Source organism: Armigeres subalbatus, chromosome 1 (assembly GCF_024139115.2).
Source record: "Armigeres subalbatus isolate Guangzhou_Male chromosome 1, GZ_Asu_2, whole genome shotgun sequence".
NCBI lineage: Eukaryota > Metazoa > Arthropoda > Insecta > Diptera > Culicidae > Armigeres > Armigeres subalbatus.
In genome coordinates this window covers 176,141,168-176,429,525 of record NC_085139.1, presented here as the reverse complement: position 1 = coordinate 176,429,525, position 288,358 = coordinate 176,141,168, and the positions used below count along the sequence as shown (strand labels likewise).

Here is a 288,358-nt window from a genome sequence, read left to right as displayed (position 1 = left end):
TGCACGCGAGAGTACTGTTACCAGCTGCTCGCCGCTCAGACCGAGAGTATTGTGCTCGCGGCGGAGCGCTTCCTTAAACACCTCGTCGTCGAAGTATGATGTCTTCCACATACGAGGACTAGGCCTCGCCCCTTCTTCCGTCCGCTGAATGCTGGTCGTATAGTCGATACTGTAGCGAACTGCCAGGTGGTCGCTGTGAGTGTAGCCATCATCTACCCTCCAGTTCGAACTACTCGTTTGGCCAGGGCTCCAGAACGTAACGTCGATAATCGACTGGGCACCGTTCCAGCTGTAGGTACTTTTGGTACCGACATTAGCCAAGTCCACATCCAACATGGCCAGTGATTCCAGCAGGATCTGCCCCCTGTTGATTCGTGTGGATCGGCTTCCCCATTCCACGGCCCAAGCGTTGAAGTCCCCGCTATCACCACCGGCCTACGCCCCATCAAGTTAGCCGTCAAACAATCTAGCATTCGACCGAACTACCTGATTGACCATCGAGGAGGCGCATAGCAGCTGCAGAAGAAGACCCTGTTGATTTTGGCAATGACGAAGCCCTCCTCGTGTGTCGAAGACACCAACTCTTGGACTGGGTATTTCCTCGTTGTCCATATCGCCGCCATTTTAGACCCATCGGTGACCCAATTACCGTTCCTGGCGGGTACCAGGTAAGGATCTGCTATGATGGCGATATCTGTCCCCCATTCAGCAACTGTCTGACACAGCAGTTGCTGGGCTGCATCACAGATGGCTCAGGTTTAGCTGCGTTACCTGCACTGTGATTTTGCAGCTCGCTTAAACGCCGGGCACATCGAACACCCCATGGGGTGCTTGCTGTTCGCAGCTTTGCTGGAACAGATCAAACAGTTGGGAGGGTTCGTGCAACATTGTGCCTTATGTCCCTCCAATCCGCAGCGTCGACAGAGCTTGCTTCTGTCAGGGCCTTTGCAGTCCCATTGCTTGTGCCCCGGTTCCAGGCACTTGAAGCAAACTTCTGGTTGCTCATACTTATGCCCACAGGGCATACCGACCACCCCACCTTGACGCTCCCTAACTTGACTACCTTGAGGCGTCCGCTGCAGGTAGCCGAACAAATGCTACCTGTGTCCCTGCCGGACCTTTCCGTAGCCGAACGGCTGCGGTGGACGCCTCCACTTCGCACTGTCGCCGCAGTGCCGTGACGAGCTCTTCGACTTCGGTGATCTCGTCCAGGTCTTTAACCCTTAGATTCACCTCCGTCGTGAGTGCCCTCACCTTGACCGTCTCGCCTAGGACTTCCTCCGCCAACTTCTTGTAGGCGGCGCCCTTTTGCGAGACGCCCCGCTTCAGCTCGAGGATCATCTCGCCGAGTTCACCGAGCTTGACGTCACTCCTCATCGCCTTCAAGACGTCCGAGTACTTAGCCTCGTCCGTCTTGATGACTAGGGCATCGCCCCTTGAGCGATTGGTGCCTACCCTAGACTTCTTGCTACCCTCATTCGCCTGGGCCTTCTTTTCGGTCCTTGACGTCTTCGGTTTCTCTTGTTCTTGACCAGGGTCCAGGAGGCGTCATCCCCTCTATTTCCCTGGTCTGGGGCGGCTGAGAGCTCTCAGCCTGCCGTAACCCCTTACCACACTGTCTTTCCTGGGTGGACGGACCTTTCCAGGTCCTTCCTGCCCCGGGTTTGGAGGTACCTAGTCGGGGTTCAGCTTCGCAGCCCCACTACCCTTGTTCGGGGTAGTAACCTCCGCGTTTTGGGGCGGCCCCAGGGAGCTCATCCCCTGGAGACTGTCTCCCTGTTTTGTGTCTGCTCCTTTGGAGCAGCCACCCCTGACGTGCCTGCGAATACTTGAGCCTCAGTCTTGGTAGACTTTTGGCACCACCGTCTTCGCTGGCACGCCCTCGGTCGATCTGACCTTGCCCAAATCCGCGAATTCTTGGGCCTCAGTCTGGGTAGACCTCGACTCCATGGATTTCACGGGTTCGAACTTGGCCGTCCTGACTGCCGTTTCCAGCTTGGCGTCCAACATCGACTTTCGAAGTTTCTGCAAGCTCCTCTTGAGGTCCTTACTGATATTATGCTTCGATGACGCAAAGTCGATGATGGCGTCCAGCTGTTCCGTCGCCACCTCGAAGGCCGAGAGCCCATCGCGTTTGCGGTTCATCGCCTCCACAAGCCATGGGCCGTCAATAACCTCTACCGGCGTTTTTTTAGCCGAGAGGAAGGTTAAGTGACCCACGCTGGCGCTGCGCACTGAGCTGCCGACTATTGCCTCTGGCCTCCTAGGCGGAGACCTGAACAACCCACCTCTTGCGAATGGGGAGGGGTCGTCAAGCCCTTGGACAAAGTCCCTGCTGCCCCCCTGCTGGTCTGCCTGTGAATCAAATTAATTATGTGCACTTGCTATACTGCAAGAACCCGCTCGCTGGATTGTTTGTAACACACAAACAAAGGCATTTTATTTTTGCGGCAATAAAATCATTTTTGTTGTTCCAGGTGGTTGTATCTTCGTGCAGGAAACTGCAATCAAGTCCCAAAATTGAAAAAAACTTCAATAAGTTTTCTATCACATTGTCTTCCAAGACTTTTTCAGCCGCATTTTTTTACTCTTAACATGTGCTTTCCATTTCTTGGTGTCTTCGAATTCCGTATATTTTTTTTTAATACTGCTCTATTTTTGCAATGACGTAGAATGAGCTTTAATATGATAAATTGACTTTATATGGGGCCCTCCTTAGCCGTGCGGTAAGACGCGCGGCTACAAAGCAAGGCCATACTGAGGGTGGCTGGGTTCGATTCCCGGTGCCGGTTTAGGCAATTTTCGGATTGGAAATTGTCTCGACTTCCCTGGGCATAAAAGTATCATCGTGCTAGCATCATGATATACGAATGCAAAAATGGCAACCTGGCTTAGAAACCTCGCAGTTAATAACTGTTGAAGTGGTTAATGAGCGAGGCGGCTCTGTCCCAGTGTGGGGATGTAATGCCAATAAGAAGAAGAATGATAAATTGACATCAAAGAGAGCTAGTTGGATTTACTTTACATGATCATTTTTGCCAAAAAATCGAGTTGGTACAGAAAACAATGAATTTCCAAGGCATCGAGAAATATTGCAAAGCTCGACAAACCATGAAAAGATAGGACATACCAGTTTTGAAGTATTCTTCTTCTTCTTCTTATTGGCATTACATCCCCACAGACAGAGACAGGGACAGAGCCGCCTCGCAGCTTTATACTATCGACAGACATATGATTTCTGTACAGTGATACACGTACCATGTTGTACGCGTACAGCAGCAGGATGACACACATATTTTTTTACCATTCGCTGCGTTACTATAGTATTATTTGCGTTACATATAGATTTTTCTTACAAAATAATAAAAATTTATTTTCTATTTTTACATGACCTGTAAATAGTTTATTAAAATCCGGCCTTTTGCTGATTATTTTAAACATTTTTATTGTTGTTCAAAACACACTTGGTGAATTTTCGATTGATGTAAAGAAACACTACTATTTGTAAAATTGCTAAAAAGTAAATTTGTCGTTATCAAAATTATTATATTACAATATGTACAGCTTTTTTGATTATTGGGATTGACAAAAAACGTAAAATCCCTATTTACGCCCAAACAAAATCTTTATTAAAACTGTTCCCCCTCCAATCGTGGAAACTCTTCGATATGCAAAATTTTTTGGCATTGTCTGTTGTTTTACAAAATATATAAGTATTTATTATTATATTCTTTATTATTTATTTATTTATTTTATTTAATACAACATAATTACATAAATAACCGCCTAATGGTTTTCAGAGTATATGCTCTTATGTACACCTAACTACTATGCACTACTAATTCAAAACGCATCCAATTTTTCTCTTAAAGCAAATAAGATTTCGTTCGCTCCTGCAATTTCTGGGTAAATCGTTCCAAAGTTTTATAAGCACGGTGGCGAAAAGGATACTTTAGATCATTTGAGTTACATCTCGGAACGATAAGTGCTGATACTGTGAGGATCGAACATACTCAAAGAAATTTTTGAGGTATGAAGGAGGGTTATTTATTATTTTATGGACTTGAATATACATTCTAAGTTTGAGGTGATTCGTGAGATTGCATCCAAGTAATTGATTTCGATAATTTGATATATGCTCGTATTTTCTAAGATTGAAAGCATATCTTGTGACAGCATTAAATACTAAGTTCAATTTGTTTAAATTTTTTGTGGAAACTAGACCAAACAGCGTATCGCCGTAATCAAACAAAGGAACCAAAAGTGATCTAGCCAATTGGATTCTAATATGTTGAGGAGTGCAATGTCTCAGCAAAACTAGGAGTGCAAAGCATTATAAACTTTGTTGCAGACGGCGTTAACTTGGGCATACCAGGGAAGGTTTGAATCCATCATAATACCCAAATTTTAACAATATTTGAATAATCAATGAGATCACTACCCACTTTAATTAGCGGCATGTTAATCAATTTCATACGTGCACTGCGAAAAATAATGGTTTGAGTTTTTTTCGCATTTAGGATAAAACCGTTGTGATTACACCATATCAAGATATTTTCAATATCGGAATTAATTTTATTAACAATTTCAGAAATGTTTCTAGGTTCTCCAGATATATATAATTGACAATCATCTGCATATAAATGAAATTTGCAGTGCGATAGAGATAATGGTAAATCATTGATATACAGTGAAAATAGAAGTGGGCCAAGGATCGATCCTTGAGGTACACCATTCAGGACAGGAATCAGCTGAGATTGTTTGTTGTTAAACTTTAAATATTGTTTTCGGTTTGACAAATAAGAGAGTATTAAATTTACGGATAAATGATCTAACACACAATTATGTTTAAGATTATTGCACAGATGCAATCGATGATCAATGGAATCAAATGCCTTACTAAAATCCAGAAGAGCCATAATTGTCATGTTCTTCTTGTCCAGAGCTTCTTTTAATATCATTCTCAATTTTGATTAGTGCGGTAACTGTGCTGCATGTTTTCCTGTAGCCCGACTGGAATGGGCATAGCAGTTCATTAACGGTGAGATACTCATTCAATTGTTTTGATAGAATTGCTTCAAAATTTTTGATAGAGCGCAAAGTATAGAAATCGGGCGATAATCTTTCTCATTAATAGGGTTTTCAATTTTACCGATAGGAATCACCTTGGCGACTTTCCAGTCGGCGGGAAACACAGTTGTGGGAGATACAACAATTGAATATGTCTGTAATATACGGAAGAGTGATAGACAATGATTTTTTCAAAATATTCAATGGGATGCTGTCATTGCCAACAGCATCGCATGAAGCAGCGACGAACTCAGAAAGAACTTCATCGTTCGTTACACCTCTGAATGAATCTCTATATCGCTTTCAATTTGATTGAAAGTAACTGGATTGCAATGCGAAGAAAACGTTCAGACTATCAGCCACAACATCACCTCCACCTACTTGAATGGTATGTTTCAACCAAGCCGTCTAATATTTGTCCAGAGTTGCTTTGCGGGAAGTTCAGCACTCAATTGAGAAGTAAAATATTCTTGTTTTCTTTGTTTAATTTCTCAATTAGCTTGGTTGCGCAGTAGAGTGAAATTTTTCCATTTTTGTGGATTAGATTTATGCCGTTTCCAGCATTCATATGCGTCTGAGTGATTTTTAAGCAGCTTTTCGATGTGTGCATTAAACCAGGGCTTAGTTGGGTCTTTCACAATTTTTTTCTTCAGTGGTGCATGATTATCGAGAATTTTGAAAAATATGTCATTAAAACATCTAAGTTTTTCATCCGCACTAGTGAAATTGTACACATTGTTGAAAGCCTCACAAGTTAGATCCGACAAAAAAGAGTTATAATCAATTTTGTACAAATCTCGAGTCCAATAAACATCAGAATTCATTTTAAACTGTTTATATTTGTAATCAATGCAAATCATATCATGATCACTGATTCCACCTATCGATGATTGATAGACATTTTTCAAGTTATTCGTACAATTTCCAAAAATAAGATCAAGGGTTGAAGATGAGTTTGGTTTATGGCAAGTGTTGGTTGTGTAGGTACGATCTTGAAAGACAATGCAGTTACATTATCAATCATTTTTACCATCATTGATGACTCTTTATTCATTAAATTTATGTTAAAGTCACCCATTAATAAAAACATTAGGTTCAGTCGAGCAAATTTCTGACTAAATTTTGAAAATTGTCTCCAGCTTAGAAATATTTACATCAGGTGGCTTATAAACAATACCACAAACTAAATTTATTTGTTTTATTTTAATGAAGATATATTCGATTTCACTTTCAGGTTCAGATTTGGAGATAACAAAATGTTTAAGAGTTTTTTTCACGTAAAATGCGACTCCACCGCCTCTAGTTTTTTTTTTAATTTTCCTATCAGATCTAACGATTGCGTACCCCTCGAGTTCAACTGACTTGTTAGTATTTGAAGGTTTAAGCCAAGTCTCGGTAATTGACAGAACATCTAATCGAGAATTGGCTACGAAAGCACGGTAGTTATCAATATTATTAATAAGACTTCTCGCATTGTGCAATGCAATTTTAATGAAGTTCTTAGAATGCTTTTGAAATAACAATTTCATTTCATTGTAATCAAAATAATGATATTTAGTTTTCAATTCATAAATAGACCCAGAAGCAGAAGATGAAGGAGTAATGTGCGTTGAGAAATTCGTATTGGATGGTGCATTGATATTAGTAGTACTTACTTGTATCATATTTGAACTGGTCGACTGGGAGCATTCAAGTTTTTTGGCTGAAACTCTCGTACCTCGACGCCCTCAGGCCAATAGAAAGGATCGCTGATCAGTGTTACAAGATCTTCAGAGACTGATAATTTAAATGATACAAAGGATAACTCACTAATGTTTTTGTTACGCGGCACTAGCTTTACACATTTGAGCGTTGAATTATCAACATTGATTGTTTCACGTAAATACTCAATAATGTCTTCTTCCGTTTGATCAATGTCAAAAGGTGTGATGTAGTAAGATTTCATTGTTTCTTCGTTGATCATTCGGCGCACTGATGGTCGGTTTCGACTAACTACTTTCAGTCGACAGTCGGGTACCCCTTCATTTGCATTGGAAGCAACAGGTATGCTAGTCGGCAGATTGTTGGAAGCACCACTTGCAGGAGGTGTTGTTACACGAGTAGTAGGAAAAGCAGGAGGTTTTGACGTTGTAGTGGCGTGGTTGATGACAGTGGTGGCAACGACAGCAGCAGCGGGAATGGCAGCGGGGATAACAGTGGTAGCAGTGGCAGCGGTGGTGACGACAGGTGTGGAATTGATGGTGTTGGTCCTTGAGGCGAAGGGGCTGGCGTAGAGTGGGTAGTGTTGGTCCCAAAGCAGTTTTATTGCTTGTTCCGGAAGTAGATGGCATCGGTAAAATGACTTCAGGTTGAATTTGTGCTACATTCGGCCCACGATTATTGTAGGAATCATCATTGTCCAAAGCATCGTCTAGTTCATCTAATTCGGGAATCGTATTGTTGGCAACGCTTGATCGTAACGATTGATCAAGATTGAAGCGGTCGATGGTATTATGGAACTCAGTGGGATCATGTGCTGCAGTTCCAGACATTGCAAACTGTTGCAGTCTCGTTGAGAAGTTTGACTCGCGCCGAACAGAAGTGGAGATAGACAGTAGACCATTCAACGTTTTTAAATTCTCACCAAATTGGCCAACTCTAAGGTCCATCGAATCGACTCGCAATAGAAGATCCCTCATCGTTTTTATAATTACTGCTTCACGGTCCATAACACAGGGATTAAAATTCCCTCTACAGTTCCCGCCAAACCAGAGCAGACCAACGTTCGCAGTCCATGCTTTGAAATTTGTCGCGTCTCGGCCTAGGCGGCCAGGGTGAAAACTCTTCCGCACGACCCACTGCACAAGACACTTCTATCGGATCGCGCAAAATTTTCTCGCGCAAGCCTTACATGCATCCATAATTCAAATCTCTTTCCCACACAAAAACAACCTAGCAACAATAATCGTGATTTAAAAAATGTAAGTGCTCAGTCAGAACAATCACTGTGATTTTTTCATTCTTCGGATTTTGAAGGCGTTTTCCTAACTTTGTAGATCTTTGCTAATTTAAGGATACTCCAATACTCTCACCTTTTTCTGATATCCCATTTTCTTAGATTCTAGAGCTTCGATTGGATCATTATCATAATCTTTAACTTTACAGAATATCTTCAGACACGTTTAACTCTGGAGAATCATACAAATTCTTAATATTCTACATTCTTTAAACCCTCCTGGGTAACCAAATACTTAAAATTCCTTAGATTCCTGCGTTATTCAGAGTTTGACAAATTATTTCAATTTTCGTTGATTTTTCAGTATATATACGGAAATGGCCTAGATTCTCAAAATTATTTAAACCACCATTCTCCAAGTTCAGTAGACCCTCTGAGTGTCCAAGATTTCTTTTTTCTCCTGGTTTTTCGGATGTGGACCATTTTTTTTAAATCCAATTTCTTACGAATTCCATAGCTCATCCAGAATTTACAGATTTATCATGTGGTAATGCGGGACATTCTCCGGGCAATTCGGATCAAGCAGGCTGAATCAGTGAATCCAGGACTGTAATGTTAAAATTAGTAAAAGGATTGATGGAGATATCCGTGCTGTTAGATCAGCGTTCCAGACTTGTCTGAAACTCAGAATAGCAAAAGAAAATTATTTAAGGTCATCAGTTACAATATAGGACAAACAGTTACAATATTTTTATAAATATATGCCTACTGAACAAATCATTTAGTTAATCAGTGATATGACGTGGCATATAAATTTGTAAAATAAGTAGTTTGAACTAAAATAGAATATACAAATATATCGCCGACGAACACGTTCATTGGTCGTTTTCATATTCCAACAAGAAAAAACTCATTTTTCTTATTATGTTTTAACGTCAGTGATGGGTAGTGACCGCAATCAGGGGCCTGTAGCATAATCGAAATTTTACTAATAATATTAGTAGAGTAGCTTGTAACTTGTATTTTTCCGTTGCATAATGAATCTTCAAGTATCAATTTACAAGTCTAATATTACAAGAAAGCGCACTAATAATATTAGCAGAAATTACAAGTAACTGTTGCATAAAGAAAATACAAGTACAAATTACTAGCGTTGGATTGTAGTTTCTTTTACAAGTATGAATGGTGCTGTAATTTAATTTACAAGTAGCTTTTATTTTATTATTTCAGCTGTTCAAAGTAAATATACATCGTTTAATTGTTTTCAACGACTTAACAGAGAAAGAAACTATTATTAAAATTGTTTTAAATTACCATACAGTGAAATACTATGCACTAACAATAAATTTCTCGTTCCAATACAAAACAGAGAAATGTGAAATTTTTCAAATAACTCTGGAGATCCAGAAACCACGTGGTCATATAGGGGAGGGGGGGTCGGAAATGACCACGATAAGCCACATGGGGAGGGGGGTGTTGCTCTGAACCACGTGGTTTTTTTAACACGAAAATTTTTGGTAAATAACAATAGCGGTGTAAAAAATACAAATCATCAAATTTAATGATTTAATCATTAACCTTCTGTCTGTTTGTCAAAAAACTTACGTTGTCTGTGTTTAAATAAATTGACCTCAAATTGAAATTGTTATAACTTTTTGTTAGGGCCAATTTTTGATTTTTGGGGCTGTTTCGAAAGATAGTTTAATCATCTTTCAGTTCTAAGTTACCAAAGATTGATTATAGGTGGGCGGGTATCGTGGGAGGGGTTTTAGTGAACAAGTTGCAAAATACAGTGATTTTTCATGATTATTTTACTTATATCCGAAAATCCTACCCATTTTGAACTGCAACTTTTTTAAAAAGGCTATGCAGGAAGGCATGTGCTTTGACATGAGGCGTTGATAAGTTTAGAACTCGGCTGCCAGGTGCTGGTATATTTGAATTCATTATTTTAGCCTACTCAAGATATTCCGATATATATAATTCTCCTCATTATGAATATTCTTATCGCACAAATTAAAAATGGGAAGAAGTGCTCTTATATTGAGCACCGCTTTGTAGTGCTAGACATCCTGAACAATGTTGCCGAATACAACTTGGGTGTAGGTATGAGGGATCTCAAGCTAAAGCAATATTTCATATATGCAAGAATATTGCAAGTACACTAGCGCCGACTATTTGTAAATTTCCTTATTATTTATTCCGTCACATGACAGTCTATTCCCACCAGACGAACTTTGTTACAGACGTCATCTTTACAAATTGCAAAATTGTGCGATAAGAATATTTACAATGAGGAAAATTCCATATATCGGAGTTACTTGAGTAGTCTAAAATAATGAATTCAAATATACCGCCACCTAGCGACCAAGCGCTAAACTAATCAATGCCTCATGTCAAAGCAGATGCCTTCCTGCATAACCTTTTTGAAAAGGTGCAGTTCAAAATGGGTAGGATTTTCAGATATAATAAAATAAGCATGAAAAATCACTGTTTTTGTACCCTTTTTTACGAAAACCCTCCCCGCGATGTACCCGCCCACCTATAGTCAATCTTTGGTAACGACCTGAAAGATGATTAAATTATCCTTCGAAACAGCCAAAGAAATTAAAAATTGGTCAAACATTAAAATAGTTATAGCATTTCAATTTAAATCAATTTGACCCCAGAGCACAGACAACGTAAGTTTTTTGAAAAAAGGACACTGTAGCGCTTATTTTCAAGAATTTTCAAGCGAATTTGCACCAAAAGAAACGGATGTCGGCGGGTTTTAACAAACAATCAAAAATGTGGAGAATCGGTTGAAAACTTAAAAAATGGCAGCCACTCAAAGTGGCCTGGGGTCATATTGACCCCAGAGCACAGACAAAAGGTTAAACGCAAAGCGCATCTTAGAACCGATGCCCACGTAGCGTCTTTTCAACTCAGTGTTAAAAAGAATTTAGCATTAAGCATCGAGAAAACCCGGTAACGCAGCGTCGGTCGCAACGCCGATGCATATCTGAGTTATTTGGGCCAACTTAGCCTTAGATCCTTTATCCATAAAAAAATAACGAAAAAACAGGTTGCGTTTCAGTCTCAATTTCCACAAAAAAAATTGGGAAAGAAAAATGAAAAAATATTTTAAAAAAAATCCGCCGCAGATGGTTTTTGGCATCACGCCGCCGACACTTTTGCATCAGCGGACTTCAGATACAATTTTGAAAACTGTTCACGTTTTTACAATAATTCAAGAAAAATCTTCAAAATAATTTCTTGTGGATATTCAGGAAAAATCCAGTAAAAAAATTTCCTGTAAAAACTTTGACCTTACTTCATACAATCCTGATAAAGTGCTAGCATTCAGAATGTTTTTTGAACAATTCTCTCTGGAAAATTTTGCTTGTAAATTTTGCTACAAATTGGTCATGAAAAAAAAAAACAAAACATCGCCAGTGTAAATGCCGAAAAAATTCCATGTGAATTGCGTATGAAAATTCAAAACAGACTCGTGGGAAATACAAATACTTTTCGGTGGAAAAAACTGTTCATATTTTCATATGTTTTTTTACATTCTAATGAATTTCTTCGACAAGTTCTTCCGAATCTTCACCAGAAATTCTATTTCATTTCCAAAATAAGTTTTTCGAACATTTTAGGAGTGCACTTCAAATGTTCAGTCTCCAGTTAGCCTTACGAGCAAAGGCATAGGATTGCCAATCCGGAGATGACGAGTTCGATTCTCGTTCCTGTCTAGGATGTTTTCGCGTGTCAAAACATTGTCGACACCCTAGGTATAATGTATCCTTCGTACTTGCTACACAAGATATATAATCGTACAATTGCTGGCATTTAAAACTTTCAATTTATAACTGAGGAAATGCTAATAGAATAAACTAAGTTGAAAAGCAGACCAACTTCCAGTTGGAATATGGAGCCATAGAAGAAGAAGAAGAAGACTTCTAAATTTTTCAAGAAAAAATCTTCTGAATTTTCATGAGAAATTAAATAGCCAATGCCACATGAAACACTTTGATATTACCGTTGATTTTTTGTTTTTGGATTTTTGTTTTCAAATTTGGAATTTTGAAATGAAATTTTTTACGCTCTTTGTGAATTCTATCACCTTTTTTAAATTTTCCAAATATTTTTTTTATTCGAGGCATTATTTAGAATTTCCACGGAAGAGTCTATGGATTATCTTCAAAAAATACTTTGGATTTTCAAAGAATAAATCTTTAGAATTCTCAAGGTTCGTGTTTTTTTTAATTTGCACCATAAATTCTTCCAAAATTTCATGGGAAATTCATTCTTCTTCAGAAAGTCCTTTTGATTTCTTTGTAGTTTCAGCTAAACATTGCTTTAAATCTTTACCATGCAAAGAAGCACAAGAAATGATTTAAAAATTTTAAGGAATTTTCACATCAGAAAATCTTTTAAATTTTGATTTAATTTTCTAAGGAATTCCTATTGGAATTGCTTCTAAAGTACAACCTTCACAAGTACTACAAAAGTGCAATTTTTTCTCGTTATTTCCACTTGTAAAAACTAGGGGTTCCATTTTTCCCGGGAATCAACTTCCCGGGAAACGGGAAATAAAATGTTAACTTCCCGGGATTTCCCGGGATCCCGGGAAATAAAACAATTATGCGCAACTCAAAATCGTAACGTGAAATAATAACTTAGAATAAAAATATACTCTCGACCTCAAGAAATTGATACTTGCTACATTGTGCAAAAATGATTAAAGATGTTGAAAAGTCTGAAAATTTGTCTCTGTTCAGTTTGATAAGCGTTACCTTTGTCTGCAACACGTTCGCTATATCATGAGCATCAGACGGCGAAGTTTCAGCATCTGCTCTCGTTAGATAGTAAGATCTGCTGTGTCCAGATGATTACTTGATTCTTCCTTGATATGGAGGAGAAGACAACTTTGACAGTATTTGTTCTGTTATTGCCGGAAGTTTTCTAAAGTCAACCATTCTGGTACTCGTCCGTATATTTTCTTAACCCTTATGTGAGTGACGGGGTACCCGGGTACCCATTCTGATATTGAAAGTTAAATAACTTGTTGTAGATAAGTTCAAATACTATGAGACGAAGCGATGGGCAAAGTTTGAGGTCCAGGTTGCGATTAGAGCGCTTATTAGGGGTCGAAAACTATTTATACCCCATAAACGGGTGACGGGGTACCCGGGTACCCAATCATATATCAGAGGGCCTGTATATTTATATGAGTGTATGATTATATGAATCTTTGCGTATGTCACTGGGACAAAGGCTGCTCAAGTGCATGTACATATTTTTGGAGGTGTGTGTGTTTTAGAGGCCACCGGGTGGCCACCTGGAAGACGGGACTTTTTTTAAATTATTTTTTGCTAAACCCTGAGAATGGAATTAATGCTTCGACCTACATACAGACCATTGTGTCCACTGGGTGGTCCCCTGTTAGATCCGGAACATCCGTAAAAATGGCCAATTCGTTAATTCCATCGTACAGCGACGGGATTTTTTAGAACCATTTTCTGCCGAACCCTGAGTATGGAATTGATGATTTGATCCACTTCCGGCCTTTGTGTCCACTGGGTGGTCCCCTGGAAGATCCGGAACATCCGTAAAAATGGTCAATTCGTAAATTCCATCGTACAGCGACGGGACTTTTTTAGAATTATTTTTTGCTGAACCCTGAGTATGGAATTGATGCTTCGACCTACATACGGACCATTGTGTCCACTGGGTGGTCCCCTGGAAGATCCGGAACATCCGTAAAAATTATCAATTCGTAAATTCCATCGTACAGCGACGGGACTTTTTTAGAATTATTTTTTGCTGAACCCTGAGTATGGAATTGATGCTTCGACCTAAATACGGACCATTGTGCCCACTGGGTGGTCCCCTGGAAGATCCGGAACATACGTAAAAATGGTCAATTCGTAAATTCCATCGTAAAGCGATGCAATTTTTTTAGAAGCATTTTCTGCCGAAACCTGAGTATGGAATTGATGCTTTGAGCCACATGCGGACCATTGTGTCCACTGGGTGGTCCTCTGGAAGATCCGGAACATCCGTAAAAATGGTCAATTAGTAAATTTCATCGTGATGCGTCAGGTTTTTATTTTAAACCATTTGTTGCCAAACCCTGAGCATGAAATTAATTCTTTGACCCAAAAACGGACCGTTGTGCCCTTTGGGAGGTCCCCTCAAAAATCCGGAATTCCCGTAAAAATGGTCAATTCGCAAACTGAAGCGACGTCATTTTTATCAAACAAATTTTTGCAGAACCATGTGGAACAAAGTACAATCCCATACTTCGGGTTCGGCACAAAATGGTTATTAAAAAAATCCTACCGCTTCAGAAATGGAATATTTGAAATGATTATTTTACGAATCTCCAGGATCATCCAAAGGACCACCCAGTGGACACAATGGTCCGTATGTAGGTCATAGCATCGTTTCCATGCTCAGTATGGCAAACAATATTCTGGTCAAATTTGATTTATAATACGAACCATGATACGAACACTTGAGCACATTTCGCCTTTGAATTTGAATTATGTAAGCATTTTTTTTTTCAAAGGCCGGAAAAATAGTTTCAGACGAGATTTTTATTTCGACTTCGTCATGCCCGGTGATTGGGCCTACTAAATAAATAAACGACCGATGGAAACGTATGCTTTGCTTCGTCTCCCTTCAACACGCATTAGGGTTGAACCGTACAATACTGTAGCATCTACAGATAAAAACTTTTTTTATATAATATGGGGAGTAATCTACTTTGAAAGCGAAATATGCTATTAAATAGAAATTTCATTATGGGAACAGTGTTAGTCAAAAATATAATTGATACTCCCTCATCAAATTTGCAAAATAAGAAAAGGATTTCCAAATACTTTAACCATAGATCACAGTCGTCTCCAAAAATTGGTAAATACTTTAACATAATAATTTCCCGGGAAATTCGGGAAACTAAAGTGTGCATCCCGGGAATCGGGAATCCCGGGAAAATTGATTTCCCGGGAAATCGTTTCCGGGAATGGAACCCCTAGTAAAAACATCGAAATATCCTCGGGAAATTCATTATTGGTGTTTTAGATGAACTTTTTTTCGATTTTCTACTGAAAATCTTAGGAATTTCCATCGGAAATATTTTGGTATACTCCAAATAATTTCTTTTTGGAAATTTAAAAAACTGCTGAAAATTTCTAAGATTTTTTGAAAAACGAAAAAATTCCATTGAAAATTTAGAAGAATTTCCTTTAAAGATTCACTAAATTTGCTCCAGGATTTTGAAAAAATCTTTAGAGATTCTGTAAAAAAAGTAAGCTGGATTTTTTTTTCTAATTTATACCGGAAGTTCTTCGGAATTTGATGTTTATTGGAATTTTCATCGTAAATACGCATTTAGGATCCTTCTACGGATTCTTCTAGTTCTTCAAAATTTCTACCGAACCTTTTTTAGGCACTCTTCCACAGAATTTCGAAAAAAATCGTTGAAATACTGAAGATTTTCCGTGGAGATTCCGAAGAATTTCTTCTAACTATTCTGAAGGGTTTCCTTGCAACTCCAGAATAAATATTCTTAAAAATTAAGAAGATTATGGAAGTTAAAATTCATCCATTCAATAAGTGTAGGCAATTATGTAGTATTAAGAAGTTTTGTTCTTATGATATTGCATAACTAGGTTAATTGATCGAAAAATTTAATAATGCACCTAATTAGAACATTTAGGTGCATTTTTAAATTTTTCGATCAATAATGCACAAAATTCTAGTAGTGCGTATGAAAAAGGTTATGACATAGAGAAGTTTGCATTTAAAAAATCAACATGAAATTCTAAATAAAATGCTTTTTAAATTCATAAAAGGGTCTTAGAACTATGAAGAGTCCGCCGATATGAAAAAAAGTGGCAGTGTTCCAGAAAAAAACACTCCAATTCCTAAAACAATCTAGGTAATAAATAGTGTTATAATAACGATTGAAATTGAATTCCAAAACAAATCTCAACCCTTTCAGGACGGATGGGTCATATATGCCCAGCGTTTTAGATTGTCTATTAAATCACAAAAGAGAGCTAGACCACCATTTTCTTCAGTAAAATTGTTCATCTAGATATTGGTTTTACAGAAAAAAATATGGGAGCTCAAATTTGACTGACCCTGAAAACTCAGTTATCCGGAAACTTCTGGGAAGATTTCGATTCTAAGAGCATGCAAATGAAGTTGAAATGTTTGAATCATTCTGAACACTCAGATAAGATGGGTCATCCTGAACGTTAAGCCAGTGATTGCTCCTCAAGTTCAGCCCACGACTTCGGGTGATCAATCATGACATTTGTAATGTCCTCATCATCGGTATGTACCCAATCCGATGAAATAAGCATATGATCCTAATTTCCATTAACATGAGATCTAAGAGACAAGGTACCCAAAATTATCTTGAGTCAACATCAAGCTGCACAATGACTATGCCTTTTTGTAGGGCCTTAGAAGCACTGGGTTCACGGACTTGAATGATTAAGTAGTTTAAACATTACGACTTCCAGGACGTTTTTAAAACCTAAACGTTTTGTATAACTTAAGTCGAGTCAAGTGCGAGAAACTGAAGACGACCTTACTGTTGAGGTTGAAATACGTATCTGTCAAGGTACAATCAAGTGGTGGAATTAAATGGGAAGGTACAAATTCGTCTTATGACAAGTGAAAAATTTCCATTAAAAAGCTCAACATAATTTTTTAACTAAAAAGTCTGTAGTAGCTTGTACAAATAACAATTGTCATATCAAACCAATGGACCTAATGGGATATTATATCATACATCATTCATAATTTGGTTAATTGGATAAATCCAATGATCCGAACTCCAAAATGATAATTGATCTATAATATATTCATTCTTCTATGAGTCGCTTATGAAAATACCATTGACTGAAGCATATTCGAGATATGGAATAGAAGTTCCTTGGGAAATTATTCGAAAGACATCAGAGTGACCGAAAAAATATGTTTAGTATGGCATCATTGGATTCCACGAGTCAATATCAAAATAAAATTTCAATGAAGAATTAGAAATTTTGAGAGATGAGCCAGCTCTAGATTATTTATTAGAGAAAAAATAGAAATTTTACATAATAGAATTGGAAAGTGCCAATAAAGAAATCATGGTATGAGTATTAAATAAATATAGAATTACTGCAAATAATGCAAAATTTCCATAAACAGTTGAAAATTTTCCACAAAACAATAATAAATTAGCACTTGTAAAAGCAAAAATTGCAATTATGTATTTAAAAAATCACCAATAAAGAAATTAAAAAATATAGGGATATTTGGGAGAATTTCTAAGCCATTACAAATTTTCTCGAAATTTTATAACATATTCGCGAGTCCGCATTTTTTGGTATCCTCCTGATGCATCGAAGGTATGCGAGTTCTAGATAACCTAATACCTGATACACATTACAACATGATAACATCATAAAAATCTTCGAAATAATGAAAATTTATAATTTTCATGCTGGGTTTTAGTTTGATTTTGAATCAGTTGAAATTGTCCATCTTCAAAATTGATCGGATTAACCATATGTTTTAGTTACATAGGGTTTTTTTTTATTTTTGTACCTGAAAAATAAACCACGTGGTCAAAGGGGGGTGGGGGGGGGGTGGTCTGCCAAATGACCAAGATAGACCACATAGGGGGGGGGGGGGGGGTGTGGTTGAAAATCTTCAAAAATATGACCACGTGGTTTCTGGATGGCCCCAAAGCAGAAATACTTTAAGTGCGTGGGGCGCTAACTCAAAAGTGGTAAAACCGTACTTTGATCCAATAACCCAATTTTGTGTAAAATGACTCTTCTAACACTACGTAGTTTACCTTAATCCACGTAAAAACATATTACCCATAGCAAAGTTTAGTAACTTTAGTTTACCTAAAGTTGACTTCATTCAACTCAAATGTGAGTTGATGTACTGAACAATCTCGGGTGGGGCCATGCATCTTAGGGCTCATTCACAAATTACATAACGCATCAAGGGGTGGGTGGGTACACAACATTGCGTAACAAAATGTTACGGTTTGTCTAGGGGGTGGGTGGGTTTGTTTAGTTCTGTTACGGGTAACATGAATAATAAAATAATATAAAAAACGAAATTTCTAATTAAATTCAAATTTGACAGTATTATCATGTACTATGAAGGAAGTTATGGAAGAGTTCATAAAAAATACCAATTTATCATTTTTGTGAAATTTTAGTAAGACGTTATGCGTCACAGATGGGGGTGGGTGGGTATGAAGGAAATGTTACAAACAAGTCACGGAGGGGTGGGTGGGGGTTCAAATCTGTGTTTTTTTGCGTTATGTATTTTGTGAATGAGCCCTTACCCTATTTTTGCCGCAATCATAGAAAAAGGAAAAACTACTTAACTTTTTAATAAAATTTGATGCGATATTATCATCAGTAAGTATTTTAAACTTAAATTTTGAAATGGTTGATCTTTCAAGAAATCGCCTGAATTTCATAATAATTTCAATTATTGGACTGAAAACAAAATCCAAACCCACAAAACACGCACAATTGAAACCCGCAAGTACAAATCTCCCCAATTAAAACCCATGACAATTTCAAAATCCACCTATAAAACCACGTGAAAAATCACTCCAGTGTGCATTACTTTTTCTTTGTAAAAAATGCTCATAACACGAAATACCATACGGGATCAATAAATTAAAGAGAGAAGGATAATAAATTCGTGTTCCATGTATACCTATCGCAGTATTCAATGCACAAACTTGCAGAAAAACATAAACAAATCATTTATCGCCGCATTCACAGTGAACTGTCGGATGAATTTTGACAGGTAAATGAACCTAACAGACTTGTCATTTCCACCTTACTAATAATACAAGTACTAATATTATTAGTTGGCGAATCATTTTTATGCAACACAAATTACAAGTAGGGTTTCTTACCCCATTCCCGGCCTAACTTGCATACGACTGCATTGTTTAATTGATATTTATGACAGGAAGCAACTTTTCCTGAATTTTGTGGGCTGTATAATACTGCATTGAGGTTCACTTCTGATTAAAAAATATCTACCCGTGCTAAATATCGTTCAAAAAAGCTTTTATTTGATTTTAATTAACGAGGTGCAGCACTAATTTCAGTCATAGCGATTTAATTTCCGGCCCACTTCCAAACCAGTTCCCGGCCTAAGCAAAATTTCGCTCAATCTCTCAACTTATTACTCTCTCTTTCTCTGTCGGGACGGTAGAAAATGCGACGTAAACAAAAATATGCACGTTCCATTTAGACAACAAGATGCCAGATGGTATTATTCATAATCATTTTTATTTGGTTGAGAAGATATATTTACTCATCCAAATTTCTTCCAAATACTTAAAAACAATATTTTTTTCACCTTTTGAAATCGAGAGAATTATAAATAATATGATAGCGTCAACGTATTAGACAGTTTTCCTACTAACAATGAAGGATCATTTTCATACTCCTGGCGTTTTGGCAGCACGGTTCGGCAAGAAGTTCTTGGGCCGAGGTGATTTTTTGTTCGGTTTGAGGATACATTTTAAAATGTATTCTAATGTGTTTAAATAAGTTCTAGTGAAACGAAAAATTAGGAAGAATTGAAGCGCGTGTGTTTAGAATTATGGTGTGGTGATTAACAGCTTCAAGCAATGGTTGTATCGAGCACTGTGACGATTTTCAGGTAGGTGTTTATTTGATGATACCGTTTTGTAAAAGTGGAAAGAATCACTCCGGCTCAGTGGTGTGGCATCAGAGAGCGAATTTTTGAAATATAAATTTTTGTTTTCTACAATTGGATCAATTAGGAGTAAAACAAGTGGTTGAAAAATATTGACTATTGTGAAAAATAAATGGGAGACTTTTTAAAAATTATCAATCATGAACCTACGGCTTTCAAACAGTATAAATCATTAGTTTTCTGTGCAGTGAGCCGGGAACCGGGTCCATAGGCCCAAGTAGTGATTTACCCTACTTGTAATTTTTTGACTTGTAACTTGTAACTTGTAGCTAATATTATTAGTCTGATTATGCTACAGGGCCCAGATGGCGCCATTGTATGCGTTACTAGCATTGCTTGCATTCAAATTTGCTTTGCGCTGTACCTGTAACGTTGTATACAACGGGCGCAGAGCAGGGTACGTATCAGCGTAGAATCATCATTGCTTGGGTAATACCAACGTGATTCTGGGTGACAGATATATGATTTTATGCTGTACAGTGATTTTCGCATCATACACAGATAGAAAAAGTTGATGAAACTTACACGAAAGTAATGCACATAAAGGGAATGCCAAAAAGAGCGTAAATTTAAACGATATTATCACCTGAAAGTATGCAATTTGTATTGCATTATGTCACTCTTTATACGAATAAGTGTCATAATGCTATGTAAATTGCATACATTTAGGGCGGATTTGTTGGAAAAGATCCATGTACGCTCAGAATAGTGTAATTTTCCACGTCTTTATTATTTACGCGCTGATTACTTTTCATTATTTTTTCTGTGTATATCTGTCCCAAGTATTAGTGTTCATTAAGCGCTTCCACAGTTATTAACTGCGAGGTTTCTAAGCCAAGTTACCATTTTTGCATTCGTATATCATGCCCAGGGAAGTATATCATACTTTTATGCCCAGGGAAGTCGAGACAATTTCCAATCCGAAAATAGCCTAGACCGGCACCGAGAATCGAACCCAGCCACCCTCAGCATGGTCTTGCTTTGTAGCCGCACGTCTTACCGCACGGCTAAGGAGGGCCCCAAAGTTTTGAAGTCATATCCATCAAACTATTTGAACACCCACCTAGACTAACTAAGCTATTTGTAGTAAGTCATACATGTTACTGCTGTTCCACTATTAAGTTTCCATTAGTACTCAAATGAGAATTATAATCATTTTTTGCAACTCATTTGAATGACTATAATGGTAATTAAAGCACTCATTTTGTTGGTATGGAAAAGTAGGCGGTTCTTCACTTAAACATGAACTGTAAAACCAGGTATTATGATCCGGAATTGCAAAACGTCTTTTTCCAATCTGCAGTAAATCGTGAATAACTTTCAAATGGATAGAGATAGAAGGTTGCTATTTTTAGCAAATTGTTACCCATTTTGGATGCATTAATACAACAATATTTTAAAAAATTCATTAATTCAGGGCATTTAAAGCATCAGTGAAAAATATATAGATCTAAAACATACGAAGATCGGATCCGAGCGCATTATGGGACACCATGGTCTCAGAGAAATGAGCGAAAACGGAGAGCTGTTCGCAGAATTGTGTGGTAAAAACGACATGATGATCGGGGGATCGCTCCCGTGACGGCTTTACAGAAAATCAAATCACCCACATCTGCATCAGCCGAAAATGGAAACGGAGCTTCTTGATGTACGGAATAAGCGTAGTTGCCGATATCGCGTCTGATCATAACCTCCTCATCGGCGAAATACGCCTACGCATTGCGCGGATTCGTCGGCAGGAGGAGAGAGTTGGACGACGGTTCAACACACGCCGACTGGACGATGCCACGGTGAAACGGTTCTTCGTTTAAGAACGGAACACGCGTGCTGCATTCCGGAAGGTGGACCGCCATCAAGAATGCCTTCGTCGCCACCAGCAAAACAATCTGGGCGAACTGCGCACCCAGAGAAAACAATGAATCACCGATGAGACCTGAAGGAAGATAGAGGAGCGAAGAGAAGCCAATGTCACGATAGAGCGATTAAAAACCAGAGGAGCCAAAGTCTTAGCCCGTAAACGATACTCGGTTCTTCAGAAGGAAGTAAAACGCTCATGTCGACGGGACAAGCGAGCGTGGGCAGACTCTCTGGCCGACGAAGGAGAGAGAGCCGCAGCAACCGGGGACATTCGCCTCCTCTACGATATTTCACGAAATGCTCATATCAGCCGAGATGCTCAAAGCTGACCTCATGACATCCGCTCAACTACTGCATCGATTATTTCATAATACCACTAATCTTCATCCTGTTTGTCAACGACCTCTCTACCCGTCTGGAATCGTCAAAACCTATGTTTGCCGACGATCTGAAAATATTCCGTGCAATTGAGTCTAATCTCGACTGTTGTGCCCTACAGCAAGATATTGACTATCATTTGCACTGGTGCACTCTGAATGGCATGGAAGTTAACATATCCAAATGCAGTGTTATCTTCTTCATCCGCTTGCGCGATCCCTCGTGCGTTGACTATTCAATGGGAAACAACAATCTCCTACGAGTTTCCACAGTTAAGGAGTAGTAATTGACTCAAGAGAGAGGTTTAATGAGCACATCACAATGGTTACAGCAAAATCTTACGCCATGCTAGAAAAAAGGAAAAGGTCGTTGCGTCGTTGCATTGTTGTGTCTCTTACTGTAGTCACGAATTTCGTTGATTTAGTAGATGAAATACGTTTTATATTTTGTTAAATTGTGCTGTATTCGATTCGGTCCTGTGAAGTAAACATTTAGCTGAAGTCAACATTCGAAGATTCAATCTACATCCGTTCATTTCATAAAAAAGTTTTGGATTCCCGTGGCATTTGACAAACAGTGCGCTGTATTGAACGTAATAGACGATCTTCATTAATAGCGCTACCGTTCGTATATGTTGTTCCCCACGTTTCAACTATTACATCTGCTCAGGGTTCGGATTTCTCACTCACTCATGCGACAACTGATCACTCCACCATGCATTTTATCCGGATAAATTACAGTGCGATAAACTCCGGCACAAGCGATGGTGCGAAAAATTGTTATCCTTCTTCCCATGTTTCGCGAAAATCAAATGCCGCTTGCTATGCCTCTCCAAGCTGATTGAATCTGACGATGCGCCACGATAAGCAGAAGGTTCAATACAGCAGTTTTCCCTTCGCTTTCAATCAATTCATGTGGTAACGTGGTTTTAGTGGGCGCTCTGAACATTTTAAAATTGTTTTGGGTTCGAATCCCGTTGCGGTCCTAAATTTTTGTAAATATGCTTGTAAAATTTATCTGATGAGGCGACGAGAAGGAAAATTTGTGGATTAAAATTAAATTATCCGGCGATCCGGCGCTCACGAATTTATCACCCGCCATTCTATCCGGATAAAAATGTTGTGTGAGAATACTTCCTCACAGGGGGACCATGAAAAATCACACTCCGCTAAATGGATTAATTGCAGGTTTTTATTCATATGAGTGAGAATTCCGAAGCCTGCATCTGCTGCATTTCCCACACCGCTTCATTTCGACCCGCATATGATGTCTACAGTTTGCGAGAAATGCGAAAGACCGATCGCGCTCAACGCCACAGTCGTTCAATGTGGAGGTTTTTGTGAAAACAGTAATCGGTTTCACGCCGACTGTGTTGGCCTTTCGTACGACAAGGTGGAAGCTTGTATGCATACAAATATTTTGTGGATATGCGATTGCTGCCGTGATCTGCTGAGGAATATCAAATTTCGTAATGTTATTAAAAACACGAATCCTGTAGAGACTCCACGAGATGAGATCGAACATTTGAAAAAGGAAGTTGGTAAAATTAATGATGTTTTGATGAAACTTACAACTGGAGATAAAATTTCCTTTGAGAACGTGCTACCAAAAGCCGAAAACGGAGCGAGCAATACATCGTTTTCATCAAAAATACCGCAAAACTCGTTCATCGATTCTTCTCAGGAATGTGCCAATTTCAGTTTGTTCATGACCAATATAGCACCTGATGTCACAGACGATGAGGTAAATGCTTTAGTGCGCCAGAAACTAAATGTTTCTGAGTTTGTGTCCATCAAAAGACTCGTACCTCGATGGAAAGACTCAGCAACAATGGAATATGTTTCATTTAAAGTGGATTTGAATCGCAAATACCGGAATATGGCAATGAATCCAACTATCTGGCCAAGAGGAATACGATGCAGAGAATTTCATCGGTTTTCGTGCACATCCTGGAGACCTATATATAATTCTTGTTAAAAATAGTTTGTAGCGTTTCTATTGTTGTTCAAATTTGTTACCTGTTTTCTGTTATAATTTTAACTTGTCTAGATTGTTGATTATTGTCATTATGTGATATCAAACACTATGTAATGTACTTCAATGTTTAATTTAATACCATCATTGGGGCAACATTATGCCTGTTGATGTTAATAATAATAAACAATAAACAACGAGCTCCATCATCGTTGTCACCAGAGCCCGATAGCAACAGAAATTCGGGATCGGAAGTGTGGCTGGGTCGGCCATACTCTACGTAGGGGTGGAAACGAAATCTGCAAACAAGCATTAAGGTTCCCCCAAACACACGCGACGCGACAGTCGCGACGCGATTCTATCGCTTGGCGACAGCGATTCTGTCGCCGTTGGTATGGAAGCGTAAATAGAACATTGCCTGCAGCGATCCAACGATAGAATCGCGGCGACTAGTTGTCGCCGTCGCGGCGATGAAATCGCTTAGGTCTGGGGAGCCTTTATACTGTAACCCAGCGGGACATCGCAGCAGAGGTAGACACCTATGGGTCATGGCGGCAAAGCCTCAATAAAGAAATAAAAGAAGTCGACCGAAATCTAACCTGGCAACAGGTTAAAGCGATAGCTGGGCAACGCTCAGGATGGAGATCTTTCAAGTCGGCCCTTTGTACCACCGGAGGTGTACAGGATCCATAAAGAAAGAAGAGATTAAATTGTCGTCTAACTTATTGGTGAGCGATTCATAATAGGATGAGCACCACTGCACAGTCCTCTGTCCTTTCAGTCAGCTGTTTATAATATCGTCACTTGTATGTCTTTCATTTTACAATAATATTTAACATTCTACTTACGGTATGTTTTGCCTTTCTCGTACACCAAGGTGTAACAAAAAATCTATATGTATATTCATTTCTAAGACGATTTTGTGACAGAAGGTCCGGAGACCCATAGTGTTATATACCAATCGACTCAGCTCGACGAATTGAGATGATATCTGTCTGTGTGTATGTGTGTGAGCGCAAAATAAAACTCACAGCTGTTAAGGTATGTCCTTTACACTCGCTTCCCTATCTTTTCTTATAATCTGTTAGTTCGATGTGATTGTGGGCCAAACCCTAAAGTAGTATTTGTTCAATGAACTTTCGCTCTTTTGAGAGAGAAACTCTCAGTTTAATTGCCGAAGATGGCCAATGGCGACCGAATGTGACGTCACGTCTGGCATACTCAGTACATTTTTTATAACAGACGTGATGTTTCACTCCGCCCACCTGTAGTAGGTGGCAATGTTTTGGTCATTTTTTCGACTAATACAGACATACACGGTAAAAAATAAGCACGTCCTTGTGAACTGTTGTGCATTTGAATTTGCACTACTTTATAATCCAGTCAATATCAAAAGATGAGCTAGTCGCATTCAAAGACCATCACTTCCATGCAACGTGCATAATATTTTGAAATAAAAATGACACAATAAAAAAATCATCTCAGTCTAGATTCGAACAACATGCCATCGCTTGAAAGTCCTGCATCTTACCTTGACTCCATCTCACACTTCGAAATACCTCTTGAATAGAGCCGAACAGATGAAACGAACTGTCATCTATTTAAAGAAGTACACCAATAATGTTCATCTTTCATATCAATAGTCGCGCACCTGTGAATTCAATAGCATAGCACTTCCAAATCAGTGGAGACATCATTGGTGCTGATCGAAGTGTTAATCATTTTCACTTCCAGTGAGGAGCACTTTGATCAACAATGTAAGATGTTTTGAAATAGTCTGTGTTCAACGCACTTCTGAAAGGTGTGACAGCACTCCAAGATCAAAGGAATATCAGTTTCAGTTATAGTGATTGTAAAGTTGGACATTCAATGGATAGAACAGTTAAATTGAGCGTGTTGATTTTTTTCCGTATAGGGGACCTTGGGCCCACACCTTTACTGAAGCTTTACTGAAGTTCCCTAAGGCAGCTAAAGCGATTAGAGAGAAGCACTAAGTCAACTACTTCGACAGCTTCGAAACAGAAGTGGAAGCAGTTGAGATAGTGCTTGAGGTAAAAGCAGTTCACAAACGTGGAGGATTCGAGATCTAAAACTGGCATTCTACCTCCGATACAACGGTTGGGGTTGGGGAAACTGAGCGACTTCAACCGGATGCCATCAATATCGATGCTGAAAACGGAGCGGAACGAATTTCGGAACTGCTATGGCTCCCGAAAGAAGAAGTTCTCGCCTTTTTCACTGAGCTTCATCTGGAGGGGATTGCGAAGGTTCTCAAGGAAACTTGTCGCACATCACGATCACTGGCGGAGACAGAGGTGGGGCACGACGCGATGCAATCACACCATTGTTCTCGAATGCTATTGTTCTTGCGCTTAGTGGTGCCCCACCCAAAAACAATAGCTGGCTCCGCCAGTGATCACGATACAGTGCAGGATGATTACCCTTGATACTAGGCGCAACCAGATGAAGTGGGACGACGAGGTAGACAAAGTAGTCTGTACGCGCTGGCTCCGATGGACGAAGTTGCTCGAAAATGTAAGCCAGATGAGACTACCCAGAGCCCATTTTCCAGGACTTACTGCAACAGTTGGTATTGGTCCGGTTGAGCTTCACGTTTTTACAGATGCGAGTGAAGAAAATGCTTGTGCAGCCCACTATCGGGTCGTGATCAATGTGTGCTATTTATCAATGTGCTAGTTATGGCCAATGCAAATATGGTACCTTTGAAGTGGGTAAGGAACAAAAGGTCGAAAGACAAAAGGTCGAAAAGTTGAAAAAACAATATGTCGAAAAGGACAAAAGGTCGAAGGGACAAATGGTCGAAAAGGACAAAAGATCGAAAGGGAGAAAAGGTCGAAACGACAAAACATCGAACAGGATAAAAGATCGAAGGAAACAAAAGATCAATAAGATCAAAAGGTTGAAAGGGGAAAAAGGTCAAAATAGACAAGAAACTGAAACGGAGAGTCAATCTCGCACCAAAGTTGCCCTACACAGTTGGCAAAAAATCTGCTCTTTCATTTTTCACAATTTTTAACAATTAAATAAAATTCATTCAGTGAGTTCAACTAATGGATAGATGTTTGAGTTTTCCAAATGTCCCTTAGATCTGTCAAAATAGCGCATGGCGAACATAAAAACCGGCATGTATAAGGTAAGCATCTGCGTGCGGCGTGCACTATTATGACAGATTGAAGTGACGTTTAGAAATCCTAGATATCACTCCATTGTTTGCACTCATTGAATGAACTTTATTTAATTGCTGAAAACAATGAAAACTAAAACAGCACATTTATTGCCAACTGGATAGGATGAGTTTGTCTCACGCAATGCAAGTTTTATTCATTTCCTAAATCAACAATCTTTTTTATCTTTAACAGAACTATCTACACGCAAAAAAATGTTGCGGTCGAAACTACCATTCCGAGGGTTATTTTAAGAATATGCACCGACGATTTTCAGCAGATAACAAACTCGTTTGATTTTACCACGCGCGCAGTAAAAATCAACTGTGGCCCTTGTGGAATGTTGTCATATGAACTGAAACAGTGATGAATTTCTCTGAAACCATGGTTGATTGTACTGAAATTTCATGGTTGTTTTGAAAACAGAGCGTAGTCTACAAAATAGTAATTTTTACCACGGATTTTTTTTTCTGTGTAGATATTCATATTAACGCATTTGCCCAAAAGTACTCGCGGCGCTCCCCAAAGGAAACGACGCACCGCGCTTTATGCTGCCCGTATACTCGATTCTTATGGGGAGATAACATTGCGCCGTTTCCTAAGGTGCGGTTGTTCCTTTCGAATGTGTAACGCCGCGTGGAATCTTGTGCAAATGCGCTTTTGGAAACATTACAACAGCCGCGCGGTGTATCGTATTGACAGCACCCTACAATAGTATTGTTTCACAGTAATTACTCCTTCTTGCAAATTGCTCATTCTTTAACTTTGATTGATGAGATGAGTGTGTTATTTCTGCTTGAAGTTAAATGCATTTCACAAATGATTGTGGAATACATCCAACACGTTCTTGATCGACACTTTATCGCTTTCGACCTTTTTGTCCTTTTCAACCTTTTGTCCCTTTCGACCTTTTGTCCTTTTCGACCTTTCGTCTCTTTTGACGTTCTGTTACTTACTCTGTTACTTACTTTCGACCTTTTGTCATTTCAACCTTCTGTCCCTTTCGACGTTTTGTCTTTTCGACCTTTTGTCCTTTCGAATTTTTGTCTTTCGACCTTTTGTCATATCTATCCGTTTCCCATTTGGAGCTGTTGGGGGACCTTTTAGGAGCGAGGCTAGCCAAGGCGGTGAAGGAGTATCACACATTAACCATTAAACAACGGGATCGCGCACGGGTGGACCCTTGTTTCTACGTTGTGATTTTTGTGGTTTGAATAAAAGAACGCTGATTTACAGCCATCCTGCCATGGCAGTGGTCAGTGATATAACTGAGCAGTTTATTGTAGTACGGATGATATACGCATACATGTTCATATAGTTTAGATCTACAGATATGGACACTACACTTGCACAAACATACTCCCCCCCAAAACGCACAGTTTTCAATTCCACTCGATAAACAATAACGACAAAAGTCTGACATTAAGCACAATAATCCGAAGCGCACTCGCCATTGAACGAAAGCAAGGTTCTCGATGAAAGCTGTTGCAGCCGGGAATAAATTGAGACCAACCTTGCTTCACTAGATGGCTACCTGTGTGTGGCCGCACCATCGTAGTTGGGAGTCAACAGATTTTTAAATGTTGATAATGTCCTTCCCCATCCTTATGACTGATGAATATATTACCGCCGAAATGTTATTTTTGATCGTCAACTATCCAGTATTGCATTGTTCGATTGCACTGTCTATTGAGTTTAGGCATCGCTTCTAGTCAAATCCTGAGCCCATTGCTGCAGTACGAGATAGTGAGCTAGACGATGCGATGCCCCTGCTAGATAGCTATCCATTTAGCACCACACTATCGTAGCTGGAAGTTATCGAACTGCTATTCCATTGTTGAAATGTTGATCAGTCGGGATCGCGGCAGGTGGAACAGAAATGGGTTTTGGTTTTGATCCATCGATGTTCTCGTTGTCGTTATTTTCCCGTCACGGCACCATTATGATCGCGCACGGGTGGACCCTTGTTTCTACGTTGTGATTTTTGTGGTTTGAATAAAAGAACGCCGATTTACAGCCATCCTGCCATGGCAGTGGTCAGTGATATAATTGAGCAGTTTATTGTAGTACGGATGATATACGCATACATGTTCATATAGTTTAGATCTACAGATATGGACACTACACTTGCACAAACACAACGTATGATGTGAACAGAGTCAAAAACAACACTGGCTTGAATCAAATCGCAATATCGCCGCTACCGACAGTCTGTAGCATTTATAGCAATGTAGCAATATGTTCCAACCCAGCACTACCCTGCCGTATCGCATAGACGCAAAAAAGTGGGGAAAAGGACCTAGTACAGATGTAACGTCTCTACCGACCTGAAGCGAAATGGCCTGATGTTGACTGAATCGTTGAATACAGAGGAAGAACTATGGGCCTGCCAACAGCGTCAAGTTGAGAACGTGTACCAAATCAACAACTTCTCCAAGTGAAGGCATCTTCTGCGAACAGCAGCATACGTGTACGGCTACATCGAGAACTGCTACGGCAGGAGCAAGCAGCAGACACTAGTAACAGGGCACTTAAAACAGGAAGAATTGCTTATAGCAGAGAACTCAACAAGCTCATAATCAACTGGTACCATTGCCGATATCTGAAGGCCAACCATGTGACGATTCTAAACGAAGTTCGTCAGTGGTTCCACGTATCAAAATCCAAGCATTCTGATTCGTAGGATTGTCGCTCCTGCAAGCTCACCAAAAATATTCCAGCAACACCTAGGATAGCTCCTTTGCCAAACTCACGTCTGGCGGCCATGGTACATCCTTTTTCCTACGGTGTCCTAGACTATTTTGGGCTCACTCAGGTTCGAGTTGGTCGCAGCTGCGTCAAACGTTGGAGCACGTTGTTTACGTGCCTCGCCGTGAGAACCGTGCATCTAGAAGTCATGTATTCCTTGTCCACCGAGTCGAGTAAAATGGCTATTCGTCAGTTTGTTTCACACGGAGGATCGGAGTGGGGTCGTCCAAGCTCCTAGGACGTTCTCGGAGACAATGAAAGTCACGCGTGCAAATTGGAACTTGGCCAGGCAGCTCGTGAACCATTTCTGGCAGCGGTGGATTCGCGAGTACCTTCCGAAGATTGCCAATAAGACCAAATGATTCAGCGACCCAAATAATCTAGCTGAAAACGATCTAGTGCTGATAGTCGACTAAGGTCGTCGCGACGGCTGGATATAACGTCGTGGTAGGATATCGTTGAAATTTTTTTTATTATTTAGTATAAGTTACTGCAACTAGCTTTTTTGCTCCACTAATAGTATTCGAACAACGAACTGTTAGGTAGAGTTCTAGAAAAATCCTTCGCACTAGAAGCCCACCATACAACGCATTTTGAAATTGATTGAGTTATGAGTTATTAAATAATCGAATTCAGATTATAAAATTCTCGAAGCATCATTGTATTCGACTTTTGATTTCTTTCAGAGAGCTTGATATTTTCTAGGGAAGTTTAAAATTTGAAAATAGAAGATCTCCAAAATCTTCGTCATTTTTTTTATACTCGAGAAAACGGTTTTAGTGGTTAGGTTAAGTGTATGCAGCCTACCGGTTAGTAGTAGACTAGCAAAAATAATTCAAGAAAATTTACGTAACAGTCGCATCGAAAATTGCAATAGCTCTGCATTTACAGAGAATGTTTTTTGTACTATAACAAATACAACCGTTTCATGTAATTATGTAGTTGTAGTCATATTCAACAGATTGTACCGTTTACGACAGAAGCAACAATATTTCCAATCGGAGATTGCACGAACGGATTCAAAAAGCTGGAACGTGTTTATCGTGTGAATGAGCGCATTGCAACAATCCCTGTCTGAGATCACATCTGCTGCAGTCAGAAACTTTCGGCAAGTCTGTAAATTATTGGTTAAATCAATACATTAACACGTTCACAAAGCGAGCATTATTCTCATTGACTACCACCGAACCAGAAACTATCGCTGACGGTTGGACATCGAATCGCACTCCTCCGGGCACGGAACCATCCCATGTGCGAAATTGTTTTTTGTGCGCTTGTTACACGTGGAACGTTTCAAAGCGAGAAATGTGTAAAGAATTATGCACACTCGAATGAATGTACGTACACCTACTGCTGACTGCATGCACTCGGAGGAATGTGGTTTTGCGCCGCGGAAATGGAAAATTTTGGAATTTTCGCGCAAACATACATCCAGTTAAACGTATCCGCCGTGTTTGATACGGAAAAGCATTTAGATAGCCCAGTTGGAAAGAAACCGAAAAAGCGAGGTTGAATGATTCACCGAATAATTGTGGTCTCGGTGGGAAAGCCGCAACAGGGAAAAGCTTTTCTTCCGCGTGGATTTACCAGGATCCAGCACGGGTTTTGTTTCGGTCCGGTTCAAATGGATGATGTTTTTGACTGATGTGTCGAATTTGACGAGCGCTTTTCATACCTACGCTGACCAACGGGACAGAAATTTGCACGAACCGAAATGAGGTGTATACGAAGAATTGGATTCTGTACCAGCGGTGGTAAATTTTCCACTATGATAATTTCGATTTTTTATATGTGTAAGGAAGACTGAGAAATTACTCAAACAATGAACAAATTATTGAAAGCATTCATTGGTTTTCTGGGTTTTCTTTTTTATTCAGAACCTTTTAAGCAACGCGGAAAACTTTTTCAATATAATAACGACAGGCACATTCGTGCCCAGTGGCAACAAAAATATTCTATGCCACGAGGCTACAAACTACACCCACATATCAATAACACCGGCCGGAAATATCATAAATCATAACTACACATCATGCTAAACGGGAAATTATTCATTTTGTGTTGAAATAGATGAAGTGGGCGCCTACATGTGATGCTCCACCAATGTCCTATCCCATATTCAGTGCATAGCTCCGATTCCATCCGGCGAACAATCCTGCTGTGTATGTCCTGCCGTCCATCCCGGTTCAAACCATGATGTACGTGTGTGATTTTTTTGTGCACTTAATGTGACCATCGTGCACGGATCGGTAGCTGTTGCATCCGCAACCATCATCACCTTCATCTTTTGGTCGCCCATCACGATAGCGACGACCGGCCAAGCGACCGTGTGAGGCCAAAATGCCAGGATGTTGGGCCCTGCATTGACCACAAATACAGCGTGTTCGAATGTACTGCCTTCCCTGACGTGGCAACCTTTTCCGTCAAACGACATACACACATCGAGGAAGCTCGAAGCCCGTAACATGGTGCACGAGTGGGAAGTTTACTGCAGTTCCCGGTTGGAACACCAGCTGAAGAGCGACTACAGTGTTCCAATGATGTTGATGAATGATTTGACCAAATATGAGTCATGTACTGTGGTGGATAGTTCCAGTTGATTTTGGCTACTGAAGTGGTGATGTATGCTATGTTCGTTCGGGCGTTTGCAGGAAATGTTTAATTGATGGCCTTTTGGTTGCTAATGATCATCATTCTGAATGCCATTGATTTTTTTGGCCATGGTGCTGTAATACTAAAACAAGAGTATGGAGGCCCATAGTGTAATAGGCATCAATCAACTCAGTTTGAGGTCAACTTTTCATACAGTAAGTCTAAACAGAAATTCTCACAACGAGTGTCTTTTGAAACTTATTGAGCTTGATCTTTTACGTTTTTTTTATCTTAAAACTTATTGAGCTTGATCTTTTACGTTTGAAAAGTACGAAGAAAATGCTGTATCGAATCAAAAAATGTCGATATCTAAACTGTTTACGATTAAGACAGTATCACTACCAGCTACAAGCAAGCTCAAATTCAGCTTGTTTTCTATAATGGTTCTAGAGTTTCATCGTATATAATAAAAAAGCTGTGATAAAACGCGCACGCTAAGATTAATTTACGCAATATTTGTAATACACACTCGCAAATACTTGTTTTCCGATTATTCATTATGTAGTAATCCGCGAGAAAGGCACAATCACTGCTAGCTGAGTTGTTTTAGGGTTTTCAATTGAAAACTTCTCCGTTACCATGCATGCCAAGACCATATATATTCAAACGAGCATTGTCTAGCCGATTCACATGATTTTGTATTCAATTAGTTCTATGCACACAAACAATCATTCCCGATGTCATCCCTTGAAACGCTCCATTTGAATTTCCCGCTACTGCTGCTCACCAAAAAAGTTTCCGTTCCGAAATCGGTGGCATGTTTTTGCTTCTGTCCTCGAGGAAATAGCCACATCAATATATCCGAGCGCTCTCCAACCCTAGTCCGCCTTTTTTTCCTTCCACAACCGAAGTCTGCTGTAGTAATTTATTGATTTGTTTGATTTGATCTCAGCAGAGTCGAGGGCAAACTTCATTGAACCGTGTTACCACTTACGTTTACGGATACACATATTTTTCCGTCCGCCCCGTTCCACCATCAGCCCACCATCATATTTCATGGTTCCGTCTCGTTTGTTCGGACGAAGAGCTCTTCTCATCGGGAGTTAGCAAAAAAGTGAACACAAGCGAACAAAGTTCTCCAAAAGTGAAATTGAAAAAAAAAACGAGATGTTTTCTCTGATTAAAAAGTTTTATCTTAGATGATTATAAATATCTTCAGCAGTGGTCTGTATTGGTATGCAAAGTTTGAGGAAGAATCGATGATACGATTTCGGAGATGAAATGAGGAAAACATTCGTTATTGGTTAAAACATCATAGGGATGCCTTAGCTTGTGTTGCTATAAATTCATACGAATTCACTAAAATTATCTTCTTTTGTCTTTCTGCTTGTAATTTAAATTGGTAAGTAATGAAACGATATGGATACTCGTAAAATTTAATTCCCATCCACAACGCCACACTTTAAGGGACTGTACTGAATATAAACGTAGGACTGCAGTTTTTCGTCATAAGATAATATAAATTACAATCAAACTTATTGCATTAAGCGTCTAACTCAAATTACAAAGTACTTCATGACATACATTTAAATGCTCCAATACAATACGTGGCAAAAGTAATCCATTCTTTTAAATACTATATTCTATATGCTGATAATTGAGGTATAGGGAGCGGGACCATTTGGGCAGCACCTCCTATTCCCGTCCGCAATGTTAATAACTCGACCGCGTTTCAACCAAATGGTGTTATATTTTTCTTTCCTTTCTCAAAGAAAATATCAAACACTCCCTTTGACGGTTCTGTAAGGAATGTTTATTTGTTCCAAATATATTTTACAAGTAACCTAACTGGAGACACTTGAAGCACCGATACATAAAATGCTATGTACAACGATCACCAATCAGCGATCGTTGTCCATGCGAAAGCGGGAGAGACAGAGTCCCTCAAAACTGCATAGCTGTACAGTTGGTAACAGCATGCTTCAATAAATTTGTAATGCGACACTTCTGTTTGTCGCCTAGAATGTAAGCCATTGAACTGAAGGTTCAATGTGGCTTTGAAATTAACCTTCTCAGCATGATTCCACTGGTGTGGTCTGCTCGAAGTGTATGATAGATGAGAATTTGAATAACGTGTGGGATGCACCTGTTACACCATTCCCCTACAGGCCAAAATGTGAATTGTAATTAACTTGGTTGCACTTCAAATGCCTCTCACAATGTTGATTTTTCCAAAATGAATTTTCTGAATTTTAATTTCTATTTTTCTTACAATTTGTTGTTTTTTATCTGAAATGCATATTGCGTTCCCCCTTCACCCTAAAGGAAAAGAAGGTTGTTGAATACATGTTTTATCGTTGGATTAATCTAGTTTTATGAACTTCTACTCTTTTTCCATTTTGAATAATTATCGCATTAGAATCGTTTAATTTTTCTATCTGATAAGGGCCACTATAAACTGGTTGTAGCTTGTGTCTATTTTCAATTTGTAAGTATACTGTGTCACCTATTTGTAAATCTGTGGGCTTTACTTTCTGATTGAGGCTGTTTGTTCTTTTAACTTTCCTGTTCATAATTGTTTGGATAACATTGGCATGAGTGATTTGTAATCTAAATTTAAGTTCATGTAGGTAAGAATCAAGATTATATTGTGGATCTATTTTCTGGTTTTTACAAAATTCAAAAGCATTCAGTTTTTTCCGAAAATTAGTTCAAAAGGGGCAAAATTGTGGTCCGTATTGGGTGTTGTATTATATGCAAAACAATAAAAAGATAGCCATTCATCCCAATCAATTGTGCGTTCATTTGCGAACATCCTCAAATATTCATTCAAACATTTGTGGTTGCGCTCTAAAGCTCCAATTGTTTGGGGGTGATAAGCTGTCGAACATGTATGGTTTAATTGTAATAAATTACAAACTTCATCGAATACTCCCTTGTATTCAGTTCCTTGATCTGTTTTAATACATTTCGTCGGACCATATACAAGAATGCATTTCTCAACAACTGCTTTAGCGATTGAAACAGCTGATTTGTCTGGAACGGGAATTGCAATGACATACTTGGAAAGATCGCATTGCAGTGTTACAGCATAGCGGTTTCCTTGGTCAGTCAGTGCAGTGGGAAAGGTCCGATAGTGTCAATGGACACTACGTCGAATGTTTTGTTTGGAGTAGTTGTCACAATAACTGGTGTCTTTACTGGTATTGCGTGTTTGTTTATTTTGCAAAGCTCGCAAGATGAAACGTAATCAGAAACTATTTGTTTCATGTTTGGCCAGGAAAAGAGCGACTTTAATTTTTTATACAATCTATTTACACCTGGATGACCTCCTACGGGAGAGTCGTGGTGTTTTTTCAATATTTCGTTAATTTCTCGTTCTGTTGTAATTTCAACAGGTTTTCGTAGATTAATACGGTAGCGTTCCTAAGAACCGCGTTACCTAAATTTTAAATGTAATCATATTGACATGTTGGAATAAGATATCGTTTGTTTGAATTGCTAGCTTCTTGGGAATAAATGTTTTTGAACTTTTGTTATTGGTATTTGCGTCATGATCACTATTAACGTTATTATCGGCAGGCCTGCCATCGATAAATTGTAAAAATTTTCTACTTCTAATTTAATATTTTCGGGTTATCTATCATGCAGTGCTATCACTGGTGATAGTCTCTTCCGAAAACTTCTATCATAAATAGTCATATTAATATATTTTTTATTATTATTATTATAAGAAAATGTTAATTTTGGCAAGTCAAATGCATCTAAATTACTGAGCACTTCGTTCACATGGAGTTGATCAGGCTCTTGTGTGGGAAGGTCAGGTTGTGTAGTATCATTTTTCCTTGACATTGATCTAGTTACTATATACATTTGTTTAAGCGTATCAGAGGTTATCTGAATTCTAGATAACGCGTCTGATAACACATTAGTTTTTACCCTCAATATACTGTACTTCAAAATTATATTCTTCTAACTCCCATCTCATGCGGGTTAGTTTGGAAGCTGGATTTTTAAGTGAAAATAAATATATCAATGGTCGGTGGTCGGTACGTATGATAAATTTACGACCGTAAATGTATGGCCTAAAATGATTTACTGCCCAGTGAATTGCAGTTAATTCTTGCTCTATGGTTGATTTGTTTGATTCACCTTTCGTAAAAGCTTTACTTGCAAATGCGACTGGTAACTCGAAACCATCATGACATTGAGCAAGCACTGCTCCACAGGCTATCTTTGACGCGTCAGTGGTAATAATGAACTCTTTTGTGTAATCTGGGAACTGCAAAATTTGAGGTGAAATAAGTTTGTTCTTTAGAGTGAGAAACGACGTCGCGCATTCGTCGGTCCATTTAAATTGAGTGTTTTTCCTTAACAATTTGTTCAATGGGTGAGTTATTTCAGCAAAGTTTTTTATGAATCTACGATAATAGTTGCAAATGCAACAAATCGTCGTACATCATCAGCGTTTGACGGAACAGGATAGTTTGAAATGACTGAAAATTTTGATTTATCAGGCTGAATGCCTTTTTCTGAAATATTATGTCCAAGATACGTAACTTCATTTTTGAAGAATTGACATTTTTTGGGATTCAACTTGAGATTGTATTTTCTCAATTGTTGAAATACTTTATTCAAATTTGCGATATGATGATTTATCGAACAACCTACCACAATGATATCATCAATATACAGAAAAGCGCATTGGGGTTGAAGTCCGCTTAAAGCAATTGACATCATGCGTTGGAATGAATTTGGACTGATATTTAATCCGAAAGGAAGTCTATTAAATTCATAATGACCAGTATCGGTGGAGAAGGCAGTATAACGTTTAGATGCTTCATCAAGAGGTATTTGATGAAATCCAGACATGAGATCGAGTGTAGTAAAATACTTCGCTCGACCTAAATTATCCAAGATTTCATCAATACGAGGAAGAGGAAATTTATCAGGAATTATCTGTTTGTTTAATTGTCTGAAATCAATCACCAGACGCCATTTTTTCTCGTCAGTTGAAGACTTTTTAGGTACCAAAAGTATAGGTTTATATAATTGAATGGAGAAATTGAATGTTGAATAATTCCATCATCGAGCATTTTGTTAACTTGCGCATTAATTTCGGTTTTTGGATTTCAGGGGTTCGATAATTTTAATATAAACAGGTTTTTGTTCACTAAGTTGTATGTTCTGTTCATAAAAATTGTTGTGAGTAAGGACATCATTCTCAAGAGAAAATATCGTTGAATTCCATACACAATGCTTCAACCTTATTTTTAATTTCAGGTTCTAAACTTTGTGTGTGAATTTCGGTTTTAATTTTAAATTTCTACTTCATCGCATGGTAATTTATTTGAGTTATATTGTTGGTATTTCGATAAAAGCGCATATTTTGGTTTGAATCTGGTTGAAAGGTTGTAATCATCATTAGTCGTATTGATAAATTTAACGAAGCAGTTTTCTTTTGCACTATAGAATTTGGTACAGAAAATTCCTGGGGCAATTTCTTGTGAGAAAATAACACTGTCTTCGTTCGAATTTAAATTATTTACTTTTTTTATGAGTTCACACCTTGCCGGGAGTACAATTGAGCTGTCATAAGTATTTGCTATTGGTATTTCTAAAGTTTCAAAATTTACCATAACTTTGAGTAGCCAAGACTCGTAGTCAATTTTGCATTTGTAATTTACGAGAAAATCTCTTCCAATTATTCCGTCAGTAGGAATCGGGAAGTTTTCTTTCACAATGTGAAATTTATGAGGAATTTTCATTTCATTTGAAAGTATATTAGTTTGCGTAGTCCCGATTGTACTTATATTACCTTGTCCAATTCCCATGATATTACATTTCTCAGTGGGATAATAAAGTTGACTGTTTTAATTTTGTTAGCTTTCATGACCGATATGTCAGAGCCGCAATCTACAATGAAGAAATTCGGTGTATCAGACATTTCAAGCGAAAGCTTTACATAATTTGTGGCAGTTACATTTATAGTGTATGCTGCCCTAGTAGTACACCTAAAGGGTGGATATTTGACTGTTGGGTGTTTTGTTGTTGTTGGGCCTAAAATGTATTTGGTTGTCCAATCGGTAATTGCTGTACTGCTTGTGGCGCAACAGGTTGATATAACATACCACTCTGCTGGGCTAAAAACATATTAGGAGTAGAACCTCGTTGACCCCAATTTCCACGTTGATTTCTGAAGTTCCCTCGTTGATACCAGTTACCTCTTTGGTTTGTATAGTTTCCACGATTTGACTGAAAATTTTGATATCTACCTCTACTTTCATGGTAATTTCCCCGTGAGTTGTTTCCACGTGTTCTGTGATTCGTTGCACCACGTCCACGTGAATAATTCACTCTGCTTGTTAAAATTTGTGCATTTTGTGGATTTGTATTTGCGTTACCAATTTCTCTGGTATCATTTTCCATGACCTTTTGAACGGCTTCGTTTAAAGTTTCAAAAGAGCCAGCTTTAAGTATAATTCTGGACTCAGGGTTTTTTACACCTCGAATGAGAGCTTCAATTCCACATTTTGTTGCCATTTTATTTGCTATAACTTGGGGTATGTTATCCTTAACATAAGTTGATTTCAACTGAGAGCATAATTTGTCAACTTTATCGCAATAATCGTTCAAATCATCAGTTCTTTTGATAGTTTTTAATTTCGCAATTAAACTATCTGTTGAAATTTTGATGCGCAATGCAAATTGATTGCATCTAGCATCTGTGTTAGGTTTTGGTTTGCCGATATAGCTTGTCTTGCTTTACTTGTAAGGCGTAAGCTGCGCAACAAATTGAACAACTGTTTGCTCAGCAGCATCCTTTTGCGCTTGTGTACCTGCTTCAAATGTTGTATTGACAGTCTGTTGAAAAGTCGAACCGCATCAATAAAAGATTCCAAATTTTCTGGATTTCCATCGTATATGGGAACCAAGGTTGTACCTTAATTTGACGTCAACCACAAGTGCCATTTTTGCTCGTTGATTAGACTGAATTGCTTTAGAATTGTTGTTTAGTTTGCTTTGAATTATCGACGTAATATTGAAATTGGCTTCTCTACTAGCCTTGATCAAGAAATTTAAAGTTCCTACCGGGATTTTATCTTCATGTAAAATGAGTTGTTCTTCAATATCAGAAAATAAATGATTTGCATAATCTAATTTTGCCACCAATGTTTCCTTCCTATAATTAGTGTTAATTGACTTTTTTAAATAATTCGCAATTTTAACTAATGAACCTACATCCTCCTCTATCTGACTAAACATTTGTATTATTTAAAATTGTTTTGAAGAATTTTTGTTAAAAAAAAATAGTTTAGCACTTATCCTTTCGAATTTTGTTGTCTCCATCCAGGTTGTTCGACGTCATCCTCGTTGGGGTAGCTCCATGTTGCCGTTTTACCCTATGTTGGGGCAGCTCCATGTTGCCGGTTTGCCCTTTGCACTAACGAATGGTGCCACTTTTTCACATATAATTAAGTATCAGAGATCTTCTTGAGTTAACACAGCATATCTCCAATGTTTTAGTACAATGTTCAAAGGAAATTAAAATCACTAATTGTTCAAATGTAGTTTAAAACTGATTGTATTATTCACTTACGATTGCTGAATTGAATGTTCTTGTATTACACTATATCGAGCGCAGCGACGGATTTCGCTTTCTGCATCACCTTTTTCTGTTCGTGTTTTGCAATTATTTTGTAAATTTGTATGGTTAGCATAATTGCTACCATGATCACAATTAACTACAGTTTAAATTCGTGAGCCTGGTGAAGCTCCGTGTGAGTCTCTTGATTATTTATTATGGTTAGATCACCATCACCTTGCTCATTTACACTCGGGCTCGATTTTTCATTTCCCATTTTTTTTCTTCGATTAAAATTTGTTCCTCACAGTTTTTCTAAGACACAATCACTTTCTAGCGAATTGCATAAAACGCCATTTGATTTAATTCCTTTGTTTCATCGATGAATGCACAGACAATTTCAATTATCCACTTTACTCCGCACACGACACCGAAAAGCACCAATATAGTTAGACCGTACTTGGTTATTTTTTCCATCACTATTTGATCATCACCAATCAGCGATCGTTGTCCATGCGAAAGCGGGAGAGACAGAGTCCCTCAAAACTGCATAGCTGTACAGTTGGTAACAGCATGCTTCAATAAATTTGTAATGCGACACTTCTGTTTGTCGCCTAGAATGTAAGCCATTGAACTGAAGGTTCAATGTGGCTTTGAAATTAACCTTCTCAGCATGATTCCACTGGTGTGGTCTGCTCGAAGTGTATGATAGATGAGAATTTGAATAACGTGTGGGATGCACATGTTACAATGGCTTGATTATTTGTACATTAGTAGATATCGACAGAAACTAACCATGTACTAAAAACCAAGTAATTCGGTTGTAATGCGCTCGAGTAATGAACGTTACTGACGGGAATGAGATGTGCTGCTCAAATGGTTCTCTACCCTAATTATTTTCTATCGTACTTTCGATCAAGATAAAACGTCCCTAGAAAAACGCATTCTGTAAGCGATCCGTTGTCGCTTTAGAGTGATGAAATAGTAAAACCTCTGCCGAAATGAAAAGATGACGATTACCTGATTCTAGATTTTTTTTTTCCGAAATATCTTTTTTCGCAATACCGGGAGCAACTTTCAAATTCTTCTAACTTTTCCGAAAATATTCATTTTTTCGGATTTTCAACGGTAAATTTCCATGGGAAATCATAAAGTTCTTTGTTTTTTTTAAGTGGCAAAGAAAATTGTGATGAGAATGTTTTGAAATTTTTAGTGAAAATGTTTAGAATTTCCGCGGAATATTCTTCTATAAGAAATTCTTCAGATTGTTAAGTAAATTTGTTTAAACGAGATGAGTAAGCCTCGGTCTAAACATTTCGCTAATGAAATAACATCAACGGGATTTTTAGTAATTATGATGAATTTTTCTGGGATTTCAACAGGATTTTTTTTATATTATACGATACGTAAAAAAACCTTCTGGAATTCATCCGAAATTGTCCAAAAAGGGGGAAGGGACGATTGGCCGAATGTCATTCGGCGGCCATTTGGCTGGGAAAGGGTCGTTTGGCCGAAACTCATTTGGCTGAAGGCCACACACCATTAGGCCGAAGCCCATCAGGCTGGAAGTCATTTGGCCGAAAGAGTCGTTTGGCCGAAAGGTTCATTTGGCCGGAAGGGTAATTTAGCCGAAAATGTCGTTTGGCCAAAAAGGTCATTTGGCCGAATATTTCATTTGGAAGAATAGTTCATTTAAAAAGTGAGAAATTAGGAATGAGCAGAGAGACGTCTCACTTCTCACTCTTTATTTTTCTCTTCTCACTGTGATCGTACCAGTTTGGTTGTCAGATCCCATCCCGACCACATAAACGAGGAAAGAGATCGCCACTCAAGTTCAGTACAATCATTTGGTCAAACAATAGTCATTTGGCTGAAAAGGTCATGTGGTCGAAAATGCCGTCAGAAAAAACCATATGGCTGGAAATATCATTTGGGAGAATGGGTCATACGGCCTAACATGTCATTTGCTGAACGGGTAAAATGACAAAATATGTCTCCTGGAATTCCTCTGGAAGTTCCTCCGGAAGTTTCTTCAGGGATTCCTCCGGAAGTTTCTTCAGGATTTCTTCCGAAAGTTTCTTCAGAAAATCTTTCATAAGCTTTTCAAGGAAGTTCCTGTGGAAGTTCTTCCAGGAATTTTTCCCGAAGTTCCTGCAAGAATTCCTTCGAAAGTTCTTCCAGGAATTCTTCCGGAAGTTCCTCCAAGAATTCCTCCGGCAGGTTTCTTCAGGGATTCCTCCCGAAGTTTTTCTATGAATTCCTCCGGAAGTTCCTCTAGGAATTGCTCCGGAAGTTCCTCTAGGAATTTCTCCGGAAGTTCCTCTAGGAATTGCTCCGGAAGTTCCACTAGGAATTCCTCCGGAAGTTCCTCCAGGAATTCCTCCTGGAAGTTCCTCCAAAAAATCCTCCTAGAAGATCCTCCAAGATCCTCCGGAAGTTCCTCCAGGAATTCCTCCGGAAGTTTCTCCAGGAATTCCTCCGGAAGTTCCTTCAGGAATTCCTCCGGAAGTTCCTCCAGGAATTCCTCCGGAGGTTCCTCCAGGAATTCCTCCGGAGGTTCCTCCAGGAATTCCTCCGGAGGTTCCTCCAGGAATTCCTCCGGAGGTTCCTCCAGGAATTCCTCCGGAGGTTCCTCCAGGAATTCCTCCGGAGGTTCCTCCAGGAATTCCTCCGGAGGTTCCTCCAGGAATTCCTCCGGAGGTTCCTCCAGGAATTCCTCCGGAGGTTCCTCCAGGAATTCCTCCAGGAATTCCTCCGGAGGTTCCTCCAGGAATTCCTCCGGAGGTTCCTCCAGGAATTCCTCCGGAGGTTCCTCCAGGTAAAAAAGTTTTATGATTTCTCGACGAATCATGCAAAATGGAGCAACTTTGCAAAAATTTGCCGTGTAAAAAATCGTGTAAAAACAGAATCGGGTATATTATGGATAGAAATGTTGGAGAAACTGTTGTAACAACTCACGTGGTATGAGTGGATGGTCGATTTCGACTAATTTCATGTAAATTTGGGAAGGAATTCCTGGAGGAACAGACGGAAAAATTTCCGAAGAAACTTCCGGGAAGAACTACGGGAAAGATTCTCAGAGGAACTTACGGGGAAATTACTTAGGGAGTTCCTGTAGGAACTTCCGACGAAATTTCTGGAGTAACTACCGGAGAAATTCTTGGAGAAACTTCGGGAGGAATTCCTGAAGGAACTTTCGGAAGAATTCTTTCTGACGATTTGAAAATATTCAGAACCGTGCTCTCGCACTTAGATTGTTCACTTGGTATGGAATCACCCTTTGCAAAATTCTAGTCCTACGTCAAATTAAATAAATTTGGAACCACTGTGAATATCCCGTTGGAGCTCATAGCAATGCCTCATCCGTTGGAGGAACAAAAAAATATCGCCGTTTACCAAGTGGAAAATTGGTGGGAAATGGTTCACGCTTCAATGAGTGAACCCTGCAAATCTCGACCAGCGCCGCAATGCTTGGGCACATCTGGGGGAAGCGTTCTAATTTGATTAATTTTTCACAAATTTGTATTTATTGACTGTGCTTACGCGTCCGTGACGAACAAATGTCTTTTGGTGGATCGAACGAGAAAGGAGGGAAAGAGGGCCATGTCTGTCGTTCAAAGCGAGAGAACATTCATCTTTCAAGTGACCAAACTTGTCTGTACTTCCTTTCCTTTAGGTTTAGGTCTCAAGTTTATTCCCCAATCGATTAAAGCTATAGGGTGGCATTTCTTCACGAGAAAAAAAACTTCGCATCGATTGAACCGACCGACGGGGATCGCTACCAGAATACAAAACCTAATTCCAATAAATAAAAATCAATTGGCTATTATTGATGTCGACCTCTTGAGGCTAGAAGCACTGGTCACTTTTGTCCCCAGCTTTCTTCTCGACTGTGAGATCATAAAAATAAAATAAACGTTCTGGCGCTGTTCCTGGGGCTTGGCAAGCTAAATTGAGAAAATCATTCGACCATTACAGGATGGGGTTCCGTTCCGATCAAAGGAGAAATTGGCTCCGGCGAGAAGAGGCTAAAGGAAGGAAAACATGACCATTACATAGTGTTTTTCCGAAGCAGAATGAAGCACATGGAAGCAGAAACGGAGACTAACATGTGTAATAAACTGCACTGATGGTGGGAGGTGAAGGAGACAACACAGGGGCAAAGGAAAACAAAACCGGGTAATCAGTGTTATCATCGGTGACAAAGTGGGACATGGCCATCGAGAGCTGATTCCGGGTTGATCGATATTTATGGACTCTATCCTCAAGTGTTACGCATGATGCGTTTTCCGGTTCAACGCTTATCGATTGTAAGAATGTTGTACTTTGGAGAATTATTTTTGTTTGACGTACATAAGTCCCAATTTCGGTACAGTTTGGAAAATCAAGGATTTCTCATTATACTGCGCTTCTTCTATGTTGCAATCTATTACATTATTAATATTATTTATATTATAATTATATATTTTTGTTTAAAACTGGATTTCACCTATCATTTATTCAACCTTTACAAACAAAAAGTAGGGTTTTCTCCTTCTTCTGTACCAACGTTTTGCTTACCAATTATCTGTTTACAACTTTAGACATTTTTCTTTTCTTCCATTTACCATATCAACGAAAGACCACTCTCATTTCGCCATCCTCATCTTATTATAATCTCATTTCCAATTTATTTTAACAGTCTACCTACTGGCACTGCCCCGCATCTCGCCGGGTATAGGTCCAACCTGAACTGAAAACGGCAACCGTCGTGGTGGATTTTGAAAGGCATTGTAAACTTCCCTTATCGTTGAGCTCCCGTTGTTCGTTGTTCCACTGAAAAACCGAAGGGATCACTTGTCTGCAGCAGACCGCCCTCCGTGGTTTGTGCCAGTGGCGAGCGTAAGATTGCTCATTTTCTTAAATTTCACGCCAAAAGGAGCGAAGGTACATTCTTTCTGCTGAGTTTGCTTTTGATTAAGATGGAAAGAAGAACTGTCAAGGAAGCGGAAGGGAGGTGAATTTTCTTCGTTAACAGTATGTTTTTCTTCTTGTTATAGAGATCCTTCCCCATCGAATGTTCATTAATTTTCTTCTTTTTTCACTTCGGTTTGTTTTGCGTTTTTGTTTGGAAAAATGAGGTTGGAAAGAGAAATTGTTTGTCTGCTCTAGGAAGCGCTCCACGATAGACACCAGTGTAAGTGAACTCACAATCGGTTCCGTAGCGGTAACACTGATACTGCACTGTCCATTGTTTGAGAACCTGACTTGGGTTTACATGTGGAAGGTTTAACTCTTAAAACAAATGGGAGTCCCCAACCCCTACACTTCGATAGGAGCTTTAGCCAATCAAGAACCTTAAATTTTTTGTGTAATAATCTACAATGTTTGCATATGTATACAGATTTTGGTAGGTTCTCATACAGAATTGTTGGAAAAGCTAACATCAGTTGGTTGGGTAATAGCACTAAGATGTTACAGGTTTCCATTTTGATCTATAAACCGTGAGATAATTTCACATCAGCTTTAAACTTTGTAATGTTACAATTTTTTAACTATGAAGTAGAGCATTATTGTTATTATATTACCAGTAGTAAGTCTTTATTCATAGCATAAGACCACTATTCGATTCTATTATTTTCTTTCGTTTAAGTCAAATACTACAAACAGACCATTTCCCAAAACCCCAACACACATGTGTGTACACAAAAAGTGACCTCTAACGCATTACCCAGCGCTTCTACGATTGCCCGTTCGGCAGAGCTGGTTACTTTCCATCGCACTGCTAATGATGGAGTAACTGACAAGGGGTGGACCACTTTCGTAAAACCATTGGACCAGACCATGGCGACCGAATGCGCTGCGTCACACGCATATTGAAGTTGGCACTGAAGCAGCCTGCCAGCCCTGCTCTCAGGATTGGGGGTTCCCGAGTGCTGTGGAATCGATGTGGAGGGGCGTCCAGCGCGGAGAAAATGGGATACCCGTGTGCCCTCATACACCATCAATAACGCATTTCGATAGTTGCCTGTGGCCGAGCTCTTTGCCGTGGTTCCATTCGGCGGTTAAGTTCTGCATTCGACGAACAACGGCTCATTTAGAGCGGGGTGCTTTTTTTCATTATTCGCTTTCTATATTGCTGGCACGCTGCTGCGCTGTTATTCACCGGGCTCAGCCGTGTATCGAAATTGCATACATCACACTCCCCCTCAAATTAGAACGCTTTTGGGGATGGTGGATACTCCCCTCGCATTGGTGGTTGTATACACTGGAAGACTTTCGGTGTTTAGAATGAAGTTGCGACAGTTTATTGAAGACTTAAGTCTACATCCCGAAAATAACTAAATTTTCATCAGCATACTTAAGCATTAGCATAGATTTCATCTACATAAATAGGATAGGATTTACACGGAAAAACTATATTTTTAGAAAGAAATGTTGTTCAATAAAGTTGTTTGTAATAGTAAGGCTATCATTATGGCCCTTTCAAAAAATAGGGTGGCCCACCATATAAAAAATATAAAAATATGTTTTTATTTTACTGAATACTGACATACAGTAATCTGTAAAGTTGTAGCGCAGCTTATTCCAAAAAACTTTTTCTGTAGCTTTTAAGTTGGCTGATTTAGAGCAATTTAGGGTCACTTTTTGATTCACTTCTTTTGTTTTCGATTTTTCAGAAAAGTCTTTTTTTCAGAAGTTTTAAACTTGATAACGGAAGAAGATACACGCGTATTGAAAAGTCCCAGAAGTCGTCAGAAGGTGACATTCGTGAAAAATAAAAAAATAAAAAATGAAGGGTTGTGTACAAGATACGATTGCTCGACGTAAACTACGTAAATCTTCTTAGTACAATGAGAATCGTAATACCATATGATATAAAGTTGTATACATAACACAATCGCGAATTTCAACCAAAAATTATGTGAAATATAAAATATTTTCGTTACAAACAGATCGTAATCTGTTTCAGCATAAACAGTTTCTTCAATCACCACCGACGACCATCACAGATGTTGCTTGGACCGCTGCCGGCGAACACATCGTCTCAAGTAAATTCAGAAAGTTGGTTTCCCGTGCGCGTTTGCGGTTTTGCTGGAAATCATCGTGCGGTTGTCATCAACATCGGCAGTGTTCAATAGAACTTTTTAGAAATAGAAATAGAAAACTTTTTCGTTTAAAAATCTTAGTAGAGCAAGTTTGTCGGCAGGGAGTGAAAAATTAGAGTGAAAATTGCACTTGCACAATTATGCTGTCACCGACGCCATCCACTCAATAATTTACCTTTTATTTGCTGCAGACGTCATCTTTGTGAATAATTTTCTGCAGCAAGTACCCGTCGACGGCCGCCACTGACAACATTACTCTCATTGCCCCTACCCAGTCGTTAGCATCAGCAAAACGCAAATAAAAATTTTCACTTGCGCGACGATTTCCAATACAGCAAACAAAATCTTCGTCTTTATAAAATGATGATCCTGAAAAAGGAGCGATAAAGTGCGTCATTAACTAATGTTCGAACCGTCAACGAGAGAGAACACCACTGATGTCGATACTGGAACCGTATAGGGCGTAGTTGACGTGGTGGATTAATTGATCTGAACTCCGAAACAGTTTGAAAAACTTAGAACACCTGGTAAAAGCATGATTGAGCTGCAAGTTGTACACAGAAGTCTTATGAACATGTGTGGGCTTGATGGGTTCACGTCGTTGTGGTAAGGGCGTAGTTGACGTGGTAGACTGTTGTGAAGGGTACTTAAGTAATTACGATGCTAATGTTTACAAGGTTGACATTCCTCGCGATGTTTCACATCTGTAACGGGACAACCAAACTTTTTTTGGGAGTCAACGACGAGAGGAAGACATACGGAGGGATTAACGACAGACACTGAAATGTACAACAAGAGGAAGACATTCTTAATGGGGTACGATAGACGGTTTTGGGACAGTTCGTCGAATGACATTTCGTCGAATGACGTTTAGCCGAAGGACATTTAGTCGAAAGGACATTTGGTCTAAGGGACATTTAGTCGAAGGGACATTTAGTCGAATGGAAATTAGGCAAATGAACATTTAGTCGAATGGACATTTGGTCGAATGGACATTTAGTCGAAAGGACATTTAGACATTTTTGGTTAAATTTCAATAAATAATCTACAAAATACATGAATAAACTGGTTAGAGGAATTCAGTGGACATGAGGAAGTTCAATCAGCAGCGGAAGAAACGAATACGGAAGCCACTTAAGATTTTTCACCTGAGCTAACAGAAACTTCTGGAGACCCTGGTGGATAATAGAAAAATTGAAAACCTACAGAAATAGCAAAATATTAGGTACTGATAGTGAAATACCCTCTATTCTATTTTTCGGGACATGGTCGAAAACCGGCTTTGGGACAGTTCGTCGAATGACACTTAGTCGAACGACATTTAGTCGAAAGGACATTTGGTCGAAAGGACATTTAGTCGAATGGACATTTAGTCGAATGGACATTTAGTCGAATGGAAATTTAGTCAAATGGACATTTAGTCAAATGGACATTTAGTCAAATGGACATTTAGTCGAATAGACATTTAGTCGAAAGGACATTTAGTCGAAAGATTTTTGATTAAATTTTAATAAATAATCCACAAGATACATGAATAAACTGATTAGAGGAATTCAGTGGACGTGAGGAAATTCAATCAGTAGCGGAAGAAACGAGTACGGAAGCTAATGAGGATTTTTCACATGAGCTAATATAAACTTCTATGTAGAGATCCTATTCTTTTCATTGATACTCTTTCTTCCGCTCAATATTTATACAATAATTAGTTCAGTATAAAATTGGCTTCCAACCATAATACGTTAATTATTGGCCGTCATAGACATATTTGTCCCATATTTGCTGGGATTTCCAATGTACATGGGACAGTTATGCGTATAATGGCAGTAATGTCTATTCGACTAAACGAGGCAATATTCGACACAGCAAAAAGTTTTGAAAATTCAACGACGTGTAAAATTGCAGTTCATCCCAACCAACGAAATAATACTTGATATTCAATTGAATTTGACTTAATTTTACAAGCAAGCACAGTTTATAATTATTTATCTTTAAGAGCAAAGGAAAATCGATTGAATATTGCGTTCATTTGCAATGCTCTAAATATGTGCATGAAAATACATTTAAAATCACAAGCTATTTTTATCTGTGGACTACATTTGATTGGCCAGGTGATATAGATTCAATGTAGTCGGTTAGAGGGGTTCGCCGAAGTCAATATCCAGTCTAGAATAATCTCGGAATATTCACCGTTTCGTATTATTTTTCTTTTTATGAACCCATAATTCTTTGGACCCTCCTGGAGGTGGGCCCTCCTTAGTCGTGCGGTAAGATGCGCGGCTACAAAGCAAGACCATGCTGAGGGTGGCTGGGTTCGATTCCCGGTGCCGGTCTAGGCAATTTTCCGATTGGAAATTGTCTCGACTTCCCTGGGCATAAAACATTGATAAAAGTATCAACGTGTTAGCCTCATGATATCAAAAACGAATACAAATAAAAAACGAATACAAAAATGGTAACCTGGCTTAGAAACCTCGCAGTTAATAACTGTGGAGTACTTAATGAACACTAAGCTGCGAGGCAGCTCTGTCCCAGTGTGGGATGTAATGCCAATAAGAAGAAGAAGAATTCTTTGGACAATATTGGAGCAATAGTTATACGACTTTTAGAAACACCAGAATAAACAATTTATGTTTTAATCGTTATTGGCTAAAGTTCTTTTCCTTCAAATATCAATTCGACGGAACGTACTAAAGACTAAATGTACCAAGATTATAAATTCGAAAACTCGTTTTCTACCAAATGTCCTACGACCAAAATTCGTATGACCAAATGTACGAAGATTCTTTTTTCTAAAATCTGATTTCGACTAAATGTCCTTTCGACCAAATGTCCTACGCCTCTAGTGAATTAAAATTCATTTTCGACTAAATGTCCCTTCGACCAAATGTTCATTCGACGTAATGTCCTTTCGACCAAATGTCATGCGACAAAATGTCATTCGACGAAACGTCTTTCGACGGAATGGTACAGATTCCTGACAGACAAGGGAATGGGCAGACAATGGTTACAGTCTTACATCAGCAACTTTCAAAAAATGGTGGACTAGGGACATGTACTCGAGATCAAGGCCCGACAACATTTCCCTAATAGGCTTTGGTTGTTTTCTTCGGACCCGGAGATGTTCAGTTAGCGCAGATCTGGGGCCACGATGCTCCTCGCGCGCCCACATGTCATGATCAATGTCCTGGTAATCCTCGCCGCAAACACAGAGATTCTCTTCCGCGAGCCCCACTATGAAAAGATGTGCATTTAATGAGTAGTGATTGGACATTAGACGACATATGGTTCGAATGAAGTCTCGTCCCATATTCAACTTGTTGAACTATGGACGCTTCGACACCTGCGGGCGAATTGTATACAGCCATTTGTACATTTCTGTTGCCAGCTGTTCAAGGTTTCCTGACGAACTAGTGTGAAAAATTCATCGAAGGTGATTTTCCGATCGTAAATATCACCTTCCATAGCGCCCACCTTAGCCAAAGAGTCCGCTTTCTCATTTCCCGTGATCGAGCAATGAGAAGGGACCCATTCCATGGTGATTGTATAAGACCGTTGTGATAAGGCACTCAAAACTTTCCGTATCCCATTCAGAAGATACGCTGAGTGCTTAACCGGTTTAATTGACCGAACAGCCTCCAAGGAACTTAGACTGTCGGTGGAGATGAAAAAGTGATCAGGAGGTAGGGATGCGAGTGATTAGTGTATAGCTGCTAGCTCAGCAGTATACACGGAACTAGGCTCTTTGAGCTTAAAGCAGGCGCTATGAAAAACGCTAAAAACACCGAAACCAGTGAAGTCATCCATTTTTGACCCGTCTGTGAAAAAGCTATTCTCTTCGCTGGCGTGCCCATATTTGCTTGAAAATAATGAAGGTATGACCTCCGCACGAAGGAAGTTTGGTATTCCATGAACCTCCTGTTCCATGGACAGATCAAAAGTAACAGAGGAACTGTAAGAGTCTAAGAAGTTAGCACGATTGGTGTCAACCGAAGATGGGCTTACCTCCAGCGTCATATACCAGTGGTAATTACTCATGAATCGAGATTGAGGGTTTTTTCGAGCAGCTTCTCGAAGTTGTCAAAGACCAATGGATTTAGAACCTCACAACGTATGAAGAACCGGAGCGATAACTCCGCGAAACGATCTGTCAGAGACAGTACTCCCGCAAGTACTGCCAGACTCATCGTATGAGTCGAATTCATTCAACCCAACGCGATACGGAAACTGCGGTACTGAATCCGTTGAAGCTTCAGCATGTGTGTTTTAGCCGCGGACTGCAAACAGAAACTATTCGAGAACCGACAGAATGGTTGTTCGGTACAACGTGATAAGATCTTCGGGATGCGCTTCCCACACGGAAACAAATTCGTTTCTGTATTCATGAATAAAAAATCATGATTCCATGAATCGAACTCATCCATGAAATCATGAAATGGATTCATGATTCCGAGAATTTAATACCGAAATTCATGAATCACAACAACCATTTTCATGAACTTGATTCATGGTAATGCTACAAGCGTTACGCGAGCTGTCAAACTCAATTTGTATATTTGTGGCATCCATTTTGGGAAAAAGTGTGTTTTTCATCTGCGCGTTCCATTCGTGAAAAAAAGGTTTATAACGTTTTTAAAGTGTGATAAAATAGTGTAAAGTTGATTCGCTTAGCCCCGGAAGTGAGCATCAGCATCGTAAGTAGTAGTCAGTAGTAGTCAAAAGCGGTTTTGCGAAATTAAATCTCTGCGAAAAACCAAACCATGAATCTCTGGTCCTGCTTGGTTCAAGTGCTTGTTTTCAGATTTTGTCCCCATGTATTGAGTGCCCGATGCAGCCCTCTTTTGTTCCAAAATTTTAGTTGCTATCGGCCTCTGGTGGTACCGACGATAATGATTGTTGTTTGATATAAAATTACGAAGGCATCAGACTCGAAAAGGGTAGGGTTACGAATGGTATTCCCGTCGGGTTAGAAATCCCAGGATAACTGCAATTTGTTGCCGAACAGTGTGCGTGCTCGAGAATCTACGATACATATAGCGGATCTCTAGAAGTTAACTTGGGTAAATCAGTAAATCGAAAAGCATGTATAGTCAGATTTATCGAAATTGAACATTTTTATCGAAACATTTGGTAGGCATAGTAGCTAACAACTTCCTGCATAACCAGTACCCATTTTTTCTCGAGAGAAGTTCCTACTTTTGCTAAAACCCACCGTAAATCACTTGTCACAAAACGAATTAGTACGAATTAGTACGGGGTTTTCAACGCAAAGACAGTAGGGTTGTCCTCAACGCCTTCTCTTGTCCCACATACTTTCTCTCTGCTCTTCAACTTTCAACTTTGGTAACTTTATAACTTTGTATCATCCGTTTACTCCAAAATACTTTGGAATAGTGACCGCATCCCAGGGTCATGACCTCCTTTTTAGGTCATTGCCCTCGTCTAATAGTATCGACCCAATTACACCACCCTTTAATGGCTACTTAACGAAGGTACTTCTGGCTCTCTGGTGTTGGGTTGGAGGACTATGGTGAGTGGTTGGATGCGGTCTTATAGGGTGGTGGACGCTAATCATGCCCTGCTCTACTGCAGTTGCTAAAGTACCGGGAAACCCTACGAGACGAGTTTTACCTGCCATTCGCAAACAATTAACGCATTAGACTATATTTTCAAGAATTTCTCGGAAACACTCATCACATAACATAACCAAAATTTACAAATTCGTTTATAAATTCCCCAAGAGTTTCTTTTATCCTAGATTTTTTTTGAGAAATTCCTGGGATAATTTCTAAAAGTGTTCCGCAAGGAGTTTCCGAAGGAATTCTTGCAGGAATTCCGGAAGTCTTAGGATTTTTTTGAAAGAAATTAAAGATAGAATTCGATGTGAAAGTATTGACCTAATGGCTAAAGGAAATTCCATTTTCGAAGGAATTACTGGATTCATTTCTGGATGATGTTTTGAAGAAATCCCTCCGAGAATTGCTGAAGACATTCCTGGGGTAATTTTCAGAGAAATTTTTGGAGCCATTTGAGAATAAATTACTGGTACATTTTCCGATAAAACAACTACCTACGGCTCTTTTTGAAGGAAATCCAGAAGAAATTCCAGATGGAACAGTTCCAGAAGGAATTCTGGAAGGAGTTCCTGAAGGAATTTCCGAAGGAATTCCTGTAGAAATCTAGGAATTTCTTCGCAAATTCTATTTCGAGTTCCTTAATACCTTTAGTCTTGAGAATATATTCAGCAAACTCCTTCGGAGATTCTTTTAGAAATTCCTTCAAAAATAACATTAGATATTCTTTGAAATCGGAATGGAGAAGACTCTTATATACCGCACAGGCCACTTCGGCCTTAGTCTGAATAAATAATAAATAATAATTCTTTGAAATATTCTTCCAGAAATTACTTTACATATTCGTTTCGAAAATTTATTCAGTTTTTTTAATCCCTTCATGATCAGATTTTTTCAAGGAATTAATTCGTAGATTCTTTTTGAAACTCTTTTAGAATTTCCTACGGGAATTCCTCTACAAAATTCGCCAGAAATTATTTTGGGAGCTCCTCCAGGAATTTCCTACAGGATTTATTTTAAAATAATCTGGTGCACATTTCAAGCCTGGATCTACAATATCATTACTTTACTCAACATAAGCTGACTTAGACCTGAAAACAACCCGCCATCAATTCTGACTTTGACTAATATCAACTAGACATTTGTCCACAGAATATGCCTAAAACCTCATTAACTCAATATCATCCAAAACCTCGGGAGAATTCTGAGGATAGTGCAAAGTGGGGAAAACAGTAATAAATGCCTCTAGCTGATAAAATTAGAATCCATACAACAATGCCATCCCTACATGAATGATCATAATAATTTAGTAAATTATTTTATAATAACTATCCAAATTAAAATTATTTTTCAAAGCGTACGTTATAACGGGGAAAAATGTACGCTATATCGAGTGACGTTATATCGAGTGTACGTTATATCGGGGGTACGTTATATCGAAGATTACCTGAATCTTCTTTAATTTCACCATTTGATTTTGTATAATCTTCAAAGACACTGAACATGGTCTTACTGTTGATGTCAAAATACGTATTTGTAAAGTTACAAAATCACACAGTTGTGGTCGAAATACGTATCTGCAAAGATATCGAAAATTAACTGGTGGAAATAAATGGAGAGTACTTAATTCGTCTTAGACGGTTGAATACATTCCACTAAAAGAGCTTTATATATTTTTCTACAAAATCATGTTGTGGAAATAAATGAGATAGCGCTAACTCGTCTTATGACAAGTGAATACATTTCCTCTAAAAGGTCCAAATAATGTCCTTACCGCGTTAAATATCTTTTGCCATTCATTTTTTTGGCGGTGAAAGACCCGGCTGCAATGGTGAGCGCAGCGGCAGCAGCACTTTTTATTTGAAGCCGTTTTGTAGATGGTAAGATTGATACTCTATTCGATTGTCTAGAGAACGTCACTGAGACTCGAACTACGCACATCACATGTAGCAAACAAACTATTATTTATTTATTTTGCTCATGCTTATTAAATCCCGTTTTCTTATCTATAAGATTATAATAAAGTGTTTATTTCTATTTTGTCCCTACCAAAGAAGGAAAATCAAAAGATTCTCAGATGACGTTTGATTTTTTTTCCTAATGTTGACCCAGAATTTGACAATTTCCTACCTACCTACTAAGTGTATAAGGTAGATTAACGGCTAAATAACAGGAATATTGAATAAATATCTTGGCTGTGCATATGCACAGCATATGTTTCGAAATGGACAAATTGATATGAAATTTGCGAAAAAGAATCCACGTGTCTTGGAGGGACTCGAACCCTCAATCTCCTACTCTCTAGATAGGCGTGATAACCCCTACACAACAAGACCACTTAAAGGTCACGTTTGCGGAAAAGCCATCAGAATCCGAGTACCAACCTCCACCGCGGTTAGCTCTCTTTTTTGCAAATTGAATATCTTTCGGATGCTTGATTTGTCCAATCTCCACATGCGCTTTACCTATCTAGAGAGTAGGAGGTTGAGGGTTCGAGTCCCTCCAAGACACGTGGATTCTTTTTTCGCAAATTTCATATCAATTTGTCCATTTCGAAACATATGCTGTGCATATGCACAGCCAAGATATTTAACAAAAAAATTTTTTTCGTACGGCCGAGTTGCCGAATAATATGCAATTAATAGGAATATTGAAGCTCGACTATGCATTCTACGATCTACGCATGCCTTTTGCTGATTTTTTGGTATAATTCAGCGATTTTTTAAAAAATACGTTTAAGAATATTACCAGTTATTGTAGATATTGTTAAACTTATGTACGGATAGTGAGGATCAAGAATATTCTTCATGACGTAGTCAGTAAATCCAACAAGAAATTTAGAAGCGCTTGCATGTATACGGTATATTATTACCGCATTCCTGGAAAATATCGCAGGATCGAATAGGAACATGGAACGTTTTAACCCCAGCCCAGCAGGGTAAATTGGCACGACTTGCCAATGAGGCACGCCGCATGAAGCTTGAGATCCTGGGACTGAAGTCCGTGAAGTCCGTTGGCCAAACTTTGGAGAACACAGAACGCCGTCGGGACAAGTTCTGCTATACTCTGGTTTACGAGGTGAACACGCTCCCCGGCATCGCGGAGTTGGCTTCCTACTAAGCGCTCAGGCACACTCTGCGCTTATGAAGTGGGAACCTATAAGTGAAAGGATAATCGTTGCCAGATTTAGAACACGGGTCCGAAACCTTACTATAATCCAATGTTATGCGCCAACCGATGCTGCCGATCTGCAAGACAAAGAGAACTTTACAGTCAACTCAATGCCGTCGTAGATAGTATTCCGAAGGGTGATATCAAGATCTGTTTGGGCGACTCCAATGCGAAGATCGGATCCGACAACTCGACCCGTGAGCGTATTATGGGACGCCATGGTCTCGGAGAAATGAACGAAAACGGAAAGCTGTTCGCCGAATTTTGTTGTTAATAACGACATAGTGATCGGGGATCGCTCTTCCCTCATCGACCGGTTCACAAGGTCACGTGGGTCTCCGTGGCGGCTTTATAGAAAGTCAGATCGACCACATCTGCATCAGCCGAAAATGGAAACGGAGCCTTCTGATGTACGGAATAAAAGTAGCGCCGATATCGCGTCTGATCATCACTTCCTCATCGGCGAAATACGCCTGCGCATTGCCTGGATTCGTCGGCAGGAGGAAAAAAAATGGACGACGATTCAACACACGCCGACTGGAAGATGCCACGGTGAAACGGTCCTTCGTTGAAGAACTAGAGACGCGTGCTGCAGATATTCCGGAAGGTGGCAGCGTGGAAGACCAATGGACCGCCATCAAGAATGCCTTCATCGCCACCAGCGAGAACAATCTGGGTGAACTACGCACCCAGAGAAAACAATGGATCACCGATGAGACCTGGAGGAAGATAGAGGAGCGAAGAGAAGCCAAAGCCGCGATAGAGCGATCGAAAACCAGAGGAGCCAAAGTCTTAGCCCGTCAACGATACACGGCTCTTGAGAAGGAAGTAAAACGCTCATGTCGACGGGACAAGCGAGCGTGGGCAGACTCTCTGGCCGACGAAGGAGAGAGAGCCGCCGCAACCGGGGACATTCGCCTCCTCTATGATATCTCACGACGCTTAAGCGGGGCGAAGATGAATGCAACGATGCCTGTGAAAGACGCGAATGATCAGTTATTGACCGACCCAACTGACCAGCTGAAACGCTGGTTCGAGCACTTTAAAAAAAAAAAAAAATACCCTGTCAATACCGAAGCTCCATCACTGCTAGAGATTCAAACAGCCATCCAAAGCATGAAATCGAATAAAGCCCCAGGGGTCGACCGCATATCAGCCGAGATGCTCAAAGCTGACCCCATGACATCCGCTCAACTACTGCATCGTTTATTTCGTAATATCTGGGACACCGCAACTTTCCCGGTCGACTGGATGCAAGGTATCTTAGTGAAGGTGCCCAAAAAGGGTGACCTGGCTGTATGCGATAACTGGCGAGGCATTATGTTGCTGTGTACCGTTCTCAAAGTTCTGTGCAAAATTATCCTAGCCCGGATTCAGGAGAAGATCGATGCGACTCTCCGGCGGCAGCAAGCCGGATTCCGTGCCGGAAGATCCTGTGTGGACCATATTGTCACGCTCCGTATCATTCTGGAGCAGGTCAACGAATTCCAAGAGTCCCTTTACTTGGTATTCAGTGACTACGAAAAAGCTTTCGACCGTCTCAATCACGAGAATATGTGGGCGCCCTGAGACGCAAGAGGGTTCCTGAGAAAATCATCGGCCTCATCGAGGAACAGTACGAGGCCTTTTCGTGTAGAGTGCTGCACAATGGGGTCTTGTCCGACCCTATCCGGATCGTAGCCCGTGTGAGCCAAGGATGTATCATATCACTGTTACTGTCCCTCATCGTAATCGATGAGATTCTGGTAGGTGCGATTGACCGTGAACCAAACCGCGGGCTGTTATGGCAGCCTATCCAGCATTTTACAAGCGCTAATGGCCGCCACAATCCAACTCAGTTTTTGGTAGGGTGGAAACAGTTTGAAGTTTGGCTTGTGTCGTATGACACAAAAACGATAAGTTTTCATCATCATAATGATGAATTCATGATGATGATGATCGCTGCGGTGTCATACGACACAAGCCAAACGTCAAATCGAATCATCCTACCAAAAAGTGAGGTAAATTGTGGCGGCCATTACCGCACGTAAAATGCTGGATAACCATGGAGCATCTAAACGACTTCGAATTGGCTGATGACGTTGCACTCCTCGCGCAACGGCGCTCTGATATGCAGAGTAAGCTCAACGACCTTGCCGAGCGCTCCTCTTCGGCAGGTTTAGTCATCAACGTCAACAAAACCAAATCGTTGGATGTAAACACGGTGACTCCTTCCAGTTTCACAGTAGCCGGGCAACCAGTGGAGAATGTTGAAAGCTTCCAATATCTTGGTAGCCAAATGGCGTCAGACGGCGGTACCAAGATCGACATAGGCGCACGGATCAAGAAAGCAAGGGCTGCCTTTGCGAGTTTAAGAAATATCTGGAAAAACAGGCAGATAAGTGAACGCACCAAAATACGAATTTTCAACTCTAACGTGAAATCTGTGCTGTTATACGCTAGCGAAACATGGTGTGTATCAGTGGAGAACACTCAACGGCTGCAGGTGTTCATTAACAGATGCCTGCGGTGGCCTGGTGGCCTCACAACTGGATCTCAAACAACGAGCTCCATCGTCGTTGTCACCAGAGGCCGATAGCAACAGAAATTCGGGATCGGAAGTGGGGCTGGGTCGGCCACACTCTACGTAGGGGCGGAAACGAAATCTGTAAGCAAGCATTAGACTGGAACCCAGCGGGACATCGCAGCAGAGGCAGACCCAGAGGCTCATGGCGGCGAAGCCTCAATAAAGAAATAAAAGAAGTCGACCGAAATCTAACCTGGCAACAGGTTAAAGCGATAGCCGGGCATCGCTCAGGATGGAGATCTTTCAAGTCGGCCCTTTGCACCACCGGAGGTGTACAGGATCTATAAATAAGTAAAGTAAGTGTATTTTCATAACATGAAAACACTGCGGATTCCTGAAATCATGAATCATTTTCCCATTTCGGGGAACGGATTTTTTCCCGTGCACCAAGCTCCCGTTATCGTTCGCATGTAGTTGATTCTTTTCTGGCATTTTTGTGTCAGATATGTTTATGTTTATGTTTACGAACATGAAACATGGACAATGCTCGAGGAGGACTTGCAAGCACTCGGAGTATTCGAGAGACGGGTGCTTAGGACCATCTTTGGCGGTGTGCAAGCAAACGGTGTGTGGCGGCGAAGAATGAACCATGAGCTCGCCCAACTCTACGGCGAACCCAGTATCCAGAAGGTAGCTAAAGCCGGAAGGGTACGATGGGCAGGACATGTTGCAAGAATGCCGGACAGCAACCCTGCAAAGATGGTGTTCGCTTCCGATCCGGCAGGTACGAGACGGCGTGGAGCGCAGCGAGCGAGATGGGCAGACCAGGTGCAGAACGACTTGGCGAGCGTGGGGCGTATCCGAGGATGGAGAGATGCGGCCTCGAACCGTGCATTGTGGCGTCAAATTGTTGATTCAGTGTTATCTGTTTAGATGTTAACTAAATAAATGAAAAAATGAATGTTCATGTTTATGTTTATGTTTATTAATCAGTATGACAAGTAAGACAATGTCTTTCATATGTTACAATGTACTCTTAAGTAGCAGATAAAGTGGCCATGAAGAGCATTAGATAAGAAAAATTAAATTATACAAATGAAATTTATATCAAACCTTGCTAAAGTGCTCAATGCAACATCTTCTAAAAACCGCTGCAGATCTTTCTAAGGTAAGTACATTAGGCAAGGAATTCCATATAGCAACACCTCTGATGAAAAACGAATTTCCATATTTACAAGTTCTGTGACGTGGGAGGAGAAACTTTCTCGAGCGCGTGCTCCTACAAGGTATCAGTTTTTCAAACAAATAGCCTGGTATGTGATTCTCAATTAGCTTAAAAATAAACAAACAACTTCTTAATTTACTAAAATTCTCGAAAGGACAACCAATTAGATGCAATTGCAAATGTGAAATCGAAACAAAACGATTTAAATTAAAAACAAATCTTACACACGCATTAAGAGCAACTCGTAATTTATTCTGCGATTCTGTGAGATACACAATGTGTTTCCCAAAGGTGTATTTCGAGTCGAACTAGACCCCGAGGTATTTAGAAGATATCCCAAGTAACATATGCTAAGCTATGCTAGCATGTGCTATGAGTGTTTGCCTTACCCATCAGTTGGAGCGGGAACTTTGCCGTTGCCGGCTAATGTTTTTTTGAAAAGGCAAACATCTCAGTTTTCTCCGGAGAGAATGCGATACCCAGCTTCAAAGTCCAAGTAGACAAATTGTCCAGAGTATCTGGCAACGGTCCTTGCAGATCAACTGCGGTTGGTCCCGAAACGGATACAACACAACCATCTGCAAGCTGCCTTAACTAGCACTTTGGCATGAGACATTCATCAATGTCTCTGACGTAAAAATTGTAAAAAAAAGGGCTTAAACATGAGCCCTGAGGGAGACCCATGTAGCTAATTCATGAAGTTGCCGAGTCACCATGAAAAAAAGTCATTCGCTTGAATGTTAAAACTTGGTGAAAGTCCACACGCGTGGAGTTTGTTAAGACATCAACGCATACTGAATCACTACTGGGGGCAGCAGGGACTATGTCCAAGGGCTTGACGATCCCTCCCCAGGCCATCTGCGAGTTGTGGCGCCTGCCTACACCCAAAACAATTCTGTGTGACATTCTTTGTATTAAGCATTTTGTATCAAATCTCGCATTCAAACCGATCAGAGAATGTCATACTTGTTAATACAGCTCATTGTATTAAGCCGGTTTATTTGGTTTCAATCAATACATCCAAACGAATCTTGTTGGCTCCTCCTAGAACAAGTATATGAATTCCGTACAGCAGTATAACTTTAACCCACACAATCTTCCCGATTCCATTTAGCTTGATAACGGAAAAGGACGCAAATATGCATGGTGCTTATTCCTCTCGTATCACTCATTGCTATCCCTGTTACCCTTCCACTTGTCACATCCGCATAGCATAAAACGTAGATTATGATTGCCTTTGGTCGCGTCGTTCCTCATCTGGTAAATAGTCCAGATGGTTAGCGCGTCAGTTTAGATGTGCTAAGGGTGGAGGGTTCGGGTTCAATTCCCGTCTTTGGCCGATTTTTTTAGTATGGTTGTTAAGGTTGTCGAAGTATACAGCATTTCACTTCTCGATGGGTGAGTGTAAAATTAGATTCAATGTTAGACACTAACACATAACCAGTTCTTATTTTCTCATGACCGGAGACCTACTACAAGGGCCTGCCGTTTACTTAATACAATCTGTGCATATGTCGCAAATTATGGCAAACTGTACACGAAACTAATGCGAGATTGCAATAAAATGTTGCAATCTCTGGTTGGGTGATAGGATGTGGTGGGGTTTGACAGTGGGCCCTTAAACCTCTATAAAAAGCTGCAGGAATCCGAGAGTAGGCTCCGCCAAAGCGACCGTGTGCCGCTCAAAGCGCACAAGCCCTTGGTGTTAGGTGGGACGCTAAACTGCCCTGACACGACGGCCCTCCGACGAGACAGGAGGTTTGCACAGGCCCAATAAGCCGCCTTTAAAACCAACTATTACGAACGACATAGAAGATAACACGACTCGATACAATCGGTCTCGCAGCTTGCGACAGGATAATCTATGATGAATTACATCTCCGCAACTTCGATGTCGTAGCGCTGCAGGAAATCTGCTGAACTGGACTGAAAGTGTGGAAAAACGGGCATCGAACGGCTACCTTCTACCAAAGCTGTGGAACCACCAACGAGCTGGGAACCGGCTTCATAGTACTGGGAAAGATGCGCCAACGCGTGATTGGGTGGCATCCAATCAACGCAAGGATGTGCAAGCTGAGGATAGAAGGCCGTTTCTTCAACTACAGCATCATCAACGTGCACTGCCCACACGAAGGGAGATCCGACGACGAGAAAGAAGCGTTCTATGCGCAGCTGGAGCAGACATACGATGGATGCCCGCTGCGGGACGTCAAAATCGTCATCGGTGACATGAACGCTCAGGTAGGAAGGGAGGAAATGTATAGACCGGTCATCGGACCGGATAGTCTGCATACCGTATCGAACGGTAGCACTTTCTTCCCCCGCAAGAATATCCACAAGGCCACATGGAAATCACCTAATCAAGTAACGGAAAACCAAATCGACCACGTTCTAATCGACGGTAAATTCTTCTCCGACATCACGAACGTACGCACTTACCGCAGTGCGAATATTGAATCCGACCACTACCTCGTTGCAGTATGTCTGCGCTCAAAACTCTCGACAGTGATCAACACGCGTCGGAGTCGTCCGCCGCGGCTAAACATTGGGCGGCTACAAGACGGTAGACTAGCTCAAGACTACGCGCAGCAGCTGGGAGTGACACTCCCAACGGAAGACCAGCTAGGCGCAGCATCTCTTGAAGATGGCTGGAGAGATATTCGATCTGCCATTGGAAGCACCGCAACCGCTGCACTAGGCACGGTGGCTCCGGATCAGAGAAACGACTGGTATAACGGCGAATGTGTGCAGTTAGTTGAGGAGAAGAATGCAGCATGGGCGAGATTGCTGCAATACCGCACGAGGGTGAACGAGGCACGATACAAACGGGCGCGGAACATACAAAACTCGATTTTCCGGAGGAAAAAGCGCCAGCAGGAAGATCGAGACCGTGAAGGGACGGAGGAACTGTACCGCGCTAATAACGCACGAAAGTTCTATGAGAAGTTGAACCGTTCACGTAAGGGCCACGTGCCACAGCCCGATATGTGTAGGGTCATAAACCGGAACCTTCTTACAAACGAGCGTGAGGTGATCCAAAGGTGGCGGCAGCACTACGATGAGGACCTGAATGGCGATATGGCAGACAACGGTGGCGGTATGGTAATGAACATAGGAGCACGCGCGCAGGACATGCGACTTCCGGCTCCGAATCTCCAGGAAATCCAGGAGGAGATCGGCCGGCTGAAAAACAACAAAGCCCCTGGAGTTGACCAACTAGCAGGAGAGCTGTTTAAACACGGTGGTGAGGCACTGGCTAGAGCGCTGCACTGGGTGATTACCAAGGTTTCGGAGGATGAGGTCCTGTCGCAGGAGTGGATGGAAGGTGTCGTGTGTCCCATCTACAAAAAGGGCGATAAGCTGGATTGTAGCAACTACCGCGCAATCACATTGCTGAACGCCACCAACAAGGTACTCTCCCAAATGTTATGCCGCCGACTAACACCAATTGCAAGAGAGTTCGTGGGGCAGTACCAGGCGGGATTTATGGGTGAACGCTCTACCACAGACCAGGTGTCCGCCATACGTCAGGTATTGCAGAAATGCCGCGAATACAACGTGCCCACACATCATCTATTTATCGACTTCAAAGCCGCATATGATACAATCGATCGGGACCAGCTATGGCAGCTAATGCACGAAAACTGATTTCCGGATAAACTGATATGGTTGATCAAGGCGACGATGGATCGGGTGATGTGCGTAGTTCGAGTTTCAGGATCGTTCTCGAGTTCCTTCGAAACGCGCAGAGGGTTACGGCAAAGTGATGGTCTTTCGTGTCTGTTATTCAAAATCGCTTTGGAGGGAATAATACGAAGGGCAGGGATTGACACCAGTGGTACGATTTTCACGATATCCGTCCAGTTATTTGGTTTCACCGACGACATTGATTTAATGGCACGTAACTTTGAGAGAATGTAAGAAGCCTACATCAGACTGAAAAGCGAAGCTAAAAGGATTGGACTAGTCATCAACACGTCGAAGATGAAGTATATGTTAGGAAAAGGCTCAAGAGAGGAAAAAGTAATCCACCCACCACGAGTTTGTATTGGTGGTGACGAAATCGAGTTGTTTGAAGAATTCGTGTACTTGGGCTCACTGGTGACCTCCGATAACGATACCAGCAGAGAAATTCGGAGGCGCATAGTGGCTGGAAATCGTACGTACTTTGAACTCCGTAAGACGCTCCGATCGAATAGAGTTCGCCGCCGTACCAAACTGACTATCTACAAAACGCTTATAAGACCGGTAGTCCTCTACGGACACGAGACCTGGACGATGCTCGTGGAGGACCAACGCGCACTGGGAGTTTTTGAAAGGAAAGTGTTGCGTACCATCTATGGTGGGGTGCAGCTGGCGGACGGTACGTGGAGGAGGCGAATGAACCACGAGTTGCATCAGCTGTTGGGAGAACCATCCATCGTTCACACCGCGAAAATCGGAAGACTGCGGTACGCCGGGCACGTAGCCAGAATGTCGGACAGTAATCCGGTGAAAATGGTTCTCGACAACGATACGACGGGAACAAGAAGGCGAGGTGCACAGCGGGCAAGGTGGATCGATCAGGTGGAGGACGATTTGCGGACCCTCCGCAGACTGCGTGGTTGGCGAAGTGCAGCCATGGACCGAGCTGAATGGAGAAGACTTTTATGTGCAGCACAGGCCACTCTGGCCTTAGTCTGATAATAAATAAATAAATCAACCATAAAGCAACTATCAATATCGTTACCGTACGATCATAAGCAACTTGAACTGATGATTACTGAGAGTTTTTGGAGAGAGATCCATAAACAGAGAGTGGCCTACAGCAACTTTAGCGAGGTTCAATTTACTGCAACAGAATGTGGGTTCTGATCAGTCTTGGAAAATATCATTGGCATTCATTTGTATTATTTTCCAAAAATATTCTTCCGTAAACTGTGCTGAACTATGTGAATACGAAAAAAAAAGTTTCTCGAATAACAAAATCGTTCACCCACCGAAGCAAAAATCTTCTGGTGCAATATTGCTCGGTGGCTTTTTTGAAAATCCCGGTGAACATGGTAACCTACCGCGAGGAGATGAGTGCTGGAGCGTGGGCAGTTGAGTGTGCAAACATTTCGGTAAGTTTAGATTTTAGTTGGTGCGGTTTGATATAGGATGTGTAGGTGGATATGTTTATAGGCTGCCGCCGTGGCTGGCACTTTTTGGGCCAGCGAGCACGCGAGGTGATGTTTTTTGATGCACCGAGTGCTGCTGCTGCATAATGCAGAGATATATACAGATTCGGAGCAGGGTGATTTGGAGGGGCGGCTGCTGCGGTGGGTATGATGTTAGACCACTCTTTGACGGGAGGCGCGAGTGCGTTTCTGCGTAAAATGCTGGATGGCTGCACACATAAAAGCTCATTAAAATGTTATAGTGGGTAAACTGATTTATTATTGCATATTGTGGAAATGTGCACGTTGTTGCGAGCTTTGAAACCGTCGCGGACCGCCAATGCGGAAGACTCCGGGCCTGGAGGTGTGGCCGGAACGCTTTTTCGGATTGGGTTAGACAGAGACAGGGAAAAGCGTGTGCAGTGAACCGATGGTGCGTGGCAAAACCGGCGCATTTTGCTAATGGTAATGAAACTAGAAATTAATGAAGTTTGATTTTATTCTTTTGATTATTTAAGTGCGTCTATTAGAGTTCTTTTTTACAACGTTCCTGTATACTGGATTGAGGTTACGATCTAATAACAGTTCTAAGCATACAACTAAATTACAGACTATATAAATTCTATGCGTTAATAATACATACATTACAAGATATGTTGTTTTGTTCATACTTTGTTCAAACTAAAGCAGCTACACGTACAGAAGTTTTTGCTTCCAAATTGTACATAGAAAATTGAATCAATAGAAATATTGAAACGTGTTTAAAAGCAATAAGCGTATATCCAGCATATGTATCTAATATTCGTTTTTTCGTATATGCCGACTCGAAAAAAAGACACAACACCATATGAAGATCTTCTGATCAAGAGTCCGTCAAACAAATTGACCGCGCTCCAATCAATTGTACACTATCGCAGTGCAACCATAAATTCCGATGGCTTAGCAGTGTGCTTGCGTTCAAAACGTTCAACTGTGTGCAAATATGAAGCTACAAGACGGTGGACTGGCTCAAGAATTCACGCGTAAAGGTTTGGGCAGGTTTACGAAGGTCCCAGTAGACCCGTGAAGGTGCATGATGTGCATGATCCTCAAAGATCCACTAAGAAGGGCTACTAAGGTATGCTTAGTAGAACGAAATATCGTGAAGGACTATATACGTCCCCAAAGGTCTTTTATGGTTTGAACATCCTGGATGTCCTTGAAACTGGACTGTGGGATTGTCCAACGCTGGCGACATCGCTATGAAAAGCACAACAGCAAACAACGAAGGTGGCGATTATGACAGCACGAATGCTGGACATACGGATTACAGCTCCAGACTTCCAGGAAGTCCAGAAAGAGATCAGCCAGCTGAAAACACCAAAGCGATGGAGATCAATCAACTATCAAGGCAGCCACTAAAACACGTCGTTGAGGAATTAAATGAAGCGTTGCACAAGGCTTCAAAACTGAGGTCCTACCGGAGGTGCTTCTAAGGCCATTTTATCTGACAGTACATATTTTGAAAAAAATCTGACTAGAACACGTTTTTCATCAAAAGCAGAACAATCAACTCGTTGATTGACACTCGTAAATTCCTCAAAATTTGATCCAATTTTCTGTGTACTTCTATCTGTCTTTACAAATCAACCCAAACCCTCCTAGTAAGGGCGCCACACGTCGCTTTGTTTGGCATTTTGCTGCTGCTCTCGATTTATCTTCTCCCCTGAACTACACCTGCGTAATTTTGTTGCGCCCTCCGTCAGAACCGTCAGACTGGACACACTGTCCGTGCATGGTGACGCCGGTGATACTTCCGGAGGACTGGGTGAACGTTTCGTCGACGTCACCGAGGGTGACGTTTTTCTCCGGTCATCGTCCTCGTCGTCGATGGCGATCGTTTTCCGCGGTGAGCATTCCTCTTCGTCTTCGCCGTTGCTGGAAACGACTGTGATGGAGCGTTTGTTTCCGTTGTTTTCGGTACTTTTCGGCGAATCGAGGCTGTCTTTGCTGTCGTTGTTTGGCGTGTTGTTGTTGTTGTTGTTATTGTTGGCAAACAATGATTGTCTGAACCACGGAAGCTCCTGGTAGTTTCCGTACAGTTGGTTGTAAAGCCAATGGTTTGGCTGTGGTATGAGGGGATTTTGGAAGAATAGTTGCGCAGCCAGGGCATGGTTGAGAGGATGAGGTTGTTGCACGTGTGGTGGATAAGGGCCAGAGGTAAACGATCCGTTTTGAAATATTTCCAGACCGCTTTTCATTTTGGCATGGTTTTTCTGAATCAGTGAAGTAAAAGCTCCACCCAGTATGGGACTGCGCCGATCGCTTTCCACTGGACCGTTACTGCCTTGATCGGAACCGGTGACACTGATCTGATCGTTGTCGTCATCCAAATCCTCGCGATCGTAGTCTGCGTCTGAGGGTAATTTCGGGTCACCCGTATTGGAGGAGACACGTTGGTTGGCTTCGTTGGAAGGATTCGGTGAACTCTTTGGACTAGTTGTACTGTGAGGATTGCAGTTGTTTAGTGTGTTGTGCACATCTGAAAATTGAATGAAAAAAACAAACATTTTTAAAAAGTGTTGGGTTTAATAATGATATAATAATGATAGTAGGAATGAATCCATCTCAAGCCCCTGAAATATGTTTTTGACGTAAACTACGTCTAAGGGGACTCAGATGCAGGGTCTAAAACGGAAATTTCCAAATTCGAGACCGTCACGAAATCAGGAAAGATTTCAAACGCTAATAGCGTTTTTATCTTTCGATGGATTTTCGACATTTGCTTATCAATCGATTCGGAAACTCTCCAGCAATTTGCCACTTCTATTGATACTATTGATTATCAACGTTAAACTCTTGAAAATGTTATTTCTTTCCAAATCGGGTGAAAAATTTAAAAATAATCAATCCCGTTCATAAATCCCCAACACGGACATCAGATTGCAGTAAGGTACGGGCCTTTTTCTCCATTGGTTCGTTTTCCCTGTGTATAAAAGGCCCTTGTTTCGCGTGCACGCGTCATTTTTATTCTGGATGTCACAATCTCCTTTTCGCGACATCTCGAACGAAATGGCTCACGCGCGCAGAAGAGCTGCTTTCTTGTAACCAATCAAGTTAATCTGTAGCCACGCCCCTTTGGTGAACGGGATCACTGGCACTGGAGCCATCTCCCTCCGATGCGCGCTCGTGATTCTGCTGCGGACCGCAGGCAACTTTATGACGTTGCCAAGCAGTTAATTTTCACTTTGAAAAAAATTCGCTGCGCCTCAATCTTTCTTTGTTTAGAATGGTGGCCCTGAGAAGAACCGATCAATTCCAAATAATTCATATTTCGAATCACTAAGAGCTGTCGACTACGCCCACACGATCCACGACACAAGCTGGAATAAAATTCGCTCAGCAACTCCGCCGATTCTGGGACCGGTTTCCGCAACATTTCAAATGTAATACCTCGCGCGCGGGCTAAAGCAGTTTTCTAATCTTTTTGCCTTTCTCGTATACTAAGTATACGGAAAGGCTATAGAACTGCTCCAAAACCGAACTTTTTATAGAAGGCTCGGAGACCCATAGTGTTATATACCAATCGACTCAGCTCGACGAATTGAGGTGATGTCTGTATGTGTGTATGTATGTGTGTGTGTGTGTGTGTATGTGTACAAAAATGTGAGACACGTTTTTGGGCATTTATCATTATCCGATTTGCTCGCAACAAGTTGCATTCGACGCGGAATGCAGTCCCATTGGTTCCTATTTAAAATTAGATCGATTGAACTTTGCGTTTCGGAGTTATGGCCAAAAAACTGTTTTTACGTGCAAAAAAAAAGCAAAATGCTCCATTCTAGATTCGAACTCGTGATCTCTTGGTCGGGAAGCGGCTACTACACCACAGCACCATCAATACACATAGCATGTGACAAGATACATACAAATATAAATCATCGAATTGGGCATATATTCATTACCTCTATAAGCATCAGAGTTTATCCTGCTAGGGTACCGATTCCTATACTGGAAGTATTAATGTATCGAGAAAAGAAAATATTAGCTTTTACCGTTGGTTATTGAAATATACAGTTTCAATACATTAACTTAGAGCAAGATTGCCGGTGGTGAGTATAAGCCGTTTGGCAGCGCATGCAATATCATTACTTGACACTTTTCCGGTCGCTACTAAATGCCCTGCAACTTTCCCGGTCGACTGGATGCAAGGTATCTTAGTTAAGGTGCCCAAAAAGGGTGACCTGACTGTATGCGATAACTGGCGAGGCATTATGTTGCTGTGTACCGTTCTCAAAGTTCTGTGCAAAATTATCCTAGCCCGGATTCAGGAGACGATCGATGCGACTCTCCGGCGGCAGCAAGCCGGATTCCGTGCCGGAAGATCCTGTGTGGACTATATTGTCACGCTCCGCATCATTTTGGAGCAGGTCAACGAATTTAAAGAGTCCCTTTACTTGGTATTCATTGACTACGAAAAAGCTTTCGACCGTCTCAATCACGAGAATATGTGGGGCGCCCTGAGTTCCTGAGAAAATCATCGGCCTCATCGAAGCACAGTACGAGGCCTTTTCGTGTAGAGTGCTGCACAATGGGGTCCTGTCCGACCCTATCCGGGTCGTAGCTGGTGTGAGGCAAGGATGTATTCTATCACCGTTACTGTTCCTCATCGTAATCGATGAGATTCTGGTAGATGCGATTGACCGTGAACCAAACCGCGGGCTGTTATGGCAGCCTATAACCATGGAGCACCTAAACGACTTCGAATTGGCTGATGATGTTGCACTACTCGCGCAACGGCGCTCTGATATGCAGAGTAAGCTCAACGACCTTGCCGATCGCTCCTCCTCGGCAGGTTTAGTCATCAACGTCAACAAAACCAAATCGTTGGATGTAAACACGGTGACTCCTTCCAGTTTCACAGTAGCCGGGCAACCAGTGGAGAATGTTGAAAGCTTCCAATATCTTGGTAGCCAAATGGCGTCGGACGGCGGTACCAAGATCGACATAGGCGCACGGATCAAGAAAGCAAGGGCTGCCTTTGCGAGTTTAAGAAATATCTGGAAAAACAGGCAGATAAGTGAACGCACCAAAATACGAATTTTCAACTCTAACGTGAAATCTGTGCTGTTATACGCTAGCGAAACATGGTGTGTATCAGTGGAGAACACTCAACGGCTGCAGGTGTTCATTAACAGATGCCTGAGGTATATAATTCCGGGCCTGGTGGCCTCACAACTGGATCTCAAACAACGAGCTCCATCGTCGTTGTCACCAGAGGCCGATAACAACAGAAATTCGGGACCGGAAGTGGGGCTGGGTCGGCCACACTCTACGTAGGGGCGGAAGCGAAATCTGTAAGCAAGCATTAGACTGGAACCCAGCGGGACATCGCAGCAGAGGCAGACCCAGAGGCTCATGGCGGAGAAGCCTCAATAAAGAAATAAAAGAAGTCGACCGAAATCTAACCTGGCAACAGGTTAAAGCGATAGCCGGGCATCGCTCAGGATGGAGATCTTTCAAGTCGGCCCTTTGCACCACCGGAGGTGTACAGGATCCATAACCTAAACTAAATGCCCTGCTAAAACAGTAGCGCAGCGGACAGGTGATCAAATTTGGTAGCGCGATAACAGCGCTGCTATTTGATGAACTATTAACCGTCACCTGTACGGAATGCAGCCACCAAAATGATAACCGAAAATAGTAACCAGAAAAGCGAAAAGAGTGACTAAACTAAAATGACAGCGCTGCGAGGATGATTAAAACACTCAAGCCCAGTAATGATGTTCTAATAGATAAACTATTGAAATCGCTTGGATACGCTGTTACTTTGATTGAGATAAAAGTAGATTCACTATTGATTCGAGGATGTTAATGCAAAATTGGTATAATTGCATAATTACATCCAAACTAGTAGACACATACGTGTATAATAATGGGAAGTATCAATAAGAACCCCTCAGGTTACGGGTGCCCTATGCAAATTACTAAATAGTAATTTGGGGTGACTTTTTTACAATAGGATATCCGTTCAATAATCCTCTTCTCTGCTAAACGTTAGACATAACTTTTCTCACGTCTTATTGCTATCAAGCGCTAAGAAAAGCACAAATACCCTATATAACAGCCTGTAAATACTCCTCAGTCCTCATATAGCAATTTCAACAAGCATCGTGCTTTGTTAACACGTTCAACGCTCTCCCGTTCGAATGCGCCTAAAAGAAGGAATGGCAATGTGCCGTCGCGCAGTGGTGGTGGTTTAGTCATCAACGTCAACAAAACCAAATCGTTGGATGTAAACACGGTGACTCCTTCCAGTTTCACAGTAGCCGGGCAACCAGTGGAGAATGTTGAAAGCTTCCAATATCTTGGTAGCCAAATGGCGTCGGACGGCGGTACCAAGATCGACATAGGCGCACGGATCAAGAAAGCAAGGGCTGCCTTTGCGAGTTTAAGAAATATCTGGAAAAACAGGCAGATAAGTGAACGCACCAAAATACGAATTTTCAACTCTAACGTGAAATCTGTGCTGTTATACGCTAGCGAAACATGGTGTGTATCAGTGGAGAACACTCAACGGCTGCAGGTGTTCATTAACAGATGCCTGCGGTATATAATTCGGGCCTGGTGGCCTCACAACTGGATCTCAAACAACGAGCTCCATCGTCGTTGTCACCAGAGGCCGATAACAACAGAAATTCAGGATCGGAAGTGGGGCTGGGTCAGCCACACTCTACGTAGGGCGGAAGCGAAATCTGTAAGCAAGCATTAGACTGGAACCCAGCGGGACATCGCAGCAGAGGCAGACCCAGAGGCTCATGGCGGAGAAGCCTCAATAAAGAAATAAAAGAAGTCGACCGAAATCTAACCTGGCAACAAGGTTAAAGCGATAGCCAGGCATCGCTCAGGATGGAGATCTTTCAAGTCGGCCCTTTGCACCACCGGAGGTGTACAGGATCCATAACCTAAACTAAATGCCCTGCTAAAACAGTAGCGCAGCGGACAGGTGATCAAATTTGGTAGCGCGATAACAGCGCTGCTATTTGATGAACTATTAACCGTCACCTGTACGGAATGCAGCCACCAAAATGATAACCGAAAATAGTAACCAGTGCGAAAAAGAGTGACTAAACTAAAATGACAGCGCTGCGAGGATGATTAAAACACTCAAGCCCAGTAATGATGTTCTAATAGATAAACTATTGAAATCGCTTGGATACGCTGTTACTTTGATTGAGATAAAAGTAGATTCACTATTGATTCGAGGATGTTAATGCAAAATTGGTATAATTGCATAATTACATCCAAACTAGTAGAACACATACGTGTATAATAATGGGAAGTATCAATAAGAACCCCTCAGGTTACGGGTGCCCTATGCAAATTACTAAATAGTAATTTGGGGTGACTTTACAATAGGATATCCGTTCAATAATCCTCTTCTCTGCTAAACGTTAGACATAACTTTTCTCACGTCTTATTGCTATCAAGCGCTAAGAAAAGCACAAATACCCTATATAACAGCCTGTAAATACTCCTCAGTCCTCATATAGCAATTTCAACAAGCATCGTGCTTTGTTAACACGTTCAACGCTCTCCCGTTCGAATGCGCCTAAAAGAAGGAATGGCAATGTGCCGTCGCGCAGTGGTGGTCCCCCATACAAATGCTCGACTAAACCTACGATTGCGCTTAAAATTTAGCAACAGTAATTTTGTAACGCTGAATTCATTTTGAAAGTCACCAGAAATTTAATTTACCAACAATTAACAAATTGAGGAATTATCATTGCAATGTGCAAAATTAAAATAATATCAGCTTCACGAAAGAACGATTTGTTTTGGGTTTTGTCTGGGTTTCCGCCACTGTGGATCGGTCGGCTTAACCATCGTAGCATCAGCCAGCGGCAAGCCGTGCTTCTGTTCTATTTTTACGCATATGCATGCATCATTCTTGAGGCGTTCAATCAGCATATGGGAGCGCAGCTGATGTGCGGGAAGACGCGGGACGCATGCGCATTCGCTTCAGCCTCTTGCCGTCGGATGAATATTGCCGAAGGAAGCATCACCAACACACATCGCATTGCGTGCGGCAATGTTCTATTTTTAGCTCAGCTGGGTAGAATGTTGATCCGAGCAAATAAGATTTGGGGAAACTGGTTCATGAGTATGTATTACGGAAAAAAAGAAAATTTTGTTTAGCTCCGCGGAAATAACGCGCAGAGGGAAATCTGGTCTCAATTCCTTGGATATAGCGTCAGCTGCACCATAAACTCGCAAGCTTCTAATTTTATTGAATAATTATGTCTTTTCTATTCAGTAAAGCATATTTTCTTTTGTGCATTGAAGCAATAGAATATAATTTCCTACTTATGTTTACTGTCTATTGAAACTCGGTGGGCAAGTTTGATTACTGCCAAGATAAATCAAAAGCTATTTTGTTTCTGCTAACAATCATTAAAGAAAACTGTTGAGTACATATCGATTCTCAACGTATGTATTTATGTTTCATTTCCTACCTCCATCATCTAAAGTTCAGACCTGAATTCTTTCAAATATTCCAAATAATCAGATGGATTCAATTATAGAAATGCCATGAATATAAATATAAACAATACACAGCATTAGGTTCCATTGATTATTAGCAAGGAAAATATTAAATAATTTTTTTTTAAAGGCGCTTGAATTTTCTAGTATTCAAATTTTTTCTTGCAATGCGTATTATACTACACACCTAGAAAATATGAGTTTTGAAAAAAAAAGATGACTTACACGAGGATCGAACATACATCTCCAGAATGAGAGCCTATCAGGTTACCACTGAGCTATCTTTGTTACTCGAGTTATTAGTGTTCGAAGAACAAGATGCTACGCGATTTGCAATAAATAAATATTTCACTACATCAAGCCATAGGCTGCTTGTGCATACGTGCGGTAACACGCAGGGGCTACTGTCTTTGGTTCGGTGGCATATAATCTGAACCGATAAAAGTTTAGTTATATCGGAATATAAGTCATGTTCAGGATTTGAGTCAAAACGGTACGATTGAGTTTACGTCAGGTGCTTTGTGTCATTTCATTCAAATAAGTCACATGTAATATTCTTATTGTTTTTGGTGCGCAGGGAAGCAGCTTCATAATCAATTTCAACATTTTATTTTGAATCCTCTGTAAATGCATTCTTCCTGGCGTTGCAGCAAATAACCCATATTGGCACAGTATATGTAAAACATGGCTGGCCTAACAATTAGTTTGTAAATCAAACAAATATTTTAAGATCTTGATTTTCTATGAATATTCACTTACTATATTTGTACCTTTTTGCTTGCATACCTTCTGTGTGGTTTTTGATAGTTAATTCATTCATGCTATACATAAGTCCTAAATCTTGGACTTCGCTAGACCAAATAATTGGAGCCCCGTTCATAGTGACAGCATGTCTGTTAGAAGAATTCAAATAAAAAGCACTCGGATTATGTAGGAGAAAATGAGTTTTGAAGGCTTCGGAGAAAATTTTCTATTTTTGGAAGTCAGTAGAAAAAGTATTCAAACTTTTCTATAATCCATGTAGGCAAGTATGTTTTAGATAATTTAATAGTCTTAGTTCGATCATTGACAAACTACAATGACTCATTCCAGAGGTTAAATGTCAAAACGTGTTAAGGCAGAGTTCTAGTGTCATTATAGTCATTACAGTCATTATCCGATTTACTTGCATTCGACGCGGAATTCAGTCCCATTGTTTGCCATTGAAAATTAGATAAATAGCTCATTCCAATCCAGAGTTGTGACCAACAGTGCTTTTTATACGCAGTTACCTTCTGCAGCATTAAGACGGGAACGGTTGTGTGGTCTGCGTACCGGCCTACCGACCACTGTGTTCATGGTTGGAAAGCGGTCTACTGCACTTAATTTTTTTTAAAGATCATGCGCAAGGCAAGGGCTAATTCAAAATTTCATAACGTAAAAAAACATCGAACCAAGTCTGTGACTTGTTTGTAACATTTCCTTTTTTCTACCCACCCCCATCTGTGACGCATAACGTTTTACTAAAATTTAACAAAAATTGGGCCTATTCTACGAGTCGAGTGACGATTTATTTAGTAGTTTCTTTTTTATATTATTTCATTATCATACATGTTACCTGTAACAGAACTAAACAACCCCCACCAAAAGATATTTTAGTTACTAGATAAAGATTGTCGCTTCGCTTCCTTTGTTCTGCTGTCCGGAACATGTTGGGTACCAAGCTGTCAAATCGTATGGATTTTCCTCCTTTGACATTTAGCTCCCCTATCCTCGCCAGCAAAAGATGTTCCGGACAGCGACGACAGCGACAAACTTTATCTAGTAACTAAAATATTTTTTCTCTCACCCCTAGACTATCGCCCTCAAATTGTAGATGAAAGAGGGTCACAAACGTGAATTTACAAACTCATCCTCCTCTTTCTCTTCGTCGTTTCCGTACTCATGTGAACTGCACGTTCTGCCACCGCTCGGGCCCAATGCCGATGTGAGTTTCTTCTGCGAATCGGACAAGAAATTGGAGCAAATTGGTCCTAACCGAGCATCAGCAGGAACGTCCGGATGTTGTCTGGAGACAGAACTTTCTCTTGAATAGGAACGACACGTTCAGTTCCCAAGACGGAGTACCCCCGAGCTAGATTGCAGCGCACGTACAAGTCGTAATCCTTGACGATCCTGTCAATCATGTCCGATGTGCTGACGCCTTCCGTTTGCTTGGTCGCCACAAACATTCCGCGGGGTTTGGTGTTGGCCTACACATCGTTGCAATCCTCAGAGCTGAACGGGATCTTGTGGGCCACGAAATTGATTTTATGCTTCAAGAAACTTGTCATCCAGCTCCCGGGCGTGTCGCGAATGATCTCATACACGTAGTGGAACTGCCTGGACTGCTTCGTAACGCTTGTCGACGTTCATGTTTCGAGATGCTGCAAAATATGTAATTGAAGAATAAATAATTATCAAAAAATAATAATATTTAACTCACCATAAGCAGTTGTTCTTGTCCAAGTCGGATGAATTAAAGAAAATAAAGCTTTAGTACCTAAATATAAGCAAAATTTCAGCAAAAACTACAAAAAACAAAAAAAAAATAAACAAGAATCCTATGGTTTTGAAAATAATATTAGTGCTGTCCAATGAGAGCTCGAAGTAGCTCGAAGTCTCTCCCTGTCCTGCTCATGCTCATTTGTTGACAAAAAAGAACGAGCAGGACAGGAACAACTTCGAGCTACTTCGAGCTGCTCATTGGACAGCACTATTGAGATTGACAGATGCTTGATTGAACCGTCAACTTGCTAAAGGTCCACACTACATAGACGCGCGAAATTGCCGGTAAAGCAGATTGTTTTTTTTTTAATTCTATAATTTTACCGTAGAGCTCCGCTCATTCGACACTCTTGAATTTTTATTTAACTTGAATTTTCTTAATATTGTCGCGCTTATCTTTTTTTAGAGTGCTGCGGCGGTCTTACACTCGCAGGCTCGACCGCGAACGGTACCTAACTGTCAAATCGCATGTATTTTTCCTTCATTGACATTTAGATCCCATAACCTCGCCAGCAAAACATGTTCCGGACAGCGACGACAGCGACAATGTTTATATTGTAACTTAAATATCTTTCGACAACAATCATTGTCGAATGAGCGGGGTCTTACAAAGCAAAAATTAAAGTTTTTTGCCTTTCTCGTATACTAAGTATACGTAAAGGTTATATGATCGCTCCAAAAACAAACTTTTTATAGAAGGCCCGGAGACCCATAGTGTTATATACCGATCAACTCAGCTCGACGAATTGAGGTGATGTCTGTGTGTATGTGTGTGTGTGTGTGTGTGTATGTGTGTTTGTCTGTGCGCACCCACCCAAAAAAATGTCACTTATTTTTCAGGAACTTATCCTTAACCGATTTACTCGCAGCAAGCATTCGACACAGGATACTCTACCATTGTTTCCTATTGAAAATTGGTCAGATTGGACTATGGGCTCGGAAGTTATGGCCAAAACACCTATTTTTATAGAAAAATTGAGTAAAAAAATGTCACTCTATCTTATCCTTAACCGATTTACATGCAACAAGTTGCATTCGACGCAGGATACCCTCCCATTATTTTTTTTATTGAAAATTGGCCAGATCGGACTATGGGCTCAAGAGTAATAGCCAAAATACTATTTTTATAATGCACGAGAAAGGCACCATCACCGCTAGGTGGATTAATCTGGGTTTTCTTTATATACATAAAAATGAATTTCTGTCTGTCTGAACCTTATAGACTCCGAAACTACTGAACCGATCGGCGTGAAAATTTGTATGCAGAGGTTTTTGGGGCCGGGGAAGGTTCTTAAAATGGTTCGAGACCCCTCCCTCCTTTGGAAAGGGGGGCTCCCATACAAATGAAACAAAAAATTCTGCATAACTTGAGAATTAAGCAGAGAATAAATCAATTTTAGGCGAAACGAAGTTTGTCGGGTCTGCTAGTAATCAATAAAGATGGCCCATTAGTCCCGCCTCTTTGTTGACGGTATGAGTGCAATTATTGTGTAACCGTAACGATCACCAAAGGGGCGTGGCTACAGGTTTATCTTGATTGATTACAAGAAAGCAGCTCTTCCGCGCACGTGAGCCATTTCGTTCGAGATGTCGCGGAAAGTAGATTGCAGAGCTTCTACCAGAAGTTTTATTCTCAGATTAAATTTTCTTGTCTGAAGTACTAATGATTGGCTACCATCAGTGAAAGTAGCTCTTAAGTCACAACTTGAGGTGAGATGAATTTTGATCAAAGCAAAAGTAGTACTTAATTGCTTTGTTTTGGCAGACTGTTTTCCTTCGGTTGAAGAATCACGAGCAGAACAACGGGAACCACAGCGACAATCTTTATCTTGTAACTAAAATATCTTTTGACAGTATCGATCCGAGCAACGGCCGTCGGTAAATGGTTGACAAGAATTGAATATGATCACGTCAAAAAGTTAAGCTCGCAACATTCTGATTTTGGGTTTGTTGTCATTACTGATTGGAAATGCGTATTATTGATAACAAATTGAACTATTCAAAATAATTGGTTATTATCGTTTTACCAAAAGGTTTTTCGTAGTTTACGTCGGGCGGTCATGTCTTGTACACAACCCTTCTGATTGTTTATATCCCAAGGCTGGCTCGTCTCGTGCCCCTGAAATAATATGCCGTGTAGTTATTTGCAAGTACATATACGTGTTTGGTCATCAAAAGCAGATAAAACATATTTTAGATCTGATTCAAACATTTAATTTGAATAATAAATTTCTTCTGTGTGTTACGCTTAAAAAGCGTTACTTTGAGGGAACCACTGACTTAAATTGGGAACACAGTACCTGCACAGAAAGAATAGGATTTGTTTTATCGGGAAACTACAGGTTATTTGCGGGTTCATTGCGTGACTATAGTTGACATTTGTGATTCGAATGATGATAATCAATCGGCGAGACTCTGATTCTTTCTAGCCGTGACGAACTTTGGGCGGAGCAGCTTATTTCTGTTGACTTACACCTGCGTTTTCTTCCAAAACGCTTGGGGGCGTTCTGCTTGACGGCAGCATCTATCGGTGCCAGTTGAGGTGCACGGAATCTTCTTCGGTGCTGCAGTGGATGCGTGTTGGGAAACTTTTTTCGTCTCGTTTCTGCTGCTCCGTGCTGAATCGTCGGTAATGAACGCCAGACTTCTGACTAAAAATAAGTATGCTGCCTGGCCGGATTAGCAAACATTTGCCAAGGTGAAGATACCACCGCTTTTCACCTCATCTAAGGATGTCGCCATACTCCGCACAGAGCTCGGAAAGAAGCAGATTTTCCCTCTGTTTAAGTTGTGCGGCATGGGAACCAAAATTATCTGCACCACCGAAGCCAACTATCAGGACGTCAGTAAACACCTGCTGACCCAAAACGGCGAATTCTACTAGCATGATGCCCTTGGAACAAAGCGTCTCAAAGTTGTTATTCGCGACCTTCCGAAGGCAATTGTTGACAAACTGAAGGCCAACAATTTGAAGCCGATTAAAGTGTTTCCCATCAAGCGCGTTGAAGGGAATAGTCACCGGGATGTACTGTACCTAGTCTATTTGGAGAACGGCTCTACCACGCAGTCGTTCCTGCCCCAAGCGTGCCGAGTTCATTGCCATCCGCAAAAAGGCTTCATCGAAGAACCAACCAGGTCGACGACGCGAACCACCTCCGTCGCAGGACTTTCCACCACTGCGGTACACTGTTTCGAACTTCCCGCCACTCAAGCAAAACCTGCAGAAGGCAACCCATGCCCCGGTCTCCTCTGTGCAGCAACGACTCGCGACAGCCGCTGCTACTCCACCAATGCGGAATCCTTTCCCATCCGCCTGGGGGAACGCGAGAACTAATGCTCTCACAGGTCTTCTTCTTATTCTTCTTCTTCTTATTCTTCTTCTTCTTATTCTTCTTCTTCTTATTTTTCTTCTTCTTATTCTTCTTTTTTATCAATGGCTCTACATTTCAACTGGAACTTGGCCTGCTTTCCAAGTTCGTTTTCAGTATTCTATTAGCATTTCCTCAGTTATTAATTGAAAGCTGTTCTATGCCCGCCATTGCATGAGTATGAGTAGAAAGTTTCCAACCCGAAAACATCCTAGACCGGACCGAGAATCGAACTCGCCATCTCCGGATTTGCATTTGCACACAAGGTTACTGAAGACCCGAGCTCTCACAGATCAGCAACCCAAAAACCTCTAGTCCCTAGAGAAAATTCCGGAGCTCACCCTGGGCCTGTTCCGCCGGCTACAAAGCTGTCGAACAAAGGATCAGCAGATCGTGCTGCCACCTCGGTGGTTATGACTTTTCTAGCCAAATAAGGGCCCTGAAAGTTCTATCAAGATTCTTAATTGGAATGCTTGATAAATTCAGAACAAAAGCATTGAATTGACCGACTTCCTTAGAGAAAAGTACATCGACATCGCAGCCGTCATCGAGGCACACTTTAAGCCCGAAGTGAGTATCTACATTCTCGACTTTCGACTTATGATACTCAATCAACCTGGCCCCGGGGAAGGAGTGGCCATTGCCTTGCGTCGTAACATTAATTGCCGTCTGCTGCCAAATTTTCAGCTGGAAATTGTCGGAGCTATAGGAGTTGAGGAGACTACCACCGTCGGTCCGATCACCATCATTGCTGTGTACTACCCCAAACAACATTTGCGGGATGGTTCTGCTGTGGTGGCGTGGGCGGTACATTATCGCTGGCGACCTCAACGCGAAGCACCAAGCCTGGGGGAACAGCAGGCTTAACCAAAACGGCACCATCCTCCAACAAGACCTAGATGAAGGGCACTACACCATATTGAGCCCGGATGCTCCCAGCTGGTTGAGCCGTTCTGGGGCACATGCAGTCCTTGACTTCTTTCTCACCAATATGGACAACAACACTTTCCCACCGGTGCTACCAATATCTCAGCTCTGATCACTATCCGGTGGTGCTGTAGGTGGGATCCTCGGCAAATCGACACCATCTTACCCGACGCAACTACCATCGTGCCAACTGGGATCGGTTCCAGCAGAGCGTGGATACTAACATCAACTACGAAGCGCACCCCAAGATGCCTGAGAGCATCGACCGGCAGCTACATTCTATGAAGGAGGTGATCTCGCAGGCGCGAAATCAACACGTACCGGGGTGGTCCGTCAGGTAAGCAATGTCCTAACCATTGATACACTCACCAAAGATTTAATCCGTCAGCGGAATGTCAAAAGAAGGCTATTTCAACGCACTAATCAGCCATCTTTGAAGACAAATGTAATCGCTTGACCAAAATTATCAAGGCCAGAATGGTGGACCTCAAAAATAATGATTTTTCCAGATCAGCGCTCTCCCAGTTTGTGCTAAGCCGTTCTGGGAGACAACTAAAATTTTGAAAACCAAACCACGTCCTATCCCACCGTTTATTCCGTTAGACAACAATGATTCTACGGATCGCTTAATAACTGCGGATGAGAAGACTGCTGAGATAGGCTCACACAGTCTTGGACAGAATATTATTAGTGAAGCTGTCGTCTGGCAACATGCAAACAATTTCGATCAACTTCCCAACGACTTCTCTGAGGACATCTTCAACTTGAAAATCAATCCCCATCAGGAAACCAGGGAGGGACCCAACCTCCCCTAAAAGTTATTGACCCATCAGCCTTCTCTCAGCGTTATCTAACCTTTTTGAAAAAGCAATTTATCGCCGGCTTCTCGAATCTTCCGAACAAAACAATATCCTGCTTGAGGAACGGTTTGGTTTCCGCCATGGTCAGACAACAGTTCACCAGCTTACCAGAGTAAAAATCATCCTTACTAGGAACAAGTCGGTATCCAAATCATCCGCCATGGCCCTGCAGGACGTCGAGAAAAAGCCTTCGACAACGTTTGGCACGATGGTCTGGTGCACAAGCTTCACAGGTACAATCTTCTCAACAATTATCTGTCGGCGAGGACATTCCGGGTCTCCATCGCAGCTACTTCGGATGCGCACCGCATCATCGCAGGCGTCCCCCAGGGCAGTATCCTCGAGCCCCTGTTATTTAATATGTTTACCTCCGACATCTCCAGTACCCCGAATTCTAGTACCTTGAACGCCATTACCCCGAAAACCAATACCCCGAATGGCCATTACCCCGAATACATTTCGAATCTGTAGTTTTCCATCATTATGTTTAACGGTGAAGGACCGTTTGGCTGAATATACCATTTGGCAGAACAGACCATTAAGCCGAAAATCATTTGGTCGAAAGAGTCATATAGCCATTAGCCGAATAGGACATTTGGTCGAAAGGGTGATTTGGCCGAAAGGGTAATTTGGCCGAATAAATCATTTGGCCGAATAGGTCACTTGACCGAATAGGCCATTTGGCCGACAAAGTCATTTGGCTAAAAAGGTCATTTGGCCGAAAAGCCATATACGGCTGAATGTGTCATTTAATGTCTCTCAACTCTCTCAACTGTAAAAAGTGAGAAATAAGAAGTTAAGAAGTTCACTTTTTACAGAGATAAATGAGAAATAAGGAGTGAGAAGTGAGACGTCTCACTTCTCTCTCCTTGTTTCCCACTTCTCAATGCCCGAGTAACACACTTGTCATAGACAAGTTTATGAAGACAATACACAGAGAGCTAGATTGGTAACGTCCTCTTTATTGCGTGTCTCGGGATTGTCTGACATTACCTCCCTACTCTCCTGTTCAATGCCTACTACGAATACCTACAGCTCGTTCCGCGATTCACCACCACCGCACGCATTTGTGATTGATTTTCATGGCGTAGAATTGCATCCAATAACGTCTCTACTGTAGTATGCCCAGCGGTACTCAGCATCAGCCTCAAATAGGGATCCGGTATTCCATTTATAACATATTTCATTATAGCTGCATCACCCAAATTGATTGACCTTGCTTTTGCTACAATGTTGTACACAAAGTGTTCATAAGTTTCATTAGAAGCCTTCACTCGTTTCATCAAAGCGCTGTGAACATCTACTTCATCATTTCGCGTTGGAAATGCTCTTGTGATTCTTTGTTTGAACTCATTCCAACCATTTATTGTTTCTTCCACACCTTCAAACCAGATTTTTGGAACTGCTCCTAATCGCATCGTCGCATAATGAAGGACAGCTCGATCTTCCCAGCCATAAACGTCTTTCAAACGGTCGAGTTTTCTTATCCATTTTTTAACTGTAATTTTCTGCAGATAGAACTCGGGAATAAGTCCTTGAATTTCTTCATAGTGTAAAAACATCTGAACGTTTCGTGGACACTTTCTGTCACACATATTCGATCTTAAGCTATTTGTGTTTCTATTCTGCTTCTCTTCACCTCTCATCACAACTACATTAACTCCACGTTCGCCAACAACCGTACAAGTACCAGTTTTGTGACGCGTTTCTATTTCTATTTCGCTATCATTCATTTCCTCTTGGTTCGTAACTTCGATTTCAGTTTGGTTCAGTTTCCCTCCAACGCTCGAAGAATTTTCATTTTCAACTCTTCGTCTTGGAAAGTCGCGTGAGATCATCATCCCACTTCTGAATTGAAGACAATACACAGACTATGGTATACATATAGTATAGTATACTCTCCTATGCATTGCCTACTACGAATACCTACATTTATGTAACTTATGCTCGACCGAATCCAGTCACATTATAGTTGCTGTAACGAGAGACGTTGTTTATAGATAGAGACCCGCAAACAGTGAAGCTGAAAGTACCAAACGCGGTACCAAACGTGCAAAGTAAACAAACATTACCAATCGATACTAAATGCAAGATAGGTATTGTAATCAACATGATACAAATTATAAAAAAGTTTGAAAAGTTCAGAAAATGAAGATGTTTTCAGAGTTCTTATAGCAAATTTGTATATGGTATTTTATCATATTTATTGTTGAATGTAAGGAAATGGTGCTAAAGAAGAGAAAATATGTTGTTGGAGCAAACGAAATAACTGCTCACACTGAGAGTCACTTCAAGTTCTTACAAATTTTTATGTTGCCGATCGCACATTATTTTTTTGTCTGCTGGCCGTGAAGCCAGAATTGCATTTATTCTCTCCGCGTGTCTCTATATAATACCATCATCTCTGGCGGTAACCAGATCGGCATGGGTTGTGCTGCTAGGGTGTGAAAAGTGAGAAGTTACAAGTAGTGAGACATTTAACTTCTCACTTTGCACTACTCACTTTTCACAGTAAGAAGTGGAAAATAAATAGTGAGAAGTGGGAAATAAATAGTGAGAAGTGAGATATCTCACTTTTCAACCTTATTTTTAATTTTCCAAATGACTTGTTCTGCCAAATGATCTGTTCAACCAAATGTCCTATTCGGCCAAATGTTTCATTCGGCTAAATGTCCTATCCGGCCAAATGTCCTATCCGGCCTAAATTCCTATTCGGTCAAATGTCCTATTCGGCCAAATGTCCTATTCGGCCAAATGTCCTATCCGGCCAAATGACCTATTAGGCCAAATGTAGTATCCGGCAAAATGCCCTATTCGGCCAAGTGGCCTTTTCGTCCAAATGACCTATTCGGTCATATGACCTATTCGACGAGATGACCTATACGGCCGGATGACCCGTTCGGCCAGACAGGTTTCGGCCTTATGATTTGTTCGACCTAGTGAAATTCGGCTAAATGGCTTTCGGCCAAACGACCCTTCCCGCGGCTGTTACATTTTCTAACAATTCTGCATAAGAACCTATCAAAACCTGTATCAGAGCTGGACATATGCGAAATGGTTAGATTCTTACACAAAAAATATAAGCTAACAAACGAATACTGTAAGAAAAGCTTTCAAAATTATAAGGTCTCATGCAATGTTTGTATAAGAATCTAGCATTTTCGCATATGTCCACTTCTTATATACACACTGCCGCTAATCGCAAGTCAGACTTATCTGTATATGGACGCCATATCCAGATAAGTCTGACTTGCGGTTAGCGGCTGTACAGGTTATGGTAGGTTCTTATACAACATTGTTAGATCAATCACCGATTGGGTGTAGTCAAATGATTAAGGGTTCTGTTTTACCAACATTTTTAATTTTTCGTCTAATAATCTCAAACTGTCATTCTACTTCACTATTACTAGGGATTTTAAAGATTTCCAGCATTGGACACTTGTTACCGGAGTTATTGCGGATTAAAAATGAGTGTTAGCATTTGACTATTTTCCAGAACGCATACATTGAAATGATTATTTTAGATATTTTGATTGGAAACGACGAATAGACGATGCCGAATTTGATCATGATGGTATTCGCTTATTTCCGTAAAGTGACCGCGTAACATGTTCCGAAGGAACGTTAGGGATCCAAAATACAGCCCATATTTTAAACCGATCAAATTCGTCGTTTTCAATCAAAATATCTAAAACAAATATTTCCAAAGTATGCGTTTTTAAAAATGACCAAAAGCTAAAACCCATTTCTTTAAGTCCGGATTGACTCCGGAACCAGGTTACCAATAATGGAAGTCCATTGAACTACCAATACTTGAAGAAACTCTGCTTTTTGGTGAAAGATGCGAAAAAAAAATGTTGAAAGACAAAATAGTGACAGCCGAAAAGATTTTTATATTGCGCACTTGCCCGGTATGAGGCGAACAGGGAAGATTATGCCTTCTTTTGCCCAGTATAACGGAGCTTTGCTTGTTTTATGTTACATGAGGAACAAGCATATACGGCGAACAAGAGAGATCTTCTCCTTCAATATGCTTGTCACCATACCCTTCTAGTTGTCACAGCAAGGTTTACCGCCGGTTTTCTGCAAACTACGTGGGCTGCCAAATTTCCTCCTGCTCTCTACATTGACCATGAGAACGTGCTGCAAAATTTCCACCCCATCTTCAATAGTCCTAAAAGGCAGAAAGTTCGTTCTTGGAGTGAATTAATAGGTACAACACGTCCTTAACGTTATAGCAGTCAGAATTTGCCACATTTCCTATATCTATTCTCGCTATAAAAAGATAGCCAGTGTTGGTAAAATCATTCACAAATCTCAATCAACGAGTTTGGTGATATGCGTCACGTCTAAGCTTTTCATGCCAAATCGTTTTACTCATTTACCAAAAAATCATTTCGCTTCAAAAAGCGTTTAAAATTTGGGGAGATTTTGTGTTTACACACGCAAGAGTATCATTTGTTCAGTGCGACAAACATCAATTCACTTACTATTAATTGCATATTATTCGGCAACTCGGCCGTACGAAAACCGTTTTTTTGTTAAATATCTTGGCTGTGCATATGCACAGCACATGTTTCGAAATGGACAAATTGATATGAAAATTGCGAAAAAGAATCCACGTGTCTTGGAGGGACTCGAACCCTCAACCTCCTACTTTCTAGATAGGCGTGATAACCCCTACACAACAAGACCACTTAAAGGTCACGTTTGGAAAAGCTACCAGAATCCGAGTACCAACCTCCACCGCGGTTAGCTCTTTTTTGCAAATTGAATATCTTTCGGATTCTTGATTCGTTCAATCAACAGTAAAGTACATGTGAAGATTGAACAAATCAAGCATCCGAAAGATATTTAATTTGCAAAAAAAGAGCTAACAGCGGTGACCTTAAAGTGGTCTTGTTGTGTAGAGGTTATCACGCCTATCTAGAGAGTAGGGGGTTGAGTGTTCGAGTCCCTCCAAGACACGTGGATTCTTTTTCGCAATTTTCATATCAATTTGTCCATTTCGAAATATGTGCTGTGCATATGCACAGCCAAGATATTTAACAAAAAAAATCAATTCACTGTTTTTAACGAAGGAGAAAAACAAGGAAGCCAACGATGATTCAACTCAGTCATGAGTTTTTAGGTGCTGAGTTGGGTGCGTTTCAACTCACGATTGATTTGAATCGTTTATGAGTTTTGAGATTTTGTGTTTTTACCAACACTGGTTAGACAGGATCACCGCCTCCGACAAGAGGTCGCACAGACTGATAAGGATATTTAAATATGACGACTTGAAATAGAGTCGAACTTCGGTATCATTATGTGTCCTACAATTTTAAGATCTGCAACTTCCCTATAAACACCAAAAAACTGATTATTTCAAACCTTTTAGTCAGAAACCATTTGTCTCGGAAATCTATAGGATGTTTAAAATAATTTGAGCACTAAACATATCCTTACTCTTCTGTTCAAATTTGCATTGTTCGTTGTACCACGATTACCCATTTTTCATTTTTCATTTTATCAGTGGAGCTAGAATGGTTAAAAGACTATGGGTTTATTGGGGAAGTTGACCAAAAAACATGTCAAAGAATTGACTGAGACAATAAAAAACAGATATATTTTTTTACGAGAAAGGTCAATTATTCGAGCTGCTACTTGCGCCAGCGAGTTTGGAAGCTGAAAAAGTTGGAAATGACCAGAATCGCTCTACTTCGTCTACAATGCGGTATAAGTTATAAAGATTGCGTGAAATGAATTCAGGTCTATTAGATATTCAAAAATATGGATTAAATCTAAAGATCTTGCCACAGATATTTCTTTCGCAGAATAGGGCACTGCACAGTCGTGCTATATTACTTTTCCATTGCATAGAAATTAGACAACAAAAAGACCACTGACTGTCAAAATTTACAGTTACTGGCTTTGTTGTTTTCAAACTTTCATGACTAACGAAAGAGAAAGAGATTCGTTGCAGTGCCCTATATTGAATTTTACAAAAGGTACATTATTTCTAAACTCCTTTTAAAGTTACTTTTACTTGAAGTGGCACAGATCAGTATCACAGAAAATCAATGACCTAGTTTTTGTTTTTTGCAAAACACAAAGCTCATACCAACCAAACACACGTGGGTCTAGCTAGATATATCAGTTGCAATAAACGGATGGAGCGCGTAAAATTTTTACAACCGTCCCGAGCTGAAATCATAAACCGAAAACGAACCCCCACCGGTAGTCGTTTTCTGGGAAGGATAACTTTGCGCCATAGCGTGAGCGTGGCTACACCGTCGAAATGGTTTACCAAAAATGAACTTGGAATGTCCCATTTAAAAACAAAAAAAAATGGTTACCAACACTCACCATTGGAATCGCTAATCCGGGGCGAGTTTATTGTGGAGTCTCCGCCATTATTGCTGCCGCCCCCGCCGCCCGGTCCATTGTTAAAGATGCCAACGGTGGACGCCGAAGTGGACGCTGCTGCGGCTACCGCTGAGAGCATTCCCATCGTTGTAGCCGCCGCCGACGGGTGTTGTCGATGGTGTTGAAGCTGCTGCTGCTGTTGTTGCTGTTGCTGTTGTTGTTGGTGTTGCTCAATGCGATCGATGGCGGCCAGCATGTGCGGTGCAAAATGGGCTGGATTGGTGGCCGCATGGTGGTGGAAAAAATGCGAAGTTGGAAATCCAGCCGCAGTCCGACCATTGAGCTGCCGCCAATCGTTGGCCATATGTAAATGGCCCGCCATACCGCCTAATTGATGTGGAAACCCTGGTCAAATGATGTTGCCCGTGCACGAGATGCAACAGCGGGTGGCAATCGATGTCCACGAATGGTGGTTGCGTTATGGAGGAAGAAAAGGAGCGAATGTTTCGTTAGTATAATGTTAGCTTCAAATATAAATTAAAAAAAAAAAATCATTCAATGAGCTTTAAAAAAAGCTTTTGTAGATACCTTACAAAGTTACATAACATGATGCAAAATGCTAATCTTTCTATAATTATTTTTAAATGATAAAAAAAACCAATGTCTGAAAAATTTCCACACAACCCAGTGGAATGTTTTACTCCTAGAGAACTCAATACATAATGCAGCAGTCATAATATCTCGAATTTCATATCTGTAGATAAAGCATCTTAAAAAAACACTCAATATGGTACTTTTCACGCAAACCGACACTCCATAGTATTTTCGTCACTATAAAGTACCTATATGCGTTAGGGGAAAATGTCCAATGGAAATCGATTTGGATCAACGGTGGTTCTTTCGATTTCGACAATATAATCCGTATAGTGTTTTTTTTAATGCTTCCCGTGATCCAAATCTAAATTACTCGTGTTTTCAAGGGCACACTATAGATAGTAAAATCCTTCACTATCTATAGGGCACACCACTGAATCCGGAAGCAACAACTGTCATTTATATTATTTAGGCTTCGCTGCATCGTAGCATGCGTGAAATAATAAAAATGACAGTTGTGCGTTGCTCCCTATAGGGCACTGCACGGACTGCTTTGTCTCTTTTTCGCTGCAAAGAAATTTGAAAACAACAAGGCCAGTAAACGTCAAATTTCATAAAGAACGAAAGAGAAAGAGATTCTTCCGTGCAGTGCCCTATTGAGTGCTGTGCCCTTGAAAACGCGAATTTTGTTTTGCTTATTCTTAAGTATAAGGTGCCTGCCAGAGTAAACGCGTAAACGCGCTTCGCTTCGCATCGCACTTCGCGTCTACTCTGGCCGCACCCTAAACCTTTCTTAAGCAGTTAGTATAAAGCAGTATGTCTGTTAGATTGAATATTTATTATTGAACGAAAGTATGCGATGTATTTATCAATCAAAGAGAGCGTCATTTTTTTCTATTCGGGAAACAAATGTTTGTGGCAAGCATCTTCAAACGTTCTCATTCTATTTTCTCTTCTTTTTGCAATGCTAAAGCACCGAATGGAGATAATTTTGAAATGACTGTCAGTTCTAATCTTCATTGTTAATTTGAAAATAAAAATCCATTTTAAAACATGTTATGCAGGATAAACTAAAATAGTTGGCCTTCAAAACAAACAAAAACTGGTCCAGGGTATAATCCCTAGCCATTAGGAAAATTCTTAATGCTCGATTCAGTATTTGAAAGTCCTTCATTATGCATGCAACATCCATGAATGACGTTTTCCATTACTGTAATGCATTGGGCGGTATAGCGGTGTGGCAAATGGCGCTCATCTTGTCTGTACCCGACCCGTTGAAACAAAGAACAAAAAAGGATACATACAAAAGTAGAAAATCCTTTTCCTCCCGAAGTACATAAAAAGTGGAATGAATTTTTCACTAATAGCAACATCTTTTGCTTTGGCACACCGAGCTCTCAATCTCGAGGAAAACGGTCCTCATGCCGTTGATTGCACTGCACAGATGCTGCAGCGTTGCTTTATATAAAGACAGCACACCGAAAGCGTTCCGTTAGGATGGATGCAGAGGAAACTATTCGTACTGCCAGCGACGTTGCCCGCACAGCACGATGCTGCTATAGACGATGCGGTATATACCACCGTCATCTCTGTAAAGTACGAACCCTTTTCCCAGGTTGGCTAGTTCGAGGAAAATGTACGAGTCTTCGCTTGAGCTCCTTCAGCGCTGGAGAACCAGTCTACCGAGCAGAAATCAAACCAGAAAAACCCGTCTCCACACTATAAAAAACCCAAGTATGTGGTGCTGTTAAGGAAAACCTTTGTGCGATAAAGGGTTAGCCACTGTTAGGCGAACCTTTCCTCGACCTTCAATTCTTTCCCCAGCCTCCCCTTCATCTTTCATCCCTTTCTTACAACTGCACTGCTGCCTGCTGAAAAATTCACACCACCATACGGCGCCACCCTCACATAAACGCCGCCTCGCGCACACAAACATACTCCAGTTCCATCCGTCTCCAAGAGGCACACGTATGTATGAGACGAGGAGCACATGGAAAATATCTCCATCATCATCTATCTCTAGTCAGCCAGCAGTACCCGCAAGCCAAGCAACAAACGCCTGGCCTGGCCTGGAACTTGCATTTAGTAGTAGTGGGGAGTAACCGGGTCTCATTGGTGCGCCGCAAAAGCACCAGCCTCGGAGACGATCCCGTTGTCAGCGTTCCTCCACTTGACCTCTGGATATTTTTTTTTTCGCTTGCTTCGAATTGCTACATGAAATATAAGAATTCCAGGAAGATGCCGTCGGCTAGAAAGAAAAGTTATGGTGCAACATACCCTTGGAAGCTTTTTTCGAGCTTTAATAAGGATTGTAATGGGGAGTTTTTCGTAATAATGAATAGTTCAATATTGCTCGGTTTTAACTAGCCACCAACAAGCTTTGATATCTTTGGAAAAGATAAGCGAAAGAAAGTGTGGTAGTTCATATGCTATTAAATTATCGTGGATGCTTCAGAGAATCGATTATTTCAACGCAGCAGTATGCTAGTTCGCCGACTGGCTGACTAATCCACTGCTCCACTGCAACGTAGTCTCGATCCCTCGACGGTCATGCACCTAACTTCCTGACTCCCCCCGGCGTCGAGGGTGGTCCACCAGTTCCGGTGAAGGAAACTTCCGCACTGGTGGTGCCCCGACTACCGGCGGCTATCGCAGGGGACGCTTTCACGCATTGCGCCGACATCGTCCTCGGGTGCCCTACGTACCCAAATCGCTTTCTTCTTCTTTCTTCTGCAGGTTGGCTGTTCGAGTGCCGAGGTCGGTCCGACGATTCCGGTTGGCAGAAAACTTCCGGTTCACCGGCGCCGCGACGACCCGAAGCCAAACACTGCTCACTGCGCTGAATACTCCCCAGAATTGCCACTTATTCGCTGATCTCGCTTCCATATACGCTGCAGCTCCAAAAGGAGATTTGCGTCACGACTCTGCTTACCGAATTCCACGTGTCTTCCTCGTGACACATTCGCTCTGCGATATTATCCGCCCTTGGGACAGGCATTTCTCTACGAATTTCCGCAAACCGCGGACAATAGAACACCACATGCTCCGGCGTCTCTTCAACATTCTCACATTCTGGACATAGCGGGGAATTGGTGTGTCCGAACCGATGTAAATACTTCCGAAAGCATCCGTGGCCCGACAGGAACTGCGTCAGGTAGAAGTTCACTTCGCCATGCTTTCTGTTCATCCCCGTCGACAGATTTGGAATGAGCCGGTGGGTCCACCTTCCTTTCTCCGTACTGTCCCACTTCAATTTTCGCCACCTTTACCACCATCACTGGTAGCACTCGATGTCTTCCGCCAGGGTGATGCAAATGGGTACCATCCCGGCGATAACGCATACTGCCTCCGACGATATCGTTCTATACGCACTTGCAACTCGTATGGCCATCAGCCGGAACACACTTTTCAGCTTTTCCCGGTTCCGCTTGGTTTGCAGTGCATTGCCCCAGGCAGGAACCCCATACCGCAGTATCGATGACGAGACACTAACTAGCAGACGCCTCGTGCTGCTTCGTGGGCCGCCAACGTTTGGCATGATCCTCGCTATTGCGTTCATTGTATTCGCCGACTTTTCACAGGCGTAGTCAACGTGGCTGTTGAAATTTAGCCGGTCATCGATCATCACTCCCAGGTGCTTCAGTGATCGCTTCGAAGCAGTCGCATGTCCTCCGACGACGATTTCCATCCGCTGGATAGCCTTGCAGTTGCTGACTAATAGCACCTCCGTTTTGTGGTGAGCTATTTGTAGCTTAACTCCATTCATCCAGCTCTCGATCGTGGCTATTGCCTCTGTCACAGACGCCTCCACTTCTTCGAGTGTCTCGCTCATCACTGTTAATGACACGTCGTCCGCAAAACCCACGATTTTCACTTTCCTGGGCAGCCGCAGTGTCAGGACTCCATCATACATTCCGTTCCAGAGCGTTGGGCCGAGTATGGAGCCCTGAGGAACACCCGCTATAACACACATCGACTTTTTCCCTTCGTTCGTGTCGTACCCCAGGACTCTGCTCTCAAAGTAGCTCTTTAGGATGTGGCAAAGATATTCAGGAACCCGCATTCTGTGCAGCGCAGCGGCAATAGCTTCAAAGCTGGCACTGTTGAACGCGTTCTTTACGTCTATCGAAACCACTGCGCAGTATCGATCTCCTTTTCGCTTCTGTTTAGATGCTTTCTCAGCACTCTCGAGCACAGTGCGAATTGCATCCACTGTCGATACTCCTTTGCGGAATCCAAACTGCATGTTTGACAGTCCATGCTCACCCTCCATACAATTCGTCAGCCTGTTTAGGATGATCCTCTCCAGAAGTTTCCCAACTGTGTCTATCAGGCATATAGGCCTGTACGCAGCAATACTAGCTTCTGGGTCTTCCACATTTCTGGAAAGTTACCCTCGTCTAGGCACTTCTGGAGTACCGTTCTGAACATATCCGGATATGCCAAAATTGCAGCTTTCAGGGCCACGTTTGGTATTCCATCTGGACCGGGTGCTTTCTTCATTTTCAGGCGCTTCGCAGCATCTGCCAGCTCATCATTGGACACTTGCCGACCCTCGGAAATTGCTTCTTCTTCTCCGTACGGTATCGGTGGCCACGTAGTCGGATCGTGTTTCGGGAAGAGACCCTCCACGATTTCCTTCAGCATGACTGGGCACATTTCAGCTGGCGTCGACGGGCCTTTAATCTTCGCCATTACAACGCGGTACGCGTTGCCCCAGGGATTGGAGTCTGCTTCTCGGCATAGCTCGTTGTAGCAATCTGACTTGCTAATCTAGATTCCCCGTTTCAATGCGGTTCTAGCTTCCCGGAACACCGCCTTGCGCTCCTCTCTCTGGTTCCGTCCTCGCTCTCTGTGCCCGCCTCCTGGATCTAAGAAAAGCAGCGACGGATTGCTCCGGATTGCTCCTAGGCTCCAGTTTTCGCGGCATTGCGACATCACAAGCCGCTACCATCCTTCTTATCAGTTCGGCCGCATCGTCGTTCTCGAAACTGTTGTCCGGTCGAAGTGCCTCTATAAAGAGGTCCTTGTCGAAGGCTTTCGTCTTCCACTTCTGCTCAGCGGTCACTCTTCTCTGTGTTGTCGCATGATTTCGTTGCCCAATACAATAGCGAATCGCCTGGTGATCGCTATGGGTGTACTCTTCGCTAACTCTCCAGTTCATGTTCGCCATCAACGAAGGACTGCAGAACGTGACATCGATAATAGACTCCCTCCCGTCTCTCCGAAATGTGCTTACGGAGCCTTCATTGCACAGTCGTACATCTAGCTTCGCCTCTCGTATTGGTGACTCTGCTGCCTTACTCCACAGCCCAGGCATTGAAATCACCTCCCATAATTACCGGCCTTCGTCCGATCAGGTTGTCGGTTAACCGCTCTAGCATCTGGCTAAACTGCTCCACTGTCCACCTTGGAGGCGCATAGCACCTGCATACGTAAACGCCGATGATTTTGACGATCACGAATCCCTCACATGAAGTCTCTACCACTTCTTGGATAGGAAAACTGCCCATAACTTGTATTGCAGCCATTCCCTTTCTATCAGCCACCCAGTTTCCGTTATCAGGAGGAACTCGATACGGCTCTGCAATTATCGCTACATCACACATCGTTTCTGTTGTTGACTGCCATAACAGTTGCTTTGCGGTATCGCAGTGATTCAGATTAATCTGAATTATGTCCACTACTGCTGACCTGCGATTGCCTTCTGATATGCAGGGCATTTGTAGCCACCCGTCTGATGGTCATTTCCGTCCTCTGGTGTGCAAAGCATGCACTTGGGTCTTTACGTGCAGTCTTTCGCAAAATGACCTGTTTTTCCGCATTTCCAACACTTGTTGGATCTGTCCGGACCTTTGCAAGCTCCTACCCAGTGTCCATAGCCCAAACATTTGAAGCATCTCTCCATTTGTTTGTTCACTGGCGGGGCGGCTTTCAATGGGCATTTTGACCATCCAACAGCCAGTTTGCCTACCTCCAGAATTTGTTTAGCAGCAGATACTGGCAGACGAATCATCGCTGTTTGTGTGCCTCCGTATGCTTTCCTTATTCGGACAGTCATTTGCACCTCACCCAGATTACACTGTGACTTTAGTGCATCCTTAAGCTCCTCTTCCGACGTGATCTCGTCTAGATCCCTGCACATTATTACCATCTCTGGAGTCAAGGATTTAACTTCCGCTTCTGCGCCCTGCGATTTTGCAATGCGCTCTTGCGTGATCGAGCTATCAACCGTAGGGTCCTTCTTTAGCTCGAAGAGCATCTCTCCGGTTTGTGTGCGCCTGGTCCTTACTTTGTTCTCGCCTAAGTCCCTCAGCTCCGGATCCTCTCTAACCTTCTTCAGGAGCGCTGCATACGTCGTAGCGTCTTTGGCCTTGACGAGTACGGCTTGTCCCTTAGACGGTTTCTGACGCAACGGAGGCTTTCCTTTCTTGTACTGCTCCATTTTTCTCGCCTCTTTTCGCTTCAACTGTCTATTTCTTTTCTCCTTCTGGCCTACTACGGTACTCCACCCTTCTCCCTGTGAAGTAGCGTCTGTTCCTTCCACTGCGTTCTCCCGCGTTTGCCGCTTGAGTCCGCCTGGCCTCCCGTCTCCAGGCGAGGTTCTGGCCCTTTTGGGAGTCATCTATCTATCTATCTATCTATCTATCTTTCTATAGCTCATTTATATGTATGTTTGTATGTATGTTCCAGCAGATCCTTAGAACCCATCGACCGATATCAACTAAATTTTCAACAAACTTTTTTCATCTTAAGGAGATGACGTGGGATAATCGTTGGAACAGGGGGAGGGGGTGTATGGGGTGGGAGTAGAAATTTGCGCCGTCGCGCCACGCCACCACCGCCGATAATTTTGGATTGTCACGTTGGTGGTCTTTAATTTTCCACGCTGATTCAAATTCGAAGAAGTCCGCAGTTCTGTAGACTTTATCAATTCATCCCTAGAAAATCACGTTAGAACTCCAGAGATTGTCTCGTTGTAAAAACAATGATTTCCTTTAAAACTCATTACAATTTCAATACAACTTCTGGTATACATTTCAAAGGATGTCCCGTTAAAATAAAAATAAAACAAACGGGTAGAAATAGAATTCTTGAACAGAGAAGAGCAGGGTTTGAATCCAAAGGAGAATGAGAAAATCTCTCACTTATCATATCTGTATACACTCTCGATAGGTAACATACCGTGAGTGACGTTTTACGCTGACGCTGACGTTTCGTTAGCTGTTACGATAATGAACTGATTTGGGGGCTACAACCAATGATAAATTTCTTTTAATAAGCCCCAATTGCGGGGGCTCCGGATCTGATGATGCATTTACACTTGTTATACACATCATTTCTGAAAATTTTACAGAATTCGAATTGTGCCTGAATTGCAGGAAGCCGTTGATAGAGCTAAAATTGTTAAGCTCGTAAGGCTGAAAGTTGTTTGGCCTAATATATCGATTGACCAAACAAACCATTTGGCAGAAGCCAATCGAATCTAAAATTATGTTGCCAAAAATGTCATTTGGTCGAACAGTTCCTTTGGTTGAAATAAAAAACAGTTGGCTTAAGAGCTCAATTGGCTGAAATGGTCGTATGACAGAAAGGGTGATTTGACCTAGCCGTTTAGCCGAATAGATCATTTGCATTTTATCCGAAATGGTTGTTTTTCAGAAAGGACATTTTCAGCCCAAATTTATTTCGGCCAAATGCAATTCGGCTTGATGATTTTCAACTTAACGTACTATTCGGCCAAATGGCTTTCCATCTAATGATTTTTGGCCAAACGATTCTCCTTTTTTATAATTTTTATTGAATTTCCGTAAGATTTCCGTAAGCCAAAAATCTTATTTTTTCGTCGTTGAAATACCGAACAGTTTTACAACAAAAAATAAAAAGATCAGGTGGTTCTGAACCATTTTTTGTAAAAATTTCGTAAAATTTGTGAAAATTACGAAGAATATGCCATAGAAATTTAAAAAAATCTATGAAAGTTACGAACAATTTGTCGTTGATATCCATTTTTTGTTGACGTCTCCCGCCGAAGATCTGAAGATGTCTTTGTGTAAATATCGAAGAATTATCAAAAGAAACTTTTCTGGATTATCTGAATATTTTCTTGAAGAAACTTGAAACAATTTTTCGTGAAAATTATAAAGAAATTTTCATGTGTATTCCAAAGAATTTCCCACGGAAATACCAAACAATTTTCTTTGGAAATTCCAAAGTGCTCCCTTGGAATTCCAAAGAATTCTCAAACTTTAAAGTAGCATGGAAAATCTGAAAATAATTTTCAAATGAATATTTTGCAAAAGCTCAAGGAATTTTCGGAAGACGTTCGTCAGATTTTTCTAATGATATTCAAAAGACTTTTTCGTTGATATTTTGAAAACATCCTAAAAAAATGCAAAAAGAATCTTTAAAAAACAGATTTAAAAAAATCTCCACGCCGATTCACGCCGCCACCACCGTTTTTCGGACTGGCGCACACCTCTAGGTGGGAGGTTATTGTTTAGTTATCGATCAATTTAGTGTAACTTCTCAACTCTTTGGCCGATTTCAATCAAATTTGATTATGTTTATTATAATAAAGTTAGACATAATGTATTTTACGCATAATGGACGTTAGGCATAATTTAAAACCCCATTTTTTAGTTCATCCGAGTAATAATACCAAAAAGACATGACCCTTTAAGTTTTATCCGTCTATCGGAATCATGGTTTGCCCAGTGAAAAGCAATGATTAATGTGCTTCCTTCTGGATGGTTGATGTAATGCCTTCTTCTGAGGTAGACATTTGCTCAGAATCAGGCAACGATTGATGTGCTTCTTTCTTTAGCCTGTCTTCGAAAAATGAAGTATCAATAACTAAACACAATTACCCTGTTGACCAATTGGTTTTATCGTTTTACGATTAAAAAATCCTGCAAATCAAATGGCAATTCCGTGCAAGGCCGGGACGCAGAATTAAAAAAGGCGTTCATAGTAGATTGAGCAGTCGGCTGAGGGCTACTTTTCTTTTCTTCTTATCGAAAGGATATGACCAGAAAAATATTTTTTATGATAATGTTGAGTCTTGAAAATGAAAATAATCCCGCGACAGCTTGTCAGTCGGCGACTAATTGCGACTCCCCACAACTATCGTCTTAATCTTCATGCATTGCAATGCAAACAAAATAAGCGGAATACTAACAAGCCGAAACTTGGGGGGGCATAAATTACGCTCTTTTAATGTGTTTCTCGTGGATTGCACTTTTGAAAAGTTATGGCCCTACAAATACTTGGTTGTTCCAGACAAAAAAGTAATTATCAAGTTTAAAAAAATATGTGATGCGCTGAGTACCAGCATGAAACACAAACATTATGAATTTTTCAATTCTATCAATTGATAGAATATGATGCTTGAGGACCATACAATGTTGATGTTTAAGTCACATCATAATGCTGAGCCAGTGAAAGTAGAATCGTTTTGAAACGCTTAAAACAGGAATAGCGGTACAAACTTTCCAACCGACGCTTGGCCACAATCTCTTAGCAATCCATGATGGAAGGCATCTTTGTATTAAGGTAAATGATTCCGTGTAGAGGAATCCAGCTTCTTTAACCCGTTCACCTTCCGCCAAAGACAACCTCCGCGTGTTTCACACGCCACAGGAGCTTCCAATGCCGTCATCATCATTGCAATCATCCACCGTTCAACGAGAATACACAAAAGTCGCGATTCTCTCGCTGCTCATACTGGTGGCAGCAGCGCCAACGTCGCGAGACTTTCTCAAAGGAAGCCAGCGAAGTGGATTTTCTCCGCCGTCTCTGAGAGCTTCTCAAGGCACATTGTACATAGGACAATATTACACGAACACAGTCAACGGATTCATTAATCGAAATCTCAGAGAACTGGCTCCAAGAGCAAAATATAAGGCAGACAAAAAATCAACATAAAATATTTAAATCCCCAGCTGGGATACTTTACTTTTATCCACCATGCTTCTCGGTCCCTTTCTAGCCTGTCATAATCGAGAAGCCGGAGGAAACGCTGTCGAGCTCATTTTGGATTCATCCTTTCCATTCTGAGGGTGGCTGACGGGGAAAATTCTTCGAGCCAGGATTTTTCCAACACGGACACCACTTCCAGTGAAAACCGTACCCGCTGCTGGTTGGCCACACTAGGTGAATGGTTGAAAACAAGCTAGAGTCGTGCTGAATTTTCCGCGAAGATAGATAGTGGAGATCTCTTCTGTCGAAGAAGAAATTCTACCAAACGTTTGGAAACAGTGAACTCTCGTGGAAGGTGATGTGCCTAGGATCTGTTTTTCACAACTGCATGCCGTCGGCACTTATTGTGATATGCCAGCGAGTTGTTCGTTGGCTGGTTTTAGGAGATTTGGATTTAGATTGTTGCCACATGCAGAAGTTATTCAAATTAATGGTGAATAAAATTCAGCAATAGTTATGTTGAGCCCCGTGTAGTGATAAGTAATCTTTTGTCTAACAGGAATGTCACCGCCTCAGGGGTGATATCGGACTAAGTCCCGGGACCAAAATAAAACTAAATGGATAGTGGACTTATGTCGTCAGTAATCGCACTTGCTAACTGATATAACGTCATTTTAGTATTAAAATATGCACCTGATTGCAATAATCCGATTCTCGATTGCATTCGATTCGATTCTCAATGGGCATTAAGCTGATCGAGGGAAAAAGTTATGGAATTCTAAGGGGCATGGATATGCATTTACACTCTGGCTATTCGGATAGAATTCTTTGTTCTTTTGACGTAGGACTACGTCTGTGTTTTCTATATTGGGGTACACTTTACGATTGCTTTACGAAATCGGGGATCGTCACGAAAATATGATAGACTTTAAACTTTAATATCTAAGCCGTTTCTCGATGGATTTTCATTTTTTTTGGACCATTCGATCAAGGATGAGTCAACGCTTCTTTGTATTTATTTGTAAATACCGATTTTCAACTATTTATTATCGATAATTGATGAAAAGTTTAGAAATAGGTAAACTAACCAATCACGTTCATGCATCACTAGCACAGACATCAAAAATCAATCACTTGCGGATTTGGATCTAATCCTCAGTTTGAACAAGGTTTCACGCAGAGCAGACGCATCAAAGCGATCGCAGCGGAGCGAACACAGCATCACGGAGGCGCTAATAACATTTTCAAAGGAAATCAATCGCATTGGTGGTGGTCCTCGATGTGTTGCTGCAGATCATTCAACCTCAACGAACCAGAATTTCATATGAAGAAAAGGTTGACCATAAAAATAGCACTGTGGCGATCCCGCACCGCCAGTGCCGATGCTGAAAATTTATTACAAATTGTGGTGTCAGTTAGTTGGAAAGGAACATTGGGAAAAAATTGATTCTTCTCAGGACCAACATTTTATGAAAAGAAAGAGTTAATTGCGAAAAAAGACTGTTTCGGTGGCATCGGGTTTGGCGTGGTAGTTTGGTTGCTGTTAGTGATTCCATCCATTAAAATTCACTACATCATCTCCCTAAGACGCGCTATAAAATTCGCTATTTACGATTGAGTTTTACACTTTGAAGAAAGTTTATTTCGGATAGTCGGATCAACCTTCTTTTGTATAAAATCAATGAAGACGCCATCTCAGTGGAAACTATCTACAGCAACCACCCATCGGTGAACGTCGCTCGGACAGACAGATGCCGAAAGAAAATGTTTTGTAATATGAAGAAACTTCGTCTTGAGTCAAACTTCTGTTGTCATTCCTCGCAACAATCTTTTGAAAAAGTTTCATAGGATTCTTTGAATTTATTATTCTTCGAACGGTCTGTTGTCTGGAAACCCGATCGAAATGGCTCGCGCGCGCCGAAAGCAGCTTTCTTATATCTAATGAAGTAATTTCATTAGTACCGCCCCTTCATTAATCGTTATGAGTGCACATTATATTTACAACCATATCAGCTCACAAAGGGCGGGGCTAACGGGCTTAATTTATTAAATATAAGAAAGCTGCTGTTCAAACGCGCGCGAGCCATTTTGATCGGGATTCCACAGGGAGCGGTTCGACATTTGATGCAGCGGAGCGGACACAGCAGCACGAAGTGGATGGCAGTGTTGCAATGCTGTAAATTTATTTCAACCTTTGGAGGCTTAGCGAAAAATCATCAAGTGGCTGTCGGACAGTTGCAGCGCAAGGTGTCGACAAGCGATTGGATGCAGTTAGTTATTTGAATGGGAATTGGGAAAAGAAAATGGGTTCTTCTCAGGACCAACATTTTACGAAAAGAAAGAGTTAATTGCGAAAAAGGACTGTTTCCGTGGCATCGGGTTTGGCGTGGTAGCTTGGTTGCTGTTAGTGATTCCATCCATTAAAATTCACTACATCATCTCCCTCCGACGCGCCATCAAATTTGCTATTTACGAATGAGTTTTGCACTTTGAAGAAAGTTTATTTCGGATCAACCTTCTTTTGTATAAAATGGTGCCTTTTGTATAAAATCAATGAAGACGCCACCTCAGTGGAAACTTTCTACAGCAACCACCCATCGGTGAACGTCGCTCGGACAGACAAATGCCGAAAGATAATGTTTTGTAGTATGGAGAAACTTCGTCTTGAGTCAAATTTCTGTTGTCATTCCTCGCAACAATACGCATCTTAGATAAACAACATCTCATAACAAAATTCAGAATCTTGCGAGAAAATTTCATAAGATTCTTAAAATTTGTCATCCTCCGAACGGTCCGTTGTCTGCGGAGTCCCGATCAAAATGGCTCACGCGCGTCGATAACCAGCTTTCTTATATCTAATGAAGTAATTTCATTAGCCCCGCCCCTTCATTAATCGTTATGAGTGCACATTATATTTACACCTATACACCTATACCTTAATTTATTGAATACAAGAAAGCTGCTTTCTAGCGCGCGCGAGCCATTTTGATAGGGATTTCGCAGAGAGCGGTTAAATAAGATTTTACGCAGAGCCGACGCAGCGGAGCGAACACAGCAGCACGAAGGCGCTCTGATAGTATTTTCAAAGGAAAATCATCGAATTGGTGGAGGAAGTCTGCGTTGGTTTTCGTCATTCAACCTCAACAAACCAGCATTTTATGTGAAGAAAGAGTTGATTACAAAAATGACGTCTGTTTCGATCCCGTGCGATGCAGTGGCGATGCTGAAAATTTATTCCAAATGGTGGCGTCTTAGCGAAAACTCATCGAGTGGTCGTCGAACAATAACAATACGAAGTGGAATCCTAACCCGAACGACTAGACAAGCACAGGAGAGCAGTTAGGTATTGTAAACGTGCATTGGGGACACAAAATTGGTCCTTCTCAGGACCAGCATCTTCTGAACAGAAAGGGTTGATTGCAAAATAAACTGTTTCGGTGGAATTGGCGTTTGGCGTGATAGTTCGGTTGCTGTAAGCGATTCCATTCATTCCAACAAATTTGTTGCGTTGTCACTCACCGACGCGCGCTTTTCATTCTGCTATCGAAGAAAAACCTTCTGTTAACGCCAAACTATTAATTTTGGACTTTGATGAACATTCTTGCATCCCGGATTAAACTACCCTTGTGTAAAATAATGGTACTGTAAAGAACCGATATTATTCAAATAATGGAGCTTTTCAATCCTCAACTACAACAAAACATAATCAAAATCTTGTGAGGGAATTATATTTGACTGCTACTGACACTGACGCCATCCATTCGAACAAACTTATTACATCATCTCCCTCCAAAGTGCGCTTGTGGTTGTGCTACCAAAGGGCAACTTTCTGTCGTCGCCAAACGATGGTAACCCGAAAAAAATCGATATCATTTCTAATGACTAACGAAACAAAACCAAAGAATCTTGGCAGAAAATTTCACTTTCCGTCGACGACGGCCAAATCGATGAAGACGCCACCTTAGTGAAAAATGTCATTTAGCTGCCTTAGTTTTTCAAATGGCGCATTATTAAAAAACAACAAATCTTTCCAAAATCGTCATTGTCGTTTAAACAGCCGAACAGTCTGTTTGTCTGGGTAAACAATTTTCCTAGCGGTCAAAACCTCTTCTTGGATAAATAGTTTAAGTCCTGAAAAGGACTGTTTGTAATTTATTCTTGAAGTCCTGCTCACGTTGCCACCAGCGCTATAGAAAACGATGCATGTACGCTTCCATCGCAGGCGGAAGTCGTTGAACGTTGCAAATTAATATAGGGGTAATGACGGCTTTGGCAGGTTTTGTTCTATTATTGGCAGAGAGGTTTTTTTTTGACTGATTATGCTCAAATTTGGCCCAAACATTCTTTGCATATCAAAGAATATTGTGGCCAAATTTCATAAAATTCGGTCGACAAAAACCCCCCTGCCAATAATAGAACAAAACCTGCCAAAGCCGTCTGTTCCCCTATTTGTGTTTTGTTTCGCGCCACCTCCGATTCTGCGTATTTTTTTCCTTTCGTCCGGACATTTGTGAGCATAATGTCTTCTAGGATTCTGATGATATCCACTGAAAGATAGACGAATGCCTTCAGTGGCGATGCGGCCGATGAGTCGTTCCTTTTCCACGGCTGGTTCATCCAACTGGGAGCTACCTTCAGTTTCTTGATTCGGTTGACCTCCGAGCAGTTTGCACAATGCTAATAAATTTACACAAATTATGATGAAAAATACCCTCCATTTCGTATAGCTACGTAGTCATACGTCACCTTTGCGTACAACCCGATTGGGCTGTACCTTTGAGTTTTTCTTGGCATAACATCCCCACTGGGTCATTGCCGCAACGCAGCTTAGTGTCCATTCAGCACTACCGCAGTTATTAACTGCGAAGTTTCCAAGCCAAGTTACATTTTCTTTACATTAGTATATCATGAGGCTAACACACGATGATGTCCAGGGAAATCGAGAAACCCGAAAATGTTCTAGATCGATCTGTGTATCGGCCACCTTCAGTCTTGCTTTGTAGTCGCGCATTTCAGCACACTACTAAGGAAAGTCCTATCATGACATGACATGAAGGCTCTTATAGACAGTTCCTTTAAAGTCGAGCAAGAAAGAATTCACTGTATTTTTTCAAGAGATATTTATTTGTTTGATATAGCAACAAGCGTATTGATGGATGACTATGACGGGTGGTTGGTACGGTTACGATTATAATTGGCATGTTTTTTTCCAATTTAGGTAGACAACAGTGATAATTTTTAAGGCATATAACAAAGATAATATGGGTATTTGAAACGAGCTATTGTACGTTGCATAAGAAAATTTAATCGCGCGATTACTTTTAATCGCAAACTAAAATAAGTGTCACGGTAGGCGACTAACTTACAGAAAAAACTATTTTGCTTTATATTTTTACTTTCTCAACGAACGGTGCAACGAAAAGGCTATATATTCACTACCAAGACGATTTTGTAATAAAAAGTCCGGAGACCCATAGTGTTATGTACCAATCGACTCAGCTCAACGAATTGAAATGATGTCTGTCTGTATGTGTGTGTGTGTGTGTGTGTGTGTGTGTGTGTGTGTGTGTGTGTGTGTGTGTGTGTGTGTGTGTGTGTGTGTGTGTGTGTGTGTGTGTGTGTGTGTGTGTGTGTGTGTGTGTGTGTGTGTGTGTGTGTGTGTGTGTGTGTGTGTGTGTGTGTGTGTGTGTGTGTGTGTGTGTGTGTGTGTGTGTGTGTGTGTGTGTGTGTGTGTGCACAAAATAAAACTCACTCATCTTTTAGGCACTTATCTTGATCCGATTTGATAGCAACAAGTTGCACTCGACGACGAATCCTGTCCCATTGTGTCCTATTGAAAATTGGCCAGATTAGACTATGGGATCAAAAGTTATGGCCAACATACAATTTCTATACAAAAACACACTAAGGAAAACACACTCAAGTCTTTTTAGTATATATAATGCACGAGAAATGCACAATCACCGCTAGTTAGGTGAATCAGGTTTTTTCAATCTGAAAATTGCCTAGACTGGCACCGGGAATCGAACCCAGCCACCCTCAGCATGGTCTTGCTTTGTAGCCGCGCGTCTTACCACACGTCTAAGGAGGGCCCCGTATGAAAGAGTAAGGGGATCATTACCACGTATTTGTATTGCTAAATTTTACTCATCTGTGCCTTGGAAACGATAACATTTTTTTTTACTTTTTGCACGGCACAACACAGTTGAAATTAAGCTCAAACAAATAATCAGTCCAACAATTTGTGTGAACTTTTACCATTAGTCTGTCCTTAGTTTTAGATGAAATTAGCCAAATAAGCCTGAATTTATTTCTTTGAAACAATATCCCATAGAAATAACAAATCCTTGCCTACCTTTTTGTTGCTTTCTTTGCATGTTAATGAATTTAATTACCATCAATAGGTTACATTTTCCATCTCAAATTGAGTAAATGAAGTCAATATATGTGTTTTCGCAGAACAAAGAAGAACATCTGTTCGTTCGTTTTTTGTTGATTTATTATTTATCCTTCTTCGCGACGAGGGATCCCTCACTAGAAGGGTGATTGAATTCGGCAGTGTTACCGTTCCTGTCGCAACATCCCCCATCCCGTAAAGGAGGGTTTCCTAACTCAACTTTACCAGATCTCTTTATATCAAATCAGCTAGATAGCTACCTTCGAAAGTGGACGACGGAAGACTCCAGTAGACGTCTGCACCAGGGCTTACCAGATTCTTCTATCTTGACCACCTCCAGTACTCTACCTCGTATCCATCCATTTCTTCTGGACTCATCGATGACCATCACCAGACTACCTGGCTCAATTGATTTCACCATAATTTCGTTCGCAGAGTAAATATTTTTTGTAGTGCCTCGTCATTCATCTCGCGTTCTTGCGGAAGACTGTATAAAGCGGTTTTGATTGCACGAACCATACGCTTCCAGGAGCCTCCCATGTGCGGAGCAAGATGTGGGATGAAAACCCACTTTGTCTGTGCCGTAGTGAACGTAGTCGCAAGTTCAATCTCAATACGCTTCATTTGTTCTTTAAGGATGTTTGTAGCTCCGACAAAATTTTTACCATTATCGGAATGGATTTCTAGGGGTGCTCCTCGACGGCTAACGAAGCGGGTGATGCACGAGGTTGTAGTGAGGCATGTGAAGAGGGCCACCCATCGTTTGCAGTTAGACCGTCCAACCTTCACCAGAATAGGTCCAAAATAATCCAGACCAACAAAACTGAACGGTCGAACGAACGGTGACAGGCGCGCTGGGGGAAGAGGGGCCATTCTAGGCATGTCTGGATGAATTTTATTGATCTTACACACTAAACACTGCTTGCAAACCTTGCGAATCAATATGCGGAGTTGAGGTACATAAAACCGCTGACGTATTTCGTTACACACTGTTTCGTTATTTCCGTGAAGAAACTGCCGGTGACAGCAACATTCAGCTTGCTGGGAACCCATTTCCACTCCACCACATTCGTTGTTGATAGGATTTGTCCGATTCTGGCAGCAACAAATGGACGGTATTTACGGTGATCTGATCGGATCCAGCACAACACCGTTTTGGAATCGGACCACAGAAAACGTTGTTTGGCTGATATTGTGTGATGTGCTGTTACCAACGACAGTAGGGAAGTACCCAAAGTGGCTGCCATCAATTCCAATCGCGGAATCGTGCGTACTGTAATGGAGCAACTTTGGTTTTGGCGGCTACTAAAGTGCATTGAATAGAACCATCTGTCCTGACGATACAGAAATAGACTGCCGCTGCATAAGCCACTAGTTCCACAAGCACATGGACCTGCAGCGGTTTGTACACGAATGAACTAGCGCCAGTGAAGTAGCATCTGGGGAAACGCAAGTTCTTTACCTCCATCACTAATTCGATCCATTGTTTCCACTGAATCATGTTTTCGACGTTCACTGGTTCATCCCATTTTATATCTGTGCGCCAGACATCCTGCATCAGCACTTTACCGTGATTCAACAGCCATCCCAATGATCCAAAGGGTTAAAAAAGACCCATCACGCATTTCAGGGCTTGTCTCTTCGTCTTTGATTACATTGTAGTAGCAGTTCTATGTCATCCCTGATAGGGTAGTTGAAAATCCGAGCTTGTCTTCTATGGGACACCAGAGCATACCAAGAACACGTTCTGCTTCACTGTTTCTGCTAGATGTCAATTGTTCTGTCACACTAGTAGCTGCTACTCCGAGGTGCTCCAACACATTCTTACTGTTCGATGCCCAGTTGTGGAGCTCAAAGCCGCCTTTCGAATGAATTATTTGTACGTTGCTGCTTACTGATTTCGCTTAGTTTACAGTCTCAAAGCTTTCAAGGTAGTCATCAACGTAATTGATTTTCAGGATACCTATGTTCTACAGCCTGAGGAAACATCTCTTCGAACTCCTACGCATTTTTGTTTTTGACAAATTGCGCCGAAACAGGAGAACTAGTTGCTCCGAACTTGACAACAGTCATTAGAAATACATCCGGTTTTTGCTCTCAACTTTGACGCCATAGAAATCGTTGAGAATGACCGTCGGGCTCAGCAATTAGGATCCGATGGAACATCTCTCTTATGTCGCTAGATACGGCCACCGGATATTGGCGTAAGTGGAATAAAGCGGCATGTAATGGCGTTAACAGATCTGGCCCAGGGAGCAGAACGGAGTTTAGTGAAATCCCATTCACCTTCGCGGCTGCGTCCCAAACTAGTTTCACTTTTCCTGGTTTCTTCTCGTTGATCACAGCGCCAAGCGGCAGATACCATACACGTTGAGGGTTGGCGTCGGCTAACTCATCAGCTGTCGCCTTATGGGCGTAACATTTTTCTTGGTACTCGGCTACTTCACGGTGCACGTTTTATTTCAGTGTCGGATCCCGCTTCATCCGACGCTCGCCCAAAGTGAAGGAATAGGATAATAGATCAGATGTTGAGCCCATTGGAGCTTAACGTTCGCTGGTAGCTTTTCGATGAGTTCATGCCAGCCCCCTGACAAGGTGTCTTTACCAGCATAACCAACATCTTAAATGACAGTTGTCAAAACAGAACAGGTTTACCATTCGAAAATATCCTACCCTTGATCCAACATAAACGACGCCAACAGTATTTTCTTGAAATCACGAATAAAAACTGCATATTTCAACAGAAAACAAAACAAACATGTTAGTGTATATCAAGAAAGCATGTATACTTAGTTAAATTATCATTTTGTATAAGAAATATAATTAATATTTATAACAATTTTGGGAACAACTGCAATATTTTTCTGGACGTTTTCAACTGTGAGGCTTGCTACAATATTATTCAGTTTTTGAAGTTTTTGTTTTTTGTTTTGGTTGTTCAATCATTTGCATCCTCGCGTTATTGTTCGTCGCTTAGCAGTATCGGTCTCTCATTCGGTGTTTTCCGGTAAAAATACGGATTGTTCAGCGCGTTTACAATACACAGAAGATCGGGAAAATGAAGTGCATAGTACCGTCCTGTAGAAATGACTTTCACGACGTTTCGAAGTTGGCCTATTCCAAACACGAATTCCCGAAGGAAACCGAAAGGAGGCTTCAATGGATAAGGTGTATAGCTGCGAGAGATCAACAAATTGTTCACCAAGCTATCAATTTCAAAAAAGCTGTGATATGCTAAGATCACTTCTCTCCGGATTGCTATAGGCATACGCCAGTAAGGAAAATTCTTCTGAAGACAGCCATACCAACACTGTTTGGAAATGAAGTTTTGAAACACAAGTAGGTAAGTAATGTTTATATGACGTAACGATCAAATGTTGAAGGAGTCCTTTTATAGAAACATTTTGGCCGTTGCGGACATTGAAGATCATGAGCGATTTCGTCGGAGAAATGAGAAAATTCCATGCCATCGAAAAACGATTTCGACGGAGCACAGTGACGAACGAGGTATACCCGAATCAAGCGCAGATCAGTCGCAGCATGACTTTCGTATCAATCGCAGCAGGACAATACGCTACATAGGAGATCTTTCTGGGAACCTTACGGGCGAACAATTATCAGCTGCTGCACCAAAAATACGCTCTCAATTTTCAAAAAACCAGCGTACAATTAAAAGATTGCGCGCCCAATGTAAAAGGATGGCTAATAAGATAGTGAGCATGGAACAGCTGATGGAAAAACTTAGAAGTAAGCAACTGGTGGATGATTGGGAGAACAGTCCGCTTCAGGTAAATTTAATGGATTGACGAGCAGCAATTGCTATAATAAAAAGCTTTTGAATGGAAACATTTCAAAACATTGTTTACCTTATATTTATTTTGATAATTAGTGTATTATGATTGCTATGTTATATTCTTGTTTTATCGAAAAATGAATGAGGTTGTGAATAAATTGTTTTCTCTAGAATTTTTTTGTATTTCTTTTATTTCTTTGTAAACTAGGGATTCAATGGTCAAAATGACATATTTGAGGAGCTCCGTAGTAGAAGGAGAGGATTTCCTTTCAGTGATAAGTTGCGCAAGTTTGCTACTACTCTTCATTTTCATTCTCCGAGAGCGTATGACTACGTTCGGCGTATTTTCCAAAATAGGCTTCCACACTGTCGCACAATATCCAGATGGTACGTTAACGTAGATGGAGAGCCTGGTGTAACTGGTCAAGCATTGACTGCTTTACGAAGAAAAGTCCAGGAGAAAACAGTTCAAGGGAAACAACTGCTTGCCTGCTTGTTGATGGACGAGATGGCTATTCGTCAACAGGTTACGTGGAACGAACAAACCAAACGATTCGATGGCACTGTTAATCACGGTGGCCTAACATCATGTGATGATAATGTAGTACCGGCGAAGGAGGCATTAGTTTTCATGCTGTCGGGTGTAGATGAAGCATGGAAAGTACCCATTGCTTACTTTTTAATAAGCGGTTTAAAGGCAGAGAACAAGAAAGAGATAGTTAACACCGTGCTAAATAATCTCCACGAAGTGGGAGTTAAGGTCATTGCGTTCACTTTTGATGGTACCAAATCAAATATTGCGACTGCCAATGCTCTTGGTTGTGACCTACGTACCAACTCATTGAGTATGAAATCCAGTTTCACGCATCCATGTGGAGCATACGATGTGCATGTGTTGCTGGACGTAGTGCACATGATGAAGTTGGTACGGAATATACTACATTCCCAGAAAATTCTGATAGCTGAAAACGGTGTTGTAAGTTGGGAGTATATTGGAAGATTAAACGCTTACCAGACTGGAAAGGGTATCAAACTTGCGAGAAACCTTACCGACAAGCATGTGTACTTTGAAAACAACAAAATGAATTGTCCTTGCCGCCCAAACGCTTAGCGAAAGCGTGGCATCGGCACTTGAAACTTTAGCTACCCTGGAATCTATTGTGTTTGTACGAATGTTCAATAATTTGTTCGATGTTATGAACAGCATGAGCAGTGATGCGCACGGATTCAAAAGACCTCTCAGTGTTGGAAATATGGAGCAAGTCAGAAAGATTTTCGGAAGTATGAAACAATACATCAACAACTTGAAGTTACAAGATGGTACACCGATATTACAATCAATCAACAGGACTGGCTTTCTTGGTTTTATTGTAGCAATAGAATCTTTTTCTCAGATATATCTAGAGTATACCTTGAATGATCCTCTTTTGCCTATCATATATACCTATCGATTCAGTCAGGATCATTTAGAAATATTCTTCGGAGCCATTCGATCAAAAAGTGGTTCAAACAATAATCCCAACGCGAGCCAATTTCGCGCAAGCTATAAGCGAATGCTCAATCATATCGAAATTGACAGCTCTGATTACGGAAATTGTACCGATTTCAACACAACCCCCCTTCTAGACTGTACCTGCCGCAATTCTAAACCTATTGATTCTGTGCAGTTCCCGGAAGTAGATGTGGATCAAAACTTACAAGAGGAATGGGAAACGTTTCGTTGCGATGATATCACGGATTTTGCTGTGCAAAGTACCGCTAGAAAGATTCATACCAAGATTGTATCGAAAATCGTGTGCAAGCAATGCTGTGAGATTATCACGTTAATAGACACACTTGTTCTCATCTGCAAAGCGGCACATTTCGAATTCAGGGTAGGTGGTAGATTGCATTGTACACAATTCTGGAAATAATGTCTTACTTATTTTCAGGTTTTGGTCGGATCTAACCGGAATGTTGACGTTGGCAAACATTTCGATGATCTAGTGGAAAACGCTGTTATACGGAGTGCATATAGCATGGATTTACTTCTTCCCTGCAGTGCAGACCACCAACTGCACTTACTTCGAGTAGTATCAAAAACTTATTTACATCATATGTCCTCGGAGTATGCCAAAGCAATTACTGAGTTCAAACCGTCTAATCGCCAGAAGCTTACAAAATTGATTCTTTTTGCAGGAAACTGAATGTTTTGTATTTCGTTTTTTATATATTGCTGAAGATTACATGAAATGAAACGTTACGTTACATGAAATAATGTTTCGACAACTTTTGATTGTTTGCTTATATATTAACACTAGAGAACTAAGTCACGTTGAATAAAATAAAAGGTTCATGAAGCTCTCGATTTGGTAACTCCATTTCGAGAGCTGCAACCAATATTATTTTCTAATTTTTTTTCTAATCGTACTAGTCCATCACTAGCAATGTATTTGCGCAATTCTTTCTTCCGTTTTATCCAAGAACTGCTGAAACGGCTGAAACCGCTGAAACATCTGAAACAAACTACCAAATTGTCCAAAATTGTCTGTAGATTATGTTAATGCTTTCTTACCTACTGGAAACAATAAATCTTGTGGTAATTTCGGTAATTTGCATGTTTATCTACTATTCTCAGGATTCTCAGGGAGTGGGAGGTTGGCGAACCAAAACATGACGCCAAAATAAACAAATTAAACAAACAGATTTTGACAGTTCGCTGTCACTGACACCGGACGGTATTCACTACCGTCCGTGGACATGGTGGCGATTGTCAAACTCCTTATGGTTGTATGGGACGCCAGGGGGGTGGTTCATGCAAAAGCACAGGGTTTGAAAGGCGGACTTGTTGACCAGCTGCGATTAGGTGCTGAGTGAGTTTGCGTACAGTCATTCCAAAATCTATGAGTGTTTCCAACCGCTCTACCTTTGGCAGTCTCGAACACTCTGGATAAGTTTGTTTATAATTATTTCGGGTCGACCGAAGAGAGTTTGCAGTGTTTCCAAAACATCAGGAACCGAATCCGGAGAGAGAAGATAATACCGCACAGCCTTGAGGGCATCGACCTTTAGGCAACGTTGTAGCCATGCGAGATTTTCTACATGATTGTATCCACAAACAGATTTAAGTTCACTTAATAATGATTTGAGTGTATTACTTCTATATGAAGTTAAACGATTTGCAATGATATGGAAATGCCAATATCATTTTCCAAACTTAGACGTACATGTCCATGATAGAATTAGAGGCGAAAGTATAGAATTGATAGTTCTGTTAGGATACGGCAGGCATGACGAATGTTTTTATAGAAGTCGATTTGAAAGCGAGCGGAGGGCAATATTGGTGATGGAACATATTGCACGACCTTCCTCTTCTGCCAAACTCCCGTATGAAGGGAGAGGGAAGAATATCAGTGTGGAAGCTGATATATCTCCACTGGCAAAAGGAAAGTTCTATGATTTGCTCATATGCCATCGCGTACGGAACGATTTTCTATCGACGAGTACTGTCTCTTTCTAATATGACATCAGCATTTAGTCGAATAGGATTTTTATTGCATAGATCTGTTTTCTCATTGGGTCCGTCTCGTCGCAACCTGAGACGAGACTGGCAAAGACAGCTTCTTTTTCCTTGTTTTGACACTTGTTCTTCTTTTTATCACAGTTGATTATCGAGTTTCAACTGTTTCCTTGACTGTTTCACTGTTTCATAAAATTGTATACAATTCACGAATTAGTAATAAGCATTTTTATACCGGGAACAAAACACAAGTTTCTAACTGATTATTAATAAGCTAAACGGATGAATTGGAATACTCGTTTAAGTGAAAAAGTCTTCGTAAAACAAAATTCATGCAGAATATTTTATTTGGGATACCAATACTTTCACACAAAAAGCAGCTGGTTGCACCTGACAGCTCGTGACAGCAGTTGACTGGCACCAGCTGAAGTTACATTTTTTCCTCTTTGCAAGTCCCGTCCCAGGTCGCAACCAACTTAGCTGCCTCGGAGAGAACAAAGCAGAGAAAGGCACTGCTGATATACCGTCGACTAATAACAGTACATTAATTAATGTTTTGAGTGTATTACTTCTACGTGAAATTATTGTCTGATTTTCTCAAAAATGGACGCGGCAAGCCCTTCATGAAAGGTATCGCCGCGCTTTATGTACCCTGTTTACTTGATTCTTATGGGTGAATAACATTGCGGTGTATCATTTGGCGCGGCCGTACCTTTCGACAGTCATTCGCCGCGTGAAGTTTTGTGCAAGTACCCATTTAGGAACATTACAAACGTCGCGCAGTGTATCATATCCAGAAAATCTGACAATGGGGATTATTCATCAGTGCTGCCACCTGGAAAGTTTTGAGAAAAAGTAAAACCATGGATATTTGACATGGCATGATATAGAAAATGAGAATTAAAATGTCTCTAGAATTTTTTTTGTCAAACAATTTTTAGTTCATGGAATTAGAAATTCAACAATCTTAAGCATTATAAGCAGTTAAGTCATCCTTTCGAAAAAAAATATATAAAATCGGATGTTATGTCTATTTTGTGTGCTTTTGAAATTCTAGCCCCGTAAACCAAGAGGTTTTTCAGAAACGTCCTTAATTTTTGTTTTTTAACAAAAATATACTTCATTTCCTGTACCACACCGTGTGAAATTTCAATGATTCTACTTTTTCTCTCGATGACAGCTGGTGGTCTTCTTCTCCCCTATAAACGAAGGAAGAAGGAAGGTTGTGCGATATGTGTCATCACAAATATTTCCCTCCGCTCGCCTCTAATCCATCATGGGCATGTACGTCTAAGTTTGGAAGATTTGAGTTGTTAAAACTGCTGAGAAATAAAGGCCAATCTTCCGGATCACCAGAGAATTCCGGCAGATCTCGTGGCACCACATGCCTTGCTGATAACTGCTCCGGAGTGGGTCGCAACACTTGTGATGCAGCCAGAATACGTTCTGTATTTCCGGTTTTAGGTACCGAAAAGAAACGAATGTTTGCCGACTGAGATAATTCGTGTTGACCCACGAAGGCTTTGTGTTGACTACACCAGGCACCGTATCCCTTATAATCGAAACGGGCGGAATACCTAAGGTTGCATTTGGTGGATTTCGCTCGATGGTAGGAATCGATAGCCTTTCGATGGTAGGGAGATGTTGACCAGCCAGACTTCGTTGTTGTTGGTTGGAGGGTAAGGGCTTAGATGTCCATTGAGATTGCCCTGGGTCCATGGATGTACCATCGAGCGTTTTCGGTATGTATCCTTTAGACACATCATCCTTCCAGATAGTTGCTGCTGCTGTATAGGTTTCCTTCACTGAAACATTTTCAAATTGTTCACGATACTGCTGTATTTGATTCAACGAAGGATTCTCCCGGTAGCTTTTGAGCTGCTATTCAAGCAGCCTCACCACTTGCTCGCTATCGTTTGTTTTCGCCAATTCAACAGCCTCATCTTGCAAAAAAAATAAAAAAAAATTCTCAGAGTGCGGAAATTCGTTTGAACGCACACACACATCAAATTACGTAAAGCGTTCATGTATTAATGTTATCTGCGGCACCTGTCATTTGGTCGAAGCCGATGATTTGTGAGCAAAAACAAAGCGGTGTACGTGGATTAAAACAGTGGTTCGAGAAAATGGCGAAAAGAAAGTACATGAGCAAAACCGAGCAAGCATTGATTTGCGGACTTAACAGTCTCGGCCACAGTAACTGTGAACTTTCAAGAATTCATAGATCGAAAGCAGTGATCAGGAATATGTCGAAGAAAGGCAAGATGTACGGAATTAAAGAAAAACCAAAGGAAGTTCTAAGATAACCATTCGTGACAGGAATCGAATCGTGCAGCTGGGAGAGACTGGACAATATTCTGCTGCAGAAATCAAACAAGTACTGGATCTACCATGTTGCACAAATATTGCGTGGAAGTGGTCACTCACTCGCATCTAAAACACTGCCGATGAACGAAGGAAGCATCCTCAATTCACGCTGCCCTACGAACGATGCATCCTCGGCACTAGCCGGCTTGTGAAGATGCCACGTTCAAAATTCTCCACTTTCAATGTATAAAACGAATGCTTTGTATTTGCCTCTTCCCTTGTTCGTGCCGAAAGCAGCACGTCATCGAGCGAACTTCAATCGGTGCACCGAAATAAAAACCTCGCTGTGGGCTTCGTTTTTGAACGAATTTTCCAAGGCCTGTATATCCAAGCTAGATTGAGTTTTGGCAGAAAGTACATGTCATGGACGAAGGAATGGGATAATGTAATATTGTCCGATGAGAAAAAGTTTAATTTAGATGGCCCTGATTGTTGCGCATATTAGTGGCACGATTTGCGGAATTCGGTGTTGAACTTAGTCGGTAGATTAAAAAAACACCTTAATAAAGATTAAAAAAAAAAAGATTTGCGGAAGGATCCTCAGGTGAAACTCAGCCGAAACTTTGGAGGCGGCACTACCATAACAACCAGAATGAGCTCGGAGAATTACAATGACCTGCTCGAAGATATTCATATTTCAGCAAGATAACGCAGCGATTCATGTCAGCAAGAAAGCAATGCAATAGTTTTCTGAACGAGACATCGAAGTTTTCTGCTGTAAGAGAAACTTGGAGCTCAATTTCGTCCAAAACACTGGGAAAGCTGGTTGACTCCAAGCCGAACCGGATTTTTAAAACTATTCAGAAAAATGGCAAGCAAACTAAATAATAGCAAACACGAATTGTAATAATATCGACTGTAATTTGAATTTAAATAAAAATAGTTAAAGTGCGTTTAAACGAATTTTCCTTCAAAAAAATTGTTTTAATTTTTTATAGTAGCTGTGAATACACATTAACCTTAAATCAATATTTATGTATAATATGTCCCTCAAGATGCACCACATGTAACCACATTTAATCATTTTTCGTGTTTACTTTCCGTGAAACAATCAAATATGGCAATGCGTATAAATGAATTTTCATCACTGTAATAAGCTCTTAATGAATAGCCTTGGATATGGTATGGGGCCGTCCACAAAGTACGTCACGCCTCTAGGGGGGAGGGGGGTTCTGAGCAGCGTGACGATCCATACAAAAATTTTAGGGGTTTGTTACAAAAAACGCGACAAAGGGGGGAGGGGGGGTTGAAAATCGTCAATTTTTGCGTGACGTACTTTATGGATCTTCCCTATTATGACACTAAGTTGAAAAGCAAGAGAAGTTTTATACATTTTGATATATCATTATTCCGATAATAGTTTTTGAAGATTATTTTCTGTTGTGCATATGGGGGCCTCTCGTTAAGTAAGTTCTACATCAACATTTCCTTTCCTATCCCTAGTTACGGTAAAGATGGGCGTGGCTGGGAGTAGTAATCCTCATCTTCTTCTTCTTCTTCTTCTTATTGGCATTACATCCCACACTGGGACAGAGCCGCCTCGCAGCTTAGTGTTCATTGAGCACTTCCACATTTATTAACTGCGAGGTTTCTAAGCCAGGTTACCATTTTTATATCATGAGGCTAGCACGATCATACTTTTATGCTCAGGGAAGTCGAGACAGTTTCCAATCCAAAAATTGCCTAGACCGGCAACGGGAATCGAACCCAGCCACCTTCAGCATGGTCTTGCTTTGTAGACGCGCGTCTTACCGCACGGCTAAGGAGGGCCCCCAGTAATCCTCATGCTTATGCCATTTTTATCTTAGGTTGGAATCAAGAGAAACTCCCACCTTGCTTTCCGATAGCAATCTGGATAAGGATTCCATAAGAAACATGAGTAACGCTATTATTTTCTGTTGTGCATATGGATCAACCGAGTCCCAGATCATAATTGGGACCACGACGCCCATGAATGCTCATTAACGCACCACAGAATAAATCAATACATACTAAGTTAAAGCCTGCTTAATTAGACCTAATTTTCTCAAATATTAGATGCAAGTATAGTTATGAACTTGTTGAAAAGAGATTTCTTTCTACATTGGTATCACAGCTTGCATCCCCCACTTCAGCAGTGACACTTCATAGCCCAAGCAAGCATCTACTGCCGTACCACTCTAAGACATATGTTCACACATAATTATCACACTTTCGCAGGCATTTTCCGCCACTCCTCATCACTTATCACGTATGAGTAATTATAATTGAATAAATTATCATTCCACGCTTCCACCGAAAGGATGACTGACGATGACGCTTCGTTCTATAGATACGTCAGAAACAATTGCGGCATCCATTTCCAGAAGGGTTGACGACGAGGGTTGAAGAGATTCTTGAAGAAGTAGAATCGGGAGTCGTGTGCGTGTGTGTGCATGTTTAGCAGCACGCAGCCTCCTGCATATTGCCTTTCGAGGACATTAATTCAGCAATCCTCACGCCATCAACAGTGGCGCTCCACCCGAGAAAGATGAATGATAATGAGCGATAATGTATTTCAAAGAACGGGAAATGAGCAATTTATTCACGCGTCAGCAGCGCATTAAGAAGTGCGAGAGTCAAACTGCGCGACGGGTGCTGCTGCTGTGTAGGCTTCAAAGTAGGAAAGCAGTCAGCGCTTTTGATGACACATTTAGCAACCATTAGTTTCTGGATGGTGGATATTAGGCGAAGTACGTCTTCCGCCTACCCGGAAACACTTGACTAAATAATTCAAGAGCCGCCCGACTTGTGGAACGCATTGGATGGAGTCGATGTTGTTGAATAGTTTTCGGTATATCCAACACAGATCCATGTTGAAGAAAGTGTTCTTAAAACGAGAGACTACTCTTTTTCACGGTGTAGAGCAGCCCCATTACTTGCTGAGCAGCAAGCAATAGTTGACCGCCACTGTAACCGGCTGTTTTGTCGAGACCCACGTTTGTTCCAATAGATTGTTAGAAAATACCACCATAAATGTATAAGATTTTTGTACCAATATCAATAAGAAGGCAATACCTCAAGTAAGTAATGACACCTCATTGCGTTGTTCTTCAGGTGTTCACGTGACCTAAACGAATATCTCAACAAGCTACTCACTACCTCCCGAATACCTCATGAAACATCATGAGGTATGTATATCAATGTGTATCTTGAAAAGATATTTTAGTTACTAGATAAAGATTGTCGCTGTCGTCGCTGTCCGGAACATCTTTTGCTGGCGAGGATAGGGGAGCTAAATGTCAAAGAAGGAAAATCCATACGATTTGACAGGTATGTACCACACATGTTTCGGACAGCAGAACAAAGGGAACCGAAGCGACAATCTTTATCTAGTAACTAAAATATCTTTTGTATCTTGCTATTATAATTAGAGATTACTATTAGATTGATATTCGTAGAATGTGCAAGAGTTATTATGCTTGGAATTTACCACTTATGGGCGTATCTTTTTGTGATAAAGAGTATGGGCATTGAATAACTCAACAAAATATTCGCAATCGAATGGGATGAACATCGGAGCTGTGAGATGATGTCCAAGAGCAGTAATCCTATTCAATTTGATAAAAGAGCAGACTGCGGTGGCGGTTGTGGTATCTAGAGAACATGAGGCTGTGCGTTTGAGTCCCACCAAGACTCGTTGATTCTTTTTCTCAAATTTAATATCAATTTGTCCATTTTCGAAACATGCGCTGTGCATATGCACAGCCCAATCCAAACACAAAAAATATTAGAAAAAGTTGTCAAAATAAACCAATAAGCGATAAAGAATATCCGTCCCATGAGACCTACAAATGTACGATGAGCGGCAAACAGTTTAAAATTCGAGAGGCTTTGCAAAATTCATGTCAATACAAGCACTTCATCAAAAAAGTCACCATCCGCCCCTCTACACACTGAACCCATTTCAGCGCTGACATTCAACCAATATTCCAATAGCCATGGGAAATTGCGAAGGGAGTGAAGCCATCTCCCCTTGCTGCCTGCGGTGGCAAAATCTTCGATCCCTTCTAAGACAGTGTTGCTACAAGTCGGATCACATATTGCAAATCAATTTACAATCTATTATGAATATGAAATTGGTACACAAAAAAAGAATGTCAGAACACCAGACGCGTCGTCGTCATCGTCATCCCTTGGACGGCATCATATGTGCTCTAAATTGGTTCACAGAGGGGGAACTTTCTCCTCAGCCAGTCAATGCATGGCGGATATGCAATGCCGGAGGAGTACGAGTTACGGTACGGCAGGAAGCGAAAGGTTAATTCAGCTTCCGCCGCCGAGGTGCGTGAGATTCCGGATCACTGACACGCCGAACATTTCGGCGGAAGGCAGAAGGGAACGTGTCGGACTGATATGTGTTAGGGGACATGTTTTCTGCCTGGTTTGCAACACGTACCGGAATTGCTATTGACACAGTTCGAATGGTTGTCGGGGAGCTGTTGGTATATTATAATTTACAATTTGAATTCCATTATCTTTCAAATCGGGGAGTGTGTGTACGATGGCAACGATCCGGGGCTGCGAAATTAGGTGGGTTGAAATTGACGCCTTGTGTGATTACCCGGAAGAAGATGCAGATTTTTGAAAATTAGGATACAATTTGAGTCATTGAACTACATACTCCTGATGAAGAAGAGGACATCTATGGCTCTACATTAGGGCAGTTCACATTTCCGAGTTTGAAATTTTTAACTCCCATATGTCTATCAGCTTCTTTTTGATTATTTAGAAGTCCTGGCAAAATTTTAAGCAGTTTGGAGGTGATTTAGAAGTGGCTCAAAGGCATTTTATGTTTCTGGGAATTTATATGGAGAAAGATTAAAATTTGTTAAGTTATCCTGAAAATTCAAATCGTTATGAATAAAATGTACCTATAAGTCTAAAAACGTGGTTGTTTTTCAATGCGGAATGTGTAGAAAGTCTTCAACATCGCGGAATATGCAGATTTTATTTGAAACAAAAAAAACTAAGTCCGGAACGCAAATAACAGGACCAGTACCTGCCAAAATTGTGAGGTTAGGTTTTCCGCGCGCAATCTGCTTAAAACCAAAAAGTTAACCACGGGCTTCATTTATATAGATTTCAAAAACTGGGGCTGGGTAGTGTGTGTGTGTGCACGAGAGCATTTTTTCCATATAGTACACCCAGGTTTTTTTTACACGGTTTGGTTTTGGTCGTTTAAGACCTTCAGCGTCAATGAAGCAATGAGTTAACCCCACGAAAAAAATCACAAAAAACAAAGAAAATTCAGGGGGGATTTACAAAGCTGCGAAATTTCAGGTTCACCGAGAAATTAATGAAATCCAACCGCGTAAAAAAAAAACCCCGCAACAAGTTGCATTTGACGGGGGAAAACTCTAGTTGATCACTATTGAATAATCACGATTGGTCATTGCGCTCAAAAGTTATGAAAAAATGGTGTGTTGAACCATATGAGTGAGACGTCTTACTAATCAATTCGCACTGCTCTTTTTTCACAGTGAGAAGTAAAAAATAGGAAATTATTAGTGAGAAGTGAAAAGTGAGACGTCTCATTTCTCACTTCACGCTTCTGATATCTCACTCTTAACTGTGAAAAGTGAGAGGTGCGAAGTGAGTAGTGAGATGTCTTCTCACTAATAATTTCCCATTTTTCACATCTCACTAGGAAAAACTAAAAGGTGCAGCCAAATAGTGTTGTACGCAAAGGTGACGTAGGACTACGTAGCTATACGAAATGGATGGTATTTCATAATGTGCCTTTTTATTGACATTGACATTGGTCAACTGAATCAAGAAGCCGAATAGTAGATCCCAGTTGGATGGACTTTGAGTCTCCAACCGTGGAAAAGGGATTAACAGGGCACATCGGCCGCATCGCCGCTGAACCAACTCGACTGGCTACCAGTGGATACATCACAATAAAAGACATCATACTCAAAAATGTACGAAATAAAAGAGAAATAATTAGAAGTGGAAGTGGCGCGAAACCAAACGCAAATATATTTATTTGCAACCAAAACAATCAACCCTTTCTGTTCGGAAAATGCTAGTCTTGAGAATGGCCAAATTTTTTTTCCCAATGCGCCTTTTCTATAATTGACTGTAACCAAACGCTTGTCGGAGCCTAGCGTCTAAATTTCTGGCGTCTGCTCTGCGTGAAATCTTGTTCGATCGCTTTCTGCGGAATCCCGATCAAAAGGCTCGGGCGCGCCGGAAAGCAGCTTTCTTGTATTCAATAAAGTAAGCCCGTTAGCCCCGCCCCTTTTTGATCTGACATGGGTGTAAATATGATGTGCACTCATAACGATTAACTGAAGGGCGGGGCTAATGGAATTACTTCATGAGATACACGAAAATTGCTTTCCGGCGCACGCGAACCATTTTGGTAGGGATTCTACAGAGAGTGGTCTCGGAGCATGGGAGAGACTGAAAATTAAAAGCATCCTGTGAAATTTTCTCACAATATTCTGAATTTGGTTGTAAGCTGATAATGAATAAAAATACGTTTTGTTGAAAAGAGTAACATAATAAATTTCATTCAAGAGGAAATTTCTTCATTGTACAAAACATATTTGCTTGGCCTTACTGTAGAAATTTTCCTGTAAAGTAGCGTTTTTATCGAATTAGCTGTCGCCTGCAAGAAGCGTACTTCTTGGCAAGATTCTTTGATTTTGTTTTTGTTAGTCATTGGATATGAAATCGATTTTTTCCGATCCACCATTTTATACAAAAAGGTTGATCCGAGATGAATGTTCCTCAAAGTTAACTCGCTTGGCGGAGGCAGAAAGTTTGTCCTTCGGTAGCAGAATCACAAGCGCGCGACGGAGGGAGATGAGGTAATATTTTTTTTAAATGGATGAAATCACTAACAACAACCAAGCTACCACGGCGATGCCACAGAAACAAGCCATTTTTTCAACCAATCCTTTCTGCCATGGTAATGTTGTTCATAAGAAAATCTAATTTTCTTTCTCCAATGCGCTTTTCGAATAACTAACTGCAATAACCAACCTCAATGACTTTTCAATAAGACGTCACCATTTGGAATAAATTTTCAGCATCGCCACTGCACCACGCGGGATCGCAACAGACGACATTTTTGTAACCAACCCTATCTTCACATAAAATGCTGGTTCGTTGAGGTTGAACGATGGCCACCGATGCCGACGACCACCCTTAATGTGATGATTTTCCGTTGACAATGCTACAAGTGTCATCGTGCTGCTGTTTCCGCTTCACTGCATCCGCTATGCGTGAAATTTTGTTCAAACTGAGGATTAGATCCAAACCCGCAAGTTGCTGGATTTTGATGTCTGTGTTTGCGATGCATGCACGGGATTGATTGTTTTACTATTTCCAAATTGGTTGCCAATTCACAATAATGATTGGTTGAAAATCTTTATTTATAAAACAATACAAAATGAAGCGTTGACTCATCCTTGATCGAATGGCCCAAAAATATTGGAAATCCATCGAGGAATGGGTGAGTTATCATATTTTCGTGACGCTCTCCGATTTTCGTTGAGCTGATTTCAGAGAAGCAAAGTCCGCCTTATTGAAGTGAGGTTGATTGTAGTCGCCAAATAGGATGTGGATGTCATCAAACCGCATGGCCGAAGTGATTGTACTAACTGCGATCAGGTGCTGTTCAATGGTAATAATGAAAAAAAAAATCTCAGGATATGCTAAAGAATTTCCAATGAAAGTTTTCGAAAAATAGCTGTGAAAATTTCGAATAACTTCTTGTAGAAACTACAGAAAGTTTCCTATGGAAATTCCGAAGAATTTCTGATTGAAAACATTTGTTTCGACTGGTAAGGACCATGTGGCCAGATGTCACTTAGCCAAGAGGCATTTGACCGAATGCATGGTCGTAAGTTGTTTGGTCGAATATGTCATTTCACCGAACAAACCATTGAGGTAAAACCCATCTGGCCGAACAGGCCATTTGACCGAAAACGTCGTTTGCCCAAAAATGTCATTTGGCCGAATGGATCGACATTTTTGGTCGTATGATCAGTTCAGCAAATGGTCATTTTGGGCTGTATGACTCGTTCGGCCAAAGAACACTTCAGGCCAAATAGCCCTTTCTGACTAATTCAAAAGATTCTCAGGGTAATGTCTTATAAAAATATATAATATATTAAATTATAAAATATTTATTTATTTATTTATTAGTAAACCATCTTCACAGATTGCACAGCACAGATTGCTTCCCTTATAGCGAAATTATTTTAATTCTCTAATCCAAAACAATTATTGTAGCCAAAGTTTGTTCTGTGAAAAGCTGTGTTGAACTTAGTCTGTGTTGAACTTAGTTTAAAATTAAAAAAAACACACTAATAAAGCTTAAAAAAAAAATGTTCTGTGAAAAGGGATCACAAATAAAGGCGAGTTTCGCAATCTACGTGAGGAAACATTCCAACGTACGAGCTCCAATAGCTCGAGACAATCCCGATTCCCTGTTAGGAGGTCGAAGATAAACAATCTCTGCATTTTTAGGCGCCTAGTGGAAAGCGTTGTTCGAGCGATGACGAAGTACCGGGGTAGAATTTATAAGGCGAGAGAGATACTTTCCAGTTCACGTTTATTTCAAGCTAAAATTCATGCGTTTTGACGTGTCCTATTTATAGTCGGCTCTACCCTATTATGCATTTAAGAACCTTCTAGAATTCTATACAATTCGTAAGCTTATTGTATGCAAGTCAATGCAAGTACTAAAGATTTGTATTGTGTGAAGTGTACGTATGGCTGAATGTTCTAGAACTGTCAATAACAATGAATGTAAATAAACAAATGATTCTGTGTTCAAGATCTAGAATGATCGATGGTAAGTAGTTTGAAATAATGAGTAAATTATTTGAATAATGTTATGTTTTCTTCTTTCCAGGCATGATTTTATGATGCTCCAGCTGTGGAGCTAGGTATGACCAAAAGGGGTAAGTATTTAATGGAATTCTAGTGGTGTTTTGAAGTGCGGCTGGCAGCATGAGGCATGCTGTATCCGCTGGTGTGGTGCTAGAATAAAGCACCCCGGTGGCTTGCTGCTGGCCGCAACATTCCGCCCACCAAATTGGGGATAATTTGCAAAAGATGCGCTGGAAATAATGCATGATGACTTCGATGATTACGTTCGATAATTGCACTTTTCATAAGACCTGTATATGAAACTGCTCTTGGTCTTGGTTTTGATGATGACAAATGCATATTGTTGTGATGACGTCGGAGTATCGCTTCGATGACTGAAGGTGATCAGTTGATAAAGATGTTCGTTGAGATTTTGGTTCTTGAAGAAGTTTTTGCCGCCCACCTTGAGCGATCGGGTTTACTTGCGGGGTTGGATGGGAATTCTTCGTAGATGACAATGACCTTTATCCCATACTCTCCTTCGGATGATACCAATAACTTGCGCGTTGTAGCCAAAGTAGACAATCCATGCCGCCCACCATAGACGAATTACTTGGTGTGAGGATGTTGTGCTGACGAGGTTTGGCTTATGATGCTGATCGATGTGATGTGGTTTCTTGATGTGCTTCATTCCACTCACCTTGAGCAATCGGCTTGACTTGATTAGCTGGGAGGGAATCCTTTGTTGATGACGATGACTTTCTCCCCATACTCTCCTTCGGATGAAGATGAAAGCAATTACTTGCATGTTGTAGCGAAGATGGTTGGTAACTCGTGCCGCCCACCATGCACGAATCATATGCTGAGATGATGTGGTGTTGAAGAGAATTTGCTGTGGCTGTTTTTTGAGTGGTGGACATTGCCGATGTGATGGGGAAAAGATGTCGATGGATTTCGGTGACCTGTAGACGGCTATGTTGATGGATGACCCATGCAGATGAATGATTCCGTTTGCTGGTGATGAGATGCTATGTTCTGCCATGTTGGATGACTGGTTTTTCGTGCTCGGTTCTCCGTTAGCAGATAGATGTATGCATGCTTCATAGTGTGTCGATGATTGTTGTCGATGGTTGATTGAGATTTCATTCAGCTTCTTGATTGTAGCTACGCTCTTGGTATGATGAATGGGTTTCGTTGCTTGAATTTCCGATGAATGTTGCTTGCTTGTGTGGTAAGTGATCGAATGGGATTGGGACGAAAACTGTGGCTGATCTTCACTTCCCGACGGTTGCAGTGTCTTGATGACGACTTCTGGTGCAGGTTGGCCGATGATAGCTTCCTGAGAGATGGCTTCTTGTGGCGGTTGGTCGAGTGATGAAATTTGAGAGTTTGCTGTGCTTGCATCCTGAAGGCAATCATTTTCAACCGATGCTGCAGTTGAAAATCGCTCCAGTGATGGATTGTGCTGGGTCAAAGTGTTGAGGTTTTGAAGACAAACGATGTCGGCTGCGTGTTGAGCGTTCGTATGCTTCAGCGGTGTGGATTCCAATATTGGCTTGAGTGGTGCGTATTGATGACGCGTTACGGGCGATCCGATAGTGTTGAACTTTGGATAACAAAGGCATTGTTCGCCAGTGAGTCGTTGAACGGTGGTACTGGATTTCTCTTGATTCGCCATTGAATTCTGGGCCTCTCGAAGTAGCCGTTTGATGGTTGATTTGATCGCGTTCCTTTGTGTGTCAGCTTCGGTTAGTTCCTCGATGATACTGTCCAACTGGTTGTCGTCTTCACAGAAGTCCAGTATTTCATCTTGCAGGGATTTGAATTCCTTCCACCAGCTTTCCAACTGATCCAATTCGGCGGTCAGACTCCCGACAGAGCTTTCGTCGTTCATGTGACTAACTCGGACCTTGATGTCAGCAAACCGAACTTTCAGCATTTCACGTTTCTGTACTACTTGCTCCATTGTTTCACTAACTTCACTTAACTACACTACAATAATCCTGTCTACAGCGCCAATTTAGTGTTCGAGCGATGACGAAGTACCGGGGTAGAATTTATAAGGCGAGAGAGATACTTTCCAGTTCACGTTTATTTCAAGACTAAAATTCATGTGTTTCTGCGTGTCCTATTTATAGTCGGCTCTACCCTATCATGCATTTAAGAACCTTCTAGAATTCTATACAATTCGTAAGCTTATTGTATGCAAGTTAATGCAAGTGCTAGATTTGTATTGTGTAAAGTGTACGTATGGCTGAATGTTCTAGAACTGTCAATAACAATGAATGTAAATAAACAAATGATTCTGTGTTGAAGATCTAGAATGATCGATGGTAAGTAGTTTGAAGTAATGAGTAAATTATTTGATTAATGTTATGTTTTCTTCTTTCCAGGCATGATTTTATGATGCTTCAGCTGTGGAGCTAGGTATGACCAAAAGGGGTAAGTATTTAATGGAATTCTAGTGGTGTTTTGAAGTGCGGCTGGCAGCATGAGGCATGCTGTATCCGCTGGTGTGGTGCTAGAATAAAGCACCCCGGTGGCTTGCTGCTGGCCGCAACAAGCGTTTCCAAGTCGATCAGCTTGTAACGACTTGGATAGCTCGGGAGGTTGAATGGGTCGTTCCAAGGTAGCTGTCTTAAAGCAAACCTAATGAAAATTTTATGAATTCTTTCGAGTGCCAGCGTATGGACCAGGAAGGGTCTGGGTCATTTGGCATAAAGTCATTTGGCATAACGCCATTTGGCATAAGGTCATTTGTCATAAAGGCCATTTGGCATAATGGTCATTTGGCATAACGGACATTTGGCATAATTTAGAACTACAAGAAAAGAGTGGGTCATTTGGCATAACGGACATTTGGCATAATTTTGAACTGTGAAAGCGAAAGGGATATTTCCTGTAATGTTTAGCGTAGGTAAAGTAAGTCGAGGCTGTTTTCTGATAAATTTAGACTGATGGTAGACATTTTCCGGAAGAATGAAATAACAAAACGGCAGCTGCTTCCGAGGGAGGGATCACATCCATCATTGACTTATTCCGGCCACACTTTTAAAGTAGGGATTGCATCCACCATTACTTCAATCCGGGCATGCGCCTTAAGACCGGATCAAATCCACCATTGCCTTAATCCGGACAAGCGCCTGACTTTAAAAACTCAAGCAATACACTTGTCGTAGACGAGTTACTAAAACCAATCAAGTCACATATGAGTTACTGCAACCAAATCAATCTGAATTGTGCTACTCGGGGAAGAGATCACATCTACCATTGATTTATTCCCGGCAAGCGCCTACTTATAAAGAAGGAGTCACATCCATCATTTGCCATAATCCGGGCAGGGCCTACTTTTAAAGAAGGGATCACATCTACCATTGCTACAATTCGGGCCACACACCTACTTTTAAAGAAGGGATTACATCTACCATTGATTCAATCCGGGCAAGCGCCTACTTTCAAAGAACGAATCAAACCCTACATTGCCATATTCCGTGCAAGCGCCTATTTTTTAAATAGAAATCACATCCACCTTTGCCTCAATCCGGGAAAGCGCCTTTTTTTTTAGAGGGGTCCACATCCTCCATTGCCATAATCCATGCAAGCGTTTACTTTTAAAGAAGGGATCGCATCTACCATGGCCTTAATCCGAGCATGTGCCTACTTTTCAAGAAAAGATCACATCCACCATTGTCTCAATCCGAGAAGCGCCTTCTTTTAAAGAAGGAATTACATCCACCATTGTCATACTCCGGGCAAGCGCCTACTTTTAAAGAAGGGATCGCATCCACCATGACCTTAATCCGGGAAAGCGCCTACTTTTAAAGAAGAGATCATATCCTCCATTGCCATAATCCGGGCAAGCTCATACTTTTAAAGAAGGGATCACATCCTTCATTGTCAAAATACGCCCACACGCCTACTTTTAAAGAAGGTGATCACATCCTCCATTGTCATAATCCGGCCACACGCCTACTTCTAAAGAAAGGATTACATCCACCATTGCTCTAATCCGGGCATGCGCCTACTTTAGCATTGCATTGCAAAAGCATTCTTTCCACGACAGGATAATGTCTTTTTAATATTGTTATCGACAGGTGTTATATTTACTATTCCGGGGTGTTTCCCGCATCACTTAGTTACCATTCACCGAACGCAAAGAAAAGTTATGCCAAATGTCCGTTATGCCAAAAGACCCTTACTTTTGACGCTGGTCACAATTATGCCAAATGTCCGTTATACCAAATGATCGTTATGCCAAATGGCCTTTATACCAAATGACCTGATGCCAAATGGCGTTATTACATATGACTTTATGCCAAATGGCCCGCTCCCGACCAGGTAACATGGAGACAGTGTTTTTATACAGAACAGTGTTTTTATACAGTAAACATTGCTGAAGCCGGCAGCATGACGACGGATAAAACCCAGCAAAGTGTATGCCTTAGATGTTATGATGCTGATGTGTTCGTTAAATCTCAACTTCGCATCGATGGAAACTCCTAGGTTGCAAATAGAGCTGATGCGTTCCAAGCCGTCCGATCTAGTAGAATAATGCTGCAGGATGAGTATACCCCGTTAGGCATAACGTTAGGCATAACGGACGTTAGGCATAATGTACGTAAGGCATAAAATTCCTCAAAGAACAACCAATGACATAAATAAGGCAGAATGATGCCAAACGTACATTATGCCTAACGTCGCGGACCCCTGCAGGATAGCGTTGGCGGAACGTGTGAAAGTTATGACCTTTCATTTTTTACTATTTACGGGTATGCCGTTGTCGTCACTCCAAACAAGCAAACGATTAACGTCGTCCTGAATAACAGCACAATCAGCACGAAATCTAATTACGCGGAAAAACTTCAGGTAATCAGCATATGAAAACTTGCTTGATGAAATCACTAAACCGATGTCGTTAACGTTGATGAATCATCATTCTGGTATGGATTGTGCGTGGAGACGCAAGTACATTGTAGGTTAGTGCCACTTGGGCGTTTTGCCTCGTCCAAATGTTATATGTTTCTTCAAAATGTGGAAATTTTGAATTTGAGATCTAGTTTTGTTACGGTCATCTTAATGACGGTAAATATGAGGGAAACCACAAAAGGTGTTTTGCCTCGGGGGGCGTTTTTGGGCCTCTTCCCCTACTCCAGATGTCATTGAAAAGATATTGGAGCGCCTGCATTTCACCGTCACAAAACTCTTGCAATCAGATAGGTAAGAGTGCAGCCATTCTATGATCCACGCTGGGAATCCTATGTGATTCAGTTTGTCGATAATAATATCATGGGGTACAGTGTCGAACACTTTTGCAAAATCGAACTTGTCACTTGGCTTCAAGCTATCGAGATATGGTTGATACGTAACACAACAATTTTTTTGTTGTTGAGCGGTTTTTCATAAATCCATGCTGGCAGCTCGGCAATCGGTACAGCGACTCTATACAATCTTGCGTGGATCAGCTTTTCGAAAACCTTGCTTAAAAAGCAGAGGTTGGATATTCCCCAACAGTTTATGACACAATTTCGACTTCCAGATTTATGGATCGGTATTATGGACGTGGTTTTCCAAGCAAATGGAAACACTCTGTCTAGGAGCGAGCGGTTGAACACTGCAGCAATAGGGGTCGCTAACATGGCAGCGCAATTTTTCAAAAAATGCAGGAGGAAGATGGTCTGTTCCTGGACCTTTAGATGTGTCAAGATCATCCAGAGCTGTTCGAATCTCATCAGGAGAAAACTGAAAGTAGGAAGGTATTTGATCAAAACAATTCTGGCGACGGACAGGATATGCTTTACGGAATACACTTTCGAAGTAGGCAGCAAAAAGGTTAGCTGCTTCATTGCTTGTTCTTGAAGTAGTTTCATTAAATTTCACCAAACTGGGGATGCCGTTGTAATTCTTCCTCTTTTTGATGTAGTTCCAGAAACGAGAAGGATTCTCCTTCACAGAAGCTTGAAAGTTGTGCACATAATTTTCGTGGGCAGCAGGAAGAATTGCTTTATATTCCTGCTCGAAATCACGAACACTGTGCCTGTCAGAAACGTTCTTTGTTACGAAGTATCGGCTACGCAGCTTGCGGAGATTGTTGCGAAGGCTACGTAGCTCAGGAGAGCAATACAAAAAATCTTAAGGTCGATTCACACCGCCTCCGCCGGCTTAAATGACCAAATCAGACTATGGCCAAAATGTGCTTTTTAATAATGTACGAGAAAGCCGGCGATATAGCTAAATGGGTTAATCAGGCGTTTTTTAAGTATATTGCGATCGGTTACAGTCAGGAAATTCTCTGTGTATCAAGAAGTGTTGAAGCAGATTTTTAGAATATTTGTTAGCAAACTGTGGCAATAATATGTAATATGAAACCTGTCAAAGCTATCATTGAGATTTCTACTTTATTTCTCTGAGAAATGGATGTTACTGATTAAGACTATGGCGGAGCATCGTTAATGCTTAGAATCTTTCATCGGAATTCACAGGGAGGTTTAATGAGGTGTCTTGCAGATGTTGACGAGATTTTGGGTCACTCAACCTAGTGTTTAGACGAGTATCTGCAAAGCAGAATCAGGCTGAAAGTGGATGGGTTCGATTCCCGGTCGGTTTGGGTCATTTTCCGGTTTGAAATTGTCTCGACTTCCCTGGACATAAAAGGATCATCGTGTTTGCCACTATAGGCTTAAAAAACCAACTCGTAAATGACAACGTCCCAGTGTGGAATGTAATACTAAGAAGAAGAACTGGTTTTTACATAGGTACTGGGTGCTGGGGGGTCCCCAGGTCTCCAGTAGACTTGCGAGCAAAGGTGTAGGATTGCCAATCCGGAGATGGCGAGTTCGATTCTTGATCCGGTCTAGGATGTTTTCCGGTGGAAAACATTCCTGGACATAGTGTATCCATTGTACTTACCACACAAGATACATACTCATGCAATGGCGGGCATAGAAAAGCTTTCAAATAATAACTGAGGAAATGCTAATAGAATACTAAGTTGAAAACCAAGCCAAGTTACAGTTGGAATATAGAGCCATTGAAAAAGAAGAAGAAGATTGGGTGCCGAGCACTGCTCTATGTTATCTGATAGCATCCTACTTTATTCAACATTTAGTCAAAACAATACACATCTCAGATCTCAATCATTCCTGTTGCCTGTCAGACACATTTCGTATATCCTGTCTAGAATTGCCGCCTTCCTTCCGGCCCCGGCAGCGGCTGTTGTCGCGCCATTTAACAGCCCGGGTGTGCAGAGAAAAAGACAATAAAGTGTTTTAATTTCACGTCTTCAGCGCGCTAAAATGCCACCCATGGTGAAGGCACTGGTTTTGTTTTTCACCCTTCAACCTTTACGCGCGCGGAAAAATAATTATTATTTCCCGGTTACTCTTGCCGTCGCCCTCTCGGCTTTCGCTAAAATTTGCCGGGAGCTCTTCCTATGTAAGCATTCGCGGAAACATCTTGAAGTATAATCGATATCACCGCGTGTGTCTTTTCCCGAGGGCGCTTGTCGTTGCTGATGTTGTTGTTGTTGTCATTAAGCGACTTTAAGCTCCTGATGTTGACGACGAAACTCAAAATTCTCCGAGCACTCTGAAGAATTTCCCTACTCCTGGATAGGCACTTGAGAGTAGCAGGATGAAACCGGAGTCGCTCCAGGGTTGCCTAGTGACGGCTCGTTAGCACCACATCCCGTGAAAATTTCTCCCTCACACTCTCCTCCCAAGCTCAGCTCCTAATCCCCTTTCGGTGCCAAGAACAACGGTGCCACCCGAAAAATGCAACATTAATCACAATCCTTTAGGACAGTGAAAATTGAAATAAATGACGGTGTTTATTTCTTGAAATATGTTTAAAGTCTTAGCGCGCTAAGCCGGCAGGATTGGTTCACATAGGAACGCGCCAACCACCACGGGAAGAAGTTTTTCCTGCTCCTTCTTCCGACGGCGCAGGGGAATGGGCACCAAAGCCACTGAGACGCTCAATCCAGTCAAAACGTTTTAAAATTTGGTGCCTCAATTTGTTCAGCCTAGTTCACCGGCTGGCAGCCGGTTGCCGCCGTTGCGAAGGGGGAAAACTTTTCCGTTTAGCTGCTATTAGTACTGCTTTTGGCGAACCGACGGTATTTAGGAGCAGCAACAGAGGCATAATCTTAGATAATCTTTCGCATTTGTTTCAATGTCTTTATTGTTTCCGCCCGGTTCGTACAAGTTCAAATTGAGTACTATGATTGGTGTCCCATGAGCCAGCATTTTTTGTAGCATCTTTTGTAGGACATTGAAAAATAAATTTATAGAAAATTTACTACAGCGCGCTTCAAATGTATCATGTACTATCAACATAGAAAAGATCTGATGCCACAAAAAACAATCAAGATACTACAGAATTACGGAAATACGTATTTTCTGTTTATTCAGAAAAATAGAGAATAAGAATTTGCTTTACTTTTATTTAATCAAGAAAAATAATGCGAAAACCTTGAACAAATCCTATAACCTCCAATATTCATTAATAAAACACTCACCTGGCAGCTTAAAGGGCAGCGTTCCCATCAGTGGATCTGGCCCGAATCGTTGTGGTCCGAACGCGAATGGATGGAAGCCCTGATGCCGAATTTTGGACCGCGGTTCTCGCGGACCATCCACCGTCACTTTGATCGCCTTGCTGTACGTTGCAACCTGGATCGGGACCGTCGATATCACTATCGTCAGGGTGAAACTTTTTCCTGGAACAAAGACAACGGCACACACAACCAGAGAAAATCTCATTAGGAGACAATATGGGAGTCATAAAAAGTGAAGTGAAACAATAGCATCGGCATGGGTCCCCCTCGCTTTCATCTTCATAGAACGAACGCTCCGGCAAAGGTTCCAACTTGGCTGCAATCGATTAAAATTCTTGTGTCTTCCCCTTGCACCGAGCGCGATTTTTATCACTTTTTATGACGCTCTTCTTCTGCTCTTATTTTTAATTTTCAACAAGCAGTGAACATTTTCGCTAACAAGATTACTCCCGCACACGATACCGCGCGCTGATGTTGATCCCGAATTCAGTGATTTTCGATGTTGTTAAACCAATATCGTCCCCCGCAGCTGCACGGTTTACGGCAAGGGTTCTCAACTAGGCTCAACGTTCTCAATTGCTAGTTAGGAACAATGTCAGAATAGTCTCACATTTATTGATGTAATAATGACTTTTCGTATTTGGAAACAAAAATATATAAGTTGGCAGCAGTACACTAATTACGTGAGAGATTTTCCAAACGTTTTTCGCAATTACTTTTTGTCTAATAGAATATTGCTTGAAGGAACATCGACGAGCTCAGTGGTCTAGTGGCTACCGCTTCTGCCTTATGCGCGGGAAATCGTGGGTTCACTTTCAGGCTCGTCCCTTTCTTACTTTGTATTTCTATCTTAGTTCTTTTTGTGTATCACGTTCTAACAAAACGATTCCTACTGCTATAATCTTCCACACTAACAATTTCAAATCCTGACGTGGCACCTATGAGAGGTTGTAGAGTTCTCTGCATCTTTCTTAAGTAGGTATCCAACTAACCATCGCGAGGACGTGGCCAGGACAGATCTCGACTATTGGAGAGTGCATTGCTTCCTTCTAAGATATAGTGATTTTAGTCAATATCTGTGTTAACAGAAGAAAGTGATGCTACTCTCATACAATAAATAGTCCAGGCTTTGACCACCAAATCTTCGAATTTAACAATGATTACAATCGAAAATATGTACTTCCAATTTGTTAACCACCAATTTAACTTACTATCTATAATACAAAATAAAAATTTGTACGAAAAACCTATTCCGTTCCTAGATAACGATTTTATTTTTAAACGCTGCCTTTTCGTGCAATTTCAAACCATGCGGGTTGACATACGCCACCCTGAAGCTAAACACGCCAGCCTTAATATGTAAACAAACAGCAGTAAAACTGACAGAAAAATCAAGTATCAATAGATGTAAAGTCATATTCTCGTTTCCACTCAAATGAAAGCTTATGAAATGTTTTTTTTTTTCTGAATTGTTGTGTAACAGGGAGATGTGTATACAAGATATGTTTATTCTATAATTTCTTTGGTGGGTGCATGTGGTCTTGTGTATTACGGTGCCAAATCCCTATTTTCTATTCACCGAACAACTATCACGCATCCAAGAAATTCCTGCAGTAAGATCTTAAAGATTGCGGGCAACAGGGACTATGTCCAAGGGCTTGACGATCCCTCCCCAGGCCATCTGCGAGTTGTGGGGCTTGCCTAGGATGTGGTGGGGTTTGACAGTGGGCTACTATAGCATCATCAACGTGCACTGCCCACACGAAGGAAGACCCGACGACGAGAAAGAAGCGTTCTACGCACAGCTGGAGCAGACATACGATGGATGCCCACTGCGGCACGTCAAAATCGTCATCGGTGACATGCACGCACAGGTAGGAAGGGAGGAAATGTATAGACCGGTCATTGAACCGGATAGTCTGCATACCGTATCGAATGACAACGGCAGAGATCACCTAACCAAGAAACGGAAAACCAAATCGACCACATTCTAATCGACGTTAAATTCTTCTCCGACATCACGAACGTCCGCACTTACCGCAGTGCGAATATTGAATCTGACCACTGCCTCTTTGCAGTATGCCTGCGCTCAAAACTCTCGACGGTGTACAACACGCGTCGAAGTCGGACAAGACGGTAGACTAGCCCAAGGATACGCGAAGCAGCTAGAAGTGGCACTCTAACGGAAGAGCAGCTAGGCGCAGCGTCTCTTGAAGATGGCTAGAGAGATATTTGATCCGCCATTGGTAGCACCGCAACCGCTGCACTTGGCACGGTGCCCCCAGATCACAGAAACGATTGGGATGACGGTGAATGTGAGCAGTTAGTGGAAGAGAAGAATGCAGCATGGGCGAGATTGCTGCAACATCGCACGAGGGCGAACGAGGCACGATATAAATGGGCGCGGAACAGACAAAACTCGGTTTCCCGGAGGAAAAAGCGCCAGCAGGAAGATCGAGTTAAACCGTTTACGTAAGGGCCACGTGCCACAGCTGATTTTTGTAAGGACATAAACGGAAACCTTCTTACGAACGAGCGTGAGGTGATCCAAAGGTGGCGGCAGCACTACGAAGAACACCTGAATGGCGATGTGGCAGACGAAGATGGCGGTATCGTGATGGACCTAGAAGAACGCGCGCAGGACATAATTTTACCGGCTCTGGATCTCTAGGAAATCCAGGAGGAGATTGGCCGGCTGAAGAACAACAAAGCCCCTGGGGTTGACCAACTACCAGGAGAGCTATTTAAACACGGTGGTGAGGCACTGGCTATAGCGCTGCACTGGGTTATTGCCAAGATTCGGGAGGAGCAAGTTTTGCCGCAGGAGTGGAAAGAAGGTGTTGTGGGTCCCTGGATTGGTAAGCTGGATTGTAGCAACTACCGCACAATCACATTGCTGAACGCTGCCTACAAGGTACTCTCCCAAATTTTATGCCGTCGACTAGCACCAATTGCATGGGAGTTCGTGGGGCAGTACCAGGCGGGTTTTATAGGCGAACGCTCCACCATGGACTAGGTGTTCGCTATTCGCCAAGTACTACAGAAATGCCGCGAATACAACGTGCCCACACATCATCTATTCATCGACTTCAAAGTCGCATATGATACAATCGATCGGAACCAGCTATGGCAGCTAATGCACGAGCACGGATTTCCAGATAAACTGACACGGTTGATCAAAGCGACGATGGATCGGGTGATGTGCGTAGTTCGAGTTTCAGGGGCATTCTCGAGTCCCTTCGAAACCCGCAGAGGGTTACGGCAAGGTGATGGTCTTTCGTGTTTGCTATTCAACATCGCTTTGGAAGGGGTAATACGAAGATCAGGGATTAACACGAGTGGTACAATTTTCAATAGGTCCGTCCAGCTATTTTGGCTTCCCCGACGACATAGATATTATGGCACGTAACTTTGAGAAGATGGAGGAAGCCTACATCAGACTGAAGAGAGAAGCTAAGCGGATCGGACTAGTCATCAACACGTCGAAGACGAAGTACATGATAGGAAGAGGTTCATGAGAAGACAATGTGAGGCACCCACCGCGAGTTCGGTGGTGACGAAATCGAGGTGGTAGAAGAATTTGTGTACTTGGGCTCACTGGTGACTGCCGAAAATGAAACCAGCAGAGAAATTCGGAGACGCATCATGGCAGGAAATCGTACGTACTTTGGACTCCGCAAAACGCTCCGATCGAATAGAGTTTGCTGCCGTACCAAACTGACAATCTACAAAGCGCCCATTAGACCGGTAATCCTCTACGGACACGAGACCTGGACGATGCTCGTGGAGGACCAACGCGCACTTGAAGTTTTTGAAAGGAAAGTGCTGCGTACCATCTATGGTGAGGTGCAGATGGCGGACGGTACGTGGAGGAGGCGAATGAACCACGAGTTGCATGAGCTGCTGGGAGAACCAACCATCGTTCGCACCGCGAAAATCGGACGACTGTGGTGGGCCGGGCACGTAGCCAGAATGTCGGACAGTAACCCGGTAAAAATGGTTCTCGACATCGATCCGACGGGCACATGATGACTTGACTTGACTTGCGGACCCTTCGTAGACTGCGTGGTTGACGACGTGTAGCCATGGACCGAGCCGAATGGTGAAGACGCTTATATACCGCACAGTCCACTTCGGCCTTAGTCTGAATAAATAATAATAATAATAAATATCTTAAAGTCTACATGAGTAACCAACGATATATCTGACTGTTTCGAATATGATATACGCCCTTTATTATGTTGAATAGAATGTATTCTTAGCATAGGTTCGTGATAGTCCAAGAAATCTCTGGAGTAAGGCCATAATGTCTACAGGAGCAACAAAAGATCGATCGGACTATTTAGACATGGTACATGCCCTTTATGATACATTGAATAGAATGCGTTCCCAGCATAGGTTCATGGTTGTCCAAAAAATCCCTGTAATAAGGCCTTCAGGTCTACATGTGTAACCAAAGATTATTTGGATTGTTTCAAATATGACACATGCCCTTTGTGATACATATAATAGAATATGTTGATAGTATGAGTTCTTGGCTATCCGAGAAATCCCTGGAATAAGGCCTTTAAATCTACATACGTAACCATGGGTCAATTGGATTGTTTCAAATATGGTACATCCCCTTTGGGATGCACAGAATTATGTTTTGTTACATATGTAGGTAGATCTTAAGGCTTTACTCCAGGTTTGTGTTGGATGACCGACAACATATGAAGTAGACACATCATATTTTATAATTTAAAATGGACATGTACCACATTTGAAATCGATCGATTTATCTTTGGTACGGGGTCATCACCAATAGGCCTGGGTGCCTATCTCAAGAGATTTCTTGGATGACAAAAATCCTAAGCTGATAACTCATTTTATTCTATGTATCACAAAGGGCAAGTGCCATATTCAAAACAATCCAATTGATCTTTGGTTAATCGTGTAGACCTTAAGACCTAACTCCTGGAATTTCTTGAATGACCAACAACCTCTGCCGTTGACACATTCTATTCTCTACATCAAACGGACATAAACCGTATTAAAAATCGTCCGGTTTATCTTTGGTTACTTATGAATATCCGTCATCCTCACTCCAGGGGTTTGTCTAAGATCTTAAGGCCTAACTCCAGTTTTTTTTTGTAGACCTAAAACCTCTTCCTTTGATTTATTCTATTCTACATATCCAAAAGGGCATGTGCCATATTTAAAACAGTTTAATTGATCTTTCGTAACGCGTCTAGACCTTACTCCAAGGATTTCTTGGATGCCCATACTGCCGTTCTACGCATAACTGTCCCATGGTCATAATGGAGTAGCAACTGCGGGCAGTCAATCAAGCTCAAGCTCTACACATTCAAAAGGGCATGTACCACGTTTAAACAGTCCTATAAATCTTTGGTTACGCCTGTAGATCTGGATGCCTAACTCCAGGGATGTCTTGAATCCCTTCGTTCACACATTTTTTCTACACACCCAAAGGCGTCACGCCGAAAGCCATTTCGGCCATCGGCGGCGGCGTGAATCGGCGTAGAAATTTTGTATTACATTTACTTTTAGAAGTTTTTTTTCTATGTTTTCAAGACATTGACGTGAGAATCTTTAGTATTTCACCGGAAAAGTCTGAGGAACTTCCCCACAAAATTCTCTAAGTTTTTCCAAAATATTCATTTGGAAATTATTTGCGATTTTTTCACATGAAATACTTTTGAGAATTCAATTGAAAATCAAGTCGTTTTCGCCCATTGCAGCCTTGTAAAGCAACGGCCGAAAACGACTTGATTTTCAATAAAGTTTTCCACAGTCGCCAAGAGTTTCTCATTTTGAAAATACTTTGAAATTTTCAAGGAAAGCTCTTTAGAATTTATTAATGAAAAAATCTTCAGAATTTCTATGAGCATTTAATCTAAATTTCTATAGGAAAATGTTCAGAATATCTATCGAAATATCCATGGAAAATTCTGTTAAATATTCCATAGGAAATTTAATGGAATTTGCATGTTTTTTTATAATTTCTACACGGGGAAAAAATGAATTAGGATTAACAACAACATTTATTGTTGATACAACCACAAATACCCGAGCAACACAAATCAGACAAAAATGATTGCAACCAAATAACCAATAAGGACTACATTTCGCCAAATCGGCCATATAGTGCTACTTTAATGCTTATAAGTTAAATAGCCGAATAGTGGCCCTATATGACGGTTTGACATAATATAGTGCTAATGGTTATTTGAACAGTAACTTGATTGTGACTTAATCTGGTCACATGTGAGATGCAGTAACTTATATGGAACATGTGTGCTGCTAGGGTAGGTACTTTATCGACAATATGATGATATCAACAAAGGAGGAAGAAACGTCAGCAACAGAATCGAATAGTAGCTAACTAGCTTGTTTTGGCCAAAGGAAAATCTTTGAAAATTGTACGAAAAATTATTTTCAAACAATAGGAAAGGGTTAGCACATGTGACGATTGGGCAAATCAAGCATCCAAAAAAATACAATTTTCAAAAAAAAAAACAAGGGATGACCGCTGTGGACGTTGGTACTCGGATTCTGATGGCTTTTCCGCAAACGTGAGTACAGGTTGAAGGTTCGAGTCCCTCCGAGACACGTGGATTCTTTTTCGCAAATTTCATTGCAATTTGTCCATTTAGAAACCTGTGTTGTGCATATCCGCAGTCAAGATTTTTACAAAAAAAACTTTTTTATACGGCCTAGTTGCCGAATAATGTGCAATTAATTAGAAAAAGGGGTCGTTTGACCAAAAATCATAATAATCATATAAATAAAGAACGGTTTGATTAAATATTTAATTTGATTAAAACGTCAATCGTACGGAAAAGCCGTTGTTTTTAACAGGTTGTTTGGCCGAAATGGTCGTTGGGCCGAATGAGTCAAAAGGCCGAAAATGCCGTTTTGCCGTAAGACTAAATGGCCTCTCAGCCAGACGGCCATTTCGAGAAAATGATCTTTTTTGCAAACGGTATTTTAGGTCAAATTACCTAATTGGCCAAATGACTTTTTCAGCTAAATTACTGGTTCGGCTGAACGATATTTTCGGCCAAATATCCATTTCGGCTATATGACATTTTCGGCAGGATAAGTCTAATGATTTATTCGGCCAAACACCTTTCGGACAAATGGCCCTATCTGTCTATCAAATTACCTAATTGGCCAAATGCCTTTTTCAGCCAAATTACTGGTTCGGCTGAACGATATTTTCGGCCGAATATCCATTTCGGCTATATGACATTTTCGGCAGGATGAGTCTAATGATTTATTCGGCCAAATACCTTTCGGACAAATGGCCCTTCCTGTCGTTTGGTCGAAAGTAACTCGGCAAAATACCATTTGTTCGAATGCCGCCGAAAGGGACATTTGGCCGAGCTCGTAATTTGGCCTACAAAATTGTTTGCCCTAGCAGGTCTTTAGGCTAAAACTGCCGTTTGGGCGAAAAAATCGTTTGGCCGAAAGAGTCGTTTTGCCGAATAGATCATTTAGACAAATATGTCCATTTCGGCCAATTGAGCTACTTTGGCCAACGGTTTTTTTTTTCAGTCAAAGGAACTGTTCGGCCGAACGACTTTTTCAACTGTATGTACCTTTCAACCAAATGACATTTTCGACAAATTATGTCTAGGCTAGATGGACTTTCGCTAAGTGATTTGTTAGGTAAAATGCCATATTTGGCCAAAAACATTTGACTTTCGACCAAATGGCTTTCTGTCAAATGACTCTTCTTCGTTCAAAATTTCTATTACAACCAGATTTTTTTTTTGAGTTTCAACGGAAGGCAAAAGAAGCAATCCTTCAGAATTTGCTCTCAAATTTATCCTTAGTCCTTTATCCTTTTATGGAAATCATTGGTATTTTATTTACGAAAAATTCCGTAAAGTTTCATCGTGATAAGTTGGAGATATCTATTGGGAAATTCTGCGGACTGATTCGAATTTGAATCGGCGTGGAAAATCTTATGGAACGTACACACGGTCAAGCAGTTTGACAAACATTGACTCCACCTCTCGTTTATTCCAACATCCATCAAGTTTCACCAACAGCGACACGAACAATCAATTTATTCGACCAACAATATCACACACGAACGACCGAAGCGCCAACTTGAGCACCAACCATCAAAAAATATATGGGGGTTTGTGCAACTTCACTACAAATGCTCAAACATGTTCGGCGAACCTTGACTCCACCCCCGACAACTCAAACCAAAATCAAACCGTTTTAATTTTTTCCAACCGAGCCGCCAACTGTCAAATGGTTGTTCGAACAACTTCACACACGTTCAAACAAAGCAGCAACCGAACCGTTTTCTTGGGGGCGGAGTCAATGTTCGTCAAACTGCTTGACTGGTGTGTACGTTGCATTAGATAAGCGGCATGACAAATTTCAAACCGCCGATGCAAAATTGTTAGCGGCGGTGGCGTGCCAAAATCTGTCGGCGGTAGCGACGCACACCTCTACATGTGCCATATTCACAACAGTTTGATTAATCTTTCGTAACGCGTCTAGATCTTTGGCCCCTACCCCAAAGTTTTCTTGGGTGCCCAAAAATCTATTCCGTGACCGTGAACCAAACCGCGGGCTGTTATGGCAGCAAGCTCAACGACCTTGCCGAGCGCTCCTCTTCAGCAGGCTTAGTCATCAACGTCAACAAAGCCAAATCGTTGGATGTAAACACGGTAACCCCTTCCAGTTTCACAGTAGCCGGGCAACCAGTGGAGAATGTTGAAAGCTTCCAATATCTCGATAGCTAAATGACGTCAGACGAAGGTCAAAAAAGGGGTCGTACACATATTACGTGAGCATTTTTTTCTAGGCTTTTCGACTCTCCCTCCCCCCATTTAAGATTTTTTTTCATACAAAATTTCATGATTTTTAATTTATAAGGTGCGTAAGAAAACGACAGACCCCCCTCCCCCATAAGTGCTTACGTAATATGTGTACGACCCCATATCTGGAATATCTGGAAAAACAGGCACATAAGTGAACGCACCAAAATACGAATTTTCAACTTTAACGTTAAATCTCCCGAGTAGCACACTTGTCATATACCAGTCACTGTAACTTATATGCAACCAAATCCAAATGCTACTTGGGCTGTGATGTTATACGCTAGCGAAACATGGTGTATATCAGGGATCGGAAGTGGGGCTTGGCTCATGGTGGCGAACCCTCAAAAAAGAAATAAAAGAAGTCGACCCACTGGCACTAGTACTGAAAGTGAAAAGTACCTGCGATTCTCATGATCAGAAAATAGTTTATTCTCGAACTGTCATTGTTAAGTCAAATTTGATTTCAATATGGGAAATGAGACGCACCTTTATGTCATTTGGGATATTAGATCAAAGCATCATTCATTAATTACATGGCGCTTAATTTGGCAATTTTGAACCCTCGCCCAGGTGGTACTTGGTGGCTACAGCGTTGATACTCTCATGCCTGACATATTGTAGACCTCCATAATGATCGGTTTTGGGAGATGCTCGTTCTTGTGTTTCTCCAGTTTCCCCAAAATGTTTAGCTTCCCTAGGCCCGATTCAACCGTGCGCAGTCAGCGTCTTCAAGGCCTTCCACGAATTCGACAGAATGTATCTTTATTTACGCTATTACTTCTTCCGACATTCGCACTAAGTGACAAGCCTAGTCAAGTCTGACGAATTTTAAGAAAAATTAAAAGAAAACTCTTCTTGTTTGCTGCGCACCTTGCCTTCTTGTGCCCGTCGGGTCGTTATCGAGAACCATTTCCATCGGGTTACTGTCCGATATTCCACAGTCGTTCGATTTTCACGGTGTCGTTACTCGTGGTTCATTCGCTTTCTCCACTGCTCTGCCCATGATTTCATAGTTGACGTATCAACCATTCAGAATTTCAGCGAATATGACTTACTACGCGTTTACAAAGGTAATTCAACCGCTGTAACATCGATACGTTGCATGATTCAAATCTCATTTAAGTGTCTACGGGTTGAAATGTGTTAAATTTGTGATGTTTGTCCGTAAATCATCCCAATTACATCGAAAAGTGCAATGTTTGATACGTTAACTATGAAATCATGGGCAGCGCTGTCCGCCGTCTGAACCTCGCTATAGATAGTACGCAACACTTTCTTTTTGAAAACTTTAAGTGCGCGTTGATTCTCCACGAGCATTGTCCAGGTCTCTTGTTCATAGAGAACTACCGGTCTTATGAGCGTATTGTCGGGACCAGTAATTGCAGCTTTTGCACGAACACGGATTTCCGGATAAACTGATACGGTTGGTCAAAGCGACGATAGATCGGGCGATGTGCGCAGTTCAAGTTTCAGGGGTCCATTGAAAGACACAGAGGTTTACGGCAAGATGATGATCTTTCGCCTGCAGAAATTTGGCTTCGCCGACGACATTGATATTATGGCACGCCAGTTTGAGAAGATGGAAAAAGTCTACATCAGACTGAATAGGGAAGCAAAGCGGATTGTACTAGCTATCAACACGTCGAAAACAAAGTACATGATAGAATGAGGCTCAAGCAAGGACAACAAGTTTGCATCGGTGGGAACGAAATCAAGATGATTGAAGAATTCGTGTACTTGGCCTCACTGGTGATTTTTGATAACACAACCAGCAGAGAAATTCGGAAACGCATCCGATCGAATGGAGCTCGCCACCGTACCAAACTGACTATCTACAAAACTCTCATTAGACCGGTAGTCCTCTACGGATACAAAACCCGGACTAAAGAACCACGAGTTGCATCACCTTCTGCAGAACCAGCCATCGTTCACACCGCGAAAATGGGACGAGGGCTGGTCACGCAGCCAGAATAACGAACAATTACCCGGTCAAAATGCTTCTCGACGACCGAAGGGCATGAGCAGGTGAGGCGCATAGCGAGCAATGTGGATTGATCAGGTGGAAAACGATTAACGGACCCTGCGTAGACTGCGTACCTGGCGACGTACAGCCATGGACCGTATTGAATAGAGACGACTGTCCATCCTCAAGTTGATTTAACAATAATAATAAATTATGGAAGAGCTTACAATAAATGATCACAAGATGTATTTAAAAAAGTGTAATTGCCTTATATCTGCATCTTGTGTGGCATAAAATAGTTAATCTCTATAGAATCTGAGTTTGAGAAATGCTGGTTCATGGTGGGGCGCTTAGCAAAAGATCAAGTGCCATCGGAAAGCTAAAAAAAAGCTGTTGGAAAAGGAGTGATTGAAAAACATACCACCGACTGGCACTGGTTGACGGAAGAAGCACAAGGACGCGACACACGACACGATTCCACCATTCAAACCGTGACGATAGCGCCCGATCTACGAAGGGAGAGCAGCGAAAAAACAAACCAAATTGAATTAGTATAAGCTTAACTTATTGACGATGCCGTCGCTGAACGGAATAATAAACGCAATAAATAAATAAATGAAGGCAACGTGGAAAGATAAAAAAAACAACATACCGGGGGATCGTTGGGAGAGGGGAACATTTTTCCAACTGGAGTAGAAGAGCAAGCAAAACCGATGGTTCGTGGCAAAAATCGGCCGGAAGAAGCGAATAACAACAGAAGCTGCGAAAAAATCATCGCCTGGCATCGCTCGGGGGCATCAATTTTAATACGATTCGTTACGCTGCTTTCCGCCTAACTAGCCTGATGACTAGACAACAAAACGGAGCTGCCGTTGGCCGTCACCCCGCCCACCCAATCACACCCACACCTCGAAGACGGGCTTGGCGGGTGGCCTGTTCTAGGCCAACAACAGCGACGCCAGGCCGGGCGGGATCCTGTCAGAAGTATACATCGTCGCATTTGACGATGATGGCGCGCGGTGGCAGGAGAAGGCCAACAAGCAAGACGCCCGGATAAAAAATACAATAGAGTTGCAATAGAATATCATAAAAATACAATAGATTTTATTGATGAGCATTAAATTCTATTGTTTTTATATCATATCAATTAAAGTTCCATTTTGTTATTCAGATAGGCGTACAATAAATTCTATTGTCAGTGAAATTTCGGCAATAGAATTACAATAAATTCAATTGTAATGGCAAAAATTTGTTCGAGAAAAAATCGATTTTTTTATTGTAAAGATACATAACAACCCCTATTTTCTATTGTAAAACTGCCATTTACAATAGACTTTATGGTGGAAAACAATAGGCTTCTATGTAATTCTATTGTGAGCCACAATAGAGTTTAATGTAATTACTATTAATTTTAGCGTACTGTCACAATAATTTGTATTGTAATTCTTTTGGGAATTTTTATTAGGGCGACCATTAGGAAGTTTGATGAAAATTTTCAACAATATGGGAAAACGTTTTCGGAAGTGAGGAGTCTGGGTGGACTGCGCGTCGTAAAACGTGTGATAGCTACTGGCTGGGGATGTTGACCTCGAATGGTTGTTTAGAAGAAATAGGTTTGGGATTTATCCTTGAATGTCGTTTTTCGGAATACCGTCAACGAGGGTGACAATGGGCCATCGCTCTCATGAACAGTATGTAGGTCGGAGGTCTAAAATGGTCTCTCAAATTTTAGTTTTCTTGTCCTCAGATACATGAATTCCATTAAACAAACATTCCAAGTTGTTGGAGCAATGGCCCATTCTCACCATCATCAAGCTCATTGTGAATGACGGGACGTGCCAATATTTTTCTAGATCTTTGTAAAAAAAAAGTCCACCCAACTGTAATAAATTCACTGTAGCACCAATCACCTAAGTTTTTTTGAAGAGGAAAATCTAAATCGCTTTTCATACCTCTATTTATCATAAAATAATATGTAAGCTATGAAAACAATATGGTTAATATGAGGGTTACGAGATGGACAATAACCCAATCATGCGATAAATAAAAATCCACCTGGCAGTTGAAGTGGTTTTCTCATGATTCATAAAAGGGACTGAATATGCGTATTATCTATTACATTCTAGTCCACTAATAGTTAATGAGATAAGTGCGAAAAACATCACTTGTTTCGTACTAAAGATTTCGAAACAAATATAATTGAGCTTGCTGATTGTAATTGAATGATGTTCGTATTCTAAGACATTTACAATCGGATTACTTAAGTATCAAAACTGAAGCACAAATCGCCACATCGGATCCTAGTTAGCCCAACAATGCTCGTCCATCACTGTCACGAACAAGATTCAAAACCTTCTCGAAAGCAATAATTTCTACTCCAATCAACACATGATTTACGGGGCCATATCTTCGGTTACTGTCTCGAACGTGTTCTGCCTGCTTCTTTCGGTCGCCAACGAAACTTCACCACCACCGAGGCCATAAATATCATTTGATTTAGTGAATTAATTAAGGGTTAGCTTCTGGCTGTTGCCTCTCGTTGGCCCAGAAAGATTCTCCAAGGACCGCTCTGGCCCGAACACCGCACCGGGCCGAGGGAGAATAGTTGGAATTTTTCCGCTCCCAAGATCTCGTTCAACCGAGAACTTCTATTCCGGCTAACGAGCGATTCCCAAGGAAACCGATCCCTTTTCTTCCGCTGTCGCGCCACCGCACCGCTGCTCAAACTAATTATATTAAAAGGGCTCTTGTACTCTCCGGGGTTCTCGGGTGCCAAAATACGTGAAGTGAGACGAATAAAAAATCGGCTGAAACTTAGTCTTGGGCGGAAATCAATAGAAGGGATGTCTAGTCGCTAGCTTGGCAGTTAATTATGATTCATAATTGCAATCTCGTTGAGTAGATAGGATTTTTGCTCCCGAATTTGTCTAATGAAAATCATTGTTCCGAGGAAGAATTATTGGTACCGCGTGAGGAGGGAGACTCAGAAAGACTTGGATAACATTTGAATTGTGTTGAAAATACATTAAAAAATACTTTCCAAAACTACGTATGTTCATAAACTGGTCATCACTATTTAAATAGAAAAATACAAATCCTAAAATAAAAAACCTCATTCCATTGAACAACAAATTTGTTGTTTGCCTCTTCCAGCCATCGAGACCGAATTTATCAGATTGACTATTACCGGGCATTAGTCTCGAAATTGAGCTCTCAAACCCATTTCACCGCTACCGTCTTACGATTGAAATCTACCCTAAACATCTTGCAGAGAGAAATCAATAATGTCATATCCGGAAATCTGGGACCGAAACGAAACCCTCTCGCCTCAAATGAGGATCTAACCCTCATGCTGAAAGAATTCGGTCCATTGTCGGTGCTTTAAAAATTTTGATACACTGTTTGCGCCTCCGAGCAAAAAGGAAAATCATCTTACTCGAGGGGTAGGGGCGCTTGTCGTTTGCTGCTGTCGTCGGCTATGGTTGTCATGGCAGGAAATATGATAAATTTGTGCGTGTCAAAAATTGATATCTCTCAGTCGGAGATTTTTTTCCCGTACATTGTTTTTCGGAAAGGGAATAATATGTTTGGCTGTCAGCTTTGCGTGGTTATCTTCGGTCGTTTAGCAATGTTTGAAATGTCTATTTTGAACACATCAAGTTAGTAGTGATTGATATGTAAAAGGATTTGATTCATATTCGCATCATGACGGGAATCCTCCACAATCGATATTGAAGGAACTCCATTATTGAGTAAGAGAGAATATCTACACCGCGATCAATAAGTTCGGATATACTTTCAAAATGCAATAAAAAAACAAGAAAATCCATGAGGCTGCTGATGCGCAACATTTTCAACTGTCTTGAAAGAATACCTTCAAAACACTGTCCGTGTGAATTGTGTATTTTGTAAAGATGTTTGTGATTTTACTCCCTTACGACAACTATTTCAAGTTGCAATTGGATTGGATTTTTTTGTTTAATCCTATTTGCTATGTAATGTGTAGTCCCAATCTAGATTTTGCTTCATTGTATGGTGGATATCTAAAAATCTTGGAAGAACTAACACTTGGAATTCGTGCATGCCAGCTGTTACGGTTTTAAAAGATATTTGATGCAGGTAAAACATCTGGAAGGAGAGATATTTAGCTGTAGTTAATCTACACAAACGGTCCTCCCAAAAAATGTCAGAACACAATTGATATGTTACATCTGTGGTATTATATTGCACTTTGGAAGTGTATCCGGACTTATTGATCACGGACATGTAAAATTTTGGAATTATTTTGGAAAAACTTTAGCGAGTAGTCACGATTCACATCTACAAAGCTAGTACAAGGCTGCAAGAAAGGACCAGCCCCCGGCTGATCTTCTCAAACATGACAATGGACATCTCCATGAAGTTCTGCACCATTTTATGTCAAAAATATGAGAAGACGAGGAATTGCCTGCAAACTGGTTGGACGGCCTCATTTGCTAACTTTTTTAAAACGGCAAATACAAGATAACGTCAATTATCGATGAATAATCCTCCTGGAGGTATTCAATTTAGGTCCATCACAGGAGTGACAGAGAGCGAGGGCGATACATCATTTGGCTCTAGCCGAGGCGTGAATGTTTTTTTTTTGCGGAATCTGTTATTTTTCAATCTAGTGCCATTTCTTTTAACGAGGGGTCTAGCCCAATATTAAAGTAAACGATGTGTAGCCTACTGATGTCTTACTCGTTTGCACACATCTTCCTTCTTTCTTCTTTCTTCTTTCTTCTCTCTTCTTTCTTCTCTGTTCTTTCTTCTCTCTTCTGTCTCCTTTCTTCTTTCTTCTTTCTTCTTTCTTCTCTCTTCTTTCTTCTTTCTTTTTTCTTTTTTCTTCTTCCTTCTTACTTAATTCTTCTTTCTTCTTCATTCTCCTTTTAACCTTTTTTCTTGTTTTTCCTTTTTGCTTCTACCTTCTATCTTCCTCCTTTTTCATTCTTCCTTTTTCTTTCTTTCTTCTTCCTGCTTCCATCTTCCTTCTTCCTTCTCCCTTCTTCCTTCTTTTTTCTTCCTTCATCCTTCTTCCTTCTATCTTCTTAATACTTCCTAACTCTTTCTTCTACCTTCTACTTTCTACCTTCTTCCTTTTATTCTTCGTTTTTCTTCTTCCTTTTTCTTTATTAATTTTTCCTCCTTTCTAATTCTTTCTTCCTTCTTCCCTCTTCCTTCTTCCTTCTTTTTTCTTCCTTCATCCTACTACATTCTTCCATCTACTTCTTCCTTTTTCCTGCTTTCTTCTGCTTTCGGTTTCCTTTTTATTTCTTCCTCCTTTCTATTTCTTTTTTTATATATTTTTTTATTTCTTCCTTCTTTCATTTTCTTTTTTTCTTTCTCTTTCTTCGTTCTTCGTTCGTTTTTCTTCCTTTTTCATCTTCTTTCATTCTTCTTCCTTTTTTGTTCTTGCTTCTTCTTCTTTTTCATTTTTACCTACTTCCTAATTCCTTGTTCTTATTACTTTCTTCCTTCTTCCACCTTACTTTTTCCTTCTTCTTTCTTGTTTGTTCCTTCTTCCTTCTAACTTATCACTTCTCAATTCGCATTTCTTCTTTTCCCACTTCTCACTTCTTACTTCTTACTCTTTACACTACTACTTTTCACTTCTTACTTCTCGATTCTCACTTATCATTTCTCATTTATCACTTCTCTCTTGTCACTATTGAATCCTGTCGTCCATAACCCGCTCAGTATATGAAGGGCCGTGGACAACAGATCGAACGTACAAAACGTTAAATAAACAAATTTTAAGAATTTAAGTTCAAACAGATCCTCCAGGGCCATCAGGGCTTCCTTTCAAGGGGCCCGGAAGCCTCCTTTCAAGAGGCCCGGAAGCCTCCTTTCAAGAGGCCCGGAAGCCTCCTTTCAAGAGGCCCGGAAGCCTCCTTTCAAGAGGCCCGGAAGCCTCCTTTCAAGAGGCCCGGAAGCCTCCTTTCAAAAGGCCCGGAAGCCTCCTTTCAAGAGGCCCGGAAGGCTTCTTTCAAGAAGCCCGGAAGCCTTCTTTCAAGAGGCCCGGAAGCCTCCTTTCAAGAGGCCCGGAAGCCTCATTTCAAGAGGCCCGGAAGCCTCCTTTAAAGAGGCGCGGAAGCCTCCTTTCAAGAGGCTCGAAAGCCTCCTTTCAAGAGGCTCGAAAGCCTCCTTTCAAGAGGCTCGGAAGCCTCCTTTCAAGAGGCTCGGAAGCCTCCTTTCAAGAGGCTCAGGCGTTCTTTCAAGAGGCTCAGGAAGCCTCCTTTCAAGAGGCTCAGGCCTCCTTTCAAGAGGCTCAGAAGCCTCCTTTCAAGAGGCTCAGAGCCTCCTTTCAAGAGGCTCAGGAAGCCTCCTTTCAGAGGCTCAGAGCCTCCTTTCAAGAGGCTCAGAAGCCTCCTTTCAAGAGCTCAGGAAGCCTCCTTTCAAGAGGCTCAGAAGCCTCCTTTCAAGAGGCTCAGAAGCCTCCTTTCAAGAGGCCTGGAAGCCTCCTTTCAAGAGGCTCAGATGCCTCCTTTCAAGAGGCTCAGAGCCTCCTTTCAAGAGCTCAGAGCCTCCTTTCAAGAGCTCAGAAGCCTCCTTTCAAGAGGCTCAGAAGCCTCCTTTCAAGAGGCTCAGAAGCCTCCTTTCAAGAGGCTCAGAAGCCTCCTTTCAAGAGGCTCCGGAAGCCTCCTTTCAAGAGGCTCAGGAAGCCTCCTTTCAAGAGGCTCAGAAGCCTCCTTTCAAGAGGCTCAGAAGCCTCCTTTCAAGAGGCTCAGGAAGCCTCCTTTCAAGAGGCTCCAGAGCCTCCTTTCAAGAGGCTCAGAGCCTCCTTTCAAGAGGCTCAGAAGCCTCCTTTCAAGAGGCTCGGAAGCCTCCTTTCAAGAGGCTCAAAGCCTCCTTTCAAGAGGCTCAAGCCTCCTTTCAAGAGGCTCAGGAAGCCTCCTTTCTTTCAAGAGGCCAGGAAGCCTCCTTTCAAGAGGCCGGAAGCCTCCTTTCAAGAGGCCCAGGCCTCCTTTCAAGAGGCCCAAGCCTCCTTCAAGAGGCCCGGCCTCCTTTCAAGAGGCCAGGAAGCCTCCTTTCAAGAGGCCAGGCCTCCTTTCAAGAGGCCAGGAAGCCTCCTTTCAAGAGGCCAGAAGCCTCCTTTCAAGAGGCCAGGAAGCCTCCTTTCAAGAGGCCCAGGAAGCCTCCTTTCAAGAGGCCAGGAAGCCTCCTTTCAAGAGGCCCGGAAGCCTCCTTTCAAGAGGCCAGGCCTCCTTTCAAGAGGCCCGAAGCCTCCTTTCAAGAGGCCAGGAAGCCTCCTTTCAAGAGGCCAGAAGCCTCCTTTCAAGAGGCCAGAGCCTCCTTTCAAGAGGCCCGGAAGCCTCCTTTCAAGAGGCCCGGAAGCCTCCTTTCAAGAGGCCCAGGCCTCCTTTCAAGAGGCCAGAAGCCTCCTTTCAAGAGGCCCGAAGCCTCCTTTCAAGAGGCCAGAAGCCTCCCTAGCAGCACATGTTACATATAGATTACTGTAACGAATATGTGATTAGATGTAGTCACAATCAAGATGCTGCAACTATTTTGCCTGACTTGTGCTGCTCAGGTCCTTTCAAGAGGCCCGGAAGCCTCCTTTCAAGAGGCCAGAGTCTCCTTTCAAGAGGCCCGGAAGCCTCCTTTCAAGAGGCCAGAAGCCTCCTTTCAAGAGGCCCGGAAGCCTCCTTTCAAGAGGCCAGAAGCCTCCTTTCAAGAGGCCCAGGAAGCCTCCTTTCAAGAGGCCCAGAAGCCTCCTTTCAAGAGGCCCGGAAGCCTCCTTTCAAGAGGCCTGGAAGCCTCCTTTCAAGAGGCCAGAAGCCTCCTTTCAAGAGGCCCGGAAGCCTCCTTTCAAGAGGCCAGAAGCCTCCTTTCAAGAGGCCAGGAAGCCTCCTTTCAAGAGGCCCGAAGCCTCCTTTCAAGAGGCCAGGAAGCCTCCTTTCAAGAGGCCCGGAAGCCTCCTTTCAAGAGGCCAGGAAGCCTCCTTTCAAGAGGCCCGGAAGCCTCCTTTCAAGAGGCCTGAAGCCTCCTTTCAAGAGGCCAGGAAGCCTCCTTTCAAGAGGCCCGGAAGCCTCCTTTCAAGAGGCCCGGAAGCCTCCTTTCAAGAGGCCCGGAAGCCTCCTTTCAAGAGGCCCGGAAGCCTCCTTACAAGAGGCCCGGAAGCCTCCTTTCAAGAGGCCCGGGAGCATTCTTTCAAGAGGCTCGGGAGCATTCTTTCAAGAGGCCTGAAGCCTCCTTTCAAGAGGCCCGGAAGCCTCCTTTCAAGAGGCCCGGAAGCCTCCTTTCAAGAGGCCAGAGCCTCCTAAGAGGCCCAGGAGAAGCCTCCTTTCAAGAGGCCCGGAAGCCTCCTTTCAAGAGGCCTGGAAGCCTCCTTTCAAGAGGCCAGGAAGCCTCCTTTCAAGAGGCCCGAAGGCTCCTTTCAAGAGGCCAGGAAGCCTCCTTTCAAGAGGCCCGGAAGCCTCCTTTCAAGAGGCCCGGAAGCCTCCTTTCAAGAGGCCCGGAAGCCTCCTTTCAAGAGGCCCGAAAGCCTCCTTTCAAGAGGCCCGGAAGCCTCCTTTCAAGAGGCCCGGAAGCCTCCTTTCAAGAGGCCCGGAAGCCTCCTTTCAAGAGGCCCGGAAGCCTCCTTTCAAGAGGCCCGGAAGCCTCCCCTAGCAGCACACATGTTACATATAGATTACTGTAACGAATATGTGATTAGATTTAGTCACAATCAAGATGCTGCAACCATTTTTGCCTGACTTGTGCTGCTCGGGTCCTTTCAAGAGGCCCGGAAGCCTCCTTTCAAGAGGCCCGGAAGTCTCCTTTCAAGAGGCCCGGAAGCCTCCTTTCAAGAGGCCCGGAAGCCTCCTTTCAAGAGGCCCGGAAGCCTCCTTTCAAGAGGCCAGAAGCCTCCTTTCAAGAGGCCCGGAAGGCTCCTTTCAAGAGGCCTGGAAGGCTCCTTTCAAGAGGCCAGGCTCCTTTCAAGAGGCCAGGAAGCCTCCATTCAAGATGCCAGGAAGCCTCCTTTCAAGATGCCAGGAAGCCTCCTTTCAAGAGGCCAGGAAGCCTCCTTTCAAGAGGCCAGGAAGCCTCCTTTCAAGAGGCCAGGAAGCCTCCTTTCAAGAGGCCAGGAAGCCTCCTTTCAAAAGGCTCAGAAGCCTCCTTTCAAGAGGCCCGGAAGCTTCCTTTCAAGAGACCAGGAAGCCTCCTTTCAAGAGGCCCGGAAGCCTCCTTTCAAGAGACCAGGAAGCCTCATTTCAAGAGGCCAGGAAGCCTCCTTTCAAGAGGCCAGGAAGCCTTCTTTCAAGAGGCCTGGAAGCCTTTTTTCAAGAGGCCCGGATGCCTCTTTTCAAGAGGCCCGGAAGCCTCTTTTCAAGAGGCCCGGAAGCCTCCTTTCAAGAGGCCCGGAAGCCTCCTTTCAAGAAGCCCGGAAGCCTCCTTTCAAGAGGCACAGAAGCCTTTCATGACGCTCGTATACATTCTTTCAAGATTCTCGGAAGCCACATTTCGAAAGGAAGCCACAATTCAAAAAGATCGAAAGCCAAGGGCTTGGGTGGTTCTTTTCGACAGACTTAAAAAGCTCCTTTCAAGAGGCTCGTAAACCTTTTTTCAAGAGGCCCGGAAGCTTCCTTCCAAGAGGTTCGGAAGCCTTCTTTCAAGTGGTTTGGTACACATACAGTCACAGTCACCATGATCTTGTCAGTAACGTTTCTTAAATTGTAGACTATTGGTCGGGCGTCGAAGCTTTAAGAAATCGCGCGAAGTGCTCGAGCCAACGTCTTAGCTGACCAGTTGGGTCGATTTGAAAGTTATCTGTCGCGTCTTCCATTGGCATCCACATTTTCATTCCATCAGCTCTGGGTTTATTCCGCACATCTATACATTTTATAAGTGCCTAAACTGATTTTTGTTCAACAAGTTGCATTCGACGGGGAATCCGGTTCCATTGTTTCCTACTGTAATTGGGCCAGCTCGGTTATTGCGCTTCAGAGTAATGACCAAATCACTATTTTTCCATGAGGTTCCCCCATGGAAAAATAATTCATTGTCGAAAAAAAGTATTCCGTATATAATAATGAATGCAAACAAATGGGAATTGAAGAAAACATAAGATCTATCTCTCTTCGACCTGCTTCGACCATTCTTAGGTGCTTTCCTCAGTACATTTTAAAATGCAAAATAAAGGCACCATCACCGCTAGGGCGAATAACGTGTTTTTCTCTTTCTAGTATTGTGTATAAATTGCCTTTTCCCTACGTAAAACGCTTTCTCTATATTATCGCAACTATTAAACCATTAGAGTGGCATGCTCTACACACACTTCTTATTGGATACTCCGAAGAGCCTCTTTATTATCTAATGTACAGAATGCGTAATTAAGTCGCTCTGCAAAATTTTCATCCAGGTATGCAGTACAAATTTTCCGAGCGTCTTCAATTAGGCAGCAGGGAAGGCGCCCCCGCTCACTTTGCAGCAGTTCATCAGACCATCATCGTGTCGGTAGGTTGTTGGTTCATTGATTTTGAGTGCGAATTCCGCACTGCTACACCGTTCCCGCCTAGCCGCCACTTTTCGCCGTCCTCTCCCTACTCGCTACATTATAAATCGCTGGCACAGAACTTCCCCTCAAAACCTACAAATGATGGTGGCATTCGAGAATGGCAAGTAAGAAAAATCTTTCTACATATTTCATAACTTTATGACTATTCAATATTAAAGAAGTCGGATGGCACGAAACAAAGACGTAGAGGAAGTCGTGAAGCCGGAATAGGATATTGCATCTCTTGTCTTGGTGGAGGGTGGCTGGCCGTACGTCGTCGTCCCCGTTGTCGTCTGTTGTGTGCGGATTATTGTGGGTAGATTCGAGGCAGCAAGTGTTTGATATTTGCCCTGTTTTCACCCTTTACGCTCGATGACGACCAAGTGTGCTGCTCCAAATCGTTACACTGGAGTTCAAGCGTCGTCGTCGTCGTCGTCCTCGTTGGATTGGTCTTGGTCCTGCCTGGCAAACCAAGTGAAGTGCGAGGAGAGATTTGTGTTTGTTAAGTTGTACGGTAGTCCTCTTTTAAATTGTACCCCGAGGCGTTAATATCTTCGTCTGCGGAGCAGTCATCGTTATTGTACTACGGGTTCCAGTCTTCTTTGTCTCAGCAGGGCAGGATTGGATCGGGAGCTTGCACAACCTCAGTTCGGTGGAGATATGACGAACGGCTTTGGAGAAGTTGCTTGTAGCCCGGTGTGGTGTATGGTACCTTGATTTCCGCTATCCGCGTGCTTTGTTTGCTTGTTTGCAGAAGGTAAACATGCAAACATACAATAGCAGAAAGTGCTCGAGATTAGCACGAATATGTAGGTAAAGTGTGGTTCTGAGAGGGCACGGTGTTGATGCGTGAAAAACAATGCAATGGTACAATAGCTAGGGAGTTTGAACATGCGAATATGAGGTTTAGAAGGAAATTTCATATTTCTTAGCATGTTATGGTTTACAAGATTTTGTAATTTTTCAAATAACTGTACAAAATGAGGAAATGCGAAACCTTCAAAATTAAGAAGTATAATTGAAGTGCAAATATATTGGTACCTCATATTTTGTTAACTGAAGAATTCCAAGAAGAAAAATTTCGAAAGTATTCTAAAAAAAATTCCGAACAATTCAAGAACAAATTTCGGAAAAAAATCGAAAAATGGAAATCAGAAAGAGGAAATGTAGTCAATTGCGGAATTATGTGTATGACACAAATCCGGCTAAAAAAGAAAATCGTAATATTTAGAATAGGTACCGGTAGAGTTTTTGGAGGAACTTCCTTTGGAGTTCCCGGAGAAGCTTTCGGGGTAATTCCCAAAAGAACATAAAAAAAAATCTGAAGAAACTTCCGAAGGAATTCTCGGTCGAATTTTCGGAGGAATTCATGGAGGATGTTCCAGAAGAACTCTTGTAGGATCTTTCAAAGGTCATGTGACACTTCAAGCATCATGATTTCACAAAACAATAATGGAAATAACATTTTTGGAGCTTCCATGACAGCTAACATGGCAGCTTCCTAAATTAGGCCAAAATAGGTTGTAGCCGGCAAGGAGCGATCCATCCTTAAAAGCACGTGGCTTAAGCGCCACTCCATTAAGGAGACCACGGCCCAAGTTAATTTGCCCGGATGAGACTCCCAAAGGGCGAGACCATTTATTTCCCAGATAGGATTTACGGATCGTTCCAACTGGCTACGAGCTAATTCTTGCCAAACGGTATCACCCTAATACACTCTAAGCGTGAGTGCGCCTATCATCATCGGCAGACTCTCTCCGCTCGCCTGCTCTTCTACAACGAATTGGAAGCATACAACATACCCAGTCAAACTCGCAAAGAAACCCAGAGGACGGGACTCGCAACTATGATGACGCGTTGTGACGAAAAATACGATTAATGAACAAATTTGCTAGGGAAAGACTGTTTATTTAGCGACATGAATTAATGAACATTTATTTCCTTACTCCTAATAGGGACACATATTTATCGGGGGACAGTCGCATATACTTCTATTTGTGTTGGTGTTCGTTCATACTATTCCCTAGCTGTGTGCGGTTTACTCTTCCCTAGCTTCTATTTTCTTCGTGTGTGCTCTGTGCGTTCTGCGCTATTACGTGACGTCACAACTAACTTTCGCGCATCTCCTTCACATTCTGCGCTCCTGTTACCAAGTCCACTTTTAAGAGCAATTGACGACACCTTCGACGGTCGGTGACGTCATCGGTAACAGTCGATAGCCCTCTTATTATTATGTTCTCCTATTAACTGGATAGGTGGTGGCAAATTAGCTCACGCACGCATGTGCACGGTCCGTGATGACGGACCCAATTACTTGTCGGCGGGGTAGCAGCTCACGACAAAGGAAAACAGCGCGATGGCTTTAGCGGCACATCCTTCAGTCTACGACTGGACAACAAATTCCTCCGCGGCGCCCTCCTTGGACGCCGCACTCCGTACAAAAAAAGATGGGAGACTCACCGTATCGATGGGGCTTACAGTCGATGACCGTTGGGCGAGGTCGATGCTCCTCTGCCAGGGCAACGCTTGGCGATTGCTTCTCAATGAAGCGTGTTGGTGAATCGTGATGGCGGTTTGCCGATGGGTTCACTTGAATTGCCGGTAGCTTGACGGGCTGGTGGATTCCGTCCACTTAGAGGTCCCCCGGCCTCCTCGGACCGATATAGTTACGGATCGTCCGCTTCTGGCCGGTTGGCGACTGCCAGGAATCTTTCGTCCGTAGGGGATGAAGCGCGCGCTTGGGTGCGCGGAATTCGCTGCCGGTGAAATATTAAGCCAATCTGGCAGAACAACACATAATGAGCACAAGCACCGTTTCGCACATCTAGAGCACATTTTTACCTGATTGTTGCACTTTAATTACTACAACCGCACACGAATAACACGCACACTTGATTTGCCTACAGCAACTAAAGAACGAACAGGTAATTTTTTAATTAACTATATTTAACGCCACTTAAAATTATCCTACTTGGAACAAACGAATCACTAACAACAAACGCGTACTTCCAACTTCTCGGAGAATCACGGACGAAATGATCAAGTCTGTGAATCCTCAGATTAAGGAAGGTGGGACTCAAACACAAACGGAAAGACGTAATTTCTCACCCCTTTGTTTACAATCGTGACTTTTTCGGCACGATTGATAACTTGACAAGATAGTTGCGCTACTTCCCACCTTATCCAAAAAACAGAAGGCCTCGACCTTGGAGAGCTAGGCTGCTTGATTAATGCTCGCTTGCCTATGTCAAGGGAACATTATATCTAAGTTTATTGGCGATTGAAAGATTTGTATACCTACAATCTAATTTATTTACAAAATCTATTTACAAACTATATACAAAATTACTGAATGCTACAAGGTCGTATGACATTTTAAACTTTATGATTTTAGAAAACAATGATACGAATAATATTTCAAGGGATCCTTTGCTACTCGAGCTCAAATCGGCCACATTGGCCACATTCCTGCAGGACCTGCAAAATAATCATTTTAAAATTGAATCAAAATATGTCTTGTGACACCTCAAACTTCATGAACAGATTAATCAACCTAGCAGCGACTATGACTTTTTTTTTTCATTCTTGACTTTTTTTTGGTGAAACAATGATTTTTCAATATTTCCGAAATGAAATGTCCGATCGGGCCAATTTTAGGCCTTCCGGGGCACTCGGTTTCAATCCGGCCATACCTAATACGAAGGACCTGTGGAATGGGTATTTCCTAATTTTCTCTTTTTTTTTATTTATTTATTTATATTATTGGGAGCAGGAGAAAGCCCGCTTGAGTAGAAATTTATTAGCTCTCACTCAAGCGGACGCAAAACCTCATCATCTTTTCTATGCATCAACAGATTACAATATCCAAATCATACAATTCGGCTTAAAACTACATCCAACTATAAACTTAAATCTAGGCCTAGCCAGGTATGGAAAAAATCGGTTCATTTAGCGCTAATCTTTCACTCACATCTACACACAATCGCAAATTAGGCAACTGTACACGAGCCCTTCCAAAATTTTCAAATTCGATTGTCTGCCGTTTGGCTTCAGTTAGTAACGAATCATGCCAAAAAACAAACAGACAAAATTCATCACCGAATCTTTCCCACAGATAGCAAATGATGCATAGCCGAGTATTTGTTTACATTTGGTTCGTAAACGAATGGAATCGCAATTGAGTGGTGAGTGAGGATTCGACAGAAAAAATCAGGCCGCAAAACGAATCATTGAGTCTAAATTGAATCAATCTTCTGAGTCCAACTCAGTGTTTTCTGCTGCACTCACTACTCATCGGTTCACTCTCATCTCTCGATTTCTTTTCGTACTATTTTTGGTTTCACTTCTCCCTGCTGGGGGGCACTCAGTAGGTATGAATCGTTTGTTGGTTCGCTGTTGGGTTGAGTAGCATTCGTTTTGCAATCGCGTGCTCGCTGATGGATAGGGATTTAAAATTGGTGTGGTTCGTGTGAGTGAGTGAGTTTTCCCATAGCTGGGCCTAGCTACTACTGATTGTCGTTTAGAAGGTGAGAAAAGTTTGTACGGAGAGTGTTACGAGATGAATGGAAATCGAATCCAATGGAGCAGTTATTGAATATACGGCACATGCTAGTAAATGGCTCGTTGTGACCATAATTAGTTCGTGCACCATGAAGAAAGAGGAGAGAACGAGAGCGAAGATTCCTATGGTTAACATTGATGTTTGGCATGGAAAGCAGTGGGGGACAGTCGATTCTCGATTGCAAGAGGTCTGCAATGAATATCGCCCGAGAAGTATTGCGACGGACTGTTCAGAGCTCTAAATCTATAAGCTTGCAACGGTCTTCCTCCGGAAGTTCCACCAGGAATTCCTCCGGAAGTTCCACCAGGAATTCCTCCGGAAGTTCCTCCAGGAATTCCTCCGAAAGATCCTCCAGGAATTCCTCCGGAAGATCAATTGTTTATGTAATTGTTTATTGCTAAATGTTGTGACCCTTCCGGTGTAGTGATCAGATCCCAAAATAAGACGCACTTCCGTTTGGTCAAAACACTCCGTTTCCTTCAACAACCACTTTATTACTTATTCTAAACTTTATTTAAGTTCTACGAATACAGGTGAACGATTTAGTAGCTGACCGCGCTCGGAAAGGACCCAACTACGAATAGTTTCCCTTCATCTTGTACCAACACAATTTGCCCAACTTGGATGTTCGTCGCTGATCCAGCCTTCTTCCTTTGATGGTTCTGCTCGTAGAGGTACTCCTTACGCCATCGATCCCAGTTTTGTTGGACCAGCTTCTGCAGTTCGTGGTAATGTTGCAATCGGTTGCTAGGGATACTGGTGTAGTCTGGCTCGGGCAGACTTTATAGCGATGTACCGACTAGGAAATGGCCAGGTGTGAGAACGTCTAGCTCCCCAGGATCACCCGACAATGATGTCAGCGGGCGACTATTCATGTTGGCTTCGATTTGGGTCAGGATGGTCGCGAAATCTTCATAGGACAGTTGAGTGCTTCCGAGTGTTTTCACCAAGGACGTTTTAGCTGTTTTGACGGCCGCCTCCCACAGTCCGCCGAATGAAGGTGCTCGCGGTGGTATGAAATACCATTGAATTCGCTCCAGGCTGCATTCGTTGTTTATTGCTTCTCTCGAGCGCTTGTTCTCCAAAAGACGATGCAGTTCAACCAGAGTTTTATTTGCTCCTCTAAAGTTTGTAACATTGTCGGAGTGTATTTCCGTTGGCATGCCGCGCCGGGCGATGAAGCGGTGTAGGGCGGCGATAAAAGCTTCTGTTGACAGATCGCATACTAGCTCCAGATGTACGGCCTTTAATGCAAAGCATACGAAAACCGCAATGAAGGCTTTTCGTGCCGCAGCTCGTCGGTGTACAGGCTTCAAGTAGACAGGGCCAAAAATCCACTCCGGTCTCAGCGAAAGCTCTATTTGGTGCGGTGCGTTGCTTCGGTAATGGCCAACGGGTTGAATGATAGGGGTAGGGTTTTGACGAAAGCATTGCAAACACTTACGGAACACATAGTTGGCGACTAGTTTGCCGTTTACAGGCCAAAATTCTTGGTGCATAGAGGCAAGTGTCATGCGAGGCCCAGAGTGCATGCAGAGTTTGTGGTAGTATTCGGTGATTAGGTATGTGAGAGGGTGATGCTTTAGAAGGATGATAGGGTGCTTTGTTTGGTATTTTTCAGAAAAGTGATCCAGACGCCCATGCAGACGAATTAGGCTATTCTCGTCTAGGAATGGATGAAGCAGGCGCAGTTGTGATCGTTTAGAAACCGGTCGATTTTGATTTTTAGCCAAATCCTTGAGCTCTTCCGTAAAACCCTCCTGTTGTGCAACCCTTGAAAGGACTTCCTTGGCCTGTTCCAATTCATGGACTGATACGAATGTATTAGGACTAGGAGCAAATTTTCGTTGACATTGGTTTTTGAAGCGAAGAAGTAGAGCTGTTATTCGAACCAGTCTTTGAAAAGAAGAGTATCGGTAGAACAGAAAATTAGGGTCCGATCCTGTTTGTGCCACAAAAACCGATTTTCGTCGCTCCAGAAGGTCTTCGGATGGAAATAGTGTTTCCGATCAATTCCTTGGGAAGCATTCCCCGCGAAACGTGGTCCGCTGGATTTTCGTTTCCGCTCACGTGGTACCAAGAATGACCATGCGTTAGTTGCTGGATATCTGCCGTACGGTTTCGATGTAATTTTGCCATGAATTTGGTGTTGCTTGAATCCAGTGCAGAGTTACAGTCGAGTCTGTCCAAAACCAGCATCGATATACCATATTCTGCTTCTGATGCATCCGTGAAAACGTGGAATTCAATCGATGATGATCCCAGCAAGAAAAGGTATCTCGGAAACTTGTATTCTTCCAGGCATTATAATTGCGAAGAAAATTCCTCCCATTTCATCATAACGTCATTCGGTACTTGATCGTCCCATCCAGAATTCGCAGTTCAAAGCTGCTGCATACGAATTTTTGCCCATGCCACCACTGGTACCACCAAACCAAGCGGGTCGTACAGCTTCGCAATCGTCGAGAAAATTTTGCGTTTCGTTAAATAGCCCTCGTTTGTGGGTGGTTGAACCTCGATGCGAAACTGGTCTGGTCCGGTCTCCCAACCTACTCCTAACGTTTTTATTTTTTGTGTTGCCTCTCCTCCCAACAGTTACTTGGGAATCTTACGCAGAACTTCCACCTTGTTGGAGCACCATTTCCGCAATTCGAGACCTCCTTGCGACATCAGTGTTTGCACTTCTTCTTGAAGTTCGATAGCGTCGGGTACAGAATCAGCTCCGGATAAAAAGTCGCCCATGTAGAAATCTTCCTGCACCGCTGAAGTAGCAAGATCCTATTTGTTCTTCGAGTCCAAAGCCAGTTGCTTCAAAACTCGAGTGGCAAGGAATGAAGATGGAGTTAAACCATAGGTAATTGTTTGGAGCTCGTACGCTTGAAGAGGTTCTACAGTGCTAAATCTCCATACAATTCTCTGAAGAGGTGTGTCGTCTTCATGAACCCTGATCTGTCGGTACATTTTAGTGACATCAGCGACTAATGCGACAGCATGTTTTCTGAAACGTTGCATCAAGTCCATGAGATCGTCTTGTATATTTGGACCAGCTAGCAGAGCATCATTCAGCGAGTAATTAGTAGACGTTTTAGCAGACCCATTAAAGACTACGCGCACCTTGGTAGTCGAACTTGACTCCTTAAACACCGGGTGGTGCGGGAGATAACAGACCGTTTTGCCTTCATCTAATTGCGGATCGCTAGCCTCGCCTTACTCTTCATGTGGCCCAAACTCAAATATTCTTGCATGAAGTCTGAATACTGCTTAAGCAAACCAGAATCATGTTCCAAGCGTTTCTCGATTTGGAAAAACCCTCGTATCGCACCTTGTTTAGACTCTCCAATCATGTTGTAGAAATCCATGCGTTTAGGGTAACGAACCGTATATCTTCCTGTACCGTCTCGTGTATGCGTACTAGTAGAGTGCGCCTCACAGTCTTCTTCTTCTTGCGAATATGGTGTTTCGTTCGAAAGTTCCTCCAAAGCCCAAAACTTTTCGATAGTTTTCTCGAACGGTTCTACTCTAGCTATGTGACAACTGATATTGCTTATTTTATCCATGCATTTGGATTCACCTGTCGCAACCCATCCGAATATTGTTTGCACGAACACAGGAAGAGTATTGCCAAACTTTCGAACTTTCGAAGAGTATTGCCAAACTAATTTCGTCGAGTTTCGAAACCATCAAATGCACTAACATCGCACCCCAACCGTTGCACAGTGTGCAAATTCGAGCCAAAAAAACGGACGCAATTCAACCACGGTATGTACATATCTGGAGATTACCTTAAAAATCACAAACATCCAAAGAATCTGATGGTGCCGACCCCTTTGCCGTTAGAATACTAGAAGTGTCCTATTTTGTCCAATTTCCACTACAAATAGAGGATTTTGCTAATGCATATGTTCACATCAACCGAAAAGACAGGAAAAACCTTGACTTGTGTTACGGATATATCATAATGGGTCTCCTTTTTATTGGTGAAACCGCGATGGCTACGTCCAAAGATCGTCACGATCTCGATGGCGGTTGGTTCCGTATAATAGAGTGTAGATCACTATTGTCCGAGGTTCCAATGGCGTCTCGGCGTCGATTTCTTCCTAGATCACTATCCTGGTCACGGCACCAATGTTGTGACCCTTCCGGTGTAAATATCAGATACCAAAATAAGACGCACAAGACACTTCCGTTTGTTCAGAACACTCCGTTTTATTCAACAACCACTTTATTACTTATTCTAAACTTTATTTAAGTTCTACGAATACAGATGAACGATTTAGTAGCTGACCGCGCTCGGAAAGGACCCAATTACGAATAACGAAATAAATTCAAAATTGCGCGCGCTAAATATTTCTGTTCGGGCTCTATTCGGCTGATATTCGGACACCAATCGTGTGTCTTAAAAAAGCTTTTCATTCGAGCAATTTTGGGCATTGCAAACTACACTAACAAATGAATATTATCTAAGCTACATGCTACATTCTCCCGTAGTAGCGTTTGTCGACTATAAACATCTACACTAATACCGGAGACGAGCCAGCCTCGGGCTGCAAGTCTCCTAAATAAAGACAAAAAAAAATCTACACTAATATTAATTAATTTTCGGATTTTTTTTTTTCATTTATTCCAATGGAACAAAATGGTAAAATTAAAGACAATAGATAAAAACAAATAATTTTGAGACTTTGTCCAAATGAGTAGAGATGGACAAAACAGATCACATCGTTGAACGGTTCAGATCTGGGTCATTCAGTCCAATGAGCCGGAACTATCATACGGATCGGATCTTTGGAACAAAACGTAAGAAAAATGCAAATTGGTGAAACGATGTTGTTATGTTGTCAGGGATTGAATCCAAAAGAGAATGAAAAAGCATCTCACTTATAATCTCTGTTTTCATATACGATATATAGAACACCGTGAGAGACTTTTTTTTCGCAAGCTTTCATGATAAAAATCTGTGAGGTTATACTTCAAGATAAATGTATCTTAAACAGCTCCAAACGCGGGGGCACTGATTTTGATGATACAAAATGAGCGAGAACAAAGCGAGAACCATCATTTCTCTGAAGGGGGCGCCTTTCGATTCTGTTTTTCCACACTTGTATACAAGTTCGATAAATTTGTTTTCTTGGCTTGTTATGGTTCGCAACAGTTTTTGCCTTTCTTTTATCGTTGTTCGCTATCTATTGAGAGCAATTTCTGCAAACCCTGGCATTGTCTTTCAGGATCACACTTCTGACCAGTGTTGCCACATTTTTATCTGTACCATGGCCTCAAAATCTTTTTTATCTGTACCAAAATCTTCAAAAATCTGTACCAAAATCTGTACCAGACAATATGGAAAATTACCCATAAATATACAACAATTATAAGTCAATTAAGCAATGCAAATCAATTCATTCGCGGAAAAGCATTTTTATGAAATTCAGTGATTTCTTATGAAAACGTATTGCAATAAGTTGAAGTTAACATATTCTTTGGTTACCTGTAAAATAGTAACTTCCAGTAATTTTACTTCATATTTTCAACATTAGATACTATTTTACATGTCGTTTAATTTTCAATATTTTTCCTGCATCCCAAGTAATAATTATGATTTATAATGCTTTTGGAGACAACGATTTACTCTTCAAGTATGCTATAAAACCATGATAGAACCGTCAGTGTTACTAGGGATGAGTTGATATTATTTTGCCACTTTTTAACTAACGATAGTTTTATATGACATTAAAACTAAATAGAATACAAACTCCTCGTTTTGACTTGCATTTTTAAACATTTGTTTTATAACAGAGCAGAGATTGGAAAGATTATGTTTTATATAAATCAAGGCTGATGTGAACACTCACACGCGATGTAAGTTAGAATTATGAATAAATAAAAACTCGCCAGCGAATCGTTCAAAAATCGTATCTTAGTTTCAAGCATTTTTCGTTAGTGTTACGTTTTGAACTAATTTTTCTTCCTATCGCAGAGCCATAACACGAAACAATATTTAACGATTCTGATGACTACACTGGTCCAGGAAAGAAAAAGTTGTCGAATCCCACGGGGCACCCCCCAGGATTGTGTCTTTGGATGAGAAAATCAACCTCTCAAAATTTCAACTCAATCGCTTGTTGCAGAAGTTGGCGCATTTGATTTAAAGTTTGTATGAGGATTTCAGCCAAAATATATAGGAAATTACACCTCCGTCACTTATTCGATCTGGAAATTGGATCTTTTTTTTATGTATCTTTATTATAGAGGTTTGCAGCCGTAGGCTGGCTCACCTCTTATAAATTGGATCTGATTGCTCGATTTAGCTCAGAATTGCAAAAACGGCAGTTGGTATGCTACAGAACAATTTCACAGAACGTTGTATGATGATTAAATGAACTTTTATATAGTTTTCGGCTGATACGATTCGATCAATAAATCCAAAAATACACAATTCAACTCCTAATATATCATCCGAAAGTTAAGTAAAAATTAATTTAATCATCGTACAGTGTTGACATTTAGTTGGTATTATTAAGGTTTATGTTCGAACTTTAATTTTGTGTTTGTTATAGTTTGATGAGAAGTTATAGTCAGTGATAACTTACCTACTGTTCTCATCTGAAAAAATCTCAATTGAAAATTGCAATCATTCCTATCGTCGGAGAAATTTACTTTTCTAATGCTTTGTTAAAAATCTGTACCAAAATTTGTTAAAAAATCTGTACCTTTCCAGATAAATCTGTACTTGTGGCAACACTGCTTCTGACCCGTACACACGCTTAAAATCAATAACACAGAGATGTGTTTGCATCACACAAAATGGACCTAATGCGGAACATCCCCTAGATGAGCGATAATTACACAGCCACAAAAATAGCTCGTGTAGTGTTATTGAAGCTTGGATTTCAATATTTTCAACAGTATTTGGTTCCTCATGAAACAAGGAATCTGTACAAACGTTTACATGTTGAAAAGGACCGTTATCACGACCGTACGAGGCATTTTTGTGCCTGTGTAACTGTCGCTCATCTAGGGGATGTTCCGCATTAGGTCCGTTTTGTGTGATGCAAACACATCTCTGTGTTATTGATTTTAAGCGTGCAGACAATAATTTCACCCCTCTCTTGCTCACAAGCATATATAGGGGAAGTGGGGGTAGCACGCCCATAGGGGTTAAAACGCGCCACCCCTGAATAAGGTTAAATATCCCCATTTTGATTATTTTCAATAGTCTATACGATAAAGCAATGAAAAATATTGCCATTGGATACATATATTTCATGATTTTTCTCTAGTTATACATGAAAAACTCGAAAAAACGATTTTTGCGTGTTTTGATGCAATTCTAGCTCGGTGGAATTTAGTCTTTCTGTCGCTGTTATACATTGATAAATTAATAATTGAGCCATGAGCCATGCTGCTTACTCGTGTTCTTTATGTTCCACACGAAATCGTCGTCAAAAATGGTTTTAAAACGATTTTATGGGCCCTCAAACTTCTGAGGTCGGTGTGGGGCATTACGCCCATGCTCATTTCGTATGACCGAAACAGCTGAAACATTCGGTTAATTGCCTTAATGTAGGCAATTAAAATGAAAATCAGTACGATAAGCACATGCGCGTTTTAACCCATCCACTGGCGCATCTCACCCCGCATGGTTTCAAAATCATTTTTTTTTCGTGTGCTTTTTAAAAATCAAATTTCTGTGCAATAAAATGGACAATTAGATAGGGTAAATCACTACTTGGGCCTATGGACCCGATTCCCGGCTCACTGCACATAAAACTAAGGATTCATACTTTTTGGAAGCCGTAGGTTTAGATTTGATAATTTTTAAAAAGTCTCCCATTTATTTCTCACAATACTCAATATTTTCCAACTATTTATTTCACTCCTGATTGGTTCAATTATAGAAAATAAAAATGTAGATTCCGAACATTTGCTCTCCGTTGGTATACCACTGAGCCGAAGTGAATCTTTCCACTTTTACAAAACGGTATTTTCATTTAAACACCTACCTGAAAATCGTCACAGTTTTCGATACAATCATTGCTTCAATCTGTTAATCACCACACAATAATTCTAAACTCGCGCACTTTAATCTTTTCTATTTGTTCGTTTCACTAGAACTAATATAAACATATTAGAATACATTTAAAAATGTATCCTCAAACCGAACAAAAATTCACCTCGGCCTAAGAACTTCTAGCCGCACCGTGCTGCCAGAAGGCCAGAAGTCTTTTTTAGTATGAAAAAAATCCTTCATCGTTCATAGGAAAACTATCTAATTAGTTGACGCTATCATGTTATTTATAATTATCTTGATTTCAAAAAGTGAAAAAAATATAGTTTGTAAGCGTTTGGAAGTAATTTAGATGAGTGAATGTATCTTTTCAACCAAATAAAAATTATTATAAATAATACCATCTGGCATCATGTCGGCATTGAACGTGCATATTTTTGTTTACGTCGCATTTTCTACCGTCCCGAGAGAGAATGAGAGTAAGATGTTGAGAGATTGAGCGAAATTTTGCTTAGGCCGGGAACTGGGTTGGATGTGGGCCGGATATGGAATCGCTATGACTGAAATGAGTGCTGCACATCGTTAATTTAAATCAAATAAAAGCTTTTTCAAACGATGTTTACCAAAAAAAAGCTATTTTTAAGCAGAAGTGAACCCCTTTGCAGTATTGCACGGCCCACGAAAATCAGGAAAAGTTGCTTCCTGTGATAAATATCAATTAAATAATGCAATCGTATGCATGTTAGGCCGGGAATGGGGTAAGAAACCCTATCTGTTATCGGTAGTCAGTCGCAGATATGCTGTTCTTCAGTATGCGCTGATGAAAACTGGCTGAAATGGTGGTTTTCATTGATAAAAATGGCATTTTCCTTAACGTGGGCGTCCTACCCCCAGTTCCCCTACTCATTTAGGTTGAAAACCGGAATTTGGGACTATCGAAGTTGGATTTTTCTCGCAATCCGTAAATAAATTTAATAACTGAAGTCAAGGAATCAGTTCTACCAACAATTTATGTCCATATATGTTTAGCTGCTGCGCCATATTTATGATATGTTTTATCATCATATATCATATTAAAAACTGCTTACATCCACTCATTTTTGAACCAGCACAATGTACACATTTTATTATTTTGAAGTATTTAGCCATACTGCTAGTTCGTTATGCAGTCTGCTGGCTCCACACCACAACAGTCAGTAATAAATCGTCCTACATTCGTTGCTACTTAAACAAGGGAAAATAATTTGATCTTCGGGTGTCAACCAGTCATCTCTCTGTCTACGTGACTTTACAAAGTTAGTTGAACCAATGTGTCAACATACCATCTAGCGACTTCCACCCATCCATGTTCTTACCCCCTCCTCCGGCGCAGGTACTCGACAAATCTAATTTCGCTTCGAATTTACACCTTTTGTACACTACAGCCGGCGCTCCTGCTTCAGAGCTGTGTAATGACTTTCACCCTCAATTTCCTCCTTTTAAAACGAAGCACATCTTGGAGGCAGACATCTGCTACGCTGCTCCGTCTCTAGGTAAACAAAATAGTCAAACCCCGGCGCCGAGCAGGCCGTAAGCCTTTTCCATTTTGGCACTCACCTTCTTGGTTTGATTTCATTCGGTTTGGCTTGGGTGGCGGGCAGCACAAAAGCCACCCTCAATCTTATTAGGTTCACCTGTCACACGCAACAACGTACGAACAAATCAAGGGAAAATCGCCCGTCGCCGTTTCCCGTGCTTTCCGCTGGGCGGTAGCAATAAATAGTGAGGCAAATATTTACTCTATTAAAATCAATCATTTGGTGATATTTATTTAAGATAAATATTTGATCTCATGTACCGGAGAAACCGGATCGGGATGGCCGGGAACCGATGCTAGTTCACAGTAGCCGGAAGCAGGCGAAAAACCTTGATTATTAGTTTTACATAGTCTCCATGTGTTTTATGCTTCTTTTCACATTTTATTTCTCAACATACGTTTTAAATTTCGCGATTTTAAATATTTATGTGCACTGGAAGTTATTGCTATTTTTTTATTAGCGTGATTTAGTTACACAAATATACTGTTTCTTTATTTCATATTTGTATTATACTTTTCTAAATGAAAATTTTAGAAAACAAAGCAAGTTCTCTTAAATATCTTGAGTTCTTTCGTATTAAGATCTTTAAAAGGTCTTGTGAGTCTTTTTTCCTACTGCTTATTACTTGGAGCAAGGATCACAATCATGTTTGGTTCTTCTCAGATTTCTAGAACTTTTGCCACTGTGCCCACCTTGTGTGCCGTATTATATGCGTGACTTGCGCTGCGAAGCAATTCCCATTTTCTACAAGAGTAAACAAGCCTACAGGATGGCACGGACGAGCATATTCTGAGACGACACACATGCCGACCAGGAATCGGAAAGGATTTGCTTGACTAATCCCACCTTTAAGCGATAAGTAGCTAAACACAGTGGTAGGTGTGCCTGAATCTGCAAGCGCCTGTTTGAACATTTTAGAGAATGGGTTCACCTTTTGAAAGCAGCGGCGCACTGTTGCGTATAATGGGTGATTGTATACATGACAGGTCTATTGATGAAACGCTCCTCAAGGAAGTAAGTGATTCAGGTATCAAGCGTTGACCGATCTTCGATTGATACATTCATTAGGTGTTCTACATGTTCGGCGGAAGTGATTGAATGGCATGACCGACCGTCTTTGTACTGTCGTTGATGAAGGATGTCGGAAATTGGTGTGATGTGGCATGTCAATATAACGGGGAAGGATTGTGAGCGCGTGTTCGAGATATCAGTCAGCTTTCTGATACGTAATTGTGTTGTTCCAGGATACAGTTCCATTGTTGCGATGAATGAATAAACTTAATCAGTAAGTGAGTAAGCATAATAAAGTAGGCATAAATAAAATTCAGTTTTAGATACAAAATATAATGTAATATGAGTCGAAATGGCGGTGAGATGCGCAGCTACAAAGCAAGACCATGCTGAGGGTGGTTGGGTTCGATTCCTGGTGCCGATCTAGACAATTTTCGGATTGGAAATTGTCTCGACTTCCCTGGGCATAAAAGTATCATCATGTTAGCCTCATGATATACGAATGCAAAAATGGTAACCTGACTTAGAAACCTCGCAGTTAATAACTGTGGAAGCGCTTAATGAACACTAATCTGCGAGGCGGCTCTATCCCAGTGTGGGGATGTAATGCCAATAAGAAGATGAAGAAGAATAAGAAGAAGAGTCAAAACGGTATGTGAGAGTAAATTGATCGCCTAAAAGCAATTCTAAAAACCCTGATTAATCCACCTAGCGGTGATGATGCCTTTCTCGCTCGTTCAGAATAGTTGATAAACATATATGAAAAGTCTAAAATAACAATTGGTGAATAAGACTTATTTTTCACATTTATTTATACCGGATGAACTAGGGTCGAAGATCTCGTAAATAAAGATAGATTGAATTGAAAATTCACATTTGTTATAATTGCTGCCGGATGCAATTTGTTGCAAGCAAATCGGATGAAGTTAAGTGCCCGGAAAATGTGATGAGGTTGTGCAATTGCACAAATCGAGTTTCAGGCATAGTATAAACATTTGTATTCTGGGATCGAAGTAGGTTGCGGTTGAAAACGGACGCGAAAAAATCATCCGGATTGTCAATTGTCGTGAATTTCAAGCTACTAAACTTAAATGTAATAATTGAACCGAATAACTAATGTGAGGAGATGTAAAGGAAGATGGCCGGATGAGGAATAAAAAAGAAGAATGACCGTAGCATGGAGATCTTGGAGAGTCCCGAATATGTTGCGGATGAAGGATGATTTCATTTTCAAACGTCAATCAAACCGTAAAGCACGAAGTTGTGATGAAATGGCTGGAGCACTTCAAAAGCTGTACGGGTCGTAGACTGCATTTCAAGATAAGTAACAAATTTGTTTATCTGAATTTCGTATGGGTTCATTGATTATTTCACTCGGGGTGACTCGGGAAGCACAACCCACTGTTTGTAGAAAAAAAGATTTGCATTTGCATTCGTGCTTCTGCATTAGTAGCCTCTCTTTCCTTCTACATTTTATGTGTTGAAATAGGGAAACTACAAACAAACGCGAAAATCAATGTAATGAATAACGGGTGATCACATTTGGTGGATAGTTTTCTGTCGAAGATTGCACATGACTTTAGTTAGAGGGAATTACGTAAATTTTGTCACTGAATCAGAACCAGCCCGCTCCATTTGGCGATTCTTACTGTCACACTTACTTACAAACTGTCAAGCACCCCATAAACATTATAACACATGTTGATCAGCGCCTCTTCTTCCATCCGAATATGTTGATGTTCCTAGTAAGCAGGGACGGAAATCTTCGTTTTACTATCAGTTGCATCGATGCTCAGTAGGCAGCTTCGTCATTGATTCGTGTTTGTTTTGATCAGACGCTCGGCAATGCAGGCACGAACATCGCGCAGCATGCTGTCAAACTTCCATACCAAATGTACCGCTCGATCCTCAATAGCCGATTGATAATCGAGCGTAAAAAATGAATATCTGCCGGGGCTGAAATGAATATTTTGAATTGCGGTTGATTTGCACCGATAAATGATGATTATTTTACTTTATATACTAAACAGATGCATATATTTTAGGAATCTGACTTCAAAATGTTGAATCCATGCACCGCAGTATGAAATGATATTCATATTTTGAGATTTCAAATTGAATATCAATGTGCCAAGCTGAAGATTCATTCTGACACCGCACAAAACAACGCTGACACCGAGAGTCGCCGCTTGCTGCTGTTTGTGCACATGCCGTCCTATTCATTCGCACATTCAAATTCGGGAAGGACTAGCAACTTGATTGTGTGTTGGATGTCAGCTGTTTGAGTGTAGTTAAAATGACTTTTTCTGTCCCTGTAGTAATATTATTCAATACATCAATTGAATTCTAAATATCTATTATATTCCACTTTTTTTTAAAAATTTTTAAAACTTACTATTTTTATCTTATTAATTCTACCCATAACATGAACATTCAATCTGCTCATTATTATATACATATGAATTTGATTTCTTTGACTGCATTGTAAAATGAATGGTATAAAAATATGTCTATCATTTCCATTCCTAAAGTCCTGGTAATAATTGAGATAGTGCTTGAAAGATCGTGTTAAAGTGCGCGTCGGTTCGGTCGATGTTACGCATTTCTCGGTATGGAAAAGCAATTGAGCTTACATTGTGGAAGATTTTCTCTTGTGCATGAAACAGCCCAATAAATAAAGCGTGTTTCATAAGTACGCGTCGTTTCGGTCATAGAGGCGCAATCCTCAGTATGCAGAAGCCAGGACCAGGACCACAGGACCTGCATTGTGTTAGCTTTGTTTTTCGTCACGGAACTATGAAGGTGAAAGAGTGTTTTTTAATTAATTAGTGCGCGATAGAAAGTGTTTGTTTAAAAGTAGAACGGTTTCGAGACCACGGATTTTTGTTCTGTTTTGTGCGGAAAGTAATTTAAATCATAAAGTGTGCATTTGAATGTGTTTTTTTTAATACAGAACGATCTCGAGATCACGGAGTTTTTGTTCTACTTAATGCGGTCAGTAATTGATGATCAAAATCATTATCATATCAGGGGGGAAGGGGAATTTAATTTCTTTTTGCTCTTTTTTCGTTTCAGAGAGCGAGCAAAGACGCTTAAACCTAGGCTATTAGCCAGGGCAAGGCTAATACCTTCGCCCCATCCGAGGAAAATCATCGGCAAGGATAATGGAGTGACATAAATTTCTTAGCCAAGTCACTCCCAACGTATTTCCACAAATTTCCTATCATTTGCTTATAATGATACTCCTAAACCACATACCCTACCCAACATCCAATTCCTTGACATCTATGAGGGCGTCGGTGAGTCGCTGGCCTCTCGTTAAGTAGATGTCATATCATCATTTCCTTCCCTTTCCTAGTAACGGAGAAGATGGGCGTGGCCAGCAATGATAGCTTTCATGTTTTATCATTTTGGACCCCCAATTGGATTTCCATTGAATCCCAAATGGAAATCCATAAGCAATTGGGGTAAGAAAGGTAAAAAGAATATACATGACAACTATCAGTATGCAATCTACGAAATACTCCGTTACAACGCAACGCAACGCAACGCAAGTATAAACATTTGTATTCTGGCCATAACTTTTGAGCCCATAGTGAGTTTGGGCGGATTTTTAATGTGAAACAATGGGACAGGATTCGCCGTTTAAATAATCGGTTCATGATAAGATTTCGAAAAATGAGTTAGATTTTTTTGCACACATGCACATACACATACCTACTTCTTCTGAAAAAGTTCGTATCGTTTGCTTTGAATACGAGAAAAGCAAAAAAACGGTGGTGAGAAAAAACAAATGTTTCCATTTGTCAAACTTTCGAGTGCTTTCCGTTTTGAAGCCAGAATCCAGCTTAGACTTGTATCATCCAATCAATAAGTTAGCTTTTTTGAAATTGTTGTTTTGAATAATATGATTCTTCATATAAATAAAAAATTAATTGACCCTTCCCGTCAAAAATTGTATTTCGTTTCATTATTTCAGTCGATTCTTTGGCTTATTTAAGGTCAACTTTCCCAAAGAACCCCTCTAACAGCCTCTAACTATTAAATCGATTAAATCAAAAGATGTTTTAGTTACAAGATAAAGTTTGTCGCTGTCGTCGCTGTCCGGAACATCTTTTGCCGGCGATGATAGGGGAGCTAAATGTCAAAGAAGGAAAATCCATACGATTTGACAGCTTGATACAGCAGCAGAACAAAGGGAACCGAAGCGACAATCTTTATCTAGTAACTAAAATATCTTTTATTAAATCTAAAACAAAAACCGAAAACGTGTGCATGTGTGAATCGGTCTGCAAAAACTCACTCGATGTTCGTTCAAAATCGGGTCAATCTTAAAAAACAGCACTTTTTCGATTTTTGTTTTAATTTAAAACATACTTAGAGGCGTAAAAAATGTAGGTTAATTGGGAACGTTGACCTTAAATAAGCCAAAGAATCGTATTAAGCGAATAAAACATTTTTGACGGGAAAGGTCAATTTTTACTGACGAGCAGTTCCGTTTTTGTCATTATCATTGAAATACTTTTCAACAAGATTTATAAATTTGATCCGACTTGAAAAAAATCTGAAGAGAATTCTACTGGGGTTGCTTTTCTTTATATGGAAAGCATTTCGCAGTAATTGGTATGAATGTATGGTTAAAATTGAATATTTTAATTTCTAAACTGATCCAAAATTATTTATCAGATCACTCTTTGCAGGTAAACGATTCAAGTACAAAATCTGATAGATAACGCGTGACAGAGCTAGTGTTACCAAAATCAGCATTCTTGAGCTCATAATGTGCAATACTTTATATCGTAATGATAACATATATCGGAAAATCGAAAATCGTTGCTTACCTTCGTGTAATTTGTTATGGATTATAGCAAGGCTGTTTTCGATCATTTAGTAATATAGTTTCGATAATTTAGTAGTTTGTCAATAACTTATTCCAGAGGTTAAATTTCAAAAGTGATGTGTGGAGGACTTCTAGAGCGAAGGTTTTTACAACTCTGCCTAGTTGTTGTTTCTATTGCACTAATAACAGAGTTATAGCGCTAGTTGCAGTAACTTATTATACAGACTGATCGAAATTTTGTTATCATTTAGTATTAGTAACTAGTGCTTTAACTTTGTTATTAGTTGAATTAAAACAACAAACTAGGGTATCTGTTCCTATATCAATAACAATAAGGCAATGCGCATATGAAATGCATTGATTTCTCACCCAATAATCAAGAAACATGAGAATAATTATGCTCGCCTCACGTAATTTTTAATTGAGAACAAAACTTCAAAAAAGAAATTATTATCACATTCTAAAAGTATTTAGCTAAACAACATCATCACCGCCATGTACCTATTTCAATAACATTCAAAAACAGTTAATCCTATGCTTGTACCTATATCAATAATACTGTTTCCAACATAAAATACGCACACTATTACTTATGTGTATATGTACGTAACGATATGATTGCAGTGATGCCGAATTCGTCGATGTTTTGTATTTGAGTTGAAATATAATTACAAAATTGCAGCTTTTGTTGTAGTTTTTCAACTGATCAGTTTAATTTTATGTTTGTATTAGATAATTTTTTCGATATTCCTTATTTTAAAAACATAAGAGTTGAATTTCACAGTAAAAGTTCATTCAAGCATTTTTTAAATAAAAATCTAGGTCGGCAACCCTTGAGAGTACTGCAAGCCTTGTAAACAGTTTGAAATATGGACAGGGATAATTTAGACGTTGTTCGTAATAAACCTATATCAAACTATAGGAAATCGCGTTGGTTTTTCAAGTATAATTATATGTATAGTGAAAATGTGATGTGCGTTATGTGTTGTGAAGTGAATTTTGAAAGAATACATTTGTGTTGACTTGAAATTGAGTGGAAAATAACGGCGTGAAAACAGATGAATCTGCTAGTAGCAATCGAGCAGTGCATCAAACCATCAGTTCAGAGGTAGGAAAAAGAAAAAAAGTGCTTTATAATTTTATCTTTTAATAATTTGGTTCATAATACATATAATTTGATACATAAACAAAATCTTGAATAATATTACAAGCTTTCAAGAATGTGTTCCATCCATTATTGTGTACATACGATGTGAGAAATTGTAATTAAATTGATTTTTTATTTGGTTTATCGACGGTTGAGATTAATATACGGGCTGTTATTAATATGGGAACAGATACCCTATTAGGCAGAGCTGTAGAAAAATAATCGCACTAGAACTCTGCTGTAACACGTTTTGACATTTAACCTCTGGAATGAGTCATTGTAGTTTGTCAATGATCGAACTAAGACTATTAAATTATCTAAAACATACTTGGATTATAGAAAAGTTTGAATACTTTTTCTACTGACTTCCAAAAATAGAAAAATTTCCTACGAAGCCTACCAAAACTCATTTTCCCCTACATAATCCGAGTGTTTTTTATTTGAATTCTTCTAACAGACATGCTGTCACTATGAACGGGGTTCCAATTAATTGGTCTAGCGAAGTCCAAGATTTAGGACTTATGTATAGCATGAATGAATTAACTATCAAAAACCCAAATTTATCCCCAAGTGGTGATTATGCCTTTCTCGACTCGATATGTTGGATTCGAATTAATGTTGTAAATGCTGTGCTAATTGCCTACATCTTGGCGGTTAAAATATTTGATGCAACTCTATCACGCTGCTTATAAATTACTCAATAATTGAGTAATTTTTAAGCAATTATTATGAGAGTAATGGATTGCGTCATGGCTAAATTGATTAATGACTTAAAGTGTACATGTAAACAGCGTATTTGTTAAAAGAAAAATAGAAATATTATTCAAATCGAATGAGTTATTAGCAAACAAAAACAATAGTGTCCAACTAGGAAAGTTTCTCCGTCGAATGAAACTAGTTGCACTCGAATCGGTCAAGTCCTTCTATATGAAACGTGTTTAACAATAAAAATTCCTGGCCACACACACACACACACACACACACACACACACACACACACACACACACACACACACACACACACACACACACACACACACACACACACACACACACACACACACACACACACACACACACACACACACACACACACACACACACACACACACACACACACACACACACACACACACACACACACACACACACACACACACACACACACACACACACACACACACACACACACACACACAGTCAGACATGTGCTCAGTTTTTCGAGCTGAGTCGATTGGTATATAACACTATGGGTCTCCGAGCCTTTTATCAAAATTTGGCTTTTGGAGTGAAATTATAGCCTTCTGGTACAACTTTGTTGTACGAGAAAGGCAAAAACACACAGAAGGTATGCAAGCAAAAAGGTACAAATATAGTAAGTGAATATTCATAGGAAATCAAAATCTTAAAATATTTTTTTGATTTACAAACTAATTGTTAGGCCAGCCATGTTTTACATATACTGTGCCAATATGGGTTATTCGCTGCAACGCCAGGAAGAATGCATTTACAGAGGATTCAAAATAAAATGTTGAAATTGATTATGAAGTTGCTTCTCTGCGCACCAAAACAATAAGAATATTACATGTGACTTATTTGAATGAAATGACACAAAAGCACCTGACGTAAACTCAATTGTACCGTTTTGACTCAAATCCCGAACATGACTTATATTCCGATATAACTAAACTTTTTTATCGGTTCAGATTATATGCCACCGAACCAAAGCACAGCCCCCGGTGCGTTACCGCACGTATGCACAAGCAGCCTATGGCTTGATGTAGTGAAATAGTTATTTATTGCAAATCGCGTAGCCTCTTGTTCTTCGAACGTTAATATCTTAAGAAACAAAGATAGCTCGGTGGTAACGTGATAGGCTCTCATTAAGATGATTTTTGTTCGATCCTCGTGTAAGCCATCTTTTTTTTTTTTCAAAACTCACATTTTCTAGGTGTGTGGTATAATACGCATTGCAAGAAAATTTTTGAATACTAGAAAATTCAAGCGCCTTTAAAAAAAAAATTGTATTTAATATTTTCCATGCTAATAATCAATGGAACCTAATAGACGAATCCAAGTAAAAATAAGAAGAAGACACACGACGGTGTTAACTTTGACAGATCCTACAGCACAGCATAGGGAGAGCATTTTAAAATGCTTATAATAAATTCTAGACAAAATGTAATTAAAATCTGATTGATGTATGATACGGAAAAGGTTCCAAACTGTATGATAGATACATTTTTAAAATAATTCAATAAATATTCAAAAAATTGAGATAAGCTTCCAGATATGTAATTCAGAACTTTTTCCGTACCGTACATCAATCAGATTTTAATTACATTTTGTCTAGAATTTATTATAAGCATTTTAAAATGATCTCCCTATGCTGTGCTGTAGGATCTGTCAAAGTTAACACCGTCGTGTGTCTTCTTCTTATTTTTACTTGGATTCGTCTATGCTGTGTATTGTTTATATTTATATTCATGACATTTCTATAATTGAATCCATCTGATTTATATACATAAGTTGAGAATCGATATGTACTCAACAGTTTTCTTTAATGATTGTTAGCAGAAACAAAATAGCTTTTGATTTATCTTGGTAGTAATCAAACTTGCCCACCGAGTTTCAATAGACAGTGAACATAAGTAGGAAATTATATTCTATTGCTTCAATGCACAAAAGAAAATATGCTTTACTGAATAGAAAAGTCATAATTATTCAATAAAATTAGAAGCTTGCGAGTTTATGGTGCAGCAGACGCTATATCCAAGGAACTGAGACCGGGGATTTCCCTCTGCGCGTTATTTCCGCGGAGCTATCCAAAATTTTCTTTTTTTTTCCGTAATACATACTCATGAACCAGTTTCCCCAAATCTCATTTGCTCGGATCAACATTCAACCCAGCTGAGCTAAAAATAGAACATTGCCGCACGCAATGCGATGTGTGTTGGTGATGCTTCCTTCGGCAATATTCATCCGACGGCAAGAGACTGAGCGAATGCGCATGCGTCCCGCGTCTTCCCGCACACCAGCTGCGCACCCATATGCTGATTGAACGCCACAAAGAATGATGCATGCATTTGCGTAAAAATAGAACAGAAGCACGGCTTGCCGCTGATGCTACGATGGTTAAGCCGACCGATCCACAGTGGCGGAAACCCAGACAAAACCCAAAACAAATCGTTCTTTCGTGAAGCTGATATTATTTTAATTTTGCACATTTAGTCAATGATAATTCCTCAATTTGTTAATTGTAGTTGGTAAATTTAATTTTCGGTGACTTGGTTCAAGTTGATGGTTCAGAAAGTATTTGGATAGCATAGCATATGTCGGATAACTATTTAAATTTCAAAATGAATTCAGCGTTACAAAATTACTGTTGCTAAATTTTAAGCGCAATCGTAGGTTTAGTCGAGCATATGTATGGGGGACCACCACTGCGCGACGGCACATTGCCATTCCTTCTTTTAGGCGCATTCGAACGGGAAAGCGTTGAACGTGTTAAACAAAGCACGATGCTTTTTGAAATTGCTATATGAGGACTGAGGAGTATTTACAGGCTGTTATATAGGGTATTTGTGCTTTTCTTAGCGCTTGATAGCAATAAGACATGAGAAAAGTTATGTCTAACGTTTAGCAGAGAAGAGGATTTTTAATTATTGAACGGATATCCTATTGTAAAAAGGTTTTTTTTAAATTTCTTTATTATAGTGATTTTTTCGAAAGAATAAGAAGTTCACTTTTGTAAAAAGGTCACCCCAAATTACTATTTAGTAATTTGCATAGGGCACCCGTAACCTGAGGGGTTCTTATTGATACTTCCCATTATTATACACATATGTGTCTACTAGTTTGGATGTAATTATGCAATTATACCAATATAATTTTGCATTAACATCCTCGAATCAATAGTGAATCTACTTTTATCTCAATTAAAGTAACAGCGTATTCAAGCGATTTTAATAGTTTATCTATTAGAGCATCATTACTGGGCGCGAGTGTTTTGATCATCCTCGCAGCGCTGTCATTTTAGTTTAGTCACTCTTTTTCCAACTGGTCACTATTTTCGGATATCATTTTGGTGGCTGCATTCCGTACAGGTGACGTTTAATAGTTCATCAAATAGCAGCGCTGTTATCGCGCTACCAAATTTGATCACCTGTCCGCTGCGCTACTGTTTTAGCAGCGCGTTTAGTAGCGACCGGAAAAGTGTCAAGTAATGATACTGCGCTGCCAAACGGCTTATACTCACCACCGGCAATCTTGCTCTAAGTTAATGTATTGAAACTGTATATTTTAATAACCAACGGTAAAAGCTAATATTTTCTTTTCTCGATCCATTAATACTTCCAGTATAGGAATGAATATATGCCCAATTCGATGATTTATATTTGTATGTATCTTGTCACATGCCATGTGTATTGATGGTGCGGTGGTGTAGTAGCCGCTTCCCGATCAAGAGATCACGAATTCGAATCCAGATTGGAGCATTTTGCTTTTTTTTTTGCACGTAAAAACAGTTTTTTGGCCATAACTCCGAAACACAAAGTTCAATCGATCTAATTTTAAATAGGAACCAATGGGACTGCATTCCGCGTCGAATGCAACTTGTTGCGAGCAAATCGGGTAATGATAAATGCCCAAAAACGTATCTCACATTTTTGTACACATACACACACACACATACAGACATCACCTCAATTCGTCGAGCTGAGTCGATTGGTATATAACACTATGGGTCTCCGAGCTTTCTATAAAAAGTTCGGTTTTGGAGCAGTTCTATAGCCTTTCCGTATACTTAGTATACGAGAAAGGCAAAAAAACAAAAAACAAATTATTATATCCAATCTAATTATACCAATATAATGAAACTGATAACAACTTACAGGACATGTGATGCTTTTCACATATATTTAATTTATATAGTGTTTATGACTTCAAAGCAACAAAAGTTTATAAATATATGCAGTCAAAACCCATAAAAATGCAAAATTTCACAAAATCGAAAAACATTAACAACAAAATGACCATCTTTAATGTCTCGAGAAAAATGAAAAATGTGACTGAATTTTCAACAGCAACCAGAAAAAGAAAAAACACAAATCATGAGATGCCAGTCAATCAGTTGCGTCACTGTCATGGCATCCGTCCAGTCGAGTGAGGGTGAGAAAATGAGGAGACATCATTACAACAGACGCAAGCTCCTATGGTGAAGGTTATTTACACGTACAAGGCTCGGATGGCTTCCAATAAGTACGCCACACAAAATTTCTACATTTTCTTCAATTTACCATTTTTGCGTAGTTCGACATAATTCACGGGACAACCATCCGCTCACCTCTGCAAACATGTGACGGACTCGACGGACATTCTCTCACACACCGGAGGCACCAAGATTCGTAGAATGAAAAATGTTCTTCGTTTTGATTTCTGTAGACCGGATGACGAGCTGTTGTAGGGATCCATTGTACAACCCCCCGCCCAACCATCATTTCCGGAAGGAAACCAGCGTGACAGATGCAAGAAATGAAAGCGGTCTTCGTTGCCTGGCAATTACGGAATCTTATCAATTTTGTCTTCTCCCGTACACCGTACACCGCACCGGCATCGGAGCGTCATGTTTTCCGGAGCGACGGCTAAAGTGAAAAATGATTTCCCTTGGTTGGATGCGTCTGGATTTCGTTGCTAGCGTCCTTGAATGGCATTCCTTCACGCAGTTCCATGGGGCTATGGTGTTTTATCTTTTTTCTTCTTTGTGGATCAAATCTCGTTCTTCTAGGAGCGCGGGTGTTGGAGCTGATTAACGGTGGAATAGTGGAGTTCTAAATCACACACACATAATGATGGATGTATAAATTCTGTTGAGTCACTGGTTTATTGATTTGTTACAATGATTGGGAATGAAACCGGTAAAAATGCTAGGATAATTGATGCAATGACGAAGCGATTGTAGTCAATTAAAGCTAGTTATATTGGAGGACAAAAGTTACACTACAATATGCCGAACTTCGTTTTACCTTATTAAATGATCTATTGACATTTTTTTCATTTATTTAGTTTACATCTAAACAGATAACACTGAATCAACAATTTGACGCCACAATACACGGTTCGAGGCCGCATCTCTCCATCCTCGGATACGCCCCACGCTCACCAAGTCGTTTTGCATCTATTGACATCTTAGTCCATACTCAACTCATAAGAAGCATTGTCTGAGTTTTATCGTTGTAAAACCTTTTATAACGATCTGTATATTGAGTTTTTTATGATATTATAAATGATATTGATATTTTTTTTATTCCTTTCTTTATTTGGTAGGCACTCTGTGTTACTTAACTGCGACTGTGCCGAGATCTAGTGTGGTGTTTTGCAGCCAGAATCCACACAGAATCTATTTTTATATTTTTATATTATTCATTATTGTTGTCGTTGCTGATCCATCTCGTCGTGAGTCCAATGTGTTCGTTTTGTCCATGTCGTGTATCCAATGATCGTTGCATTGTCCGGTTGCCATTTATCCGGGTAACGTTTGGAGGAATGCCTCCGAGAAGAACAAGTTGTCAGTCGTCATCAGGCAGCCGTTACGGTGAGGCGTGTACCCCAATACGCCACAGCAAAGGCTGCGCATCCGGCGACTGACGAGGGTTTTTGGTGGAGGGGGCTGGGAATCGAACCCATGACCATTCGCTTGAAAGGCGAACGTGTAGCCAACTACGCTACGGGACCCCCCCTAAATGATATTGATATATTGATAGGGTAAAAGTTCCGTTAGTCGTGGGTGTTCCTATAGTTGCGGTAGTATGGTATACACAAAATTCACAAATCAAACGCAGCAACCCACATTGTCAACCAATTAGTTAATCAGTCAGTACCCGAACGGAACCAAAACATCTTGACTAGCTCTTTTAAATTGGTAAATATCATCAAAATACCTTAATATTATTTCGTCTTTGCACCAATAGTTGCGGTAGTGTTCCTATAGTTGCGAGTCCCGTAAGAAAACAATGGGATTCGCAACTATAGGAACAAAGATTAAAAAATATCGCAACTATCGGAACACTGTACCAATAATTGGAGTTTTGATTTTAGGTTGAAATTATGATTTCTTTTCAAACGGAAGCATTTTCTTATAGAAATATAAGCGTAGAGCCTTCGGCTACATATCAAAGGTAAGTGGAATAAGATTTGTTATTTTTCTGGGGAAATGAATAGTGTTGGAACGCGCTTAGTTCCTCCACTATTGGATCATTTACCCTATTAAAATGATAATGATTTTATAAATGAATCATTTGTGGGAGAAACTGCAGCTTTATGCCATGTCCATTTAGAACCCGGAATAATAAAATCATCTGTATCTCGGTAACGGATTGACGTACAAAGAAGGTTAATACATCAAAACAAGGGTAATTTACTGTACTTTAAGGAAAAATTATTGATACAAATAATTTCTTCTTGTTTCTAGTGAAAATTCGCACCTTCTTCTTTATTCCTCTCATCAAAAGTTGCACACCTCCGAAGTCAACTTCCTTGGCACATTTGTTCCACATTTTGGCCATCTGAGTCGCGTCCCGAGCTGTTTTTCCATTTTTTCCACTTTTCTTAAGCTTCCGCTTCATTACTGCCCAAAATGTCTCGATGGGCCGGAGCTGTTGGCAGTTGCGTGGATTTATGTTTTTATCGATAAAATCTTTGTTATTATCGCGGTACCACTGGATGACTCCCCGGCTGTAGTGGTAACTCGCCAAATCTGGCCAAAACTTCACGGGACTTTTATGGGCTTTATGGAAGGTCGACCGCGGTTTTTGAGACATTCCTCCGTGTACAGCTTCGAGTCCATCGTCTTATTCGTCATAAACACTTAGGTCTTTGCCCCACAGTTGCATATCCCTTGCCAAAATCATCCGTTTGTTTTGCAAGTTTGTCCAAAAATCAAACTTAAACTTCGCAGGAACTACTCCTCGTACCGTCACCATGTAGAATTTTCGGCTAGGAAGCTGTCTGAAATCCATTTTGACGTAGGTTCCATCGTCGATGAGCAGGATTATCAACGTGGGTGTGCAGACTTTTTTCTCTCCCTTCGGCTTCAATCTGGAATAATTTTTGACACGCTGCACGAAACTTCGTGAAATTTATACCACAGCACAGCACGTGGGTGTCTAGGTAGATAAACCGCTGTAAAAGCATTCTTGCAGCGGTCACTTTCCGTGCCGCTGCAATATGATAAATGATTCCGGATTCTAAAGGGACATAGCTTTATATCCATTTTAAACAATTAAAAAAAAAACAACAAAATACTTTTTTTGAAAAAATGGCAGTTTCTATACAGATCAATAGTTTTGGGCAAAACTCAATGCCCATCGGCACTTTCAGTTTTAAAACTGCAAGCAGTACTCAATATTTGCTCTTCAAAGTGTGGGTAGTTTCTCAAACAAACAAATTTTCATACATTTCAGAACAGGCCACCTAAACAGGAACCAGTTCGATCGTTAAAAACAAAGTTGATCCAATGCTGTAACCCCAAGCACTTCGCTAAAGTCATGATCAATCTGCAATCAATCGTCGTATTACCTCTTCCACTGCTAAATCTTTCGTAAAATGACTGTGTCCCAACGTTTCTAACTAGTAAAGAAAAACTCGCTTTACATAAATTGCTTCTGGTATTCCCATATCATGAAACAGTGTCCTTCCAGCTTCCTTCCATACAGATACGCTTTTCGACGTCTCGCTTTTCTTTTCGTAATCATCATTTCTTACTTCTCACTGCAAAGAGTGAGAGATTATGAGAGAGAAAAGATGCGTCTCCCTTCTCACTTCACTCTTCTCACTTTTGACATTCTCACTGTGAGAAGCGAGAAGTAAAACGTCTCACTTCTCACTTTTCATAATAAGAAGTGAGAAATGAGTAGTAACAAGCAAGAAGTGAGACTTCTCACTTCTTACTGTGGAAAGTAAAAGTGCGAATTGAGTAGTGAAACATCTTACTTCTCACGTCACACTACACACTTTTCACAGTGAGAAGGGAAAAGTGAGAAATGATTAGTGAGAAGTCTTCACTTTTACAATGAGAAGTGAGAAGTGAGAAATAATTAATTACAAGTGAGAAATGAGACGCTCATCATTTCTCATAACTTTCCACTACTCATTTTCAAATTCCATTGATTTCTCAGATTGTATACTTTTTTTTAATCTCATTTAAACTTAAATAGACTATATTTTCATGCGCACTGAATCAAAACTAATTTGAAAATTGTTATCATTGTTGTTAGAGGCGTCATAGTGACCCTAGTGTAGTGTAGAAAAAGTTAAATTCCGAAAATGCGTAAAGAACACATATCTATACCGTATGATATGTTCTATTTTGTTAACTACATTAATAGCCACACTAAAATCTTCCTATACTTACTTACTCATGGATCCTGTACACCTCCGGTGGTGCAAAGGGCCGACTTGAAAGATCTCCATCCTGAGCGATGCCCGGCTATCGCTTTAACCTGTTGCCAGGTTAGATTTCGGTCGACTTCTTTTATTTCTTTATTGAGGCTTCGCCGCCATGAGCCTCTGGGTCTGCCTCTGCTGCGATGTCCCGCTGGGTTCCAGTCTAACGCTTGCTTACAGATTTCGTTTCCGCCCCTACGTAGAGTGTGGCCGACCCAGCCCCACTTCCGATCCTGAATTTCTGTTGCTATCGGCCTCTGGTGACAAAGACGATGGAGCTCGTTGTTTGAGATCCAGTTGTGAGGCCACCAGGCTCGAATTATATACCGCAGGCATCTGTTAATGAACACCTGCAGCCGTTGAGTGTTCTCCACTGATACACACCATGTTTCGCTAGCGTATAACAGCACAGATTTCACGTTAGAGTTGAAAATTCGTATTTTGGTGCGTTCACTTATCTGCCTGTTTTTCCAGATATTTCTTAAACTCGCAAAGGCAGCCCTTGCTTTCTTGATCCGTGCGCCTATGTCGATCTTGGTACCGCCGTCTGACGCCATTTGGCTACCAAGATATTGGAAGCTTTCAACATTCTCCACTGGTTGCCCGGCTACTGTGAAACTGGAAGGAGTCACCGTGTTTACATCCAACGATTTGGTTTTGTTGACGTTGATGACTAAACCTGCCGAGGAGGAGCGATCGGCAAGGTCGTTGAGCTTACTCTGCATATCAGAGCGCCGTTGCGCGAGTAGTGCAACGTCATCCGCCAATTCGAAGTCGTTTAGGTGCCCCATGATTATGCTGCCATAACAGCCCGCGGTTTGCTTCTCTGGGTGCGCAGTTCACCCAGATTGTTATCGCCGGTGGCGATGAAGGCATTCTTGATGGCGGTCCATTGGTCTTCCACGCTGCCACCTTCCGGAATATCTGCAGCACGTGTCTCCAGTTCTTCAACGAAGAATCGATTCACCGTGACATCTTCCAGCTGGCGTGTGTTGAGTCGTCGTCCAACTCTTTCCTCTTGCCGACGAATCCGCGCAATGCGCAGGCGTATTTCGCCAATGAGGAGGTGATGACCAGACGCGATATCGGCACTACGTTTATTTCGCACATCAAGAAGGCTCCATTTCCATCGGCTGATGCAGATGTGGTCGATTTGATTTTCTGTAAAGCCGTCACGGGAGACTCACGTGACCTTGTGAGCCTGTCGATGAGGGAAGAGCGATCTCCCGATCACCATGTGTTTATTACAACAAAATTCTGCGAACAGCACTCCGTTTACGCTCATTTCTCCGAAACCGTCCTAGCGTCCGAGCGTCCCATAATGCGCTCATGGTTCGAGTTGTCGGATCCATTGAAGTCGCCCAAACAGATCTTGATATCACCCTTCGGAATTCTATCTACGACGGCATTGAGTTGACTGTAGAAGTTCTCTTTGTCTTGCAAATCGGCAGCATTGGTTGGCGCATAACATTGGATTATAGTACGGTTTCGGACCCGTGTTCTGAATCTGGCAACGATTATCCTTTCACTTATAGGTTCCCACTTCATAAGCGCAGATTGTGCCTGAGCGCTTAGTAGAAAGCCAACTCCGCGATGCCGGGGAGCGTGTTCACCTCGTAAACCAGAGTATAGCAGAACTTGTCCCGACGGCGTTCTGTGTTCTCCAAAGTTTGGCCAACGGACTTCACTCAGTCCCAGGATCTCAAGCTTCATGCGGCGTGCCTCATTGACAAGTTGTGCCAATTTACCCTGCTGGGCTAGGGTTAAAACGTTCCATGTTCCTATTCGTGTCCGTAGTTTCGCGCTAAGAGTCGTCGCCGTAAAATCAGTCCGTATAGCATTTCGTACTCAGCCGCTGGATGCCAGAACAGACGCAGTTGGAGCCGCACCTCCTTGGTGGACAGACGCTCGATCAGTCGGGTCAAATTTGCCACCCCACCCAACCACCCAACACCAGGACTAGGCTAGTGCGCTTTGAGCGGCACACGGTCGCTTTGATAGGGCCTGCTTGGGGACACATGCAGCTTTTTATAGAAATTCAACTGAACCCACTGTCGAACCCCACCACATCCTAGGCAGACCCCACAGAACACACCATCTCACTCTAGCTGATGTCAGAAGGACAACAGTGCCCAGGCTACACTACCAGCTAAGTACGCAACCCTTAGCTGGCGGTCAATTGTCATCGGAAGACCCGTGGAAGCGTGAGTATTGGAACTTGTGAGGACCAGAGCTATGTTAGGCGCTCCTTCCCGGATGTAAACTCACCATTTCGTAGCCCTTTCCAAGTTAGAGCTATTTGAAAAATGTGTAGTTCAAGTTAATTTCTTAAAAGAAAAGTCAAAAAAGCACTGATATGTGGATATGTCCCACCATTCTCATTTATTTGCATTCAATGCTAAAATCCCCGTCGTATAAAACTTATTGCGAGCAAATCAGATGAGTATAAGTGCCAAAAATGTGTTTTTCCTATAAACTTTATGAAAGTCGGCTTTTCAGGCCTTCTATGAAAAAATCAGTTTTGGAGTGAGCCCCTCGATGTCTCCCTAAAATACACCAATTTGAAACGAAATGTGGGACACATTTCTTTCCTTGTCATAAGACGAGTTAATACAATCCCATTGAATTCCACCACTTAATTGTATCTTGACAGATACGTATTTCGACCTCAACAGTAAGGCCATCTTCAGTGTCTCGTACTTGACTCGACTCAAGTCAAGTACGAGACACTGAAGACGGCCTTACTGTTGAGGTCGAAATACGTATCTGTCAAGATACAATTAAGTGGTGGAATTCAATGGGATTGTATTAACTCGTCTTATGACAAGTGAAGACATTCCACTAAAAAGCTCAAAATAATTTTCTTCTCACATTTCTTTGTTAGATTAGTTCATCAAAATCTTCAGTTTAAGCAATTCTGCTGTATTTTCTTCAAATGTCAAAAAAAATCGAAAAAAATAACAAAGAAAATTTTCTTTGAATTTAATGTTTTGGTAGGCAGAGCCCATCCCCTAAAATAGGCTAAAGTTACTTTAAAACATTTTATTCCTTCTATATGCGGTCCAGATAAGAAAATCTTGAAATTAGTTTTGGCCAAATATCGTCATTTTCCGACCACCATCAAGGTCAAACGGCATTTTCGGCCTAATGATCTATTCGGCCTAAAGGCTTTTTCGGCCAAATGGCTTATTCGACTAAACGACATTTTCGATCAAATGACCTGGGGCCTGTAGCATAATCGAAATTGTACTAATAATATTAGTAGAGTAGCTTGTAACTTGTATTTTTCTGTTGCATAATGAATCTACAAGTATGAATTTACAAGACTAATATTACAAGTAAACCGCACTAATAATATTAGTGGAATTTATAAGTAACTGTTGCATAAATAAAATACAAGTAGAAATTATTGGCGTTGGCTTGTAGTTTCTTTTACAAGTATGAATGGTGCTGTAATTTAATTTACAAGTAGCTTTTATTTTATTATTTTAGCTGCGCAAAGTAATTATGCATAGTTTAATTGTTTTTAACGACTTAAAGAGAAAGAAACTATTGTATTCTAGTTGCTTCAAATTACCATATAATGAAATACTGGGCACTAAGAATAAATTTCTCGTTCCCATATAACACTGAGAATTATGAAAATTGTCAAATGACTTTGCATATAGTAGAAGTAATTTAAGTGCTGACATCAAGTATTCAAATGGTGGATCGCTAAAGATCATTAGCAATTATGCAGTACTCAGAAACCCAAAATTACTTTATTCTAATTACTATTACTTTATTCATCTCAAAATTGAGAATATATTAATTTACTGAAATTTGTATTATTGTGGTATTATTGTATTATTATACTAAACAATCTTGTTTAAGACCATACATATTGCTTTATGTTTGACAACAATCATGGGAAAGAAAGGAAAAACGGAAAAACTTTCTGAGTAGACTTTATTACGATATTTTCATCAGTTAGTATTTTGAACTAAAAAAGAAATCGTCCAAATTTAATAATCGTATTAGAAGCAAAATCTAAACCCGCATAAGTCTCACAATACACGTAAATTAAACCCTCTTCAAAAACCCACAACAAACAAGTCTAGCGGGATTCGATTTATCATGGAGGATACGTTCACGTAACTTACAAATCGCCTTAATTAAAACTTGAGTCAATCTCAAAGACCACGTAAAAACGACTCCAGTGTACATTACATTGGCTTGGTTAAAAATCCCAATATCACGAAGCCGGCTTAAACCGCGGAATCAATAAATTTACAGAGAGTGTTCCGTGCATACCTATCGCAGTCAAAATATATATTTTATCCACAAATTTGCAAACAAACGTTAACAAATCGTTTTCTCCGCATTGACAGTGAACTGTCGGATGAATTTTGACAGGTAAATGAACCTGAGGGACTTGTAATTTCAACGTTACTAATAATACAAGTACTAATATTATTAGTTGGCAAAACATTATTATGCGACGCAAATTACAAGTACTTGTAATTTGTTGACTTGTAACTTGTAACTTGTAGCTAATATTATTAGTCGGATTATGCTACAGGGCCCTGTTCGGTCAAATGACCAATTTTACCAAATGATCTATTCGGTAAAATGTCCTATTCGGCAAAATGACCCTTTCGGCCTAATGGGCTTCTCGGTCAAATGGCCCTTGCCCCCTCTGATGGGCTAGACTTTGCTTCCGGAAGGTTCCCTCGAACTGTCAAGCATTTTTCGCTCTACTGCCACCCACTTTGCAAAACTGGAAAACGATTTTCGGTCTGGAATCCCCAACTCCGATCAAAACACTTAGGTTGAAATAGTAAACAAGCAACGGGGAATATCTCTTCGACATTCCTGAATGGAATGAATCTCCCACTATCACAAAAAGTATTGCACTATCGAACGCGGCTGAACTTTTTCTATCCATTGGGATTAGTTGGTCCTGTAATCGTGCAAGCCAAAATCTTCCTCCATGACGCTTGGTGAAGCCAAAAGGGATGGAATGAAACGCTGGACTGCTTCTATACGAAAACTTTTTTTTTCGGACGAGGATGCAAACACTGGCAAGTTGCTGTTTAACGAAACGCACACTTTATTTACGTTTTTACTTCACTTTACTTATTATAAACTCGTTTCTCATCACAGCATTTCACTCTCTTCCTCATGTTCTCGAAGCACGTAGAATTTTCTGGCACTAGCTCATTCTAGCGTGCATGATATTGATGATAGTGTTGATGCTGATGATGATAACGAACACTTCACACTATCCACGTTGGGCATGAATTCACTCTCTTTCTTTCTGAACAGCTTCAGTGAAAGCATACGGTGTTTTCCTGGAAAACTCTACTCACAGATTCTTGAAGGCCAAAACGAATCTGCTTACCTCGTCTAGAACTTTCGACGGCACTATTCTTTGTCCATCTGTTCCAAAAGGCGTAAGCTGCAAGCCTAAACGTTTTTCTGCTCAGAGTCCATCATAGTCTAGCATTGGTTATTCGCCACGGTTTTGGTCTTCCTGAGCTCACTTGACTAAAACTTAAACCCTGAAGAACTCGAAGAACGAAAAGTCGCCCTCGCTGTCTAGTTCGTGCCTCCGAATCCTATTTTCACACTGCGATCTTCGTACAACACAAATAGTTACATGGATACGATGGGTTTAGTTCAACGCAAACTCCATCAACCGCTTTAACTACGTCACTTCCGTAGACGAGCCAGCCTAGGGCTGAAAGTCTCCTTAAAAAAAAATAAAAATAAAAAATACGTCGCTTGGTGTCTTTTCCGCAATGCACTTCGGTGTCTCTCCGAATCGCTCAACACGAATTGATCCAGAATAATTTTGTTTCGTTGTTCAACTCTGGACAAACAAAACCCCCGTCTAAACTAAAAAATGTTTGATGGTGATTGTACCTAGCGAGTCGATGGTCGACTTTCCCAAGCTTTAGTCCTAATCCTGCTAATCGGAAAAGTCCATGTAATTTGTCATCGAACCACCCATTCACCGAGCTGGTCACACGATATTACCTAAATGAGTTGCATGCATTAACTACTTCCGTTATCATCCTCCCATTGCGGAACAAATCATGGCCGACTCACCAATCGAAGATGTCTCACCAACGCTGCCCAACGCTTGTGTAGACGATGCTGGGTCATTAGGCCGAATGGTCATTAGGCCGAATGGTCATTGGGCCAAATGGTCATTAGGCCGAATGGCCATTAGGCCGAATGAGAACTGAGGAGTGAGAATTGAGTAGTGCGAAGTGAGGAAGAAGTAGAGCGGAAGAAGAAAAAAAGAAAAAGGAGGAGAAGGAAGAAGTAAGAAGGAAGAAGTAGAACGGAAGAAGAAAAAAAGAAAAAGGAGGAGAAGGAAGAAGTAAGAAGGAAGAAGGAAGGAATGAAGAAGGAAGAAGGAAGAAGGAAAAAGAAGGAAAAAGGTAGAAGGAAGAAAGAAGAAGGAAGAAGGAAGAAGGAAGAGGGAAAAAGGACGAAGGAAGAAAGAAGGAGGAAGGAAGCAGGAAGAAGAAGGAAGAGGGAAGAAAGAAGAGAGAAGAAGAAAAACGGAAGAAAGAAGAAGGAAGAAGAAAGAAAGAAAAACGAAGAAGAAAGAAGGCAAAAGGAAGAAGGAAAAAGAAGAAAGAAGAAGGAAAAAGAAAGAAGTAAGAAGGAAGAAGAGAGAAGTAAAAGGGAAGAAGAAAGAAGAAGAAAGAAGGAAGACGGAAGAAAGAAGAAAGAAGGAAGAAGGAAAAAGGAAGAAGGAAGAAGAAAGAAGAAAAGAAGGAAGAAGAAAGATGGAAGAAGATAGAAGGAAGAGGGAAGAAGAAAGAAGTAAGACGGAAAACTTGGGAAAAAAGGAAAAAAGAAGAAGGAAGAAGAAAGAAGAAAAAAGGAAGAAGAAGGAAGGAAGAAGGAAGGAAGAAGTGAAAAAGAAGAAGGAAGAAGGAAGAAGGAAGAAAGAAGAATAAAGAAGAAAGAAGGAAAAAGGAAGAAGGATGAGGGAAGGAGAAAGAAGGAAGAAGGAAGGACGAAGAAAGAAGAAGAAAGAAGGAAGAAGGAAGAAAGATGCAGGAAGAAGACAGATATAAGAAGGAAGATGGAAGAAAGGAGAAAGAAGAAATAACTTCTCATTTTTAACTTTTTTCTTCTTTTTGCTAATTCGGCCTAATGGCCATTCGGCCTAATGACCGTTCGGCCTAATGGTCATTCGGCCTAATGACCTTCGGCCAAATGGCCTTCGGCCTAACGGTCTTCGGCCTAATGGCCTGACACCGTGTAGACTTGTTTACTATCGCTTCCCCGATCGCAAATCCAAGCCAGTCAAAGTGTAGTATGCTGCATTGTTTGTTTGCCTTTCAATAAAGGCAGTTCAAATCGAGCTCGTTAGAGATTTTTCAACGGGGTCGTTCCTAGATGCCCTCCGCCGTTTTATGGCTCGAGGAAGGCGGTGGCGGTGACAACAAATCAATGCAGACCCACCTCAGAGTCACACGTCGGAAACGTCGCCCTTATTGCCGAACAACTAACCACACTTTTGACCCAGATCAAGAGCTGCATGAATTCGCGGCCGCTAACGAGGTGCAATAGCCTGCGAACATATCGGATTCATATTTAGAATTTTTCTATGTATGATATTGGAATTCATGCTGCTACCCATCAGAATCGAATGTATTTTTGCCCCAAAACTGAACAAATGTGAAATTTGAACGTACTTTTACTACATCAATGCTCTTACTCACTCTGCTTGATAACACATATAGAGCCTTTTTTCAATGAAATTTCTGATAGATTTATTACCTTTGTTATAAAAGTGTTTCATAAAAGTAAAAAGACTAATCAATTGATTTAATTCATCACATAAATGAAAAGTACAACCAAGAGTACAGCACTAGTTTTTCACCTGTGTTTATGAAGTAAGAACTAAGACATCTCAATTGAAATTCAAAGGTTTCTTCTCTCTCACTTTTCACTTGATATACATGACACATGAAGAAGAACACGGCAGCAGAAAAAGCAAACCACCCTTGATCCCTGAGCTGAGAAGAATTTCCGGTAGCTCTGTGTAACAAACATATTATTTTCATTAAAATTCATAAAACATCTCCTAATTTATCTTCCTCTAACCAGCCTTGGAACGATGAACTTTCTGCGTTCAAACAGAGTCGACTCCTGGGCCGGGAGGTTTTGCTCTGAACCACAGCGTTGATATCTTTGCTGGAGGAGAATTTTTACCTGCACCCGAAAAGGAACCACCACGGTTACAGGCGAACAGCAAACGGCGCTGGCGGTGGGGATGTTTGGGTGAGAAACGGCAGTTGGATTTATTTGCCTTGGATGAAAGAAGATCGTGTGCGGGTTTGCTTCGGCTCTTAATTTAGGCACTTCCCTCGTCGGGATGGTTTTATCCGCAAATAGACATAATTAATATCCTCTTTGAAATTATTAGGCACTTTCGGATAAACTTCATGAACGACTTCCAGAAGAATGCTGATTAGCATTGGTTAATAAATTTTGATGTTGCTTTATGCCGCACTTGTCTTGGAATAGGGTACTATTGTTTCTTTAGCTATCTCCAGTTGGCTTAACTTGGATGTTTTTTTTCTAACAGTGATACATTTTCGCTCACTTTGAAGTACCATTGAAATTGTTCTCTTCTAAACTCGACTGTACAACCCTTTTACCTCATTTCAAAAAAGAACATTCCTACTCCGTCTGACGATCTACAAATTACATATATTAAAATCAACCTTCAAAGGATATCCCTTCTTTTGGCGACGTCGAAACCTAGAATAGGGGTTCTTTCTCCCAACTGGAAGAAAACTAATCCGCTCTGAATTATTCACACATCGCCTAACCCGAAAACTCGACTGCGTTTCATCATGCTGTTTGCCCATTTGTCCCGGCCCGGCTCGTTTTCTAAGGTAGAATAGCGACGACGAACGACGACACGGCTGAAGGTTAGATGTAATCTTTCGGGAAGATGCAATGGATGGGAGTTTTCCAACTTGCCAGGGCAAGCACACAGGTGAAGTTATGGTTACCGGATGATGTTTGGAGTGAGATTTAAAAGCAGGATAGAAGTAAGGACACATCTGGGTACTTCGAGATTGCATTACTAGGACAGTTTTGTGTCATACATGAAACTAACTATAGATTCAATTTTTGTTTATGCAAATAGTCGGCGTTACCAAATATCTGAACAAACCTTTTGAAAGTCGTACCACTCTATCAATAGCAAACGTGAAAGAGCATCATCTGGCCGTCACTGTTCGTGCGTTACAAAGTTGTACGGAAGAGAAAATTGAAATTTGATTATACATTTAGGGTTTACTTTTAAATATTGTTATAAAATTAATATTACTGTTAATACAAATATAACAAACGAACAAAATAATCTCGTCACACAATCGACTCTCCTTTTTGCATCTAATGCTTTCCAATTCAAGAGGTTCATTTATATATTATCTAGCAAGACCCCACATCTATCAATTTTCCCAATCTATTATAAACCGTCAAACAATAGTACTGCGTTTGATTAGCCCTCGTTGATAGAACTTGAAGACCGTTGGCATTCTGTGGGGCCCGACAATATTCATCACAATTTACATGTTCCACCAGCACCAGTAATCTGCGTAGAGTGTTGACAGTATCAGCATTGTTCGTTGATGCCAATAAAAGAAGGAAGAAAAGTGATTTCTTCCACTGCCGAACTGCCATCGGAACACAACCCTCGGTGAGTGATGGAAGAGAGACTGAAGTCTGTAGGAAATTATCAAAGACGATTAATCGAATCATTTATTCACACTCACACAGTTCGCTCCAACTTGGATCGCGGATCTTCGCCGGTTGCGGGGGAAATTAATTAAAATTTCTGCCACCGCCAGCCAGCCTGGCCTGGCTCAAGAACGAGATGATGGAAAACAGTGGTAATCCCTTTTTCAGGCTTTAAATTAATTTCCAAACTTGTTTATCAAATTTAATTTGACACTTCTCACCTCATCGTGGCAAATGAGTTCGAGTTGGAGGCGCACTTCTTCGACGCAGGGAGCGGCACATTTTCTTCACAAGTTTCAATGTCCTTGTGAAAGAACAGCTACAAGTTAGAAAATATTCTGGGACACGACTGATATTAGTACATAGCACTTTGTTTTAATTTGATAGATTAGCTTATCTTTGACGGACTACATATGTCAATGGTTAGCGATTGATTGAAATCAGTGAAATTGCACAAAGAATCAACTGAATGATTGACTGGGAATGTTCAAACATTCTCAGTGTGCAAGCTTCAGTTACATAACAGGTGATCAATAACGGCACCAACCACAGTCTTGTAGTCAGTTAGGAAGATGGAAGGAATATTATTAGGTGGTTTTGCTATTTGAAAACCGTGTATACCTCTGCCTCTCTACAAAAACCACAGGAAATAATATTAGATCAGGATTCACTCTGATAAGTGATGCGACCGTGTCAGTTTTAACAAACAATAATTTTAACGAGCTATTTTTGACTGCACAAAACAGAACGATACTGGTCTAATTGCAACACACAGAAACACGATCAATCGCGTACTCTAGAATTTTCTGCGTGCGAACAAAAATACGATTTACGGTCTACTTTCGCTGAACGCTCTAACTTTCTGCGTCAAACGTCGTCTTTCTTTGTTGGATTCTCGAACGGTGTGTTATGTTTCAGGAGCAGTAGGTTGCTGGGCTAAGGTGATGACAGAAAAGGAACCGTACCCAAACTACACTACCAGCTTTAACTGCCGGTCAATTTTCATCGGCAGACCCGTGGAAGTGTGAGTAATGGAACTTGTGAGAACCAGAGGCACCTCTTCCCGGATGTCAACCAACCATTTTGTAGCCCAGCGTACCCAGCAGAAACACGATCAATCGCACATTGATTTTAATTTTTCTGTCGCAAAAAAAAACAGAATGAATCTCTCAAACTTTCTGCATAACGAGCAGAAACACGATCAATCGTGTACTAATAAATTCGTTTCTTGTTAAAAAAAAAACGAACAAAACGATAAAAGACCTCGAGCTTTCTGCCTACCGAGCAGAAGCACGATTATTCACACACTGGTTAATTAGTTTTTGGTGGTTGGCTAAATCACAAGAAGCGTTTCGAAGACCGTCGGAAAATGGTTTGTGGTTTGCTAAATCACAAGACGCGTCTCGAAGACCGTCGAAAAATGGTTTATGGTTTGCTAAATCACAAGACTTGTCTTGAAGACCGTCGAAAAATGGTTTATGGTTTGCTAAAACACAAGACGCGTCTCGAAGATCGTCGGAAAATGGTTGGTGGTTTGCTAAATCACAATACGCGTCTCGAAGACCGTCGGAAATGGTTTGTGGTTTGTGGTTTGCTAAATCACAAGACGCGTTTCGAACAGCGTCGGAAAATGGTTTGTGGTTTGCAAAATCACAAGACGCGTCTCGAAGGTCGTCGGAAAATGGTTTGTGGTTTGAAGAACATCAAAGCCTCGCCTGGAAGACCGTAAGAAATTAGTTTGTGGTTTGCAAAATTACAATGCGCGTCTGGAAGTTCGGTGGAAATAGTTTGTGGTTTAGAAAACTATAAGGCGCGTCTGAAAGGTGGTGAGAAACGAGAAACTATAAGATGGATTAAATGTACGGATTTGGATTAGGTTTAGAATGGATTTGAATTGCATTTGGATTGGCTTTGTATTGGATTTTAAGGGCAGCAGGGACTATGTCCAAGGGCTTGACGATCCCTCCCCAGGCCATCTGCGAGTTGTGGGGCTTGCCTAGGATGTGGTGGGGTTTGACAGTGGGCCCTGTTAAACCTCTATAAAAAGCTGCATGTATCCGCAAGTAGGCCCCACCAAAGCGACCGTGTGCCGCTCAAAGCGCACAAGCCCAAGTCCTGGTGTTAGGTGGGACGCTAAACAGCCCTGACACGACGGCCCTCCGACGAGACAGGAGGTTTGCGCAGGCCCAATAAGCCGCCTAGAAAACCAATCATTACGAACAATATAAGAGATAATGCGACTCGATATAATCGGCAAAGACCTAGGCGACGAATACAGGATCACGATTGGAAGCTTGGAACATGGAATTGCAAGTCGCTAGGTTTCGCAGGTTGCGACAGGATGATCTACGATGAATTACATCCCCGCAACTTCGACGTCGTGGCGCTGCAGGAGATTTGCTGGACAGGACAGAAAGTGTGGAAAAGCGGGCATCGAGCGGCTACCTTCTACCAAAGCTGTGGCACCACCAACGAGCTGGGAGCTGGCTTCATAGTGCTGGGTAAGATGCGCCAACGCGTGATTGGGTGGCAGCCAATCAACGCAAGGATGTGCAAGCTGAGGATTAAAGGCCGTTTCTTCAACTATAGCATCATCAACGTGCACTGCCCACACGAAGGGAGACCTGACGACGAGAAAGAAGCGTTCTACGCACAGCTGGAGCAGACATACGATGGATGCCCACTGCGGGACGTCAAAATCGTCATCGGTGACATGAACGCACAGGTAGGAAGGGAGGAAATGTATAGACCGGTCATCGGACCGGATAGTCTGCACACCGTATCGAATGACAACGGCCAACGATGCATAAACTTCGCAGCCTCCCGCGGAATGGTAGTCCGAAGCACCTTCTTTCCCCGCAAAAATATCCACAAGGCCACATGGAGATCACCAGAACCAAGAAACGGAAAACCAAATCGACCACGTTCTAATCGACAGTAAATTCTTCTCCGACATCACGAACGTCCGCACTTACCGCAGTGCGAATATTGAATCCGACCACTACCTCGTTGCAGTATGCCTACGCTCAAAACTCTCGACGGTGTACAACACGCGTCGAAGTCGGACGCCGCGGCTTAACATTGGGCGGCTACAAGATGGTAGACTAGCCCAAGAATACGCGCAGCAGCTGGAAGTGGCACTTCCAACGGAAGAGCAGCTAGGCGCAGCGTCTCTTGAAGATGGCTGGAGAGATATTCGATCCGCCATTGGTAGCACCGCAACCGCTGCACTTGGCACGGTGCCCCCGGATCAGAGAAACGACTGGTATGACGGCGAATGTGAGCAGTTAGTGGAAGAGAAGAATGCAGCATGGGCGAGATTGCTGCAACACCGCACGAGGGCGAACGAGGCACGATATAAACAGGCGCGGAACAGACAAAACTCGATTTTCCGGAGGAAAAAGCGCCAGCAGGAAGATCGAGACCGTGAAGAAACGGAGCAACTGTACCGCGCTAATAACACACGAAAGTTCTATGAGAAGTTGAACCGTTCACGTAAGGGCCACGTGCCACAGCCTGATATGTGTAAGGACATAAACGGGAACCTTCTTACGAACGAGCGTGAGGTGATCCAAAGGTGGCGGCAGCACTACGAAGAACACCTGAATGGCGATGTGGCAGACGAAGATGGCGGTATGGTGATGGACCTGGGAGAACGCGCGCAGGACATAATTCTACCGGCTCCGGATCTCCAGGAAATCCAGGAGGAGATTGGCCGGCTGAAGAACAACAAAGCCCCTGGGGTTGACCAACTACCAGGAGAGCTATTTAAACACGGTGGTGAGGCACTGGCTAGAGCGCTGCACTGGGTCATTACCAAGATTTGAGAGGAGGAAGTTTTGCCGCAGGAGTGGATGGAAGGTGTCGTGTGTCCCATCTACAAAAAGGGCGATAAGCTGGATTGTAGCAACTACCGCGCAATCACCTTGCTGAACGCCGCCTACAAGGTACTCTCCCAAATTTTATGCCGTCGACTAGCACCAACTGCAAGGGAGTTCGTGGGGCAGTACCAGGCGGGTTTTATGGGCGAACGCTCCACCACGGACCAGGTGTTCGCCATTCGCCAAGTACTGCAGAAATGCCGCGAATACAACGTGCCCACACATCATCTATTCATCGACTTCAAAAGCCGCATATGATACAATCGATCGGGACCAGCTATGGCAGCTAATGCACGAACACGGTTTTCCGGATAAACTGACACGGTTGATCAAAGCGACGATGGATCGGGTGATGTGCGTAGTTCGAGTTCCAGGGCATTCTCGAGTCCCTTCGAAACCCGCAGAGGGTTACGGCAAGGTGATGGTCTTTCGTGTTTGCTATTCAACATCGCTTTGGAAGGGTAATACGAAGAGCAGGAATTAACACGAGTGGTACAATTTTCAATAAGTCCGTCCAGCTATTTGGTTTCGCCGACGACATAGATATTATGGCACGTAACTTTGAGAAGATGGAGGAAGCCTACATCAGACTGAAGAGGGAAGCTAAGCGGATCGGACTAGTCATCAACACGTCGAAGACGAAGTACATGATAGGAAGAGGTTCAAGAGAAGACAATGTGAGCCACCCACCGCGAGTTTGCATCGGTGGTGACGAAATCGAGGTGGTAGAAGAATTTGTGTACTTGGGCTCACTGGTGACTGCCGAAAATGACACCAGCAGAGAAATTCGGAGACGCATAGTGGCTGGAAATCGTACGTACTTTGGACTCCGCAAGACGCTCCGATCGAATAGAGTTCGCCGCCGTACCAAACTGACAATCAACAAAACGCTAATTAGACCGGTAGTCCTCTACGGACACGAGACCTGGACGATGCTCGTGGAGGACCAACGCGCACTTGGAGTTTTCGAAAGAAAAGTGCTGCGTACCATCTGCGGACGGTACGTGGAGGAGGCGAATGAACCACGAATTGCATCAGCTGTTGGGAGAACCATCCATCGTTCACACCGCGAAAATCGGACGACTGCGATGGGCCGGGCACGTAGCCAGAATGTCGGACAGTAACCCGGTGAAAATGGTTCTCGACAACGATCCGACGGGCACAAAAAGGCGAGGTGCGCAGCGGGCAAGGTGGATCGATCAGGTGGAAGATGACTTGCGGACCCTCCGTAGACTGCGTGGTTGGCTACGTGTAGCCATGGACCGAGCCGAATGGAGAAGACTCTTATATACCGCACAGGCCACTTCGGCCTTAGTCTGATTAAATAAATAAATAATTGTATTGGATTTGGATTGGATTGAATTGGATTTGGATCGGATTTGAATTGGATTTGGATTGGATTTGGATCGGATTTGAATTGGATTTAGATTTGGATTTGGATTGGATTTGGATTGGATTTGGATTTGGATTGGATTTGGATTGGATTTGGATTGGATTTGGATTGGATTTGGATTGTATTTGGATTGTATTTGGATTGTATTTGGATTGGATTTGGATTGGATTTGGATTTGGATTGGATTTGGATTGGTTTGGTTGGTTTGGATTGGTTTGGATTGGTTTGGATTGGTTTGGTTGGTTTGGATTGGTTTGGATTGGTTTGGTTGGTTTGGATTGGTTTGGATTAGTTTGGATTGGATATGGATTGGTTTGGATTGGTTTGGATTGGTTTGGTTGGTTTGGATTGGATTTGGTTGGTTTGGATTGGTTTGGATTGGGTTTGGTTGGATTTGGATTGGTTTGGATTGGATTTGGATTGGTTTGGATTGGTTTGGTTGGTTTGGTTGGATTGGATTGGATTTTGGATTGGTTTGGATTGGTTGGATTGGTTTGGATTGGTTTGGATTGGTTTGGTTGGATATGGATTGGTTTGGATTGGTTTGGATTGGTTTGGATTGATTTGGATTGGTTTGGATTGGTTTGGTTGGTTTGGATTGGTTTGGATTGGTTTGGATTGGTTTGGATTGGTTTGGATTGGTTTGGATTGGTTTGGATTGGTTTGGTTGGTTTGGATTGGTTTGGATTGGTTTGGATTGGTTTGGATTGGTTTGGATTGGTTTGGATTGGTTTGGTTGGTTTGGATTGGATTTGGTTGGATTTGGATTGGTTTGATTGGATTTGATTGGATTTGGTTGGTTTGGTTGGATTTGGATTGGTTTGGATTGGTTTGGATTGGTTTGGATTGGTTTGGATTGGTTTGGATTGGTTTGATTGGTTTGGATTGGTTTGGATTGGTTTGGATTGGTTTGGATTTGGTTTGGATTGGATTTGGTTGGTTTGGTTGGTTTGGATTGGTTTGGATTGGTTGGATTGGATTGGATTGGTTTGGATTGGTTTGGATTGGTTTGGTTGGTTTGGATTGGTTTGGATTGGTTTGGATTGGTTTGGATTGGTTTGGTTGGTTTGGTTGGATTTGGTTGGTTTGGATTGGTTTGGTTGGATTGGTTTGGTTGGTTTGGATTGGATTTGGATTGGTTTGGATTGGATTTGGATTGGATTTGGATTGGTTTGGATTGGTTTGGATTGGTTTGGATTGGTTTGGTTGGATTTGGATTGGATTGGTTTGGATTGGTTTGGATTGGATTTGGTTGGTTTGGATTGGATTTGGATTGGTTTGGTTGGTTTGGTTGGATTTGGATTGGTTTGGATTGGATTTGGATTGGATTTGGATTGGTTCGGATTGGATTTGGATTTGTTTAGATTGAATTTGGTTGGTTTGGATTTGGTTTGGATTGGTTTGGATTGGTTTGGATTGGTTTGGATTGGTTTGGTTGGTTTGGTTGGTTTGGATTGGTTTGGATTGGTTTGGATTGGTTTGGATTGGTTTGGATTGGTTTGGATTGGTTTGGATTGGTTTGGATTGGTTTGGATTGGTTTGGATTGGTTTGGATTGGATTTGGATTGGATTTGGATTGGTTTGGATTGGATTTGGATTGGTTTGGATTGGATTTGGTTGGTTTGGATTGGTTTGGATTGGATTTGGATTGGTTTGGATTGGTTTGATTTGGGTTTGGATTGGATTTGGATTGGTTTGGATTGGTTTGGATTGGATTTGGATTGGTTTGGATTGGTTTGGATTGGTTTGGATTGGTTTGGATTGGTTTGGATTGGTTTGGATTGGATTTGGATTGGTTTGGATTGGTTTGGATTGGTTTGGATTGGTTTGGATTGGTTTGGATTGGTTTGGATTGGTTTGGGATTGGTTTGGATTGGATTTGGATTGGTTTGGTTGGTTTGGATTGGTTTGGATTGGTTTGGATTGGTTTGGATTGGTTTGGATTGGATTTGGTTGGTTTGGATTGGTTTGGTTGGTTTGGATTGGTTTGGATTGGTTTGGATTGGTTTGGATTGGTTTGGTTGGTTTGGATTGGTTTGGTTGGTTTGGATTGGTTTGGATTGGTTTGATTGGTTTGGTTGGTTTGGATTGGTTTGGATTGGTTTGGATTGGTTTGGTTGGTTGGTTTGGTTGGTTGGTTTGGATTGGTTGGATTGGTTTGGATTGGTTTGGATTGGTTGATTTGGGATTGGATTTGGATTGGTTTGGTTGGATTTGGATTGGTTTGGATTGGTTTGGATTGGTTTGGATTGGTTTGGATTGGTTGGATTGGTTTGGATTGGTTTGGTTGGTTTGGATTGGTTTGGATTGGTTTGGTTGGTTTGGATTGGTTTGGTTGGTTTGGATTGGTTTGGATTGGTTTGGATTGGATTTGGATTGGTTTGGATTGGTTTGGTTGGTTTGGATTGGATTTGGTTGGTTTGGATTGGATTTGGATTGGTTTGGATTGGTTTGGATTGGTTTGGATTGGTTTGGATTGGTTTGGATTGGTTTGGATTGGTTTGGATTGGTTTGGATTGGTTTGGTTGGTTTGGATTGGATTTGGATTGGTTGGATTGGTTTGGATTGGTTTGGATTGGTTTGGATTGGTTTGGATTGGTTTGGATTGGTTTGGATTGGTTTGGATTGGTTTGGTTGATTGGATTGGTTTGGATTGGTTTGGATTGGTTTGGATTGGTTTGGATTGGTTTGGATTGGTTTGGATTGGATTTGGATTGGTTTGGATTGATTTGGATTGGTTGGATTGGTTTGGATTGGTTTGATTGGTTTGGATTGGTTTGGATTGGTTTGGATTGGTTTGGATTGGTTTGGATTGGTTTGGATTGGTTTGGATTGGTTTGATTGGATTTGGATTGGTTTGGATTGGTTTGGATTGGTTTGGATTGATTTGGATTGGTTTGGATTGGTTTGGATTGGTTTGATTGGTTTGGATTGGATTTGGATTGGATTTGGATTGGATTTGGATTGGATTTGGATTGGATTTGGATTGGATTTGGATTGGATTTGGATTGGATTTGGATTGGATTTGGATTGGATTTGATTTGGATTGAATTTGGATTAGCAGTGGTTTTTTTCTCTCTCTTTTTTTATTGCATTTGGATCTGGTCTGGTATTAAAACCATGAAGTTGTGTCAAGCTTATTTTGGTGTGCAAGGTTAAAATACTTCAATCTTCCATTTACTTCCGCTATATTCACTTATGTATCAACAGATACGTATTTCGCTTTCTACTTGAAAACTTCTTCAGTGTTTTGTTATCGACAGCGGAAGTAAATGGAAGATTGAAGTATTTTAACTTTGTAACATTTTCCCCTAAGACGCTTAATATTAATTATTTCATTTGGTGTGCAGTTTTCAATGGAGTTAACCGGTGTTCAATTGCAACCACCTGTTCACCTTCGTCTCATTTAAATAACGCAGGAGAAAATCAGATTTTTTTTGCGAGAAGAAGGGAAATGTGGGGTTTGAGTAAAATGCCTTTAGCGTGTGTTAATAGATTCACATATCAGCGTGTCAATCGGCGAGCAGCAAGTCATGACTTTGCCTCTTCGAGTCAGACCTCCGCGGCGTGCACACGCATCCAGAGTTGAAAAAGTTGCTAAATCGTCTATTATTTTGCTTGCATCTGACATACAAAATAAACTTAAAAAATTACCTCCTGGGGGAAATTTGGAAATTTGAGGACACCTAGTGGGAGATTTTTTAAGGAAGTTTGTGGGAGAATTTTCGAGAAAAAAAAACCATTTGACGCCACAAAACACGATTCGAAACCACATCTCTCCATCTTCGGTTGCGTCCCACTCTCGTCGATTTCGAGCAAGTAAATAGTCTCACGGTGCAATCCGCTATATGATTCGTCTCTCGCTCTCGGTCGTTCGCTCAGTCAGTCTCACTTGAAAACTACAAGTCAGGACACCGGAACGCAGTCTTGTTGTTAGCTCTGGAGAAGCATTCATCTCTCTCTCAGCTTTTTCTTCCAGCAACTAGCAACCATCCTGGTCCTGCGTTTGAGTTGGTAGATTGAAAGGAGCTTCTGAGTCTCTTGAAAGTAGGCTTCCGCACCTCTTGATAAGTAGCTTCTAAGCCTATTGTAGAGAGCCCTTCAAGCCTCTTGGATGGCGGCTTTGCCATTCAAGCAAGAAAGTATGCTTCCAAGTCTCTTGAAAGTAGGCTTCCGGACCACTTGAAAGTAGGTTTTCGAGCTTCTTGAGAGGAGTTTTCCGAGTCTTTTGAAAGGAATCTTTCGAGCCTCTTGAAAGGAGCCTTCCGAGCTTTTTAAAAGAAGGCTTCTGAGCCTCTTGGAAAGTGGGCTTCCAAGTCTCTTCCAAGCCTATTGAAAGGAGATTTCCAAGCATAGCATAGAATAACTGACCGCACACAATCCTGGGTTGGCTGTTAATAGAGACGTTAAATGCGCTAGAAAAACACCCTGGGACTTGACATGTTTTTTCATTAAACGACCTCTTTGTTCAACACCTGGCCAGGTCCTTCTCGATAGGAGGTTCCCAAGCATCTTGAAAAATGCTTCCAAGCCTCTTGACTGGAGGCTTCCGAATTTTTTAAAGGAAGGCGTCTGAACATCTTGAAGGGAGGCCTTCGAGCTGCTTGGAAGAAGGCTTCCTAGAAGCAAAGAAGGATATTTCTAAACCTTTTGCAACGAAGCAAACAAGCTTTTCTGAAAAAAAAACCTTCCTGCATCTTAAACGGATGCATCCAAACCTTTAGATTATAGATTTTAATTCTAGCATATTATACAACATTTTGTTCAAATCAGGTAGATTCCATTGAATTTTTTAAATTTGTTCATTCGACGTTTTGTACGTTTGATCTTTTGTTCCGTAGCTCTTCATGTACAATCCTGGTTGTGGAGATCAGGATTCAATTGACTTTTATTCACTGATCGCAATGCATATTATGTACAAGACAGAGTTTTGACAACTTTATCAATAAATTTCGATTGAAATTGTATATTGCGACCGCCATTACGCATTTTCGACTGAGGTACCCCCTAAAGCCAGCAAAGGTATCCTCAGAGATACATGTCCCCAGGTTGAGAACCGCTGGCTCAAGAAAAAATCGGCCTCGTTATGCTTAGTTGCGTCTGAGCCCTTCCAAATAAATGCAAAAATGCAAAAAAAAAATGTCAGTCATAAACCTTTCAAGCCTACAAACCCTTACAAAAAATCAAAACATAGATTTCATTATTTCTGTAAATACTCCTTCTAAAACATAAATCTTTACTTTGTCGCGTTAAAGTAAAAAATCGTGGAAGAATGTCCATTTCCTTTTTTACTTTCCTTCCAAATGCATTTTTTTTCCTTCGGTCTAAAATTATTGCCCCCACACCGCGTCACGTATTGTCCCTTCAATGCTCCATTTGATTGCTACATTTCCAATCTTGCCAAATGAACAAAAATGTAATTAAGTCCGGATTGTTGCTGCCCACGGACGGGTTAAATTCGCGCTTGCGACAGCGAAACAAAAGAAACGTGGCAATTTTCAACCCTAGAGTTCAATCCAAATCCGTTCCACATGAAAGGGTTCATTTTTTTTTTTTGCTGTTCCACACTCCATTCTTTCGCTCATCCGCGTGCTTAATGGACCGTAGCAAAAGAAAGTGAATATCGTCCATCTCGAAGCAAGACTGGAACGGCACTTTTTTTCCCAATGTTGCGCCACACCACACAGACTCGAAGGGAATCACATCAGAGAAGTGGATGCCAAGAAGGCATTAGCGCTGCGAAAAGGATAAAATCCTCGGTTCTCTAAAGCTAAATAATTAATTAAAGAAAAACACGCCCAGATCCATCACCGAGGAAGCATCATGAGTGGATGGAATGAACGTTTCACGGAAAAGCTGATCCGTTGCGTTGTTGCTGTTGGATGATGGTGAGGAACGAGCTGGGAAGAAAAATGTCTTGAATCTTTCTTTGACGCCAGACGACAGCGACTGTGGAAAAGCCCCGACAGCACACATGCGTGATGATGATGAGGATCACATGTGTGCTAACTTGGAAACGTCATTATCTCATCATATTAATTTTTAATCACATCAAATTAATCTTGCCTTTTTGCTTAGATGATTAGGATACTTGGCTAGGTTGTCTCATTTCTGATGAGTTAGTTTTTGGACAAATTTATTTCAAAGCTTACGACGACGGGATTAATGTCACAAAGTTTTTGTACAAACAAACAAGGCTTAGGTAAATTTATTTTCGAAATGGGACGAGCAGTGGGAGACTTTTTGAAGCAAAGGATAAATCTGCAACTCTAGTAGACAAATGTATCAGATACAACAAAGCCTCGGCTTTGGCATTGTAGACTGTAAAACAATTGAAGTTTAAAATCTTTTGGATTGAAAGGCTTTATTCACCTGCTCTGAAGTATGAACGCATGCATCATCTGATAAAATGTAAGCAATCAAATAACCAAAAATATCTGCAGTTACTTCGTGAAATACATTTTTTGTCGACATTGTTTTGCTTTGATAAAACTAAACCAAACTGAAATGATAATTTTCTTAGAATATTGATTTTATTAGTTCTAAAAACTAAATATCGTTGATGGACGTTCCGTAGCTCAGTGGCAAGTCGTGGTGCTTCAAAGTATTCGAGTTGTGGTTCGGTCTTTAAACTAGAAAAAAGTTTCTCTGAGCATAAAAGAGCATTCGACATACAGAATATACATTGTGAAATGGCTTCCAGTTTCAAAACATAGCATTTAATGTTAGCTTTAGGAATGCTAAGTCAATGTTTTTGAACAAAAATGTCACAGTTGTGCAATCCGCTGTCAAAACAAAAAAAGTTATGAAACGCAGAATTATGAAATCTTTTTTATGTTTGTCATGTATAACTCTGCCAGATAGATTGAGCTTCTAATAGTTCGCAATTAAATAAATGTTATTGTTTTTCCAACGTTCATAAGCAATCTACTCTAGCAATGAATTCTTTCACATCCTGAAACCTTAATACTCAAGTTGAACAGCCGATTTAAAAATACCTTCTCGTTCCCCATCATTCATGCATCAGAAATCAATTAGGCTCATGCGAATTACCGAAGCGCATCGAACAGGAATCTCATTAGCACTTCCCTGCTCTGGGATTGAATGTATGCAAGTGCAGCGATAACGACTCTCCCCTTCTCGAGAGGACAATAACAAGATTGATAATCCTTCCAATGCGATAGATGGTGCGAGGATTCAGAGCCGACGTGCGTATGCAAGTATGTAATAGAGTGCAGGTATTGCACATCTGGCTTTACGAACCCTTTTCAATTGGTTGCAAATGCTTCCGGATTCTTGGAATTAATTACACATTAATCAAAATCAATCTAATTTAATTACATGGTGAAATTATTCGCATTAAACTGATATCTCAATCATGATGCTGCTGTTTGGTGAGCCGTTCGTTGCATTGGTATCCCACGGGAGATCAGAGTTCACCTTTCGCCAATGCGATGCTTCGTGCCCGAGAAGGGACATGCAACAGCGCAGTGCGGTGGTGCAGTGGAACCAGCCTTGGGAAACCGGCAAAACCTTTATCCACTGTGCAAATTTACTGGAGCAGTAGTCCGTCCGTTCTCCGAAAGCTGATATGAAGCTGGGGAAGCCAACCGGATCGGAGAGCCCAAGTGTGCACAAGTTATTTGTGGCTGGCTGTTCTCTGGGCTGCAATCGGAGTCTAATCAAATGTGCAGAATGCACGCTTCAAGAGCTATGCAACACCAAGCCGTAGGACCAACAATGGTAATCTCCATGGGAGCCAAGAATCAAGAACCACGTGCGTGTGTGCATGCACTTGTACGCACAGTTACTTGGCCGAGGCTTCGATATTCTGGTGACGCAGCTCCCCGGCTGCCAGTTCTTGATTCAATCTCACTCGCAATATTTTCAGTACCACAGAATGAAAATCCATACTATTTCTGTTGACTTCTACTGTCTCTTTAGGATAGTTAAAAAATGCGATGTTGGTCGAAGATTTGTCTCAAATGTTAATAAGGTTATTTGAATACCAAAGAACTAATGCACTCGTGTTGAAAATCTTATTATTCACCGTAAGCGGCCAGAAAGAAAACTTGTTCGAAGGAGTAATGGAAAGGTCACTATAAAGCAAAAAGTACAAATGGCATCCCTGTGCTGTCGCTTCGTTCCGTGTGGGTACCATGGCCCTTCGCAGAGAGTACACTATCTTCATTTTATTACCCAGGGTTCGCCAGTTGATAGAGGAAATGTTTTTGCCTCAGACGACGAGATGGAATGCCAATCTGTACGCATGATACTGGTTGATGAACATACTTCTTGCTTCATACTTTGCTGCGTGAAAGGAATTGCAAACACGTGTTACAGCTCTTACACCTCTCTTGTGGGCTGTGCCTAGAGTTCGGAGCTTCATTGGTGCTTGTTCGTGTGACATAAATTGGAACTAAATTAGGATTAGTGTCATGCTCGGAAATGGGCTCGTAACGAGTACGTCTCGGAGCATATATGAACCGTGAAAACATAAAACGTGTGTAGGAATTTTCTCGGATGAAGATGGAAAGCTTTATTTTCTTGAAAAATAAAATTAGTTTCTAACTTCAAAGCGTAACCGCATATAACTATTACTGAAGCTGTATAACTAAAGAATTATGTTCAAGCGATTTCAGAAAACCTTAACACGACTGTCAAGAAACAAGGAACACACTTTACTGTCATAATTAATAATAGGGAGATTGGGACAGAGTTTAACAAACTGCATTAGTATTGTTAAGACAATCAACATAGCGAATACCAGGTTTACACCATGGTTGACCCAGTGGTTGACTTACGTTGCAAATCTTCTTCTATATAATAAAAATGAAATGGTCTGTGTTCGTATCCGCATAACTCGAAAACGGCTTGATGGATGTTCTTCATTACTTCAGCAAATATGTTTGTTATCGTTTCCGACGGGTTTATATGATATTTCCTCACGAGTTAGGTTGAGTAAATCGTGAAAAATTAAAATCAAGAGTCGTATGGAATTTTCGTATGGGTAGTTCACAACGCACATTTTCGCCTACTATACAGGACATCGTCTATTTCACGATTTTATAGAGGAGAATTTTCCACCATTCCTTATATTTCTTTATCTCGTTATGTAATCATTACTATAGGTACACAAAAAAATAAAACATTGGCACCATTGCTACAACTTTCCATTCATTTTGCCAGTTTTTGGGCTGTTTCCGGGAAGATCTTTTGTCACTTATCCATGAGAACCTTCTTAAATTGGTTTAAGTTTTGTATCGTGCGATCTCCAACTTTTTGTTGGATCCCACAGATTTTTAAATAGGTCTGGAGATTGGAGAGGATGCGAGAGCGTTGATTTGACATTGTACAGCTGCTTTCTTTGACGAGATTGGAAGAAGGTTTTGAACCGTTGGACAAATTGAAAATTGGATCTAAGACTAAAGACTAAGGAAAATTGGATCTAAGACTAAGACTTAGTCCATACCATGACCACCATGTGCTTCTCAGTAGGTCGCCTTTTTTTGGAATGCATTTGGTTTGCGCCATAGCCTAAGCTCGTTGGCCCGTTAAGTTAAATTTTCTCTCGTACATAAATATGACATTCTACCAGAACTTCTGTAGCTCTGTCACACTTTTGTGAGCATACTCCAGTCGCTTCTCTATATTCTTGACAGATATGAAAAGCTTCTTCCGCGAATTACGACCATGGTATGCTTTAACGACCACGACATCCGATAACATGTCGAATTGTTTGCGGACTGATCATGGCGTTCGCACTCTGTGGCTAACTTGTGGTAGTAGCTGATCGCATTAAACTGAAAATTGAAGTTTGCGGGAAAAAACATGGTCTTATTGAAAAACTTGTTGAAATGGAAATTTGAACGGAGAAGAGTTGTTTGGAAGAAAGCCTTTTTTTCGAATGCCACTACGCCCAACAAAGATTGGAGGAGAGTAGAGCGCTTCTATAACCAAAATTAAGCATCTATAGCTTATATAGCCATAATTGTTTGTTGGTAAGGTCAAAAGTTGTTTGACCAAACAAACGGCCTTACTTTTGAGGTCGAAATACGTATCTGTCAAGATACAATTAAGTGGTGGAATTCAATGGGAGGCAAACAAACCATTTTGCTGAAGCTCATCTAGTCTAGAATTATTTTGTCGAAAATGTCATTTGGTCAAACAGTTCCTCTGGCGGAAAAAAAAAAGTTGGCTGAATAGCTCAATTAACAGAAAGGGTGATATGGCCGGAGTAGGCATTCAGCCGAAAGTGTCATTCGGCTGTATTGTACATTTGGCCAAAAACGTCGTTTAGTTGAATAGGTCATTTGCCAGAAAATGCCGTTTTGTTGAAAGGACATTTTCGGGTCAAATGGCCATTTGCCAAAAACGTCGTTTAGTTGAATAGGTCATTTGCCAGAAAATGCCGTTTTGTTGAAAGGACATTTTCGGGTCAAATGGCCATTTGCCAAATGACCATTTCTACCAAACGGCGTATTCGGCTAAAAGATCTAGTCGGTCTAGGGGCCCTCCTTAGCCGTGTGGTAAAACGCGCGGCTACAAAGCAAGACCATGCTGAGGGTGGCTGGGTTCGATTCCCGGTGTCGGTCTAGGCAATTTTCGGATTGGAAATTGTCTCGACTTCCCTGGGCATAAAAGTATCATCGTGTTAGCCTCATGATATACGAATGCAAAAATGGTAACTTGGCTTAGAAACCTCGCAGTTAATAAATGTGGAAGTGCTTAATGAACACTAAGCTGCGAGGCGGCTCTGTCCCAGTGTGGGGATGTAATGCCAATAAGAAGAAGAAGAAGATCTAGTCGGTCAAATGACTTTTTCAACCAAACAACCATTTAGGTTAAATGTCATTTTCACCCAAATAAACTGTCAGGACAAACACCTTTTTCGGTCAAATTACCAATTTGGCTGAATGAGCCTTTCGGATATTTTTCGCTTTTCGCCAAATGTCATTTTCGACCTAATACAGTTCCGGACAAACGTTTAATTCTGCCTAATGGCATTTGGCTACATGACTTTTAGTCTAACCTGTTATTCGAATGATTGGCTTTTCGTCGAACGACTTTCAGCCAAACGACCGATAGGGCCATTTGACCGATAGACACAAGGCCGAAAGGTGTTTGGCCGAATAAGTCTTTTTAGTCAATTTTGGACCTACGGCCGAATATGTCGTTCGGCTAAATGTACATTTGGCCAAAAAATGGTTTGGCCGAAATGGTCGTTTGGCAGAAAGGCCATTTCTCCGAAAATTTCATTTGGCCTAACGGGTGGATATTTTTGACCATATTACTGAGTTCAATAATCAACAAATGAGGCTGATCGGAGAGCTTTCGGAGTGTTTGAGCGTAAGGTGCCGCGGACAATACTCGGCGGTAAACAGGAGAACGGTATCTGGCGGAGTCGCATGAATCGCGAGTTGTACCAGGTGTATGAAGGGATGGATATTGTTAAGCTTATACAACACGGCAGACTACGGTGAGCTGGACACGTCGTTTGTAAGCCGGAAGAACGTCAAGCGAAGTTAATATTTAGTAGAGAACCCGGAAGAGGCCGCAGGCTTCGTGGAAGGCCGCGTACACGATGGCTTTTTGCAGTTGAAGAGGACCTGAGGGCGCTCAATGTTCAGGGCGACTGGAAACGATTGGCCCAGAATCGAGTCCAGTGGAGAAGCATACTCCATTCGGAATAGGTTCATCGAAGAGCTGTAGCCCATCAAGTATCAAGTAAGTAATGAACATTTAGCTGTTCTGTCCTGAGTTGTATTTTTTTTTAAACGAAATAGTGTGCAAATCCCATATAAAGAAAATGGAAACCGTTCTTCAGATTTCAAAAATATGAAAAGGAGAACCGCTAGTAATACGTGTATATATCATCGCATTTGGAAATCTCTGACTGAAAAAATGACTTGTGGCGTAAGCTGTGCATGGTGTATGGAACCGGTTCCCAATTTGTTAGTAGTGTCATAGTTTTGGCGGAAGAAATTACACCTGATTTAAATTGCAATCGTTTTACGTTGAGAGAATCCGACAATGACTCGGAAGTAACGGAATAACCGTTGTCGACTGCTGTATGAAGATTGGCTTCCAGGAATGTTGTCATATGTGCAATGTTCCGGTGGAAGAAGAACAAGATCAACATCTTTCATCCGGAGACTATTACGAGGCAATTGCGATGACCAGGCATCTGATGCGGATCTGAATGGAGAATGGGCATCAAAATCACATATGAACCCGGTGAGCTCGTTCCAGCACTTACTTTTATGCTTATATTATTGGATACTAAATACGTACAGGGCATCGTTTGCTGCTATTGCCGCGGATATTGTGGGAGTCCCAGGTATCCGGTTCAAGCTTTAGTTAGCATTAGCAACGGTGGCTCTTCTTGACCTTCTATTCCCTGAGTAGTCAGTACGAATAAGGGCGTCCTTGTGAAGTTTTGCTGTTGTGGATAGCTATCACATCCCCATCCCCTAAAATCCTTTTTTACAGTACTAGTATTCATAATAAAAAGGGCACCATTACGGAGCATGAGATCTGATCAAATTATTCGTAGTGCTACTTGTTCAACGCCCCCGGTTGGGTGAAGGGTAGAGGATGACATACACATACACTCACAACATTTAGCTGTTCTGTCCAACAACCATTTCGGCCAAACGACATTTTTGGCCTTATAACCTATTCGGCCAAGCGACCATTTCAGCCAAACGAAGAGTGCTTTTTCGGCCAAATTAGCGATTCTGCCATATGTCCATTTGGTCGAATGAATTTTTCGACCAAACTGTTTTCCGTTGCATAACCGTTTTGCCTAAGCCAGGCTTACCCAACCCTTTCATACCACGGGCCAGTTTTTAGTATAAACACCCAATGGCGGGCTGGAAAATCTCAATTATTTTTTCAAATTTTTCATCTTTTTAAGAATTAATTTGAGTTATGTAATCAAAAGTTTTCATATTGGTCTGTTAATTGCAATTTCCTAAAGTTTTTACATATTTTTACATATTTTCAAACAGGCATTTATTTTGTTAGAATTAAACTTTTTTTTTATTTCTTTTTCTTTCGAAAATTGTATAAGAAACTTATAATTCAAGGGAATTTGTCGTACAGGCGTAAGTGATTTTGACTTTGGTTTCTTGAATAAAGATTCAAACCATTTGCGCCAACTAATGTGCCCAACAGAAAGAGTTGATAGTGAGCCAGTAGAATTTATAGCAGGTGACTCATTCACGTAACATACTTCCCAAATCTTTTGTAAAAACATTTACTATTCACTAATACTAATATAGACTTTTTCCTTAGGGCACACTATATCAACAATAGCTATATCAACTATATCAACAACAGCCCTAACAAGTTCTCCGCTCTGGAAAGTTTTCATCCGTATTGCCAAAATCTCACTTACTATTTCATCAACAATTTGAATCAATAATGGAAGCTTAAATTTATAAACGCCAAATTTCAAATTTAGTTTTTGCTCTCATTCAGGTAATTATTATTTTTCGAAGAATGCTTGATCTTGTAATGTCGTTTCGGATCATATTTCGTCACTTACGGTTATTAATAACAAATAATATAAATAATATAAAAGGAGCTTATCGAGCCAGACAGAAAAGCTTGCGGACTATTTTTTAAGCTTTATTTATGTGTTTTTTTAATTCTAGGATTAAGTTCAACACAAGGATTAAAGGTAACTTCACCCAACCAGAGAATGCATGATTTTATGACAATCGTGCATGAGTTCCATGCACAGATTGCATGAGGCTGAGGCCCATGCACAGATTGCATTAAGTCAATATAGCAAGCCATTGCATTAGGTATCTGGTCACGAGAAAAAGGAACTAGATTTGTGTTTGTGTCTTCATAGAATCTATTTTTAAACTTCCGTCGAGGAACGAATTCTTTACACATACTTCGCAAATCTTATTTGCTTACAAAAAAATTTGACCGAAAACGAGAATTGAACCTATGCCGTCCACCAAGCCTAGCGCTCTCCAGCTGACGCGCTTGCCATCTGGGCTATACACTAGCTGAGAGAAGCAGTGATAGAAGACTATTATAATCCTTGTTCTATACTATGTGAATGAAGTAGAAGGGTAATAAAGATAGCAAAGGGCGATGAAAATGGAATTGACTCTGCGTCCTTGTCCACCATCAAGTTGAACGGAGTAGGGAAGATTGTGTGAGTCGAAGCTATGCTGCTGTACACGATGCATATATTTGTTGCTGGAGGAGCTAAAGAGAGTCGTTTAGATGTGTTGGTCGAAACCAAATAAACCGATTTAATGCAATGAGTTGACGTAACAAGTATAACATTCTGTGAGTGGTTTGCATGCGAGATTTGATACAAAATGATTAATGCAAAGAATGTCACAACTTTTTGTTTTGCGTGTTGAGGAGTTCCCTTTGCGTGCCAACCTTGGGTCCCGCCGATGCCAACTAAGGGCATCGCCAGTTGGCGTAATATTTTTACTAAAGCTAATTAATCCTAACACTTTAAAATCTTAGCGTGAAGGTAAAATAATAAAACAAAAGCACAGTTGAAAATAATTAGGTGTCCTGCTGTGGTCCTAATGATGCGCTGTTCTCCGGTAGTAACGTTTGCCTCTGAAGGATTGAAGTTATGGTGAGGCCCTAATCCATAGACTCCTCGCCAAAAATTTGCCAATTTAGCAGAAGTCCTTTTATTTTTCGACCTTTCTTTTAGGGAAAGAATCAGAACGCCACTTGGAAAATGTGGCGGTATTCAGAATCCGAAAAATTCGGAGGGAGCCTGAAAAAATGCTCGATGACTTTTTATCGATATCCTTCAATAAAGGAATGAAAAAAAATCGAATGCGAATTGGCGTGTCTAGCTGTTGGTTTGGCGAGGTATAGTTGTGGATGGGGTAGGTCGAAGCCCCCCCAGCCGAATCGGAATGACGATCGCTGGGGGGTGGGACTTATATTTAGGAAATGCCCGTTCGCCTGTTGTGAAGGGCCTCATTCCCGATGCTTGATGTTATGAGGCTATCGGGGTGCTAAACTTCATAAAATAATCGGGCGTCCTTCAGGAAGCAAAAGATGGCAGTCATTGCAGTTTCATCATCCGCCAGTGCGTCCCGAATACTACCCGGTATTCCATAGAGATTTCGGGGGTAGTCGTATTTGGGGCACCGACAGACAAAGTGCTCCACACTATTTTCAGTGTCACATAGATCACAACGGGACCGGAAATGGCCCCCACCAAAATTGTGAGAGACCCTTGTATGGCCGGTCCGAAGCCTTGAGATGACCTGCTGCTCTTTCTGGGTGGCTGGTTCATTCCCGGAGTCGGTGGTTCCTTTAGTTTTTCTAAGGAAGTGCCCTTTAATGCTGCTCCATATCCGAGCCCAGTCCTGGCCGACGACGCTCTTCGTCCAGCGTGACGGAGCGGGTGTATAATAAAACTTCGTGTCCGACACTCGCCAGGGCCGCAAGGGCCGGGGATACAGGCAAAGGTTGTACCGGGGATCACCCGAGATAGTATTCTGTTACGCTGTAGAGCTTTGTCGACCAGATATTCCTGGCCACAACAACAAACAGAACCAATTTGACTCTCTGGCAACACCGCATCAGAGCATAAAATGAACGCTTCACTAGAGCGAAACATCAGACGAGAAACTATGGTCATCACACTCCCACTCTCACACTGTGGAATCAGCGAAAGCGGCAGGTTGTCCAACAAAGTCAAGCTCGAACAAAAATGACTTTGTGTAGTGCTTCGATACCGTCCAGATCGCAACCGCGATAGTGCACCTCTTACACCCGCAAAACCAGCGTGGTTAGGACAAACCATCGGAGGAAAGATCGAGTGCACTAGCACGTCGAGGACGGTAGAAGCCGCTACAAAAGTACCACCCAACACTAGCGTCTGTGAAGCCACCATCTTGCTTAGCACGAGCACGCACTATTCCGTAGGATCGCATCACCAGATCGCAAAATCTTCCAAAACGCACGATCATCAAAGAAGGCTCTCGATGAGAGCCTTTTATGACGTGCTTTCAACAGCGTACACGTTTTCGTCGTACGATCCCGCATCGATCCCCAGTATCACCACCCCGCCGGCCACAATCTGTGTGCTTTCGGCTGTGGTGACGTCACCGTTATGTGTCAGTGCTAGTGCTAGAGCAAGTCAGATGCAACAGTGTTGATGTATGTGTAAGATTGCATGTGAACTCCGACCGATAGATAGATTCGAGCTGTTGCCGAACATCATTGTGAGTGTCGACACTCACCGAAAGTAAAAGTGTAAACAAGAGCTTATTTGAGACGAAGCCTCCATACGCCTACGGTCGCGAGTGTTAGTGTGTGTAGTCAAGCAGCTCGTCGTTACACGACGGCAATTGTAAGAAGACTGAAGTGAATCGTCCTCTGGCCCGTCAGCCGACGGTATAGACTGTGCGTATTGCAACAGACAGCGCAGCAGCTGAAAGTTTATCGGTTCTTGAAGTGCCACTGTTTGCTGCTGGTGCATTGCACACGCGTGTGAAGAAGAAAGAGGCAAAATTTCCACCGCCGGCAGCGGTAATATGAGAGTGTGTGTGTAGTGAGACGTGGACAGCCGTCAACCGTGCTCACCGAGGGTCAATTGATGACGGTCGATGCAGTTTTATGCCGACGGTGAATTGTTTGAATCAGCGGTCTGCAGCAATGTGGCAGTCACACTCGTAATGTTCTGTGCTCCAAAGCGAGCGGTCGAAAATCGTCGTATCGACGGCGAATGATAAGCAGCAAAGGGGCCCCTAGCTCATCGCGTCGTAGTCCAGCAAGTGCGGCATCAAAAGGCAGCGGTAGTAAGCGTAGGGTAGAATGATAGGGTAGGCCTAGATATTAAGAACACCCATGTAAATCGCAACGAATACAATATGCTAAGAGTAAACACATTCCCCATAGATTCTTATTGGCTGCCCGAGTATCTTACTGACATTGAGTGCGCTTTAGCCGGGCAAGAAAGAAAAAAGGGATAGAGCTCGTTCACCCAATGAGTAGAGCATGGCACTTTTTCTACATAGTTGCATTTATATGATCTTTTGAGTAAATTTGTTGAAGTTTTGTGTCATTTATACGGCACGACGTCTGGGTAAAGGGAAAATCGTAATAATTCCCTGGATCCAGGGGTGCTTGGGTGTCTCGCTTTGGAGGGCAGAAACCAGGCTCGCGGAGTCCGTAAGGACCACGATTGGCTTGTTCGCTGGGATAGTGGCCGCAACAAAGACGGCGGTGGCATCAGCGGAAAAAAATGTTGCACTGGCGTCGCAGGCTCTCCGACATGGCCAGATTGGGTACATAGACTCCGAAGCCAGCTGGATACGGAACCGTCGGTGTACCGGATCTCACTGTTCCGGAAGTGTGTTGCAAGCAGTTCAAATACATACCGTCGGAGTTCCTCTGTGTTGTCACCCCTTTTAAACCGCGAAGCGATGGTGCGGTCGATGCTTACTGAAGGCGTCAGCGAGCCCTTCGCTCCATGCCAGTGGACCCGCGCCACTGGGTGGGGGGGGGGCTAGAACCGGCTACACTTCTCAGGATCAGCCTCATCCAGGAGAGGGATCCAGACTTAGCGGCAGCGAAGGAAATGACTTTACGGCAAATGGCCATTAAAATACGGTGCCGGAAAGGGAGGATGCCAGCGTCAGCACATGCAGCTTCAGCGGGAGCGGACGGGAGTGGACGGGAGTAAACCGGAGGCTGTCCGGACGTAGCTGTTAAAAACAGGCGAAAGAGTGTTGATGAGACTTCGGTAGGCAGGGCATGTAAGCTCTAGGCCATAGAGCAGGCGGCTATCGATGATGGCTTGTCCGACGTTTAATCTTGTGCTCCTGTTGTAAGTGCGGTGTTCTTTTGAGAGGGTTTTAATGAGATTAACGCGGGATTTGCAAGCTTCTTTTACCGCCCGGAAGTGCGGTAGAAAGACGATCTTCCGGTTGGGGATAGCGTCCGTGCCGAGTTTTATGGATGGCCCCGCTAACTGGTGCCGGCCGCTGCAAACGTGTCCCCGGACACATTTACTGGCGTTCATAACAAAACCGACGCAAGAAGCCCAGCGAAGGATGGTGCTTACTGCCTTACGGCCTGAGTTCTGATCCTGGTCCTTCCAGGTGTTCTACCAACCACGACCAACAAGATGTCGTATGCAAATATACGTTTGCGAGCAGAACGTTGAAGACCCCGGCCATAGCGAAAATGAAAAGAGTTACCTCTAGGACCAACCCTTGGGGGACGCCAGTTTCCTCAGAATACTCATTCGATGCTGTGCCACCGATAAGCACTTGGAAGGTTCGTGGAGAGAGGAAGTTCTTGACGAAAGCAAGCATGTTGCCTGTGATACCCTAGTCTTGTAAGTTTCTATGGACCAATGGGGTCCAGGTCCGGCTAAAGGCCTTGGCAATATCAAGAGCACACTGCCCAGGTTGGCAAAGTATGTGCTGGTGTTTTTCCCAAAGTCGCCGATTGACCATCCTTTCAACGGTTTTTGACGCACACGAGGTCAGGGAGATTGGCCTGAATTTGGAAGCATCGCGACTGTTTACACTGCTCTTCGGGATGGGAATAACGTAGCTTTTTCTCCACTCGTCGGGAAAAGAACGGTTTTCCCAAATGCCGTTGACGAGGTTAAGAAAAAGAAGAAAAAGGGCCTTAGCGGCCGGAGGAAGCCGTTTAATCATGGGATACCCCAACTTATCCGGCCCAGATGAGTTCCCGTTGCACTTGGCGAGCGCATGGACCAGCTCTCTTGCTGAAAAGGCTGGTTCAGCAGGCAGCTGGGGGGGGGGGGCTCCGGTAGAATAAGAGTGATGTGGAGGTGGATATTACGGGTAGCAATGTTTCTCTGGAAGTCGGCTGGGTACTGGGAAACTGCTACCAAGGAAGCGAAGTAGTCACCGAGAGCATTCGCAACTTGTGCAGGGTCTGAGATTGTACGGTTGTGGACGGTTTCGAAGTATTTTTTCTTACATGCCGCGGCCCATAAAAAATTGAGCCGAGAGCTGCATACAATTTGGCTTGATGATTTTCGACTTAACGTATTATTAGGCCAAATGGCTTTCCGCCAAATGAATTTTGGCCAATTGACCCTCCCTCTTTTTCAATATTTTTCCATTGAATTTCCGAAGAATTTATTATGGGCAATACAAAGAATTCTCTGTAGAAACCCAAAGAAATTTCTTAAAAATGCCGATCTTTTTTGATAAAAATAAAAAATCAAGTAGAAGTTCTGAACAACTCTTGTTGAAATATCGTTAAATTAACAGTGGAAATTCCGAAGAATTTTCCATAGAAAATTTAAAAAAGTGCGAATTCCAACGATTTTCTCATGAAAATTTCAAACAGGTTGCCATTCGTAAATTCCGAAAAATACTCAACAGAAATTTTCCGTAGATTTTCCGAACATTTTCCTGTAGAAACATGAATCAATTTTCCTTGAAAATTCCAAAGTGCTTCCTTGGAAATTCCAAAGAATTCTCAAAACTTCAAAGATGTTGCCATGGAAAATTCGAAAATAATTTTCAAATGAATATTTTGGAGAAGCTCAGAGAATTTTCGGGAGAAGTTCATCAGATTTTTCTGACGAAAGTCAAATAATTCTCCCGTTGATGTCTTAAAAACATCATGTAAAAATGCAGAAAAATTTTCAAGAAAAAAAAAAAAAAAAATAAAAAATCCACGCCGATTCACGCTGCCGCCGGCTAAAATAGCTTCCAGCATGACGCCGAAAACGCTGACCAAAATTCTGACAAACGCCGCCGCCGATGTTTGGACCGACGAACATCTCTACTAGTGAGCATATAGCCCATGGAACTTCGCTCGGCACGACATGGCGCGGTTAGTGGTATTACAGCTTTTGGTTATTACAAAGCCATACAAATGTTAGTAATGACGTTGTTATAATCAAAAGAGGCATTCATTTGTTTTTTAGTACAGATCTGAAAAAAATGCTTTGTCTAGCGTAATTATTACTACAAATACAAATCGGCAGAGAGCGTAATAAAAGAGAGTCTCTCATCTGGGCGTACGACATTTTAAAAAATCATGCAGAATTTACACACGACGAAGCAAGCATTAGTGTGCATGCGCCAAAGGTCAGTAATTATATCGGCACTAACATTTTAAAACGGCAAAACTGCTTTTGTAAACAATAGCTTTTTCCGTCGCTGGTGGGCTAATTTGAGTACACCTACGCAATCCAACTCCACTGATGGAAGCAGCCAATTCTCTTCTTTCATTAAATGGCTCTGAATTGCGATAGCTCTTTCAGATCCTGCTTCAAAATCTTTAGCGATTTGGATACGCATTGAGTACTTTTGCGAGCACCACTTGCGCTCAACATGTTTTAATAATTTGGATATGCGCTGAGCAGGGATTGAATCCTAAAGAGAAAAAGCAAGTCTCTCACTTATCATCTCTGTATACATATACGATATGTAGCATACCGCGAGAAACTTTTTTCGCAAGCTGTCATGATAGAGAACTGATTCGTGATGCTATACCCTATGATAAATTTCTTTTAGAAAGCTCCAAATGCGGGGAGCACTGGCTCTGATGATGCATTTCAACTTGTTCTACACAGCTGTGCAGTAACCAACGCAAAAGGAGCGAAAACAAAGCGAGAATCACCATTTTTCTGTGGGGGCTGCCTATCCGATTCTGTTTTTTCGCACTTGTATACAAGTTTGATAAATTTGTTATCATGGCTTGTTATGATTCGGAACAGACAAAGTGCGCTCAATGTCTTCTTTGGTATTAAAGAAGGATTCTGCTAAATGTTGCAGGTTTTGTTCAAAGGTGAACTTTTCCTGACAGTCTTGACATAGTGGGAGCATGAAAGTCCGCAATACTTCCTCGTGATTGCGCTGCACTCCTACACATGCTGCGTGAAATGTACGTCTGCAGCTGCCGTGACATCGCCAAAGAAAACGATTATCGTTTTGTGCACAGTTCACCATTCCACACTTCATTGTCACACGCGGGTACTTACTTACGAGAGAAAAAAACGAACGCGGAGGTCGCGCGCGGTCAGTTAATCTATATATATAAAAACCAATCTATGTATGTATGTTCGCTAACTACTTCTGAACCACTTGGCCGATTTCAACCAAATTTGGTACAGACATTCTCTATCCTCAGGGGAAGTTAACAAAGGGGTGGGATGGTCATGTAGAAAAGGGGGGGGTGGTGGGAGGGTTTTGTTCAGAAAACGAACAATTCTGTGTAACTTTCAACTCCCAGGACCGATTTCAACCAAATTTTGTACACATATTCACTACGAGGAGGTAATCATATGGGAGGGATTTGGGAAAGGGGAGGGGTCTGGAGGGAGGGTTTTGTTTAGAAAACGGGCAATTCAAAGTAAATCATGAACCCCTGTACCGATTTCAACCAAATTTGGTACACACATTCTACATCATAAGGAAAAAGATAACAAAGGGGATGGGATGGTCATTGGAAAAAGGGGAGGGTATAGGGGAGGTGTTGTCTTTGGAAAACGAGCAACTCAGTGTAACTCCCAACCCCAGGACCGATTTCAATCAAATTTTGTACACATATTCACTATGAGGAGCCGATCGTACGGGAGGGAAATTTGGATAAGGGGGTAGGGGTCTGAAGGGAGGGTATTGTTCAGAAAACGGGCAATTTAGTGTAACTTCTGAACCCCTGTACCGATTTCAACCAAATTTGGTACACATTTTCTATCCCTAGGAGAAGATAACAAAGGGGTGAAATGGCCGTTGAGAAAAGAGGAAGGGTAAAGGGAAAGCGGTTGTCTTTAGAAAACGGGCAATTCAGTGTAACTCCTGACCCCCAGGACCAATTCTAAGCAGATTAAATGATTAAATCATTCAACTCTATGATTAAAGATTATGATTAATGAATTATAATTTTTGAAAATGATGACTGATAATGATTAGCGATTAAATTCATTTTTGACAATGATTAACGATTATTAATAATGAAAAAACCGTTGGATTATGATTAACGATTACCGATCGTGATTAAATGTTGACACACTATGTGTATGGTTAATGATTAACGATCGATATGATTAATGATTGATGATTATGAATGATCAAATTGCATAGTGATCCATAATCGAGTAACCTTTATTCCAAATTTTAAAAGGTATGATAATTATATGATAATGATTCAAGATTAATAAATAAAAGCAAGGTATGCAATGATCCAATGTTCCAGCATAACTTCTGTACCCCTTGCCCGATTTCAACCAAATTTGGAACAAACATTCTTTTTCTTAAGAAGGCGAAGATGACAGGGATCGATCAACTCAACACTTCATCGAAATCATGGTTTGCCCAGAGAAAAGCAATGATTAAAGTGTTTCCTTCTGGACGGTAAATGTGATCATTTCTTTAAAAATAGACGTTTTTCCGGAATAAGGCATCGGTGTATGTTTTTCCTTCTTTAGAAATAGACGTTTGCCCGGAATAAAGCGATTTTGGGTTTGATCCCATTTTCAAAATCAGTCAATGTTTTCAAATGTAATCTACCTTCTTTTAATCAAATGATGAAATATCAATAAGAAAACACAATTATCCTTTTGACCTATTCCAATTCCGATGGTGAAAAAAACTGCGAATTAAACTGGCAACTCCGAGCAAGGCCGGGTACATACAGCTAGTAATATTTATAAAAAAAGTCAAAATAATAAAATTATATACACGAGCGCTAAAAAAGCGCGTCCGAACTCAAAGGTGGTTCAGAATGAAAAAAAGAGGCGCTAGCATCATAATCCTTCGAGTTTGACATTTCACTCCAGCGCCTTCTGGTGACAATTAGACCTGTGCGCCGCCGCGCCACGCCGCCGCCGCCGACACTAATTGACGTACGCCGACGCCAGTCAAGGTGTCGGCGGCGCGCCATACGCCGGTTGGCTCCACGCCGCCGTATTTCGTATTTCACGCCGATGTTTGGCCAAAACAAAAATCACATAGTGCGTTCGCATCTGCCGAACCAAGGCAACCTATCAAACATTAATTAAATAGCTATTTTACCTTTAGCAGATTTGTTTACTTTTATCCCTGTCACTTCAATCCGGTTTGGCGTGTTAAATGTTAGGTCATCCAAAAACTTCTTGGCTATAGATCTACAAATCAATGAGCGATGAACTTCTAATCTCATATGTAACTTCATGGGGAATAACCTCATTCTGGTCGCATTGGGTGGTTCATCATCTTAAGAAATGTTTGAATGGCACATATCTTAATAGGTCTAGTGCACACAAACGCGGCTACAAATCAACACCATAATAAATGTTGGGTTTGGATTCCCAGTCTCGTAGGATTTTTTTTAGCTTCCCTGGGCATGGAGTATTATTGTGTTAGCCTCATGATATGCGAATGCAAAATTGATCTTATGGCTTCTGCAGCTGGAGCACGATGGGGCACGTGACCCACCAAATTAAACATTTCCTTCATTCTTTTTTGTAATTGCTAGAATTGTTCTGAAAAAAATATGTTCCGATTTATTTCGATAAACAATTCCCAAAGAAGTTTCTTGGTTTTAATCTTTTATTTTGTTTATTTTGAAGGCTCAATTGCCAATTGGTGTTACGGAGCCGGATTTTTTTGTACAATTTATTTTACATTTTCTGCTAATCTTCTTATAACTAGAGTTAGTTTGGGTAACCGACGTACACGCGGCTGACTCGAGGTTAGGGATTACATATATTATTTCTTGGTTTTCTTGAAATAATTTCCAGGAAGTCCTATTGGAAGTTCAGAAGGAATATCTGAAGAAAATTCTTAGAACCTTGAGGAATTTCTGGATTTATCTCCGTTGTAATTTCTGGAGGATTAACTTAAGGAATCTCTGGAGAAAATTCTGAAGGAATTCTTTAAGGAATGTCCAAAGAAATTTTTTAAGGAATTAAAGAATGTTTAAGAATTAAGCCCACGGGAAAGAAAGAATATCCTTTCAGCAATGTAATCAAACAGACTAATAAATAGATTCGCAATCCTTTTGGAGCTTTCCGAAGGACGGCTTCTTTGAGGGTCACGTGGAAACCATTACAACTGTGGGGAAGTATACCCATTAACATGAGTAGAAACTATTAAAAGTATTCCAAAAAAAAAATCTGAAGGAATTTCTGATGGAATGGTCAGAATGAATTTTATAAGGTTTTTTGAAGGACTTTCCAGAAGAATTTCTTAAGGTCCTAAGAAGTTCCGAAGCAATTCGTGAGGGGAATTTCAAAGAAAAGCCTGGTTTCATTTGTTGAGATTTTTTTTAAAGGACTTCCTGTAGAAATTCTCGATCGGATTCCTGACGGAGTTTTTGAAGGTATTTTAGAATGAGTTTCTTGATGACTTACCGAATTAATTCCTGAATGCATGTAGTCTTAATTTTAGAGCCAAAACTGAGTTTGTTTTACTACTTTCCGGACTTTCGAAGAAATTCCTGGAGAAATATAGGAATTATTTATTATAGAGTTGATGTGAGACATTCGACTGTTGTGCTCAATTTTGACTATTATCGGTTCTTTCAGACTTATAAAGCAGCTAAAACGTTGTTGCGTATATTTTCCGACGTTTCGGTGTATATTTCATCTTCTTCAGGGACTTAGAGGCTACGTTTTGTTGTGTAAGTGTGTGTCCTATGACATAATGGTGTCAATTAAACAGATAGATTCATCACTAGTGCGCAGGCGATAAATTTAGAGAAACTTTTATCGAAAGGTGGAAAATAGCTTGAAACATTTCAGAAGCCACAGTGAAGTGCAAAAAAAATAGACGTGTGAACCTTAGTGGAACGCCATTGTTAATTGACAACGTTATGTCATACAAATAGAGGTAGTAAACTATAGAGGATGGTTGTCGCTGAGGTTTCATTTCTCGTTACCGAACATGTTGGGTACATACCTGTCAAAACGTACTGAGTTTTTCTTTGTTGACATTTAGCACCCTCTCACCACCAGCAAAAGATGTTTCGCCAGTGACGACAGCGACAGTATTCCTCTATAGTTTATTAGCTCTATTGTCATACAGGGCACAAACATACCCAACAAAACCTCTAAATCGCTGAAGAAAGTGAAATATACACCAAAATGTCGGAAAATAGACGCAACAACGTTTTAGCTGCTTTATAAGACAGAAAGAGCCGATAATAGTCAATCAAAATTTATTATAGAGGTTTTCAGCCCTTGACTGGTTCACCTCTTTGAAATTCATTCAAAAATTCTCTTAGAAAATCTTTTCAGGTTCTCTTTCGGGTATTCCTTCAAGAATTGAGTCGAAAATTCCTCCGAGAGGTATTTTTTTCAGAAATTCCTCCAGGAGGTCCTTAGGAAATTCCTTCAATAAACCATTCAAAATTGATACAGGAATAATTCCGGAAAGAATTCTAATTTGGAGGAATTTTCGAAAAAAATCCTAGGATATTTGAGTGTTAAACTTATTTTCAATTAAAAAACACTCTAACAACGGTTCAAAAATTAAAGGAATTTACAATCGAATTTTCGAAGATTTCCCAAAAGAATTTCCGAAGATATTCCCGAAAGAATTCTTAAAGGAATTTTTAAAGAAATTTTCGAAGTTCTACCGGAATTTCTGGAAGAGTTGCTAAAGGAATTTCCGGAGGAATGTCCGAAGGAATTCCTATAGGAAATTCAGAAAGAATTCCTGGAGAAAGTTCTAAATAAATTCCAGAGGGAAATTTCGAAAGGATACCAAAAATATCTTCTTAGAGTTTCCGAAGAAATTCTTTAAGGAATTACTGGAAGAGTAAATTCCTAAAAGAAATTCTTGAAGGAATTAAAAAAACTAAATCAAATTCCGAAGGATTTCTCCTAAACAGATTTCCGGATATATTCCTATAACAGTGTCCATAGGTATTCCGATGGAAATTCATGCAGGAACTTTTGGAAAAATTTTGGAAAGAATTTCCGAAGCAATATTCAAATAAATTTTCAAGGGAATTCTTGGGAAGAAAGTTCTGAAACAATTGATAGGTTAATTCTAAATTAGTTTTCCAAATTTCTTTTTCGAATTTTCTGAGAAACATCTTAAGGAATTTCCAAACGAATTTCTGGATTTATATCTGAAGTACTTTCCAGTGAAATGTGCTGTGATGCGGCAATATCCTAGTGGAGGATGTAATGTAAACTTTTGCTGTGGAGATACAAGCTATAGCTATTAGCATGTTCACCCTATCAGTCTGTAGCTAGCAATTGTACAAAAACCCTCAAATTCAATAAAAGCATGATAGGCCTTGCTGCGTAATTTTTTTCTCATCTTAAAATTATTCACGCCGATTCACGCCGCCGCCGCCGCCGCCGAACATTGCTTACGGCGTGACGCCGCCGACGCCGCCGCCGCCGGTGTAAAAATGGCCTTACGCCGCCGCCGTTCAAAAATACTTCGGCGCACAGGTCTAGTGACAATGTCATACGAAACATTGTTTCGTGTAACATGCTCGCAAGATGGTGATTGGTTGGCGCGGTTGCGTATGGCGAGCCACGTGAGACGTAAGATCGCTATGATAGATATCGGCAATAAATGTTATCAGGGGGAGAAGGCGTAGCACTGAATCCCTACCCCGACATGTGCTGGTTCTAAAATGTAAACAACAGTGTTAATTCTCTTCCACCTTTTTGTTATGGCGAGGCAATTTTTATGCACACTTTTGTTTTCGATATTTTATCAAAATTAAACACTCAATCATGCAGCAATATAACGATTTGGTATGCTGTATCTCAAGCATGATTAAAGAGACTCGAAAAAGAATTTATTTGCATTAACTAACCGAATATAAAAATGTTCGCATTAACGATTGCGCCCTAACACTGGTTCTAAGCTTCGATGTAAAGTATACAAGCTTTGTTCGCCAGTGACAGGCGTATGGGGCCCTTGGATATTATGCATATAACACACTGCCAAACAAGTATTCAAATTACTATTAATTCATGGCAAACAGTTGCTTTCGCAAATGATATCGTTTCGCAACTTATTGATTCACCTGAAATCTTATCAAAATTGTACTTTTATATTCCTCCAAGGCAACTACGAAATCGTACCTTATTCATAACAAATTATCATCGAACAAATTATGCCAAATTTGGACCTTTTATTCAAATAATTTGACATTTACAATCAACACTGCGAAACTATTGACTTTACATATTTTAAAAGAATTCGAAATCGCAACACATAAGGCAAACATTATAACATTTTAAATCTTCACTATTTAATCTCAATTTAATTTTTAATATGAATATATGTTATAATTCATAATCTATGTCAAGAAATGGAAAATGATGTATATTTATTGTACTAGACTATAACGGTTGACGAATTCAATGAAATAAAAAAATCCTATCAGCGACGGGAGAAGATTTAGTTTAAAAAATCAGTTTTGCCCTTTTGAAAAGTTGGTGCCAATATCATTCTAAATAATAATTGAATTCTAATAATGTCCAGCTACAAGAGATGTACATCCCGAGTTAACTTCGGCTCCTAGTTGATGTTATATTCCACAAATATATATAAAGTTTAAAATAATTGCTTATCATATTGTTATTCATTTCACTACATATTTATATACAACTACCAAAATAAGAACTTAAAAAGAACGTGGTGCGTATGATACGGTATGTCCATGTATCCTTTAACCCCTGTAGATTCGTGACATGTATCATGTTGAAGTGACTGCTTGTATATCTCGAAGAATCATCTCTGCGGCAAACGCAACGCAGTGGGCCTGGCCGCTTTGACGTTTATGTCATACCACTGCACAGTGATTTCGCGATGGCAAAAACCCAAAAAAAAAATTTTTCTAGTATCACAATTATTTCATATTTCCCGACTTCTATAATACTTCGAGAATCATCAAAAAAAATTTCAAAAATATTGAATGAAAAATGAGATTACCAGGATCTTTCTAAGTTGAGCTGTTTTGATGTGTGTTTTCTTGTCCCATAGAAAATATATGGAAATTAATAATAAAATTCAATTTGATTTTTAACTAGGAAGGAAAGGGCTAAAATGGTCGTTCACTATATCATTTTGTAGCATTTTTTGCCTAGTTTTAGGATATCACATTGACGACTTGCGCAAATCTGCGCCCGGTCATTGGATTCGATGTTTAGCCGTTTATATAACTAAGTTTTACTGAAAGGTTCTCATTTGACACCAGAACCTATTTTCCGTTAGAAGTGTTGTGGTATACAAACTCAAATACAATTCGACTCAGCTCGAGTAGTTGAATAGGTCTGATCGTGTGTTTTTGGCACATACCCGTGTTTGTAAATGTGTATTTGTGTATGTGTGGGTGCATTAAAAGGTATGTAGTGAAAAATAGCCTGTTTTCGAGCAGTTATGTTAAACCGATCTCGATACAATCACTTTTATTAGAATGTGAACAACAAGTAAGGCTCGGCCACCAATACTTCAATAAGGTGAATGTAAACAGGTTCTGCGTGATGTGCCTGAATAAGTTTTTCATATAGGAATATACAAATAAGCATTTATTCTATAAGACGTGTTAAAAATATTAGTTTGTGCAACTAGTTGCAAAAAGATGATTTTTTCAGCACGAGTTGTATGTTTATCCAACGAGGCTTGCCGAGTTGGAACATTATTACGAGTGCTAAAAAAATCGAGTTTTGCAACGTGTTACAAACGCTATTTTTTCAATAACGAAAAATGGGCTTTAATATGATAAACCTGTACCAAATTTTTACAGTCTAATTTACTTCATAAGATCATTCTTGCCAATAAATCATATTTCTATAGAACAATTGGGTTCTATTTTATCTTCCCAATTTGCATAGATAGACAAACAGCGAAGCGATAAATGAATTGTCCTTGGAAAAAAATTGACGTCATGTTTATCAAACTATTTCATTTATAACGCGACGCAGATAATACACTATTTGAACACATACCCAAGCTTATGTAGCAAAATGTATTCATGTCACTACTGTTCTGATGTTGCATTTTCATTATAGCCCCCAAGTGAGTTGCATAATGGATTTTATGCAACTCATTTGACACTCAACAGCAGAAGGGGTGAGAAAAGAGGTGATAATTGGAAAATGAGAAGCGTAATGTCTAGAAGTGAAAGAAGAAGGAGGATGAGAGAAGAAAGAAGAAAGAAGGGAGAATGAAGAAGGAAGAAGGAAGAAGATAGAAGAAAGAGGAAGAAGATAGAAGAAAGCGAAGGAAGATCGAAGAAAGAGGAAGAAGGAAGTAGGATAATGGCAGAAGGGAGCAGTAAAAAGATTAAGAAATTAGGAAAAAATATGAAAGAAGATGAAAGAAGGAAAAGAAAGGTGAAGGAAGGAAAATTGAAGAAGGGTAGAGGAAGAAGAAATAAGCTAGAAGAAATAAGAAAGAAAGATGAAGGAAGTATATGATGGAAGTAAAGAACAAGGAAGCGGTAGGAAAATGAAAAAAGGAGGGAAAAAAAGAAGGAAAAAAGAAAAAAGAGGAAGGATAAAGGAAGAAGGAAGATGAAAAAAGAAGAAGGTAAAAAAAGAAGTTGGAAAAAGAAAAAAAAAGAAAAATAAAGAAAGAAAAAAGGAAGGAGGAAAAACGAGAAGAAGGAAAGAAGAAGGAGTAAGAAACAGAGAAAGAGGTAGAAAGAATAAGGAAGAAGAATAATAAGAAAAAATATCACAATTTTTAATTCTTCTTTTTCCCTCCTCACTTCGCACTTCTCACTCTTCACTTTTCATTTTTCACTTCTCACTTCTCGGCCAAAAGACATTCGGACAAAAGGTCCGACACCTCAACAAAGGAGGAACATATCGAGATTTATAGGTATCGAAATAAAACCTGGAAGGCAGAGACAGCACATTATCCACTTTCCGCGCAGTGTTTGGAATGGGCGTAATGTATTCCCCTTTTTTCTAGCTATGTCATTATGGCGTATCGCTATTGGAGGTGAGTGCCATTGTTTGACTAACATCTTCTCCCCAACACGGCTCAGCTTTTCGAATGAAATGCACCACCGAATTGGGATTTGTTCTATCAACTTCTAGTGGTTCTATAAGCTCCTTGGTGAAGAGCTTTCAGCTTGATCAAAAAATTGCCAAACAACGACATAACAGATGCTCCGAATCTTCTTTTTTTATGTCACAGAAGCGATATAGATCATTTTGAAGTTTCCCTATAAGCTTCAAATGATATCGGCTCGGACAATGGCCTATAATGAGATCCGTAAAAGTGCTTAGGTCTCTTTTAAATAATTCTAAAATGTTGCGAGTCATGGAAACATTTTGAGTGATAAAGCGTTTCGATTACCTGACATTGGTTGTGTTCCTAAATTTGGTTTTTATTTTCATAGATTCCCATACTTTCAGGTCCATACTAAGAGAAGAAGTTGGCAAGCTGCAAAAAGGTTCCGGTTCTGTAAACCGACTTGATGATCCGAGTCTCACCAGCATATCGGCTTTTTCGTTAGCATCTATTCCACAGTGTCCTGGAATCCAATATAGATTGACTTGGCTACGACAAGACAGTTTTTGGAGGGACTGAATGCATTCCCAAACTTGTTTTGAAGTGCATGTTGCCGACTTTAGAGCATTCAAAACTGCTTGGCTGTCGGACATTATGCATATATGTGAGTGTCTGTAATTTCTACGCAAACATATTACAGAACACTCTAGAATTGCGTGAACTAGGAATAGGGATGGCCAACTTGGGAATCGATATGTCTATCTCAGGGCCAGTAACTCCTGCTCCCACTTGGTTGTTCAGTTTTGTTTGAACCGCCTGTATATTTATTTATTTATTTATTTTATTGTTACCTCCATCTGACTTATAGTCTTAATGAAGTTTACTAACAGCTATTCACACATGTCTACAAAATAGTCACAGAAACTTACAAAACAGTCAATTACTATAAAAAAATCTACATATATATTCTACAGCATCTGTTGTTTTCCACGCGACTTCACATTCGCAGCCTTAACTGGTTAGCAAATATAGAAGCTCCCTCATCAAACTCGAAAAACCTAAATGCATCGTTGAAACGCGAAGCCATAAACCTTATTGGATCATGCTGACCATAACGACTATTATAAAGTGCGAGACACAGAAAATGTCTGTGTCGTAGAGGTCGTTCTGGAACATAAATATGCAATTCGGTTAGAACAGCAGGGGCAACGATTCCGTCAGTAGTTTGCATCGAAGGCTGCTTGTATCGTGCTCCTCCTTTTTTCTAATGTTTCGATTCCGAGCAGCATGCAGCGATGTTCGTATGGCGGTAGAATGGGTGCATCACGCCACAGCAGATTTCTCAGAGCTATGCGAACGAATTTTCGTTGAACCGCCTCGATTCGTTCGATCCAGCTCCCAGCATGAGGACACCAGACCACCACTGTTGATTCTAAAATTGATCGTAGCAATGCGCAGTACAAAGCTTTCAGGCAAAGGAGATCAGTGAATCCATCGGCCATCTTTAGAATAAAGCCAAGCTGTTTGTTAGCTTTAGAGATAACGTTTTCGTAATGAGGTCGAAACGTTAGTTCACTATCGAGCAACACGCCAAGGTCTCTAACTTGATCGAGTCGTTCCAACGGTTGTCCAGATAAAGTGTACACATGGTGCAACGGATATCGTTTTTTTGTGAAGGAAATCGTACTGCATTTATCGACACACAGTTCCAGGCAATTACGTTTGCTCCATTCTTCGAAAGAATCCAGCATGTTTTGTAGCTCCAGGCAATCATCAATACCCGCAATAATCATATAGATTTTCATGTCATCTGCGTAGAAAACTCGATTGCCAGCAGGCAATACATATGTGACGTCGTTGATGTACAGGGAAAATAATAATGGGCCAAGGTTACTCCCCTGGGGCACACCAGATGTGACAAAGAAAGCGTCGGATTCTATCGAGCCAAGTCTCACTTTCATTGACCTTCCTGAAAGGTATGATCTTAGCCAATTGACGATTGCTAGTGAAACACCTAACTTTTGGAGCTTGTGTAGTAGGACGTCATGATTTACCCGATCGAAGGCAGCTTTGAAATCGGTATAAACAGCATCGACTTGTAAACCCGCATCCATAGAGCGTATGCACACAGAGGAAATCTCAACAAGGTTAGTATTGACTGATCTTCTCGGATAGAACCCGTGCTGGGCACAGGAAATATGATTCTTACAAGATTCGAAGAGGGCATTATTAACAATAATCTCAAATAGTTTGGAGTAGGCGCACAGTGATGTTATTCCTCTGTAATTAGCTACGTTATTTTTATCGCCTTTCTTGTGGATAGGGGACAAAAACAATGCCTTCCAGCTAGTAGGAAACTCCATTTGATGTAACGATTTGTTGAACAGCTTTACGAGTGGTGTAATAAGCGTAGTTGAACATTCCTTCAGAACTGCAGAAGGAATTCCATCGGGACCGGGAGATACGGAGTATTTTAGCTTCTGGATTGCATTAAGAACTTGATCTTCTGAAATTTCGGTGATATTGAAGTCGATGCTATTTGTTACAACATCTCGTAAGGCAGCGTCAATTTGTGTAGGTGATACTTGTATGTTGGAAAAAGCACTCATAAAATGTTCAGCAAACAATTCGCATTTTCTGGAAGCCGTTTCAGCAGAGGATTCGCGCAGATACATTAAAGAAGGCAACCCATCTTCCTTGCGTTTTGACCGGACGAAGGACCAGAATCGTTTCGGACATGTGCGCAGACTTCGTTGCATTCGGTCTATGTAGCGAGCATACAAGATGCGGTTGTAGCGCACATACTTATTGCTGGCAAGCGAGAAGCGACGTTTGGAACAAGGCGAGCGATTAAGTCGATATCTCCAGAGTGCAGAGCGCTTAGCACGCTTCAAGTTTTGAAGACGTTTGTTTGCCCACGGAGGTTTTAACGGTGGTCGCTGTAGCGGAACATTAGCTTCAATCACTCGTTGTATCTCGTCGTTGAAGAGCTGCACCATGGCATTGAGATCTAGTTCGAAGTCCAAGAAACGCCAATCGATGGACGAAAAAGCGTCGTTCAGTGCGTCGTAGTCAGCGCGTCGAAAATTGAATCGAATGATATCCATAACTTGATCGAAACGTACAGGCAAAGGAACAGGGACAGTGACCTCTAGAGGAGGATGAGGTACATCAACTTGGACTAGCGTTTCATCAGCTTCTAGAATATTTGCTGCTAATGCCTCATCGTTCACTAAAACTAGATCCAGAGTGCGAGAACTGGGGTTTGTCACCGAGTTTATCTGCGTAAGGCCATGAAAGCAAAACCCATCATATAACATGCCGCCTGCTCTTGTCAATCGTGATTGGTTGGCATCTAATACTAGACCTCCGTCTTCAGAAGGAGCCCAAAACATTTCAGGATGATTATAATCGCCGAACTGGAAAGCAATGTCTTGCGGGTTCAAACGAGACAAAACAGAATTCAAAGACTCGATGTGCTGCTGAATCAGATTTTCATCATTCCTACGGTCAGGTGGTAGGTACAGCACTCCGATGCTGATAGAGTTTTGTGGCAATTTGATCTTCACCCATAGCTGTTCCAAATTATTGCTCACCGGAGCCGAATCAATATTGCAACTTAAATAAGACGCAACAGCTATTAATACTCCACCTCCTCTGATTTTGCGGCTATTTGTGGCATTTCGATCAACTCTGAATACGTTGAATGAACTGCCGAAAAGTTGGGTTGATAAAACCGATGCATCAAGCCACGTCTCTGTCAAAACAATAACGTCGTATGTCGAGTCCACTGCAGCAAAAAAAAAATCTGTCGATTTTCGTTCTCAGTCCTCTCATATTCTGGTAATAAAAACGCAATGACGAACGAGAAGGAATACCTGAAATATCAGAACATTGTGCTCTATCGATATGAGTAGCTGATTGGCATATAGGTACAGCGCCGGCAGATGAAGTCATATCATTCGGATTATTCAAATAAGGAGCCGATGCACTGTGAATTGAAAAACGTAATTGATCCTGAGCGAAGTTTCGGTCCTCCATTTAACCATGTATTGCGCCCAGGATCAATTACTTTGAACAGTCGATTGAAATTGTACTTTTTCTCCATTCAGTCTTCATTGTTTAGTACTAGGGAGTTTATACTGAAGTTTTTTAGAATGCTAAGATGACCCTTAAGGTCACCCCCTAAGAGGTTTTTGGATCTTCTGTTCCTTAAAGCACTCTTTTCAGCTTCTAATTGTACAATTTGATGCAGAGGAAGCATGTACAGTAAAGCATTTAGTGCACTTGATGGTGTACTGCTCATTGCACCTGTAATTGAGATGGTCGCTAATCGTTGAAGCTTCATCTGAGCATTTGGCTTTCAAAACCTAATAACTTTAGAAGTACTCAATAAACATTAAGCTGCGAGGCAGCAATGATTCAGTGAGGGATGTAATGCCAAAAACAAGAAGACCAGGAGGAATTTCTGAAAGTATTGCTAAAAGACAAAATTCTTAGGTGGTATTTTCAACGGAATTTCTGAGGGTATTTCTAGAGTTTTTTGCGAAAGATTTTTGAAGAAATTCTTTGAGGAATTTTGTAATGAGTCACTGGACGAATTTCCGATGAATTACTTAGAAAAACTTATGATAGATTTTCTGAAGGATTTTTTGAAGGTATGCTGGATGACTAACCGAATCAATTCCTGTGTATTTTTTTTACGAAAAAATGACTGGAGGATTTAACGAACGAACTTTTAGGTAAATTCATAAAATATTACCTGGATCAAAAATTTTGAAGCAAGGTAAATAAAAATTCCCAAGGAATTCGATCTTGAGAATTCATATCTTGAGAAACTATTGAAAGAGAAGCTTTTGCTAGAGCAATTCCAGCAGTATTTCCAAAGAAAATTTGGTAGGATTTCTTCTAAAAAAATTCCGGAAGTATTTTTAATTAAATTTCCGTAGGTATTCCTGAAGGAATTCGGAAGGATTTTCTAAAAGTATTTCTGAAGAGATTCCAAAAAGAATTTGTGAATTTCTTATAATTCCTACTTTGAATTTTCAAAAGAATATCTAGTAGAATATCCAAAAGAATTTATGAATATATCTTCTAAGTAATTTCTTGAAGATTTTCTGAAGAAATGCCTGGAAAAAAATCTTGAAATCCAAAGATTTTTTTGCAGAAATTTAAGAATGTCCGAAATTCCCACCGAATCTATTTTGGAAATTCCTTTCGGAAATTCCTTCACGAATTCTTGAATACCTTTGGAAATTCCTTCCGAAATACCTAATGAAAATTTCTGAAGCAATTCCTTCAGGAACACCTACGGATATTGTTTTAGGAAAATCTTTGGAAAATCCATTTTCTTCAGATATTCCTTTGAAAACTCATATGAGCAATCCCTTGAGAATTCCTCTAAGAATTCTTTTAGAAATTTCTTCGGATATTCCATAAGAAATTTCTTAAGGAATTCGTTTGTAAAATCCTTTCGATATTTTTCTGGGAGAAAACCTTGCGAGAATTCATATAAAAATACCTAATAATTTTGGCGAATACAATTAAATTTCAGGGAAAATATTCAATCTGGTGGGTCAGTAATTAGAAAAATTTAAGGGAACTCTTTTTTTCTCAGTACAACTTTGGCGTATATAAATACATTTCATGGAACATATTGGATTTGGTAGGGCACGCGCCCCAGCTTAACTCCGCCAGTGCTAGTTAGTTTTGGATAAACGAATTATTCTAAGTATTTCAAATTTAAAGAATAATTTCCCAAATAATGAGAAAATTTAAACAAATAATAGTATTCAGACTAATTCTAAACAATAGTGATTTACGATCATTTTTATCATGAAAAAGGAGGAACAGTGAGAAATGAGGAAAAGTTAAGAGTGAGGAATACTAAGAAATGAAGGAAAGTGAGAAGTGGGTGAAGATGAGAAGTGAAGAAAAGTGATAACTTAGATAAATGAGAAAAAGGGAAAAAAAGAAGTATTTAGAAATGTGGGAAATAAGAGGGAGGATGAATCATATCTTTCATTGCTTTATCCTGGGCATACGTCTACTTCTGAAACAGGAATAACATCCAGCATTGCGGATATTCCGGACATACGCATTATTTTTTTAAGAATACACCTTAATCATTCCCTTTTTCATGAGTAAACTTCTTCTTCTTCAATGGCTCTACATTCTAACAGGAACTTGACCTGCTTTTCAACTTAGTATTTTATTAGCATTTCCTCAGTTATTAATTGGAAGCTTTTCTATGCCCGCCTTTGCATGATTATGTATCTTGTGTAGCAAGTACAATGGATACACTATACCCAGGGAGTCGAGAATGTTTCCAACCCGAAAACATCCTAGATCGAACCGAGAATCGAACTCGCCATCTCTGGATTGGCACGCAAGGCTACTGGAGACTTTTTCCTGAGTAAACTATGACCCCAATAAAGAGCTAACAATTATCTTTGTCTCAAACCGGCGAATTCATGCTTTCTATGAAATAAATACGTCTGCATGATTCGGAATTGTGGCTGTTGTTATATCCACCATTCTGTTTTAATTTTGGCACCACTCTAAGTCAAAATCAGTCAAACCTCCAAGAGTCGATGTTCTATGACTCTATATCGACTCATGGAAACCAATTATACCACCTTAAAACTTATTTTACTGTTACTGTGATGGCCTCTTAGATTTTCTATTCCTCATCTCTATATTTCCATGAGTCGACTCATAGAGGTGAGTACACCAAAATTACACCAAATGAACGTGATGTCAAACAGCCTTTATGGCAAATGAACCGATCTCGGCTTGAAAGCAAATTCTAAAAGTTTAAGTAATACTGGAGAATACTTGAGTGAATATTTTCGGTTTAGTTCAAATGTCAAACTAATTTCAAATTTATATATTTCCAATCACTTTCATTTTGTATATATTATTTATAAAAAATTGAAGATTGTTTTGGTAGAGAAGAAATTAAATTGGTTTTAAATCATATGACATTTAATATATAAAAAAATGCTTTTATAAACTTGAAGACAATCAAGCATCCAACACAAGCGAACAAATCACTTTAATGGTTTCTTGTTTGCCTACTGGTATAATCCCGCCTTAAGGCTAATCTAAGAATAAATGGATAGACACTTTTAATCTGTTCATTTTATGAATTTTTGATGATCATGCGAAAAAATGACATAAGACTGATATGAGAAATGGACGAAAAATATAGTCAAACATATATATTTTTTTATTAATACATAATAAACATCCATAAGTTATCTAATTCTAAAAATCATTATCTTATGCTTTATACCCTTTATCTATATTGCCGTCATGCGCATATTTGTCTCATGTTGGCTGCCTCATGTTGGCCATATGCGTATAACGACAGTATACCTAATAGCTAAACTAAACTAAACTAAACATCAAATATTTTGAACCACTAAAAAATCAAATCAATCAAAATAATAGAAGTATTGTTTTGGAAATATCTTGAAAACAATTGATTGAAATGTTATCTACTTGCATGTAGAGACACTAAGTGCAAATAGAAATAATAATTGTGGAATGAATCATTTGAATTGGTCAGCATATCAAAAATAAAAACTGCTAACTGCCATAAGACAAGTTAGTACGAGACACTGAAGACGGCCTTACTGTTGAGGTCAAAATACGTATCTGAAAAGTTACAAACAAGTGGTGGAATTAAATGGGACAGTAGTAGCTCGTCTCCTGAAAAGTGCAGATATTCCACTAAAAAGCTATTAATAATTATCTTATGAAAACTGCTGTTAATTTGAACAATTTAAACTAGAGTGTAATTTTTTGACTAGTGGGTCGAAAATATTCAAACGTAGTATATAACAATTTCAACATATTTGTAGTTCACTGCCAAAATTTCAGCTTAATCGGTCATCGGGGAACAAAGTTACAGCTTGTCAAAGTTGACCATTTTGTATGAAAATCGCCCTCCGCTGCTAGTATTCGAAACACAGGTGTACGTACCCTCCCCTCTTTTTCTCCACTCCTAAAAACATGCCAGGACCTAACAAATGATCCAGCAAAGTTTATTAGACCCAAAGTTATGTAAATAAATCAAAAAAAGATCATTTAGGAACCTGTTAGAGGTTTTTGCCAACTTTTGTATGGAGTGGAATCACTGTGCACTGGTATGCTGTGAGCATAAATATTGACAAGAAAAATTATTGGGCGTCATCTAACTCAATGATTTTCCAATAAGATGCTTTCTTTGTACTGGCTGCGTTTGTGGTCGATTAGATTAGATTAGATTTGAAATGTTGGTGCCAGTATCATTGAGATAAATTGGTGCCGAATCCTTTGACTTTATTTAAAATCAAATAAAAAAAATAAATCGCCACCATTTTCTTTTCAAGAAATATCAAAAATATAATTTAAGTTGTCACAAAACCCTTAAAAGCAGAAAATGTTAAAATTGCTGAAAAGCTCATCTTTTCAGCACTTGTAGTAGATATCCAATGTGCATATTCAAAGGAAAGGAATATTAAAATTTCTATATAAATAAAAAACAATATTTCAATGAACCGACGGAGTCAACGGATTTGATTCAATTTTTGTTTATATTTGTTTTATATTTACTTCAAATAGAACCAAAGAAAACATCTTTCCTTGAGAAATTCTCTTTACATTTCCACTCCTTGAAATTGTACGAGGGAAGCACCAGAAAATAATTAAAATTTAAATAATCAAGAATCGCTGTCGACCCTTGTGTCGACCCGAAAAGACGGACCGAAGAAGCCGCTTACAAATCTTCCCTCCCGATTATTACGCGTGGCCATGAGGGAAAACCGACGGACAAGACCAGCTACTTATTGCTCATTGTCTAATTGCCCCGCAAAGAAGCTGCTCATTTTCGCCTACTTTCCTGAAATGCGTCTTTCACGCTGTTCTCGTAGATTGAAAAGAAAAAAAAAGTGGGCAAGAGAGGCGGATATGCTTTGTTTTTTTTTTCACGGCATTTCCGAATCAGATGCGTAAAAAAAAGTTTTAATTCCCGGAAATTAAAATTAAGAACGCTCTAGGAGGTGACCTGACAAGCCGAAAAAAGAAGCTACTGTTAACAATTTATAATCCCTTATTTAGCGCCGGGGAAAGTCAGGCTGGTGTAAACGCGAACGGAGAGAAAAAATCGTCATAATAGAAAAGGGGAGAAATTAAAGTGGAACATTCTCGTAAAATAATGGAAGTGATAATCTCAGTTGGCATCTGGAAAGTCATAAATTTGGATGAAGAATTTCAATAAGGGGTCGCGCAGCTCTCGAGATGTATTGAAAAGTGGTAACCCTTTCGGATGCTTTACCGGGCGTTCCAAAGTTAATCCTTATTAATTCCTGTAATAAATTGTTCGAATGGATAGCGCGATTGTATACTCAACTCACCTCGTCCGCTGCGACCAACGAAGCGGAGGTCGTTGAATTTTGCCACCTGATTCTTCATTATGGCTGTGCAGTTGCGAAGCTCTCCGCAGAAATTCTCGTCGTTGCCTGCCATCACAGTGACCATCGTTCCGTCGCCCACGTCTCCCAGGGCAACCACTTTGAAGGCCACGGGCAGTGTCTTGTTTGATCGCCAGTGATTCGGAAGCACTGTGCATACCTGGAGGAAAGAGATTTAAGTTGGATGAAAGTGGAGGTATTGAAGAGTGGCTTTAATGCTTAGAGATAAATGAAGCTCAGTTTTGTAAAAGCACGTATCGGGTGTCTACTCGCAAACAAAGTGTGCCTCCAAAACGTCTTTCCCCTTTTACTAAATATGCAAGAGCACATTTTTGCAGAGTTTGTCTATTGTGGAATCAATTTATCTGACAAATTTTGAACATAAATCAATCAAACTATTTTTTTCAATGGATGATTGCATTAGTTGAATCTAATCTGTCCCACCTGGTCCCAAACTTGTGTATCTCCCATGGAGAAATTGGTTGTTGAATTAAGAACTTGTAGGGGTTAAAATAGGTAGGTTAAAACAAATATTACTGATGAATGTACCACATTTTCCTTCTTACGCCTGGTAAAGTTGCGCCTTCGCTGTCTGCATAGACACTGTTTGCAGTGTCGTTTAAGTTTTTAATTATTCTGGCTTTCAACTCCACACCACTGATTGTTGCTCCACAAGCGAGGCCATGACTCGATTCCCGGTGGCCGTAAAACTCAAACCAAACCGTGCAAGACAGTGTGGTTTGCTTGTTCCAACCAACACACACCAGCATTCAGTTGAATGTTACCAGCACACCAACGCGTAGGCAGACTACCAACATTTTATAACTCCACAAGATGTGGCCCTCCAGAGGTTACGAATGTACCGACTTGGACCCGACAGAACAATAATGGCGGCGACCGAAAGGACACCCAGCGATGAAATATTTTATTGATTTTCCACTACCTCTCGCCGGCTGTACGCTTTCGATGTGGTGGGCCACGAAGAGGCAGATTTTGGTGCAAACATTCACACATTCCTGCCTGTCATTCCCCTTCCAGCTTCCAACCGGTCCAGAGGTCTGGACTACCACACCCAGGAAAGGCAACGGGGCTCATACAATTTTAATAGCCGAACTCCCAAACACCCGGAGACGCAAAACCGAGAACGTTTTTGGTTGATTATACCGCAACCGAAAATTGATTGTAAAGGATAACCAAAAACTGGAGAAAGAGGCCGCAGTCCCATATTCGAGGGATTGGCAACTGTCGGTACACATGTATATTGGCTCCATATCGGTAGGACGGAACTACACGGCGAATCTACGAGTGTGTGATTCGGTATCATTTTGGTCGGAATAATTTATTTGGTTTCACAAATATGCCTCAACAGTTCCATCAAACCGTTGGCGAGTGTGAGGGGATGCGGTATGGGATTTTGCTACATCGGAACCAACATTTGTAAAACATTGTACATGGTTAGCTTAATTCGAATGAAATGCGCAAGCGATCAGTTTCAGTTGTGAGATCTGATGAGAACATATGATTCATTCATTTATTTAGTCTACATCTTAACAGATGACACTGAATCAACAATTTGACGCTCAATACACGGTTCGAGGCCGCATCTCTCCATCCTCGAATACGCCCCACGCTCGCCAAGTCGTTTTGACCTGGTCTGCTCATCTTGCTCGCTGCGCTCCACGCCGTCTCGCACCTGTCGGATCGGAAGCGAACACCATCTTTGCAGGGTTGCTGTTCGGCATTCTTGCAACATGTCCTGCCCATCGTACCCTTCCAGCTTTAGCTACCTTCTGGATACTGGGCTCACCGAAGAGTTGGGCGAGCTCGTGATTCATTCTTCGCCACCACACACCGTCTTTATGCACACCGCCAAAGATGGTCCTAAGCACCCGTCTCTCGAATACTCCGAGTGCTTGCAAGTCTTCCTCGAGCATTGTCCATGTTTCATGTCCGTAGAGGACAGCCAGTCTTATTACCGTGTTGTACATGACACATTTGGTGCGGTGGCGAATCTTTTATGACCGCAGTTTCTTCTGGAGCCCGTAGTTGGCCAGACTTCCACAGATGATACGCCTTCGTATTTCACGACTAACATTGTTATCAGCCGTTAGCAAGGATCCAAGGTAGACGAATTCATCGACCACCTCGAAGGTATCCCCGTCTATCGTATCACTGCTTCCCAGGCGGGCCCTGTCGCGCTCGGTTCCGCCCACAAGCATGTACTTTGTCTTTGACGCATTCACCACCAGTCCAACTTTTGTTGCTTCACGTTTCAAACGGGTGTACAGTTCTGCCACCTTTGCAAATGTTTGGCAGACAATGTCCATGTCATCCGCGAAACAAATAAATTGACTGGATCTGTTGAAAATCGTACCCCGGCTGTTACACCCGGCTCTCCGCATGACACCTTCTAGCGCAATGTTGAACAACAGGCACGAAAGTCCATCACCTTGTCTTGGTCCCTGGCGCGATTCGAACGAACTGGAGTGTTCATCCGAAATGTTCACACAGTTTTGCACACCATACATCTTTGCTTTAATCAGTCTGGTTAGCTTCCCGGGGAAGCTGTTCTCGTTTATAATTTGCCATAGCTCTACGCGGTCTATACTGTCATATGTTGCCTTGAAATCAACAAACAGATGGTGCGTTGGGACCTAGTATTCACGGCATTTTTGAAGGTACAGTAAAGATCTGGACCGTTGTCGGCTTGATAACTTCCCACGAACTCATTCACTAATGGTGACAGACGGCGGAAGATGATCTAGGATATCACTAAATAGGCGGCATTAAGGATGATGATCGCTCGAAAGTTCACACCCTCGGGCTTGTCGCCTTTCTTGTTGATGGGGCATATAACCCCTTCCTTCCACTCCTCCGGTAGCTGTTCAGTTTCCCAGATTCTGACTATCAACTTGTGCAGGTAGGTGGCTAGCTTTTCCAGGCCCATCTTGATGAGCTCAGCTCCGATACCATCCTTACCAGCTGCTTTATTGGTCTTTAGCTGTTGGATGGCATCCTTAACTTCCCTCAAGGTGGGGGCTGGTTGGCTTCCATCGTCCGCTGAACTGACGTAGTCATCTCCTCCGCTGCCTTGACTTATACTGCCTGTACTCTCAGCGCCATTCAAATGTTCCTCGTAGTGCTGCTTCCACCTGTCGATCACCACACGTTCGTCCGTCAAGATGCTCCCATCCTTATCATGGCACATTTCGGCTCGCGGCACGAAGCCTTTGCGGGATGCGTTGAGCTTCTGATAGAACTTTCGTGTTTCTTAAGAACGGCACAACTATTCAATCTCCCCGCACTCCGCTTCTTCCAGGTGGCGTTTCTTCTCCTGAAAAAGGCGGTTCTGCTGTCTCCGATTCCGTCTATAAAGTTCCACGTTCTGCCGGGTGCATTGCTGCAGCGCGACCGCCCGCGCTGCGTCCTTCTCCTTCAGAATCTGTCTGCACTCTTCGTCGAACCAATCGTTCCGTCGACTTCATCCCATATATCCGACGTTGTTCTCCGCTGCGTCGTTAAAGGCTGCTTTGACTGTATTCCAGCAGTCCTCAAGAGGGGCCCCATCGAGCTCACCCTCTCCCGGCAACGTAGTGTATGTAGTGGCGACATCAGGTTTCTCCAGTCGCTCTAGGTCGTACCGCGGCGGTCGTCGGGACCGAACATTGTTGATGACGGATAGTTTTTGGCGCAGTTTAACCATGACCAGATAGTGGTCAGAGTCGATGTTAGCGCCACGATATGTCCTTATGAAAATGACATAAAGAGTCAATCGCGAAGGAATCAGAAAGCTGATGAAAAACGTTGATTCCTAGAGCACGTAAACGAGAATAGTTGGTCTTGTTGGTCTCGTTAATTACTACTTTGCAAGTTTAGCACGAGCATGTACGAGGTGTTTGATGTGAAATTAAAGAAAAATAAGAAGAGTAAACTTTAACATCAAGATACTTTTACCATGTCAATAATCTCGTGATCTGAATAGGCTTTTATCGACTTTCATCTTACTTTTTACTATGTGGATAACGATACTGAAGACCGAAAACATGTGTTTTTGAGGAGAAGAATATGATATATGAAATATGCGAAAATATCCACTGCCGGTGGGAATCAAGCCCACACCTCCCAGTACGCTAGACGGGTGACCTACCATTGTGTAAGAATGTAAATATACTCTTTTTACTGTGTTTTTTTTTGTTACACATATATTTTTTATTTATTACTTTTTTGCTTTTACAAGTCATCAATTGTAAGGGAGGTCGGATTTTTCTTTTTTGTAAGGGATGTTGGTTTTGATGCACATAGTTGGGTTTGCCATTGGAGGGTGTTTTTTATGAGGTGTGCGAGGGAGAGTTCGGCTGCCGGTGGGACTTGAACCCGCACTATTCCATTAAGAACACGGACGTATTACCAATTATACAACAGTTGCCCTTGCGAGAAAGCTGTCCCATAACCAGCTAGTAACGGTGGCATATGAGTCAATTCCCCGTATCCTTCGAATCCTACTTTAGCAATATTTCACATCTTTTCTCTCTACCCAACTATGTGTATCGAAATTGAACAACAGTCGATCGCGTTTGAATCACAAACATATGCTTCTGCCTGTCGTATTGAGGCGGGTTTGCTTCTGCTACGACAATAGAGGCTTGTTTGCAGCCGTTTGATCATTTATTCATCCACTTAGAATTCATTTGTTGATCAAAATCATTATCATATCAGGGGGTAAGGGAATTTAATTTCTTTTTGCTCTTTTTCGTTTCAGAGAGCGAGCAAAGGCGCTTAAACCTAGGCTATTAGCCAGGGCAAGGCTAATACCTTCGCCCCATCCGAGGAAAATCATCGGCAAGGATAATGGAGTGACATAAATTTCTTAGCAAAGTCACTCCCAACGTATTTTCACAAATCTTCTATCATTTGCTTATAATGATACTCCTAAACCACATACCCTACCCACCATCCAATTCTTTGACATCTATGAAGGCGTCGGTGAGTCGCTAGCCTCTCGTTAAGTAGATGTCATATCATCATTTCCTTCCCTTTCCTAGTAACGAAGAAGATGGGCGTGGCCGGCAATGATAGCTTTCATGTTTTATCATTTTGGACCCCCAATTGGATTTCCATTGAATCCCAAATGGAAATCCATAAGCAATTGGGGTAAGAAAGGTAAAGAATATACATGACAACCATCAGTATGCAATCTACGAAATACTCCGTTACAACGCAACGCAAGACGGGTGACCTACCATTGTGCACACTTGAGACGTATTTGAGAAGAGAGAGTATGGATGAGTGTGATTCATTCCCTGATTGGATTTGGACCGTATCTATGACATTACCACCGGTAGACAGTGGCAGTCTTCAGTATCGTTTTTCACATAGTAAAAAGAAAGACGAAAGTCAACAACCTTATCTGACGTAAGATTTTCTTTAATTTTATAGGGAAATTCTTTGGAAACTTTTAAGAGTTTTCAGGAAACTATCTAGATTTGTTTGAGAAATTCTTTGGAATTCCCAAAAGAAACTCTTTATAGTTTCCAAGAAAAAATCCACGTTAACAACAATCCTCACGGAATCCAAATTCAAAAGCACTCTCGTTTTCAAGGGCACACCATTCAATACGGAAGCAACGAACAACTGACATTTTTATTATTTCAGCTTTGCTGCGTCGCAGCATGCGTAAATAATAAAAATGACAGTTGTTCGTTGCTTCCGTATTGAATGGTGTGATGGTGTGCTACGAGATTTTTTCTAAAATTTTAACGGGAAATACTTCGGAATTTCCACGAAAAATTTTCTAGAATTTCCACAAAAACGCTTTAAAATTCCTTTGTAAAATTTTCAAAATTCAACAGTTTATGTTCGGAGCTCCCACGGGAAAATTTTCGAAATTTTGAATGGCGGATATTATAAAGAATTTTACAAGAACTGCTTCCCGACATTGAACTGAATTTTCCGTCCAATGTACGTGAATGTACTGGAAAACTCAATTTTCAAATTATTTTTAAGGACAATTCTCACGGAATCCAAAACTGAAAGTGTTTTCAAGGGCACCCCATATTTAGTTTTGGATTCCGTGAGGATTGTCCTTAAATATTTCATTATTAACTAGCTATTATCTATTTTAGGAAATTTTTAGTAAAGCAGAAAAGAATGAACAATGGATTGCTTGTGGAACAATTGGCATTCTGAATTTCTTGTGGAACAATTTCACGGCGAAAGGAACGAATGTAAAACTACACATGTGTAGGTATGGAAAATTTACCTTCAGAACGGCGAACATTTAGTAGCCGTAAAATCCCCAAACCACATTTTCATCTGTCTGGACGGGTCGGATAACGGGTATGCTACTACACTTTTCGAAAAAAAAGTTTAATGTTTGGATCAAATTGGTAAAGCGCCAAACATGTCGTACCCGGCTTAAGTTTTTTTTTTTAATTAGGCAAATTGATTTCACCTAATGTCTATTCGCTATCAGAATGTCAAAGATAACCATTAGCCAATGCTTATTACGATAGATCGTACCAGACTGTCGAAAATCTGATATGGGTCTTTACAGCCATAGCACAGACAGTCTATAGCCGTAGTTTTACATTTTTTTATCACCGTAAAATCGTTCCACAATGAATTCAATAGATCGATAATGGCCATCGTTTTCTTCTTTACACAAAAAAGAGTAAGCAATGTAAAATTTAAAAAGAAACTAAAGGTAGACTATGGCATAATTTTTGCAAAAATTGATTATTTGTTATTGAATGATGAACGAAACAATGGAAACCATAGGCAACGAAGGAGCTCAGCATTTGCTTGGACGGAAATTTCAGTTCAGTGTTGTGAAGCAGTTTTTCTCAAATTCTTTATCGCATCCACCATTTTAGCGGGCGTGGAAAGCTTGATTGTCGATGAAAAATTCTTTGTGAATTCCACGCGAAATTGCTCAAAAAGGTAACAGGTAGTTTGGCCCAAAGTCATTCGGCCGAAAATATAAGAAAGAAACGTACAGTTGAAATGGTAATTTGATAGAAAAAGCCGTTTGGTCTGAGGGAGCGTCCACAAATTATGTAACGCTTAGAGGAGGGGTTGAGCGATGTGTGGCGACCCATACAAAATTTACAGATATTTCATACAAAAAGTTTGACATAGGGGGGGGGGGGTGAAAATGGTAATTTTTTGCGTTACGTTATTAATGGATCTTTCCTTACTGAATATGCCGTTAAATGGTCGTTTGGTAGAAAAAGCCATTTAGCCGAACCAGTCAAATGGTTGAAACTGAACTATTTTGCCAAAAGATCGTTTCTTCGACAAAATGATCTATTCGAACAATTTATTTTTTCGGCCAAAGGAAAAGTTTGGCCGTACGACATTTCCAGTCAAGTTTCAATTTTGATCAAATAACAATTCCAACGAAACGGCCCTTCCGGCCAATCGACCATTTCGGCCAGGCGGCATTTGCGTTTCAGCCTAACAGTCTATTCGACCAAATAACCTATTCGGTCAAATACATTTCAGCCACCTGGGCAAACGAGCCTTCCCGTTATATGATCGACAGTCATGCAGCAAAAATCCATTTGTTTGAATGACACATGGCTGAATAACACCAATTTGACCGGAACGGCTTTTAGGTCAAAAAAGGTATGGCCGGAAAAGGCGACATACGGCCGAACTGGTAATTTGGTCCAAAAAGTCGTTTGAATAGATCATCTGGCCGAAATGATCATTAAGCTGCAAATATCGATTGACCAACAAGGTAATTTGGCTGAATAGGTCATTTGGCCGAACATGACGTTTGGCCGAAGAGATCAAACGGCCGTGAATCAAACGGCCTACTGACTTTTGACGAAGGATAACGCCCTTCTGGAAGATAAGGGGATCATTCGGATATACTCCGTTAAGCATAATTACGTTAGGCATAAAGACGTTAGGCATAATGGACATTAGACCATTAGACCTTTAGGACGATAGGCATAATGTACGTTAGACATAATGGACTTTAAGCATAAAATGACCCAATGAACAAACTATGACGAGTGCCTGTTTTGTCGTGTTTCTGCTCAGTAAGCAGATAGCTCGTGCGGGCCGGGCTTTGTGCAGAAAGCAAAGCGATCGGCCGGTAACCGAAATTTTGTGCTGCTTTGTGCGGGAGAGTAAATTGATCAGAAAGTGATTTTTTTTTGTCCAATTGTGTTTCTCCAGTGAGCAGCGATCGACCGGTCATCGAAATTTAGTTCTGCTTTGCGCGGACGACAGTACTGTGCGGCCCAATTCCGCCGAACGAGGTTTGATCGCATGTGTGCTGTCTTATTGAGCGTATGCCACCTTTCGTCCCCCCTATCTACTAGTCAATGTTGGTAAACGAACCGTTAACCGGATGATATTTGCATATCTGTCATCAATACACGCTGGAAGTGGATTGCCCAATTTCTAATATATCTCACCCTCACACATACGGTCACCGAAATTTGTATCCACATTGTGCGGGTGAGTAAATTAATCAGAAAGTGAAAATTTAGTCCGCATCCAGTTGTGTAGTGCGGTCGATAATTAAAATAATTAACGTTCGTTCAATTGTTTTCGTTTCAAATCAAACTACCTATACACGGCAGACCATTTACCAAAACTCCCTACCCCATATATCCAACATCCCAGTGATTTCTCGTGGAAGTGCAGATGACTCGTCGGTTTTTATCAAAGCGAGTATCACGTCAGCAATGTCCTACCTATTCCTTAATTAACTTGCATTCGGACACGGCCAGCGCTTGTATTGCTCATTTTTGGGTCACCAGTTCTTACATATTGAAGATGATGTTAGTCTCAAACTTTACAGCTGTGTAATTACAGCTAACCTGGCCATAATGGAGTAGCAACCGTGAGCGGTCAATCCTGCTCATGCTCAAAAGGACCCAAAGAACAAACTATGACATGAAAAAGGCATAATTATGCCAAAAATCCATTATGCCTAGAGTGCAATATGATTAGCGGACCCGGGTCATTCTGTAGAACCAAATTTGAGACCATCAAAGTGGACAGAAAGTATGGGCTAATAATAAAGACCAATTAATAAGACTAATAAGTCTTTGACAATAACTGAGCCGTCTTCCAACCGATTTTGGTATCAATCGATCGAAGAACTCTTTAAGATTTTGCTTAAGTATTAAAACAGTGGATTAATGAAACTAAGCTATTGGAAAATTAAATTTCCTCAGACATCAAGAAAAATTTCAACCGTTTAAGACGAGTTTAGCACCTTCCATTTAATTTCACTACGAAACGAGCTTAAAATATTTTTTCAAGAAAAAATGTTAATTAAGCAATTCATAATCGACATCAAACATCATAATCGTGCAACTTAAGATTATGGCTCTAATTAGCAGTTATCTCAATAGTTCACAAAGATTAGACACGATGGCCGAACAAAAGCTGTTACAAGATGACACGGGTAGTAGCGGATCCAGCGAAAAGGAATCATCGACTGGCCGTCGCCGACAGCTGCAGCACTCAAATGAAATTTCCAGACAAAGTCCAGACCATGGTTTGGTTGCTGTTGATGATTAGAAATGCACCTTAGGAAAAGCAAATGGTTTTTCTAGGACCAACACTTATGCCAACTTATGCCACACTTCAAAACTCCCCCCTCTAAAAGAGGGAGGGTCATCTTGAGCATTTTACCCCTCTACATGCTGGAACTACTATTCCCCTTGATCACAGTTGAAACCGCTTGCAATTTAGTTAAAAATTGACCGAGAACGAGCTGTTTTAAGTTGTCAAGATTCGTCCCGGCAGTTTGAGGGTTAATGAGAAAAAAGGGTTGATTGCAGAAATGGCGTCGCTTGTGGCCAACGGACATCAGTGCGTCGCCGAAAATAAAATCCTAAATGGTGATGCTTATCAGAAAATAATCGAGTGGCCATCGGACAGCGCCAACAGTCGAGTGAAATTTTAGAGCAAGGTACGAACTAACTATTGGTTGCTGTGAGTGTTTAGAAAGCCTCATTTCGGATTGAAAACAGGTTTATTCAGGTTTATAATTTTATGAGAAGAAAGAGTTGATTGCAAAAACATAAGGCCGGTTGCATTCCTGAAATATCAGTGGCGATACTGAAAGAAAATTGCACTTGGTAGACTGAAAATGTGATTGGAAATGGTGATGTGAATGGAGATGAGCATTATTAAAAATAAATCAGTTTTTAATAATACAAAATAAATCAGAATCAATACATTATCCTACTCTAATGTCAAAACGAAATTTCTTCAAAGTGCAAATCATAATCGCTTGGAAACGACAGAAGTTTACCGTCGATAGCAGCGCAAGTGCTCGTCGGAGGGAGCGCTTCAAAAACATATTCGCATGGATAACGTCTATCTATCGAGTGGCTGACATTGGCATCAGTAGCAGTCAAGTGAAATTTTCCCTCAAGTTTCTCTTTCAGATTTTGGTTTTGTTGCTAGTGATTGAAAAGGCGAATTATTAAAAATAAATCGGTTCTTTTCAGAATTAAGTTTTGCACAAGAGAAGGTTGAGACGAAACTAATTTTCTTCAAAGTGCAAATCAAAACGCCTGGAGACGGTAGAAATTTACCGTCGGTAGCAGTGCAAGAGCTCGTTGAAGAGAGCGCTGCAAAAAACTTATTCGCGTGGATGGCGTCTAGGGTAAAATGCTCAATAGTGCTTGTCGTAAGGAGTAGAAATTTTCAACATATTAATTCTGCTTGACATCTAATACCAAGTTTTGCATCTTCTCTTCACGATACATACATAAAACACTCAAATACACGACGTTATTCGTTAAAAATTTAAAGTCTGACTGAATTCGCTCTATAGTAGACCCCCTGGGGGTCCAAAATAGGAATTTGATTCGTTTGATTCTATAGTCGACACTTCATTTGATTTTCATGTTCCGTTTCGGGACGCTCTTCTTCCCTATTATGGACCCCCAAAATATTCCTCTCGTGTTTATTTTTTATAGAATTGTAAAAAGTCATTTAATTTTACTTTCCATAGCATTTTCAATGCATGTAATCAAATCATAGAACTATAAGGTAGGTTCTCCCGATGGAATTTCATAGTAAAATGTTTACATTGTGCTGTAATAATACAAAAATTGCTGGAGGGTCCACTATTGGTTGGAGGTTCACTATTGGGCACTTTACCCTATTTATCAAGTAACTGACTTTGGCGTCAATAGCAATCAAGTGAAATTTTCTTTCAAGATTCATTATTAAAAATAAATCGGTTCTCTACAGGACCACCATTTTATACAGGAGAAGATCGATTTTTTTATTACTATTTTGCACAAGAGCAAGTTGAGCCAAGGCAAAATTTCCATATCTCATTTTGCTATTTTATCAACATTTGATATTATTGAGCTATTTTCGTCTACTCGGGTACCGGTCGCGGAAAACTGGATACATAGACAAAGAACCGGAAGAAATAAATGTTAGCTGTTACGCCCTTTTCAAATGTTGGTCTAGAATTTACACTTCACCTAATCATACGTCCAAGTGGTTGGTCGTGTCTAAGATATAACCTTCAACTTTTTTCGGCCAGATGGGTCTCAACCATATGACATATTCGACCTTACTTTATGGTAAAACGGCCCATTCCCGTTAAAAAATATATTTCCGCGAAAAAATGTTTGGATTTCAACTGAAAACCCTTGGGAACTTCCATGTAAGTGTTCATAAGAAGAGTTTTGAACTGATAGGGTAACTGTCCTATTTTAGACCCCTAGAGGAAGTGCATCCCAATATATGCTTATATGTATTGAAATGCAGATTCGATATGGGCGGAAATGACACCATTTCAAAGATGAAAGTCTTATTTATGAAATATGAATTCAGTTATTGATAAATCAGTGAAATTTGCCATGAAATGAAATGAAAATATTCTTCATTTTGTACAGTGCAACACATTTTGGACAACCCCAATTTAGTCTCTTTAAAGCCGAATTTCTAATTTACCATGGTCAATTGAGTCGAAGCCAAGTCTTATCTTTCGATTGGCATGCATCAATGAGAAGATTCCTGCGTTTTAAACTCACAATCTCGACAAAAACTTATTGTGTACGTTCTGAGATTTTCAGAGATGTATACTTTTAAACGTAACGCATTGTAACACTCACCTTCTTGAACAAACTAATTTCCTCGAAATTTCATCTAAATATCGCTTTTTTGCACGGGAAACCAGTGAAATAGATGCTGAACAATGTTAATTTCCTGAAGCCAATGGGGGAATTAGCTGCGGCATTGTTTTTAGTGCAGAAATCAGAAAAATGTCGCCAGAAGGGTCTAAAATGTGAAGGGGTCCAAATCAAGTTGGTTACCCTATGCCACATCACTTCAGTTCGTGTACCAAAGACGTCAATCCACCACCAGATTTCATAGAAGTGAAGAAAATCCAGCATAAAAGACTTTTCACCAAAACTTTTACCCCAAACATTGACCTCAAAATAAACTACACCATTGCCTTTAATAATTTCACAAAACCCAATAAAGAGTATCCTGTTTTTTTTTTCAATTCAATATTTAACTTGAGCTTTGACCATTTGAGTGTCAAATATGCCTATACATTTATCCCGTTGGTAATAGAAGAACCGTGTGAACACAAAGGTCAGAGAGGCCGATCCCAACAGCAATATTTATGTGCAGTACCACATACCCTTTGCCCCAAGATAAGAATATTTTACAGCTACAGCAACAACAAACAATATCGTAACCAAACTGATCTTACCACATGTGGTGATCCGGTGCGGATTAGCTCTCCGGGATGGTCCGCCAGCAGACCTTCGATGGTTCGTTCCGCTAGAGTTTCCGCCGTTAGCGGTTGATGCTTCGAGGTGCTGCAGTCAACGGTGGCTCCGTTGGAATTGACACTGTCTGTTTTCGTTCCGCCACCATTGAGCTCCATCGATGTTGGATTGGTTGTGGAGGTCACTTCGGAAGTAGCTAAGTGCATTTTTTATTCTTCGTTCGGGCGTACCGTTCTCACTCTAAGCGTTATTTGATGTAACACTATGTTAACACTTTGTCAGCACTGTTCACGCATCCGTTTCATTATGCCGATTCAAAGATTTGTTTTTTTTTATTTTGCCATAACTGTACACTTTTTAAACTATGCTAAATATAACATAGAACGTTCTCTTCTGTTATAATGAAATACAAAACAAGATGGTTAATTAGTTTTTAAACTAACTAAAGTTATTTGGAGCAGTTTGAGGTCTGAAATTACATAACATTCACATGAAAATGTCCCATTTTCAAATTCATTATAGTTTTCATTGAATTCATTTAGTAGACTCGAATCGTATATACCGGTCAGATAGATTAAACTTTTCAAATATCTCTCAGCGAATAAGAAATTCTTCCCATTCACAATCCGTCCTCATGGAGGGTTAAGTTTTGGGTATCAGGTTTTTGGGTACCTAAAACAAGATTGAGTTTTACAGAAAATACGGGTCATTCCGCGCCAAGTGACCGAGCACGCGCAATTAACCTATTTAAAAATAATGAAAAATACCTAGCACATATTAATTTTAGTCCATTATTTTGAATAACCATATGACCATGGTGATTGAACCGCCCCTTCGACCAAAAACCCCTCCCTGTTTTTGGAGATTTTAAAAAACATGCTATTTTCAAATATCGATATCTTTGCCCCCGATGAAGCTACAAGAAAATTTAATACCAGTTTTCCGCTTGAAATTTGATGAAGTTTTTAGAAAAAATACTTTAAATGCTGAGCAGTGTTGCCAACTATATTATTTTCTTCACAAAATAATAAAAAAGCATTTTTCTCAAAATACGTATATTTTTTTCTTCGATTTCTCAACGGATTCGAGCTTAACAGACTTTTTCCGGTCGGAAAACACTTATCGATACAAAGTAAAATGCGCCGTTGCGGAGATATGGCAGCTTTAGTAAATCTTATTTGGGTCATTCCGCGCCAAGTGACCAAGAAAAAGTGAAAACTTGCAGGTGAATACTATGAATTCCAACAAAAAATGGTGTATCTACTTACTTTGGGTCCACATTTCGAAAAAGTATTTGATCCGACCGTTTGAGCCGCCCCTCCGGCCAAACACTCCTCCCTGTTTTTGAAGATTTTAAAAACATGCCATTTTCAATAATCGATATCTCCGCCCTAATAAAGCTACAAAAACGTCAGTACCAGTTTTCCGCTTGAAATTTTGTGAAAATTTTACAAAAATATTTCAGATGCAAAGCAGTGTTGCCAACTACATTATTTTTGTAAAAAAATAGCATTTTTATCAAAATACGTAGATTTTTTTTTAAATTTCTCAGCGGATTTGAGTTTATTAGGCAATTTTCTGTCAAAAACACTTATCGACCCCCAGGGTAGTCGCGGGATAATCATTGATATGCCGCGAAAGACAACTCTTGATTCATACTTGAGTCCCTTTTTTGTCCTAAAAATGTATACCAGCTTTTAGATTTGAATCTTATAAGTAATGATTAGATTTGGAATACTAATAAACAAATGACTAAAGAACAACACATTTTTAGAAGTAAATAGCCTTCTTTAGGTATCCAAAACAGGTGAAAATATGAATGCTGAACTGAGCTGGTCGTCAAAATCCATGACCAATCCAAAAGCATTATAAATTCAATTGAAAAATCTATTCGAAATCCAATCCGTATCTAAACCAAATTCAAACTAATCAAAATCCAGTCAAATCATATACAAATCCAATTTAAATCAGATCCAAATTCAATCTAAATCTAATCAAATCTAAACCCAATCAAAATCTGATCCAATTCAGATCCAAATCTAATCCAATCCAAAGCTGATCCAAACCCTATCCAAATTCAGTCCAATACAAAACTAATCCAAATCGTTTGAATTTCAATCCAAATCTAAATTCAATCCAATCTAAAACCAATCCAAATCCAATCAATGAAGGAATATAAAGTAATTTATTATGATTTGCTCAATATAACTCACTTTTTATTAAATTTCTAAAAGTCAATTCATTTTGCACCTTGTGGGTCGTAAACAATATTGGATTCTGCTAGACCCACCTAGCATATCCAAAAAGTTTGGGAACATCTGTACTAAGGAATTAAAGAAGATGGGGTTCGAAAATGTAGCGTGGTTTATGGGCCACCTCTTATTGATTATGAATTTATGTTCTGACATAATTATCAAAATTTTATTATCTTCAGACGAATTTCAGTGTTCAGAACGCTTAGTAAGGAACATGAAAAAATGCGTTGACACAAAAGGTATTTTGTGCTGCCCCAATCTTAAGAGGGGTAATCCTCTCCAACAAGAAATCGTACAAAAAGTTCAGGGAAAAAAGAGTACAACAGCGTGCGTGAAGGAGGAAAACGGGTGCAGAAGCAAAAGCGTTTGGTTCTAGCGAATCTGACTGAAATATTGCCCTCATCAAGGACATTTTTTTTACTAAATTGGATTTATCAAATTCGACGAACATTGGCCGCCCGAATGCGTTTTAGCAGGAGTAGCAGGCACTTATACAGTATGTGTTTGTGTAATCCACGAGTACTTCAAACTGATGTTTACGGGAGCAAAACTTGATCTCTCTTGAAACTTGAAGTTAATGGAATCAAAGCATTCCCCTCGTTTCAAGATCTATTGAAACTGAACGTTTGTAGCCCACAAGCAGAGCTAATTGAGCAAAATGTAGTCATGTAACTACTGTCCTAATGTTGGTTTGTCATTACAGCACCCAAATGAGTGCTTTAATGGAATTTATGCAACCCATTTGAGTTGCATAATGGTCATTAAATCACCCATTTCGTTGGTATGGAAAAGTAGGCCGTTTTATCAATCAAAGACGAACTGTAAACCAAGTATTATGAACAGGAATCGTAAAAATAGCTTTAAACCATTAAAACATATTCAGTGGAGATCTGGCATCACTGGCCTCAAAAGCATTATGTGCTGCAAAAATATGTTTTTTTTTTGTAAATTATTCGAATAAAACTAAAAAACTACATTATCATAGTTGTTTACCTTTACAGAACGAATTGAACGATATGCTGAATAAAAACCTTCGATTATGTCTAACGAAAACCGTCATAACTCAGCAACTACTCATTTTACTTTGTAACGATAAGTGTTCCTGACAGGAAATTGCCTGATAAACTCAAATCCGCTGAGAAATCAAAAAAATATTTATACGTATTTTGAGAAAAATGCTATTTTTTATTTTTTTTATAAAAATAATGTAGTTGGCAACACTGCTTTGCATCTGAAATATTTTTTGTAAAATCCTCACAAAATTTCAAGCGGAAAACTGGTACTTACGTTTTTTGTAGCTTTATCAGGGGCGGAGATATCGATTATTGAAAATGGCATGTTTTTAAAAATCTTCAAAAACAGGGAGGAGTGTTTGGCCGGAGGGGCCATTAATTACGTAACGCAAAAATTGGCCATTTTCAACCCCCCCCCCCCTCCCCCATATGTCACACTTTTTATATGAATCATTAAAAAAATGTGTATGGATTGTCACACTTCGGTGAACCCCCTTTCCCCCCTCTAAGCGTTACGTAATTTGTGGATGCTCCCTTATTTCGAACTCAACTGTGACTTCGTCTTCAGTGTCTCGTACTTGACTCGACCTGAAGAAAACGATTTACATTGCGCTAATTACCTTATTCCTTAGGTAGAAACTTGAAGAGCCAAGAGCTGCCGTTTCCCTGATCCTTATTCAATAGCGCTGTTTGTACCTGTCGGTAGATTTTCAAACTCTCAGCTACATCAAGTTTCAATGGGGAAAGGACATTAATATTTGATGCCGTAATTGGGTGATTTTCCTTATGCACATTCTCTGCTACCTAAGATCTAAATTCGTAATGTAATCCCATGACGGAGAACTACTTCACATTTCGTGGCAACTACTACAAACAGACGAAGGGAGCACCGATAGGAAATCCGCTATTACCGTTTTTGTGCGAACTGTTCATGGCGAATCTGGAGAACAAACTACAGGAACAAGGAGTACTACCCGAGAAATGGTGGAGATACGTCGATGATATCTTCAGCATCATCATCAGAAGGGGGTTTTAGAAGCGATGAAAAACGTGCATTAGGACATCAAATTTACCTTCGAGGAGGAAAAAGAAGGTAAACTACCTTTCTTGGATCTACTGGTCATCAGGGAAGCAAATACAGCATTAGGCCTTGAAATCTACAGGAAGCCCACGAAGACCATGAGAGTCACCCCATATGCATCGAAACTTTCGTATCAACATAAAATGGTAGCATTTCATCACATGATCCACAGGATGCAGACAATACCCCTGAGCGTAGACGAAAAAACGAATTAACTACAACACGTCTTGAAAACAGCGAATATCAACGGATACCAGGAGAGGACTATACGAGCGATCATCAACAAGAAGGATGGACCTACCGAAATCTACCGACAGGTACAAACAGCGCTGTTGAATAAGCATCAGGGAAACGGCAGTTCTTGACTCTTCAAGTTTCTACCTAAGCAATAAGGTAATTAGTTGTATAGATAAATAAAGTAGGCAAATAAACTATAAAGCAAGACCATGCTGAGGGTGGCTGGGTGTGATTCTCGGTGCCGGTCTAGGCAATTTTCGGATTGGAAATTGTCTCGACTTCCCTGGGCATAAAAATATAATCGTGTTAGCCTCATGATATACGAATGCAAAAATGGTAACATGGTTAAGAAACCTCGCAGTTAATAATTGTAGAAGTGCTTAATGAACACTAAGTTGCGAGGCGGCTCTGTCCCAGTGTGGGATTACGGTCGGATCAAATGCTTTTTCGAAATGTAGGCCCAAAGTAAGTAGATACACCTATTTTGGTTGGAATTCATAGTATTCACCTGCAAGTTTTCACTTTTTCTCGGTCACTTGGCGCGGAATGACCCAAATAAGATTTACTAAAGCTGCCATATCTCAGCAACGGCGCATTTTACTTTGTATCGATAAGTGTTTCCGACTGGAAAAAGTCTGTTAAGCTCGAATCCGTTGAGAAATCGAAGAAAAAAATATACGTATTTTGAGAAAAATGCTTTTTTATTATTTTGTGAAGAAAATAATATAGTTGGCAACACTGCTCAGCATTTAAAGTATTTTTTCTAAAAACTTCATCAAATTTCAAGCGGAAAACTGGTATTAAATTTTCTTGTAGCTTCATCGGGGGCAAAGATATCGATATTTGAAAATAGCATGTTTTTTAAAATCTCCAAAAACAGGGAGGGGTTTTTGGTCGAAGGGGCGGTTCAATCACCATGGTCATATGGTTATTCAAAATAATGGACTAAAATTAATATGTGCTAGGTATTTTTCATTATTTTTAAATAGGTTAATTGCGCGTGCTCGGTCACTTGGCGCGGAATGACCCATACATGAGACAACGATTTGGTTTGTGTTTGACCCGCATAACTTGAGAAAAACTCGATAGATCTGCTTCCTTCTACCAGCAATTTTATTCGTTTTGATCATTTTGTTTAGAAAATTATGTGTTAAACTCTGAATATCGCAAGAAACTTGATTTATAATGCTCGTTTAATGGTCAAAATCCTAGTAATTTTGATGGAATTTCAGATAAATAATCTAATTGGTTTGTGATCGGGCGCCGTTGTACTCAATTTCCAAAAACTTTGTATAGCGTCAATTTACAAATCTGAATGCTAAGCGTGCATTGGCTGTGGTTTACACTGCAGTGAATTTACAAACCTAAAAAAAAGCTCAAATCCGATAGGCTGCAGTACAAATAATTGAATGTTTAGCAATATTCATTAACTTCCGCAGTGAACCGAAATTCCAAAACGCAGAAAAAATGAAACACCAAGCCGTGGCAGCTATTTACAATCAGCGGTCAATGCAGGCTGTCGTGGTGGCTAAGCGTTCGAAAAACAATATGGCGATTACCAACTAATCCATCCGCTCGGGGGCAGCCTGGCACCGACAGTAACCCAGAATTTATTGTTTCAACATAATTTTCCATCTAATCCCATTTTTGAGCTCTTTTTCGATCCCCGGTGTTTGCTTTGAGCAAAGTCAAACCATCGATTTTTCATCAACATCAGTCACTGGGTGCCACGCCACACCAGCAGAATGCAGCTTGGTTAGGTGGGCTGTGGCGCCACTACTGCAGTAGTAGAGCTAGGTTGGTTGGTGGGGTTTTGAGCACTAAATGTATGCATTTTAAATAAATTAATTTTGTAATAACTAATACCGCATATTTGCACGGAACATGAAGTATATAGACCGAGAGGTTTTCAACTTGATGGGATTTGTTTACTGCGGGTTGATTGATCGAAACCATATAGGCGAAAAACTAATTAATTTTGGACATTAATTTTATTACAGATATAAAAGTCAAACATCTTTATATAAAACTAAAATATAATTCGCACAGCAAAGCATAAGATAAGCATAAGCATAAGAGTTTTGCTTTTAACTTCTTTTTCGTTGACTGCAATGTGACGGCAGCTAGAGGTGTGCGACTCTGCATTTTCGGGATGTTTTCAAGACATTATTAGGAGAAGCTTTTGAGAAAGATAAACAGACGTCTCACTCAATACATTTTCTATCGTTCACCTTTTTAACGGTGGATTCAATTTTTTATAGGTGGTCAATCGGCCACCGAATTTGCTTGCGTTTGACGTTTGCACACTGCCGTCATCTGGTTGCCGCTTGTTCACACACAGAGTATTGAACACTGGGCGATAATGCTTCCGTGACCATGTTTTTGATTGCATTTTGATCTAAGTGAGTCGTCTGTTTCTCTGTGCTTTTGAATTTCAACTGAAAACTCTCTCTTAACTGTGGATATACAACAATGAAGCACATATGACATGTAATTGGGCAAATCAAGTATCCGAAAGATATACAATTTGAAAAACGAGCTAACCGCGGTGGAGGTTAGTACTCGGATTCTGATGACTTTTCCGCAAATATGACCTGTAAGTGGTCTTGTAGTGTAGAGGTTATCGCGCCTATCAAACCAGTAGGAGGTTGGGGGTTCGATTCCCACCAAGGCTCTTGAATTCTTTTTCACAAATTTAGTATCAATTTGTCCATTTCTGAAGCATGTGCTTGTGCATATAGACAGCCAAGATATTTAACACAAGAAAGCTTTTCTCACTGCACATTCTTCGAAGTTTCATTAAGTAAAGACCAATAGCGATGGCGGCCACATCCTCGCAGTTTATTTATAATTGGGAGAGAAAAATTAGTTCGTTACTCATTGCCGAGAAATCCTATGCAACAACGTGAGCGTCACGGAAAAGAGATGGTTGGTTAGTTAAAAAAGTAATCTATGTCGAAGTCGCCTTGGTGAGCAACCAAATATTTATTTCGTACGAAGTTATGTCAAAGCTATTTACTGATCTGCGCAAAGCAGAAGCAAACATTTCTATGAACGAGTGGTCAAAAAAATATAAAAAAATGATAAGCTTGAATATGGTACGTTTAATAGTCTCATAACAATGTATACAGATAAAAAATATTATGTCAAATTTTCAGAAAGATTGCTGGGGGTTGAGGTGGTCAAACGCAAAGGGATGCAAGTGACAAAATCTAAGTTTTGAGAAAAATGGGAGTGAAGTTTTCTTTTATAATTTTTGTGAGCTGATTCAAGAAGAAACTTTTTCAAACTACAAAACACAATCGCTTGGCGGGTGCCAAAAAATCAATCAGAATTATTGCCTTACGTTGTACAGCTTCTATCTTGCGAGTGTTTCTTGTACACCAGCGGTTCTCAACCTAAGGTACATGTACCCCAAGTGGTACCTTCGAGGCGCCGGGGAGTACCTCGGACAAAAATGCGTAATGGTGTTGAAGTGATGAATGAGGCTCGAAAACCTTATTTCAAGAGACTCGAAAGCCTTCTCTCAAAAAGCTTGAAAACATTATTTCAAGAGGCTCAAAAACCTCCTTGCAAGAGGTTCGGAAGCTTCTTTTCATGAGGTTCGGGAGACTCCTTTCGAGAGGCTCGAAGGCCTCCTTTCGAGAGACTCAGAAGTCTCCTTTCAAGAGGCTCGGAAGCCTAACTTCAAGAGGTTCTTAAGCCTCCATTTAAGAGGCTCGGAAGCCTCCTTTCAAGAGGCTCGGAAGCATTCCGTCAAGAGACTTGGAAGCTTTCTGTTAAGGGGCTCAGAACCCTCATTTCAAGAGGCTCAGAAGCCTTGTTTCGAAAGGCTCGGAAGCCTCCTCTTAAGTGGCTCAAAAGTCTCCTTTATGGAGGCCGGGAAGCCTTCTCTCAAGAGACTCAGAAGCCCTCTTTCAAGAGGCTAGAAAACCTCCTTTTAAGAAACTCGAAAGTCTCCTGTTAAGAGGCTCGTTACTGCAACCAAATCAGTGTGAGTTACTAGGGCTATGTGCTAGGGCTATATTACTAGGGCTATAAACTAGGGCTAGGGCTATGTGCTACTAGAGCTCCTTTCAAGAGGCTCGGAAGCCTTTGTTCAAGAGGCCGAAAGCCTCTTTTTAAGATTCTCGGAAGGCTCCTTTCAAGAGGCTCGTAAGCCTACTTTCAAAAGGCTCGGAAATGACATATTAAAACTTCCGGTCTTGTTGCCTTCGTTGATAAGGATTTCGTCCGAATATTTTTCGGGAAAACTGCCCTCCACGTTAAGCCGAAAGTTATGTCGCCGAATTTCATCAAATTTTACCAAAAAACGTATTTTTCCATTCACAGATTATTTGGCCGAAAATATCGTTTGGGCAAAAAAGCCGTTTGGTAGAAAATGTCGTTCGGCGGATCAGGTCATTTGGCCTAAAATGCCGTTTGGCCATAAAAGGTCAACCCGTTCGGCCAAGGGGCCCAAAGGGTTTCTGCCAGACGACCATTTAGGCTAAATGACTGTTCTGCGAGATATTTTCGGCCAAATGACTTGGAATCAGAAGGGTTTCGGTTTAATGGTTTGTTTGGCCAAATGACAAATTCGGCCGAACAACTTTCGGCGGTTGTATACTATTTCGGAGAAAAACACATCGCAGAATTTTTTTTCGCGGTGCTACATTCCGCGGAATGTACCAATACTCCGAAACACACTTCACGAAATGCACCTTTTTTCCGAAAGACATTTCGCGGAATGTACCTTTTCACCAAAAATTATTCCGCAGAATGTCATTTGGCGGAATTCAGATAGAATAATTATCATTGAAATATTTACCGATCTCTGCTTAATTACATACAATCCGGGCTAAATTCTTTTGGATTGCGATTTAAATAATGAACGAAGGTAATGCTTTCTTTGAATGACCGCATCCAGTCGGTTTAACGCAAAGTGAATAAACAATGCCTTCATGAAATGGACACGTTTGCTCGGTAAAGAGAAAAAAAGGAGATAGGCCCTTCTTTGAATAATGCGACTGCCCGGTAAAGGGAAAATATAATGCCTACTTTGAATGGATGCGTCTGCACTAGAAATGGTCGGGTTTCACATTTTGCAAACCCAAACCCAACCAGAACCCGATTTGAATATTTCCTTCAAACCCGGACCCGACCCGAACTCGGAATATTTTTTTTAACAAAACCGAACCCGACCCGTACCCGAGAATTTTTACATTCATAAACCCGTACTCTACCCAAACTCGACATAATTTAATTATTTAAGCCCGTAGTAAAGTTTTGCCCAAAAATTCAAACTAGAAATTTTCTGTTTTTTTTTTTTCAAAGCGAAAGAAATGTAAGCCCAAACAACGAACTAGCCTCACAATTAACAAAACTGAATAAAATAACATTCAGTGTTTTATTTGTTAAACCCGTACCTGACCCGGAGCCGATTTTTTTTATCTCACAAACCCGTCCCCGACCCAAACCTGTCGGGTTTAGGGTTTCAAAACCCGAGCCCCAACCATACCTAGACTTCCCGGTATAAGGCGAAAGGAGTTGATAAAGACTTTTTTAAAAGAACGCGTCTGTACGGTATAATGTGAAGGGAGGAGTAACGCCTTCTTTGAATGGATGTATCTGCCGGGTATAAGGCGAAAGGAGTTAATGATGCCTTTTTTAAAAACGCGTCTTCTCGGTCTAAGGCGAAGGGAGTGGAAATGCCTCCTTTGAATGAATGCAACTGCCTGGTGTAAGGCGAAAGGAGATGATAATACGTCTGTCCGGTATAAGGCGAAGGGAGGGGTAACACCTTTGTAAAATGATGCATCTGCCCGGAATAAGGCGAAAAGAGTTGATAATCTCTTCTTCAAAAGAACGCGTCTGCTCGGTATAAGGCGAAGCGAGGAGTAACGCCTTCTTTAAATTGATGCATCTGCCCAGTATAAGGCGAAAGGAGTTGATAATGCCTTTTTTGTATGGTTACGTCTGCCCGGTATAAGGCGAAGCGAGGAGTAACGCCTTCTTTAAATTGATGCATCTGCCCAGTATAAGGCGAAAGGAGTTGATAATGCCTTTTTTGTATTGTTACGTCTGCCCGGTATAAAGCGAAAGTAGTTAATAAAACCTTCTTTAAAAGAACGAATCTGCCCGGTATATGGCGAAGGAAGGGGTGCACAAATGCAACAACTCGAACTAATCGACCACAATTGGAGAAGTCGTTAACTTGTACGATGGGATCAGAAGCGGTGAAGAGTGCCATTGCACTGGGACGAAGTTCTACTGACCAATGGTATTCCGCGAGATACATAAATTGTGGGCCGTTGGACCATCTCGCTTGGGGCTTCACATTTGGAAGTCATTTCCATTTTGTTCCATCATCCGCTACGTTCAGATCGTTCAGATCCGCTACGTGGAAACGTATCTCCATTCGGCCATCTCCGTCAGCTCGAGAATTTCGCTAACCCGAAACGCTACGAATGGTGAGTAACGGTGGGGGTCAGATCTGATCCAGCACAGGGTAGCTTGGGAATCAGACCAGAAAGCTCGACGGGTAATGTGGATCTTAAGGGCTTCGGAGAGTGTTCGGGCAAGTCGAGAGCGAGGCAAGCGAGGTATAGAGAGGAATTTCAATAACGCGACTCGGGTTTTGGCGGCGACTATTTTGCACTCGACAACATCCTGATGATTGAATCGTAAGTAGCAGGTTATCGCGATACCGTTTTCACTTGCATCTACGAATGTGTGAAGCTGTATGTCTCCGTAGTGGATGCTTGACTCGCTGATGTAACATCGAGGAATGCTGATCTTTTCGTTTGTAGGAAGTACTTTGAGCCAGGTTTGCCATCTTTCGAAAATGGTTTCATTTACTTGGTCATCCCAGCCAATGCCGGAGCGCCAGACTTCCTGAAGCAGTATTTTCAAATACATTAGAAATTGGGCAATTAACCCAAGCGGATCGAACACGGACATAAGTACACGCAGCATTTGTCGTTTTGTTGGCCGGTGTTGGCCCTCCAGCAGCGCTCGGCCGTACCGGTCCCACCTAACCTTGTAGGTAAAGGTGCCTACGTCGGTGCACCACCACATACCAAGCACCTTCCCCGTGGCTAATTCCGGTGAAAGATCGAGGTTCTTTTCTTCAGTGTTGTTCTCCTCTAAGGCCTCAGCGACGCGTTTGGAGTTGCTGATCAAATTACGGATTTCGAAGGCGCCAGCTACGTGTACCTCCTTCACTTGCAATGCGAGTTCGACAGCTTCTTTCTCTGTTACCACACTCACCAGCATGTCGTCAACGTAGTGCCGTTGCTGGATCACTTCAACCGCCACTGGATAATCCCCTTTGAAGCGCTCGGCGTTAAGGTTTTTCACGAGCTGGGCGCTGCTAGGGGAGCAGCAGGCCCCAAATGTCATCACCTGGAGAATGTATATGGAGAGGGTCCAATCTTCATCATACCAGAGGAACCTCTGGCACTGCTGGTCTTCCGGACGCATGAGGACTTGCAGGAACATTTCGCGCACATCTCCAGTTAGAGCGACCTTCACGGAATTGTACCAGTATGATAAACAGCTCGCTGAGTTGATCCGGTCCTTTGAGTAGCGCGGAGTTAAGGGATATTCCGTGGGCTACTGCAGCGGCATCCCACACCATTCGAATCTTGCCTGGTTTTTAGCGTTCGTTACCGGAAATATAGGTAGATACCACGTCCGGGGGAAGTTTTGGGAACGTTCTTCAGCGGTGAGCTTCCTCGCATAGCCCTGCACATTTCGGCTTCTATTGAACTTCTGATAGAACTTGAGTGTTTCTTGAGAACGGCACAGCTATTCCATCTCCTCACACTCCGCTTCTTCCAGGCGGCGTTTCATTTCCTCAAAAAGGCGACCCTGCTGTCTCCGCTTCAGTCTATAACATTCCACGTTCTGCCGGGTACTTTGCTGCGTCCTTCTCCTCCAGTATCTGTCTGCAATCTTCGTCGAATCAATCGTTCCGACGACTTACATACCCGACGTTGTTCTCCGCTGCGTCGTTAATTGCTGCTTTAGCTGTATTTCAGCAGTCCTCAAGAGGGGCCCCATCGAGCTCACCCTCTACCTGCAACGCTGCTTCGAGAGGCTGCGCGTATGCAGTGGCTACATCAGGTTGCTTCAGTCGCTCTAAGTCGTACCGCGGCGGTCGTCGGTACCGAACATTGTTGATGACGGTAGAGCTGTGCGCCGCCGCGCCGCGCCGCGGCCGCCGACGATTTTCAAGCGCCGCCGCCGCCACCATTTTTGACCGGCGCGCCGCTGGATTTTTTTTACCGCGCCGCCGGTAAATTTTAGGCGAGCCGTTGAAATATTTTTATTATAAAATATTATTGACGTAGTTACGTTTTTGGGGTTAATTCCCCACCCCCAAATTGTTCAAAGAAAAACTCCGTTCAAACCCAAATAAATTTGAAAAATTTCGGCTGCGCCGCTGATATCAATATGAAGTAAATTTCATACACAAAAGAGCTAGACATAACAGCGAACAAATTTTACATAGCTGGTGCCAACCCTGGAAATTTTTCTGGTAACATTTTTGGGAAGCCCTTCCTACGAAATACTTTCTTCTAAAATTCTGGAAAATTCATTCAATTTTGGAGAATTGCCCTCCTTAGAATTGTAGAAAAATGCCTGGAGTGGCATTGTGTAAATTTGCTTCAACAAGAATCATATAGACTTCATTCTTCTTTAATTCTGGGAAGTCTGCAAATTTTGTTCTCCAAAAATTTGTGGGCTTCGTAGCCGTGCGGTTAGCGACGTCAGTCGTCTAGACGCATGCGCTATGGAGTGTGGGTTCGATTCCCGCCCCGGTAAGGAGGAAACTTTTCGTGATCGAAAAATCCTCCACTGGTCCACTGGGTGTTATGTGTCCGTTGTCTAATGCTAGGTGTTAAGTGTTCAGTCTGTACGACCTCTGGTCGAAGTCTTTCCAGTCTTTTTTTTTTTAAATTCTGGAAAACCTTGGCTTTTTCGAATTGTGAGAAAACTCTTCCCTGTGAAGAATGAATTCTGGGAAACTGATTATCCAAGCATTATGGGTTCCTCCATATCTAGGAATTCTGGGAAATTCTTTCCAAGGAGTTCTGAGGACTTACCTTTGCAGGAATCATGGCCAAATAATCTAAAGAACTTCAGCATACCCTCTCCTCCTCAACACCGGTTTTTCTTTTTCTCGAATTCTCAGAAAATCTCCAGATATTCTGTACAAATTCTTCGTCACAAATTCGGGACAGTCGTTATACAATAATTGTGGTATAATCTTCTGATGGTACCTCCTTATGAGATTCTGGGAAATTCCACCTTCAAGAATTCTTTCTACAGAAATTCTCAAACATTTTTGGGAATTGACCTCACAAAAGTTCAGGGCAATTGCTCTCTCACGAATTTTGGAGAAATCCTTCTCTCAGACTTGAAGAGGAATTCCTTATTCAGGTATTTCCAGGAATCCCTCATCTGTGGATTCGGGGGAGATACATCAGCTCAGATATGCTATAGAGATAATAACTCTTTCCAACATTTTCCACTTATCTTTCAGGATGATCTTGAAAGAAACATAATTTAGGGTTTTGTCATCTATATGCTTATAAACTAATTTAAGGGTTCATTCACAAAATACATAACGCCAAAATTGATCATTTTCCACTCCCACCCACCTCTTTGTAATGCTTTTTGCAAGGAAAGGTTTGAAAATGTGTATAGGCCGTAACGCTCAAACAGATACCCACCCACCCCTAAAGAGTTATGTAATTGGGTTTTCCCTCAGATTTCACATTTTTCACTCGAAGAATTCCCTTTCTAGGAGTTTTAAGGATTCCTTTGTCCAGAAGTTCTGAATATTTAATAATACATTTCCTAGAATTCCTGAATGGGGAACTCCTGTGAATTTCTTTTGCTCTTCTTTGTTGGCATTACATCCTAATTTGAAGATCGCTATATCGCACAAGGTGTCTACTCATCTGTAAAAACAAAATTCCCTGATTTTCCAGGTTTTTTCCAGGTGTTTTACATTAATATCCAGGCAAAAACAAACGTGCCATTAGTATATAGTATTTAGCAGCAAAATGATCAATTCAAAAAAGTAAATATTGCAAAAAAATATTATTTAAAGAATGTGTTGATGGCTTCACAAAACAATGTTATAAATAACTTAAGAAATTCCTCCAGGAATTCCTTCGCAAGTTCACCCAGAAATTGCTTCAGCCATTCAATCAAAATTCCTTCAGCAAACACATAGGAAATTCCTCCAGGTATTCCTTTGAAAATTTCTACACAGATTCCGTCGGAAAATTGGTTCAGAATTAAGAATTTTATTAAAAATTAAAAAGATTAAGAATTGATTCAGAACTTCCTCCAGAATTTAATTCGAACATTTCTTTGCTAAAACTTTAGTTTGTTTCGAAAATTCCTTTAGAGATGCATTTGGCGATTCCTCTACGATTTTTTTTTTAATTCCTTTAGGTGTTTGTTCGAAAATGTCTTGTGAAAATCCCTCGGAAATACTTTGCAGATTTCTTCTGATATTTTTTTTTAGGAATTTCTTTGGGAACTTGGTTAAGACTTTTATCGGAAATCTTTTTGAATTTTATTTCAGCTGTTTTTTTTAAGAAACTTAAGAAAACTTCTTAAGGAAATGTTCCGAAAATATGTTTGGGAATTTCTTCAGGAAATCCTTCAGCACTTCTTATGAAAACTTCTTCAGGAAATGTGTTGATGCAAAAATATGAGATTGTTGGTTCCATGACGTTAGGCATAATACCTTCTTTCTGTCGTGGGCTGTTTTGTGGAATTTTATGCTTAACACCTTTATACCTAACGTACTCATGCATAACGTCCTTATACCTATTCGTGTGACCAACATCTAGTTAGCTTGGACCTAGCAGCCAAGGTATCGGTACTATAAGTGTCAAACGACCAAGTTAAAGTCTATTCAGATTTATGATCATAAATATCATGATGAACAACAACCTGATGCCATCCCCATACATTCAATTTTCTTTCTCCGCTTTAACACGATATTTATTACGATAAATAATCTAATCGTAATCTGAATAGGCTAGTAAGCTTATCGAAGCATATTTTGGCAGAATAATTTCAATGGTTACAGCACCACTAGCGTTCTATTACTGCTTTACTGTAAAACCTTCGGAAAATGCTTCGGATATTTTTTTTGAAATTCCTTGGGATTTTTTAGGAACTCATTCAGAAGTATCTTAAGGAAAACTTTAGAAAACACCTGGATGAGTTTTTCCGAATATTTTGCTTTCAAGAATTCTTTGGAAATACTTCGAGAATACCTTTAGAAACTCGTTTGAAAAATCCATTCGGGAATCCTTCAGTTATTCTTTCAAGAATTCCTGTAGCAAAAATTCTTCACAAATCACTCTACACTTTTTTTTCAAATCCCTTCAGGTTTCCCGGAAATTCGTATTAAAATTTCTCCGGGAATTCTTTTTGATTTTTAACTTGGAATTTCCTCCAGAAATAATTTAGAAAATTGCCAATCATTCTTATGGACACTCTTTTATTGATTTCTTTGAATAATTCCTTGGAAAACTGATCCAGAAATTCCTTCGGAAGCTCCTCCAGGAATTGCTTTAATATATTTTTTTAATATTTTCCTAAAGGCATTTTACAGGTGGGGAGAAATTCCCTGATAATTTAAGGTTTTCCAGGTTTTTTACAGGTAGTAGACACCGCAGTTTAGTGTTCATTAAGCACTTCCACAGTTATTAACTACGAGGTTTTTTCAGCCGATTCAACATTTCTACATTCCTGTGTAATAAAACTAATATGATGATGCCCAAAGTCATCGTCAAAGTCATCGTCAAAGTGTCAAAAGTCAAGTATCAAAACCTACGCCGTCACATGAAATGAATCCAGTCACTTTCAGCATGGCCTTGCTTTTGGATAAGGAAGGCATAATTCAGAATGTTTGCTAGTATTTTATCACGAATTACACTTCCTCCCGGAAGAACTATTGAAAAAAATTATGAAGAAAATTTATAAAGAACTCCTGTAGAAATCACTGGAAAAAATCGTAAAGAAATTCCTGATTTTTTTAAAGGAATCTAATGAGAATCTGCTCATAGAATTCCTGAAGGATTCCTGGGTAAATCTATAAGGAATTCTTGAAGAAGTTCTTGGAGGGATTCTAGGGGGTCAACTTTCAAAAAAAACTTTACTTAAATATTCTGGTAGTTTCAGAAGAATTCTTTGGAACTTTCGAAGATTTTTCTCATGTAGGATCTCTGTGAAATTTTATGGGATTTCCAAAAGAGGTCATTCCACCATTTCACCTCAAAATGTTTATTAATTAGAACAAACACCAAAAGTTTTCGCACACTTTCTCGCTAGTGTACAGTGTTAAAATTATATATATTATGCTTTTATTGCATGAGAAATGCAGACATTTAAATTGCTTGAACTGTTTGAAGGAAAATTTTGGACCACGCCGATTGAGCCGCCGCCGCCGCCGAAAACAATCGCGGCGTGGCGCCGGCTGAGCCGCCGCCGCTGTTAGAAAAATACATTCTCGCCGCCGCCGGTTCAAAGTAGATCGGCGCACAGGTCTAGATGACGGATAGTTTTGGGCGCAGTTTGACCATTACCAGATAGTGGTCAGAGTCGATGTTAGCGCCACGATATGTCCTGACGTCAATAATGTCGGAGAAGTGCCGTCCATCAATCAGAACGTGGTCGGTTTGTGATTCTGTCTGCAGTGGTGATCTCCAGGTCTACCGATACGGGAGGCTGTGTTGGAAGTATGTGCTGCGAGTGGCCATATTCTTGGAGGCGGTGAAATCAATGAGTCGTAGGCCGTTTTTGTTCGTCTGTCGGTGAGCACTGAACTTCCCAATAGTCGGTCTAAACTCCTCCTCTTGACCAACCTAAGCGTACAAATCTCCTATGATGATTTTGATGTCGTGGCTTGGGCAGCTGTCGTACTCACGTTCCAGCTGCACGTAGAATGCGTCCTTATCATCATCAGTGCTTGCGGAGTGTGGGCTATGAACGTTGATTATGTCTTTGATCCTCAACCTGCACATTCTCTCATTGATCCGCCACCACCCGATCACGCGTCTTTGCATATCACCCATCACTATGAAAGCTGTTCCCAGCTCGTGTGTGTTGCCGCAGCTCTGGTAGATGGTATGATTACCTCTAAACGTTCGCACCATTGATCCCGTCCAACAAACCTCCTGCAGCGCTACGATGCCGAATCCACGGTCCTTGAGTACATCGACGAGTATGCATATGCTCCCGATGAAGCTGAACAATTTTCAGTTCCACGAACCGAGTTTCCAATCGCTAGTCACTTTTCGTCGCAGTGGTCTTTGCCGATGGTTTCGGTCTGTACTCAACTGGAGCTTCTCTCATCATGATGTTTATCGCTGACGTGTTGGACGACAGAATAGATCGTCCGGCCATCCTTAATCAGATCAGTATCAATGTGAAACCTCGTGCTCTGCGTAACCAGCAGATGTTGAGACCACCAAATATTCAACAGTTTATCATCATTCTACAATTTTAACTTGTCACATCAAGCACTGCGCTAAAATTTTCTAATCTTTTTCTCCAAGAAGTTAAAATTAGGTTTCTTGGTGAAACAATGCGCAATACATCATAGGTTTTAATTAGTAATATTATTAATAAATACTATTATTGGGGCTGATGATTTACTAAACAATAAACAATAAACTCATTTTTTAAGACTATTATGAAAATTGAAAACAAGTGCGGCATTAAGATTTTGGCCTTACATTCGTCCAACTTTGGATCAACATCAGTCCAGCTTTTCAGGCTGGTTACGAGCAGATTTTTTTTTTCGAATATTGCAATAAACAGACCAAAATGAAAGCTTTTGATTGCAGTCCCCTAACTTAGGTCCTTTTGAGAAGTTAAGCGAGATATGTTCTCTGGGATAGTTGACCTGCAATAAGAGAAAAAAATCACCTGAGACAACTAACTGAGGTAATATTTTAGGCGCCAATAATCAATAAAACAAATGTTTCCGCGCCGACTTGCTGATTAGGAGAATGGGAAGAAAACCTTACCGCAAATTGATTCCATATTTTTAATATGTTTATAATGGATCAACTGCCGCGAAATTGCTGGTGCGGATTCTCATCGATTTGTTTTCGGTGAAAAATGACAAAACAAAACTTTGCCAGACTGTCCGGACGTTTCGGTCGATTTACTGGCCTTCGACCATCTTCTGCGGACAAATCTTGCTTAACTTTTCAAAAGGACCTAGGTAACATTTTTTCATGATTTAATTTGGGTGCTGCATTCAAAAGCTTTCATGTTGGTCTGTTGATTGCAATATTCAAATTAATTCATGAAAAAAATGTTACTTAGGTCCTTTTGAGAAGTTAAGCGAGAAATCTTCCAGTCACTTATTTTCTAACAGACAGCCATTACTACTAACTAATATGTTACAGATCTTTCGATAAACGACAGTTGCAATATCAAAAATCTATGCAAAAAGATTAAGCTGGCAAAGAGCTGGAGAACTAAGCGCAAAACGTACTGCGAGGTGCTGCGGAGCAACATCGACTGAAATAAAGACTTTTTTTTATTGAAAATTTCTTTTTTTAAGGGGGTTAGAGAAAGAAATTTTCAATAAAAAAAAGAAGTAATTGCCAATAAAGAAATCAGGGTACAAGCAATAAGTAAATATAAAATTTCCCCAAATAATGCAAAATAATCCATGAACAATTAAAAATTAACCACAAAATAAAAATTAATTAATACTTTTAAAAGCAAAAAATGCAGTTATAAAAGCAGAATTTTCCTTAAAGAAATCAAAAATTTCCATTGAAAAAAATATAAAATGTCCATAAATAAATCAATATTAGCAATCTGGGTGCTGCGGATAGAGCCGCCTTTCTGCTTTCAAGCGAGTAGCGGGATATTTTGAAATCAATCCTATAAGCAGAATTATTTTGCAGTTCTTCGGCTGTCAAACATTTCCCGCTCTTCGAATTTCTCTTTCCATGCTGCATGAAGACGCTCGAATGCGCGAGACTCTACATGACTTTACGATGGTTTGCATACATTCCCGCTCCAATCAGCTGCTGCATCTCGTGAAATCTCGTAAAGAGTGCTTTTTAGTTGCATTCCTACTAATTATCCACTCGAAATGTAATGTGAATATATTTTTTACAAAGAATGCAAAACTTAAACTAAGTTTATTTTTATTTTTTCCCCAAATAATAACAATACTTCTCAATATAAGATCTTAAACGAACATAACCACAATCTTCAATGTTTGGCTCCGGCACAATAGAAAATTTTGGCTTCAGTTTGACAACCAAATTGATTCTATCCGCACCACCCAGTTAGCAATAAACAATTACAAAAATCTCCACAAAATAAATATATGTTTCCGCTAAAAAAAAATTTCCACGAAAAATTTTATAAGTGCAATAAAGAAATTGTTAAAATTTCCATTAAGTAATGTCAATAGCAATGAAACTGGGAAATTTTTCCATAGATAACCCTTTTTTTAGAAGCGTTTATTGTTTCAGGAAAATTTCATTTTTTAACGGATATTTTTTATGAAATTTTTTATTTATCATGGGAAAAATAGTTTTGTGGAAAATTCTGTATATGTTTATGGCTAATATTGATTTATCTTTGAAACTTTTATGTTTTTTTCAATTGAAAATTTTAATTTCTTTATGGAACTTTCTTCTTTTATAACTGCATTTCTATTTTTTTATTAGTGTCAATTTTATTTTTCTGCCGAGCCACATCCACAACAGCATCAAAATCAACTATTTTCAACCCTTTCCTGCCCACGACATTTTCCAAAGATTTGAATAGGAAGTAATAATCTTCAAGCAAAATGCAAGAACAAAAGTTGTTTAGCATGTCTAAAATTTGAGGAAAATTATCTAAATTGATTATATTTTCAGTCTAATGGAACCATAAAGATGTGCCAAGTATTGCCTTTCGTTTTGATGCTGAAACAATGAAGGTTAGAGAGATGCAAAATTTGATTGTGTTCTACAGACACCACGGGCGGGAAAGGGTTGAAGTTGTGTAAAACGCAGTCTAAATGCGACTGTCAAACATATCGGTTGCGTTCGATGGTTGCTAATCAGTTGTGACTTGCGTTCATATGAACTTCCGCATTGAGTTGAGTAGATGGCGATAGTGAGTCAGCGTATATTAACTCAAAAGTTTACACCAGATTTTCAATAAAATTTGTTCTAGCCTATATATCTGTTATCTGTGCCATTACTTATTATGTATAAGGTCCCGGATGATGCTCCCGGCACGGGCTCACAAACCGAAGATAGAGACATTATTTTGCTTGTAATCGTGTATGCTCAACTACTAGTTACAATTAAACTTAGATATGGAATTGCGGCTTTAGAGGGGTGTGCCGAAGTGTAATCACGGGTAAAATTCCATTCCCGAAAATGATAAAACTGACTCATGATTTCATGATTATAGCACATTTTCATGTTATGAAAATACACCATGATTTTGGATCATGAATTCATGATTCGTTTTATGATTTGTGCAACCATAACGCGTTGATGCGTTACGATTTTTACTATCGACGTTTTTGGGCTCATGAAATCATGAGTCATCAAATCTGAAATCATGAGTCTTTTAACCTAGAATCATGAATCTAACTCATGAATGTGGGAGCTTTTTATGAAGGTGGGATAAATTTGCCATCAAATCGATATTCAATTTATGAATTTAAATGGAAGCCTTTTGAGGCCATCAAAGATTCATTTTTTTAATGTTCCCAGTTCAAACCTAAATCAGGGACATTCTTTCGTTCAACGCGTATCGCAAGATTATACAGCTAGTGTTCGTATTTTCCAATCGTTTTTTTTGCTGTTGTTTAAGCTTTCTTGCTCTAAATGCTTTTAATTAGATGAAGAATGAAATGATACCCACCAAATTCGCATTATACAGAGATAGCATGGAAAATGAGCGTTTTCCAGGGTTGACACTTCTGACTGACAATTTTAGTAGCCCGTACATATTACTTAGTGTCGATCATTGTAGACAAAACAAGATTCTTCAGGATAGATGGAATCCAGTTCAGCATTTTAAATTGTTTATTTTCCAACCACCGACAACTGGAAGTACGAATTGCGGGTCTGTTGGTTCGACGCAAACGCCTTTCTCGGTAGTCCGTTTTCTTCTGCAATAGCAAGCTTAATACTGGTAACTAAAATATTAATTATTCCTATACATTTAAAAAAATAATAGAATTACTTACAAATCAATTTTTTGGGAAAACCCTTTTTTGCACGTAACGGATGACTAAACATTACAATTATGATCTGACAGATACACGTAACGCTTGTCGCAATCATGATTCACGGTCATGGCTGCGGTTATTGCGACTCAAGATTTTAGACAATTTGATCATGAAATCATGAGTCATAATCATGATTTCATGAAATAAGAAGGATCATGAATTCATGATTTTCAAATCATGAAAGCGGTAAGGGATTTGTTTCCGTGTAGCCTGCCAGCGATTCCTGTTATACCCCACATAAACACTGCGCTTAAGACGAATTGATCGATAAAAAATCTCAGAAAATTCGTCAGTCCGTTCAAGAGTTAAATCATGACAAAGATCATCTCAACCAATTTTTATTAATGTGGATATTTTCTTTTAACCTATTTTCCATAGGCAATTTTAAATTTCCGATGTAAAATTTTTACTATTCTGTGGAGAGTTGATTTTACCATCTGTCAAAATCGTTGCAACAAAAATTAGATTCTAAGCACTATGAAACACTATGACGTTACTGCCTGGTAAAATTTCAATAATTCTGACATAAATATTATTTCAAACAACAAAAATAACCTCCGGCCATGCGATCCAGAAATAAAAATGTAATATGGCATTGATTACATTATTCTTTAGGAAAACGAATTGATTATTTTATTTATATTTTATAAATTAGGAGCGTATTAGAATGGTACCATAAGGTTACAAGATAAACGCTTTCCCTAGCCTTCTCTTCACTCCAACTGGAACGTGGCCAGTTTTACAACTTAGTGTTATTAATTAAATGCTTTAAAATGCCTTGTGTGGCAAACACAACACTTATGCCAAGGGAATCCAGAATGTTTCCCACCCTAAAACATCCTTGACCGGACAAGTAAAATACAACTCTTCATCCCCGGATTAGCAATCCCGCCATTGCCTGTAAAGCTAACTGAAGACCCCAGTTCTCCCAAGTGATCCCCTTGAATCGTATTTCTAGGAATTCTCTTGAATCGTATTGCGGGAATTATTGGAATTAAATATAATTTGCTATGAATCGCTATATGCTATCGATGAATGAATGAAGTGCGAACGAATGATGTCCTTTCTAACAAAACGCGTTTTTGGAACACACTTTTCATATTTGCGATTCACCTACATGGTATGCGATTAAATATTCTGTAACATGTGCAGGGATCTTTCCAAAAACAAATGTCGGTGAAACAGATTTTTTGTCACTTGTACTTGTTCTATGTCAAAATATTCAATTGAGTATTGAGACAATCGCTCGTTGCTAGACGAATTTGTTCTGGCAAGCACGATTGAAAACAATAATTGGTTTACCGTTGGACACGGCGCAATTTTACTTCACGGGGAGCAATGCGTAATCCATAGATTCATTCGGTGTTATCACTTTCAGCCACTCTGATTGTGGTTTGTATTCAACTGGCTATCACACTTCTTTCTTCTGTTTATAACATAACACTTTTTAATCCAAAAGCATTGTGCACTTTACACTATTCGATTTCTTCGTTTCCATTGGCATAATGGCATTATTAACTGAGTGCGGGATTTGATTTTTCCAAATTTTACAATCCTTAATCGACTATGCTACCCAGGTATCCAACGACTGCGACGGAAAAAGTGCCCACACGAGTCATACGCGACGGTCGATTGGCTAACTGAAAGGCGCGCGCTTCCTAACCTAGCGAGCTGGCTGACTGCCTTCTGCGGTATACGATCGCGGTAACAGTGCGGTGCCACTGGATGATGATGATGATGAGTGAGATACCGAAACACGCAACCAATGCCTTGTGGCCGCTCGTCCTGCGCCTCCTCGGAATATCGAGATGCGGTGGTCTGGTGTGTGGTTGTATCGTGGTCGGTGGGTTGGGAAAAAATGGTCCCCGGCGGGTGGCAAGGAGTAGCAACGAACAGCTGAAGAGAGAACAGGAGCAGGTTGGACAAAAAAATAAACAACCAAGCCCCAACCCACACCCCTGCTGTATCGTTCCGCCGCGCCCGCCGAACGCACACACATCGGTTTTCCGAGAGCCTGATAGAGTTGCACCACGCGAACCAGCCAGCCAGCCAGCAGCAACATCCCGCCGTCTTTCGTCAACGTCGTCGTCGTAGTGTCCTCTGAACTCCGCTCAAAACCGAAGAGCTGCGGTATTGCGATTGCGAATATCATCGACCACACCACCATCCGAGTGAAGCGCGTGGAAAGAGTGAACACAGGAGGGTTAGCTCCTATCGCGGCGGTGGCGGCGAGGACGAATAAAAATCCTCCGACGGCGAGCGACGGGGAAAAGTCACCGAAAATAAAAATCTTGCAAGAAAATGCTTCTCACTCTCGCTCTCGCGTGATGTCCTCGTGGCCAGATTGTACAACCGGGGCGCTTTTTTCTTGCGGTAGTAGTGGTAAGACAAGCACTCTCGTTTACTCCTACTCGCCGCACCATCGGGGTACATAAAAATATGCCTTTTTTCTTTGCTCACTTTTCCCGGTTTCTTACCTTTCCTTCCACCACCCACCCGCAACTCCAGCGGGAAAAGCTTCTGCAACTCGAGAAACTCGCTCTTCGTTATTCAATGAAACTGGCAGACTATGTGAGACGATCTTCAAGATACGAAAGAACTGAAATGAGAAACGTCATACATAAGACGGAGCCAAGTGCCTTCAAAGAAAGATGAAGACTACCAAGAATCGTACTTTTCACGACCAAAGAAAGGAACATTAAAAATAATAATGAATATAATGAATAATACATAAAAGTTGGAGTGCGGGAAAACACAAATGTGGCAAGTGATGCTCGAAGCAATTTTCAAGTGGTGCCGTTGCACTGCCTCTGTCGGTTGGTTGGTGAAGATAAAAAAAATACATCTCAAATGGCACATCCGGTCGAGTACTTATTCTTTACCAGCAAATTCGCTGTAAGGAATCCACCATGAATGGCTTTAAGGTTTGTTTGTATTGCATTGTATTGCACTGTGGCTTATGAAAAGATCTAGCTCGAAAAGTCGAATTTAATCAGTATATTTATATAATCGTAGATGGATAATAGAATAACAATTTGCCACGTTTATTTAGTACGTGTCTGGAGCTTCCACAACTTTTGAAATCCAATCTTCGTTTTGTGGATTTCATCTATGTCCATTCTTTCAAAGATGACCTAATTGCCACGTGTATTTATAAAAATTGTTTGGCAAATAACCGCAGCCGATGGATTTACTATCCAAGGGCAGCGGGTTCGATTCCTGGATATTTTAAAACATGAAAATTAGTTTTATTATCAGATGCACTTTGTCGTTTTGTGAATTATTTTTGTCGTATTTCAAAGGAGAAATGTACCAATATTCAATTCGGAGAATTTTCCCCTGAATAAGATAAATTTCTTCTAGAAATATGGAGGAATTTCCGGTGAAAATTTAATAGAATTTCCATTAAAAATTCGGAAGATTTTCTCATGTAAATTCGGATGAATTCCATGCTTTTCATATCTTCTGAAATTGGAATGAGTGCTGACCTGAAGCTAAAAGCACTCTCTTCGCAAACTTGCCAATATTTTTAAGGAAGCATTACACCTTTTCAACACAGTCGAGCCAATCCCATCAGCATCCTGCAGCAATCTCGGTCCTGTGTCTGAGTTTGGTTACTGGTGCTTCAGAACTTATCATCCAAGTGAACATCCTACTTCCACAGAGAACAGACGTTCATCTTCATTCATGCGATTGTGTAAAACTATTGTCATTTTGAAGTATGTCGTTATTAAGCATATGCGGTATTTCGAAAAATTTCGTTTCAGGTGGTTCGAAACGAAATTTCGCGGAATTTGAGCATGGCGAAATCTGATTTCTTGATTTCGTCTAGTTTCGTAAAATTACAAAAAAATCGCTACAAAAATCTAGCTTTTAACGAAATTTAACGGATTTCCGCAGAATTTTGAAACAGATATTTTTGGTAATTTTAGCTGCGCCGCTGAACAAAATCATGAAGCTGTTTTAAAAACTTAATGTTATACAAATTTTTCTATTAACGCTTACTACATAATCAAATTCTGAGACGACATATACATATTTCGTTTCCTATACAACGTCTTCATTGTTTTGTTAAAAATGTCCAACATAAAACGAAAAATATGCTTAAAGATTCTGTCCTATTTTTTTCAAAAGTGATCCGATTTAAGACGTCAGACTCAGAGTGTAAATGCAATCAGATATGAATCATATCAGTCAAAGAAGCAAAGCCGTGGCGTGAATTCCTAGGGCCCTTGTGAAGTATTTTTAGAGCGCCTCTTTCTTATAAAAGGTCAACTTCTCCACCTCTTAGGCCTCAAACCAGGTTTAAACGCATGACCAAACACCGCTTAAGAGCTAAGAAGGCCCCAAGGAAAACATTATTATTAAATTAAGCACATTAATGTTGCGTTGGATTGATTTACAATACGGTTTTCGTCTTCGAGTTTTCAAAAATAACTTTGTTTACAATAAATATTTAGTCGCTTACCAAGGTGGCTTCACATAAATTACCTTGTCAACAAACCAGCAATTCCTTTCCCGTGACACTCATGGAGATGCAGGGCATACCTCGGTGTCTTATAGTAATGAGTGTCAAACTAATTTTCCCCTTCTAATCCTAAATTGACTGTTAGGGCGTGACCGGGCAAATTGCTAGCGTAAAAACTTTGCAATCAAATTTTTGAAATACATTCTGAAATTCATATCTTAGTGCATTTTAGAAAGGTGCAGGGGATTCGTCTAGCGAGCAAATGTAGGCTATTAACAATTCTCTATCTGCGTATAGCCTGGCGGATATTGATAAAATAAATATCCCATTAGATAAAAAAAAATCTATGCATTCATTTTTTGGTTTTGATAAAACCACGCTGATAAGTCAATATGAAGCATAGTTCAATCACATAATTCTTTAGTGAAATAAGGTTTTTAACAAAATTTGAATCAGAATACCGAAAAATCCCACAATTTCTATATTTTTATATATCTATTGATATAAATTTGAACTGATATCAAATTGATCAGATTCGGGTGCACACACTCAACGATGAAATCCTTTGAAAGCGGCACAGATGCTGACGTATAAACGGAAACGCGGCGATTTATCACAGACCGCTTCTTCTGTTACTATAACTCTATTAGTCGCAAAGCAGTTATTTGACTTTAAAAAATGAAATCAGAATTGCATACATGATGTAAAATCAATTAAATGAAAATTCCCCGGAAAAAAAATAAAATTTCGTTTCGTTTCGTAAAATTTTGAATTAAGCGGATTTTGATTTCATATCGTTTCGAAGTCTCGGAAGTAAATCTTGAATCGCAGCTTCAACTGGCGGCGCTGTGGTGCGATTTAAATCTTTACACTCGTTTTTAACAAAATGTTGTTCGAGCATCCATGTCTGTTCTCTGTGCTACTTCTACGAACCTTTCGCTACCTGATATGCTTCTTGATATTAGCCGCCTTATGTCGATAACATTATCAAATTCATTACATTTTCTGACTTCACAATGACTACTTGACACAAGTCGCAAGCCATAAATACTCTACCAACTCGTGTTCTGCATATTTTTTTATTTCGTGTTCTACAAGTAGTCCTGTGCCTTGCGTGTGAGCTGGAAACGGGGTCTCCTGAAATCAACTCTAGGCTAATACCTACAAGCAATACGCTTTCTGAACTTCCTTCCATCGCAATTTTTCGGCGACTAGATTCTACCGACAACAACATAGGTCGTACACCAAACAACGCTTTGTCAAATAGTTTCTCGTCGCTGATATCATCCAGCTCTTTATTTATTCGGACTCTGGGACGCGCTCTTGATACAAGAATCATGGAAGACTCCGATCCTCCCGAGCCAGACGTGCTACCGAGTTACAGGACGAGGAGAATATTTACAGTGAACCGAATGCCGTCGTGGAAAAAGCTGCGAAAGGTGACATCAAGATTTACATGGGCAGCTTTAATGCGAAGATTGACTCCAACATCACGGACTACGAGCGAAAACGGTGAACCACAGAGAACAGACATAGAGGCCCATACAAAGTTTTGTTAAAAACGTGTGTAAAGCTCCTCAGCGTCGCCAACGCAGACTGCCCGACATACAAACTCAATCTCACCAAGCGATGGCGTTGGCTTACACTACGCAAACAAGGTGATGCTACCATCTAGTGGTGAATCGGAATGCACACTAGCGCTAAAAAGTAAAATACGGCAATTTTTTACCAAAATTATCAGCACACTAGCACCGCGCAACGGCATAACGACATACTTCAAAATGACCAGTGCAAAGTTTTACACAACCGCACGAATGAAGATGAACGTCTGTTCTCTGTGAGTGCACTGTGTTCAGAACTCTGTTCCAATAACGCCATGGTTGTTGGAGGATCGTTCTTCCCCATCAGTGCAAAAAGTCACGTTGGTCTCTCATATGCGACATAGTGAAAATCAAATTGACCACATCTGCATCAGCCGAAAATAGCGACGGAGCCTGCTTGAAACCCGGAATAAACGCAGCACCAACATAGCGTATGACCATCATCTTCTAATTGGCGAGATCCGATTACGCATTGCTCAGATGTAGCAGCGAGAGGAGTGACTCGTAAGGCGATTCATCATATGCGAACTAGAAAATCCAGCTATGAAGAGATCATTCGATGAAGATCTTTGAATCTTTGAAGGCAGCAACAGCGTAGAAGAGCAGTGGATGACCATCAAGGGTACCTTCATTGAAACATGCGAGAACTACCTATATGAAGGAACAAGCGAGCGTGTGTGGACTCCCTGGACAACGAAGAGGAGAAAGCGGCAACAACTGGCGATATTTGCCTCCTCTACGATATTTCCCGACGCCTGGATGGAGCAACGATGAATCCGAAAGACGTGACAGGTTAGTTATGCACCGACCCAACTGATCAGCTGCAACGTTTCGAGCTCAACATCTGAACTCTGAAGACCCGTCACTGCGTTAGATTACCGTAAGCATGACATTCAAGAAGGCTCTCGGGGTCGATTGCATATCTACATTCTCGAACCTGACCCCATGCTACCTGCGCAATTAGGCTGAATGAGAAGTGGCATACTTTCTTATTTCTTTTTTTCCTACCATTATTTTTCTTCCTTTTTCCTTCTTTCTTCTTTCTTACTTCTTCCTTCCAACTAACATCTTTCTTTTTTCTACGTTGTATTTTCTTTATTTTTTTCTTCATTCATTTTCTTTCTTCTTACCTTCATTCTTTTTTCTTTTATCTCTCTACCTTCTCACTGGGTTTTTCCTTCCTTATTTATTTCTTCTTTCTTCCTTCATCTGTCTCTCTTCCTTGTTTCTTCTTTTTTTCTTCTTTCTTCTTCCTTGCTTTCTTCTTCCTTGTTCTTCTTTCTTCTATTTCACTTGTTTCTTACTTCTTCCTTCCATCTTTCTTCTTTTAGCTTTATTTTTTTTCTTTCTTTCTTTCGTTCTTCTTTTTACTTCTCTTTTTACTTTTTACTTCTTCACTTGTCGCTACTCCTTTCTCACTTCTAACTACTATTTTCTCACAACTCACTTCACATTTTTCACTTCTCACTTCGATGAGAGATGTGAAGAGAAATGACAAGTGAGAAGTGTCCCTCTTATTTCTCTATCCTTACTACTCACTTTTCACCACTCACTATTCACTACTCACTTCTCACATCTCACTTTTTACTTCTTTCTTTTCACTTCTCATTTCTCACTACACCCTCCTCATTTCTTACGTCTTACTTCTTATCACTCACTTCTCACTTCTTACTACTCACTTCTCACTACATACTTCTCATTCGGCCTAATGACCGATCGGTCTAATACCCATCCGGCCTAATGACTTAGTATCTTGCGCAAACGTTACTTATTTTTGGCTCCTGTACTGCCCCCACTGGCATAACAGTCCCATTTGGCTTTTCGTCACTTTTTAAAAAAGTTCATTTCTAATGTACTTCCATTAATCGTAATAAAAATTGCGATTGTGTATGTCCATGAGTGAAACAAAATGCAAAATCATGTGCGTCCCATATTGAAAGTACCCGCATAACAGTTCCACTAAGAATTTACATGACCTGATTGCACAAAACTAAACAATGTTTCGATCAAACTAAATTGCTTTACGGTAATCTATCGAATGATGAACAACTCAGCAAGATACGATGATGTTTCAATTTATTAGATTTTTTTGAGTTTCATATGGAAGATGCGATTTGAAACTTCAATGGCTATTATCTCAGTATGCAAAAAACGGTATGGGACTGATATGCGAGTGGGGCCAGTAGTGTACACCCCGAGTGCAATGGCGGACTTGAAAGATCTCCATCCTGGGCGATGTCCAGCTATCGCCATTACTTGCTGTCAAGTTAGATTTCGGTCTACTTCTTTAATTTATTGTTTTAGGGTCGTTTGGCCGAATGCCATTTGGCCGAAAGGGTCATTTGGTCGAACGCCATTTGGCCGAATACCGTTTGGCCGTATAGTTGAAATATGTTTTTTTAATAAGTGTGTGAAGGAAGAAGGAAGAAGGAAGAAGGAAGAAGAAAGAAGGAAGAAAGAAGAAGGAAAAAAGAAGAAAGCAGAAGGCAGAAAAAAGAAGTAGGAAGAGGTAGGAAGGAAGAAAGAAAAATCAAGAAGGTAGAAAAAAGAAGGGGGGCCCTCCTTAGCCGTGCGGTAAGACGCGCGGCTATAAAGCAAGGCCATGCTGAGGGTGGCTGGGTTCGATTCCCGGTGCCGGTCTAGGCAATTTTCGGATTGGAAATTGTCTCGACTTCCCTGGGCATAAAAGTATCATCGTGTTAGCCTCATGGTATACGAACGCAAAAATGATAACCTTGGCTTAGAAACCTTAGAAACCCGCAGTTAATAACCGTGGAAGTGGAAGTGCTTAATGAACACTAGCTGCGAGGCGGCTCTGTCCCAGTATGGGGATGTAATGTCAATAAGAAGAAGAAGAAGAAGAAGAAGAAGAAGAAGAAGAAGGTAGAAGAAAGAAGGAAAAAGGAAGAAGGAAGAAGGAAGAAGGCAGAAGGAAGAATGAAGAAGTAAAAATGAAGAAAGATAAAGAAGAAAGAAGAAGGAAGAAGGAAGAAGGAAGAGGGAAGAAGGAAGAAAGAAAAAAGGAAAAAAGAAGAAAGCTGAATTCTTATTCAGAAGGAAGAAGGATGAAGGAAGAAAGAAGAAGGAAGAGGTAGAAGGAAGAGGTAGAAGGAAGAAGGGAGAGGGAAGAAGGAAGAAGCAATAAGAAACAAAGAAGAAGGAAGAAGGAAGAAGGAAAGAAGGAAGAAGGAAAAAGGAAGAAGGAAGAAGAAGGAAGAAGGGAGAGGGAAGAAGGAAGAAGCAATAAGGAACAGAGAAGAAGGAAGAAGGGAAGGAGGAAGAAGGAAGAAAGAAGAAGAAAAAAGGAAGAAGAAAGAAGATAGAAAGAAAAAGGAATAAGATAGAAGGAAGAAGGGAGATGGGAGAAGGAAGAAGGAAGAAGGAAGAAGGAAGAAGGAAGAAGGAAGAAGGATGAAGGAAGAAGGAAGAGAGAAGAAAGAAGAGGTAGAAATGAAGAAGGAAGAAGGAAGAAAGAAGAAGGAAGAAGGTAGAAGAAAGAAGGAAAAAGGAAGAAGGAAGAAAGAAGAAAAAGAAGGAAAAAGGAAAAAGAAAGAAGGAAAAGGGAGAAGGGAGAAGGAAGAAAGAAGAAGGAAGAAAGAAGAAAAAAGAAAGAAGAAGGAAATTACACATACAATCATTACTCACTTCTTATAACTGACTATTCACTACTTGTTATCTGAGGTCAAATTTTTTAACTATTCGGCCAAACAACCCGTTCGGCCAAAAGGTTTACGCCCAAACGGCATTCGGCCAAACGGCCTGAAACCAATTTCTTTCTAGAGGCTAGTTCGCCATGACCCTCTGGGTCTGCCTCTGTTGCGATGTCCAGCTGAGCTCCAGTCTAATGCATGTTTACAGATTTCGTTTCCCAGCGTAAGATGTGGCCGATCCAGCTCCACTTCCGTTCCAGATTTTCAGTGGCTCTCAGCCTCTAGTGACAACGACGGTGGAGCTTGCTGTTTGAGACCCAGGCGTGAGGCAACCAGGCAAGAATAATGTACCGTAAGCACATGCAGCCGATGAGCGTTCTCCACTGATACACACCATGTTTCACTGGCATATAGCAGCGCAGATTTCACGTTAGAATTGAAAAAAATCAGTTTTTGGTACCTTCTCCTGTTTTCCAGATATTTTTTAAACTCGCAAAAGTGGATATTGAACACAGGAAGCTTTCAACATTCTCCACTGAAGGCCCGGCTACTGTGAAGCTGAAAAGAATTCCATGTGCTCACATCAAACGATTTGCACATCAAACGATCACTCTTCCGACCAACTGAATGCAGGGCCCCTTAGGTAAGGTCCTTAAACAGAGGATCTGATTGTGTGCGACAACTGGCCAAGCATCATGTTACTGTGAATTTTTTTTATTCCTTTCATTATTTGGTAGGCACTCTGTGTTACTTAACCGCCACTATGCCGAGATCTAATGTGGTATTCTGCAGCCAGAATCCACACAGAATCTATTTTTAGATTATTCCATTATTCATTTTTTGTTGTCGTTGCTGGTCCATCCCATCGTGAGTCCATTGTGTACATTTGTCCGTGTCTTGAATCCAATGATCATTGCATTGTTCGGTTGCCATTTATCCGGATACGTTGGAGGAATGCCTCCGAGAAGAATAATTTGTCAGTCATAACGGTAAGGGCGCTCTCTAATACCCCACCACAAAGGCTGGGCATCCGACGACTGACGAGGGTTTGGTGGAGGGGCTGGGAATCGAACCCATGACCATTCGCTTGTAAGGCGAACGTGTAGCCAACTACGCTACGGGACCCCCCTTTTACTGTGCATTGTTCTATAAGTTTTATGCAAAGTTATCTTAAATCGAATACATGAGAAGGTAGAAACAATTCTCCTCCGTAGCAGGCAAGATTCCACCCGAAAGATCATTTGTTAACCATATTGTCACTCTTTTTATCATCTTGGAGCAGGTCGATGAATTCCAAGAGTACATCTATTTGGTATTCATTCACTACGAAAAAGCTTTTAGTCGTATGACGCATGGAAGCTCCGAATAAAATAGTCAGCCTGAGTCCTGCTTAACGGAGTTTTGTCTGGACCCTGATCTGGCAGCCTATAACTATGAATCATCTAAACGACTTCAATTTGACTGATGATATGTTGTACTAGCGCAACGACGTTCTGATATGCAGAACGCTCCTCTACGGCGGATATCATCATCAATGTCAACAAGGCCAAATTATTGTATGTCAACACAAACAACGACTCCAACTTAACGGTAGCCGGACAAGCAGTAGTGAAGATCGAAAACTTTCAATATCTTGGCATCCAATTTGATTGACATTGGAGCACCGAGCAAAAGTGCGGCATACAGAACTTTTCGGAATTCCGCCTCTGGAATGAGTTATTGGCTGAATACTAAATGATAATGAAATGATAAGTTCAATCCCTGCCAGGTACAGAACGACTTGGCGAGCGTGGGGTCCAATCGAAGATGGAGAGATTTCGCCTCGAACCGTGTATTGTGGCGTCAAATTGTTGATTCAGTGTTATCTGTTTAGATGTAAGCTAAATAAATGAAAAATGTATTTTCTTAATTAAATTTTGTATATATTCTGCGACGTTGTTGCGCGGAATGCCGAGCAGTATCTTCAAATTCGATTTAAGCAGAAGCGTTCATTAGTATAGAGGCTAGAAATCCGTATATCAAGAAAATGTGTATGGTACACCCAAGTTTTTTACACGGTTTGGTTTTGGTCGTTTAAGACCTTCAGCGTCAATGAAGCAATAAGTTAACCCCACGAAAAAAATCACAAAAAATCAAAGAAAATTTAGGAGTATTTACAAAGCTGTGAATGTTCAGGTTAACCGAGAAATTAATGAATTCCGACCGTGCAAAAAAACCTGGGTGTATTCATAACTTGAGAACGACTGCATGAACTTTCTTCATCCCTTCCGCTGATTCAATCGTTATAATCACCGACAGGTTTATTATGCATTAGGGCATTAACTATCTCCCATACGTAAATCAAGAGTAAAATTGAGAAAATCGTTAAGCACTAAATTTACCATTTGTATGAAAATTTTGAATAAGCAGTTTATATAACGCAAACTTTCGACTGGGCTGACCTTGAAAATGTCTGCCGGGTCAGTTAGTACTATATAAATATATACAAAATATTCAAAATATTTTGTTCAATCATAGTACATTTATAAATAAAAATTACATTTCAATTTATTTTAATTTTATATTACAATTCCCACAATCAGTGTTAATAATCATTCTTAAATCTCAATCATCGATCCCTCCCGAGCGAGTAAACTTGTTTGCGAGTTTGAAGCAATGCATCACGCCTCAGTTTTTCATGCTAAATCGCTTCGTTTCACTTATTTACCGAAAAATAATTTGGCTCAAAGAAGCGTTTGAAATCATTTTAGGGACAATTTATTTTTTACACACGCTCATTCGTCTATGCAACAAATGTCAATTCATTATTTTTAACAAAGGAGAACAGAAACAAACCTACGATTATTCACCTGGATGATTCAAATCAGCCTTGAGTTCTTAGGTGCTGATTTGGGTCCTTTTCAACTCACTATTGATTATAATCATTCATGAGTTTTGAAATTTTGAATTTATCCCAACACTACCCACAATATGCTTTCATTCACCTCATAATTCAATACATTGACATAACTGTAATGTTCTAAGTTATCTTGGCACAATATTTTGACGTGACATGATACTAATTGCGCGCAAATAAAGTACCGAACAGCACATATGCGTGTCAATAACTCTATGGCATATACATAGTCAAAACTGCAATGCTGTCTCCTTCGATGAGTGGATATACCTTTATGCACGTATACAAAAACCTCTCTTGCACTACCACCCAAAGGCAAGTCTCAAATGAAAGAGTGCCTTGTGGGAATATTTTGCGGTGGGGGCGTTCTAGAAAAATTTTACCCAAACGTGGCATCTTCAACCAACGCGTACCGTCTCTTTCTATCGAAACGTAAATCTGGCTCGACGAAGGCGAGAAATAAATTTCTCACCAATTTCCTCCACCGACTGGTTCAGTCCTCAAATTCCACACTGATAACCCTTTCCAAAGCTCCGACAGTGGAGAACCGAAGAAAAACCTCAACGGCTGCTTCGTAATAATGCCAACATCTTTGGTCTGCCAGGAAAGCCTCAGGAAAAAATAAACGTAAAAAATTTAAGGGCGGAGTCTTTAACAACAACCACTAAAGAAGTACATTTTTCCAGCCACATCGTCGTCGTCAGCGGTTGCTTCTCTGGTGTACCACACTCGAGCAGCTTACCCCTTTCCACTCGAAACCGTTCTCCCCTCGACCATCGGAAAGCTTGCTCACCACCAAAAGCTACCTACGACTGAACCACCAAGGAAAACCAACAGAAAAGAAAAATACGACCACCTTATGTGTCCCAAACCCCATTCAAGAAGTTTCGCCCGAAACCAACCACCCACAAGTTCATCACTCTACGACCCGCTTACTGGCAACCATACGACCACCAACAACTAGCCTCAAAAGCCTCAATCTGAAATGAAAAAAAAACTCCCTCCAACCGGGAGTGAAGGAAATGGAGAGCGAAATCGCGAGCAGGGCGACCCATGCGACAGTTTCCAAAAGCCACAAAAGTGAACCAAAGGGTAAGAAAACTCTCCCTACTCTCCGGAAAAGTTGCTTTTAAGAAAGCGAGCTTTCTTGAGGTAAACCAATACACACATACAAGAAGCTGCTGAAAGTGCGAGGAAAACCTCAAGAAAAATGCGGAGAAGGAAACCGCTCTCCGCACCAACACATCGGACGAAAAGAAAAATCTCTTCGTGATATGAAAATATAATAAAGATAAGAAATATCTACCAATACTAGCGAGGACCGTTGGAGCGGCTGAAAAACGCGGGAGAAAAATAGGAACAACATTTGCACCACAGTTATTGCACGTGTTGGCGGACTGCGGTGATGATAGATACGGTATGCTACTTGTCGAATAGCATTGCTGGTGAATGATATAGTGAATTGGATCGTTTCGGACATCAGTGGATCATCAAATAACCTACTTTGAAAGTCATCGTTAATCCGCAAGGGTTATTAGGCGTACCTTATGTGAAGCCGCTAATTAAGTGGCGCTTTTCCGACGAGTGATTATGGACGAAACTACTATGGGCTTCGTGGCCGTGCTGATAGCAGCGATAGTCGGCTATGTGCATTTGCGTGCTATGGAGTGTAGGTTCGATTCTCGCCCTAGTAAGGAGAAAACTTTTCACAAGGCGGAAAATTTTCAATTAGTCCACTGGGTGTTGTGTAAAAGCCCTGTCTGTTGCCTGATGTTACGTGTCAGTTTGTGCGAGACTTCTGGTCGAAGACGGTGATCCTGCCTTTCCTTTTTTTCTCGATGTTAAAGAATGATGATTGCGAATAAATGTGATCATCTGAGGCTAAATAGCGATTAAATAGTGCATTCACAAAGCAAGGTCACGCTACATAAGGATGGATTTAACTCAATCAATCATGATGATTGCATAAATATTAAATAGGACTTAAACTCTATCGCTTGAAAATTTTGCAGGAGACACATTTTCGCAAAAGACTAGACGAATAATTAATTAAAATTTTCATTTATCTGCAACTGAAATGTACAAACAGGTTACATGTGATGTGCAAATAGAAGTAAAAAATTAAGTAAAAAAATCAAAATTAACAAAAATGAATTACGTACCTACTACTTTTTCTGAAAACGCTTCATTTATCAACAAGTTGTGAAAAGATGGTCTGTTCAGTTGGAAGTTGTACGTTTATCCAACAAAACTAGCCACGGGGCTGGTCTTAGGCATAACCCCCCCCCCCCCCAGAGACAACATTTTTGGAAGAAATTTTTTTTTCAAAAAACCATGTTCATAAACCACCCCCCCCCCCCCCCCCCCCCGACCAATTTTCAGGCTGCGCCACTGATCAATTAATAATGGGATGATTCAAATATGTCGTTCACTACTTTTTAAGATTTTTCAAACCCCTCTCCCTCTTCTGTCACTCTTTTTGGTATACCGAGTGTATGCACTGTCTCATAATCTAGGACACCTCCCACTCCTTAAAACTGTGTGCATCATTTTTGAACGGGCCCTAATTAGTCAATTCATCTTCTTTTTCTTATATTTAAAAATGAAATGGTCTGTGTTCGTATCCGCATAACTCAAAAACAACTGGATGGATTTTTTTCATTTCTTCAGCAGAAACATTCGTTATAGCTTCCGACGGGTTTATATGATATTTCCTAATGTGAAAATTACGAATAAAGTTGAGCAAACCGTGAATAACTAAAATTGTGTTTGCTATGCGAATTTTGCATGGGCAGTTCGGAACGCACATTCTCGCCTACTGTGCAGGACAACGTCTGCCGGGTCAACTAGTATACTATATATAATAGCCCTGTTTGTCTGTCCGGTGACTAGCCAACCAGACGCAGCACGCGGGGAAATTCTCATAAAAAATAAAATATTTGACACTTCAATTCTTTTTTACTATCAGATGCAGAAAACAAAACCAGTGACAACCTTAGACAACCAGACACAGCATTTGATGAAACAAATCACAGACAACAGACGTTGAAAATTTTGATTGAAAAAAAAACACTTGCCACGGGCGCTATTGCGTCCACAAATAATCTAGTATATAATAAAAATGAAATGGTCTGTTTTTGGTCGATTTTTGAAAAAGTCGTATCGTCGTATCGGGAAAACACTTACAATATTTTTTGATAGAATAATGGATTCAAAGATTATTTGTATATCTAGAGGCAATATGGGTGTCTATCAATCGAGATCTATGAATAGAATTCAAAAATCGAAATTTGAGGCCATTTTGGAATCCAAGGTGGCCGACCAAAATTCAAGTTCGAAGCAGTTTCGTAGTGATTTCTACACACAGAACCATGCAATATAGCTGTCTATCAATCGAGATCGATGAATAGAATTCAAAAATCAATATTTACCGCCATTTTGGAATATAAGATAGCGGACTAAAATTCAAGATCATTTTTTTGTGGACGCGCAATGAAATCATGCA

The 288,358-nt window shown here is 40.8% G+C and overlaps 1 protein-coding gene across 2 annotated transcripts; it reads right to left on the bottom strand.

The window, feature by feature from the left end:
• Nucleotides 1–65,688: 65,688 nt before the first annotated feature.
• On the bottom strand, nt 65,689–273,936 carry LOC134205553 (segmentation protein Runt). Of its 2 annotated transcripts, none has more exons than XM_062680879.1 (6): nt 273,541–273,936; nt 250,344–250,755; nt 237,566–237,782; nt 131,271–131,471; nt 87,335–87,739; nt 65,689–67,303 (listed from the first exon to the last, which is right to left on the bottom strand). In XM_062680879.1, exons 2-6 carry the CDS (start codon nt 250,566–250,568, stop codon nt 66,423–66,425), a joined length of 1,929 nt encoding a protein of 642 aa, XP_062536863.1. In that variant the 5' UTR covers nt 250,569–250,755; nt 273,541–273,936; the 3' UTR covers nt 65,689–66,422. The 2 variants fall into 2 exon arrangements, with proteins under 2 accessions (XP_062536863.1, XP_062536865.1); XM_062680881.1 differs by having other exon boundaries at nt 273,564–273,936.
• Between the last annotated feature and the right edge of the window lie 14,422 nt (nt 273,937–288,358).

Bases quoted from the DNA above. Each gene is read 5' to 3' on its own strand.
- LOC134205553 (XM_062680879.1), bottom strand. From the start codon at position 250,568: ATGCACTTAGCTACTTCCGAAGTGACCTCCACAACCAATCCAACATCG. The intron at 131,472-237,565 runs GTGAGTTGAGTA...TCTTTGTTCCAG, and splicing joins CGTTGGTCGCAGCGGACGAG to GAAAAAGTTTCACCCTGACG. The intron at 87,740-131,270 runs GTGAGTGTTTTA...TCATTTGACCAG, and splicing joins GCTGCCCTTTAAGCTGCCAG to GGTTTCCACATCAATTAGGC.